Below are 288,358 nucleotides of genomic sequence, written 5' to 3'. Positions count from 1 at the left end.
GAGGATTGCTAAGTGGTTAAGAGTGCGTTGTTCTTATAGAAGACCCAAGTTAAACTCCCAGTGCCCAGGTCAGGTGACTTATAACCACCTGTAACTGCAGCACCAGTTAAGCTCCCAGTGCCCAGGTCAGGTGACTTTTAACCACCTGTATCTGCAGCACCAGTTAAGCTCCCAGTGCCCAGGTCAGGTGACCTATAACCACCTGTAACTGCAGCACCGGGTGATTCACTCCCTTCTGGCAACTGTGTTGTGGGGAACTGCTTGTTTGTCCCGGCCGCCCAAAACCTAAATAGCCACACAAAACTGTATTAATTAAATCATTGCTTGGCCCATTAGCTCTAGCTTCTTATTGGTTAACTCTAACATCTTAATTTAACTCTATCAATCTGTGTATCGCCACATGGCTGTGGCTTATCAGGTAAAATTCCCAGCTTGTCTCTGGTGGCTCCGTGGCATCTCTTCAACTCCACCCTTCTTTCTCCAGCATTCAGTCCAGTCCTCCCCACCTACCTACGTTCTGTCCTACCACCAGGCCAAGGCAGTTTCTTTATTCATTAATGGTAATCACAGCACACAGAGGGGACTCCCACATCACAGCTGTACTCACATGCACATTCCCACGTGCATAAACCTCATGAAGCTGACATTTAAAATTGGTCATCAGATCCTGTTTCAAAAAAATTTGATAGTATCAAGAACATATGTGTTGACATATGTTCATGGACTTTGAGAAGCAAAAGGAAGATGGCAGCAAAGCCGAGGTTTGCACAAAGATTTGCTTGACGTGGGTACAGATGAGGTAAAGGAGGGCCAAGTGCACTGTTTCCAGAAAGAAAAGCACGCTGTGACAAAGTCAGGTTGGAGTCTTCTCTGGTGTGGTGCATGACTGCTGCTCTTACACTGCACTCCCTTTGTGTCTGTTAAACCCTGCTGGGTTGACTTGATTTAAAAATCAAATGGAAATGTGAACCACTAACATGTACTATATTTCCCAGGAAAAAGTTCTCTCAACTCAGAGAACACTATGCCAAATTGTGTTGCTCATGTCACTAGCTTAACAATGACATTGTCACTATTTGGGAGATCATGCTATTCAGTGCTGGGTCATCACCTAATAAACTTCCATAAGCAACTCTCTCTCTCTCTCTCTCTCTCTCTCTCTCTCTCTCTCTCTCTCTCTCTCTCTCTCTCTCTCAATACAGAAAAGTAGAAAGGAGGCTAATTTGGAGAAGGAAGCAGAAGTGAACATGATAAAATCACACCACATACATATATGAAAATGTCATAGTGAAATTCCTTGTTACTTTAATTAATATATGCTAATTAAAACATTCAAAAGTTTTTAATATAAAAAAAAACTTCTGTGAAGGTTGGAGAGGTTGCTCAATCAGTTAAGAATGTTTCCTGCTTTTTCCAAGGACCCAAGTTCAGATCCCAGCATCAAGTGGTTCACAATGACCTGTAACTCTAGCTCCAGGGGATCCAACGCCCTTTTCTGCCCACCATGGATATCTGCACACACAAACAGAAAGTTGGAGAAGGTGTTATTGAATAAGAGGGCCATGCTCCAGGCCCAGCAGCAGCAGTACTTGCCAGATTCAGCCACATGGTCCTGGCTTTAGAGTGAAAGAAAGAAGAAAGGGGATATGGAATCTCTCTGTGTGACGAAGGAAAGCTGCAGAAGCCAGGCATGTGTCAGGGGTGTCCCTGAATGGAGGCCTAGAGAGCTCATTGCATGAAGCTATAAAGTTGAAGCCTGGATTGCCTTATTGATCCCAAAATGTTGGAAATGCCAGATCTGTGGGATACCTGTAAGAAATTCTGCTAACAAAAAATAGAACCAGCCCAAGAGGGAGAAGTGATGCAGTCAAAGCAACTGAAAGAAGCTGGAAACCTGAAGAGCTCTTTGATATCAGACATGGAGGTGGAGAGTTTGGAGCTTGCCCAGCTGGGTTTTGGTATTGCTTTGGTCCTGTATTTTCTTACTGTGCCCCCCTTTCCTCCATTTATGAATGGTAATAGATATCCTGTGTCATTATGGTGGAAGTATGTGATCTGCTTTTTTTATTTTCATTTTATAGGGGATTACAGGACCTCGGTTCAGTTCCCAGCACCTACATCTTAACTTCAGTTCTGGGAGATTGGATGCCCTCTTGTGACCTCCACAGGCATCAGGCAAGCATGAAGTACACAGAAATACAAAACACCCAAACACATAAATAAAACAAAAATTTAAAAAGAAGTAAAACAAGTACCCTAAGTTGAAAGGGCTTGGTTTTCACAATACTTTAGTATATTCAGAAAGGTGTGCCTCTGAGTGGGCCAGCAGGTTTCTAGCCTGAGAATGCCCATGAGTCACCAGTCACAGGACTAGCCCTGCCAGCACTTGGCCTGCTTACCAGTTGTAGTCCAGGTCATGAGAGATGGAAACTCAACAAGTAGAGACCTGACTTGTGGGTATGCATGGGTGGCTGTACAGGGTACAGAGAAGGTCTTACGACTATGCACTTTAAGTCTTCCATTTAAGACTGAGATGGATTTTGTTTATGAAACTGAATTTCATGTCAAACTCTTTGAAAGGCTGAATCCATAAACACCACCCATAAGCTCCTTTCATTTCCAAAATTCCTAAAGCCAGAAAGTGGTTCCCTGAAAGGTTTCCCTTGAGGAAGGGAAGCGTCTTTGCTCAATTAACTTTGATTGTGTGAAAACACAGTCTGTGGGTGTGTGTCGAGGTAAGGGCAGAGGGAGTTATAAGACCATGTAAGGTGTAGTGCCCAGGAGATTAGTGTAGGAAGGTGAGGCTTTGGAGATCTACCCCTAGGAAGGAAGGATACTAAGCCAATGACGGTAACAGATTGTTTTCTTATTCATGATTCACAAGCACTCAGCACACATCTAAGGGGAATTCAAGTTCCAAGGTACAGTGAGAATGAAGACATTTCCAAGACTTCATGAGTAAGTAACACTGGAACAGACACTTGAAGAATTTCTTTGTGTTTATTTAACAGGCTGAGTTAATCAAAAGCAATTGAAGAAAATGATCTACTATTAGCCAAACCCCATGAGGTAAGAAGTAAGCTTTGTGCCCCAGCAACACAAACAGGGAGTATCCTTTTGGCTCTACGCTCTCTCTCCTGAAGTGTAGAAGCAAGACACCAGGTACTTTATCCTATTACCTGCTTTCTCTTGATCCATTCTACAAGAGATACTCATATCCTTCTTCATAAAGCCAATATCCCACCAGTCAAGAAGGACCAACAATGCTGGGCTTTCCCAAATCCTACTGGCTGCAGGGAAAGCCTGACACACAAAGACCTATGCACCCAGAAGCATCTACTGCTACATTTCCAGCGTCATTTCCTTCTTTTCTTTCTCCGAAGTGCTTCTGCTCCCTGCATGCCAACAGCCCATAAATGTGTTGGATGGCTTCCATCTGTGCATTTACTCTATCCTGACTGCTGTCTGAAATGGCCTGGTCTGTGGAAATCAATTTAAGATTTGATATTCTGTTCAAATTACACTTCCCTTAGACATCCCTACCCAAGTAATCAGAAATGAGCAGCCTCTCTAGTGCCGTGGTGTGTTCAGTCTCTATAGTTCTCAGATGAGATTGTCCCTGAAGACAGGTGACCTGGGTTCACTCTCCAGCTCGGCAAAGTGTCTTCTTGATCACCCAATTAGCTTCTTGATTTATAAAAATTGGACGCTTACTATCTTAATTAGGGTCTCTATTGATGAAAGAAATACAATGACCAAAAAGGAAAGTTGAGGAGGAAAGGGCTTCTTGAGCTTACACTTCCAGATTGCTGTTCATCACTGAAGGAAGTCAAGACAGGAACTTCAACAGGGCAGCATCCTGGAGGCAGGAGCTGATACAGAGGCCATGGAGGGGTACTGCTTACTGATTTGCTTCCCACGGCCTGCTCAGCCTTTCTTATAGAACCTAAGACAACCAGCACAGGAATGGCACCACCTACCATGGGCTGGGCCCTCCTTTATTGATCACTAAGAGCCTTTATTTTATAGAAGTTTGCAAACTTGGTCTCTCTGGTGTCCAACGTATTGGAATAATTGGAGAGCCCCGAGCTCAGTCAGAGTTAGGTTTTCATAGTAGTAAAGGAGGTGAGTAGTAAAGTAGTAAAGGGGGTGAAGGGTTTCTGAGGTTCATGACCTCTGATTGACTGACCTTTGTCAAGAGGGTGTCCTGTCCTGGTGAGTGTGTGCTGGCAGGTGATCCTATCTACAACGGTTGGAATGTTAGGGATTTCCTTGGGATGATCTGTTCTTGGGTGGTGCCTAGGTAATCTCAGTTTGTGGTCCTTCCTGCACCCAAGTATTGCCTCGGGGTAAACTACTGAGACTCAGGCCTCCATTAAGCTTAAAGTGACTGGGTCCCACCGTTTCTATTAAGCTCAGCGTAGCTGAGTCTTTGGTGACCTTGACGTTTTTTTATAGAGCTGTTTATTTTACAGAAGCAGAAACACCCTGTGAGGACTTTCTCCTAATTGACTGGAGTTATGGGTTTGGAGGAATAGCATCACAGAGAAAATGTACCTTCCTCACTGCACATGGAGAGAACATCTTATGAGTGACACTGGCTGATGTCCAGTGTCTGGAACAGACTGGCTCATGGTGATGATACTCGATACATCTCAACAGGGTCTTCAGTCTGACATTTAGACTACGGAGCAAGAACACGAACAGTCTTCTCAGCATTTGTATTTAGTCTCACTAGGAATTAGTTTCATTAGGAATTGAAAGGCTGGGGGTACAGTTTATTTATGGAGGGCATGCTCAAGGCAAAGGATTCTTGGAGTCAACCTCATCAATGCACAAAAGAAAAATATTTTAGAAGTGGAACTGATTGATAGGTAAGTTAGAGTCTGGTCATATTTTCAGGAAAAGTCAAGCTTATTTGGTCATCACTGGGAACCAGTAGCTGATTTTAAGCAATAAATTAAGCAGCTTACTAACTATCAAATGCCCTGCATCCTCAGGTTGGGTTCCTACTGTACTTTATTGGGAAAGGAGAAACGAGAAGCAAGAACTAAGTTGCAGGGCAGAGGGGTGAGCTCTGAGCCTTGAGCCTGAATGCAGCAAGTTTGGTGATGCCAAACAGAAAGCAAAGAACAAAATTTGTGGTAGAAGGTAATTAATTTGGCTTTGACACAGCAAATAAAACCCTGTGGATGGATCTTGGGAAGGACATAGCAAATGCAAGGCAGAGGACAGAGTGGGCTTCAAAATTTTGATTTTAAGTCATTTCTGTCTGTGGACACCTTTAGTAAGAGGATGAATGGAGATGGTGTAGCGGGAAGATATGACTTGAGAAAATTCGGTACCTAGAGGAGGGTGAGTAGGAGCCAGTGGAAAATGTAGAACCATTAGAGAACTACAAAAAAGCAACTTCAAGGGTGGTTGAGCATGATATTAAAGACGGAAAGACAGTCCGTATGATACGAAACGGGTAAGTGCATACAGAAGAAATACAATTATGGAGCGATAAACACCTATTCCACTCTGTTCTAAGAAGCCTAGCCTGGAAGAAAGGAAGAAAATGGGGATTGTGCAGTGAACTGAGAAAAAGAAATATTTCATTTCTGCTTCTAATTCTGATATGTACAACACCACTGAGGCAGTTACCCTCTGGAGCCAATAACTTACTTTGTATATTATAACTGGTATTTTATATACTCGGTCTGCAAGACAGGTTTCAGCAGACTGCTTCATCGCCAGATCTAAAGCGCAGAGGCAGTGGCTGCGCGGAACGTTTTCACATAAATCTTCCAAAGCTTCCCGAGCCAACAGCGCGACCAGACCCATCACATCCTCACGACGAATAAAAACATTTAAAAGAAGTTTCACACACCCGTGACTGCATTACCCTGTCACTGCAAGCCGCCCCACCCTTCAGGACTGAACTCGCCCTGAGCTGGCGTTCGCCCTCACTTCCGCCAGGCCTGGATTGGCATCTTGACTTCCTGTTCTTATCTCGCGCGAGCTCATCTGTGGCGAGATGCATCCTGGGTGACTAGTTAGCGCGCGTGCGGATGACGAGGCGGAAGTGCCGGCCGGGAGGCGGGACCAGAGCCCAAAGGGGCTCGGGATTGCGGAAGTTCTGTGGGGAGGGTCGGGTGGCTGGCGGAGTCCGTCGTAGGTTTACAGCTCCAGAGCCGAGGCTGCTGCTCGGGGTCTCAGAGCCACCGCATCCGGCGGAGTGCGACTGTGACCCGAGCGCGACTCGACGGTACCGCTGCCGGTGGTCCTCGGCCCGCGCTCCTCCGCAGGGACCCACCTCGGAGCTCCACCATGGCGTCCACGAACACCAACCTCCAGGTACCTCGGCCCTCCTCAGCCTCTCTAAAGAACCGGGCCGGGGGCGGTGCGGGGAGGGTGGGGGCGGGGAGCGAAGAACGGCCGCGCCCCTGTCCCGGGCCCAGGCAGGCGGGGCCGCGCAGACCCTGCTGCGGAGAAGGGGCGCTTCCCAGACGGGCTGGCTTTGCCGTCTTCTGAGCCTCACCGTCTGTCTAGAGGACTCTTGATTTGCTGGTGGCATTGAAAAACAAACCAGCAGAGTTGGCCCGAACTGGGCAGATCTCTCCAATCAGGAAGAGCTCCAGTTTCTCTACCAGGAAGAAAGGAAAAGTATAATTTTGGCAAAGCACTACTCTGGACAGTTTGGAATAGGGTCTCGGTTTCTCATGCTGATAAACAAAGCTCTTCCAGGTGTCTGGTGAATGTAAATACGAAAATAGCCCAAGAACCTGAGGTTAGAGCCACCCCCATGGATTCGTTAAGAATATGTTTTTATGTATGTTCTCCCAGATTGCATTATTTAAGACCGGGGAGTATTTTAATCTGTATCTTCACTTCCTGCCTTCACCGGAAAAAGAAAAAGTGTTTTGTATGTAAATTTTGGATTCCTAAGATAGCTAATGTTAGGAAAAGATTATTGCTCCTTCGTGGGACGGCATTCATTGACATATGTTTGTGGCACTGTCTGCCAACATGGGATTGTCAGTGGGATTGAATGTGCCTTGGTATCCAAGACTTCTAGCCCAGGAGGTAAGTTATTTGTCAAAGAGTAGAACGAAATACCCTCCAATCGATCTTTTGGTAGTTTCTCCAATAGTTACTTGTTGAGTGTTTGGTATAAGTAGCAATGATAATGTAAACAGAGAATAATTGATTGTGAAGAAATTCCACCTGAAGGAGGGCCCTTTAAACAGAGATCAGTACACACAGAGAATGGGTGGAGAAGCTTGAAGTTCAGCCTGAAAGATTATTAAAATGTTTGCTATCTTTAGTAAACTCTAACTACAAACATGGTTATTTCTGAGAATTGAGTTCACTGTTGATGTGTGTGTTTATTTTTTTCTACCAAGTTTTTGTAAATCTATTTTTTTGTAACCCTATTCAGAAAATGTTGTTTGGATTTAGTTTGGTTGGTTTGGGGGTTTAGGGGCTTTTGTTGTTGTTGGTTTTGTCTTTGCTGTTTTGTTTTTCATGAATGTATTTGTTTATTGGTAAAGGCTTTCCTTTGGATATTTAAGATGGTTTCTTTTTTGTTGTTGATTTTGTTTTGTTTTTGATTTGGTTTGGTTTTTCGAGACAGTTTCTCTGTAGCGTTGGAGCCTGTCCTGGAACTAGCTCTTGTAGACCAGGCTGGCCTTAAACTCACAGAGATCCGCCTGCCTCTGCCTCCCAGGTGCTAGGATTAAAGGCATGTGCCACCATTGCCTGGCAAAAGATGGTTTCTTTTGTAATACTTAGCATCTTTTTAGCATTTGTACTTTGACTCTATAACCAGGTGTGTTGTGTTTGAATGGACTGTGGAATCCTAGGTGTTCTTCAGTGACCCAGACGCAGCTGACAAATACTACAGTATAGGTGTTTGTGGTAAAGAGGAGGATGCTGAGCTGCAGTTGTTGGTGGTGGTGTTTTCAGCCAGCTTTTCTCCACCAGCCTTTTCAGCTTTTTAGCTAGGAAATTCAGATGGAGAACTGCTAAATGAGCAGCCTTCCCAAGGAACAGAGCAAAACATCTTTGTAGACACTTTCAACCTAGTGCAGGATGCAAAGAACTAAAACAAAGAATGGTTCCATAAATACAGTAACAGGATTAGAGGTTAGTGTGGGTCAGCATCCAGGGAGGTGCAGCTCACTCTCCCAAGGACAAATAAAAAACGTTTCACAGAGAGGTGGTGTGATCTCAGATAGAGTGAACTAGCTCCAGTTGTCTCAGTGTTGGATGTGATCTCATTGAATCCTCAGGACAGCTCTTCAAGCTGAATGCTACTCCAGTTTCACGGGATTAGAAACTTGAACTTTTCGATCCTTTGGTGTGCTGAAAGACATGCAGCTAATTAGTGTTGAAGTACAAGCATGCGGGGTTTTTTCACTGCAAGATTCTGGTTCTTTGAAGAAGAATGGTGAATGCTTTCCAGGTATAAAAAAAAATGCAGAAACATAATTTTTTGTTTGTTTGTTTGTTTGTTTTTCGAGACAGGGTTTCTCTGTGGTTTTGGAGCCTGTCCTGGAACTAGCTTTTGTAGACCAGGCTGGTCTCGAACTCACAGAGATCCGCCTGCCTCTGCCTCCCAAGTGCTGGGATTAAAGGCGTGAGCCACCACTGCCCAGCAGAAACATAATTTTTAAAAAAAATAAAACAAAACAAAAAAAACCTTGTAGAGAGATGGAGAAAACTCCAAGTAAAAGAATGTGAAGTAAAACTCAAAGATGACCCAATCCTAAATATTTGCTGTCTATATAAAACTGTTAAGATTTGGGGAGTGTGTGTGTGTGTGTGTGTGTGTGTGTGCAGAAAGCAACTGACAGAACACAGTGTAATCATTAGAAGCATGTACAGGCAGTCATAGGAATCTAGACAAGTTGGTTTTGGGGAGTGTGTTGCACCAGGAGGGCCATACTATCACTGAAGCGTTGAGAAGCTGGGGTTTTACAGGGAGACAATGGCATAGGGTCCTTTGTATGTATGTCTTGTGGCTTGGTTTGGGTTATACCAGCATGACAGGAACTCAGTGTGGAAAGGAGCCAGAATTCCTAACAGTCACCAGGAGTTTGTGTGCTGCATCTTATATTGGGTCCTCATTCTGCTGTACGTGAATGAACAGTGGAGAGGCATTTTCATGCTTTTGTTTCAGAATCAAACTTTGATCTGCATACAGTTAACGTGTGACTGGTAGCCAGTATGAATGAAAGGAGACCAGTTACAAGACAGGGATCTGTGTGGTGGAAGGTGGTGACTGGCCAAATTAGAATGGTCCCTATTTTAAATGCCCAAGAAAGGCTGGTGCAGAGAAAATTTTAAGAAAGAAAATAGTTCAGTCTGTGTCTTAAATTAAAAAGTGAGAGAGGAGGAATTGGAGTCTGGGTTTTCTACAAACATTCTGGGCTATTAGAATGGATATAAGTTGGTTCTGAAGATAAAGACAAGCATTCATGGAGAGAAGAAAAAGAAATTGAGTTCTGAACTAATTTTGAAATGTTTGTTGAGACAGCCAGATGGAAATGCCAAGTGAGCATTTCGTATATACGTGCTTGGGGACTGTACCAGCAATAAGGATCTGGAAGTTCAGCGTAAAGGTGGTGGACACAGAGAGTCCCATCTTGGAGAATTTACAGAATGAGAAGAATATAGCGTGTATTCTATAGCGTATCAAAGACACTGGAAAATAATCACAGCACAGTAAGTATCTAGTGGTGTAATAAAGACCAAGAAAGGAGATACTGTTCAGTATTTGTTACTAGTGCTGTGTCCTATAGAGAGGAAGTTAGATGAGCAAGTGCTTTCACAGTCAAAAGACAGCATTTCAGGAATAGGAGCTAAAGAAACTCAAATGAACTTGGGGCTTTCTCTGGGACTTTGTTGTCGAGGTAAAGAGATGTTAAGGTGGCAGCTAGAGAGAAGTCTAGGATCCCAAGAGAGCTGGTGTGTTATAATGGAATATTGTATCTATTGATTTGAGACAGAACTTAAACATGTTTTTCTTCCGGGGAGGCCCCAACCAAAAAGGGAAGGGCTGGGCAGAACAGTCCAGTGGTTTGTCACTAATGGAGTGAGTAAACATCAAAGGGTATGATGGAAACGGACTCTTGAGCATAGAGGAAAAGTCAGCCTTTGCAGATGGGGTTGGAACGTCTTTGTCCAGATGCTATTTTCTAGGATGGATACTCCATGATCTACTCAGAAAAAGCCAATCTCGGATCTTCCGGACCTTTGTACTTTATATTGATGGCTAGGACCTGACTGACCCTGGGGCAATGAAGTCACTTGGTCATATGCCAGCCCTATGCTGATGCGTGAAAAAGTGAAGGCATAACCCCTGACTTTGTGAAGCTTTTCATCTAGTGAGGGAGACAGAGAGCAAAGAGACAAATAATAGCAAAAAGAAATGTATATAATTATAGCAACCTGGAACGTTTTATTCGTAGGAATGATGTGGGCATCGTGATCAAAATGGAATAAATTTGGAAATCAACTTCATAAAGATTGTCAGTCCTAAAAAACATTCCATGTGGAGAGGGCATAAATAGAATCGAGGCTCAGACCAAATTCTGAGGGAGGGATGTCAGTCGCAGATGTCAGGGTACAAATCCTGAAGCCGAGCTCCTGTGTGCTCTTGGAAATACCCAGAGAAGAGGGATTGTTGTTAGGGACGACAGGAATAACCAAAGAGCAGAGATGCCTGGAGTTTCCCCCTCATTGAGCAACTTAACAGTGCGCCCATCATTTACCAGTGCCATTCTAGGCTCCAAGGCTCTCGGCAGAGAAGTCTGTCTTTATGGGATTACTGAGGAGGTTGCCTGTGAGTGCAAACAACAGCCACTGCATCCATAGTGATGGGAGAAGAGCGGGAAAGAGAGCTGACAGAGGAATAGAATCCAGCCTGAGGTTAGAAGATTCAGGGAGCCTTTTCTGAGGGGTGGCCAGCTGAAGTAGAACTAGAATGATCCCGTACAGAGCTAGGGACTGTGGCATATAAGGCCATATAGACCATGCTTCAGTGTTTATATTCTGCTGCTTGCAGCAGGGAGCCATCAAAGTGTGGCAAGAGCGGAAGCAGGCTGACTGCCCACACCTATGTGGGAGTCACAGCAAAAACGAGTGTGTTGGGGTGACATGGGGGAAATGCAAAGAACAGCTCCCTCTTCAGAGACATGCAGGACAGTTTCACGTGCAGTATGCCACCAAAACGCAGGGCCAAACGGGGCATTCATCACTGATCAGACTTTAAAGGATTCAACATGCAAGACTGTTTAAGACTATGTATTCCATACACTGTTTGACACCAGATACCTAAATAAGAGTTGTGCTGTAAGCTAGGCATGGCAGAATGTATGTGTAATCCCAGCAACTCTGGAGTATAAGACTGGAGGATTGCTTGAGTGCATAAGTTTAAGACCAGCTTGAGCAGCATAGCAAAATCTTGTCTTAAAAAAAAGTGAGATAAGGATTTAGCATGTCAAACTGGGCTTGTAGCAACCCACAATTGCCCACTGTGGGCTAAGTGATGGAAATGAGTGACTAAAGAAACATAGCATTTCACGATAATCTGCAGAAAATTTGTCTGAATAAGGACAATATTTATTTCTGCCTTGTGGCCTAAGCACTAAGCCCTTAGAGTATGTGGTTGTGTGCGCTGTTGTCCTAAGCACCTGGTAACCATGTGTATGACTTTTACATTTATATCCTGCCTAGTTAAAACATGGGAAGACTTGCCCTCACATTCTCACCGTTTGACCTGTGAAGCATAAAATTAGTTCCTTTTTGTAGCCCCACCTGCGTCTCTACGTCAGCACATGCTTCCGAGTCTAACGGTATTCCTGCATGTGAGTGGCTGTGGAGTTTTGAGTGATTTTCATATTATTTATGTTCTTATGTTTAGTGTAGCCTAAAGAGTATTATTCATATATTCTCATTCCCCATTTGTTCTTATTTCTATTAGATACAGTTTACTACCTAATTTAACCAAATTAGAATATTTTACTTTGATTTTTTATTATGGCTTTTGTGTGTGTGTGCCGCACAAACATGTGCCTTAGGAAAGGTCAGAGAACGACTTTGAGGAGTTCGTTCTCATTTTCTATTGTGTGGTTCCCAGGAATCAAAACTCAAGTCATCAGTGTTGGTGGTAGGCACCCTTACCCACTATGCCAGCTCATCAGTCCCATGCCTACACCCCCCACCCATTGGAGTGTTTTAATAATTCATGGTTCTTTATTTTCATATGTCTGCAAATGTTTTACATTAGAATTTATTTTATGTGTATGGGAGTATTGCCTGTATTGTGTCTGTGCTTCCTTTGTGTTATTAATGCCCATGACCACTAGAAGAGGGCATTGGATTTCCTGAAAATGAAGTTATAGATGGTTGTGAGCTATGGATGGAGGTTCTAGGAACTGAATGCTGGTCCTCTAGAAGAGCAACGAGTGCTTTAATGCCTCCCCTCAGATGTTTCTCCAGCCCCTAAATTACAAAGCTTCGTCAGTGTTATTGTGACCTAAGGTGCCATTGTAAGAAGTGTGAAGTATTCAGTGTAGTTGCATGTTGTAAACTAGTACAGTCAGGATATTGATGTTGACACATTGAGTAGCTCTTACTCATTCCCCACTTTGACGTGTGCTTTTGTGTGCTTCCGCTTCTGTGAGGACAGTTTTAGGCTCTAAACTGATGATGTGGCCAGCATATAAGCAGGCGTCGCACTTTAGAGCAGCTCTCTAGGGACCCTCCTGCTGCTCTCATGTCCACTCTCCATTTTCTCCAGTTCCCTGGCAGAATTCATTCCTGCTCATCTCAGATTTTGACATTTTGAGAGCATTAGATAAATGGAGTCATTAATACGGAACCAGTAGCATTGGCTTTTTGTTTTTTGAGACAGGGTTTCTCTGTGTTGTTTTGGAGCCTGTCCTGAAACTAGTTCTCATAGACCAGGCTGGCTTCGAACTCACAGAGATCCGCCTACCTCTGCCTACCGAGGTCTGGGATTAAAAAAGTGTGCCACCACTGCCTGGCAGTATTGGCTTTTTGCAGTAAACATAATAGCCTCAAGATTCATTCAAATCTTATAAAGCAATAGTTCATCGCTTCTTATTGCTGCCTAGTGTTCCATAGTATTTTTATATAACTGTTTAGCCATGATACCATTGAAGGCTATCTGGAACATTCACTCATATACAGGCTTTTTTGTGAACACAAATCTTCCTTTCTTTAGGTGATTGTCTAAGAGTGTGGTTGCTTGTTTATATATTAGCTAAATACTTTGTTCTGTAAATAAAAGCCCAGTTTTTCAGAATTTCTAAACCATTATACATGCTCAGCATCCCTTCCAGCGTTGATGTTGTGTTTGTTTTTACTTTCAGCCATTGTGATAGATGTTTGGTCTTTTTCATTGTGGTTTTAATTTGTATTGTTCAAATGTCTAATGATGGTATGCCGTCTATAGTCTCATTGGTGAAATTATGTTTCCCCATTAACTAATTGGATTATGTTTTAAGCTCATGCTACACTGTTTGGGGACAGCTTACAAGAATAGTTCGTTTTCTTCTACTGTGTGGGTCTCTCAAATCAACCAAGCTGGGTAGCGTAGCAGGACCCCTTATTTGCTGAGCCATCTCACTGGCCCGTTAAGATTCTTTTTGAACTGTTAAATCTTCAGGATCCCTTTGTGCATTCTACTAGATGTTTCTTTGTCAGATGTTTCACAGTATTTCATCCAGTCTGTACTGTCTTTTCATCATTTAGTAGAATCTTTTAGAGAACAAATGTTGTTAAATTGATACGTTTGATGTTAACATCTTTTTATTTTATACATTCTTTTTGATGCTAAATATAAGAATTTTTCTTGTTTTTTTTCCAATAAGTTTTATGTTTAAGTCTCTGCTCATTTTGAGTTAGCTTTTCGAGTCAAATGGGATTTAAGTTAATATTCTTTTTTGTTCCCGCATAGCTGTCCACTTGCTACAATACCATTTTAAAAGCCTACTTTCCTATTGTTGACTTGGTTCTGCATGACTTTAAATATTCCTTGGCTGTGTTTGTATGGCTCTATTTCTGAGGTCTTCCTTTTTAAATCTTTATGGTAGTTCCCATCATAGATGTGAAAAGGTAGAAAATGAATCTTTGTCAAATCATCAGAAAATACCCATCATAAATACTTTTCATGTCATTGTTTTAATGCTCTTTTAATATATTTTTTAAATATTTATTTATTATGTATACAATATTCTGTCTGTGTGTATGCCTGAAGGCCAGAAGAGGGCACCAGACCTCATTACAGATGGCTGTGAGCCACCATGTGGTTGCTGGGAATTGAACTCAGGACCTTTGGCAGAGCAGGCAATGCTCTTAACCGCTGAGCCATCTCTCCAGCCCTCTTTTAATATTTTTTTGATGTGACATGGCAGGGTTTCTCTGTGTAGCCCTGGCTGTCCTAGCGTGCTCTGTGGACCAAGCTGGCGTTGAACTCGGAGATCTGCCTGCCTCTATCTCCTTAGTGCTAGGATTAAAGGCGTGTGCTGCCATGGCCCAGCGCTAGTTGTTTTTTGTTTTGTTTTTTTGTTTTGTTTTATTTTTGTTGTTGTTTTTAAATGTTTTTGCTCAGTATAGTTTTGGAAACTTTTCAGAGTTTTGATATCTCATTGTTCCATGGGGGTTTCATCTCTGTGCATTATGTTTCTGCTTTAGGAAACAGCACTAGGCGTTTTCAAATTTTTTTAATTTATTTTATGTGTATGGGTGTTCTGTCTACATGTGTATCTGTGTACCTGTGTGTGCCTGGTGCCCACGGAGACCAGAAGAGGTTGGATTCTCTAAATTGGAGTTACAGACATTTGTGATCTGACATGTGGGTGCTAAGAATTGAACACTGGTCACCTAACCTCTGAGCCATGTCTCCAGTCCAGCAGTTACTTAATTTGAGAATTTCCCTAAGCACTCCTTTTTAATTAAATCTCTCTGCCTCCCCCATTATGTGTGTTTGGGGGGGCATTGTTTGCTTCAAACTTAAGATTTATGCTTCCATATTAAGTTTATTATTTTGCCTCCCTCAAACAGAAAGCAATAGATCTTGCAAGCAAAGCAGCCCAGGAAGACAAGGCTGGGAACTATGAGGAAGCTCTTCAGCTCTACCAGCATGCTGTTCAGTATTTTCTCCATGTCGTTAAGTGTAAGGCTGCTTTGTTTTATTTAAACTTGTGTACTAAAATGGAAAAAAATGTTACATGTATAAAAATCCAAATCCAAAGCCAAGAGAATTTAAAGATCTAAGGCCACCAAATAAAAATAAAGTCCCCTTTCTCCTAACTTTTAAGTCCTGCTCACACATGTGACAGCTGTTATGGTTGTTACTTCATACAACCAGTGTCTTTTTGTGTGTTCAGTGGGGAGACCCTTGTTTATAGATAACCTATACAGATTACATGATTTGAGCTTAATCATTGCCTGAGCATATGCTGGAAATGATTTTGTTGTAAAAATAAATTGGGAGATACTAAGTGTATGTTACAGATGCTCTATTCTGGGAACTGGAGATTCAGCACTGAGAAACAAGTGTATGAAAACCTGTAAGGTCCATCACTAATCCTACACTCAGTGTGTTGGGTTGTTTTAATTTGTACTTTCCCATTTAAGTGGAGGGGAGGGGTTATGCTAAAGAAAAACTGAAAATGAAATAGAACACATAAGAGACATGAGGATTGTCAAGTCCACATTTCAGAATAGCCTGATAGAGGCCGTTATGTAATACAGTTACCATGTTGTTGGTCCACATAATGTGTGTGATTTCTGTTACTTAGTATCTTTGAAATAAAGCAGACAAAGATGTTAATGAGGTTATTACTTCTTTGCTTCTGGTTATCTTTTATATCTTAAAATTTTTATTCACTTGTATTAATTTTATTTATCAACATACGTGTGCAGTGAACAGAGAGCAAATCAGCTTCTTGTTTTCTAACTCCATCTTCCCAGCCTTTAGTAATCTCCATGCAGAGCTGTGTGTCATCTCTCTTGTGATTGGTTCTGTATAAGACAAACAGCTTTCAGCTATCTGAAAACTGTTACGGGAAGAATTTGAAATGTATAGACTGTTAAATACTTTGCTATCATAGAACATTAACTTAAGATATCTACCATTTTGCTCTGAGGTTTTTTGTTTGTTTTTAAATTCACACTGTTGGCCTCCAGCCCTGAACAGGAAGGAACAGAAAGGGGGTGATAATCATTGGATACAATGAGTAAGAGATGGCGTTCCTAGTTAAAAGAGTATCTCTAAGTTTGAACCTTTCTCCGTTGAGTACTATTATTAGCCGCTTTTCTGATGTCCTGATAGAATACCCTGGCGGAAAACAAGTTAGGAAGAAAGACTTCATTCTGCTTTACATGCAGTTCCAGAGGGAATCCTGCTTGTCATCACAGGAAAGGCGTGGCAGCAGGAGTGTGGCCAGTCTGGGAGTCAGGAAGCTGACTGATCACAGACCATCAACACATAGGAAACTAGACAACAGAAAGCAGAGCTAGATCCTAAAACCTTAAGTCCACCCCGGTGACAGAGTTCCTCTAGCAAGGCTCTACCTCCAAAATATTCCATAACCTTCCTAGGCAGCACCAGCCACTGGGGTCCAAGGGTTTGGATACCTGAGCCTGTGGGGAACCACAACAAATGTTAATGAAATAGTTTCTCATTCCCTTCGCAGATGAAGCACAAGGCGATAAAGCCAAGCAGAGTATCAGGGCCAAGTGTACCGAATATCTTGATAGAGCAGAAAAACTGAAGGAATATCTGAAGAAAAAAGAGAAGAAACCACAGAAGCCTGTGAAAGAGGAACAGTCAAGTCCAGTTGATGAGAAGGGGTATGTATTCTCAAGTGTCAGGTTCTATATCTCATACCTTCTATTTGTTCATGGGTTTCTTTGACTAAGCCAGGTATTTTTCAACCATGAGTCATAGTCCAGAGGGAGCTTGTTGTCTATTTCAGTCATTAAGTTTTATCGAGACACAGCCTTGCACATCTGTTTATATACCGTCATCTCAGGCAGCCCTTGTACTGTGACAGCAGAGTTGAGTGGTTACAGTAGGTATTGTATGGCCACAAAACCTGCAGTAGTACAGCAAGCCTTTCAAAGACCAAAGTTTGCCAGTGTGTGCTTACTGCTTTTTATACCTCCCTGACTGTTTTTGAGTAACTGAGAAAATACTGTGGGCAGGGCACTAATATACCCCTGTCAGTTCAAGTGATCTATGAATTAAGTTTGACCCTCTGGACAAAATGAACACAAATTCCAATAATGTCATTAATTTTTATTTATGCAAAGTTTTTAAGTGGATTTGCATTATGTCATTGTGAAGAAGGCAACAGCACAATTTTTAAAAACTGAGCTCCAGTTTTTCAATGTCTTCCTAGATGCATGAGGTGTCACAAATATAAAGAGCATTACTGCACTTTAGTGCATGCATTCCCAGCTCTCCTCAGCAGGGAGTGTATACTCTAACTTGATTTGTTTTCAGTGGTTCTATGAATGAGTGTCAGTGTGGTTCCAGATGACATACTAGAAAAATGACATTCTGGGTTGATGTGGCCAACTGGATTTGAAGCACTGAGAATCTGGTGAGCTCTGGAGCCTATGATGCCCACAGTTTATGTTCTGCAGGGTACAGGTTTCTTGGATGATGCCCAGGGTAATGAGGGAATGAGGGATGGAGCCCAATAGGCAGTGCTCCCCTCCCATGTTTACTCATGATGAAATTTTTCCTCTTTACTAGGCATTGCCAAATTTAAGGACAGGAGAAAAATAAAATTTACAGTTGACTGCCTTAACCTGTGTAGCAGAGTTTGAAGAATATGATAAGCTCAGAGTATTATGTTCCTTGTTGAGCCATGGTTAGGAAACAGTTTCTGTGGCACACCAAGAGCAGTTTATGTCTGTATGTTATGTATTTATTTATTTATTTTTGGTTTTTCAAGACAGGGTTTCTCTGTGGTTTTGGAGCCTGTCCTGGAACTAGCTCTTGTAGACCAGGCTGGTCTCAAACTCACAGAGATCCGCCTGCCTCTGCCTCCCAAGTGCTGGAATTTACCACCGCCCGACCACCAAGAGGAGTTTGTGCCCTGAAATAGTACAGTAGTTCCCAACATGAAGTGCACAATTCATCATGAGCATATAGCTCACAGATTTCTGCCAGCCAGGGACTTTTATTGTCCCTGTCTACTGGGACACATGCTGTGTTAGTGAGGACCTGTAACCACCTGCTCTGCAATGGCTGCCTGACAAGGGAGAGTCAGTCTTTCTTCCCTGCTAAATAACAGTCTTGGTTACAAGTAGCAGGACTCACTTTGGCTGGTTATATTTTATAAGGAATTACCTTACAGAATTTTGAGGACAGAAAATAAACCTTGAGTTCCCATCATTAAGAAAACTACCCCGGATACCATATGGGGACATAGAATGAATTCATCCCTGTGGGATTTTATGTTCAAGTAGAGATATTATTGCTGCCACCTCCTCCACCAAATATTCCTAGGGCTCAGAAATACACAGCAACTCTGCCTCAGTTTCCACGGGGCAAGCCAGTGGTCTTCCCTGAAGATATCTTCATGTAAGAAGCCCTCACCTTGGAGGATTTCAAGTCTGATGAGAATAAAGGTTGTCTGCAAGGAAACCTATGAAACACAGTTGGTTTTCAGTGGTTTTACAGCACAAGAATCTTGAATAGGAGACTGGGGTGACAGACTCAGCTCATGGAGTTACTTCATCCATAACCCTGCCGTTCTACAGATAACCAAGGCTTTCCCACCCTGGCACAAGTCCTATCAAGTTTTTTAAATCCTCTTTGTATCTCTTTTTGTCTTTTTTGTTTGTTTTGAGACAGGGTTTCTCTGTAGCTTTGGAGACTGTCCTGGAACTAGCTCTTGTAGACCAGGCTGGCCTCGAACTCACAGAGATCCAACTTTTCTTCTCTGTGTCACTTTTCACTCAACATTGTATCAGGAACATTTTTCCATTAATTGTTTTTACAACATTGATTTCAGAGGCTGTAACGTATTCTGTCATATGACTCATCTCTATAACTGAACATAGATTCTTTTTTCTCAGTGTACTGTAGATATAACTGCCCTTGTAGTGAAATTTTAAAATTACCTCTTCAATATAAATCCCTAGATGTGAAATAGTGCCGTTCTAGTTTGTTTCTCTGTTGCTGTGCCAAATACCACAAGCTAAAGCAATATGGGGAGAAAGGATTTAATGTAGGTAAAGGGTATAGTCTGCCACCAAGGGAAGCAGGAGCTTGAAACAGAGACTAATGGAGGGATGCTGCTTACTGATGACTGATGGGGGGTGTTGTCCTTTGCTTGCTTAGCCATTTTTCTTGTATAGCCCAAGCTCACCCGCCCACAGAGGCACTGCCTATAGTGGGCTGGGCCCTCTTACATCAATTAGTAGTAATCAAGGTAGCGTCATACGCATGTGCCCACAGTCCAGTATGATGGAGTGGAGGCAATTCCTCAGTGAGATTCCTTCCTGGGTAGGCTAGGTTTGTGTCAAGTTGGCAAAAGCTAACCAGCACGAGTGGGTTGGCCTTTTTCTTGGCATTCAGAAAATACTCACCAGCAAGCTTTATCTGTTGGGGGACGTTAGGCTAAAGGTTATAGTGTAGATAATTGTGTGTTGTACCTTTTCTTCCTATCATCGAGTCTTGTTATATTTGGTTCCGACATTTTTTTCTATAGTTGCATATAACTTTCCAAACCCTTCATTGAATAGTGTGGGCATACAACCTGCAGTATATACATGCATGGGTGTGTGTTATGACTGGAGGTGTATCTGACTTTATCCTGGTTTTGTCCATTTCCAGTGCATAGTTCCCTATTGATTATCTGCCTGCTTCTTGTTTTAATATATTCTTAAAAGCATCATTTGAAATACTTAGAGTAATATTTAATGTCAATGTCTTTTCTTGCTTAAACACTCCAGGTTATCTTTCCTTCACTGTTGCATTGTTTATTGCAGTGTGTGATGTGCATGTATTCAATTCTTTTCATCAGGAATGAAAGTGATGGAGAAGCAGAGTCTGATGACCCTGAGAAAAAGAAACTACAGAATCAACTTCAAGGTTACTCTGGATTTCATTCTTTAAATTTACTTATTGAAAAGACTCATGGATTGTCTGCTTGAATTGCTTAGTTTCCCTTTATTTCATTGAGTTTCAAAAAATGGCTTTGGTTGCTCATAGATCACATACTGGCTTGGTTCCAGGCTAGGGTTTACTCTCAAGGCTTTCTAATCTTGTGTTGTTTTTAACGGAGTTTTTAAAAAAATGGTTTGTTTATCTACCTTTAAAAGTTGCTTTTTCATTCGTTTTCCCTTGTAAAGTAAGTAGCAATGACACTGTTAATACACCGCAAGGCCCAAGGGCCTGAATGATTAGGAACTACACTGATTCTGCTGCCATGACTGCACTTGATGTGTGCTCCATTTTCTCCCTGTTCTTCTCTTCCACTTTCCAGTGTTGACAGATATGTTTATCTCTTTTATCTGCTACACACGGCAAGGCTCTTTGACTCCGCTGTCCTGGAGTACAGTGGCATAATGGCATGTCCGCTATTATAGATCTCAGTTCCACTCTGAGGTCTGCCACTTAAAAGCATTCAGATTTTGGGCAATTTTCCCAATCTCTCAGAATCTGAGTCCCCATCTTGAAAGTGGTCATTTCTTTCAGGGAAAGGAAAGCAAGATAATGCAAAAAGATCTTAATAAATTCTAGAGGTTTGATTAATGGTAACTCAGCATATCTAAAATGGCATGTACTTAATTGTTGGTTTCTTTAACTGCTGAGATATGATTGCATTTTTATATGTTAGCTAATGACTTTTCAAATAAAAGGCTCAATCATTAGTAGTATGTATTTGTACCTTTGAGTCTTACCTAACAAAATATTTAACAAAAAGATTCCCATTTTGTAGGCTCGGTTTGGTTACTGGATAGTGAAAGTGTGTGTGTGTGTGTGTGTGTGTGTGTGTGTGTGTGAGAGAGAGAGAGAGAGAGAGAGAGAGAGAGAGAGAGAGAGAGAGAGAGAGAGAGAGATCTTAGACCTCTAACCTTGCTATACTACTTCCTTCATTTTGGTAATATTTCCGTTTTACCCACCTCACTGGAATATGTAAAAGAATACTATAAACCTAGTATGTTGAAAACTGTGTAATTATGATAGAAGCAGAGGTTTTTCGTTTTTAGATTAATTCTTTTATTTTTATCTATATGTCTGTCTGTGTGAGTGGATGCCCATAAAGGCCAGAAGAGGGTGTCACATCTCCCTGGAGTTGGTAGTACCAATAGTTGTAAATTGCATGGTGTGGGTTCTTGGATCCAAACTTGATTTCTCTGGAAGAACAGTGTGCACTCTTAACCACTGAGCCATTACTCCAACCCCTAACAATAGCGTTATTTTTGTTGTTGGTTGGTTTGGCTTTTATTTATATGCCAAGAACTTTTGTAGCAGATTGGTGCAGCCGCCAGGGAAGGTTGAGTTACCCTGCTGTGCTGCACTGTCTGAAGTGGCAGGACACTCACTGTCCAGACTGTCCATTGATCTGCATTAGGTAGACTTCTGAGTTAGAAGGCAAGGAGTTGTTTGCCCTGCGCATTCCCATACCCCAAGTGAAAAGTACACCATATATTTGGTTTTGAAAATTAGAGTTTTTAACAGATGTTTGTAAATTCCTATCAATTCTAAGTCCTAAAACAACATTTCAATGTAGAAACCTTTGTAATCTCAGAGTGAAATAGAGTGAGTGGAGCTTTAGCCTTTCCTATGAGGGCTTTATCTAACTTTTTCTTTCTTTATTAAAGACTGTCTCACATAGCCCAGACTAGCCTTAAATTTTCTGTAGGTGAAAATGACCTGGAATTTCTGATCTTTCTGCCTCCATCTCCCTCCCATGTTCTGGGATTAGAGATATGTGCCACCATGCCTAGCTTTTGTCCTTTTTTTTTTTTTAAAATTTAATGGTTGCTAATAGATTAGTATCTTTATTTATTACAACCGGAAAGATAGCTCACTCAGTAAAATGCTTGCCACATAAGCACGAGAGTCTGAGTTCCGACCATCAGAACTCACCCTAAAACCAGACATAGCAGCATACATCCACAATCCTAGTACTGGGAGGTGAAGCTAGGTAGATTGCTCGGGTATGCTGACCTGCCAGCCCAGCGTGCCAGGTGAGCTCTGGGCCACTGAGCTCTGTCTCATGAACAAGGAATGGACCTGAAGTTGTCCTCTGACCTCCATACAAGACACACGTGTGACTGCACGCCTACACACACAATCATTAATTTTTTATTCCTGAAATAATATTTTAATATCTTACTTGTGTTTTAGATTATGGTATTTAATATATGATTATGAGGATTAAAATAGATTATGGCTTGAATTGTTATTTTGCTAGCTAATTTGGAAACTTGTAAGGTTAAATGTCCGTTTGATTTTAATTTTTTGAATTTATTTTGTGTATGCATGTTGTGCGCCACAACACATGTGTGGAAGGCAGAGATAACTTTCAGGAATCAGTTTTGTCCTTCCATCATGTCATTTCAGGGAATCAAACTTGGATGCCTTTATCTGCTGAGCCATCTTACCAGCCCCAAATAATATTTAAATATAATATACAGTGCAATAAGAAAAATGGTGCATTTATATTCTTGTCAGTACAGTCAATTTATATTTTTCAGTAATCTTACCTTGCCTTTTTAGTTGTTTTTTGTTTGTTTGTTTATTTGTTTGTTTTGTTTTGAGACAGAGTTTCTCTCTGTAACAGCCCTGACTGTCCTGGAATCAGTTCTTGAAGACCAGGCTGGCCTCGAACTCACAGAGATCTGCCTGTCTCTGCCTCTCAACTGCTGTGATTAAAGGCGTGCGCCACCACCACCTTTTTAGTTTTATGAACCATTAAGTTTTGGTACTTAATCTTTCACAACTAAATATTGAAAAGTCACCTTTAAACTTTAATAAAAATATTAGTTAAATGTGGAAATAAGCTGAGCATGGTGGTGCATGCCTTTTATCCTATAGCTCTTGAAAGGATAAGGCAGACAGATCTCTGTGATTTCATGGCCAGCCTGATCTACATCGTGAGACCTGTCGACAAAAAAAAAAGAGTGGGATGTGAGTGGATATATTATGCATGCTTGGTGCCGGAGGGTAGGAGAGTGTGTGTGTGTGTGTGTGTGTGTGTGTGTGTGTGTGTGTGTGTGTGTGTGTAGACCGGAGGTTGACCTCAAGCGCCATCCTAGATTATTCTTCCTTAGTTTTTACAACAAGCTCTGTTACTAAACCTGGAGCTCATCTGGTGAGCAGTGAGCCCATGGATCTCCCTGTGTCTGCACTCCACGTCCCAAGAGCTGGAGTTACAGACATGAGTGCTGGGGACATGGTGTGGACTTGGATGACTGAGCCATTCCCCAGCAGAGTGGCTACTTCTCATCTTCTTAGACTGTTTAGTGATTTAAAGTAAAGCAGTTCCTGTGCACTAGAAAGTTGAAAAAGCTTTTCATGAAAAAGCTAGAGGTTTCTTCAAATAATTACAGGATATTTTTCTTGGACTCCTACTGGAACAGTTTCTGTAGTTTTTTAATGCACTACTCTGAGAAACGAAACACTCCTTTAAGTAACTTTGTTAATTGCTTTTTTTTTTAATGGTCCTGTTTAAAAGCCAGATAGACACTTTTGCAAATCTCAAGAAATTGCAGGTCTTTAAGGGCATGCTTGTCTTTTCCATTAGCTCTTTTCTCTCGTTTCCTTTCCTTCTGTCTTTCCTCTTATTTTGTCTCCTGTCTCTACTTTTAGCTAAAATCACTGAAGCGTATTCTCTCTGTATTCTGACGGAGAGTGCTAACAAGAGAAACAGTAAGCTAGTCCACTGGATGAACCCATTGACTCCAGAGCCAGCACCCAGCTTTCATACGCAGTGTCACCGACCGTGTGCTGACCTGTCTGTGTGGTTTGGCCAGGCAGTTCTATTTTCATTTCACTAATAAGGGGGCAGAAATTTAGGTATTGAGTCCTGTCCATAGCTGCCTAGCAAACTACCTAAGTTCTTGCCTCCTGGTGATTTCTAACAATTTCCTCATGACACTACTTCACAAAGAGTCATAGTACTGAAAACATTGAAGTTTACAGTGTACTTTTTAAATGTTGCCTTCTAACTTTGCTGCACTAGTCTTTCTCAATTTAAAGATGACCCATTATTTTGTAGGTGCCATTGTTATAGAGCGACCAAATGTAAAATGGAGTGATGTTGCTGGTCTTGAAGGAGCCAAAGAAGCACTTAAAGAGGCTGTGATTCTGCCTATTAAATTTCCTCATCTATTTACAGGTGAAATGGCTTCTAACAGTTTTATTTCAAACATATTAGTGATTAAGGTAGAGCATTGTGAATTCATGTCTTCAATATGTGAATTATCTTGAATTGACATTTAGATGTAGTAAACTATTTTTACAAAGGTGTTCCTTTCTGTGTCTATATTTCAGGTATATACATTGCAGAATAATCTGATTGTCAGTGGGGCTTATGACAAATCATTGGAATACTACAAACTCAATACAATATAGTATATATAGCCATATTAATAAATGTAGATCTACATGATAGTTTACTGAAAGCTGTCCACATCTATTATAAGGATCAGAAAGCAAGTTATAAAAACATAGGCTGTGATTCCATATTAAGTAAATGTGTTGGCTTTAAAATACTAGTAAGTGCTAGGGAATATATATATATCTTCTGAGTTTTATCTGAATTTGTACAGTAGTCACCTGTTAGTTTTTTTTTAAATGAAGACTTAAGAGTTATGTAACTGCTGGGATGGTGCACATCCGCTAGGAACAGAGAGCACTTCTTACGCTGTGAAGAGGGCTTTGCTGACCACAGCACCTGGAGCTAGCCCAAGCAGCTCTAGTTCCAGCGTAAGTGATCTTTGCTGTGCAGGACGGTTTTACATTGTTCTTTTTGTGACTAATGGTCGTGTCTGTGATGTGACTATGCCCACAGTCTAACACACAGAGGTTTTTCACTTTGAAAACAAGCTGCTTTGTGTAGAAAACACATTGTGATGTTGGCTGTAAACTGAGCAGGTTCAAACAGTGATGTCACAGAAAGGAGATAGATTAAAGAATCTGTGGGCTGCATCTCACTTCCTTAATTCGAGGGCATTGCTTACAGCCCAATCTCAAGGGTATAAAACAGATACTATAAAAGTTAGCATTGTAGTGCTGTGAAGGTTCAGAAATCTGGTTGAACTCTGGGTGTGACATACAGTTCATACACAGAGATGTTGCCTGTATTTGAACTTGAAGTTTTCTCATTTACTTTTACTTGATTATAATTATTTTTTAAACTACTTATTGTTTACCATGAGTGAAAAAAAATAGCATCTATTTAACATACATTTAAAAGGTAATCACTTAAATAAAAAGTATACACTACCTAATACCATTTCCTATCCTTCCAGTGTTCTGTGTACCAAGTGCCCCACTCAGGGCACCGCTGCCCTATAGGTGTGTGCGTTTAAAAGTGTAAAGCAGAATTCAAGGGAAAGGCAAGCCTTTCATAATCAAGATGGTATTATTTAGTTTCTGCATCAGTCATTTATGGATGGTTCTGCTACAGAGAGGAGGTTCCCCTCTGCAGCTTGTATGTGGATTCTTTTAAAATTCATGTTATATCCCCACTGAATGCCAGCTGGTGAATTTCACCACCAATACGTTGTTCATGTAGGTGACCTCTGATGTACTTTCCCATTTTCATGGTTCCAAACGATATTATCTTCAGTATGTGGACAGCGAGAGACAGACAAGCAAGCTTCATGATGTAACAAATGTCGTCTTCGTTCTAGTGACTCTAATGTATTTATCGATTCACCTCATAAAATTCGACTTTCCAAATAGTTAAAATTGTGTTTTTCTCAGGGCTATTATGTTGCCATGCCTGAGTGTTCCTTTCATAAAGCGCTATTAAAGAATGACATTATAATTAAAAAAAAAATTCATGTTATATAATTCTATGTAGCCCGCTATATTTTAGAAAATACTGTAATTTCTGATTAGCCAAATTAAAGCACAGTAAATTAATCCCCCTACTCCTACTCCTTGTTTCATTTAAGCAGAAGTAGGATCTACAATGATACCTTCTTATATCATTGCCCAATTATTGAAGCCGCTGATTGTCACAGTAGCCTATGTTTCTGGTAAATCAGGAATTCCTTAGAACTCATAAGTCCTCCAGACTGAGTGTAGCATATTGTCATCTTCCATAGGTGACGGATATTTAGAAGCCAGGCTTTACAGCTGCCCCTGCTCTGTGGTTGTGATTCTCCTGCATTAGTCTAGTGTTGAACAGGACCTTTAACTGAACTTTCTGTGCCCGGGGAGCAGAGATCCTTTTCTCTATCTGTATCATGCATAGTGGATTTCATACTTCGGTTGAACAGATGAATGAGGAAGTAAATGAACTTCCTATTCGGAGGTCAGTGTTTTTGTAAATATGTTTTTGATTGATATCTTTATAAAAGACAGGTCATATGCACTCAAGACATACCTTAGACTGATCAGGTTTAAACTGCCTTCTTAATCTTACTGATAGCTTCAAGTGAAAACCTTTTATAATATTCTTCAGTGTGAACAATGTCTGCAGTAACTGAAATGAATAGTCTTGAAATTCTCATGTTATTTTTCTAATACAACATATAGGAAAGAGGACTCCGTGGAGAGGAATCCTATTATTTGGACCACCAGGAACAGGGAAATCCTATTTAGCCAAAGCTGTTGCAACGGAAGCAAACAACTCAACATTTTTCTCAATATCTTCCTCTGACCTTGTTTCTAAGTGGCTAGGGGAAAGTGAAAAGTAAGTGGTACATTGAAAGTTTTTACTTTGGTTTCTGGTGTCAGTCACTCTGTCAGTCTGCATTAGTAGGTTCCATATACCACTGCTAAATACTTAGGGAAGGAGTATATTGTAGGTGTTCATTTCTCTGTCAAGCTCAGTACCTAGCTGGGAATTTATTTTGTAGGAAAAGAGCTAGCGTGTATGTGTATGTACTTGTAAATGGGTGTGCATGCACGTGTGCGTATGTCTGTGTATATATAATTCAGTGAATTATCTAGTGTCTGGTTGTAATTTGTTTTTTACCCCTGTAATGTGATTAGGCCTTTAGTTAGTCTTTGTGGTTCTTATAATATTGGTATATTGCCTTGTTGTGGTCCTTTTGTATTCTATAGAAACCACAAGCTTTATTTACTCTTATTTTTAGACTGGTTAAGAACTTATTCCAGCTTGCCAGAGAGAATAAGCCTTCCATTATCTTCATTGATGAGATTGATTCTCTGTGTGGTTCGAGGAGTGAAAATGAAAGTGAAGCTGCACGGAGAATTAAGACCGAATTCCTGGTTCAAATGCAAGGTAGTATTGCTGGTTTTTAAGGTAGCTTCTGATTCTTGCTTAACCACTAGCAGAAATGAATTTAAGCAGAATTTCTCTAAAATACTGTTATTGCCCTTCTTATTTTTGTTTTGAGACAGGCTCTCAGTATGTATCCCTGGCTGGCCTTTTAACTCCTGACATAGACCAAACTAGCCTTATAGATACCCATGCTTGGCTCTGCCTCCCAGGCACTGAGAGTAAAGCTGTGCACCACCACTCCCTGCATGAATGTATCACTTTTGTAATTATCTTGCAGGATTCACAGTTTTATTAGTAAAGAGATTATATCTCTACTCATGTACCAGGAGCTTTATGAAAGAATATTTTGAAAAGAATATTAATAGTATTTGCCCATAATCTAGGAGATGTGCTTTTTTGGACAGTATGGTTGGTACGTGAGTGGTGTGGTTCTTGATTAGTTGTAGTGTTTGTAAAGATGAAGATGAAGTACTTTAGTATTACATAAAGCACTGGATTTCTTAATGGAATATAAATATGTCACGGAAAGTAGATTAAAAACATTTGATTGTGTGCATGCTTGTACACAATGGAATTTTTAGATGCATTTACATAACAATGGCTATAACTTAAGCAAACTAAGTCTCAGGAAGACTATCATATTTTCTCATGTATGTAGTTACTAGATTTTATGAGAAATGTAAACCTATATGTATATGCTGTGAAAGTAGAAGAAACTGCCTCAGGGAACAAAGGGAACTAATGGGAAGGGGAGAGATGGAACATTGGGAGAGTATACTCCAAATTCCTCCCATATGTCTATGAAAATGTCCTTATATAGCAATATTATGTGTAGTGAGTATACACCAGAGACTTTTAAAACAGAAAGCATCAAATGATTATTTAAAATGTTACCTATTTTCATGCAGGAGTTGGTGTGGACAATGATGGCATTTTAGTTCTGGGAGCTACAAACATACCCTGGGTTCTGGATTCTGCAATTAGGCGGAGGTATGATGATAGAATAAAGATCTTATTTCTAACCATTGATGTAACACTAAGTGATAATATCACTTTCCTTTATAGGAATTTATTCTAATAACTTTTAAAAAATATTTTACTTTTGAATCCTTTTTATTAGTTAATCCTAGCCCTCTTTCTCCCCTTGTGTTGGGGATGAGGAATGGCCTTGACTTATTTTTTTGCTGGCTATAATGAAGAAGCACTCTGTACACTGGAGTCTTCCTCTTTGGAAAGTACATTGCTTGGTGTCTATGCTAAACTTTAGTTTTGATTAAATTTTGGAGGAATGATGCTTCAAAATTGACAAAAACAATTCTGTATCTCAGTGAAAATTTTTCATATAAAGTTCTGCAAAATGATTTTCTTTTCTTTTTCCAAACAAAGTATTTTTATTGATTATTTGAGAACTTCACATAATGTACCCCAATCACACTCACTTCCCAGTTCTTATTTTTTTATTTTTATTTTTTTGGTTTTTCAAGACAGGGTTTTGCTGTAGTTTTAGAGCCTGTCCTGGAGCTAGCTCTTGTAGACCAGGCTGGCCTTGAACTCACAGAGATCCGCCTGCCTTTGCTCCCTGAGTGCTGGGATTAAAGGCGTGCGCCACCACCACCCTGCTCCTTATCCCTATTTATAAGAGTACTCTTCTATGGAATCTTGTCTAGGCTGTTACTTTTGGGGGTGGGGCTTTTCATAGAAGCCTTCTATATCTAATTTCCTTAACAGTGAGTCTGCAGTCATCGATATCACTGCAAAAGGTGCTCCTTTGCCCTTTACAGTAAGCGAGAGCAGGAATCAGAAAGCATGTTGATATCTGTGGTCCATGTTACCACCTAAGGCCATGTTGATGTCTGTGGTCTGTACTGCCTTCTGAAGCCATGTTGAAGTCCATGGGCTGGCCTGCCACTGAGACCATATTGGTGTCCATAGGAAAATGATTTGTTACTGTTACTCATTATTCTGTAGATAAGGCTAGCCTCCACTCACAGCAGCCCTCCTACTTGAGCCTTGTAGGTGCTAAGTTCACAGGCATGAGCTACCATGCTTGGCTAGGAAGACAGTGGTCAGTGGAAAACAAACAAGATTTGTCTGTTACTGGGTGAAGTGGCAGTCATCTGCAATCCTAGCACTTAGAAGAAGGCAGGAGAACTAAGAAGGTTATGTTCAGCTATGTAGCAAGTTTCAGGCCCGTTTAGACTATATAAACCCTGTTAAAAACATCAACAAAAGATTTTCTGTCATTTTAAGGTGAAATTGAAACCAGCTCTAGAAACAGTATATAGAGTTTTCACAGCTCTGTAGCTCCCTGTAGCATTCCTTAATTGGTGATAAAAAGAAGAGCACATGCGTGTGTGCTACTGTATCACCTTCATGTGCTGATTTAACAGCATACTAAATTAGCATCCGGTACCACCAGAGGACCTGTGTTAGGCAGGTTTAGAAAGTGGCCTGATTCCAAAAACAAGCCTATGTCAAGGTAAGAGAAACTTTTTTTAAAACATTGCCACAGTGAGTCTGCAAAAAATTGTCCCTCCTTGCTTCCTCTCTGCTTCCAAATGCCTGAATTTTATGAAGACAAGTGTCTTAGTTAGACTTTTTGTTGGTGTGAAGAGACATCATGACTACAGCAACTCTTTATTTTATACATTTTTATTGATATTTATTGAGCTCTACATTTTTCTCTGCTCCCCTCCCTGCCTCTCTCCTCCCCTTCAATCCTCCCTAAAGATCCCCATGCTCCCAATTTATTCAGGAGATTTTGTCTTTTTCTACTTCCCACGTAGATTAGATCTATGTAAGTCTCTCTTAGTGTCCGCATTGTTGTCTAAGTTCTCTGGGATTGTGGTTTGTAGGCTGGCTTTCTTTGCTTTATGTTTAAAAACCACTTATGAGTGAGTGCATGTGATAATTGTCTTTTTGTGTCTGGGTTATCTCACTCAAAATTATGTTTTCTAGCTCCATCCATTTTCCTGCAAAATTCAAGATGTTGTTTTTTTTTTTTTTTTTCTGCTGTGTAGTACTCCATTGTGTAAATGTACCACATTTTCCTTGTCCATTCTTTGATCGAGGGGCATTTATGTTGTTTCCAGGTTCTGGCTATGACAAACAATGCTGCTATGAACATAGTTGAGCATATGTCCTTGTGGCACGATTGAGCATCCTTTGGATATATACCCAAAAGTGGTATTACTGGGTCTTGAGGAAGGTTGTTTCCTAATTTTCTGAGAAATCACCACACTGACATCCAAAGGGGTTGTACCAGCTTGCATTCCCACCAGCAATGCAGAAAAGTGTTCCCTTTTCCCCACAACCTCTCCAGCATAAGTTGTCATCAGTGTTTTTGATCTTGGCCATTCTTACAGGTGGAATCTCAGAGTTGTTTTGATTTGCATTTCTCTGATGACTAAGAATTTGAACATTTGCTTAAGTGTCTTTCAGCCATTTTAGATTCCTCTGTTGAGAGTTCTCTGATTAGGTCTGTACTCCATTTTTTTATTGGATTATGTGATCTTTTGGTGTCAAATTTCTTGAGTTCTTTGTAAATTTTGGAGATCAGACCTCTGTCTGATGTGGGGTTAGTGAAGATCTTTTCTCATTCTGTAGGCTGTCTTTTTGTCTTGTTGACTGTGTCCTTTGCTTTACAGAAGCTTTCGGTTTCAGGAGGTCCCATTTATTAATTGTTTCTCTCAGTTATTGTGCTGCTGGGGTTATATTTAGGAAGTGGTTCCCAGTGCCAATGTGTTCAAGTGTACTTCCCACTTTCTCTTCATTGAGGTTCTGTGTGGCTGGCTTTATGTTGAGGTCTTTGATTCATTTGGACTTGAGTTTTGTGCATGGTGATAGATATGGATCTATTTTCATTCTTCTACATGTTGATATCCAGTTATGACAGCACCACTTGTTAAATATGCTTTCTTTTTCCCATTTGATATTTTTTGCTTCTCTGTCAAAGATCAGGTGTTCGAAGATGTCTGGATCCGGGTCTTCTGTTTGGTTCCACTGGTCCTCCTGTCCTTATGCCATACAGCAACTCTTTAAGGGAAATATTTATTGAGGGAGCTCACTTACAGTTCAGAGGTTCAGTCCATTGTTATCATGGAGGGACATGGCAGTATGCGGACAGACATGGTGCTAGAGAAATAGCTGAGAGTCCTACAACTTGTAGGCCACATGAAGTGTGGTCTGTGACACTGGGCAGTATCTTTTTTTTTTTTTTTTTTTTGGTTTTTCGAGACAAGGTTTCTCTGTAGCTCTGGTGCCTGTCCCGGAACTAGCTCTTGTAGAACAAGCTGGCCTCGAACTCCCAGAGATCCGCCTGCCTCTGCCTCCCGAGTGCTGGGATTAAAAGCGTGTGCCACCACCGCCCGGCCTGGGCAGTATCTTGAGCATATGTGAAACTTCAAAGCCTGCCTCCACAGTGACACACTTCCTCCAACGAGGCTATACCTAATAATGCCACTCCCTTTGGGGACCATATTCTTTCAAGCCACCACAAGTAAAATTATTGACAAACTACTTATAATGTATAGTACAGGATTATTCAGAATGAATTCATAGTGAAAAGAACATTTTGTGTAATGTTTATGTAATTACATTTATGTAATGTAATGTTTAGCCTTAAGATTTTAAGTAGTTTTGCTATTTTGAACTTAGAGAATTATGGTAATCCTTTTTTATATTATGAATCATCACTCTTCATCACAAGTTCAGAGTACAGATCTGTAAGACCTGCCTTTATGCCATAAATTCCATATGCAAACATTATGGTAATCCTTATTTTATACTATGAATGATTAGTCTGTTCATCACAAGTTAAGAGTATAGATCTGCTTTTATGCCATAAATCCCAGGTGCAAACTCAGCCAGAAATGATCCAAAAGTTGTGTGTGAAAGATTAAACCAGTCAAAACTTGTTTCCTGATTATTTTGCTTCTAATTTTAGTTTTTGGTATATCATAGTCTCCCCTGAAATGTATATAAATATGTGTATATATGTATTTGCACTTAAATACATGGATATTTCATCCAAGCACTAGGCCAAGCTCTTGGAGTCGAGTTGAAGAGAAGGAGGAGGGATTATATGAGCAAAGAGAGATCAAAATCGTGATGGGGAAACCCACCACAGAGACAGCTGACCTGAGCTTGTGGGAGCTCACAGACTCTGAACTAACCTAGGCCCTCTGCATCTGAGTGACAGTTTTGTAGGTTGGTCTTTTGTGGGGCCCCACAGTGGGACCAGGACCTGTCCCTGATGCATGAGCTGGCTCTTTGGAACCTATTCCCTGTGGTGGTATGCCTTGGCCAGCCTTGATACAAGGGAGAGGAACTTGGTCCTGCCTCAACTTGATCTGCCAGGCATTGTGGACTCCCATGGGAGGCCTTACTCCTTCTGAATGGAGACAAAGGAAGAATGGATGGGAGGGTACAAGGGAGGTGGGGGGAGGGGAGGGGACAGTGAAGAGAGAGGAGAAACTGGCTGGTATGTAAAAATAAATAATTAATTTTGGAAAACTTATGGGTGTTTAACTCTGGTGTGGTTTACCCTAACTTGGTACAATTGAGAATATCTAACTAAATGCCTGTGGTTTTTCTAAATATGCAAATTTTACATTGAAATTAAGCATATATATTTAATGTCACTTGTATAATTTCTTTTAAGATTTGAGAAACGTATTTATATTCCTTTGCCTGAAGCACATGCCCGTGCAGCCATGTTTAAATTGCACTTGGGCAGCACTCAGAACAGCCTCACAGAAGCAGACTTCCAAGAACTTGGGAGGAAGACGGATGGCTATTCAGGAGCAGATATAAGTATAATTGTTCGGGATGCTCTTATGCAGCCTGTTAGAAAAGTTCAGTCAGCCACTCACTTCAAAAAGGTGAGCGACTTCGGTCTACCCTATCATGTGCTTTGAAAGTAAAGCTCCCAAAGGAGTTGGAATGTCTTCAGTGTTGTATGATAATGTAATAAGTAGGTTTATGTAATACATATATTTCTGATGCATTGAAAATAATTCCTCGCTCGGTGTGGCAGCGTATACACCTTTAATCCCAGCACTTGGGAGGCAGACAGAGATGTGTGGGTTCAAGGCCAGCCTGGTCTACAAAGTAAGTTCCAGGACAACCAGGGCTACATACAGAAACCCTGTTTCAAAAGACCGGGGGTGGGGGGGTGGGGGGGGTGGGGGTGGGGATTTCTCTAGTGAATATTATTCATGGTCCTAAAGTACTGTGTTTTTGTATAGAGTGATTTGAGGCATTTCTAGGTCTTTCAGATGGTTTAGAATCTGCTTTTGTGGTAGCCAGAGCAATCTGGAGGAGAATCTGGTATATTTGCACCATACCAGATTGTAAACAGATAAAAACAAACAAAAACTCTTGATCTCATGCAGCTGGGAAGGAAAGATAGGCATAAATACAAATAAACTACGTGTGAGTGTGTTCACAGCAAGCTGAAAAGATGTACTTTACACACCTACACCAGTCCTGAAATAAAGTTAATAATCATCATGAAATAAATTAGATACAAATGTTTTGCCATCTGAATATTTTTATGTAACTTTGCTGCAAAGGTACTTTTTCTAGAAATTGCTAAAACCTTGTTTTAATTGTGCTATGTTTCATGAAATGACATAGAGATTATTAAGCACTTTATTTTTGTCCTAGTTGACTTTCTGTTGATGTGATAAAACTGTAACTAAAAGCATTCTGGGTTGGGAAGGGTGTATTCCTTATGGTTCTGAGTGTAGTCCCTGGTGAGAAGTCAGAGCAGGAACCTGAAGAGAGAAATTGATACAGAGGTCATGGAAGAGTGTTGCTTCCTGGCACTCCGTTCTTACATATTCCAGGACCACCTGCCCAGAGGTGATACAATCCACTAGGTTCTCCCACACAAATCATTAATCAAGAAAATGATTGATATACTTCCTATAAGCCTGTCTGATAAAAGTTTTTTCTCAATTCTTCCCAAATGATTCTACCTTGGGTCAAGTTGACAAAAAAAAAAAAACTACCCAGTGTAGCTCTTACATGTTGTCTTACTTTGTATTGCTGTGAACAGACGCCATGTCCAAGACCAAAGCAGTTTATAGCAGAAAGCGTTTATTTAGCAGAGGGCTTGCTCACAGTTTCAGAGGGTGAGTCCATGGCCATCTTGGCAGGGAGCATGGCAGCAGGCAGGCCGCATGATGCTGGGGCAGTAGCTGAGAGCTTAACATTTTAACTGCAAATTGTAAGCAGAGAGAGACAAACTGGGCTTGTCATGTGGTTTTGAAATCTCAAAGCCCACCCGCAGTGACACCTCCTCAATAAGGCATATCCCCTAATCCTTTCTAAACTGTCTACCGTCTGGGAACCACATACTGAAATGCATAACACTGCGGGACAGTCCCATTGAAACCACCACACATGAAGTCTCTTTTTTTTTTTTAAGTTTTTGTTAAAAGACATAGATACTGAATAGTTTTAAGGTTAAATAGTCCTGCAAAATGTCGCAAGTTTTTCAGCCATGGAAAAGAACAATTTAGGGAAATTTTGTAATATGTTTGTTTTGATCTGTAAGGTGACTACTATATAATAAGCATTAGATGAAAAGAAGAAAGGGTAGCCAAAAGTAACCGCTTCTCTTTCAGAACTTCTTTTTAATCCCAATAATTGCATAAATTATTGTATAAAATATCAAGCTATAGAAATGCATCGAGAAAAATTGTAAGTCAATCAAAATCTAAAAAATTTTAAATCAACTTAATGATAACATCTTTTCCATATATAGTCTATTTTTCCTGAAGAAAACATTTTTTTTATTCTTTTTTACTTAAAATTTCCAACTGCTCCCCGTTTCCCATTTCCCTCCCCCTCCTCCCACATATTGCCCCCTCCCCCCGCTCCCCTCCCCCTATCCCCACTCCACTTCTCCTCCCCCTAGTCCACTCCCCCTCCCTCTCGATACTGAAGAGCAGTCCAAATTCCCTGCTCTACAGGAAGACCAAGGTCCTCCCACTTCTATCTAGGTGCAGGAAGGTGAGCATCCAAACAGGCTACGCTCCCACAAAGCCAGTTCATGTATTAGGATCGAAACCTAGTGCCATTGTCCTTGGCTTCTCATCAGCCTTCATTGTCCGCCTTGTTCAGAGAGTCCAGTTTCAACCCATGCTTATTCAGTCCCAGTCCAGCTGGCCTTGGTGAAGAAAACATTTTAATACAACATAAAAATTAATGTATTTTTAGCTTTTCTGATAATGACCAAACTCTTTTTTTTTTTTTTTGAAAGTAAACATATTTTTTTTTATTCTTTTTTAATTAAAATTTCCAACTGCTCCCCGTTTCCCATTTCCCTCCCCTCCTCCCACACATTGCCCCCTCCCCCCACTCCCCTCCCCCATCCCCACTCCTCTTCTCCTCCCCCCAGTCCATCCCCCTCCCTCTCGATACTGAAGAGCAGTCCAAATTCCCTGCCCTACAGGAAGACCAAGGTCCTCCCACTTCCATCCAGGCCCAGGAAGGTGAGCATCAAAACAGGCTAAGCTCCCACAAAGCCAGTTCATGTATTAGGATCGAAACCTAGTGCCATTGTCCTTGGCTTCTCATCAGCCTTCATTGTCCACCATGTTCAGGGAGTCCAGTTTCAACCCATGCTTATTCAGTCCCAGTCCAACTGATCTATTGGGAGCTCTTCAAGGCCAGCTGGACTGGGACTGAATGACCAAACTCTTAATTCTTATTTCATTTATTCAGATAAATTCAAGTTACTGTGATTACAGGTTCGTGGACCCTCAAGAGCTGATCCTAACTGCATTGTAAATGACCTGCTGACCCCCTGCTCTCCAGGAGACCCCGGGGCTGTGGAGATGACATGGATGGATGTCCCTGGAGATAAACTCTTAGAGCCAGTTGTTTCCATGGTAGGAACATTTTAAATCTTTATACACTAATTTATCAACGAATAGTTTATTTCTGTAACACCAGCTAAAGATTTTTTTTCAGGTTCATGTATGTAATACTTGAGGAATTATTGTGCTTAGATATAAAAGTAATAAAGTTTTGAGACTTGTGTTAATTGAACACAATTATATTTTGAAAGCAAAATTATCTGAGTTTATAAGTCATCCACAAAATTCTCATATATATTGAGTAAAATACTATTAGAACTTAAATAAAATTTGAGTTTTGCCCCTGAATCTTACATGTTTAAAAATACCCAAAAATATCAACTCTTGTATGATACTATTCATAAATAGTATTGTTTTTTTTTTACTTCTTAAAGCTGCATAGACAGTTTAAATAACGCAGCTCTTAAATTTTTCTGCAGAAATCATTTAACCTTTTTCTCAAATACTATACAAGACTTTTAAAAGACTTTTGGTTTTATGTATGTTTATACTGTAGGAATAAAAGTAACTCACCAAATTTCTTTTTTAAGATATATCTTTAGATTACTGGGGCGCTGGAAAAGTCTGTTTGGTTGCTGCCAGTTTTAAACTTCTGCTTAAGCTGCCAGTTCAGAGTGTTGGTGGTAGGTTTCCCAGGAGCATTTAGAGAGGAAGCTCTGCATGGCTCCCTAGACAGACACCAGGCATAGTGTTTCATTGCTGCTCATCTGATTATTCAGAAATCTCTTTTGTTGCAGTCCTTGATACATTAGATTTTCTTTAAGTTTTTGTGTTATGTCCTGCTTTGAAGAATTCACAATAACTTAGAGTGTTTCCTTATTTCATTTGTCATACAATTTTACAGGAACTATTTATTTTTAATTACTTTCTGATATTAGCATATTTTCAGTTTCACTATTAGTTTTAACTTAAAAAATTTTCATTACTCTAAAGCATTGCTTCATTTAAGTAAAACCAAGTGACTTACATAATACAGAAATGCGTTTTTGTAGTAAAAAGGAGTATGGTTAAGTAAGTACAATTCAAAAGGAATATCGTGATGTTACTACAAATGCAGATTTCAGTTTTCATTAGAAGGATTAAAATAAGGTAGAGGATTTTCTGTTATTGAAAAGCTAATAGACTTTCAGAATGTGCTGCTTCAGTTACAAATTTCCACAGAGATCATAATAAATTATTGAATTTTTGTACAATTACCATTTCCCTTCTGAGCTGCACTTGATGGAAACAACCTCTTGTTGAAGGACTGAGATCATAGCTGGGCTGTGAAGGTGTTAGTCCCCAGGCTGCTAGGACTGTGCTTGCAGTGGGTAATGAGCGTAAGGAAGGCCACGGGAAGAGTAAGGAAGGGATTTGTTTGCTCTTAGGAATTTGACGCTGCAGACTTTCCTATTCAACTGTAAATTAGTAATTAATAACTAACAACACAGTCCATTATTAATGCTCTCCTTTTCTCTTAACAGTGGGACATGCTGCGGTCTCTGTCCAGCACGAAACCTACCGTCAATGAGCATGACTTGTTGAAATTAAAAAAGTTTACAGAGGATTTCGGTCAGGAAGGCTAGTGCAAGGCAGCAACAGCATGTTTACTCTACACTTCCTCTTTTCTAGGTATTTTGCCTTTCTTGGATGACATTCAGATTTTCCAGTAAAACTTTCACACAGGAAAACATACATCTCCCTTCAGTGTTTCTTTAGGCTTGGGTTGTACTTTTTCCCACACTACCTGTTAAATTCTCCAGTTAACAAAAATTGTAAGGAAGCGAGCAATGGCATGAAAAACAGCAGAGAACTAAACAGTGAGGAGAGCCTCGAACTTGGCTTGATGGGCGGCATTTAGGATTTTTAAGAGCACTCTTTCAAAGAGCAGTGTCTTTCCTTCCTTCCTTCGTTTCTTCCTTTTATTTCCTTAAGGAAATTGAAATAGGGCTAATGCTAATAATTATCTTGAAAAAATCTTTAAGCATTCTTATCAATGTAAAGTTATTACTTTATTAAAAATTAAAAACGGTAGAATCTTTTCTCTCAGGGATGGGCGGTAAAGCACAGAGCACTGTGATGAATTTGGGGGTTTGTGCCACAGCCAGTGCTCCTGTTGATGTTGTAATGGGTTGAGTCTTCCTGTGTAGATAAAGTGATTCCTCTCCAGGCTACAGGCTTTTCACTGTGCACTCAGAGACTTTCTAAGCTAGTCATCACCTTCACCTTGGAGCAGAAAGTTGTCTACTTCAATGTCTTTTTGTAGCTAAGATTGACCAAAAGAGGTGGCAAAGAAGTATACTTTTTTTTGGAATTGTTATGAAATATTGTAATGGGAACCTTTAATAATAAGAAAATGGCTTCCCTTTGGACTTTAGGATGTTTCCTGTGTATAACGTGTGTGTGTGTACATATATATATATATATGTAATTTTTTAATATAGGAAAGCAAGAATCTTGTCTTTTACTTTTAAGTTCAGGGAGCAGTTTGTCCTAGCAACACAAACATTATCAGTGTGGTATTTCATGAAACTTTAGTGATAAACTGATGTCTCATTAAACATAGCATCATGTTATCTTAATGTCTTCAAATAAATGATCTGAGTGTATGTGTCACACACTTGTCTACCAACTCTGAGTTGTGCCTTGGACATTTGCATTGACTACATGCAAACAATTACTAGGTTATCTAGAATTGCTATGCAGTTCTACCTTGCAAGTGCTACACAGTAATTGCATTTTAAAGAATATTTGCACATTTTACATGCTATTCTATATGATTGCCTTTAGGTTTTCTGTACAGATTTTTTTTTTTTTTGTTGATATTTGATGAAAATCCTAGGCCTGAGATACTCTGTTCTTATGTGAAGTAAATTGCTATAACTTACCTTTGGCTGTCTGTGTATTCTTTATTTTGGGGGCCTTCTACGTAGGAGACAATGTCTAAATTGGTTAAAAGAATAAATTTATTAAAATAAACACATAGATATCTTTTTGGATAAAAATTTATAATCACTACTGAGTATATGGAAGAATCAAGAGTGGACATGCGTACTTACAATCTCATGAGTTCAAAGCCAGCCTGGGCTGCACAGCAAGACCTTGTCTTTAAAAGAAAATTAAAATATGCTCTTCAACAACTACTGTATGAGAGCTACAATATATTTTGGCAGAACAACACAGAATTCTTTCCAAATGAATTGGTTTCTGTTGTATCTTAGTAGTGTGTTGCTATGAAGAGACACTGACTACGGCAACTCTTATAAAGGAAAACATTTAGTTGGGACTTGCTTGCAGTTTCAAAAGTTCAGGCCATTGTCATGGTGGGGAGCATGGCTGCTTGTTGGTCGATGTGATAGAGAAGTAGCTGAAAGGTCTACATCAGAATCTACACAGCAGGAAAAGAGAAAGCCACTGGGCATAGCTTAGGGTTTTGAGAACATGAAAGCCCACTCTCAGTGATACACTTCCGCCAGCAAAGCCACACCAACTAATCCTTCTCAAGTAGTGTTACAGCCTGATGACTAAGCATTCAAATGTGAGCATTTAGGGGCCATTCTTAATTCAAATCACCACATGTAGTTTGTGGGTAAATAATCTATAAATTGTCATGGTCAGTCTCTGAGTCAAATTATTTAAACACTCGAAAGTAAGAAATTTTTTGTGGATCCAAAGTTCAAATTTAAATTCTCTACAAATTCGAATATATCACAAGGTGTTATATACAGTAGTGTTGCTAAGCAGACACTTTAACTGCACTTTACTTTTTATAAGCATATCACTGTGCAGCTCTGGCTGACTTGAAACTCACTCTGTAGACCATGCTGGCCTCAAACTCAGACATTCACCTTCTTCTACTTCCCATGTGCTAAAAGGCATGCACCACTATGCTCAGCCCCTGGCACTGAATTTTTGTATATTCTTTAAGACCTCTGTGTTGCTGTGACTTGGGGTTATTGTTCTATTCCCTAAATCTATTTTTTGGGATAGATTTATTTGTGAATCTAATTATCTTTACACTTCTGGAATGGTTGGATTTGCTTCATAAACCATTTTCCTGTTTCTGTGTCTGTTTCAATGTGTGGGGGCACATGTCTACTTCAGGATGCCTTTGTGGAGTCACTTCTCCCCCTCCACTTATTTTATGACCAAATTGCCGGGCTTACCTGGCAAATGCTTCTGTGCACTGAGCTATCTTGCCAGCCCTTCATGTGTTCTTTGTCTAGGAAAGCAAAAGACCTTGTGTGTACCTGCTCTGCTCCAGGTTCTTCACCATTATCTATTTTTAGGTAGACATCTTCTGAGCAAATGTGACCCTGTGGCTGCTCATCTTTATGAGCCACACACCACATGATCAGCAGTGTTTTGCCCAAGTCACAAGTCAGAGACACTGTTTAATATGCCAACAGAGAATTGACTTCTGAGTTCACTCTCTGCTGGCAGGACGCCAAGATGAATGCAGCTCACACTGAAAAGCACCCTTTGCCACACTGCACTAGGGGCCAAGCATGGGCATAAGTTTCTTTGGGTTGAGCTAAGTCTTGGAAGGAGTAGGACTCTGTTTATTTTGAGATGAGATCTCATTTCATTGCCCAATCTCAAGTGATTCTCCCATTTCACCTCCTAGGTACCAGAATGATGTGGGATAGCCTTCTGTAAATGTATTGCTTTTATTGGATAGTGAATAAAGTGTTTCGGCCAATGGCTTAGCAGAGTAAAGCCAGGCAGGAAATCAGAACAGAGATATAGAAAGAGAGTAGGAGGAGTCAAGGAGACACCATGTAGCTGCTGAAGGAGAAAGAAGCCAGAACAGAACCTTACCTGGTAATCCACAGCCTTGGGGCAATACACAGAATAATGTAAATGGGTTAATTTAAGATGTAAGATTTAGTTACTAAGAAGCCTGAGCTAATAGGCCAAACAGTGTTGTAATTAATACAGTTTCTGTGTGATTATTCAGGTCTGGGAAGCCAGGAAATGAAAGAACAGTCTCTGCTTACAAAATGGCACCCATACATTTGGGGTTAAGCCACGTGGCCAGCCACACACTTTAGGTCCAGGTGCTTGTATGCCCACTCCGGGTTATGAGGAAAGTAGCTAAGAGCATACCTGGTGCTTAGCATCCTCACGCAGGCAGTGCTGCACAGTACTTCCCAGAGTTGAGGTCATGAGCACAGCTCCCACCTAGCAGTCCCAGAACTGGCAGTAAACGTACCTCAAAATATTGAAAGACCAGGAGAGGTGGAGTCAGCCTCCAGGGTTTACCACAACCACACTGCTTACAATTTTAAAATGCTTCTTGTCAGAAAAGAGTTTCAGATGCACAATAAGACAGATTAAGACATAAAAGACCTCTAAACAAGACACAGTGTGTTTTAAAATGTACATAGGCTTGGGAGAGAGGAAAGAGCATGGATAGTTCTATAAAGAAGCCTTTATAAAGAGACAGTAAAAGTAATATAAAAGAGTTATAGATTAAAGAAATAAAGAAAAATAAGCCACATAAAGCTGGAAAATACAGTCTGGATTGTGCATATTCTGTTTTCTTTGAATTATTTGACAACAGTGAGACATTTGTTTCTGGTAACTGCTAAGTTAGATCAACATAAAGTTATCTGACTTCAGAATTTGGGTCTAAGGATATGTTGTTTTGGAAAAGAGGTTCCACTTTTGTTTCCACAGATGAGAACCTGTGGATTCCTTCCAGGTTAATGTGGTTTGATGAAACAAGAACCCCCGAAAGTTCTCCATGAACCCTAAAAACAAAAAGCAGGGAGCAGTTTGGAAAAAACTACACCCAAATTCCCAAAATGATTGTTATAAATGTTTGTGTTTTCATTCAAAAGGGGTTGGGTATAAATTGTTAATGGTCACAGTCAATCTCTTTTTTTAAAAAGTAAGGGAGATAAGATATAGAAATGAATACTTTGCATTGGTGTGAATCTTGATCTGTTGATACAAATTTAAGGTCAGTTTTGTTACATGTATTTCTGTTATTGTTTAAAGTACTATGGTTAGACAGCTCATGTAAAAATGTAATGTATAATTAAGAATTGCAGATTAATAGGTAGTCATTTATAATAGTCAAACTTGTAGTCATGTTGCACTTTTTAGCTATAGAGAGATATTTTAGTTAGATAATCTTTTACACTTCAGAGACCTATGGAATATGGCATTTAAAATGTTTTAAGAACTTAAAAGTGAGACATTTCTGCTTCTGACAGCACCAGTTAGTTCAGAGGTTTATGGGTATTGAAGAAATTTGTTAGGAATTTGCCTTCAGTGTGACAAGGCTAGCCATTTGGGCAAGAAACCACTCTTGCCTGGTATGCTGTATGAACTGGACATGCAGGACCTACAGAAAAAAATGACTACTGAGCATTCCAAAAGACAGGATGGTCCTTCAGGGTTCTTGCTTCACAGAAGAAACTGCCATACATTCTGTAGGATACAGAAGAAAATGACTGACAAACTGCCAAGATAGGCAAAACAGCCTTCAAATTTCTTCATGAAAAAGTCTGCCAGATACTATGGGTTTGTAGGCTAAAGGTGGATTGCCCCAATGTTACAGAAGAACTTTGGTCCAGGCAGCAAAAGTTCTCTGCCAATTCTAAATTTTTGGAAGTTGTTTACAATGCACTTCCTGTTTACTTAGGTAGTATTATATCCTTCTGGGGTCTTTGAAGAGTTGAAGACAGTAGTTACAATTTTCCTTAGTTATGATAAAAGATAAATTCGATGTGAAACTTTAGTCTCAAAAAGAAAAAAAGTAGATGATAGTATGTTTTCTTATTTCTTGCCCGATACAAGTAGACTATTGTAACTATAATTATTACTTGATACCTATTTTGTTACATGTAATTTTACTATGTTAAAGTTAAAACTTGCTTTTTATTTAGACAGAAAGGGGGAGATGATGTGGGATGTCCTGGAAATGTGTTGCTTTTAGGGATAATAAATAAAAGCTGTTTCGGCCAAGGCCTTAGCAGAGTAAAGCCAAGTGGAAAATCGGAACAGAGATATAGAAAGAGAGTAGGTGGAGTAAAGGAGATGTCATGTAGCTGCCGAAGGAGAAAGATGCCAGAACCAGTAACTGCATCCTCGTGGCAATACACAAATGAATAGAAATGGGTTAATTTCAGATGTAAGAGTTAATAAGAAGCCTGAGCTGATAGGTTAAACAGTGTTATAATTAATATAATTAATATAGTTTCTGTGTGATTATTCATGTCTGGGCGCCTGGGAAACAGAAGAACAGTCTCTGCTTACACTAGAACTGTAGGCACATTGTATCAAGTGCAGCTTATAATGCATGTTGTTCATTGCAGGAGATTTTATTTGTTTTATAAATACTAAATACCAGGTAAAAATATGTGAATTTCAAAAGTAGCAAATAGAATGTTTATTTTGAAATGTATATAAAGTATAAAATGTAGAACATACACCCTGTCTGATAACTAGCATACAGCAGACTTAGCTTATATATAAGTATTTACACACTTGTTCAGTGGAGGAAGAAGCTAACAGTACTTAAGTTTAGTCATAGAAATATCAGGGAGACATATTGAGAGCTGAGGATAAGGATTAGTCTCAAACTCTGAGATATAACTGAAAGTTTTTGTTGTTGTTGTAAGACAGAAAAGCAGAATCACAAAGTTATCAGACAAATGTCCCTTACACAAGTTCTGTCCATCCAAACTGCCTTCCTAGTCTGAGGCAGGCTCTGACCTCCACTTTGAGATCCCAATGGAGATCCTGTTTAACTTCATCCATATCCATGATTAGCAGGTGCTACCATTCCAGTCCTTCATTTTGAACATCTTAGACAAGTCATTGAAAAGAGGATTGCATTTTGGTGGTGGCACACACCTTTAATCCCAGCATTCAGGAAGCAGAAGCAAGTGGATCTCTGAGTTATGCAAGCTGGTCTACAATGAGTTCCAGAAGTCATGGTCCTAACAACAGGATGTAAAAGAGGTGGGGGCCATTTTATTGAAAATGAATAAATTGTAGGACCAAAGCATAGAGTTGAACCTAAAGACTCAGTACAAGAGCTTATATGACCAAGTAGTCTGAAGGCTAAGCATGGAAAAGGCTAAGGAAACAGCATGCTGGGTAGAAAGAAGAATGGAGGGCTGGAGAGATGGCTCAGAGGTTAAGAGCACTGACTGCTCTTCCAGAGGTGCTGAGTTCAATTCCCAGAAACCACATGGTGGCTCATAACCATTGTAATGAGATCTGGTGCCCTCTTCTGGCCTGCAGTCATACATGGAGGCTGAATACTGTGTATATAATAAATAAATAAATCTTTTTTTAAAAAAAGAATGGAGACCCTAATGCATTCACGGTCTACATAATGGCATTGCGATATTTCATAAACAGCATACCAGATATCTTCAGATGTGGTGGTACACACCGGAAACCCACAAACTTAGGCAGAGGCAGGAAGATGGTGTTCTAGACCAGCCTGGGTTAGAAGAAAGAACATGTACAAATATATCACAGAAAGTAAGAAGGAGGGGGAGGGCGAGAAAGAAAAAGAAACACCACACACAAATGTGAAAACTTCATCACCAACTGGGCACCAAGTGTTCAAATACTTTAACCTATGAGGCACTTTTTTATTTAAACCACCACTTATCATCAAATATGCTTAATTTACCATCAAATATGCTTAATTACCATCAAAATATACTTAAGTTTTTGTTAATTTCCGCAAAGCCAGCTTCCTCCTACCTCAAGGCCTTTGCACATATGGTCCTACATAGTTCCTTCTGCTGCCACCTTCTCTATCTCCTATGTTAGTCTGACTTCTACAGAGAAATAGAACCTGTGCATTGTTAATATGAGTGTGGGTACCAGCAAGCTCAAACTTATAAAGCAAACCAACAGACTGGAAACCTGTGAGAACTGAGTCTGGAATCTTAAAGGCAAACACTAAAAAGTAAAGTGGAATGTTTATGTTGTAGTCTTAAGAAAAATTCAAATTCCTTCTTTGGTTAGGTAAAAGGATATTTCAGTCTTCACTCCTAAGGCCGTCAGTTTATTGAAGACTAACTACACACTACAGAGAGTAATCTATTTTATTTGAATGAGTCTATTGATTTTAATACTAAAGATAGATTTTAAAAATCTCTTATGGGAATGTCTAGATTGTTTTTTGATCCAACTGGGCTTCATAGATTAAACAAATACACACGTAAGACTGGCCATCACACCTCTTCACGTCTCCCCACCTGTGGGAGCCCACAGAGGTGGATCTGTTCCACCTTGACTAAATAAAGGTCAGAGAGCTCAGACCTATTTTGCTCCTTCAAGGTTGTATGACTGGAACTTTGACCTAAGGTGTGGCTACTAACAGGATGCTTTGACCTAGGGTGTGGTTACTTAATGTTTGGGGAATTAAGAAGATAATTACTTTCTTTATTCCTTATACCATGGTAAAGAAGTCTTTTACCTTCCTCCATTTTGATTTGGGGTCTATAAAGGCTATGAGAAATAAATGTGAGGCTAATCTCAGTATTTACGGGAGGCCCTCCTGACGAGAGAGAGAGAGAGAGAGAGAGAGAGAGAGAGAGAGAGAGAGAGAGAGAGAGAGAGAGAGAGAGAGAGAGTGTTCCAAGCCATGGCTGTTGCACAGATGGGGGAAAAGAAGAAAGAAAAATAAGATTGTGGTTGACAGTAGTACTTAATAGAAAACTGGTTAATTGCCAATTTTTGTGTGGAATGAAGTGCTCAGCGAGAGGACATTGAGAAGCTATTTGATAGCTGCAAAAGAATCAAAATGAAAACTTTTTTTAAGAGCAGCTGGTGGCAGTTAAGGCAAGGATAAAAACCCAGGGATCTCCCATGTAAATGTGTTAAACATTTCTTATAGAAACATTACTAAAGTAATCTAGATAAACTCAGTATTTGATCTTGCAGGTTTTCAGATTGTGTTAGTTGTATATATGTTAAAGGAGGAAAAAGTCGGTAGCAAAAGAACAAGATCCATAAATATTTGGATGTATGTATTTGTAACATTTAGAAGAATCTGAGTAAATGCAGATATCAGGAAGATGTGAAAATGGATCATATTGGTGGTCAACCAGGAAGAGGAGTTTCAAATTTCAAATGTAGGGGCACAGAGTTGACTCAGTGGTTGAGATAGATCACTTGCTATTCTTGCAGAGAAGTGGAGTTTGGCCCCAGCACCCAAATGGTAGCTCATTACCATCAATCCATAGGCACACATGTTGCACATAAATGCATCCATTCAGAATACTCACACACATGCAACAAATCTTCTGAAAAATAAAATTCAAATGTAATATTTCAAGGTGGGCTAGGTCAAGAGATCCTGCAGTGTCTTCAGTGTCTTGTGGTTTGAGCTGCTAACAGTGGTTTTTAGGAACTTGCTTGATTAGTTGGAACTGAATTTGGCAGTGGATACTCTAAACTCCAATGACATAATGTAAAAACAAGTACTCAACAACTTTAGGGACTAGAAAGCTGGAGGAAATGTCAATGCCACCCACAAAGGCTTTATACTCTAGGGAGAAGACTCAGAAACCTAAATCAAAGCTTAGATAGGTAAAAGGAAAAATAAAGTATGTCTAAGGTCAATAAATCAATTTAGAGTATAAGAAAGTGTATGGTAGCTCAGATTATTTCAATCTGTATTGTACTTCAAACAGTCCAAAATACTGCGACCAGGAACTTCAGAATGGTTTCTTCATGATCACTTGCAGTCCTTATACAGTTGCCTGAAGCAATGGAATAGCTCTCTCCATGAAGATGTGGGCTAGTCTACAGAAAATTAGCTTGTTTCTCCAATAGGCCAGTGTTGGGTGTATATGTTGGTGGGGGGGGGGAGTAATGATTCTCGCACTCTTACGTTTTAGCTACAATTCGAGATAGCAGAATATTTGAACCTTGAGTGGACCCTAGTTTATAAAATGGGAAGATAGAACTGGAAAGGTCTGAATGTGTTGGTAACATTACGGAACTGCGAGTTCTCAGATGTGATGATGCTACTGCTCTGGAGGCTGTGCTGGTGAGGGTCCTTTATTTTAGAAGGCTCATGCTGAACTTTGTAGGTGAGGAATGAGACATGAATTACAATAATATTCTTATTTCAAAATTTCTATGTAAAAAACACAGTCTCAAACAGAGACCTCTCTAAAGCAAGTGTGGTTCAACAAGACTGGAAGATTTTGAAGAGGGAGCTTGATGCTTGACTGAATGCTGGCATTGCCTATACACTTAGCACCAGGGTGTGAACCATCTGAACAAGTCCATGACTGTCCTCCCCACATGCAACTGAACACCATTCTATTCTGAAAGCCAAGGCTCTGAATACAGAAATTTCTTGGAAGTTGCCATAACTGTAGGATTTAATCTCAATCCAAAGATGTCTGTAAAATTGTCAGTGCATTCTTAAAGGCTTGAGATGACAATGTGAATACATAAAACATCCATTTGTGGAAAAGTCTAGAATATTACCAAAAATTCTATAACTGAAACTGTCAAGGCAATAGTTCTATGAAGTACAATAGCACTCCTGTGAGCAGCTGTTGATCTCCGAAGGGATGTGTAAACATGCACAAGGAGAAAGTACTAGTTCCCCCAGATTTCTGCTCTGTGTTTTCAGTAGAGTACAGCGAATTAACCGTTGACTTTTTCTTTTCTGTAGCTGTTAACTGAATCTTCCATAAGTTGTAGACACTTCTGTGGGAAATGCAGGTTCCAATTTTCAAATGGCATAGGGGAAGAATTTATAGTTACATGTGATCGATCAGTAAATCCAGGTCTGTTGTGCTGGAGAAAAGTTGTTAGCCTTCTTTAGACCTCTACTCCCTCAAAATACTCTACCAATTCTAAGAGGCAGTGTTAAGAGAAAAACCTCCATCCCTTTTAATACATTGCCACCATTTGAATTGTGTAGATGCACAGATGAAGTTCAGTGTTCCTTCACTGTGCGCGAGTAGAAAATAAGTCTTGCTGAGCTGTGTAATTTGCTCACACTTAATCCCAGCACTTGGGAGGTAGAGGCCAGTTTGCTCTACATAGTGAGTTTGGGGCCAGCCAGGGCTACCTTTACTGGGTGGCTCAGTGGCTAAGAATGCATGGCAAGCATTCTGATCTTAGTTTGATTCCCCAGTATCCACTTAAGTAAACTAGGCATGGCTGCATATACCTGTAACCCCAACATTAAGAGGCAAAGCAAGGTGGATTCTTGGAGCTTGCCAGTCAGCCAACCTAGTCAAAATCTATAGCTTTCCGATAATGAGACCTTGCTTGAAAACAATCAGGCAGATAGTGGTAGGGGAAGACACTCTTCCTATGGCATTCACTTGTGTGCCTGTGCCCTTGCACACTGCAAACACATGCATGTATTATACATTAAGAAAAATACTTGCCAAGGAGTGCACTCAGTATTTCCCCAGACTCATGCTTCTAACAGTTCCTCTGAGGCTTAGCCTCGAAGTGCAGGAATACAGCAGCTGAGGTAGAGTGGTGACTCCAGCCATCAGACCACCAATACTTCTGTGAGAGGAGACCCGTGTCCCCATTTCTGCCTGCAAAGTTCCTTCTCTCTGGAAGCCACTTAGCTTAATCTCTTCAGTGAGAGAACTAAGAGACAGGAGAGTACTTTCTAGACAATTATTCTTTGTCTGTTTATATGAGGCAAGGGAGCATAACAGCCTGGCTGCCTTCATATGGGGAAAGAAAAATACACAGAGAAAAACAATTATTTTAATAAACCCTACCAAACAAATATTGTGAAGTTATTTCAAGAAAATGTCATGAGGAAAGTCTTGGACCAAAATGTAATGGCAGCTATCTCTGAGTAATAAAATGAATTGATTTGTTCTTTCTAAATTTCGTGAAGTATTGTGTATGTTCTTTTTTATTATGGTAAAAAGATTATGTCATGGAATTTACCTTTGCAGTCATTTGGAAGTGTATGATTCAGTAGTGTTCAGCCCTCAGTATTAATCTTGTCTCAGACTCTCTCATTATCCCCTGCCACTCTCAGCTCCTGGTCACCTTTATTTCACTGTTTTTTTATGACTTTGTCTGCATCGTGCTAAATGAAATGTGTCAGACACCTAAGACCACTTGTATATTTGGTGCTTGATGTCCAGCTTGTTTCAGCAAGCACGATGTTTTCAGAATTTCATTCTCTTCTAAGACTCATTAATATTCCACTTTGGGAATAACTGGTTTGTCTGTCATTTGTTTCTAGACTTTCAGAGCTTCTCTAGCATTGTAGTCAACACTGATGTGTAGGCATCTATCTGAGTTCCTGTTTCACTGTTCCACGTCCATCCCCAGCAGTAGATCGTGTGGGTCACTTGGTGATTCTGCGTTCAACCTTTTGACGATACTCTAAGCTGTCATACAGTAGCGACATCATTTTACATTCCAGCCAGCAATGCGTGAGAGTTCTAGTCTCTTCATTCTTGTCAACATGCTATTGTCCTTGTTGTTATAGACATCATGAAGAGTATGAAGTGAAGTTTTATTTTTAACATCAGAAGAAGCTAATTAATAGTTTACAGCAACCGAGAATGAGGCAGTAACGTGTGTCTGGGTAGTGGCAACAGGAACATAGCCCCTTATGAGCTTCTGCTCTTCCTAGTCCATTTTAAGACAATTTTTACTAGTTTTTTCTTTTGTTTTCCAAGATTTTTAAATGTTTCAAAAAACATTGTCTTAAAATATATGCTGACTGTTTTTTATTGTCTCATTTAATCTTATGCCAAAGCTAGACTCTGACCTGCTCAGTCAGCCTACATGGGTCTTGCAGCTCTTTCTAAACTGGAAGTATGTACTATACAGCGCTAGCACAGCCCAGCTTGTGCCTGCGGCTTCTGTAGGCCAGATTCATGGAACCACGACCCATACACATTTCTGTCCTGCCTTTCAGAAAAGAACCTGCAGGCTGTGTGCAAGGCAGGGCAGTTTAGGACTCATTGAAACTGAGAAGTCATGTAGGATTTTTAAAATTGTTCTTGAATTTAAGAGTAAGTGCCCATGCTCACTGCTGCACACCTTCTGTAATTGGGTCTAGAATCCGACCATGTTTATTTTACTTTTTATATACTTCAAATGGTGAAATTTGAGGACAATACAAATCATACCTGGATTTCAAAATACCTAAGAAGAGAAGCCATCAGGAATCTGGAGGGAGGAGGGATGTTTGCTGTCAAAGACAAGGAGTGTATCCAGCTATCAATACCTTCATTTGGCAACCAAAACAAGGAATCATTCTTGGTAGACTGATAGCTAAACTGCAACTCCTTATACATGTCATCAAATTTCCCCAAAATTTCATTATTCGATTCTGGGATCTGACCTGATGTCCCAGAACTTAATATATTTAGACACTGAGTATTTCATTATTTTCTTAGGTTAATTATATTAGACGCCAGGACGAGTGAAGACCATTCTCTGGTTGTAGAAAGTGAAAGGACCGGAGGGACCAGGGATGTTTCCTCTCTGTTCTCTGACTTTCCAGTGGAATAAACTGACAAAAAGTAAGGAAAGTGCACAGGGGAGAGCATCAACCTGTCAGCGTGGGACCCAGGCCCAGGGATGTGGTTGCCCACTAGCCCCAGGGAGGGGAGGGAGGGACAGAAGCTTTGAGGAGCTGTGAATTATTACCGGGCAAATAAGACCTTGAATGAGCCCAAAGAGATGCAATACTGTCCTGTAATGGAAGTCTGTCCAGGTAGGGTTATACTCCTCAGCCTTTGTAGTTGGGAGCTGCGGGCCTCTTCCCACAGCCTGGCTCCCGCATGGTTAGCTTTATACCCGAAATAACAACACATGCATTGTATTCTTTTAAACACTGCTTGGCCCATTTCTATTCATGTGTGTAGCACCCCAAGATGTGCTTACCGGGAAGATTCTAGCCTACGTCCATCCTGGGTCGGAGCTTTATTGCATCTGCTGGGGAGAGGGGAGCATGGCGTCTGCTCCAGAGAGCAGAGCTGTCGAGTCTGAGCTCACTTCCTCTTCCTCCCAGCATTCTGTTCTGTTTACTCCACCCACCTATGTTTTAACCTATGAGGGCCAAGCAGATTCTTTATTACTTAACCAATGAAATCAACAGATTGATATATGACACTCCCACATCAAGCCTTTCCCGGAGTCAAAAGATTATGTTCCCTTTTGCAGTCTGTTCTAAACACAGATAAAGTCCCAGGGGCTCTTCTTCCTTGTGGGTAAGCAGACAATAAGCTTCTCTTTACAGCAAATGGACGCCACCACAGAAAACTACACTGGACACATGGTATTGATCTCTACATCAATACCATGGGGAGCCCATCCCAATCGATACATCTACATCACAGCTCCTGCAACATCAGGGAGCATCATGGGAGAGGGGGCAGGAAGATTATAAGAGCCATAGTACCAGGAAGTGTGCTGTGAAACAGTCTAGCATAGGAAGGACTGCACAAACAAGACCTGGGCAGCGGCAGTGTTGATAGGCATGCCAGTGAGGAAGTGGGGATGTCTTAGGGGTCATCCCCACGCTGGACAAAGAACTACAGGCAACTAGTGACTGCTGAGAGAGGGTGAGTTCTCATATCCCAGGGATGGACCCCCCAGTTAATTGTCCAATTCAAAATAGGCTTGAAACCACAAACAACAAAAATGGCCTCAGCAGGTTGTGTTTAAAGATCTGTGAATACATAATATATAACTAATAATCAGAGAAGAAACTATTAATCCGAGAGGGGGAACATGGAAGGAACTGGGGGAAAGGGACTTGAGAGGGGCTGGAGGGATAAAAGGGAAGGGGAAAGTGATATATTTTAATTAAAAATCTATTTAAAAATCCTTTCATTGAATACCACACCAAAAACTGCCATGACGTTTTTTCAAGTATGTTCTAGGCCCCAGAACAGTCTGGGGGGAACCTGTCAACCCAAAGTGGTATAATCCTGCCAGTTATTTTGGTCATGTGGTCATGATGGCCTATAATTGAATATAGCAAGAGCCCAACTTTGGATCATGCATTATCAGTTTGCTTAAAGAGGGAGTTCCGCCATATTGACATCTTTCAGTCAAGGCTAATGGTGAGGTCCCAATCAAAATTCTGAATATGGAAGTGCAGGTGAGTTTGCTTGGTTGGTAACACTCTAAGCACATTGCCAGCACTGGACTCCTCTCAGGAAAACAAAACAATAGCAACAACAGAAGAGTCAAAAGATAGGGGCTCATTGCTGGATTCTGGCTCTGTCATGACCAAAGGTAGCTGGCAGAACATACCTAGCCTTAGGCTGGCAGGTACCCTTTGGAGTATTTCTGGGTCTCCAAGGGAGGCTGGTTACAGCAATACACCTAGCCGGGAACTACAACAGCAGCTTTGTGTTTGAGTATCTAGACTTCCCTGTCCTCTGCCTGGCAGATTGCTGTGTGTCCTGACCCTGTGATAAACTTAACCACAAGTGTAACAGTTTTCTGGAGCGCTGGAGGTTGCCCAGCAAGCTTCCCTTCAGTCGAAGGGTTTGGGCACTCTTCAACTTACTAGTTTTGGAAGTTCAGGGGACTACTGTGTCCTCAAATCTACCAGGTTAATACTGGGCACCGAGATCAATGAGAGAAAAAGATCAATTCCTTTTGCTGTTTGTAAACACAACTGGATTTCTTTTTAAAAACAAAGTAAGGAAACAAAAATACGTACCTTACCCCCTTCCTCCAAAAGAAGTATCCAGTGGAAAGATTTTAGTAATACAGAGGATAAGAAGTCTTGGAGTGTAGGGTGGGAAAGTCTGGAACTCAGAGCTTAAGAAGACTTGCATGGAGCCAGCAATTGACCTGGGTCTCAACACAAGAGAAACAAAAATGTGTGTGCACTCCCACACACAAACATTCACACACGTGCTGTATATGAAGTTACACACTGCCGTAGAGTTTACTAAATTAATTCAGTGAGTGTGATGGTGGTAGTGAGTGCCACACACACTAGTGGAGGCCAGAGGACAACCTCCAGGAGTCTTTTCTCATGTGGGCCGCAGGGTGGTCACATATCTTCAGGCTTCACAGCCAGAGCCCTGACCTGTTGAGTCCAGGAGCAGGGTTCTTTGTACTTTTGTTTTGGGAGAGGGGGTGGTGGTGAGCAAAAGGTGATGAAAAAAATATGATCCAGCCTACAGTAGGATACTACCAGCAGTAAAAAGAAATTAAATTCTGTTAGGCATACTAAAGAAGAAACTTTAAAGCTTTATGCTAGGTCAAAGAAGCCAGCACAACAGATGGCATATTATTAGAACTCCATTTGTATTAATAGGCGAATCCAGAGACAGCTTTGTGATTGCCTACGACTGGGCACGATTTAAGAGAAAATGGGGTGGGTGTAACTGCTAATGATTACAGGACTTCTGTGGCGGTCGACAAATTGATTGTGGCGATAGTTAGACACTCTCTATACAAAAACCACTTTAAATCAGTGAACCGTATGTTCTGGTACGCGAATTAAATCTCCGCCACCACGGCTTGTTTTCGATTGTATCTGCCTTGGTAACAAGGTGAACACTGTCCTCAGTGAAATCCAGTCAGCACAACCCCAAGTCAAGGCGCACAGCGAAAGTAAACCCTGACCGGTTTCTCAGTGCTCCAGGAATTTACGAACTGGAACCTTGGATTTCAGAGTGGAATCGCGGGACTTTGGCACGAAACAAGATCCGGAGATCCGAAAACCGCCCTTTGCAAACCTCCCACGACGTTGGCGGGAGGGCCCGCGGTACCCACACGGAGCCTGCGCAGCCGAGTCCCGACGCTGGGGGGCGCGGACCCAAAAGCCAGTCCGACGGCGGAGGCCGCCCCGCCCCGGCTCCTCCTCTTCCCCTCGCCGCCGTCCCGCCCTCGCCCGCAAACCCAAACACTCCGGGTACTGGTGCGCGTGATCTGCCTGTGGTCGTTTGGCCGAGAGATGCTGCTGCTGGCGGCCGCCGGCCTCGTGGCCTTCGTGCTGCTCCTCTACATGGTGTCGCCGCTCATCAGCCCCAAGCCCCTCGCGCTGCCCGGTGCGCACGTAGTGGTGAGTGGCCTCCTGTTGCTCCTCCTCGGGGCTGCTTGGCGGACTTGGGCCACCGAGGCCACGGTCCTTGGAAAGGGTAGTCGAGTGGGGAGGCTCACCTGCCGCCGCCACCCCGGCACAGCCCTGCCCTTCCTGGCCTCAGGAACCCGCCCACGGCGGCGCCTGGCTCCTCCCTGGGCTGCAGAGCGGTGCCGCGGAGAAGGCGCCCGCCGAGTTCCCAGGGCTCCGGGGCTCTGTGCTGCTCGCTCATCAGCGGAACTGTTTGGGTCTTCAGTTCTCCCGATGAGTCAGTCCACAGAGAGACTGAAACTTTGCCAAGGACACAGCGGTCGGTGGCTGGCAGGATGAGGGCGCGAATCCGAGTGGGAGCAGCCACTGCCAGGGAGTCCTAAGGAGCCCGCAGCAAGGAAGGGTCCAGGCCTCTGGGACTGGGCCAGGAAGCTGAGAATGGAGGGTGGCATGTGCAGGTGACCAAGGGCCAGAGGGTTCTAGGAGGTGACACACCTGAGGGTGGCCTGGCAGCTTGGGCCGGCAGGCTTGTCTCTGAGTTCAGCCGCGGGAGCCTTGCTGATTGCTGCTCCGATGTAATCCTTTACCGTCTTTCCGGAGTCGGAAGGATGAGCTAACCAGATTAGTTAGGGCCTTAAGATGGAAGGAGACGTACATGAGTGGTTTGGTTTGTTTCTGGCCGGAAGCTCGCACATTCCTAATATGCAGGCTTAGTTATGCCTCTTCCCCCAAGTTGAGGACTTCAGCCCTGGCCATGTCTTATATGGACCACAAAACCTGAGGCACACTGAGGCAAGGAGTTGTGAATAAGACCAGATAGTTTCTAAACTGGCACCGCACATCCCCTGAGTGCCCATAGATGGCTTATGAGAATGTAGCCAACTGAGTTCTCACTCCACTGATACGGTGGCTATTTATTTTAGTGTGCTTTATCCCATACACGGGTTTGTGGGTGACAACATGTGTTTCCATTCATTTATCCTTTGTAAAATTATTAGTTTTTCCTGGCTGCTGTTGTGTATGATGTGGAAGGAGTTATTAAAAAGAGAAAGCCAGACTTTATAATCATGCCACGCTTTGAAATTTTACATCCACAAGAGAACTGCTTCAAAAATCATGGCTAGAGAGGTTGAACTTAAGGGCCAGGGAAATGGCTCAGTTAAAGTCCCCAGCACCCACACAGACACTGGGCCTGTGTCTGTAACCTCAGCACCAGGAGGTCACAGCACTGGGGCCAAGACCTGTGGAACCCGGAGGTCACTGATCAACTTGCCTGTACACACGAGTGGGCTCCAGGTTCAGTGAGAAACCTGTCTCAAAAGTTAAGGTGGGAGGTGTGTGAAGAAACATCAGGCATTGGCCTTTGACCTCTGCACAGGTGTGCCTACATCCACACCAAACTGAATTATCTCACAACTTTGTGCTTACAAAGAGTAGCTCAGCTAGGGGCAAGGAAGAAGAGCCAAAGTCAGAATGAAACTTTTGACCAACAGTTACAAGGTACTTTTAACTAACTTTGATATTGCCCTTCTGTCCTCATTCCCCATCACTTTCACGGGTTAGGTAACGGCTGTTTCAATAGACAATAAGATCTTATTCAGCATCCGATTTTAGTACAACAAACTATATACACATATATATGTATGTAATCTCTGTGTACAAATGCATGTATATCACTATCAATGATGCCTATGATGTCACCATCTGTCCTTTTTTAATAACCTGAAAATAGTAAAATGTGATTTAGTTGAGACATATTATCAGGAGAGGAAGCCATACCCTACACTGCCCACCTGTGTGTCAGCGTGAACAGCCGTACCCTGCACTGTCCGCCTGTGTGTCAGCGTGAACAGCCATACCCTACACTGTCCGCCTGTGTGTCAGCGTGAACAGCTGTACCCTACACTGTCCACCTGTGTGTCAGCGTGAACAGCTGTACCCTACACTGTCCGCCTGTGTGTCAGTGTGAACAGCCATACCCTACACTGTCCACCTGTGTGTCAGTGTGAACAGCCGTACCCTGCACTGTCTGCCTGGGTGTCAGCGTGAACAGCCGTACCCTACACTGTCCACCTGTGTGTCAGCGTGAACAACTGTACCCTATACTGTCCACCTGTATGTCAGCGTGAACAACTGTCCCCTACACTGTCCACTTGTGTGTACCCTGCACTGTCCACCTGTATGTCAGCGTGAATAGCTGTACCCTACACTGTCCACCTGTGTGTCAGCGTGAACAGCCATATCCTACACTGTCTGCCTGGGTGTCAGTGTGAACAGCTATACCCTATACTGTCCACCTGTATGTCAGCATGAACAACTGTCCCCTACACTGTCCACTTGTGTGTACCCTGCACTGTCCACCTGTATGTCAGCGTGAATAGCTGTACCCTACGCTGTACCCTGCACTGTCCACCTGTGTGTCAGTGTGAACAACTGTACCCTACACTGCCCACCTGTGTGTCACCGTGAACAGCCGCACCTTGCACTGTCTACCTGTGTGTCAGCGTGAACAGCCATACCCTTCACTGTCCACCTGTATGTCAGCCTGAACAGCTGTACCCTAACCTGTCCACCTGTGTGTCAGTGTGAACAGCCATACCCTGTACTGTCACCTGTATGTCATCATGAACAGCCGTACCCTGCACTGTCCACCTGTGTGTCAGCGTGAACAACTTGTACTTAATTTGTAGGACAGTTCTCATAGGCTGCTGCTCTGGTCGCTGCAGTGAGGCTGTGCAGTTCTCATAGGCTGCTGCTCTGGTCGCTGCAGTGAGGCTGTGCAGTTCCAGAGTCTGAGGCTCTGGTCGCTGCAGTGAGGCTGTGAGTTCTCCTCATAGTCTGTGGCTCTGGTCGCTGCAGCGAAGCTGTGCAGTTCCATAGGCTGCGGCTCTGGTCGCTGCAGTGAGGCTGTGAGTTCTCCTCATAGTCTGCGGCTCTGGTCGCTGCAGTGAAGCTGTGCAGTTCTCCTCATAGGCTGCAGCTCTGGTCGCTGCAGTGAAGCTGTGCAGTTCCATAGGCTGCGGCTCTGGTCGCTGCAGTGAGGCTGTGCAGTTCCATAGGCTGCGGCTCTGGTCGCTGCAGTGAGGCTGTGCAGTTCCGTCTTCTCGCCCTTAGGTACTTGTTTCAGCGTTCATTCATTCAGTCATTTCCGGATGACTGAGAGTGGTGCTCCCAGCAACAGGCAAGCTCGTGGTGCCCGTAGTGAGAGCTGTGTGCTGTGGTTAGCAAGAAGGGAGAAGGGATCGTTTGCATGGGATTTGCAGTGATCGGTAAGAGGGAATGTAAGGAAGGAAAATTCAACTGTTACCTTTAGTGCCCTCCTCCTGCTTCTAGCTAGCAATTGTCAGACGACTACATTTAACATTTTTTCAGCCATTGTGAAAGCTCCGATAGGTCTTATAGCATCCAGAATATCACAGTCTAGAGTTAGCCTAACTACATTCTCATGGTCAGTCAAGAAGTCGCTGGCTTGGCTAGAACATCATGTTTTATGCACGCTGATCTAAAACCCAGTTCTTACTCCTGTTATGGACAGTTTTATAAGTTGCAGGGCATGGATCTTCTCGTTTTCTTTAAAGTGGATTGACATCATTTGTGTCCTGAAGCTCCTGGCTGATATTTACACAATACTTTGGAGCATAAAGGTTTTCCTGGTAACCTCATTTCCACTTCATCAATTTACTGAACAATAAATAGGTATTTTTTCATGGGAATGGCATTAGAGAACATTCTGCACATTAAGGAAAGTATTTCTTTAGTACCTGCTTGAGTGAGGGACGGGTATTGCCAGTGATGAGTGAGATGAACTTGAACTGGTTTAGGATTTATCCACAAGGATCTGAAAGCCCAGCCAGGAAGCCAAGACGTATCCAGATAGCTATGAAAGGTACGTGGCGACAAACCAGGTAAGGACATGTAAACTGAGTTCAGCAGGGACAGTAGGGGTGATGTCTGACAGAGGGGTGCTAAACAGCTAAGGCAGCATTGTAACACACGTGAAGACATTTTAGAGGCCCTGCCAAGTGCCACAAAGAGTGAAATTTAATAAACCAAAACAGCTCATAAAATATCCTGATATCAAAAGCTGCATCAAAGACAACATTTAGCCAAGGCAACAGGTACGTTTTTATAGTAATCCTCAATAGACATTTGGTTAATTATCTACCAAATAAATCTGTCCATTAGAATCAAGGTCAGGCTAAAGAGAAACGAGATAATTCTCAAGTACACCGAGCTACATAACTATGCTCGGAGGGTTTCATGATGGTATGAACATTATAGTGTGGGAAATGCTCTTTCTGCATAGCTTAAGAATAGTAAAATATTCACAGTAATCCAAATGTATGACTAGGTTTTGACAGAGGGGGATTTTGTTTCGTTTTTGAGACAGAATCTCACTATATATCCCTTCTATTCTGGAATTCAGTATATAAACCAGAATGGCTTAAATTCAGAGAGATCTTCCTGCCCCTGCCTCCAGAGTACTAGGATTTAAGGCGTGCGCCACCAATGCTCTGCCTGGCCTTGATAGAGCATTTTAAATGAAGTATTGTGAAGCCTTTCAGTTTTTCAGCATTGACAGTGTAATACGAGTGCGTGCATCTTCGCTAGGATCGAGCCCAGGGCCTTGCCACGATAGGCAAGAGAGCTCTACAACTGGCCTTCGCCCTGTAACGTGTTTTCGTAGACCTAGTCTGGTGTCGATGCGCAGTGAGGAAATGAGATTTGTTTGCATTTATAATCAGCAGCACTAGCGCATTCTTTCTTAGCTATAATTGTAGGGCACATTTCTCCTGGTGACCTCAAATAATTCTAGATGGACGGTTTGTAGCTCAGCACTGGAAACAGTCAGAGCAGGAGGCTTTGTGGAAGTATAATCCTTCCTTCTTGCACTATTCCAAATGATAAATCTGGTAAGAAGAGGTTGTAGTTCTTGCGGGTTTTGTGGTTTGTTTTGTTTCTGAGACAGGACCTCATGTAGTCCTCGTATCTTGAAACTGCCCATGCGAAGGGTGTCAACCCTAAACTCATGATCACCTGTGAATACTGAGGGCTAGGCTCGTGGGTGAGTACCACCACATCCATCTTGTAGATGAGTTTTTAAAACCCCTAATTAGGTTATGTGTTATATGTTACATGGAGCTCAAACCGAGCGCCTCATGAACTCGAGGCCTGCAGCTGAGCTACACTCCTACTATTCCCATCGCAGATGTTTTAAGTAGACTTTGCGCAGGTGCTAAGATGGTCTCACGGGTGTTCTTTGTAGGTCACAGGAGGTTCCAGTGGCATCGGAAAGTGCATTGCTATCGAGTGCTTCAAACAAGGAGCGTTTATAACTCTGGTTGCACGAAATGAGGTAAGTGGTATAGGGTCCTAATGGCTAACGTACTAACACAGTAAGTTCAAGAGACTGTCTTGGTGCTCACACCTGTGCTGAGACGCCTTCCTCCCGATCTAAGGTGTGACTTCGGCACTGTTGGTTCTTTCTTGGACTGGGGCCAAGGACTTCTCTGCTGAAGTTGGACCAGCTCAGCAGGGACTTATTACTGCAGTTGACATCCCAGGCACTGTCATTCCAGGTAGTCCCGAACTTGAGGGGAGAATGAAGGCGTTGATGAGGAGCACATCTGGCCCAAGGCAAACAGATGTGCTAGTGGTGGCAGCTTAGAAGGTGGTATGTAGGTGCTTATCTATCGTTTCTCTCTGTAATTTGCTTATGATATGATAGGCATCTTTGGTGGAGTCCACATGCCCCAGGGGAGTTTCATCCCTCCCAATATGTATAGCAATGTAGTTTTTCCTGTGTCTGGCCAATTCAGGGGGCTGTTTTTCTTTTCCTTTTTTTTTATTTTATTTTAAATATTTATTTATTATGTATACAACATTCTGCCTCCGTGTATGCCTGCATGCCAGAAGAGGGCGCCAGATCTCATTACAGATGGTTGTGAGCCACCATGTGGTTGCTGGGAATTGAACTCAGGTCCTCTGGAAGAGCAGTCAGTGCTCTTTAACCTCTGAACCATCTCACCAGCCCGGGGGGGGGGGCTGTTTTTCTTTATATTGGAGGTCCGTAGTCTTGCCAAAGCAGTGACTGAAACCCTTCTGTTCCTTTTCGGGGTCTAGGGATGGGGCAGTGGCATGGCTCTATGGTTGCTGCTCTGCCTGGCTTGTAGAAGACCTAGACAGTTCTGTTGAACATGGAAATAAAGGAGGGGCTTGGTACTTGCATGCCTGGTTGGCTGAATGCTTCCCTGGGTTGTGTGTCAACTCCAGGTAGAACTCGGCATGAAGTGCATGCCTATGACCCCAGCACTAGGGACATACGGGCTTGATCAGAAGTTCAAGGTCACCTTCATCTAGGCAGCTAATTAGAGGCTAGCCTGGCCTATAGGAGACCCTTTACGGAGAGGGAAGCGAAAGAAAATGAGTTATGGTGCCTCTGCCTGGGCAATCAGCTGCCTAGGTAGGGGTGCTTAGTTGAAAAGGCCTAGTGGGGAAGGCCAGCCAGACAGGATCTCTGGAGAAAATACATGAAGCTAATGACTCAGAATTAGGCTAAAAAATCAAGTTTCTTTTTAAAAAGAAGAAAGTGCTCTGCTTAGTTATACACACTTTAGAGTCCCTAACATGAATGGAAACACGGGTGTAGTGCATTGCCACTTGATGAGTTTTAGCAAGGCTATGATTTGGCATGAGATCAGTGAAGGAGCAGGTGCTAGGCCGGTACCCCAGCTAGCGGGTAGGAGGCAGGTACCCCAGCTAGCGGGTGGGAGGCCTGCACCCCAGTTAGTGGGTGGGAGGCCCGTACCCCAGCTAGTGCGTAGGAGGCCGGGTTCCCATCCAGCAGGAGCTCACACGGGGCCATGTTTGACTGAGTATACGGAGAGCTTTCTGACATGAATACGTTCTTTAGTTTTGCATATAATCTCTCCAGGCAGTAAGTACTGTCTGTAATCAGTCCCCAGCATTCAGTAGGAATGTATGATTTTGTCGTGACATTCGTGTTTGTAAACTTTGCTTGTCCCTTGAAGATGCTTCCCCCACCCCTTCATGAGACAGTCTCGTGTGTCACGCTGGCAGATTGTGGCCGTGTCCGACTTCTGATTGGCCCACCTCTTTATCCTCTGGTCCTGTGTTACTCCAGGCTTGGTTTTAGCCTTGCTGGGTATTAATCCCAGGGCTTCCTGCGTGCTGGGACCTTACCCCTTTGTTCTCAAATTATATTTAAATCTATGAAAAATTAAAGTTCTGTAAGCTCAGGTCTGTTTTTTTTGAAAACAACAAAACAAAATGGAGGACTTGGAAAAACTTCACAATGTTCTGAGTAACTCTGTAGGTTTGAGGAGTATTTTTGAAAGTACCCAGATGTGTATTATCCAGACCTTTAAAAAAGTAATTGCTTCTTACTCTGTTCTTAAGGAGAGGAGGAAAATACTGATTTACCATACATAAGCCGTCACACACCTTTAACTTCCAGAACGTCATGTTGCTGTTTCTCTGCTCTCTGTGTCCCTGTGTCCCTGCCAACTGCTGTTAGCAGCCATGAACCGACCATCGACATGAGTGCTGTTAATCCGGATCTGAGTTCATTTACTTTTCTTTCATCTCGGCGATGAATTAAAAACCTGCTGTGACTTATCCATAGCGTCACATATTTTTCCTTTCTTTCTCAAGCCCATCGCTAGCTACTCTGGGTTATAGTATCTGTTCCAGAAGTTACCTTTTTCCTTTTTAGCAACTGTAGACAGCATAATTTTTTCTGTATTGCTTTTAGGACAAGCTGCTGCAGGCGAAGAAAGAAATTGAAAAACACTCTATTAATGATAAACAGGTAAGGTGGAGCCTTAGGATTCATTTTCTATCCTGATTGACAGTTGTCTAAAGGGGAGAAAGGGTACTTCTTTTGCAAGGAGATCACTGAAGGCTTTTTTGACTTTCCCAATTAAAATACATTTTAGGCTACCTTTTAAAGAGGTAAAATTATTTACAATGACTAGGATTTGGGTTAGTATAGAAACCAAATGATTAAAAACCAAACAAACAAAAATAGCTTGAACAGCTGCTTAGGTGGACATAAGAAAATATTAGTTGTGTAATTTGGGGTGCACTGCATGTCTATCTTCATGTGTAGCTCAGTGACGGAATAACTACTGTACAGCCATCATCTAGTTTAAAGAAGTGGGATATAACCGAGTTTCTGACCCTTCCCCCAGCCTTGTACCCAATTCCAGCCAGCCTCTCCTTAGAGACCACTTAAAACTCGGCTTTGATGTTGTTCACTCTTTGCTCTTATTTAAGATTTTGTCATCTATCGTAGTGTGTGTGTCCAGATAGTGTTTAAGGGTCTTTCGGTGAGCCTGGAGCACATGAATTCACTGGACTGGCTGGCCAGCAGGCCCCTGCTTGGTTGTCTCTACATCCCCAGCACTGAGACTCCATGGGGGCTGAGGATCCAGGACTCAAGACCTTACTCTTGCATAACTAGCATCTTGACAACTAGCTATCTCAACCCCTAAATAGTATACATATATATGTAGTTATATTTTTATATATTTATATTTTAAAGTTCTTTATCTTTTACACCTTTGGCATTGTTCTTGTTTTCTTATCTTGCCTTCATGAGACTATTCACAGTGTGCAGTTGCAATGTTTAAGACACACGTTTCCTGAGTTTTCATACAGAGTTGTGCAACTATACCCACAATCAGTTTTGGAATGTTCCCAGCTTTGAAGTCTCCATTCCACTGTTAGCAGTCACTCCCTATTCCTGCCCTACTCCTACTAGGCAAGTGCCAATAAACTTTATAGTTTAATAGATTGATATGATATTGTAACATTTTTATGCAGTGTTACGCAACTTTATTTCTTATTTTTTTTAAAAATTCATCTGTGCTGCTGGATAAAATAGCTCATGTGTTATCTTCTTTTTTTGAGATGGCTCTTTCTTTGGCTATGCTGTCCAGGCTAGTCTCAAATCCCAAGACTCAAATGATTCTCCAATCTCTGCCTCCTAACTAGATGTAATGATAGGCATGCATCATTATACCCACCGTCACTAGGATGTATTGTTATTGTCATATAGTATGTAATTGTATACACAAACCACTTTTACTTACTTAGGTGACTAAGATGCTTCCACATTTTCATGTTTGTTGCTGTCAGGCAGCTTTTCAGTGTGGTCTCCTTGTGCACATGCTCAAAAATGACTATTGCTTTGGGGTGTGTAACAAGGCAAAAAAGCAAAGTTGTTCATCTCTTAATGGCTGGGAAATGGGGGAGATGGTCCTCAATATCCTCTCTACCCTTCAAGGGCACACCTCAGTGGTATAAATTCTTTGTGTTAGAGCCTACCTTTTAAAAGTTCTGCCACCTGCTAATAACAACACAGACTAAGCACTAGGGATACAAATTTAGTACCAGACTTCCCAAATGCCTGCCTGTTTGCTGTGGCACCCATCACCATCTCTCTTGCCACAACGCCATACCAGCATATTATTTCATAGATTGTTTTTCCATTAATGGAACTGACAGGAGATTTCAGTCACTGAGATTTTATATCCAGATTTGACCTTCATTATTGGAAAGAGTTGGTTTTATTTTAAAAAATATCTTTTACAAACAGTTTTGATAGACCAGGCGTTTTGGTGTACCCTTACAGCCTTGTAATCTCAATATTTGAAAGGCTGAAACAGGAGGATCGCTGTGAGGCTCCAGCTATGTTGGGCTATATGCTAAGTTTAAGACTAGCTCACACTATGCAGCCAGACCCTGTTGACAGAGGTTTCTGTCCCGCCTGGTTCTGCAGCCATTCAGTACTAAAGAAATTCACAGAGGTCTACGTTAATTATAAACAGGTTGGCCTATTAGCTCAGGCTTCTTATTAACTCTTACATCTTAAAGTAGCCCATATTTCTTGTCTGTGTTAGCCACGTGGCTGGTACCTTTTATCAATGAGGCATTCTCATCTTGCTTCCTCTGCATCTAGATGACAACTGCAGACTGAGCCTTTCCTTTTCCCAGAATTCTCCTGTCCTGGTTGCCCCACCTATACTTCCTGCCTGGCTACTGGCCACTTAGCATTTTATTAAACCAATACAAATGACAGATCTTCGCAGGGTACAAGACCATTATCCCACAGCACTTCTCCCCCCACCCCTTTTTTTCAAAACAAGAACTCTGAATCTAATCTACTTTGCTTAGCTTTCTCCCTGATCATTCTCTCATTCTCTCTCTCTCTCTCTCTCTCTCTCTCTCTCTCTCTCTCTCTCTCTCTTTGTTTTTTTCCAAGACAAGGTACTGATAATTTTATGGGGACCTAAAGAAAATTTAGGATTATGGTCAAGTCCTGACTAGAATTTTCTGTGATGCTTGATCATCTCAACCAGCAATCTTGAGGCTGTTCTGGATGTAGAACTCAGAGGATGCTCCAAAAGAGGTCCCCTGAAATGTTGGATCATCTGGACCATCTGCTCCTATTGGAGATTTCTCAGGGGGTCTTCCTTGATCAAACCTGATTTTTCTTAACCCAGAATGAATCCACAGCCTCTCATTTCCTGTGAAAACAAAGCAAAAATCTCTTCTCCAAAGTAATATATCTTTTGACTTAAATTCTGAAGTCAAGGCATTTTCAAAATATATATGTTGGATTAATCCAGCAGTATTTATAATCAGATTTCTTTTAGCAGCTGTTGCTCCTTCCTCAGTCATCAAACCTTTCAAAGACAATACAATAACACAACAGTATTCAGATTCTCTGTGTATTTTCCATCTTTATGTGGCTTTATTTTAAAATCAATTTCTTTTATTTTTATTTTTAATTTTTGTTTTCTTAAGACAGGGTTGCTCAGTGTATCTTTGGTTGTCCTGGAACTCACTCTGTAGATCAGGCTATCCTTGAATTCACAGAGATCTGCTTGCCTCTGCCTCCCAAGTGCTTGGATTAAAGATGCGAGCCACCCGCTGGAACTTTGCTAGTAGGTCATGACCCTGTGGTGATATACAGATTAATGGAGATGGGTTAGTTTAGTATATAAGAGCTAGCTAGAAATACACTTAAGCTATTGGCCAAACAGTATTGCAAACAATATAGTTTCTGTGTGATTATTTCAGTTCCAGGCAGCTGGGAATGAACAAGCAGCCTTCGCCAACAAGTTGGCATGCCAATGTGGTCTGAAATACTTAGGGCTGATGCCCTCCACCCACTTCAGGTCTAGATGCTTGTGTGCCCACTTGGGGTTGGGAAGAAAGTACCTGATACCACTCTGCCTACATTGGTGCCATGGTTCCTTACGAGAGTTGCAGTAAAAACTGTGTGGCATCTTTAAAAACTACAGCTTCCTGGTTCGCCAGCATGAACGGCTCTGACTCTTTTGAGAGGTCAAGCTATAGAGCATTTTAATGGGGTTTGTGAGTAGAGTGCTACAACTTGCTTAATGGCAACACAGACCTGCTGTGTGCTTAAAAATGGGGCAATGTGCATGGCTCTCAGAGACAGGGAACATGCCACTGCCATGTTGGATTGGGTGGAGCCAAAAGTCCAAGTGGCCTTAGTCCTAACCATGCTGCTTTGCACTTTAAGAAGTGGTCCTAATCAGAAAAGGATTGCAGACATACAATAAAGACAAATCTAGATGGGAAAGACCTCTAAATAGGTCAAAGTGTTGGATAAATGTACCTAGACTTGAGAGAGAGGAAAAAGAAACTAGACAGTTATAAAAGAGCACAAACAGCCATAGATTAAAGGAGTAAAGATAATAAAATAAATACAAAACTTTTAAAATAAGTAATAGAGTAAGAAAAATAAACCATGTAAAATGGAATATATGCAAAGAGTCTGGGTTATGTATATTATTCTGCTTTCTTTGAATTTTTTGACTGGGAAGGAGCTAAGTACAGAGAGACATTTCATTGTATGGGCTGCTAAGATAAACCAACATATATACTTTAAATGTATCTTGATTTCAAAATTTGAGTCTAAGGATTTTTTGTTTTGGAAAAGAGGTTCTTCTTTTGTTTTCACAGAAGATGAGAACCTATGGATTTCTTCCAGGCTAGTGTGGTGCGATGGACCAAGACCCCCCTGAAAGGTCACTGTGAACACCCCCCAAAATTACTGTGCCCAACATAAAGCAGGAAGCAGTTTGGAGAGAACTATGCCCAAATTCCCCAAATATTGCTTATAAATGTTTGTTTACATTTAAAAGGGGGATATGCTATAAAGATTTTCATTGGTATGGATCTATTGATGCAAATTTTAGGTCAATTTTTGGATGTTTATTTCTGTTATATAAAGATTTTCATTGGTATGGATCTTGGTCTATTGATGCAAATTTTAGGTCAATTTTTGGATGTTTATTTATTAAGGTATTTTGTTTGTGCAGCTCATTTAAAAAATACAATGTATAGTTAAGAAATATAGGTTAATAGATAATCTATAATAGTCAAACTTATAGTCATGTTAGGTTTTCTAGCTATATAGAGATCTATTTCAGATAGATAGGTATTCTTCAGATCTTTCAGAGACCTTCAGAATATGGCATTTAAAATGTTTTAAGAACTTAGGACTTTTCATGACAATGAGACATGTCTGCTCCTGGCAGTACCAATAACTTCAAGAGGAAAATGGGCATTGAAGAGGCTCCTTATAGATGGAGTAGGTTAGCCATTTGGACAAGAAACTGCTCTTGCCTGGACTGCTTGATGTTATTTTGTATGAACTGCACATGCAGGGCCCACAGAAAAATGACTGCTGAACTTGCCTAAAGGTGAGATGGTCCTTCAGGGTTCCTGCTTCATGAAAGATTCTGCAAGACATTCTGCAGAACACAGAAGAAAGTGACTGACAAACTGCCAATATAGGTGGAACTGTCTTTGAAATTTCCTGTTTCATGAAAAAGTCTGGGATATTATGGGCCTGTAGGCTAAAGATGGATGTTCCAATGATACAGAAGAACTTTGGGTGACTGTCCAGGCAGCAAGATGTCTCTGCCAATTGTAGAGTTTTGGAAGTTGCTTACAATGTACTTCCTGTTAACTAAGGTAATATTATATCCTTCTGGAGTCTTTGATGGAATTGAAGAATAGACAGTTCTACTTTTCCTTAGTTATGATAAAAGATAAAGTAGACATAAATATTGTAACTGTAATTCTTGCTTGATACCTGTTTTGTTATATGTAATCTTGCTAAAGTTAAAATCTTCCTTTTAATTTAGACAGAAAGAGGATGTGATGTATGTTGTGAATATGGCTTATTGCCATTGGTTAATAAAGAAGCTGCTTTCAACCAATGACTTAACAGAATTTAGCCAGGTTGAAAGAGATATATAGGCAGAGAGTAGGCAGAGTCAGGGAGAAGCCATGTAGCTGCCAGAGGAGAAAGACACGAGCTATTAGCTGGAACCTTGCCGGTAGGCCACAAACATCATGATAAAATATAAAATAATGGAAATAGGTTAATTTCAGATGTAAGAGCTAGCCAATAAGAAGCTAGAGCTAATAGGCCAAGCACTGATTTAATTAATACAATTTCTATGTGATTATTTTGGGTCTGGGAAACGGGGAACAAACAAGCAGCCTCCGCCAACAAGACCCTGTCTCAAAAAACACAAGTTTTGACACCTCTATATCCAATATTATTTTTTACACTTATTGTGTGTGAGAGCAAGAGAGGGGGACAGAGAGAGAGAGAGACAGACAGACAGACACACACACAGAAAGAGAGAGAGAGAAAAAGAGCGAGAGAGAATAACTCGAAGGTGTCAGTTCTTCCTTTCCACCTGTGGGTCCCAGGAATAGGACTCAAGTCATCAGACTTGGTGGCGAGCAACCTTACTGATAAGCCTCCTGACAGGCCCTGAACCCTTCCCTCTTTTTCCTTTTTTTTTAAACAGGTGGTTCTTTGTATCTCAGTCGATGTGTCTCAAGACTATAACCAAGTGGAGAATGTCATAAAACAGGTAAGAGGCTATTCAGGTGATTCCAGTAAAGTCCTTGACTTCTGAGTACTTCTTACATCTTGGTGACTTGGAGCTAGCAACTCTTTCTGCAGGTTCAGTGGATTTTATTTATTGACCTTGTTTTTCTACGCAGTGACTCTTCCATTCTGTCATGTAATGTTTGAAACAGTATGTAATTTTCTGGACTGTTCTTCCAGGCACAAGAGAAGCTGGGTCCTGTGGACATGTTGGTTAACTGTGCAGGAACATCTCTGTCAGGAAAGTTTGAAGAGCTTGAAGTTAGTAGTTTTGAGGTAAGTGGCAGGTATTTGTTTACCTGGAGTCAAGATGATGTAGCTTCTATTTTAAAATAGGCCCACCAAGAATCTCAGCTACTAATTTACTTTAGTACTGAAGAAATGGACATTAGATTTGAAATCTAAGTACAAAGCATTTTGTGGTTGGCAATCCATCAGTCTTGTTTTTAGTGTTCTCCTCAGCTTCCATTAGGGTAATGGGGCTTGAAATCTTGACTCTGTTAAGTTAAATTACTCTCCTTTCTTAAAGAAAATAAGACTGTTGGACCGGCATTAAGGCTATCTTTTCATAGGCTCTAAGAAGTACCGTGCACTCACAGATGCACTCAAGACTTGCAGGACAATCAGAGGGTAGCAATAAACAGAAATGTAGGACCTGCATTTCCGAGGTACCATTATCAGCTTGGCATACAGTAGAGTTGTTTATACTTATGTACGTTCATATGGGAACAATGACGGCGAGATTTGAAAGATGACATCATCAGCTATGTAAATAATCAATTTGGGAAAATCATTGTTGTAGTCTAAATATGAAATAGTAAAGCAAAAGACTTGGGGATACCCAGAAAAAGAGGAATGAGTGTGTGGATATGTATATATCTGTGTGTTTATCTGATTTGTGTGTGCGTGTGTGCACATGTGCATAAGATGATGCCATAAGAATATTCAGATTCTACTGAGAACAGGGATTAAAAACTGGATTGAGGGGGCTGGAGAGATGGCTCAGAGGTTAAGAGAATTGCCTGTTCTTCCAAAGGTCCTGAGTTCAGTTCCCAGCAACCACATGGTGGCTCACAACCATCTGTAATGGGGTCTAGTGCCCTCTTCTGGCCTGCAGGCACACACACACAGACAGAATATTGTATACATAATAAATAAATAAATATTTTAAAAAAAACTGGATTGAGGAATAAATAGTTACTAAATTGAATGCTGAGACACCAGGAAGTAAGGTGTGTGTGTGTGTGTGTGTGTGTGTGTGTGTGTGTGTGTGTGTGTGTGTGTGTGTGGAGCAGGGGGATGGGCATGTTTACTTTATGTCTGAGACAGCCATGCCAGTGTAATCACATGGGTGTTTTATGAAGCTTTGAATCGAAATAGAAGCAACTGAGTGTGCAAATCTAGGTCGAGTATTTGATATTGTCACTGAAGAGACACAGCTCATGACTGGGGTGATTCAGTTGGTCCCATGTGGCTCCTTTGGGTGACATTTCTGACGCTCCTCCCGCTTCATTCTGGCCTTCACTCTGATGCCTTTTTCCTCTGCAATTTTGCCTGTAATCCTGCCCTGTAATAAATCCTCCATTGCTGTATGCTGAGGACTTTGAGACTTCAGTGAATGACCAAATCTTGCTTGGTCTCAAGGACCCCTGTACCCTTCTCTTTATTCTCTTTTTAATGATTTCCCTCTGAGTTTCCTGGAGGCGTATCTTATCTTTACCTGTGCTATGAATGTTGGATCATCTTTTGTTCTACCAGAATCCCTCCTTCATGTATGTGTTTGTTTCTTCGGAGAGGCTGGTATTGTGTTTTGTGTTGGAGGCTTCCCTGGGTGTCTGTTGACCCTTGCCTGTGTTTTCATATTGTACTGGATGGAGAGTTCTGTGTCCATGTGTGGAGCCCTCTGTAGGGTGATGGTTTGTCCATGTCTTAGGGGTGCTTGGAGTCTGATGTGGGATGTCCTTGTGAATATTTGTTGTTTTTATTGGTTGATAAATAAAGCTGTTTTGGCCAAAGACTTAGCAGGGTAAAACCAGGTGGGAAATCCAAACAGAGATATAGAGAGAGTAGGCGGAGTCAAGGAGATGCCATGTAGCTGCCAAAGGAGAAAGATGCCAGAACCTTACCAATAAGCCACATGACTATACACATGACTATACACAGATTAATAGATATGGGTTAATATAAGATATAAGAGCTAGCTAGAAATACGCCTGTTGGCCAAAGTGTTGTAATTAATATAGTTTTTCTGTGATTATTTGGGTCTGGGCAGCCGAGAAATGAAAGTACAGTCTCTGTTTACAAATGGTACCCACTGCTTGATCAAGGAAGACCCCCCTGAAAAATCTCCAATGGGAACAGATGGTCCAGATGATCCAGCATTTCAGTGCACCTCTGTCACAGTTTCCTCTGAGTTCTACATCCAGAGCAGCCTCAAGACTGCTGGCTGAGATCATCCAGGCTCACAGAATACTCCAGTTAGGACTTGACCATAATCCTAAATTTTCTTTAGGTCCCCATAAGATTATCAGCACACCCAGTCATCAGGAAGTAGCCTAAAAAACTACGTCAACATTCCCAAAAAATGGATTATGGATGTTTGTCTTTGTTTAGAGTGTTGGTTACAAGTTGTTAAAATGGTCAGGAAGAAAGCTAAAAGGCGATTAGATTCAGAGTTCTTGTTTTAAAAGGAAAAAAAGGGGAAGTGCGCTATAGGATAATGCATTTGTGCCCTGTGAAAATTTGTCACTCATACTGGTTTAATAAAACACTGATTTGCCAGTATCCAGGCAGGAAGTATAGACGGGACGATCAGACCAGGAGAATTCTGGGAAGAAGAAAGGTTTAGTCTGCAGTTGTCACCCAGACACAGAGGAAGCAAGATGAAAATAATGCACTGAGAAAAGGTACCAAGCCACATGGCTAAACATAGATAAGAATTATGGGTTAATTTAAGTTGTAAGAGCTAGTTCATAATAAGTCTGAGCTAATAGGCCAAACAGTTTATAATTAATTTAACCCTCTGTATGTTTCTTTGGGACTGAAAGACTATGGGACAAGGCGGGACAGAAACTTCTATCTACAGGGGTCAGTATCTGTAGGTCTTTCTCTCTAATTTATCCAAAGCCCCAGAGAAGTGACCTAGGCTTCCGCCTGGGAAATAACTGCATGCCCCACTGTTAGAATGGAGCCTGCATTCAGTGTCTACAGAGATGTTCTAGGTACATTGAAGTCTAACTCACTTAATATATGTCAGTCCTTTCTAGAAAGTTTGTCTTCTGCCAGCAGGATACCACTAAAATTTAACTGTTTTTTGTTGTTATGTCAGTTTTCAAAAATTGAACTGAAACCCTTATAAATCACTGAGGTATGTTTGTTTAAGACACCATGTCACTGTGCACACCAGGCTAGTCTCTTGCACTTCTGCCTCAGCTTCCTAAGCGCTGTTATCACGCTCTTTGTCATCTGTCGCCTGGCAAATTTGGCTATTTGAGAGTCAACAATTTGAAGGTGTTTATTATATTGTGATGTTGTTTAGTCATCTAATGCCAAGACATTTTTGTCTCCCCAAAGGATACCCTGCACTTTAGCCAGTAAATCTCATTGCCCTAGACCCTGGCTACTGCTAACCTGTATCTGTCTTGCTGAGTAATAGAAAATGTGATGTATCCCTCTGGCATCTGGCTTCCTTCACGTAGCATAACATTCTCAAGGTCCCTTCATGCTGTAGTATATATCAGTGCGTCATTTGATTTTCTGGGTTGGTAATGGTCCCATTGTGTGGCATACTGCAATGTACTTGCTTGTTTATCATCAGTGAAAATTTGGAATCTTTTTACCTGGCCTAGCTCCATCCCAGAAGTCTTTGGGGTTTGTGTTGTATAATCCTGCCTTTTTAGTTTCTCTGTTGCCATTCAACATCCAGTGTCTAGTCTTGCCACTTGTCATTCTGATCTCCAGATTTCAAGATGCCATTGCTTTTCCTTTCCTTTCATTTTTTTTTTCTCTTAAAAAGGTGGGTGTTGAGCTGTTAGCTGGGCCTAATGGCTCTTACCTATAAGCCCAGCTCTTGGGAAGCTGAAACAGGATAATAATCATGACTTTGAGGCCAGCCTGGGCTATGAAGTAAGTTTCAGGACAGTCTAAGCTACAGTGAAAGACCCTGTCTCCAAAACAGACAGACAGATTAGCATACTGTTTACTGCTGTTTTAGTGGGTTCTCTGGAAAGAGCGGAGGTGAGCACATGGTCTTATTCTTTCTCAGGTAGCTTTTGGGGTGTGGGGCTGCAGGAATGGCTCGGTGGTTAGTGTGCTTGCTGATCTTGCAGAGGACTCAGGTTCTGTTCTCAACACTCACCCGATAGTTCACATCTACAACTCCAGTGCCAAGGAATCCAGTGCCCACCAGGCACACACATATATGTACACAAGACACCATATACATTAAAATAAAACTTTTATGATGAAAATAATGCTGTGATAATAAAGCATATTCTGGAAACAAGCAGAAATCCTAATTTCTGAACACAGTAAATATTTTCTGTTTTCCTTGGCATTTGCAAAATAAAATAGTGAGAATTATGGTCTACATAGCTCCTGCCTTATACTTTTTAAAAATTATTTATTTATTTAGTTTTACTTTACATTCCAACCATAGTTTTCCCTCTCACGCCTCCGCCTCCCACCCCGTTCTCCCCACTTCCCCCTTAAATTACCCCTGATGCACTCCTACCGAAGGGTAAGGCCTCCAATAGGGAGTCAGCAAAGCCTGACACACTAAGTTGAGGCAGGACCAAGTCGCTCTCCCTGCATCAAGGTTGAGCAAGGTATCCCATCATAGGAATGGGTTCCAAAAAGCCAGCTCAGGGGTACATGCACCAGGGATAGAACCTGGTCCCACTGCCAGGGGTCCCTCAGACCAAGCTACACAACTGTCTCCCACAGGCACAGGGTCCACAGCTACCGGTCTAGAGTTCGTGAGTTCCCATGAGTTTGGTTTATCTGTCACTGAGTCTTGAAGTAGGTTGATTCCCAATTTTCTGAGAAACCGCAAAACTGATTTCCAACACGGTTGTAAAAACTTGGACTACCACCAGCAGTGGAAGAGTGTTCCCCTTACTCCACATCCTCTTCAACATAAGTGGCCCTCAGTATTTTTTATTTTAGTCATTCTGACAGGCGTAAGATTAGGTATCTCAATTGTTTTGATTTGCATTTCCCTGTTGATTAAGGATGTTGTGCAATTCCTTAAATGTCCTTCGGCCATTTGAGATTCTTCTGTTGAGAATTCTCTGTTTAGCTCTGTACCCCATTTTTAATTTGATGATTTTGTATTTTGATGTCTAGTTTCTTGAGTTCTTTATATATTTATATGTGGGGCTGATAAAGATCTTTTCCCATTCTGTAGGTTGTCATTTTGTCTTATTGACAAAATTGTCTTGCCTTACAGAAGCTTTTCAGTTATTGATTCACTTATTGATTGTTCTCAGTGTCTGTGCTACTGGTGTTATCTTTAGGAAGTGGTCTCCTGTTCCAGTGCATTCAAGGATACTTTCCACTTTCTCTTCTATCAAGTTCAATGTAACTGGATTTATGTTGAGGTCTTTGATCAACTTAGACTTCAGTTTTTTGCATGGCAATAGATATGGATCTATTTGCAATTTTCTACATGTTGACATCCAGTTATGCCAGCACCATTTATTGAAAATGCTTTCCTTTTTCCATTGAATAATGTTAGTTTCTTTGACAAAAATCAGATGTTCATAGGTGTATGGATTAATGTCAGGGTCTTCAATTCAATTTCATTGGTCCACGTGTCTGTTGTTACGCAAATACCAGCTTGTTTTCAGTACTGTAGCTCTGTAGTAGAGTTTGAAGTTAGGGATGGTGATTCCTCCAGAAATTACTTTATTGTATACTATTGTTTTGGCCATTCTGGATTTTTTGTTTTTCCATATGAAGTTGAGTGTGGTTCTTTTGAGGTCTGTGAAGAATTTTGCTGGGCATTGCATTGAATCTGTAGATTGCTTTTGGTAAGATTGCCATTTTTACTATTTAATTCTACCTATCCAAGAGCATGGGAGATCTTTACATTTTCTGGTGTCTTCTTCAATTTCTTTCTTCAAAGATTTAAACTTCTTGTTAAACAGGTCCTTCACTTGTTTGGTAGAATTACCCCCAAGATATTTTATGTTATTTGTGGCTATTGTAAAAGGTGATTTTTTTTTTTCTCAACCCATTTATCATCTGTATATAGGAAGGCTACTGATTTTTTTGAGTTAATCTTGTATCCTTCCACGATTGAAAAAGGTGTTTATGAGTTGTAGAAGTTCCCTGGTAGAATTTTTGGGGTCACTTATGTATACTCTCATATCATCAGCAAATAGTGAAAGTTTGACTTCTTCTTTTCCGATTTGTATTTCTTTATTTCCTTTTGTTGTCTTATTGCTCTAGCTAGGATCTCAAGAACTATACTGAATAGCTATGGAGAGAGTGAACACCTTTTCTTATTCCTAATTTCAGTGGGATCACTGTGAGTTTCTCTCCATTTAATTTGATGTTGGCTGTTGACTTGCTGTATATTTAGGTTTTTTTTCTTACTTCTTTATCCCCACTTCCTAATGGACAGCCAGCTTAAAGGACTATAGCCCAGTCACCCCAGAGTGTCATGTTTAGAGTGTTTATGTTTAGGTGTCCAGCTGGGCTGTTTAGTTTTGCAAGATGACAGAGAGTAAGACTTCATTGTATAAAGGCGATACCGTGAGTGTTGTCACACTCTCAAGGTGAGCAAAGGTTTTAAGAGTGATGAGAAGCTGTGAGTGCCAATGCAGGCTCTTACCTGTCCCAGCGTACAAGCTGGTGCATGCTGAGTTCTTACTGTCCACCAGGATCTGTTCTAGTGCTTAGCTTGTGTTTTCCCTGTTAATCCCTAATTCCAAGATTAACCCCGTTTCCAGCTGAGAAAATGCAGTGTCTGCTTCTCACGTGGCAACGGCAGCAAGAGCACAGCTCACATCTGTACTGCAGCTGGTGCCTCTCTCTGTCATCTTTTCTCAGCTCACGTCCGCACTGCAGCTGGTGCCTCTCTCTGTCATCATCTTTTCTCAGCTCACGTCCGCACTGCAGCTGGTGCCATTTTCTCTCTGTCATCTTTTCTCAGCTCACATCCGCACTGCAGCTGGTGCCTCTCTCTGTCATCTTTTCTCAGCTCACATCCGCACTGCAGCTGGTGCCTCTCTCTGTCATCTTTTCTCAGCTCACATCCGCACTGCAGCTGGTGCCTCTCTCTGTCATCTTTTCTCAGCTCACGTCCGCACTGCAGCTGGTGCCTCTCTCTGTCATCTTTTCTCAGCTCACATCCGCACTGCAGCTGGTGCCATTTTCTCTCTGTCATCTTTTCTCAGCTCACGTCCGCACTGCAGCTGGTGCCTCTCTCTGTCATCTTTTCTCAGCTCACGTCCGCACTGCAGCTGGTGCCTCTCTCTGTCATCTTTTCTCAGCTCACATCCGCACTGCAGCTGGTGCCTCTCTCTGTCATCTTTTCTCAGCTCACATCCGCACTGCAGCTGGTGCCATTTTCTCTCTGTCATCTTTTCTCAGCTCACGTCCGCACTGCAGCTGGTGCCTCTCTCTGTCATCTTTTCTCAGCTCACGTCCGCACTGCAGCTGGTGCCTCTCTCTGTCATCTTTTCTCAGCTCACGTCCGCACTGCAGCTGGTTCCTCTCTCTGTCATCTTTTCTCAGCTCACGTCCGCACTGCAGCTGGTTCCTCTCTCTGTCATCTTTTCTCAGCTCACGTCCGCACTGCAGCTGGTGCCATTTTCTCTCTGTCATCTTTTCTCAGCTCACATCCGCACTGCAGCTGGTGCCATTTTCTCTCTGTCATCTTTTCTCAGCTCACGTCCGCACTGCAGCTGGTGCTTCTCTCTGTCATCTTTTCTCAGCTCACATCCGCACTACAGCTGGTGCCTCTCTCTGTCATCTTTTCTCAGCTCACATCCGCACTGCAGCTGGTGCCATTTTCTCTCTGTCATCTTTTCTCAGCTCACGTCCGCACTGCAGCTGGTGCCTCTCTCTGTCATCTTTTCTCAGCTCGGAACTGACAGGGCTACAGATACTTAGAAGCTGTCTCCTAAAACTGTCTTTCAAAAAGTATTACCTTCAAGGACCTGGAAAAAAGCTTAGGGGTCAAGGATGTTTACCACTCTAGAAGACCTAGGTTTGATTCCCATCATCTTACACCTGTCTTTAACTTCAGCTGTAGAAGATCTGGTGCCCCTTTGTGGCCTTCGTGGGCACTGGACACATGTGATATACGTACTTATTTGGAGACAAGATACCCATACCTAAAAGTATCACTATAAAACGTTACCTACAATACACAGGGTACATTTTCTAAGGAGAAAGCTGGTTTTGAGCATTTGTGTTTGTGCATGGTGAGGGCAAAAGTTGATGTTCATGGTCCTCCTCCGTCTCTCTCCACCTTATTCCGGTCTTACCAAGCATGGAGTTCACCACACTTGTCTGGGACTGTCCAACCAGCCTCTGGGATCTGCCTGCCTCTGCCTTCCTCTTCCTCCCAGTGCTTGGGTTACAGATGTGTGCCCGATGCCCAGCACATCTCTTGTGAGGGTGCTGGGCATCCAAATGCAAGTCCTCGTGCTTGCATGGAAAACACTTTCCGAGCTGAACCCCGTGACCAGCCCTAATTTTGACTGTCACTCTGAGAATGGAAGACTAGGCCGAACCAGTCTTCAAAGGGTAGGTCCCCAGTGTTGCACGGTCTGCTTTGTCTTAGTCACTGTTCTATGGCTGTGAAGAGACAGCATGACCAAACAACTCTCTCAAAGGAGATTAACTGGGACTGGCTTGTCGTTCAGAGGGTTATTCCATTTTCATCATGGTGGGAACCAGACGGGGTATAGTTCTAGAGTAGTGCTGAGAGCTTTACATCCTGGGACACACACACACACACTCAGAGAGAGAGACAGAGAGAGAGAGAGACAGACAGAGAGAGACAGAGACAGAGACAGAGAGAGAGAGACACTGAGCCCTGTGTGGACTTTGGAAACATCAGAGCACACCCCCAGAGATACACCTCCAACAAGGTCAGACCTATTAATCCTTCCAACAGATGAGTCTGTGGGGCCATTCTCATTCAAACCAGCACGGGTCTCTGTTAAAGGACTTATCCTGGAAAGTGACAGAACTGCCCTTGAGAAGGACATAGGCTGTTGACCTTGTTCCCACCTTATGTGGCCTCTGTTCCTTGCAGAAACTGATGAGCATCAACTACCTGGGCAGCGTGTACCCCAGCAGAGCAGTGATCACCACCATGAAGGAGCGGCGGGTGGGCAGAATCGTATTCGTGTCCTCTCAGGCGGGACAGCTGGGGCTGTTCGGTTTCACAGCCTATTCTTCGTCCAAGTTTGCCATAAGAGGATTGGCAGAAGCTCTGCAGATGGAGGTAAACGTATTTATGTTTGTGTGTCTTCCTCGCAGATCAGTGTGAGCACTGTAGTTTTCTAGCATCTTTGCCTGCATTGTTTGAATTTCACTAAAGATTTGGAAATCTGATACCAGTGTAAAGAAAACTAATTCAGTTGTAAGTTCTGGGTTTAACAGATCTTATTGCATAAAAATAATCCTCAGGACAGAGACAAAATGATTCTGAATGCAGGGAGTTGTTGCTGCATAGAGTCCTGGAGATGCCTTCCTGATACTGGTCGGCCTCTGCTTCAGTGAGCCAGGGATGCCGTTAGATAGACGGTTTTCTTAAAGATCCATGCCGGGCTAGGGAGCTGGATCAAAGGGTAAAATACTTGGTACAGTGTGAGTACCAGAGTTTGGCTCTCCATTTGGACATGCTGGGTGGTTGTGACAGTCTGCCTGTAATTCTTATACATAGAAGGTGAAGACAAGGTTGCAAAGCAAGCTGGCTAGCTGGCTAGCCTAGTCTTATCAGTGTGAGTGCAATTGAGAGATTTCACCTCAAAGCATAAGATAGAGAATCATTCAGAAAAACTCAGCATTAGCCTCAGGCTTCTGCACACACAGTCTTAGTCAACAGAGCATGCATAACTGTGAAATTGCAGCCATCACTCTTAAGGACTCTACAAATAACCATTCTTCTTTTTTTCTTCTCTCTCTCTCTCTCTCTCTCTCTCTCTCTCTCTCTCTCTCTCTCTCTGTGTGTGTGTGAAGTATGTACAGGAAGTTTCTTCAGGTCACTTCTTTTTGGAAGGGAAGTTGAGTTTTTAGTGAATTCAGTGAGTTCGTCAGATTCACATGGTCACTTGGTAACAGGGATAATAACAAGGTTGACCCTGTGACTGCAAGCTTCTAAGTCCTTCCGCAGAGGATGTCTGTCATTCAGGGCAGAGCTCAGAGGGTGCATCTGGCAGCTGCTTTATCCAGTCGTTTCGGTAGGATCCATGTAGGCACACGAGTTTGGGAGATAAAAATATATGCCCATATTCCCCCATGTCTGACAATAAGATATCATCTCGGTGCCCTGGTTTTCACTCCCGAGGGGACAGTAACACCGCAGCTGGTCCAGTCCTCACCCTCCTGATGACAAGAGTGATTGTCCACACTGCTGGTGGCTGGACAGCGCTAAGTCTCCTTGACTCCTGTACATTAAAAGTGCTATTACTTAAATAAGCAAACAAAACAAAGAAGACTGCGATTTTATTTGGAGAAAATAAATTCAGTCTTTTGAATCCAATTTGTTCATAGTAAAACTCGCATCAAAAGATTTCCTTAAGATCTGTTTTTTGAAATCTGGATAACTTGGTCAGTTTTTATGAATAGTTGCTAAAATGCTTAAATTTTTCAGTTCAATTAATATTTTAAGTCTTCTATTTATCCCCCTGTTCCCCAAACTTAAGTAAGCCTCTGGAAATCTGGGCATGGTGTGTTTAATCGAATGCTTTGTTGGTATTTGGGATTGAATTTTCCTTGCCAGTCTTTTAGATACAAATATATTATTTAAAGATCTTTTTAAAACTTGATCTTTTGGCAAGTATATTTATGAAATGGGTTATAGTCAGAGTTGTATTCAAGATTCAACCAAAACAACACAACAGCAAACCCCAACCCAGGTGTTTTTCCTGCTTCCCCTCCTGAGAATGTACAGCCCCTTCCCCATCTCTTTCCACCAGAGTGGAGCAGTAAGCTGAAGGCTAGAGTGTCCGCTTGGATGAGTTCTTGTTTTTAAATGATAAACTTGTTCTTAGGCAAGCCACCCATTGTCCTGCATGTTTGAGACTGGTGCCAAGCAGAAGAGAGAAAATGGAATAGGATGGGGGAGAGACAGAGCCGAAGGGGAGAAACTGGCCATTCCGCAGGGCCAGGGAGAATCAGAACAGCTAGGCGGGATTCAGTGAAATCAGGCATCACACTTGTCATGGCTCAGAACTGAGTGTAAGCTAATCTTTCCTTTTGGTTGTGTTATGATATGGACAGTTAAAGAAAAATGTGGGCATAAATTTGTATGGACTGATTTTTTTGCAAATTATGTGAACAAGAATATCAGGAGACCAGGAACTATATAAGATACAGAGAGCTGTGCATTCAGTTCATACCCATTCTTAGGGCTGTGTTGACACATAGTAGTAGTTTAGTAAGACTTTGCTGGGTAAACAAACCAAAGACTGCATAAATTTAACTTATTCATCACTGGAAGCATCCAGCCATAGACTGGATTGCAGAGAGAATGCTAGCTTGAAACGGGATTGTCTGATTCTTTCCCACCTTGGTATTCACAGTTCCTTCCCATGATAGAACAGTTCTAACTTTTGGTGACTCATTCATGGCCTTGAGTTGGAGAAACATTACTTTGAAAATCGTTTTGATTTTCATAAACACTACAATTCTTACTGTGGCGTTTTGAGGCGGGGCACAGAGTAAGTTTGAGAAGGCACTGTCGGTCTTGATGAATTGGGGGGCACAGAGTAGGTCTGAGAAGCCAGTGTTGGTCTTGGTGAATTGGGGGGCACAAAGTAGGTCTGAGAAGCCAATGATGGTCTTGGTGAATTTGGGGGGCACAGAGTAGGTCTGAGAAGCCAGTGTTGGTCTTGGTGAATTGGGGGGCACAAAGTAGGTCTGAGAAGCCAGTGTTGGTCTTGGTGAATTGGGGGGCACAAAGTAGGTCTGAGAAGCCAATGATGGTCTTGGTGAATTTGGGGGGCACAGAGTAGGTCTGAGAAGCCAGTGTTGATTTTGGTGAATTTGGGGGGCACAGAGTAGGTCTGAGGAGCCTCTGTTGGTCTTCGTGAATTGGGGGGGCACAGAGTAGGTCTGAAGAGCCTCTGTTGGTCTTTGTGAGTTACCTAATTATCATTTACTCACTTTTTTTTGAGCCATTTTTCTCTAGTCCTAATACAGGACCAAGCAAGACTACTAGAGAAAATGTTTTATTTTCTTTTATTAAGTTCCCAACTGAAAAGCAAGTGTGAGAGAAATCACTTGTCATTGTCACAGCTGGTCCACTGACTGGTCTGGAACGGAGCCCTGGCTGTCAAGGCCAAGCCACGAACCCTCTTTCCCTGGCCGCACTGGCTAGGAGCCGGCTTTCACTCTTGCTCCTGCCTACTCACTGGCTTGCCAGCAACTGCTCTTTCTTTCTCTTGACCCATGTACCTCCCCTGAGGCCACACAGCTGTGTCACTAAGGGAACCTAGGAGATAAAGGGCAGGCTTCCTGGTAGGAGGATGGTGCTGTGGAGCACTGTCCGTGGCTAGCCTTGTTGTCCCCGCTTCACCCCAGATGTCTTTATGAGGACAGAAACATAAATCAACAGCAAATAAAAGGATCATGCCAAAATGAACTTGATGGTCCGAGCCTTTGGATTACTAATTACCAGGGTAAGAGGACAGGTAACAAGGTTGTCGTTGGACAGTATTTGGAAGACTGTCCCCTGAAAAGAAGGTCCACTGGAATTGGTGGAGTGTGTTCAGCAGTGGAGAAGTTGAATGGAACGAGAAAGTAGGGGACAGACAAGCTTTGGGGGAGCCAGAGGGAGGTTGGGATTAGACAGAATAGCTGTAGAGCTGTTAGAAAAATTAGCTGGAACCTGGCATGGTGCTCCATGTGTGTTGTATGTAGGACATGTGTGTGTGTGTGTGATATGTGTTATATTGTGTGGTGTGTGATGTGTGTAATATATTTTATGTGTGTGTTATGTGTGATGTATATTGTGTGTGATGTGTACCGCAGGCATTTGGGACATCTTGGCAGAAGGCTCACCAGTTGATAGCCTAGCCTTATGCAATGAGAGATCTCAATGTCAAAGGGCAGATTTGAGTTTCTCTATGTAAATACTGCCGAGGATGTTTGCAGTAGCGTTGCTTGACTGGTCCTACTTTGGGGATCCACCCGACGCTCCATGGGTGGTGGTACAGGACCTCGCCACACCTGGGTTCGGATGCAGCAGTGGGCAGCAGGGAAGGCAATGAGAATCACAGTCTTCTTCAAGTGAAGTGAACCTAACATTATAGTATTGGAAGTAGCTTGAAGATAAGGGTGTAGTCTGAGTGAGCACACTGGTTAAACATGATCTTGTCAGCAGGCAGGGAGAACATTAGTAGGAGGTGGCTTGACTTACTTTAGGGTCGGGAATTCTTGCTAACCATTCCAAGTCATCATCATGGAGAGGCGTCCTCAATGCTTTTGGTGGCTGTTGATTGACAGTCCCCTCATGAGCCTGATGACCTTCTAAAACTCAGCACAGCTCAGACAAGTTAATGGATGAATACAAATGATCTACTTATTGACAATGCAAACCTTGTTTGTGACCAGGTGAAGCCTTACAATGTGTATGTCACTGTGGCCTACCCACCAGACACTGACACCCCGGGGCTGGCGGAAGAAAACAAAACAAAGGTCAGTACTCCTACATGGTTGTTTGCCTTCTATGTCGTATGCGTGTGTATGGGATGTGTTTTGTGGGGGGGATGTGTGTTTTGTGTGGGATGTGTGTTGTATGTAGGACATGTGTGTGTGATACGTGTTATATTGTGTGGTATGTGATGTGTGGTGTACATGTGATGTATGTTGTGTGAGTGGTAGATATGTATGATGTGCATTGTGAGTTGTGTGTTTTATCTGTGTTATGTATTGTGTGATGTGTTTAATATATTTGTTTAATATATTTTATGTGTGATGTGTATGATGTGTTTTATGTTCATTATGTGTGATGTATGTACATGTGTATGTGTGATGTGGATGTAGTGTGTGTATGTGCGTGTGACTGTGTGTGGAGTTATGCATGTTTGTGTGTGTTTGTGTTCTGTGATGTATATATGTGATGTGCGTGTGTATGTGTCTATATGGGTTGTGCCTGTTTAGGTTTGTGTGTCTGTGTGTGTACTGTGCATGTTTATGTGTGGGGGCTGTACATATTTGCGTTTGATGTATGTATATGTATAAATTGTGCATGTTTGTGTGTGGGGATTGTGTGTATTTGTGTGTGCACTGTGCATGTTTGTGGGGGGATTGTGCATGCTAGGATGTATGTCGTGTGTGTTTGTGTTTATGTCAGTGTGTGTGCAGTGTGCATGTTTGTGTATGGGGAGTGTGCATGTTTAGATGTGTTTGTTGTTTTTATGCGTTTGTGTTTATGTCTGTGTGTGGCGATTGTTCATGTTAGGGTATGTATGTTATGTGTGTGTGCACTGTACATGTTTGCATATGGGGATTGTACTTGTTTGGATGTGTGTGTAGTGTGTGTACATGTTTGTATATGGAGATTGTGTGTGTTTGGATGTGTGCATTGTGTGTATGTGTTTATATATATGTCTGTGAGTCCACTGTGCATGTGTTTGTGTGTGGGAACTGTTCAGGTTAGGATAGGATGTGTATGTGTCTACTGTGCCTGTTTCTGTGTGGGGATTGTGTGTTGGGATATGTGTCATGTATGTTTGTTTGCATGTATATATTGTCTGTGTATTGTGTGTATTGTGTGTGTATTGTGCATGTTTAAGTGTGGGGATTTTACATGTTGGGGTGTGTGTTTCTTGCATGTTTGCGTGGGAGGGTTGTGTGTGTTTGATTGGGCAAGTGCATATGGACACCAGAGACCTGCCGTGGGTGTTCTTCCTCAGATGCTGTCCACCTTGATCTTGAGACAGGGTCTTTCACTGTCCTGGAACTGTTAAGTAGGCCGAGCTGACTGCCCTGTGAGCCTTGGGGTCCTCCTGTCTCTGCTTCCCAGGGCCTTGCAGAGAAGCCCTTTCTCTCCCCAGCCCCTGTTCTGATTTTTATGCTGCTTCAGCTCCTGGCATTTACCTGTTAGTGGTTCCTATAGGGTCTTTTGGGTGCAGGGTGCTGAGCCAGGACTTGACCTCCCTGGGGTTCTCCAGGCAGATCTTTCTTCCTTCCTCTGCTACCCAACCCGCCCTCCCCTTTTTTAAATGTTTAACTTAATTTTTCCCAGCTTTATTCATTACAGTTGTCCAGCACTGCTTGTGATTTATGTTCCCCAAATAAAGCCGTTTCATCCATGTGTTTAAAATCAATACTTACATACATGTATCCATACACTCAGGCATACGTTATACATATTACTTCTTACTGGGGAAGCTAATATGGAAGCCTCAGATCTACTCCCCCCTCCCTGTTACCTGTGATGGGCAGGTTCTGTGTTTATATGTAACTATGAATATTAGCAAAGCCTGAGCCCCTCTAATGACACGTCCTTTCTTGCATGTGGTCATTTAACTTGTGTGCATCTGCGGCCCGCTCACTGGGGATAACTGAACGTCCTTGGATCTGAACACGTGGGGTTTCTTTTACTTTCATTGTCTTTCCTCAAAGCCCCTTCACTGGCGAGACACAGGCCTCAGCTCGCCGTTCTCAACACTCCCCTCTGTGCCGGGCTCCCTTTCTGTCCCTTTTGTTGTTTATCTACTCCTTTTGGTGGCCCTTCCGTCGTCCCAGAGAAAGGCCCATGGTAGGTAACATTGGCTTAGAATTTGCCTTAATGAAAATGCTTCCTTCCTTTCTTTCTTGGTGCGTGTGTGTTTGTGGTTGCTGCGTTTGATAGGTTGTTTTATTGGGCACAAAATTCTAAGTTGAAAATTGTGGTTCTCAAAGTTTTGCAGGCATTTCTCACTGAGTTCTAGCTCCTAGTATCTCTGTGGGGCACCTTGTGACCAAACACCTCAGGAAAGCATCCTGACGGGGAAAGGTTTGCTTTGGCTCCACGTTCATGGTTTCAGAGTCGTCAGTCCATCAGGACAGGGAGGACTCTGGGCAGAGCAGTTCAGCTTGCAGGAAACAGAGGAAAGGGAGAACTGTCGCCTAATGATCCACTTCCTCCAGCAGGCCCCACCTCTTACCTTTCACCTCCTTCCAATAATGCCATCAGAATGCGCCTTCTTCCTCTTCCGTGACTAAGCAGCCCTCTGTCACACGCCCCGCCCCGCCCCGCCCCGCCCGAGGTGTGCCTCCCTCTCCCAAGGCTTCTCTAGTTTGTTTTAGTGTATTGGTGGTGTTCTGTGTTTTTGAACCCTCTTCCCTTTTTATCTTTTAAAAATGTCATTTGATGTGAAATGCTCTTATTTCATACACTAGACAGTCATGGTAGCCCCTTTATTCTGTCAGCTCATGAACTTCAGTTCTGGAACATTTTCAATAATTTTCCCATGCCGAATATTTCAGTGCGTTCTTTCTGGACTCTTGTCCACTTTCTGGTCTGATGGTCCCACTTCCTTCTCTTATTCTCGTTTTCTTTCTCCTTCCATTTTTCTGTTGAAATTTTTATTTCTACTGATTTATTTTTAAAAAAAAAACAACTTGTATCTTCTTCCTATCATGGGGTTTGTCATAGCACTCTGTTCTATAGCTATGAAGAAACACCAAGACCAGCATAACTCTTATAAAAGAGAACATTTAATTGGGGCTTTCTTACAGTTTTGTAGAGTTAGTCCATTAACATCACGGAGGGAGCTTGGTGCCACAAAGGCAGGCGTGGTGCTGGAGAGTGGCTGGAGCTAAATCCTGGCCCATAGGTAGAGAGAGACCCTGGGCCTGGTGTGAGCATTTGAAACCTCACAGTGAGTCCTTTCTCTATTCCTGAGGAGCTTTAGTCTGGACAGAGGTTGGTTTTATTTTTGTTCTTTCCATTTTACTCTCCCTTACCTGTTTTTTCACTTGGTTGCTACAGGCATGCGGCGCTGCACGTTATTGGTTGCATTGAGTGTGATGCTAAAAGGCACTGCAGGCATGCGGCACTGCATGTTAGTGATTGCATTGAGTGTGATGCTGAAAGGCACTGCAGGCATGCGGCACTGCATGTTAGTGGTTGCATTGAGTGTGATGCTGAAAGGCACTGCAGGCATGCGGCATTGCATGTTAGTGATTGCATTGAGTGCGATGCTGAAAGGCACTGCAGGCATGCGGCACTGCATGTTAGTGATTGCATTGAGTGCGATGCTGAAAGGCTGGTTATAAACCCTGGAGCCTCCTCCACTTTCTGCTTTTCCTACAGGTGACAGGGTAGGGCATTCATTCCCTTAGATTCCCTTACATGGACATCTACTCCCTTTCCTCATCCTTTCCTCTGTGAGGAGTCTTGTGCTTGTTTGGGTTAAGGCTTCAACTCAGCCCCTGGCACCCCTATACCTAAAGAGTCTGGAATGTTTGGGTGGGAAGTTCCATTCTAAGCCAACTCACCTGGGAGTTGCCTCAGTCCAAACTCTACCTCGGAGAAAACCTGCCAAATTATGACCCCTCTTCAGAGATGCTCAAGACCATGCCCACAGTGTATTTAAACTGTCCCCCAGAGAACAAACATGTGGTTTCCTGGTCTTTCTTCCCCATCTCCTCTCTGAGGGCCTAGAGGCCACGCGGGAGCGTTAGTATCTGTTAAACCTGGGCTTTTTCTAATTCGGTTTGATTTGGTCTGATTCAAATTGTTGCGTCAGCTGAGAAGTTTATTGGTGCGTAAAAACTTTTCAGTGGTCTCCTGCCGTCAGAACAGTTGAGACCCTCCGTTTGATCTCTGAGGCCCAATCAAAGCATGAGGTCTGGGGAACTCACCATTCCACACCGGATTTTGCTGCATTGTTCTGTTCCTGTAAGGCATCCTGTGTGTGTGTGTAGGCTGTCCTAGAACCAAGGCAGTATACAAATACTGTTGCTCTGCTGCCCTCTGTGGGCGAAGGCTTGGATCCGGTTCTTCAGCCTCCACGGCGTCTATCCCATGTGGACATGCAGGTTCTATGGAATGAGCTCAGGCTATCCTGAGCTGAGTGCAGGCTATCTCACATGGACATGCAGGTTCTATGGAATGAGCTCAGGCTGGCTATCCTGAGCTGAGTGCAGGCTATCTCACATGGACGTGCAGGTTCTATGGAATGAGCTCAGGCTATCCTGAGCTGAGTGCAGGCTATCTCACATGGACGTGAAGGTTCTATGGAATGAGCTCAGGCTATCCTGAGCTGAGTACAGGTGTTGTTCATCTGGCTCCTCCTCTCCACCTTCCCTTTGCCTTGACACAGAGCAAGCAGATGAAGTGGTTGGAAGAAACCAATCAGAACATGCCAGCTCACCGCAAGGGTGATTTTAGTTTTAGACAATTATTTTATATTTTCATTTTTTCCTCTAATATTATATGTGGATCTCTGCAGCATAAAATTTGGATGTTTTTATAGTCTATTTCCTGTTTTTGTTTGGTTAAAAAAAAATTTTGAGGTAGAAACCCACCCCATTTTCTTTTAAATTCAGCCATGTTTGCAATTTCTTTGTTTTTAAAAAATAAATTGAAACTTCTGCCTCAGAGATCTGCTCAGCAAATTTTTAGTACTTGCTGCAGAGTCCTCTAGTTTGAAGCTAAAGCTAAAGAAAGTGGTAATTTCTCCGAGATTTGGTTCTAATGTTGTCTATTGGTTGTGAGCTTCCATTTTACCTCTGTTAGAATTCTGCAGAGATTTCTGGTGACTGGACCCTGCTCTGGTCTGTGACCGTGTGTGAGTGGTGAACACCTTCTCACTCAGTGCGTGTCCTCACCCACCTGGCAAGCCAGAAGAGCAAATGGTGACACCATCAGAAGGAAAAACTGACTTGTTCTTCTATTTTAAGAAGAAGTAGACGGAGCACGGTGACACATGCCTGCAATCCCAGTATTCAGGAGGCTGAGGGACGAGGATCAAAAGTCACAAGCCAGCTTGGGCTACATAGTAAAACCTTGTCTCACAAAACCAGGCAAGGATGAGGAAATATATGCTAGATTTTCCCCCTCAAGCCTAGGTAAAGAGTCAAAATTACAGGCTCCTTTGTCTTAACGCTTCAGTTGGAAGCTCTTTTGAAGACTGTTTAGATGTGTGTAAAGTGCTATTAAGAAAAGCTGATGAAAAGAGAAAAAACTACTGCTCACAAGTGAATTAGGACAAGCGTGAGTACAGAGGTAGCCGTAATGTAGATGAGTGCAGAGGGGAAGGAGAAAAGGGGAGAGGGAGGGAAGAGGAAGAGAGGGGGGAAGGAGGGAGAGATGGAGGGACCGAGAGAGGAGGAAGGGAGGGAGGGAAAAGGGAAAGGGGGGAGGGAGGGGAAAAAAGGGAGAAATGGAGGGAGAGAGGGAGGGAGGGACGGAGAGAGGGAGGGAGGGATGGAGGGAGAGGGAGGGAAAGATAGAGAGAGGGAGGGATGGAGGGGGAGGGAAGAAGATGGAGGGAGAGAGAGGGAGGGGAGGGAGAGAGAAAGGGAAGGAGGAAGAGAGAGGGAGGGAAGGAGGGGAGGAGGAAAGAGGAAGGAGAGAGAGAAAGGGGGGGGAAGGGAGGGAGATAGAGAGAGACAGAGGGAGAGTGAGGAAAGGTGTTCTGAACCAGGTCAAGACCAGTAGACCTTCATCTGTCTTTTGTGGAACAGGTACTGGGGTCCTAGTTCTGTGACTCTCCCTCAGACAAACTAGGGGCTACACCGTGTTGATTCTCAGATGGCTTGCTAGTCTCTCCGCTGGTCCTTGAGGAAATAGTTACAGTTCTTACTCAGGGTTTGTGTCTGTCCCCAGCATCGTCATTTGCTCAGGGGGATCTATTCAGAAGGGAGGCACTGTGGTGGGCTAGATTCCTCAGGCAGGGACCAGCCTCTGTGTCCACACTGTCAGTCACTCCAGCCTTGACAGTCCTCACTGGAGCCACAGAACAGCAGGGGCCTCCTTGCCCCGCTTCCCGCATGGAGGTATTCCACGGATAGAAACTGATTGAGAATCTAACCTGATTTTTGCCTAAAACATATGAATTTGTTTGAAGGTAGGAAATGGTAATTATTTGTAAATCAGGGCCTCTAAGACTTATAATGCAACAGGCATTGATTTGTGTGTTTCTCCACTTTCAGCCCCTGGAAACCCGGCTCATTTCAGAGACAACAGCTGTTTGCAAACCAGAGCAGGTGGCCAAACAAATTGTCAAAGATGCCGTGGTAAGTGAAGCCCTTGTGCTGTTTGTGTGCTGTTTGTGTGTGTGTTGTATTTCTGGAAAACACAGAGAGACTTAATTCAAACAAGAGCATCCAGCTTTCGGTCGGGTTTGTCTACTCTTAGCCCCCACTGTCTTCCCCTTAGACTTCCTGTTGATTCCATGTTAGCCCAAGGGTGCGAGTCACCCGAGAATGTCAGCTCCTGGGAAGCGCGTGAACACAGCAGAAGCGTGTCGCCACCCTTTTATTTGTGACTTCAGTGTTGCTTAGCTTGCATGTGCGTGTATGTGAATGTCACCTTCATACAGGGAAGGCTCTCTCCCTCCACCACGCAGGTTCAGGGGCTGAACTCAGGTCATCAGTCTTGGTGCCCACCTTTACCCAGTGAGCCTTGTCTTGGCTTTCTTTCCCTACCCCACAGTTTGAGATCTTCTAAGGCTGTGGCCAGGCTCACAATGTGTGTTTCTTTCTCCTTCCCTGTTACCACTTCCCTCATGGTCATGATAAGAAGCTGTGTCAGGCTGCTGGGCCCACTATCCCCCTTCTGCCTCCTTACCCGGTCAGTTTGTGGGGAGTTGGCCTTAGAAGCCATGTAAAGCATTGTAGAACACCATGTGTGCCACAAGTCATTTGACAACATTCCCATGAGAAAAGGTTCATTCTGAGGGATGCGCATGAACCCAGGTGGCCTACATGACTTTGGAAAATCTAGGGTTCGTTGCCATGAGAGGCATCCAGATACCACAGTGCCGCTTCTCAGGGGTGAAAGGACTGCTGTGCCAGCTGAGTGGAGCAGAGTATCAGCAGCCTCAACCAGCAGACCAGAGGACCGAGCAGCTCAGTGGGGAAAGGTGCCTGCCACCAGTCCTAAAAACCTGAGTTCTTCAAAACCCAGTGGCGGAAGCAGAGAACTGACTCCTCAAGCCGTCCTCTGGCCTCTACATACATGCTTCAGTGCACACATACACACAAGTAAATACACACACACACAGACACACAAAGACAGAATGGGGCTGGAGAGATGGCCCAGTAAGTTGTACAAACACAAGGACCTGAGTTCAGGTCCCCAGCACTGACATTAAAAGACCAGTGTGGTTACACCTGTCTGTAACCCAAATCCTGTGGTGGCAGAGTTTGCAGGCCAGCCAGCCTAGCCGGTTGGTGAGCCTACCCATGGTCATTTAGAGACCCTGAGGTAGACACCCAACATTGACCTCTAGTCCCTACACATAGGCACACATCCCATATACACACAAAGCGGGTAAAATAGTTGCCTTGGTTGCCTTCAGAGGCACAGAGCAGTGGAATAGAAAGCATGACTACGATAAACTAGTTTGCTTTTCTCTCAAGCCAAAACAAATACTCTCAAGGTATTTCCCCCCAAGATTAAAAAAGAAAATGTGTACGAGTGAGTGCCTGCAAGTGGGCATGTGTACTGTGTGTGTACGTGTGAGTGCCTGCAAGTGTGCATGTATACTGTGTGTGTATGTGTGAGTGCCTGCAAGTGTGCGTGTGTACCGTGTGTGTGTGCTGTGCATGCCTGCAAGTGTGCATGTGTATTGTGTGCGTATGTGTGAGTGCCTGCAAGTGTGCATGTGTACTGTGTGTGTGTACGTGTGAGTGCCTGCAAGTGTGCATGTGTACCGTGTGTGTGTACGTGTGAGTGCCTGCAAGTGTGCATGTGTACCCTGTGTGCTGTGCATGCCTGCAAGTGTGCATGTGCACCGTGTGTGTACGTGTGAGTGCCTGCAAGTGTGCATGTGCACCGTGTGCGTACATGTGAGTGCCTGCAAGTGTGCATGTGCACCGTGTGTGTACGTGTGAGTGCCTGCAAGTGTGCATGTGTACCGTGTGTGCTGTGCAGTGCCCAAAACGATGGGAAGAGGGCATTGGTTGCCCTGTAACCAGAGTTACGGGAGCTTGTGTTGCCTCCTGTTGGCGCTGTAAGCTAAAGAATCTTATCCTCTTTAAGAGCAGTAAATGCTACCATTGAGCAAACTTCCTCCCCTGCTCCACCACTTGTGCTTTTAATGACCCCAAATCGTGCTTCCAGTTTTGGCAAGATTCATCTCGTGAGGTAGATTTCAAACTTGTTCTTCTTGACCCCATTATAGTTTATAAATTATTGACACCAAAAAACCCATATGTTTATCTGGGATATATTTGTCTTTTTTGTTTGTTGTTTTGAGATGGGTCTCACTGCATAGCTCTGGCTGTCCTAGAACTCACTATGTGGAACAGGCTGGCCTTGAATTCAGATATGCTTGCCTCTGCCTCCTACGTGCTGGGATTACAAGTGCTGGCATGCACCATCACACCTGACAGGCCTGTGTTTCTCAATATTTGCCATAGTAGATACTGAAAGTGTAGATTTTCAGATATTTAGTTGCAGGGCTGTGAAGAGAAATTCAAGGGTAAGTTCTTGCTTTACATATGCAAAGCCCTGGATTCCATCACCAGTACCACTAGAGGATGATGGGAGAGATTTAGTGATGAGATGAAGTCCTTTAAAATCAAGTAAATGTGAACTGGAGAGTTGGCTCAGTGGTTAAGAGCGCTTGTTCCAGCAAAGGACCTGGGTTGATTCCCTCCACCCACATGGAAGCTCACCACTTCCTAGATCACCAGGCACACATGTGATACACAGACATACACGCAGGCAAAACACACACACCAAATAAGACAGAATGTAAAAGAAAAGAGAAAGAGAATAATAGACTGCAACAGACATTAAATTCATTACGTTTTTAAACAGATTTATTTATGCGCAATGCCTGCCATGGCCAGGAGAGAGCGCCATATCCCCTGGAACTGGAGTTCAGGCAGCTGTGTGCCTCCTTTTCTTTCAGTTTTATTTTGTGTGTGTGTGTGTGTGTGTGTGCATGCACGTGTGTGTGTGCATGTGTGAGTGTACACGTGTGGGTGTGCACGTGTGTGTATGGAGGTCAGAGAACAACTTTGGGGAGTCAGTTCTTTTTTTACAAAGAGTTGTGGGGTGAAGCTTACATCATAAGACTCACGTGCAAGAGCTTTTGTCCACAGAGCTGTCCCTGTTCTTAGTTTCTTAAATACAGAGTTCCCATGGCTCGCTGGCTTCAAACTCAGTCTGCAGCTGAGAATGACCTTGAACTGCTGACCCTTCTCCCATTTCTCAAGTGCTGATGTTACAGGCATGCACTGCCATGCCTGCCTCAAAAATAACTGTTTTGAAACAAAAATTCAGTGCGAAGTGTGGTGTTGTATTCTCATGAGCCTGTACAAGGTCTGCATTAATAAATGCCAGCTGGATTCCAGTGTCTGCTTCTGTGGCCAATCTGTTAAAATACATTCTTTTTGAAACGTTTGAAGAAAACCTGACTTTTTATATTTAACCCCCAACTTGACAAAGAGCAGTTTCTTAAAGGTGGCAGTGTGAAATCAGACGCTGCACCAATGAACTTTTTGTTCTCCTTGACGTTGACATCAGTCTCTAATTTGTGCTTTGAATCTCTTACCCACTCATTAGTCATCTGGAAGATATGAAATCACTAGGTTATCAAAGTCACATTCATTGGAGATCTGGAAATATTAGGAATTCGGCAGTCTCACACTGGTTGGTAAATTTTTCCCAAATTTTAATTTTTCCCTAAAAGCTCAGATTTTATCACCGCCCACATGTGTACCCTATGGTTTTCCTGCAAGCTCCAAATTCACTTTGTTCTCTGCCCCGTTTGTGCCATAAACCTGAGTCCGAATGCAGCCGCTGATCAACCATTGTCAAATAGGAAAGTAGTCTTTGGTCAGGAAGTTCATCTCTGAGCCGGGGCAAGAGGGCTTTTCTTCAAGGTGTCAGCCATCCTTAGTATTTCCAGTTTAAGCCTTTACCACATGCATGTGATAAATGTATTCCTTGTCCTCTAGGGGATGATCCAAGACCAGCCAATGTCAGATGGTACTGATTGCTGTGTCTGCTGTGTGTGTCCCGCGTACACTCCCGTGGAGAAGCTTAGCTGGGGATGTAGCTCAGTTGGCAGAGTGGTAACCTTGCCTGCATGAGGCCTGGCTTCCATCCTGAGTACCACATAACCTGAGGGTGATGATACACATCTACAGTCCCAGTATTTGGGGAGGTAGAGGCATCCTCAGTTACATTGTGAGCTCACAGAGCAGCCTGAGACTTCATGAATTAAGCCCTTGGCTATACCGATGAAAAAGAAGTGACACATATTCCTGGCGGGGCAGAGCCGGACAGCCCAAGGTGCCAGTGTGCCGTGCAGACAGCATGCAGTTTAACACTTAGGAATCTCTTTCTGGGATTTCCACTTGGCTTTTTCAGACCTTGGGTAACTGTCAGTACAGGAAGCTGAGGGCACGGGGGTTGTATGGAAGAGAGATGTCTCCAAAGGTTACTGTTTAATAAAATGCTGAACTTTCTTGTTTTATCAAGTGTTTTTAAGTACGATACCTCTTTCTGGTTCTTAAAGACTTTTTTCTATTGTGTTTTCTTTGTCTGTGTCTTTGTCCCTGTAGTGGAGTGGCAGTGACTGAATTAGGGCCATTAGCCCACACTCACAGAAAACCACTGGTTTGTCCTGTGGCAGATTGCCCTTCAGTACAAACGTCAGTGGTGGTGATCAGCTAAATGTCCAAATACTTTTTTGACAGTTGCATTCTCCCTAGACCCTTTCAGGGTCTGTGGACTTACGTTTTCAGAACTGGACATGCACTAAGTCTGTGTGTTCATTTTTTAGTTCTGGTTTTCTAAGTCACTATCCTACCCCATGTAAGTGAGGGGCAGACTTCATTGCTTCTCCAGCACTGAACTGATTCCTTTAACTTACTCCATACCCCTCATTTTCTCTTGCTTCTTTTTTTAGCAGGGAAATTTTAATAGTTCCATTGGCTCAGATGGGTATATGCTCTCTTCCCTGACCTGTGGAATGGCCCCTGTGACTTCCATCACTGAAGGACTCCAGCAGGTAAGCCCTTCCTTAGCCAGCAACCAGACAGACACACAGCCAGGTAGACTGACAGAACAGATGAACGCACAATACAAGGATTACCTCACCCAGCTTCCGTGAGCAGAGTGCAATGGTTTTAATGCAAAGTTTCGTTTTCTTTCTCTGCCAACTGTAAGTAAACAGGAAGTAGGGTAGGGGTATATATTGGTTAAAGTGAGGTACTGGGCCCCGCAGGTGGCTGAAGGATCGCCCCTGTTGGGTGGTCACCTGTGTTTTCAGTAAAGAGCCCTTGCTCTACTGTGTTTGGAAAGGGGTACTTGGTCTAGGATTGTGTAGGGCAGCACTGTCCACAATGAGATGCTAGCTTAGAATCCCTCTTCAGTGATCTAGCTGCTGGTGGCTGAAGGAGATTCTAGGAGAGCATTAGACACACTTTGCCCTTATAGAATTTATAGTTTCATCCAGGATACATGAGAATTCCAACTCTTAGTATTTAAAATTTAAATGTGCATAAGTGGTTCACTTACTTGTATGTCTGTGCACCACGCGTATGCAGTGCCCATGGAGCTTCCCTGAAACAAGTGGAGTTGTAAGCTGCCATCCAGGTGCTGAGAATCAGGGAGAGCAGCACTGCCGTCTGTCTCTCCAGGGCTGAAAGTTCACTTCTGTTGATAAGGCTCTGTCTTTCCCAGGTGGCAAGGTATAAGAGGGTCATAACCTTTACAGAGTTTGCCATGTTGCGGGTGTGACTTCTGGGTGAGGTAATGGTGACCGCAGACATGTGGTTAGAGCTCTAACTGGAGGGATGTGTGGGGCACAGAACCAAGCATCTTTGTCAACAAAGCATTGGATCTGTAGGCGTTTGTGTAAGGTGCATTCATGTAGCTCCCTAGTTTTCCCTCAGGCATTTCCTTCCCTTCTGTCTGTCACACTCTAAATGGCACCAGCTGTCATAGGATTGCCTGACAGTGAACATTGTTAGGTAGAAGATCTGCAGGGACAGGGCCTATGTCGCTCTTGTTTGTCATTGTATCCCAGCAGCTAGGACTACACAAACAGGGTTCGAGGAGGCCCTGGATGGATGGGAACGCAAAGTCTGCAGTAGTGCATCTGTCTGCAGGTAGTCTAGTCTCATGCTGCAGGTACTGCATCTGTCTGCAGATAGTCTAGTCTCATGATGCACTACTGCACCTGTCTGCAGATAGTCTAGACTCACGCTGCAGATACTGCATCTGTCTGCAGGTAGTCTAGACTCACGCTGCAGATACTGCATCTGTCTGCAGGTAGTCTAGACTCACGCTGCACTACTGCATCTGTCTGCAGGTAATCTAGTCTCACGCTGCAGGTACTGCATCTGTCTGCAGGTAGTCTAGTCTCACGCTGCAGGTACTGCATCTGTCTGCAGGTAGTCTAGTCTCATGCTGCAGGTACTGCATCTGTCTGCAGATAGTCTAGTCTCACACTGCGGGTACTGCACCTGTCTGCAGGTAGTCTAGACTCACGCTGCACTACTGCATCTGTCTGCAGGTAGTCTAGTCTCACGCTGCAGGTACTGCACCTGTCTGCAGGTAGTCTAGACTCACGCTGCAGGTACTGCATCTGTCTGCAGGTAGTCTAGTCTCACACTGCGGGTACTGCATCTGTCTGCAGGTAGTCTAGTCTCATGCTGCGGGTACTGCATCTGTCTGCAGGTAGTCTAGTCTCACGCTGCAGGTACTGCATCTGTCTGCAGGTAGTCTAGTCTCACGCTGCAGGTACTGCATCTGTCTGCAGGTAGTCTAGTCTCACGCTGCAGGTACTGCATCTGTCTGCAGGTAGTCTAGTCTCACCCTGCGGGTACTGCATCTGTCTGCAGGTAGTCTAGTCTCACGCTGCAGGTACTGCATCTGTCTGCAGGTAGTCTAGTCTCACGCTGCGGGTACTGCATCTGTCTGCAGGTAGTCTAGTCTCATGCTGCGGGTACTGCATCTGTCTGCAGGTAGTCTAGTCTCATGCTGCGGGTACTGCATCTGTCTGCAGGTAGTCTAGTCTCACGCTGCAGGTACTGCATCTGTCTGCAGGTAGTCTAGTCTCACGCTGCGGGTACTGCATCTGTCTGCAGGTAGTCTAGTCTCACGCTGCGGGTACTGCATCTGTCTGCAGGTAGTCTAGTCTCACGCTGCGGGTACTGCATCTGTCTGCAGGTAGTCTAGTCTCACGCTGCGGGTACTGCATCTGTCTGCAGGTAGTCTAGTCTCACGCTGCGGGTACTGCATCTGTCTGCAGGTAGTCTAGTCTCACGCTGCGGGTACTGCATCTGTCTGCAGGTAGTCTAGTCTCACGCTGCGGGTACTGCATCTGTCTGCAGGTAGTCTAGTCTCACGCTGCAGGTACTGCATCTGTCTGCAGGTAGTCTAGTCTCACGCTGCGGGTACTGCATCTGTCTGCAGGTAGTCTAGTCTCATGCTGCGGGTACTGCATCTGTCTGCAGGTAGTCTAGTCTCACGCTGCACTACTGCATCTGTCTGCAGGTAGTCTAGTCTCACGCTGCACTACTGCATCTGTCTGCAGATAGTCTAGTCTCACGCTGCGGGTACTGCATCTGTCTGCAGGTAGTCTAGTCTCACGCTGCAGGTACTGCATCTGTCTGCAGGTAGTCTAGACTCATGATTGCCACTTCACACACAGGGTGCCGAGTGTTAAGGTCAGCTCCATAGCTACGTTCACATTCCAACCTTTCGTTCGTTCGTTTGTTTGTTTGTTGAGACTGGCTGTCCTGGCCCTCGCTCTGTAGACCAGGCTGGCCTCGAACTCACAGAGATCCTGAATGCTGGGATTAAAGGCGTGCGCCACCACCACCAGCCCAAGTTTTTTAAAAATCAATTTCTTTTACAAATTCTCCCTGGCAAGTAACTAGACATTTCCAGTTTGACAAGCCCTTCGGATTCCTGCACCACATCTCCGGCCTCAGCTCTCTCCAGTGTGCTCACGCTGATGGCTGCTCATGCCCTCTGATTCTGCCTTTCCCGTCAGGGTCCCTGTCATCACCTCAGCACTGTCCCACTTTCTGCAGCTCTGATGGTCCCAGAGCTGAGACCAAGATCACTGCCTCTGACCTGAGTCAGGTTTGTAGTGAGCTGGAATGTGCACACGGGAGCCTGTGGACGTGGAAAGGGATGCTGTAGTCCATGTGATGAAGTGTGGACTCCCTAGTCCTGGCTAGCCTGGAACTGCTGTGTAGTCTAAGCAGGCATTAGGCTCACACTGCCCCCAGCCCATCTGCCCACCCTCCCAGTACTGGGGGGATTGCTGGTGAAGGCACCACACTCCATGAGTGTATATATTTAAATAAAATTATTTCAGAATCAGATATCGGTCTACAGCAGCAGACTACTTTCCCTGTGGGAAAAGACAGCAGTCACGCCCAGAGCACAGAGCACAGCCCTGCCCCAATCCCTGCCACCTCAGCACCTTGCCCAGGCCACTGGAATACATACCAGTGATGTCACAGTTTCTACGCTGTGCTTGCACAATGCGGCCCTGCTGTTGGGCTGCTCACCTGCGTTCCCGGATGAAGCCTGCCAGCGAGCTGACCGTGTGTCTCCCTTGTCTAAGGCTCTTGTTCTCTCTGTCCGCATCCTCAGGTTTCCGTTGGCTCAGATCTTGAGTTTCCCTTTGACTAGAGAACTAACTGCAGGCCTGTGTTCAGAGCCTGGATCTACTCTTGTTTCAGCCTTATGGGTTGTGTTGTAGATTATTATTATTATTTTTTTTTTGAGGTCTCCTCCTCCCTGGCCTTTAGTTTGGTGTCTTATTTTAAATAACAGACCTTGGTTCCCAGCCACCAGAGCCCGTGTTCCCAGGTCCTCACGTTAGTGGGGCACCCTTGTTTCAGGCTCACAGTTCACACTCTGCTTCTATGAGGCGTGTACCCACCACCCAGGGCCACATGGGATCATTTCACTGTCCTGAAATTCTCCTGAGAGATACCTATTTTATCCCTCCTGAGCCCTGGCTGCTGGTCATAGTTTTACTTGGGTTTCCCTTTACCAGCTTCCTTGGTTTTTCAACAGTCGGCCTTGCCTGCACTCACTCAGAGACTCAGATACCAAGGCTTTGGGAGACAATTGCTCCTTGCAGCCTCTCTTTGTGCCTGGCTCTGAGGCAGTCACTCCTCTCAGCAAAGCCTGCACTGTGTGTCCCGCTGTTTGGTTTGGCTGCTGCTGCTTTTCTTACTTGGTGCATCCTGTTGTTGTGATTAGCATGGAGGAGGCGCTAGTTCTCCCGCATGCTCCCCCCTCCCCACGCTCATTCCATTAGATTAGCTGTGCTCATTATGGTTAGGTTTGTATCTGAGAAAAATTTTTTGTCTTGCTATTTTTTGTCTTTTTCTGTTATTCCCTCCTATACACTAGAATTCTTGAAATGATGACCTGGAGCTTCTGGTCCTCTTGCTGTGATTGCAGGTGGATACCACCAGGCCCATTTTATGTGGCGTGGGGGATGGGAGCCAGAACTTCATACATGCTAGGAACACACTTCACTGGCTGGACCACATCCCCAGTCTGCGGATTCATTGTAAATTCATTACTGGCCTTGCCGGTCTCTCTTGAGATATTTACAAATTCACCAGGTCACATGACACTCCTTACTGTGATGACCCTCACTTTCTGTATCTCATTCTTCTCGGAAATGAACTATAACCTGGGAGACAGTGGTTATAGTCCTTGTGTATCTGAAAATGTGTGTCTTTCTGCAATGCCATTTGGAGTTGTGTTAGTGAGAGGTCATGGATAATTGCAGTCTTGCCTCCGAGACAGTGATTGCTGTCTTACTTGATTGTGTTTCCCTCACAAGCCGGGTGTGTGCCCACCTGTGGTCACAGCAACTTAGAAGGCTGAAGCCAGAGAATCACTGGAGCCAGGAGCTGGGACCAGTCTACCCAACATGGCAAGACTTTGTCTCCAAACGTGCCAGTTCAGAGAGGAGAGGACTCTGTATTTCTCCCACTAGCGTTCTCAGCACCCAGCCAAAGGGCTTAGTACTTACAACCCAAGTCCTGGCCAAAGCAGTTTGATGTAGGGTGTCTGTCTGAAGAGCTGGAGAGCACCATGCCTAGGACTTACAACCCTGTCTTCTAAGAGTACCTGTTTTGTTCTTTTCATGGTTTCAATTTCTTAATTCAGACAAATATTGCTGTTTATCTAGCGGGTTCGATGCCATCTGGTACACAAAGTATTCTGTTCTTGAAAATCACTGGCATTTACAAAGTTTTCATTATACTTGTTCTTGGAGCAGATTGAATGTGTCCTAGAAACTGTTTGGTAGAGACATAACTACTTTAAAGTGGGCTATTGTGCTGTCCTGTTGGGTGAGCTGAAAGGTCTCCTTTATCTTGCAGGTGGTCACCATGGGCCTTTTCCGAACCATTGCTTTATTTTACCTTGGAAGTTTTGATAACATAGTTCGCCGCTGCATGGTGCAGAAGGCAGAATCCGAAACTGTAGACAAAACTGCCTAATTCTTGCCCCTCGGACAAGAGACTGTATCCAGTGATTTGACAGCTTGCTGCTAATGGAACTCGATCTTTGGCCTCCGGACTCTTGTGTCTTGTTTTTGAATGTGTGAGACTAGACCCAGTGCTCTTCAGACATCTGACTGCAGGCAAAGGGACAGAGGTCGTCTCTACAATATTACTGCTAACACTATGCAAATATGGACCAGGGCACCACTTGGTTTCTGGGCTTTGAGGCGAAGTGGTGGTCGCGTGGGCAGTAGTGTCAGGAGAACAGGGTAAAGGACAGAACCCCAGAACGGGAAATCCGGTTTTTCATTGATCCTCCCCTCCTGCCCATAGAGATTAAGAAATGTACTTGGTGGCACACAAGAACTTTTGAGGGTTTCTTTTGATTTTTGGTTTTATTTTTTCATGAAAAATGGTGTCTGGGTTTTTATTGTTTTTTTTTTTGGTTGGTTTTTGATTTTTAATTTTTTCAGTGTATGTTATTCAAGGTGTGTCTTCCTCAAAGCAGTGAGCCTGACTGTCAGCTCCTCTGTGCCTGTTGGGAACTCCTGCTCGTGAAGCTGGCTTCTCTCTCTCTTTGATCCCTATGATACGGGGGATGAGAGAGCGGTGAGAGGAAGACAAGAGGCTGAGCCCTTCGCATAGGCAGACGGGGCTTTCTTGTCTTCTTAAGACTAATACGTAGAACGTTTTACTTTTTATTCGTGGGGAAACACAGCCTTCTTACATGTTTTCTGAATAGAAATAAAATCTCCTAGAAGCTTGAAAGTTTACAGTTTCTTCAATAGCCGTTGATGACATGCAGTTCACAGTTCCATCCAGCGAGTCTCTGTGTTCTTCCTATCTCTTTCTAATTGCTTATTCTTCTGTAGTATTTTTATAAAAAAGGGGAGGGGAACGATGGAAACCAATGCATATTTTTTTTTACTTTTTAAATTAATTTATGAATTCATTTAAAAAATTAAAAGCATGACATTCTTATATTTCTGGTTGTGAGCCTAACCTTTAATGGCTGAGCCATCTCTCCAAAGCATGATGTTCTTACCCTGTCAGCAGACATGTAGCTTTTAGGGAAGGCAGTTGGTTGCATATTTTCAGTCAAGCTTCTCGTAAAAGCTGGCTGATTTTGAAGACCCTCTTAAAAGTAAGATGTGCAGCTGCTCTGTCTTGCACTGACTCGACAGTATCCCCAGTGTGTAAGGAGACCTTTGCTCCTCTAAGTGCAGCCTGTGCGCACGCGTGTGCTGTGGGCTGCAGGGCCGCCGCGCTGGTGAGTCCAGCCTGTGTCCCTGCTCACTCTGGTCACTGCGTAGCTCCAGGACTGTTGTCTTTGCCTTCATGTCTTGTCCCGTTCTCCTGTGTATAAAGTTGTGCATTCCAGTTCATTCCACTGGGAAAATACCTCTACTTTCAAAGAAAAAAAGAACTTTTTAAGTGTTAAAAAATGAGACAAACAACAACAAAAATCTATTGAAAACCTAGAAATTATTGCCATGGCAAACATTTGGTTTTTGCTTTTCTCTTTTTTCCTTCTCTCTCTCTTTTCTTAAACTGGCTTTTGTTTTTGGCCTGGTCTCCTGCCGCAGCCTCCGAGTGCCGGCAGTACAGCCCTGCACCACTATAGCCAATAGGCCGCACATTTTATTTTCTCTTTGAATTTTTCAAGCTCTTTACTTTATGGTGGCTTATTTTTTAAATGTCATTACAGAGGTGGCTTTGTTATGTGCGTTGCTTACCGTGACTTTGTTCTGTGTGTAGCAGTAGGTGGACCTTGTCAGAATGGTTCCAAGGCTCCTCCAAGTCTGATCTAGCCAAAGTTTGCGACTTATGTCCCGTTGGACAGCTGCTGGAGTGGACAGTGGCAACAGGTTCCTCATTCACAGGAACTGCGTGCCTGTCTGCACAGCTTCCAATTTTATTTTCTTATATATGTTCCCAGACGGTTGGCACTTCCTACTAGTATCTGTTAAAATGTAGTCCAAGGTGGAGTCTGAGAAAGGACAATTAACTTTATCATTATACCATTTCCAGACAGTCTTCGGGTAGAGGCTGGCTCTGTGGATAATGCCTGAAATACAGGGAAGAGCCTTGTTTCATGGGAGGAGATGCCCCTATCCTCGCTTAAACTCAGATCTGCAGCCCATGACTCCACGGCATGAGCCTTAGTGTCCACTGTTAGAGGCCCCAACACCCTCACTCAGAAAGCCTCAGAAAAATCTTCTAAAGTTGATACCGTAATTCATTTGTCATCAAGACTTGAACTTGTTTTGAGAATATTGTAGTTGTTAACTTGACCAGACTCCACGCAGATATCCTGTGCATCAGTATGTGTCCCTGGTACCTTTGAGAAGTCTGGCCGAGCATGAACTTTGACACACAGGCGTCCCACAAGACTGTGATTTTATCCCAGGCGTGGAAACACTAATGGCTTGGTGGGGGACAGCTCGGTTGTTAGGGAGATTATCAACTTTCTCTTCTTCCTGACAGTTGACCGCAGGGCATTCTTTACCAGCGTTAAGGCGGAGTCCCACCACTGAGTTCCTAAGCCCAGCTCTAGGCTTACAGTTCTGCTGTAGTGTTTCCTCTGAGTGACCGGGAGCTTGTGGACTTTCAGTTCTGAATGCCTGCTCTGCTAGCTTGGGTTGTATTATTTTGTTAGAATATATCCTATCTTTATTTGAAAATTAACATCACTCTCCTATGAAAACTCCAACATAAATTTAGGGACCATTTATAATTGAGAATGAATAGGAAATATTCTTCATTTACTTGTTTTTTAAAAAGAGTCCCAGACTAGGAAGTGACTCAGTGGGAGAACCCTTGCCTGGCCCGTGTGAAGGCCTGGGACTCACTCCTCAGGTCACTCCAAAAACATCTTTTTCTTAAGGTTATTCTCTCCTATGGCTTTACAATTTAACAATTTACACAGTTGATTATTTAGAATGTTGCGGTCTCATTTAATTAATACTTATATATAATTTAGTGGTATATATTTATCTGGACCTGTTAAATCATATATTGATTCCTGAAAGCAGGATTTGTAGTTGACTTTCTGACAGCAGGTGAGAACATTTCAGTCACAGCTGCTTTAATGCAGACAGCTATACGCATTTGTCTCAGTGAATTACATCACCATATTTAAGTTTATTATATTGTGTTCTGATTGAAACATGTCTCACTGCAGGCCAGAGTTAATATTCACTCTTTTTGCTTGAGGATGCATTGTGTCTTTCTCATTTTCCTTAGTCCTTGGGACCCCAGCTTTCAAAGCCCCGCTGACCACCACCCTCAGGTTCTGGACTGGGCCTCGCTGCTCTGACCGTGGTCATTATATTTTATACTTGTTTGTGGTGAGAACTCGACATTTTTACATCGACAAAGAACACATGGCTATTTTGATATTTAGAAAGGGCTGAATTTAGGAGCTTTTGTGGCATTACTGTAACAGTTTTTATACTTTGTATTTCTGAACTACACACACAAAATAAATGGGAACAAGCTTTACTGCTCTGAGAATTTTTTTTTCTAGAAATTTTTCTAGAAATTGTTCAAGATACTACTACTCAAAATATAAGTCTTTTATAGTGATATTTTTCCTGGACTTCCTAAGCTTTTCATAAGGCCTGATTTTTACTACTTTTAGGAAATACTGTAACAATATACACTTTGTAGTCCGGACATTTGTTTCAATTATGCTCAGTCTATGGGAGTAGAATCTTAAGAAACAAAGAAAACTTTTTGAGCAGTTACATTTCATATGCAAATAGAGTTCCTGGCCTTTGTGCCTGCATATTCTGTGACCTGTCTGGGCTTGGCAGTTAGCAAGCTGTGAGTAACTCACAGATGTAGGTAGAAACATTTACCCACACTGAGTGGAATCTTTGGACACCTTTAGATTTGTAGGTTACCCTTTGCTTCTTTTTCTCACTCTTGGAGGGAAAAAGTGCAACAGTCGCGCACACACACACACACACACACACACACACATAATGTTTCTTGTAAGACTATCATAGATAACATTTCTTAATGTTGACAATATCTCATTTCCTGCTTGCTGAGAGTTCTTTTATTTTATTAATAGTTCTCTGTTATATTTTATTATATACATTTTCTGCATCTATATGTTGACTATATGATTTTCTTGTTTATACTTTTACTTTTATTTGCTGTACACAATGATGGGTTTTATTTTATTTTTTGAACTTATACAGTGTATTTACATTTATTTATCTACATTTAATACTTACTTACATATTTATGTTTTTTTCATGTGTCCTGGTATTTTCTTCTTTTTATTTCTTTTTTAAAAATTGTTTTTATTGAGCTATATATTTTTCTCTGCTCCCCACTTCCTCTCCCCTTCCCTTCTACCCTCTCCCATGGTCCCCAGGCTTCCAATTTACTCAGGAAATCTTGTCTTTCTCTACTTCCCATGTACATTAGATCCATGTATGTTTCTCTTAGGGTCCTCATTGTTGTCTAGGTTTTCTGGGATTGTGAATTGTAGGCTGGTTTTTGTTTGCTTTATGTCTAAAAGCCACTTATGAGTGAGTATATATGATATTTGTCTTTCTGGGTCTGGGTTACCTCACTCAGTATGATGTTTTCTAGATCCATCCATTTGCCTGCAAATTTCAAGATGTCATTTTTTTCTGCTGTGTAGTACTACATTGTTTAAATGTACCACATTTTCCTAATCCATTCTTTGGTTCAGGGGCATTTAGGTTGTTTTCAGGCTCTGACTATGACAAACAATGCTGCTATGAACATAGTTGAGCACATGTCCTTATGGCATAATTGAGCATTCTTTGGATATATACCCAAAAGTGGTATTGCTGGGTCTTGAGGTAGGTTGTTTCTTAATTTTCTGAGAAATTGCCAAACTGATATTCAAAGTGACTATACCAACTTGCAATCCCACCAGCAGTGCAGGAGTGTTCCCTTTACCCCACAACCTCTCCAGCATAAGTTATCATCGGTGTTTCTGATCTTGGCCATTCTTACAGGTGTAAGATGCAATCTCAGAGTTGTTTTGATTTGCATTTCTTTGATGGCTAGGGATGTTGAGCATTTCCTTAAGTGTCTTTCAGCCCTGTTTCCTCTGTTTAGGTCTGTACCCCACTTTTTTTTATTGGGTTATTTGTTCTTTTGGTGACCAGTTTCTTGAGTTCTTTGTATATTTTGGAGATCAGACCTCTTTCTGATGTAGGGTTAGTGAAGATCTTTTCCCATTCCGTAGGCTGTCGTTTCATCTTGTTGACCTTGTCCTCTGCTGGGGCTGTATTTAGGAAATGGTCTCCTGTGCCAGTACGTTCAAGTGTACTTCCCACTTTCTCTTCTGTGAGGTTCAGTGTGGCTGGCTTTATGTTTGATCCATTTGGACTTGAGTTTTGTGCATGTGGATTGATATGGATCTATTTTCATTCTTCTACATGTTGATATCTATAAACAAACTGAAAAATAAAAACTACATGGTCATCTCATTAGATGCTGAAAAAGCCTTCAACAAAATACAACATCCCTTCATGATAATGATGGGTTTTATAAATACATTTCACTAAGTATAATATTTTGGGGACATATTGAATTGCAAGCTGAACTTTTCTTTATATTTGAAAAATTCATATTCAAATAGCATATATTACTTCTATAATTTGTATTTTGGATGTTTAAAAGAAAGGTGTTACTTGATTTCTATTTTACTAATGATTTTATGTAAACCCCCATTTTTTCCCTCTTTTTTCATATAACGGTTGACTCGCAATGATGAGTCTGCTATCTCCAGAGATAAAGACTTGTGTATGTGTCCTCTCCCTCCTGGTGACTTCAGCCCTGTCTTCTTCCTTCCCAGCCCTCACCCCTCCGCCCTTCTGCTATCTTTGCTATACACCCTATACATCTTCCTGGAGAAAGAGAAGTCGCCACCACTTCTATCCCCCTGCATCCACTCACTTCTCTGACACAAAGATCTGAATGCCAAGTGCCTTTGTAGGCAAGGACCCAAGACAAATGCAGTCTCGCTCCTCACATGGTTTTCAATCTGGTGGGAAATAGCCAGAACGTGTAAGTGCACTGGGGTCGACAAGAGGTGTGAATGAGCCATGTTGACGAATACAGGGCTGATAGGTTCAGGCACCGCTGGGCATTTCACATGTTTTAACTCAATGAAACCAAACATGCATGCTGTGAACATCAGTCTTTATACCTGACGGATAAGGGAATAGGCACAGAGAGGTTATTAACCAGCTCAAGGTCACAAGCTGTCAAATTAATGGAGTCAGGATTCTACTCAGGCTTCCGGGTTTTCATCTCTTAGCCTTCAAAACAAGCCACGTCTAAGGAGTACAATGGAATCTGAAGGCTTCCTAGAGAAGTAGGGGCAGGTCTCACAGAAGGAACGACTAGGAATTGCCTGGATGGAAAGGTGGTTATGTTTTAGAGAAAGGAACAGAATGTGAGGGCAAAATATGTTAAGAAACCCCGTTCAGACAGCGCAGTGGGAGAGCTCTTGCTGGCGTATGAGAGGAGCAACGAGGCCAAGGGAGGCATCAGAAATTAGTGCGGCTGTGATAGGAGCAAGTGGAAGGGCCGGGCAGGGCTTGGCCAGATTGTGTCAGGAATGAGTGTCTGGCCTTTGGATTCCCATGAAATAGTAAGATTTAAGTTTCAGAAAGGTGTGGTATCTCTTGGAATTCAGTTTTAATGTTGCCCCAGACCTTGGAGATTGCAGCAAATAATCTCCCCAAATTGGCAAATCAGGTACCCCGTTAGCAAATCAGGTACCCGGTTAGAGACATACTGGCAGAAATGTCACTTCAAAGGATTTTGAAGTGCTTGGCTTTGGGAAATAGGGTTGTATTGGTGTTGTGAAGGTAAGACATGGTTACCAGGATGACCCATGACCTTGTCTGAATAGGAGGGAAGGGTGCCGCACTGATGGCAGAGATGGAGGAGCAGCAGCTCAAGTCTAGGAGCTTCAGGGACTGTCGGCCACAGCAGACTGAGGGCAGGCCTTGCTGCTCTGGACTTCCGCCCTCCAGAGCACAGGAATACTCAGAGCTAAGTCACACTGCTTGCGGTGTCCGGACAGAGAAGCCCTGGCACACAAGCATTCTAACTCTGGATATTCTCATTACTTTCATTTGCAGTTAATGTCCTGGAGACACTGTGAGCTCTGCTAAGCAGAGTAGTTAGTAATTGCATGCAGGAATATAAATTCTTCTCACCCCTCGGTATGGACGGGGAGTTCCCACTTGTTTGTTCAACTGCGGCAGTTTCTATCCAAAAATAAGCAGGCTTTTTTTTTAATTAATTTATTTATTTCTCTTTTTTTTGTCTTTTTTTTTATTGAAAAAAAAAATTTTTCCGCCTCCTCCCCGCCTCCCATTTCCCTCCCCCTCCTCCTGTCCCTCTCCCCCTCCCCCCACTCCTCTTCTCCTCCCTCTCCAGTCCCAGGAGCAGTCAGGGTTCCCTGCCCTGTGGAAAGTCCAAGGTCCTCCCCCCTCCATCCAGATCTAGGAAGTTGAACATCCAAACTGTCTAGGCTCCCACAAAGCCAGAACCTGAAGTAGGATCAACACCCCGTGCCATTGTCCTTGGCCTCTTGTCAGCTCTCATTGTCCGCCATGTTCAGAGTCCGGTTTTATCCCATGCTTTTTCAGTCACAGTCCAGCTGGCCTTAGTGAGCTCCCAATAGATCGGTCCGACTGTCTCAGTGGGTGGGTGCACCCCTCGTGGTCCTGACTTCGTTGTACATGTTCTCCCTCCTTCTGCTCCTCATTAGGACCTTGGGAGCTCTTTATTTCTTAAAGATTTCTGCCTCTTCCCCGCCACCGCCTCTCATTTCCCCCCTCCTCCCCCAATCAAGTCCCCCTCCCTCATCAGCCCAAAGAGCAATCAGGGTTCCCTGCCCTGTGGGAGGTCCAAGGACCTCCCACCTCCATCCAGGTCTAGTAAGGTGAGCATCCAAACTACCTAGGCTCCCACAAAGCCAGTACGTGCAATAGGATCAAAAACCCATTGCCATTGTTCATGAGTTCTCAGTAGTCCTCATTGTCCGCTATGTTCAGCGACTCCGGTTTTGTCCCATGCATTTTCAGACCCCGGCCAGCTGGCCTTGGTGAGTTCCCGATAGACACCCCCATTGTCTCAGTGTGTAGGTGCACCCCTCGCCGTCCTGAGTTCCTTGCTCGTGCTCTCTCTCCTTCTGCTCCTCCTTTGGATCGTGAGACTTCAGTCCGGTGCTCCAATGTGGGTCTCTGTCTTCTTTCATCGCCTGATGAAGGTTAATATTCAGGAGGATGCTTATATGTTTTTCTTTGGGTTCACCTTCTTATTTAGCTTCTCTAGGATCACGAATTATAGTCTCAATGTCCTTTATTTATGGCTAGAAACCAAATATGAGTGAGTACATTCCATGTTCCTCTTTTTGGGTCTGGCTTAACTCACTCAGAATAGTGTTTTCAATTTCTGTCCATTTGTATGCAAAATTCAAGAAGTCATTGTTTTTTACTGCTGAGTAGTACTCTAATATGTATATATTCCATACTTTCTTCATCCATTCTTCCATTGAAGGGCATCTAGGTTGTTTCCAGGTTCTGGCTATTACAAACAATGCTGCTATGAACATAGTTGAGCATATACTTTTGTTGTGTGATAGGGCATCTCTTGGGTATATTCCCAAGAGTGGTATTGCTGGGTCCAGGGGTAGGTTGATCCCAAATTTCCTGAGAAACCACCACACTGCTTTCCAAAGTGGTTGCACAAGTTTGCATTCCCACCAGCAATGGATGAGTGTACCCCTTTCTCCACAACCTCTCCAGCAGAGGCTATCATTGGTGTTTTTTATTTTAGCCATTCTGACAGGTATAAGATGGTATCTTAATGTTGTCTTGATTTGCATTTCCCTGATTGCTAAGGAAGTTGAGCATGATCTTAAGTGTCTTTTGGCCACTTGAACTTCTGTTGAGAATTCTCTGTTCAGCTCAGTGCCCCATTTTATAATTGGATTGATTAACCTTTTACGGTCTAGTTTCTTGAGTTCTTTATATATTTTGGAGATCAGACCTTTGTCAGTTGTGGGGTTGGTGAAGATCTTCTCCCAGTCAGTGGGTTGCCTTTTTGTCTTAGTGACAGTGTCCTTTGCTTTACAGAAGCTTCTCAGTCTCAGGAGGTCCCATTTATTCAATGATGTCCTTAGTGTTTGTGCTGCTGGGGTTATACGTAGGAAGTGGTCTCCTGTGCCCATGTGTTGTAGAGTACTTCCCACTTTCTCTTCTATCAGGTTCAGTGTGTTTGGACTGATATTGAGGTCTTTAATCCATTTGGACTTGAGTTTTGTGCGTGGTGATAGATATGGATCTATTTTCATTCTTCTACAGATTGACTTCCAGTTTTGCCAGCACAAGTTGTTGGAGATGCTCTCTTTTTTCAGTTGTATACTTTTAGCTCCTTTATCGAAAATCAGGTGTTCGTAGGTTTGTGGGCTAAAGTCACATTCTTCTATTCGATTCCATTGGTCAACTTGACTGGTTTTATGCCAATACCAAGCTGTTTACAATACTGTAGCTCTGTAATAGAGTTTGAAGTCAGGGATGGTAATGCCTCCAGACGATCCGTTATTGTATAAGATTGTTTTGGCTATCCTGGGTTTTTTGTTTTTCCATATAAAGTTGACTATTGTCTTCTCCAGATCTGTGAAGAATTTTTATGGGGATTGTATTGAATGTATAGATTGCTTTTGGTAGAATTGCCATTTTTACTATGTTGATCCTCCCAATCCAAGAGCAAGGGAGATCCTTCCATTTTCTGGTGTCCTCTTCAATTTCTTTCTTCAAAGACTTAAAGTTCTTGTCAAATAGATCTTTCACTTCCTTGGTCAGAGTTACCCCAAGATATTTTATGCTGTTTGTGGCTATCTTGAAAGGTGATGCTTCTCTGATTTCCCTCTCTGCTTCCTTATCCTTAGTGTATAGGAAGGCAACTGATTTTTTGGAGTTGATTTTATAACCTGCCACATTACCAAAGGTGTTTATCAGCTGTAGGTGTTCTTTGGTAGAGTTTTTGGGGTTACTTATGTATACTATCATATCATCTGCAAATAACGAAAGCTTAACTTCTTCCTTTCCAATATGAATCCCCTTGATCCCCTTATGTTGTCTTAATGCTATTGCTAGAACTTCAAGCACTATATTGAAAAGGTATGGAGAGAGTGAACATTCTTGTCGTGTTCCTGATTTTAGTGGGATGGCTTTGAGTTTTTCTCCGTTTAATTTAATGTTAGCTGTCGGCTTGCTGTAAATAGCTTTTATTATATTTAGATATGACCGTTGTATCCCTAATCTCTCGAAGACCTTTATCATAAAGGGGTGTTGAATTTTGTCGAATACGTTTTCAGCATCTAAGGAAATGATCATATGGTTTTTTTCTTTCAGTTTATTTATATGATGGATTACATTGATAGATTTGCGTATGTTGAACCAGCCCTGCATCTCTGGGATAAAGCCTACTTGATCATAATGGATAATTTTTCTAATGTGTTCTTGGATTCGGTTTGTCAGTATTTTATTGAGAATTTTTGCGTCGATGTTCATGAGTGATATAGGCCTGTAATTCTCTTTCTTGGTTGGGTCTTTGTGTGGTTTTGCTATCAGAGTTACTGTAGCTTCATAGAAGGAATTTGGCCACGACTCTTCTGTTTCTATATTGTGAAATACATTAAGGAGTATAGGTATTAGCTCTTCTTGGAAGTTCTGGTAGAATTCTGCATTGAAACCATCTGGTCCTGGGCTTTTTTTGGAAGGGAGATTTTTGATAACTGCTTCTAATTCTTCACGACTAACAGGTCTATTTAGATCGTTCACCTGGTCTTGGTTTAGCTTTGGTATATGGTACTTATCTAAAAAAGTGTTTATTTCTTTTGCATTTTCCAGTTTTGTGGCATACAGGCTTTTGTAGTAAGATCTAATGATTCTCTGAATTTCCTCTGTGTCTGTGGTTATGTCCCCCTTTTCATTTCTGATCTTATTTATTTGTTCTCTTTCTGTTGTTTAATTAGTTTGGATAGGGGTTTGTCAATCTTGTTGATTTTCTCCAAGAACCAACTTTTTGTTTCATTGATTCTTTGGACTGTTTTCTGTGTTTCTATTTTGTTGATTTCTGCCCTCAGTTTGATTATTTCCAGTCTTCTACTCCTCCTGGGCGCATCTGCTTCTTTTTTTTCTAGAGCTTTCAGGTGTGCTGTTAAGTCCCCAATGTATTTTTTCTCCGTTTTCTTTAAGTGGGCACTTAGTGCTATCAACTTTCCTCTTAGCACTGCTTTCATCGTGTCCCATAGGTTTGAGTATGTTGTCTCTTTATTTTCATTAAATTCAAGGAAGACTTTAATTTCTTTCTTAATTTCTTCCTTAACCCAGGTGTGGTTCAGTAGTTGACTGTTCAGTTTCCATGAGTTTGTCGGCTTTCTGGGGGTAGCTTTGTTGGTGCCTTCTAACTTAAATCCGTGGTGATCTGATAAGACACAGGTGGGCACTTATATTTTTTGTATCTGTGGAGGTTTCCTTTGTTTCCGAGTATGTGGTCTATTTTTGAGAAGGTTCCATGAGCTGCAGAGAAGAAGGTATATTCTTTCCTATTTGGGTGGAGTGTTCTATAGATGTCTGTTAAGTCCATTTGCTTCATTACCTCCAACAATTCTCTTAATTCTCTATTAGTTTTCTGTCTGATTGACCTGTCCATTGGTGAGAGAGGTGTGTTGAAGTCTCCTACTACTAGTGTGTGTGATTTGATGTCTGCCTTGAGTTTTAGCAATATTTCTTTTACATAAGTGGGTGCTTTTATATTAGGGGCGTAGATATTCAGGATTGAGACTTCATCCTGCTGAATTGTTCCTGTTATGAGTATAAAGTGTCCCTCTCGATCTCTTCTGATTGATTTTAGTTTGAAGTCAGTTTTGTTAGAAGTTAGTATGGCCACACCTGCTTTTTTCTTAGGACCATTTGCTTGAAAAACCTTTTCCCAACCCTTTACTCTGAGTAGATGCCTGTCTTTGTGTTTGAGATGAGTTTCTTGCAAACAGAATGTTGGATCCTGTTTTCGTATCCAATCTCTTAGCCTGTGCCTTTTTATAGGTGAATTGAGACCATTAATATTAAGTGATATTAATGACCAGTGGTTGTTTACTCCAGTTATTCTTATTGCTTTTGGTAGAAGAGTTTGTGTGTCTCCCTTCTTTGAGTTGTGCTGTTGAAGGGTCGCTAGATGCCTGAGTTATTGTAGGCAGTGTTGTCAATGTTGGATTCCTTGGGTTGTGCTTTTCCTTCTATTATCTCTGCAAGACTGGATTTGTGGCTACGTATTGTTTAAATTTGTTCTTATCCTGGAATGTCTTGTTTTCTCCATTGATAGTGAACGATAGCTTGGCTGGGTATAGTAGTTTGGGTTTGCATCCATGGTCTCTTAGTTTCTGTAGTACCTCTATCCAGGTCCTTTTGGCTTTCATGGTTTCCATAGAGAAGTCAGGTGTAAGTCTGATCAGTTTACCTTTGTAAGTTACTTGGCCTTTTTCCTTTGCAGCTCTTAATATTCTTTCTTTAATCTGTATATTTTGTGTTTTGATTATTATATGGCGAGGGGACTTTTTTTTTGATCCAGTCTGTTTGGTGTTCTGTATGCTTCTTGAATATTCAAAGGAATATCTTTCTTTATGTTGGGAAAGTTTTCTTCCATAATTTTGTTAAAAATATTTTCTGGACCTTTGAGCTGTGCCTCTTCTCCTTCTTCTATCCCTATTACTCTTAGGTTTGGTCTTTTTATTGTGTCCCATATTTCCTGAATGTTTTGTGATGATAATGTTGGCTTTGCTGTTTTCTTTGGTCAGTGTGTTTATTTTCTCTATGGTGTCTTCAGAATCTGAGATTCTTTCTTCTATCTCTTATATTCTATTGATTATGCTTGTTTCTGTAGTCTCTGCTCGTTGACCTAGATTTTCCATATCCAGCTGGTCCTCAGTTTGTGTTTTCTTCCTTGCTTCCATTTCAGTTTTCAATTCTTGAACTGTTTCCATTACCTGTTTGATCGTTTTTTCTTGGTTTCCCAGGGTATCATTTACGTATTTACTCATTTCTTCAAACTTTTTGTTATACTTCTCATCCATTTCTATAAGGGCGTTTTTTTATATGATGTTTAAGGGACTCTATTGCTTTTATAAAGTCAGTTTTTTCCTCTCCTGTGTTAAGGTTTTCAAGTCCTTGTGTTGTAAGATCATTGGGTTCTGGTGTTTTCATGTTGTTTTTCAGATTGTTGGGTGAATTCTTGCCTTGGCGTCTGCCCATCTCCTCTTATAGATGCTATCTAATGGTTTGATTTAATTGTAGTGGGGCGATCTGCTCTCAGTGTGTGGTTCACTGTTTCATGCTTGTACTATCCCGCATCCGCCGAGTCTGCCCGCTGGTGTCTGCGCAGCTTGGCTTGCACTCCGGTGCCTGCCGGTGCCTCCCGGTGCCTCTGCCGCCTGGGCCTGCCTGCCTGCCTGCGCCTCTGCCGCCTGGGCCTGCCTGCTGGGCCTGCCTGCCTGCCTACCTGCCTGTCTGCGCCTCTGCCGCCTGGGCCTGCCTGCCTGCCTGCCTGCCTGCGCCTCTGCCGCCTGGGCCTGCCTGCCTGCCTGCCTGCCTGCCTGCCTGCCGGTGCCTCTGCCGCCTGGGCCTGCCTGCCTGCCTGCGCCTCTGCCGCCTGGGCCTGCCTGCCTGCCAGTGCCTCCGCCGCCTGGGCCTGCCTGCCTGCCGGTGCCTCCGCCGCCTGGGCCTGCCTGCCTGCCGGTGCCTCCGCCGCCTGGGCCTGCCTGCCTGCCGGTGCCTCCGCCGCCTGGGCCTGCCTGCCTGCCGGTGCCTCCGCCGCCTGGGCCTGCCTGCCTGCCGGTGCCTCCGCCGCCTGGGCCTGCCGGCCTGCCTGCCGGTGCCTCCGCTGCCTGGACCTGCCTGCGCGCAGGTGCCCTAAGCAGGCTTTGAAAGAGTCAAGACGAGCTCCTCTCCTCGGCCTACCTCCATTCGAAAGCCAAGAAAAAGGAAGTTCTCTTTTCTTTCTTTTGTAAACCAAAAGTGAGACCCTTTGGCCCCTGTTTCTGCATTGCTGCTCTGGAGCTGGGCACTGAACCCAGAGCCTCGCCAAGTCCAGGCCCTCTCACCCCAGGCCCTTGCTCACTGTTAAATTTGCACTCCACTGTGACTTATTTCTAGTTCGAGCCTAGTTGTGGAGGTTGTGGCTTCATATTGTAATGTGTTTTTGAGGCTTGGGGGCCACCATGGCTAGAGAGGTGAGTTTCTTGGTTAAGTCTAATTTGTTTAGATCTCATAAAAGTGACAAGAATGACTGGCCAGCAGAGAACACACAAATACATGGCTATGGGAAGAAAGGTCTGAGTCTGAATGGACTGGAAACACCAGCGCTGGAGTGTGCCATGCTTGCACACCCATGCCATTGCACTGCTCTGCACAAGAGTCCACGATGCCTGTGAAATTAAAGCTAGCACTTCCACCTTCATTCCAGGCCTGAGAAGTGGTAGTTTTTAAAGTAGATCATGTTATTTAGGTTCTATGGAGTACCGACCGGTCTCCACCTCTCTCTGTCTCTGTCTTCCTCATTCATTCATTTTGTTTACAGATTTATTTCTACTCCACTTGTGGTTATAGTTTTAACCTGAAATAAATGATTACCTTTAAAAATTCATCTTTCTATTTTTAATTATTTCTCTCAGTGAAGGGTCTCTTCCCCTGTCAATTAAAGGTTGCATAGCTGGAAAGATTTGATATAGACTTACATTAGTCACTGTTATGTCCATTCTAGAATGTTCTTTTTCAGTTTCATGCACTTGGGGAACTTTCACGTTGATCCTCAAGAGACCTTCCTGGGCAACGCTGTGAAGCGCCAAGCAGCAGGTGGTGAGCCTGGCAGTGCAGAGAATGGCGAAGGAAAATTAGACGCCTGCTCCGCCCCATTCTCTGTCTTTTCCTTCTGTAAGGTGCGACCGTCCCTGAACTCCTAGGAGGTAGAATCCACCTTGAGAAGTAAAAAGGCTATGATACATTCGTCTAGAAGGTTTCAGTCACTTGTCCCCAGGCTGTTGGTCAAGGCCAAGATGCCATAGAAGGACCCAGTCTGGGGAAATCCTTAGGAGAAAGTTTCTTTCTCTGGGAATAGAGATTCCTTTGTCCTGGCTGTCCCCTCTGCAGAAGTACAGCCTCCACGCCCTGAGCCGTGTCCTCTCGATTCCTCACTCCACCGCGAGGTATGAAGAGTGCAAACGCTTTCAATTCCTCTTAAGTAATTTGGGGGGTTAAGGCGTGAGGCCCCCTGAACTGTTTTCATAGAATAGCACCATTTCTCCTGTTTCCGTGAGAAAACATACCTCAGTGCTTCACTCCAGCACACGCCTCGTTTTCCACCGTGCTGCCCCAAATCTGTGAAGAAGCAGGTCCCTTCATCCCTGAGGAGCAGACACGTGAGGGCGCCTGTTCTCACAGGACAGAGGGTGTCTGGTGGCTAACAGGGTGAGACAAGTGACTCCCCCCAAAAAAATGTAATGGACTCTATATAAAATGCACACACACACACACACACACACTTTGGGGGCTAAGGATGTAGCTCAGTTGGTACAGTGCTTGCCTAACATCACACAGATGGGTCATCGTGCATACCTGTAATCTTAACACCTGTAGGTGGAGGCAGGGAAATTGTTAAGTTTAGGTTTATCCTTTGTGACATAGCAAATGCAAGGCCCACCTGGGCTGCCTGAGCCTGGCCTCAAGCACAAGTCAATAAGTAAAGGTGGAAGGGGAGAGAAGATTCCCCGTGTTGTCCTCTGACTTTACATGTGTGCCAGGGCACATGCTCCCCACCACCTCATACCCTGTACATACAGTTTTTTTTTTTACTATAAATAAATCCTTTTAGACTTAGAATGAGGAAAAGATGTCTGAATGTGTCATAGGAGGCGTCTGTCTTATTTTCATGACTATAATAATCCATCATGCCTGTCCACCCTACACATGTCGTCTGTCCTTGACTCCTGTGCAGCAATCTTCTGTGCTGGGAGAGAACAGCTTTTCTTGGTACTGTATTTATTTGTCCCCTTGATCGTCCCTCTTAACTGTTGATACTGGTGAAGGTATCTTCTGGGGTGAGGCCATCTCAGGCTGGCTGCTAGTCAGAGCTGAGGATATTCGAAACCTTACCTGAGCCATGTTAGGATTATAGGTTTTCAGGGGGTGGGGATCCAGCTTCCACCCAGCGCTAGGACTGTTGGCCGGAGGAAGAAGAGTTACTGGATTATTCTACAGTGCTCTCTCAGTACATGCTGCTCTCCTCTCTTCTCTGGTCCACTGAGAGTCAGATCTGCCCTTGGCCACCAAGATAGGTTTACAGAGATGCAAGTTAAAAGGACCTGTGTGCTCATGAGGTGTTCTCTCTGGATACCTCCAGGGCGCTCAGCCTACCACTTGGGATTTACCTTGGCTGTTCTTTAACAAGCCAAGAAGCACCAGTGACCATCCGCTACCGGCAGACTTGAGCCTCTGAGGAGCATGCCCTGCTGGTTCTGGACTTCTGCCCTCCAACGGGTCTGAGGTACTCAGGCAAAAATTATACTGCTTTTGGTACCTGGACACAGAAGCTCTAGGAAACAAATAATCTAACTTTGATTATTCTGATTATTTAATTTGCAATTAATATATGGGAGATTGTACTAGGGATCACCTCTCCTCGCCAGAGGGCAGCACCCTGGTAGGTACTACTGTTCTGGGACCAGTAGTCTCTGACCATTGAGAGCTGGTAACCTGATGTTTTTGTTTGTGTACACTACACCCATGGTTAGCTGAGGGTCTGTATGATTTTATACACATACTACATGTAGTTGTGTACACTATAAATAGTTTAATTGTAAATACACTACACACACGCTTAGAGTTGGCACCTGTGCACACACAAGGGTCCATGCATTTGTGCCCATAGTGCTTATGCAGTTAGAAAGGGTCCAGTATAGTGTGTGCACACTATACACAAAAAAGTCCATGGGACTGCCCACACATCACACACAGAAAAGGGCCATGTAACTGTGCACATATTACGCAGACAGAAAAGGTCTATTTTATTGTGCACATGTACACAGATGATTAGAAAGGGTTCCTGGGACTGCACACAGAAAAGGTCCGTGGGACTGTACACTCACCACACACAGAAAGGGGGCCATGTGACTTGCATTACACATGCATTCACAAAAGGTCCAAGCAATTGTGCACACAGTCCACATTAGAAAAGATTTATGCAATTGTGCACACCCCACATTGGGTTAGAAAGGGTCCACGCGAGTCGCCACTTGCCCGGCCCTTGCTATGGGCGCGCCCACCCAGCAGCCAGTCCCACAGACCCGAAGAGGCCCCTCGCACACCCACCAAGCCGGCAGCACGGGAGGCCCGCGCCACCCACTGTCCCGAGCCCAGCGTAGCCCGCGGGTGGCCGCCACCCAGGCCAGTGTCCGCGCCCAGGCGCGCGCTCCCCCGGGCGGCCGCGGCGCCTTTAACCCGGGAGGCGGGCGGAGGCGGCGGGCGGGCGCTCAGAGGAGGGCTCTTTCTTTCTTCTTTTTTTGAATGAACATGACGTACTACAGGAAACCAGGCGCTCCAGCGGAGAATGAAGTAAGAGGCCGGGCCCCCAGCCCCGCGCCCGCCCCCTTCCTCCCCGGACCGCCCTCCCGCCCTGCGTCCGGGTCCCCGCCGAGCCGCCGCGGCCGCCACCGAGGTGCCCGGGCCCTCCCCGGCCGCAGCAGTCACCACCGAGCCGGGTTCGCCGAGTGAGCGCGAGGACGCAGCCGCCAGCGCCGCAAGGAGCAGAGGAGGAGAAAGGGTGCGCAGCCCGGAGGCGGGGTGCGCCGGTGGGGTGCAGCGGAAGAGGGGGCCGGGGGGGGGGAACTTCGTAGCAGTCATCCTTTTTAGGAAAAAGAGGGGGGGCAAACCCTCCCCCACCACCTTCTTCTCCCGCAGCGCACCACACACAGCGCGCGGGCTGCTCACTCGGCAACGGCCGCCGCGGCGCGTCCCTGCTTGTATTTATCAAGCTGCTCCCACCCCCCACCCCATTTTTCGGAAAACGTATTGGCCTTTCGGAGTTTAATCAGAAGAGGATTCTCGTCCCCGTTCCCTCCGCTCTTCCATCGTCCCCCTCGCGTGTCTCTGTCGTGGAGGGCTGAAGCAATCCGGTGGCTACCGATCCATGCCTGCGCTCGAGCGTGTGTGTGCGAGTGTAAATTGCCGAGAAGAGGGGGAAATCACAGGACTTCTGCAAATGCTGGACTGAAAATTGCAATTCATCTGCTGCCGCTGCTGCTTTTTTGGCAACGCTGTCGTGCTCTTGAAATCTCCGGTTGGAATTCCTAGGGGTTAACATTTTCAGTGAAGCCGAAGTGTGGGGACGCGATCTGGAAACCCTCTTGATTTTTACTCCACCTAGCTCCCCACCTCCAACTACTGATTCATTGCAAGTTTCAAAGAAGCTTATACAAGGAGACTTTTGAAGATCAATGGTGTCGTTGCCTTATGTATTTGTTTGGGTTTTACCACGAAAAGGAACGTGACAGACCATGCCGTCCTTAAAAATACAGTGAGTTTTTTTGCACAGGAATTTGGTTTAATGTAACTTTCAACGGACGCATTTCAATTTTTCTTTTCTTTTTTTTTTTACTTTAAATGCATTCGAACAAATTCAGTTTCCAGACAATTTGATTCGTTCTCTTTAGCGTGTAACTTGTAGCGGATATGCCCTTCCTCCCCTGAGAATATAAAGGAGAACACACCTGATTTTAACTTGCTAGGTCGTCCCGCCCCTCACCTTTCAGCATTGCGGAGGAAGTAGAAGGATATTAACTCAGCTTAATAAATAATGTGCCTCATGAAATAAAGAGCCAAAAGGAATTTGAATAAAAATTTCCTGCATCTCATGCCAAGGGGGAAACACCAGAATCAAGTGTTCCGCGTGATTGAAGACACCCCCTCATCCAGGAATGCAAAAGCACATCCAATAAAAGAACTGGATTATAACTATCCTTTTTTTCTTTTCTTTTTTTCTTTTGGGGCCGTGGGGCGGGAGTCGGGACGAGAAGTGCTGTTGGTACCTGCAGCTTTTTTGGGGGAAGGATGGCGCAAGCCGGGAGAACAGGGTATGATAACCGGGAGATCGTGATGAAGTATATCCATTATAAACTGTCACAGAGGGGCTACGAGTGGGATGCGGGAGATGTGGACGCCGTGCCCCCGGGGGCCGCCCCCACCGCTGGCATCTTCTCCTTTCAGCCTGAGAGCAACCCCACGCCCGCTGTGCACCGGGACACGGCTGCCAGGACGTCGCCACTAAGGCCCATAGTCGCCACTGCTGGGCCTGCGCTCAGCCCGGTGCCACCTGTGGTCCACCTGACCCTCCGCCGGGCTGGGGATGACTTCTCCCGTCGCTACCGTCGCGACTTCGCGGAGATGTCCAGTCAGCTGCACCTGACGCCCTTCACCGCGAGGGGACGCTTTGCTACGGTGGTGGAGGAACTCTTCAGGGATGGGGTGAACTGGGGGAGGATTGTGGCCTTCTTTGAGTTCGGTGGGGTCATGTGTGTGGAGAGCGTCAACAGGGAGATGTCACCCCTGGTGGACAACATCGCCCTGTGGATGACTGAGTACCTGAACCGGCATCTGCACAACTGGATCCAGGATAACGGAGGCTGGGTAGGTGCATGTCTGGCTGAAACTAGTCTGGGCTTTGCTCTTAAGACTGAGATGCAGAGGTTGGGGTGTGAGTGGATCCTGGGTCAAAGTAAGCCATGGAGCGAATGAAATAAAATCAAGTTTGTAGCTTTGCTCTCCGAGCCCCTGCCTCTAGTTAGATCACACCCTGCCAACACTATGCTAGCTCCTGCCCACAGTACGTGAAAGAGCAAAGGTCCAGCTCTTTTGATCCAGTAGGATTTGGAGCTAAACCGTACTCCTTCGCTGATTCCCAGGGTTACTTAAAGTCGGAGTAGCTTGTTGCAGATGTGTGGGGTCCTGTGTAGGAACCAGACCTCCAGCCTTCTCTCTTGACCTGCGTATCCTTAGCTCCTCTGGTGAACTAATGACTGAGAGGGTCCAACTAGTCAAACAGGCTCCACCAGAGGACGCAGGCATACCTTTTCTGACTCACTTGGGAACATTTTCCCAAAGAAAAACAATACAGCCCCCTTTCCTGGAAATTATAGCTAAGCTTGTAAAAAGGTGAGCTGGCATGCATGGATGTTTGTGGACTCCAGTCTGCGCCAGAGTCCCACTGGGCATGGTGTGTGTGCACCCTGAAGGACAGGCTGTGGGTGCCCTTTCTGTCGGCTAGTCTGCAGGGGCTCCAGAGTGCGCGCTGTAACTCACACATGATTCGGAAGCTTACATCCATTTTACCATCCTTTACTTATCTCTACATACAATCTACATTGTTTTGTGATCTCCACTGCTGAGTGGACTTGCATCTAGGGTGTCTGCGGAAGAAATAATAACAGCTAGCTGTGGAGTGTCTGGCCTGACTTAAGTTGAAATTATTGGTATCCATAGCCTTGATGAGCATCTATGGAGTGATAATTTTCTGATATCTTGGGAAATCAAACTTCCATTATTTTACCATGACATTTAAGCTTTTTCCTGGTTCCGGACAGGGGCGTAGGGAGCAGACTCAGGCTTGTTATACCTAAAATAATTAAGTTACAAAAAAAATCAGCAATCATTGTCTGACATTTTTTAAAACTTTGTTTTAATGAAAAAGATTTTCATTTTAGTCTTACCTTGGATAGTCTCAGGAGAACGACTAACTTTTTATAGCAACTAACAGGAGCAAAGAGTCTATAATTGACTGCAAGTGAATCAAATATCTAGAAACACACTATGTTTTTACTACAGTTTGCAAGATGTGCTAATATTTATGGGCCCCCAAACAGAAAAAGCCAAGAAAAATAGATGATTGATGTGAACATCTGATCTTATTTGGCCAAGGTTGACAAAATATTGTTGGCACAGTTTAAGACTTAAAAGTAAAATTAACTGAAATATCCAAGTTTACCTGCCTGAAATTCACGTCCTTTGTGAATCTCTCATTTGTTGGCATCTTACATGATCAGATTGTTGGCGATGCTGTGAGAACTGGCTGAAGGATGGAAACTGTGCTTGTTAGATGTTTAGTTAAGTAGGTGGCTGGTAGTTCAGCCTCTGTAATGGGGACTTCAGGCTCCAGAAGAAGCCTTCTAAAGCCAAAGTAAAACAATTTAATGGTTTTGTTATTTTATATTTTTATGAAAAAATCAATCTGTTTCTCTCTTCTTGAAGGAAACTCAAGGCAGTAAGTGTGTGGTCTTGACTATCAGGCTAAAGCTGTGGGAAGCAGGACCTTCTGCTTCTGGGGGAGCTTCAGATGCAGCCTGACCTCTGTTGTCAGGTTGCAGTGTGTTGACGAGGCAGATGACTGAGGTTTCTTTTTTCTGTGTTCGTCATCAAGTTTTTGTTGTAGGGCCTATCTTCGTGGTCCACAGGTATCTGAGGTTGATAAATGCATAGACTTCATGTTATGAAGCCAAACCACAATGGCATACTGGAAGAGATGATAAAAACTTTTTTTGACAAAGCCTCTTATAGCAAACATAAGTCACAGAGAACCACAAATGGCTGATGGTAAAAGAAAATGTCTAATAGTTTCCAGAGCGACCATAAATGGATGACTATGCCGGAAAAGAACAGAATTGGCAAGAAAAGACTATGTATCAGAAAATAGAATCCCATGTAAACATTTTGGAATAAAAGTGGTAGCAATTGAGAGTTTGTAGTGATTGGTCTATCAGCCTATGGTTTCAAATGTGTCTTATTAACTTGAATTTTTGTTTTAGGCATTTAGCATATACATTTCCCTTTAACCTTACTTGTATCTCTAGTATGTTGCACATTGTGGTGATGTTTTAATAACAATAGCTAAGTTTCAGCAGACAGCCTGTTTTCTTGATGTGAGAAAATGATGGGAATGGTGGGAATAACTTCCCATGGTCATTTACAGACACTTTAGACTTGAAATTACTTTTTGTCTTCTGCTTCAAAGGCAGAGTACTCCAACACTGGGGAAGACTGTGTTTTATATTTCATTACAGAGAAAACAGTCCTTGGAAGGACCAGCTCCTGCTAGAGAATCCCAGAACCTGCAAATTAAGTAAAGAGTAAAGAAATAATTGGATATAAGGCAGAATATGGCTTATACCCAGATCTGAATAGGGCTTGCATGCTGTCCAGAGAAAGGCAAGAAAGTTAGAAAAAGGAGCTGGCAACTATTCTAGAAAATGAGACCTGGGACCTTCTTGGGTGGAGACTCTGAGGCTCTAGTGTAGTGCCACTGAGTCAGAACCTTAGGTTTCTCTGTGCATTAAAGTCAGAGCTGCTGGCTGCCATGCCTGATGCTTTCCAGATGTGGGTGGGTTTTTTGTTTCTTTGTTTGTTTTTGTTTTGTTTTGTTTTTTGAAGGATCAATCTTGTGACAGATTCTGTAGACCTCTTTCCCGTGGTCCACGTGCTGCAGAATGTTGCCTGGAATCTTGTTTCCCAGATGCCCACTGCAGCAATCTGACCCCCAGAAGAAGCAGAGAATGGGGGGAGGGTGAGAGAAGTTAAATAATCGCAGCTCTGCTGCTCTCAAGAATGTTCATCACGGTGATGAACGCAACGAGTTTGCGTTGACATTTGCATTTGCATTGGCCTCGTTAAAGTGAGGTAGCTTTTCTTTGCCAACTAAAGGGAAACTCATTTCTGTGTACCCAGTAGATATCAGCTTCCTTTTAATTAGGTAGTTAGTAAGAAGTTTCCCCTTTCTGAATACAGTTCACATCCACCAAAACATTTGACTAACTGAAAGCATTGCCCTTCTCGTGACAGTGGGTGAACTACATGAAAGAACACCATTTTTCTCGTGGCCACTATCAACTGCCATGGCCAATTTTGGCAGCAAAATGATATGATTAAAAATAGCATTATGATGATCCAGTCTTAAATAATACATTCCCTGATGAGCTTTCCTTGGGAAACTGTGTATCTCTGACTGCTAGGAATCCCATGACCACTTTCAATAATTTATTTTGTACAAAAAAAAAAACAAAACCCTCATGTTATTGGTCTTAGAGTTTTGGGTCATGTGCTCTTTCTGGAACTTCATACACAAGAGTTCACTCGGTTGTTTTTTCTGTGTTGGAGTTTTTGCTGCTATTCAGTACCCACTGAAACCATTTCTTCGGTGCGTCCTATTCTTTCAGTTGTGCTTTCTAAAAGGAGCAGATTGTTCGCTTTAACAACCTTGATTGAGCTGGTACATGTCATATTGTTTAAACGCCATAGGCCACAGTTACCTATCACATAACAGAAGTCCACAGACGGGGTGGGGGGAAACAAACCCAATTCTTGTCGTTCTTTTTAAAATTTTTCCTCTTCTTCTTGCCCTTGTCCTGTTTTGTGTCTTGGAGGGATGCTGAATCCACACGAGAAATGCATGGGTGGGTCTCTGAGTTGTCACTGCAGAGGGTCTCCCACACGGTGCAGCACCTCACTTCTGTGTCACGTAGCAGGCTAGCAAAGCAGGTGCATTTGTACAGGAAAACAACACTGTCTTTGTTGTATACAAGTATGAAGTCCCCCCACCCCAGAGGCTTCTTGGGAGTCAAAGATTCTGCTCAGCCTTTTTAAGGTAATCTGATATATTACCTTTTTCAGGTATGTCAGTAACCTTCCAATCTGGTCACCCTGGCCCCTCAGACAACTCAGTGAGACCACTCAGTGAGTTCAGATCCCTATGAAGTGTGTCTTTCGTTAGTCTTGGCTTAATTCAAACATGTGTACTTAACGGCTAAGCAGGTGAGAAACTGTTCAAGGACTGGGTTTCCAGCAGACAAGATGTCAAGTTTCATGTATGCCAGGCCCTAGATTAGGTTGGGCATCGGGGAAGGGAAGCTAACCTAACCTGTATAAATCACAGGCTAGGTATTCCTGTGTCTTAGTGAACGTGTAGTGACCAAGAGCCCTATAAGCAAGAACCTGGACTTAGAAAGAAAAAGACAAATATGTTGTTTTGCATGTGCTTCAGCTTGAACTTAAAGTTGTTTCTAGTTAAATGCTTGTTCATGTGTGCATTGGGCTGATTTAAATAAGGGACCAAATGCAGATAATTAAAGAAACTGTTCCACATAGATAGAGGGTTAAGAGAACTGAAAGGTTGGGGAGGTCCCTTTTTAAGCAGCAACCCACTAAACACTGTTTATGAACATTGAGTAGACTACAGCTTTAAAGAATTTCATTAAAGTGTTTTAAGGAAAAGACAATCAAAGATTGGTCTAATTAGAACACAGTATTTTGAAGAAATGTCTTCAATAATTCTTTCTCATACCCAGAAAGACAGAAGAACATTTTGAACCAGACTAGAGACTCCCTCCCACCCCCAGCCCCAGCCTTTTTTGCTTTGGTTTCAGTCCTAGTACTATGCTGTTATCAGATGTTTCTCTTCTGAAACGTGATGCACAATTTACAGGAATTTGTACTCCACTCTCACTGCGTTCCTTAGCAACAACAAATGGTACCCGTGGGCCTCTTTCCTTAAATGCGGATGGGGAAAGTTTTACCATGAAACGGTTCTTTTCCTTCTCATAAGGTCTTCTGCAGGTGACGCTTCTGACAGGGCCAGTTGTGTGTAGTACCAGCACTGACCTCCAGTGGGGTTCTCTGTCTTCTCACAGGTACCCCGGGTATAGCTCCTTCTCACCATACAGCACTTGAAGGGTAGAATCACATGGAGAATATGGCATTGCATCTAGAGTCTTCCAGGAGGTAGAAGTAGTGAAATTTCCCTAAAGCCGCTGTACAGTTCACCAGAGCCTGATCTTGCCACAGGCAGCGAGGCAGGCAAGGATTCTGTTTGACAGGTGCTGTTCCTCCCCTCCAGAGATCATGACTTCCACCTCCAAGCAGACAAGAGCATCAACTGGCATAGTTCTTACTTGCTGGGATCCCTGCTGTGGGCAATTCCAGTGGACTATTGAGCTTTTCATATGCCTTGACTACCCAAAGTAGGTAACCTATTGTAAAGACTGCTTCCCCAAACCCACCCTCCAACGTGTTTGAAAGGGAACCTCACTGCTGTGCTGCCATGGACACTTGGTTTGGCTCCGTGGGTGCTGTGCTTGGGTGATCCAGCACATTCCCTGAGGGTGTTGACCATGGAAGTGAGCCCCACTGCCTTTGCACATCGCATGTGGTGCACAGACTTCAACAGCGAATGATCAGGAAGCGTTGCATTTCTCTGCTGCTGTTTGTTTTGCCTTTTAGATTTTGGGACTAGAAAGTATTCCCTTTTTAGTTAATAATCTGCTCTCTGGGGTTTCAGCACATGAGTCAGAAGCTTATGACTGACTCCCTCTGCTCTTTATTACGTCTCCTGAAAACAACTGGAGAGCCCACTGTGTCAGGAGCAGCTTTAATTTTTCAAAGGGGGATTTTTTTCCCATTGAGGCCAATCTGTCTTCTCTTGTGACAGTTCCAATTACTATATTTCTCTATTTTAAGCTATCAAAAACACAGTTCGGCTGTAAAAGAATGATGGAGAGTTCCCAGGTGTTAATGGGTAGCACCCCACATAAGGTCTGCGTTGCGGCTTGCGTTTTGCTGTCTCTGTCCAGCTTTCATAGTAGATAGCCCAGACTTGTGCTTTGCAGCATGGTGAATTTTATATCTATGTTATGAAGTCTGAAACTGAATTGCAGCCAACCCTTCCCCTCTCAGCTACATTTGAAATTTTCAAAGGAAGATGGGAGAAATTGTTAGTTCTCTTAATTCCATACTTATCTAGTATATAATGCACATCCTTATTACCGGTAGGATAGAAATAATGTCAACTGCGAACTGTATCATCAACTGTACATGCTGATTTATCACTTAATAGTTCCATACAGGATGGTAGCTTTGGCACTTCTAAGTTCAAAGCTCCAGAGCTGTCCCTAGGTATTTCCTTTCTGGATTCTTACTGGCATTTTTTCTTCTTCTTTTTCTTCTTTTTTTTTTCACTGAAAACACAGAGAAGAGGTTTGAAAGTATTTTATAACAAAATTATAAGTATATAGAAGCAGGGCCACTTACTGAACATTGAAATGGCAACAGCACAAGAGTACTTATCTGAGAAAACATTAAGAGAAATGAATGGCTGCCATGAACTGTAATGTTGTGTTCCCAGTATCTGGGATAGTGGTGGGCGTACAAGGATTTAAAGGATGTTGTTATTTAGGAAAACATACATACTAACCTCTTTGTTTTCACAGAGAAAAACATTTATTGGACTCTAAATATAAAAAGCTCAGTGCTAGGTGTTTGTTTAGTAAGTGTTTTAAAGAACAGACATTCAGGCTAGGGCAAATCTGAAGTAGCCACAGTCCTTGTCATTTTAGCTGACAGAGTTAGAAGGAACCTCATGGGACATAGAGCGTTCCATGTGGGGGACAGTTTTGAAACAGAGAGATGGGGAGGGAATGTTTAAGGCAGTGGGACCCGGAGCTGTCAAGCGGGTGGATGTGTGAGGCCTCTAGAGAACTGGGAGATCTGGTTCGATTCAAGCATCACGCACATCGCGGGAAGAGCTTTTCTTCCCAAACGAAGAGAGGTGTAGTTAACTTGACAGATGTTGAAAGGATCCTGAGACAGAGCAGGGTGTGGATGTTGAGAAGACTGATGATGGTTGAGGCTAGACCAGAGAGACCAGGTAGGAGTATGAACCACATTAATGGGAATGGGGGTGTGTAAAAGGCTGGGTAGATGGGACTTGTGAAGACAGGACAAAAACTTGGGGTTCTGTGAAGAATGAAGGACAAGAAGAATTAGGGGACTCGAGGTGTATACCCCTGGCTAAACAAAACAAAACAAAACAAAAGCCAGTCTTCTAGAGAAGGGCAACCTGCTTTTCATGACAGGTAAATGTAGTGAGTTTGACTTTAGTCTCTTTCATCTTGGGCCCTCATTCAAGTGGAAGAGCCAAGTAAGCAGAGAGACCTAAGGATCAGACACTCAAGGGAAAAATTACCTGCCTTTATGCCTAAGCTATGTGGTTTAGGGGAGCCCCATTGCTCCCCTCATTCACCAAAGTTGCCCTGAGTACTACTGCTGCATCCGCCATTTTTGGTTACTGTTGCTCACACATCAGCTTTTCCCAGCAGTCTTCAGGATCAGCCCAAAGGTTTGCTTTTCTGAGTTTGCCTTCCCACTCACAAACAGTAATTGAACATGAGCTTAACTAGTGTTGCCTGCTGGCTGTGTAGGCCTCCATTTGTGATCTAAATTCAAGGGACTTTGGGAGTCTCTGAACTTCTGTGTGAACTGATTTATCCTATTAAATTCAAGATGGAATCTTGCATATATAAGCAATAAGTGTTTTCTAATAAAGAGTCGGTTTATGAAATGAATGAATTAATAAAATTATATGTTAAGGGCACTTTGGGTGTTTAAGTTATTCTAATCAGATAGTGTTGTCTTAGTCTCTTAACGAGTGATCTGTGCCCAACTGTCACATTCTACTTGTTAATTAATATTTATTAGACACAAAAGAAGAAAGCATACCAATGGTTTCCTTGTTATTTTTTCTTCAAATTAAGAGAGTATATCATAAAGATAGAATTTCTTGATTTTGCATTATACGTTCATCAGATATTATTCTTCCAGTGCTGACGTTGCTGGTGGTCACATTCTGTTTATACAAAGTGTTGTGCGCACAGAATACAGGCCTGTACCTTCTTTCCTTGTCCTCTCCTGTTTCAGATCTACCCCAGACTTGAAGGTCTTGATGTATGAGATTATTCATCACCTTATCATTAAAGGAAGGTTCTCACAGAAGGAGCAAGGTGGATTTTAGCTCTATCAGTGTGTAGCTCAGATATTAAGAGAATTGGAATGAAGCCATGAAGATAAAAGATCTTCTCCGATAAATTCAAGCAGCCTGCTGAAGCTGGAAGTCAGTTCAGGTCAAGGAAGATGAGAGACTTAAGATTTCATTTCTAAAGACACTGACCAATAGGAAGAGCAACAGGGCAGTCACCAATAACACTGTTAGCCCAGTAGCGTTGGCTACATTTGTGTTCTGGTTCAAACAGTCTCACAGCCTATCTGTGGTTCTGAGAGCCCTCATCTCTGGCATAATGCCAGGGTAAAGCCTTGCTGCTCATCGTGTGTCATCCGCTTGAGAAAGATCATATGATTTGTTTACTTGTAATGAAGGTTGACCATGCTTCTCCAGGGGCTTTTAAAGCGACGGATGTGTCAACTTGCAGATTTGTCCCCATGAATGAAACCACAAACAAATTCTCTTCTGTCTCCCCACCCCCTCCCTGCCTTCTTCTATGGCCATCTGTGCCTCGTTTCCATTGCCAGCCCCTCTTCAAGTGGCTTATCTTTGAGTGAATTCAGAAACTTCAAATTATAAAGGACACCCAGATAATTGGCCTGGTCTCCAAACTATCTGTCCCCTGAGCAGCTGCCAGATTCCTTCTTAATGAATACATCCACTGACAGAGAGATGTGGAGCTTGTCCACATCCGTGAGAAAATGAGCTCCCCTGCTCTGCAACAGCTTGCAGCACAGGGGATGCAATGACAGCCATTGCAAAAGTTCTCTTTGAATGTAGTTTTCTTTCCCATAAATGATACTTTGAGGATACAGTTAAGGGTTATTAGTTTTCTGTTTCATGCTTGGCCTGTGTGTGAGAATAACACAAGCTGTCACTGCAAATCAGCAGCTTTATCTGGTGAATGTGAGTGTTTAATATTTGGCTTGATTAAATATTAACTGATGAAAGTCCATGTCATTGGAATCTGAAAATGCCTTTTGTGAGGAGTATTTCAAGGGCATGACCAATGAGTAAATTACTGGTTTAAAAACATGGGAATTGAGGGGAGGGGTAATGTGGATGGAAACATTTGACTTTGTCTTGAAACCTCTGCATGTTTGGTACGGTAAAATGTTGGAAAGGACTGCCCTGGTTGTCGTTGTTAAGGACCAACTTGCAGTTTTACATCTGGCTTTAAGTGAACAATTTTTAATTGGTCATACAATTACTGAACACAGAACAGTAAATCGACTGTGAATTTATATGACTTCTTCACAGTGTACTGTATTAATTATGTTTGTATAACAGAAATGACACAGGGAGACAGAAATTTGGAGCTCATGGTTTTAGAGGGTTCGGTTTGTGATTGCTTGGCCCCGGGTGCTTGGGTGTGGAGAGTATGTGGTGGATGCCAGTCTTAACCGATGGGGGTGTGGGCCGGGATGAGATAACCCCAAGAGCTGGCCCATATTATCGACTTCCTCTAACTAGGGTCCACCTGCTCAAGTTTTCAGATAGGGACTAAGCGTTTAAAATGTGAGCCTGAGACTGAAGAGACGACTTTGTGGTTAAGAGCACTAGCTTACCCTTCCAGAAGAACTTGGCTTGATTCCTAGCACCCACATGGTGGCCAACAACTGTCTTTAATTCCTGTTCCAGTCGGTCTGATGCCCTCGCTGGGCTTCTTTCGGCACTAGGCTTGCAGGTGGTACACAAACATATAGGCAGGCAAAGCATTCATACACACATCAAATAATAAAGTAAAAAATGTGGGCCTATGGGGAATGTGTCATATTGATGTAAATGATAGCACAAATATATAGGCCGGGTCTGGAGCAAGGTGGTCTGAAGTTCATTCCGTGGCTTGTAGGACTCCAGAATCAGCCAGAGCTGAGGGAGGAGGGGGCCCGGCACGGCAGAGGCGTTTGTTAGGCCAGAAAGAGGTTCCCAGCCTGAAGGAGGAGCATAGTCAGCCTAATGAAGAGGGCAGTGTGTGAGCAGCTGACACAGGGTGTGGGGACTGAAGAGTACAGCCTGGCTGGAGCCGAGAACACCGGGCAGTGCGATCAGAGGGAGAATGCTGGGAACACGCCACACCGACCAGTCTGAGACCTTCCGGCAGCTGGTGCTGCTGAGACCAGGCAGGAATGAATGGGCAGTGGGAGACCCTGTGCCTGCCCTAGGGAACGGCAGTGTGGATGCCAGGAACAGACTGTTTTGTGTTAGGAGCGGGGTGGGAGGCAGGGGTTATCTAGGAAGATGTGGCGGTGTGCTAAACACTTCAAATATTACTCAGTTTCTTTTTGCGCTGTTGTGGCTTCCCTCGTAACTATTTCCAGAACACCGTGGTGAGTGTTTAGTTGTTTATGAGTCCACCCGTCCCCCAGCTCACTCTCTTAAACCGACATTGTCTTCTATGGCTACAATTCACAATGGAATAACCCTTAAAAGGTCTGTTAAGAAACTTTTCTTTGAAGAAAGTTCAGTTATGAAAGGCAGCTGTCATAGAATCTTTCCTCAGGTGAAACCGGTACCAAAACTGTTCTGTGGAGTCCCCGTGTGGGCCTAAGAAAGGCAGGTACAGCAGTCTGCCTTCCCTGTGGATTCCAGACTCACACTTCCTGCATCTCCAGAGATGCCTTCCAGTAGTGCTTTAGAAGCAGGAAGCTAGGGAGGTGGTGCTCTTGGCATCCAGGAAACCCACCTGCCTCCTAAGACACCAGATTGCTCAACAGGAATTTGATCAAACCTATTTAATTCTGAAATTTTGTATTCTCTACTGCTCCCTATTGAGAAAAATTCAAAAAAATTAAAATGTGGCTTAATGATAAAATGTATGCCAAACACACACACACACACAAGCACACAATAAAATTCAGTCTCTTGCTTCTGGTTATTTCCCCTCCCATGATTCTGTGCTTGTAAAGTATATTTTGTGCTTGCTGCAGAGGGAAATCTACGTGTTTCCCATTTGATGTTCATACATGAACTCAAGACCCTGTGGGGACTTATGAGCCAGGCGGTCTTGGACATGTAGCTCCTAAAAGAACAGTCCTGCCGGGCAGTGGTGGCGCACGCCTTTAATCCCCACACTCAGAAGGCAGAGGCAGGTGGATCTCTGTGAGGTGGAGGCCAGCCTGGTCTACAGAGCTGGACCCAGGACAGGCTCCAAAGCTACAGAGAAACCCTGTCTCGAAACAAAAACAAAAATAAAAAAAACAGTCCTAAAAGACTAATTGGAGACATCTGCAATACCCCATGATACAATACTGTAAACTACCCACCCACCCTGTCAACACAGAGTGGAACCCGGTGATTACTAAGATGACAGCTCCTGGTTGTCACTACATAACCAGCAATTGTGCTCTTTTATTTACTTTTAAAAATGGGCTCCTTCTAGGTAAATAGTAAAAAATGGGCAAACATTCATTAAATTAAAAAAAAAATGGTGACGCTTTAATCCTTAGGGTCACGCTGAAGTGCACGCTGACCGCTCACTCAGCAAGCATGCATGGGCTTAGCGCAGGACCGGAGTGCTTGCCCAGTGAGGGTTCTCGCCAGACTGTGGCAAACAGTTCTTACTGTCGGGTGTGGTAACTCATGTCTGCAATCCCAGCACTCAAGAGCCTGGGACTGGAGGATTGAAGGCAGTTAAAGTTCAGCCTGGTCTTGTGGTACAGACCCTTAATCCCAGTACTTGAGAGAAGCAAAGGCATACAGGTCTCTTTTGTTTTGAGGTTGGTCAGCCTGGTTTAGAGAGTGAGCTCAGAACAGTCAGAGTCACACAGTGAGACCTTGTCTCAAACGACAAAGCAAAACAAATTGTGTACCAGGCAGAACTGTCACAGAAAACCCAGTAGTCAAGGCTCGTTCTCCACCCCTTGAGTCCTACAGCATGGGGCCATCCGAGCAGTAACTGGGGAGCTAGCAGAACAGGGGGAGGGCCGCAGAGGGACAAAGGCTGTGTGAGGGTGAACTCGGGTGTCGTGGGGGCATTGCTGCAGTGCACACAGCAAAGGATGAACGCTTTTGTTCACCAGCACCAAATTTAGTGCTCTGTCCTTGCATCTACCGTCGGTTTGAAGCCAGTTGCTCTACGGCATTAATTAGAGATACTATTTTTGGATCATGTACTTTGAGCACCTCTCCACTTAGGAATCTCCGATTCTTCTCTCCCCTTTGTATTTACTGCAGCACTGGCCAATGGCCTGGGCTTTAAGAAGCGGGAAGGAAGGAGACAAGCATTTATTGAAACCCCTTAAGTGCCAGACTCCAGGTTTAACATGAGACACGCCCTAGAGTGGGAAGCAGCATCATACCCACAGAAAGCCAAGTGACTTGTCCCACTTCTCAGCAAGCCCGGCTCTTACATTCAGGCAACCCCACTGGTAATTAATGCCCTGGAACATAAAGAAAAATTTAAACGTTTAAACAGAGACCAATTAAAATGACAAATTGATACATGTGGGGTTCTGTTTGTGTTTTATTTTCTTTAAGAAGCCACTCAGTCACCTGTATTTCAGTTACAAGGAGATGCAATCTGGGTTCTAAACAGTCTTTCATAGCTAAGAAAACTGAAGCTTTTAAGGGAGTCTTTCCTGTTTCTTTCTTCTCTGGCTCCAGTATCTGTGTAGCTTTTGGAAAAATAAGTGGTCACCCTTGCTTTGACTGCCGCGTGCTCCCAAGGGCCAGCATGTTCAGAATGAGAACACCCCCAGTACTGTTCCTGATCCAGGCAGTGACTTCACCAGCCAATTGTAACCTGCCTAATGCCTTTAATAGAAAGGTGGGAAGGTCTGTGGCCGCACATCCGCTGTGCTCCTGTCTCCCCGGTCGTTCCTATTTTAGGCCTGACCTTTGTGGTTTTTTCCAGAGTTCAGGGATGGAATGATACGTTGCTCAAGTTTACAGGATGATGTTGTATCTCTTTTTAGAGTTCGCTGTAAATTTCGTTCTACTCGGAACCAAACCCACCTTCAGCCAAGATGCTGTTTCCATGCCTGCATTTTAATGTGGGTGTTTCAGCCCAGAACAGGACAGTTTTCCATAGTAACTCTTGAGCGGGATACACGGTGTGTGTTGACTTAACAGGGCTAAGGGGGAATCCAACATGAGCCAGGAAACTCCTTTCTTCAAAGAAATGTAGACAACAAATTCTGACTAGAAAGGAAACTCTTCCTACTTCCTTATTAAATGTTTTTGCTATTGTTTGTTTTGTTTGAGATGAGGTCTTGATGTACAGCTCTGTTAGTCTGAACCTTGTCATATAGACCAGGCTGGCCTCAGACTCACAGAGATATGCCTGCCTCTGCCTCCCAGGTACTAGGATTAAAGGTAAGAGCCACCACACCTGGCCAAATGTCTCTTTCTTCTCTATTTTTATTAGTTGATATATTTCTTCATTATTGAGCATAGATGAGTGAAATATTTAAATAACTTCAAGTTCACATGCAGAATGTAAAACTCAAGTAAAAAAGAAGAATCACATGTGTTGAGCATTTTAGAAAAGAATAGATGAATACAAACTTAAATATTTTTCCAGGTATAACATATTAACAACCTTTGAGAGCAGACAGCATACTATTTCATAAGAAGTGAAAGAAAAGGGGAAGAGAAAGCGTTATTCGGGTCCAGGGAAAATAGTAACCTTTCATTAGGCAAGACAGCTCAGCCCGACCTCTGGGGTAAATGACTGAACACGCCAACTGTTTATTCTTGTTTATGGACCAGCGCTTAATTTATGAGGAACAACTCAACAGTGTAGTTGAAAAGGCTGCTGTATTTTTAACCCCTAATATCCCAGTGAATTCACACCATCAATATCTTTGTGCTTTTAGTAGATTTTGTGTAACAAGTGTAGCTTGAAGACAGAGGAAGAGTTTAGTTTCTGTGTGAGAAAGAGAAAGCCCTGCCCCTTTGACCTCAATTCTCGGGATTCTTCCTAATGACCCTGAGAAGTAGCATCTTTTGTTCACAAAACTGTAATTTGTGAGTACAAGACTTTCCCAGCTACAAAACGCACCCGAGATCTCTGCTGACTGGCGGCCACTCCACACAACAGTGGGGTTTGTTGCTAACACTTATGTCTCGGGCTACCAAGGACTCAGCCACCATTTCCCAGTCAACTTGCTAAGAAATAGGCATGTGTGTACACAACATTTACCAATTTTACCACTTTTTGTTGTTTTGAGACAGGTTTTTACTCTGTACCTTAGGCTGTTCTAGAACTTACCTGGTATTCAAAACTGTACTTCATGTCTTTATATCTCAGGTAATAGGCATGACTCACCATGCTAGCCTAAAATCATATTAGCTAAATGCTTAGCTAAAAATCATATTTTACTTGTTTTTGTGGTCCTGCATATTGAACCAGAAGCTTCAAGTACAAGAAGTGTCTTGGTAACTGTTGTACTGCTCTGATAGACACCACTACACAGCAACCCTTAGAAATGAAATAATTAATTGGGATCTTGCTTACACTTCTAGAGAGTCCATTATCATCATGGTAGGGAGTGTGGCAGCAGCGGACAGGCATAGAGCTGGAGCAGTAGCTGGGAGCTTACATCCGGATCCTCCAACAAGGCCACACCTACTACAGCTAGACCATACCGCCGAATCCTTCTAGGGTAGCTAATGAACCACTGGGAGGGAGGTGTTCTCACCCAAAGCAGCACACTGAGCAAGGCTCCCCCTGAGCTGTACCCCCAGCCTATTTTAACAATAGTGTTTTCAGTGGTGCACAGTTGTCGCCATTAGCCATCACTAGAACCTCCATGGTCCCCAGATGACTCTCCTTCCCTCTCAGGGGCTGCTCTTCCAGCTCTGTACAGCTGTGGAATCACACAACGCTTGTCCTTCTATAGGCAACATGTTTTGCTTACCCATAATGCAGCACATATCAGAATACCAGTCCTTGTCAAGGCAGAATAATGTTTTAACCAATTTGTACTTAAAAGACCTTTCTTTCAAGATTAAATGTTGATTTTTCCAATTAGCGAATTATGACAGCAAATATATCACATTAAAACTGACTTAAATAATGGAGGCCTGAAAATTATTAGAACAGTTGTTTAAAAATCTGATGGTGTTTTTCCTGTCAGTGTGGCCAGCTGTCTAACAGAAATAACTAAAGGTGGGGGGTAGATAGTTTTATTTGTCAGGTTCAGAGAATTGAGGTTCTTGTTCTTAACCCCACTGGTTCCGGGCTGATGGAGAGGTAGGACATCGTGGCAGCAGGGGAGAGGAGGATAAAGCTATTTACCATGTGACAGGAAGCAGAATAGAGACACGAAGAGGTTCTGGCAAGCTATCCTTTCAAAGACATGCCCTCAGTGATCTGCTTCCTTTAGCCAGACCAACTTTTCACTACCTTCCAACAGCACGTTCAAGGCTTCAACCCATCAATGGATGCAAACACTGGTGAGGTCAGAACCCTCATGCTAAGATTGTTTGTGGAAATGCTAGAGGTGTGATTTAATAAAAACCTAGGCACTTCTCAACACAAGCAAGTTGTCAATCAAGACTTATGTCTGTAGGCGGAGGCTGTCCAGACTTGAAATAATCACACAAAAACTATACAATGCTGTTTGGCCAAAAGCTTAAGTGTATTTCTAGCTAGCTCTTACATTTTAATTAACCCATTTCTATTATTATATATTTTACCACGAGACTCTTGGTTTGCCGGCTAGGTTCTGGCACATCGGTCTCCTTCGGCAATTACATGGTGTTGCCCTGACTCCACCTATTCTCTCTCTCTCTCTCTCTCTCTCTCTCTCTCTCTCTCTCTCTCTCTCTCTCTCTCTCTCTCTCTCCATCTCTGTTTGGATTTCCCGTCTGGCTTTATTCTGTTCAGCTATTGGCCAAAAGCAGCTTTTTTATTAACCAATGGCAATAAAACATATTAATAGCATACAGAGAAGAATCCCACATTAGATATCTCTGTGCTGTGAAGAGCAAACTGGATGCTGAACAGCATGGTCTTCTGCACCTCTCTGTGTGGAGCAGACTCTAGGGCCCCAGGGTTCCTTTTTGTCCCAGATAGGGGAATTTCTCACAGCACTACTTAGAGAATCAAGGAGAAGTGGGTAATGATTTGCAGAAAGAGCTCCATTCTAAATGGTTAACATTTTTTGAAAGTTTAGGCTTCAGCCATCTGAAAAATTCACTTAGTAAAATGATTCCAACTCTCCATGAAAGAGAAGGAAAGCAGTAGCAGACTTAAGGCAGCACTGGCTGGCCAGATCTAGTCTTCCTCTTTCCTACCTCACTCTGGAGAGTGGAGAGTTGGTATGAACCTTCAAGTAGAAACAGAACGGCCATATGACCTGGGGTTTGCCATGGAGAATCCAAAAAGACACCACATGTAGATAGACATTTGGAGAGGTGCCTGCCAAGCTTAGGAAGGGCAAACGGTCAGAATGACCAGAATATGGCAAAGGTGGAACTGAAAGGTCACAAAATTAAAGACAGGACGACCCAAATACTAAGTTCTTGCTGTGCACCATGGACAGCGAGGGAGGGAGCCACCAGACACTTCCCTGAGGACAGTATCGCTGACTTCACTGTTTAGTGGGAAAAGGAAAGCAGGAAGGGCACAGAAGGGGGACAAGTGTCCAGATTCAGGTGCTGAACAGCCTGATCAGTCTGAGGAATTAAGAACAGCCGTTCATAGCAAATAGCCTGGAAGGTGTTTCCAAGGCACGCTCACAAAGGTCGCGCACGGCATTTGAGGGAAGTGGGCATGCATGACCAGCACTGGGCGGACATGTTTAGCACAGGCACATTTAGAATAGATGAACACTGAAAGGGCAGCTGGCTGTGTAGACATTACAGGTCTATATGCAAGTGTCACAGGGACACCCCCAGCTGCCTACGTGGCAGTGACAGAGCAGATGTCTTGATACATCTTCTGTCCCCATTACTGCATCTCTTTCTTGCAGCAGTCTGGGCACGTTGGAGTGGGTCGTGTATCTGCCCGGCAGTGATGACAGTCCTGAGGCGTGGAGAAGGGACTAGCAGTGCTGATCGTGTGGTAAAGCTGGGTCTGAACTTAGCCAGTATCAGAATAGTTGGCATTCTCGAAGACAGCTCACCCGCCTCCCCAGTTTCGGAGTTTCCAGGCAGCTGCTTCTCTCAAGGCCCTGGATGTGATGACTCGGGCAAACATGAGCAGCCCCAGGATGTTGGGAAGCTTGTTAGGAAACCATTTATCTCACATAGACAGAACATCTGAGATGACCTTAGCAGAATTAACAATGGTAGTGATAGCAACAGCACAGCCTTTTCCCCGGCACAAGAAACCAGTTCTGTCATGAAATGGGATTTCCCTGGGAAATAGCCTTAGAGAGAAATGGGCGGGTGAGATAAAAATAATAAAATATAAACTAGCAGCTGACTGTGTTCTGTTCTCTCTTGCACACTAGGCCATGAGTGATTTACTTCTTGCAGCTGTCATGTTGAGAGTCACCTCATTTACTCATGTGTCCCTTGGTTCAAAGGAAGAAAGACGAGTGTCTGGGTTCAGAGGACTTTCGTGGAGTGTTACCTTGAATCTGCACCTCAATACACCTGGCAAAGAGGGAAAGTGTCTCTTAGGGTAAATGTTGACTTGGGAATGGAAGCCAAGGGTTTTGTGGAATGAGGGTAGTGGGCTTGGTTTCCCACGGTAAGCTCTCATGCACTCAGGTGTGTGTACAGTCATGGGTCATTAGCACCTCAGCTGAAGTTGTGTTTTCTTGCTGTGGGTTAGAGTCTTGTAAATAAACTCTTAGCATAACAAAGGATGCAGAAGCCAGATGACATGGCTGTGCCCCCACTCCCTTGCCAATTTCTAAGTGGGCGTGGGAGGATTCCATTTTTTGCTACACCACCCTGGTAGATGGTGATAAACAGTGGTGGCCATAGCATGGTGCAGGAAAGAGTGAGGCTTGCAAACCCAGTCAAGCTCTCTTGGCTCCAATTTTATGCAAATTTGCCTAACAGAATGCAAATGATTTCTCAGTAATTCGGGACCCAGGAACCCATGCTCATCTGTTTTCAGCCGTCTTTCTGGGCTTTGAGTGCAGCTACTTTGGAGGCAGGAGGTACATGCACTGGAGCATGTTAAAGGAGGCTGGGAGGGTCTGGCCCCTCCACTAGCAGATACCATGTCTGGGAATGCATCCTGGAGCAGCAGCTTCTCCGTCGGTGGCCACAGGTCATGCCCCACATGACTGTGGGACAGGACAAGGTCAACACAGAGTAATGCATTTTCAAAGTCCTTTATTTCAGCTCCTAGCCCCAAAATGTCTCAGTGCCACAGAGTATGTCACTTATTCATCACATACGCAATGACTATTTATCTGCTCTAAGCACTGCAGTAGATACTAAAAAGAAATTCGTGTGTCTTCCTAACTGTGAAGTTGTTGCACTCTGTAGCTCCTCCACTGGCCAGCGTGGTAAGTGGCCCCTGTACATATTACAGGGTGTGTGAATGTGTTGAGTCTCATTGTAGATGTGTTGAGAATATAAACCAAGTGCCATGATTCAAAGACTCTTGGTATCAATAAATGAATTCAGAAATGTTTCCTCAGTGATTTTCTTATTAACTGCATTTTAAAAAGATGATATTTTGGACATGCTGGTTTAAGGAGACTGCATTCAGTGGGACCACTAGAAGGATTCCAGTGGCATGCATGGCTCCCACTGAGTTTCTGGTGGGAGTCTAGCACTGGTGGAGGAGTCTAGCATGATGTAGTCACCTTTTCGTTTTGTTAGGAGTTACAGAGAAAGGTAAAAGAAACTCTTTTCTCCACAGATGTGCTAGTTTAGATATTTTGCAGCATCCTGTATAACCCACAGCAGACTATGTTCTGTCTGTATTTATCCCACTGTCCACTGAAGTCATCAGACAAGCTCTGCCTTACCTTTATAGAGGAAGATGCGGCATACGGGTGATTTGCCAATCTGCAGGATTAGAGCTGAGTTGGGAATAGAATTCTAGCCTTAAAACTACTATCTCTGTTGAATAGAAGATGGTTAGAATTATCCCAAAACTTCTCCATATGGATATTTTTATTTCTTTACCAAAGACAATAAAACACAGTCCATTTTGAAGAGTGTATGCCAGTTTTCATTTAGCTAACATATATCAGACACCATATATATACATATATATGCATACATACACACATATATAAATGTATATGTATATGTAAACTTGTCTACTGCTAGCTGATATGACATATTCATCAAGGTTGTAGCTGATGTCCAGTGTCAAGGTACAACTCGTGTTGGGTTTTTGGGCCCATTGGGGAAGAACAAAGGCAGGTTAGCAGGGTCAATGTTATTATCAGCAAAGGAAGGTAAACATGTCAGGTGAGCAGAGTTATTGTTACTATTAACAGGCATTTTCTTCTGTTGGAATTATGACTCTCGTGTCAAGTTCTTGCCGCTATAAAGCAAGACTGAGAAGTTCCGATCGGGGTTCAGTCACTCACGAGATCGAACAACAAAGCAAGTTGTCTGAAACTTCAGGGTAGTGTGTTGTAGCCAGAAAATCATTTGACATGGGAGGTGGCTTAAACATGGAAAGGTGTGGCCTGGGAAAGAGAAAGGCTGTCTGTAAGGCAGGTGAATGTGGCAGGGGAGATGTGTGTAGTTGGTGAGGGTACCACGGGCCAGGAGATTGGGATGTCTTCCTAGCCTCAGCAAGTCCATGCTATGGAAGCATGTCACAGACTTGGGTTAGAGTCTCTCATTATCGTTTTAGGTGCATGATTTTTGAAGGTTAGAGAATCCGCAAGGAGAGTACTAACAAGCTGTCAATCACAGCAGAGAGCTTCTGGCTCTTTCCTCCCTCCTTTCTGCCATCTAGCAGAGAGGTGTGTGATCCATGTGACCATAGATTTAGACTGTGCACATGACCCAACCGACCACAAGCATATGTAGAATTCCTTTATGGCTGTGACCCAAACATAGCAGTTGTAGGTGAGACCTAAAAGCATGTTTCTCTGCCTGTCTTTCTGAACTCATTCTGATCTTATCCTGGCTCTTTCTAAGTTCTTGTTACTTCTTCCCCCATCTCATTAGTCTGCTGGAATGCAGGTTCTAACCCTCCCCAACAATGCACATTGATCATAAGCTTTAGTAAATCACAGCTTGTTCTTTGTCTAAAACTATTTCTCCTACCGTCTACTTCCTACAGATTAAAGAGTTTCCCAACCAGAGATGAACAGCAGAAGGTTTTTTACTACTCTTCCTTCTTAATGACAGTATTTTAACTGCTTTTCCTATGTTCGGGCCAACAAAATCCCTTGGATCGTAGGGTAGTTTTGTGCTGTGGAGAGAGAGTCATCTCTGGAGCACATTCCCTCAGTGAGGGCCCCAGTTACCTCTTCTGCCTCATTATCCTTTGCTTAGCACCGAGAGCCCTGGCGTGCTTTCTGTTGGAATGAAGAGATTGGCAGAACCACCCTAGACAACAGCACCGTAAAACACTGTGGCAGAAGGTTTGGTCTACATACCAAGGCAGCCAGAGTATTAATTGCATTCTGTGATCACAGAAAAGGCGCTGAATTATGCTCTCTGTGGTGTAAGAATGACAGGTGTTTGCTTTGCCGTCTCTGTACACACTCCATCACATGGAACAGAGAAGCCAGAGTTCAGAAAAATAAATAAATAAACGCAAGGCGTCTAAGCAAAGATCTCTGATAGTCGGCGGCTCTTTAAAAGCATCTACAGATGAACTGTTTCATGACTGGAACCTGGAAAGATCAGATTTAGGGCAAGGAAATATTTCTAGAAATTTCCATAGTCCATATTTCCATTTGGAAATCTAATTTAAGTTTGAAATTAAATGTCAAATTGCCCACTAACATTTGATTCCCTTCCCTTTTGTGTTAGAATGTATATTAGAGAAAAATTGATTCCTCTGGTTTTGTATGTGTATTTTTCCATGGCCCCTGATAAAGATGCCCTCCAAGTGCCCTGGGCATTCCAGCCTCTTCATGTTGCCTTTCCCTGGAGCTGTTGTTCTTTCTCTCAACTGTGTACACTCTTCACAGCCCACAGCCATGTATATATCACCCAGTATAATGCCTTTTCTTCCTGACCACTCCTTCTATCTCTTTTCATCTGTAGAGGGTGGTCCCGAAAGAATTCTGTGCGTTTGCTTGACTTGCTTGGGGAAATAGATGAAACAGATGTCGGCTCCTGGGGACTCTCCTGCCTTCGATGCTGCTGTTCTGTGCTGCTCCACCTCCCTTCACAAGGCTGAAAAGGAGAAGTATTGCTGCTTATTGCTACTGTGCAGGATCTGGGCTGAGAAAATTTTGTTTTAAAATGTTTAATGGCTCAGAGAAAATTTCATTCTGGACAGGCGTTCCCTGCTGGAGGATAGTTTGACTCCCTCTTCGGCTTTAGTCCCTGTCACTGTTTACTCCGGGGCTCTGGCTGGAGTGCCCAGATGCTTCTCTAAATGCCTTCCTCAATGCTAGGAGTATGAAGATGCTTCAGTTAGTGAGCTCTAGGCAAGAGTTACCCTTCCTGACAGCCCTGCCTCCATGCCTGTGCCCCTGCACACTTAAGGTGAAATGTATATACCTTTCCTCTTCTATTGTTGGTTGTGAGCATAGCTTTTATCTGCGGAGGCATCTCTCCAGTCCTCTATGTTGTATCTCATAGATGAAGAACCATCTATGCCCAATGTGGGTCCATTTAGAGAGCACCCGCTTGGGGTCACACACTACTTACTGTTTTCCCTAGGTGTGGAAGCCCCTCCTCTTTGTTATCACAATGCAATTCCTAATCTAAACTATTCACAGTGGAAGTTCTTCTGACAGTGTTTTGATTTGATATTTCCCTTAATCTATTAGATTGACCGTCTTCATTACCAGAATGATTGTGTATTTTACCCTGTAGAATGGACTGTGAGCCTAAGCCTGCTCAGAAGTTTCTAGCCTTCTTGGACTCTGTCAGAGCTTCCTTTCTAACAAGTGCCTATTGCTTTAAGCTATCATCTTTTAAGTATAATTTTAATTATGTGTGTGTGTCTGTATGTGTGGGTATGTGCATGTGTGTGTCTGTATGTGTGGCTATGTGTATGTGTGTGTCTGTATGTGTGGGTATGTGTATGTGTGTGGCTGTATGTGTGGGTATGTGCATGTGTGTGTCTGTACGTGTGGGTATGTGCATGTGTGTGTGTCTGTACGTGTGGCTATGTGTATGCGTGTGTCTGTGTGTGTGGGTATGTATATCTGTGTCTGTGAGCGTGGATACGTGTATGTGTGTGTCTTTATGTGTGGATATATATATGTATATGTCTGTATGTGTGGGTATGTGCGTGTGTGTGTCTGTACCTGTGGGTATGTGTATGTGTGTGTGTCTGTATGTGTGGGTATGTGTATGTGTGTCTGTATGTGTGGATGCGTGTATGTGTGTCTGTATGTGTGGGTATGTGCATGTGTGTCTGTATGTGTGGATGCGTGTATGTGTGTGTCTGTATGTGTGGGTATGTGTATGTGTGTCTGTATGTGTGAATGCGTGTATGTGTGTGTCTGTATGTGTGGGTATGTGCATGTGTGTGTCTGTATGTGTGGGTACATGTATGTGTGGGGGGTTGGGGGGGTGTGTACATGTGAGCGTAGGTGTGCATGGGGGCCAGAGGCTTGGGATGCCTCTGGCTCTGCAGTTACAGGAGCTCTGAGCTGCCTGCTGTGAGTGCTGGAGACTGAACTTGGGTCTTCTGCAAAGTCTTACCTGCTGAGCCATCTCTCCAACATCCCCACAAGCCATCTTCTAAACATGCTTTTGTCTAAGAATGCAATATCTCGAGAAAAGGCACAACTCAATGCTGGTCCTGTCTCCACCTTCCTGATGAAAGAAAGGAATGCATTGAAAATATTCTTTCAGCAAGTATTTCCATTTTATTGAGAAAAACAAACCAACAAAACCCCAGAGAACACTCCTGGGCACACAGGGCCATGTTTGGTGGTGTGACAGGTAGCCAGTTGTAACTGGATAAGTAGTTCCGGGTAGCTTTACCTCTGAATGGCCAGGAGCAGTCCTGGGTCTACTTCTAGATCAGATCAGTGCTTCTTCCTCTAACTCCAGTGACAGCTCTGCTCGGTTGACTTTCTCTGCACCATTCAAGGGTGGATGCTTGCTGCCTCCTAGCTTTCAGCGCTCATGGTGTTTTTCTCTTGGAGAGCAAAAGGTGTGATGGGTGAAGGCAGATACCCAGTAGATAATCCTCCCATGTACTCCACATTAGCAAGAAGATTGATAACTTTTGAAAAAGAAAAATGCAGCTTTTCTTAAAAATCTGTTGTTTGTTTTTGCTTTAACCTTGAACTTGAATCGCCCCCAGTCAAAAGAACAATCCATTCTGGAAATATTTTAGAAATTTATGAACATACAACAGTGCAAACCAAACATGCCTGCTTGTCTCAACGACTTGATATTAGAAGAAAATTAGCTTAGCTTCCTCTAGCTAAGCAACTCTTGTGAAAACCTTATCCATTTTTGCTATTTTGCACTTTTCAATTGAAACTAAATTAGGCCACAGGAAAAGGATGGTGTACCTTCAAAGACTGGCTGTGTTCTTTCTGCTCCTGGCAAACAGCTGTGGGTGCTGGGTGCAAAAGTGAAGCTTTTGTTCCATGCAGAGGTGGGAAGGAGGGTGTTGAGACCTCTCTGGTGTGGAGCAGTTCAGTTTGCGGATGTGAGGAACGTCATCTGCACCTCAGAGCGATTGAACCGTGTCTCTAATGAACTGGGAAAAGAGCTGTCGGGGTGAGGGTGGGGGGAGGAAGCCACCACCTACCCAGAACCACGCTTGGCTCTTGTTTGTGTCTGTGCTGACTTGGGTTACTTTCTTCTGTTGCCTTCTATGAAACAGGCTCACCTTGAAGCCCTTGGTTGTTTTTCTCTGCTCAGTGAAGCGCAGCCTGGATTTAGGAAAGCAGAGCCGTGCCTACAGGCCATGTTCCCTTTTTGGATGCTGCTGGCTTTCTCACATGATGTTCTCACAGTGGGATGGTGCCCACACACCTTTACTGCCATGGTCTTTATTGTGGGTGACCCAAAGCTGTGCCTTAGGCATTCTCTTTTGCATGAAAAAATATGGGAAAGAGATTCACCTTCTTTCTATTTGAAAACTATATATCATTATTTTTCTTATTGTTAAGAGGTGGGGGCAGACCATACATGGGGCAGGGAGTGGCCGTATCATGGCATGCGTGTGGAGGTCAGATGAAGGTTTTGTGGAATCTGTTGTCTCCTCCCTTTACATGGGTTCTGGGGATTGAAATCAGGCCATCAAGCTGACTCAGCATCAAGGGCTTTTATCTACCAAACCATCTCACTGGCCTCATCATTCCCATTTTTATATAAGTTGAGTAAATGATGTGGAAGTTTCCTGCATAGTGCTTATTTGGACTCGCTCTCCCTGCGCCCACATTTCCCCGGACTCTCTTGTGAACGACCCCTCCTCCACTTCCACAGCTTCATTGTCCCTGTCTGCAGCTGATATCGCAAACTCTAGTTCATACTCTTTCCTGGTGAGTCTTCCTATCTGGAGTTCTTGTTGGCAACTGGAGTTAAGCATGCTACCGACCCCGTCAGCCCAGCCCTAACTCATCCTTTTCTCCCCAAAACCTCTCGTGGACTCAGCACCTTCTCTTCACATTGCTGCCGTGTTCCTGATCTCCCACACCCAACAATGACCCATGCGTTTCTCTAAGGCTTACGTGAGTCTGGAAGGGATGCCCACTGGCATCCCTTGGCACTCCTTCCCCACTGGCATCCCTTGGCACTCATTCCTCGCTGTCTGGCTGCCACCACTCCTAGCTTGTGCTGTGTCTTCATAAGCCGCTCCACTTATATTCCATTATTCTGTGCTGATTTGTTAACCATTCTTCTTTGGTTTGTAGGAAGCTCTCACCTCCTACAGTGTCAAAGCTGCATCACCTGTAGTGGGCTGCTCAAGCCTGCTTTCTTCCTGCCTCTCATTTCAACATGCCCTTCCCTACTCCTGAGCCAGGTGGCCCTTTCTTGAACCCGCCTTGTCAACTCGAGAGATTTTATCCCCTTCTATTTTTTTTTTTATTCGAGAACACTCTGTTTCTGTCTAGATGTTCTAAAATTCCCAACCCTTCTGACTTGGCACACGAAAACATGGGATTGGTCTCAAAATCAGGGACTTCCAACCTTTTCATGTTATCCTGCCAAGTGCGGTCACATGCTGAGTGATATATGCAAATGCTTTCTATACTATTCCTTCCACCTCCTCTAGGTGTGAAAGTGTTGGAAGCTGTGTCTTATGTGTTTGCACATCTGTTACCATGCTTAAAATACAGATCTGGACACTAAGTGCTCGGGGGTGTCTGCCGAGTGAAGTACAGAGATTTCCAACTTTCGCTTTATGTCCTTTCTTCTTTCCTTCCTTCCTCCCTCCCTCCCTCTCTTCTCTCTCTGTCTCCCTCCTTCCTCCTTTTCTTCTTCCCTTCTGCGGTTATACACTATAAGCCTGCATGTGTCCTGTACTCTGCTGAGCATGTGAATCTATCCATTTGCATGCTAACTAAAAGTACACTTATTTTTTTTTATCATCTTAGGACTCACTGTATTTTCCACAGACTCTTCTCAGCTCTTAAAGAAATAATGGGCAGTTGTTTTAAAGGCTGTCTGTGTTGTAGCTCTGTATCTTATATCTGTGATTAACTTTGCTTACATATGCAGTGAGCAGCTGGAGGATATGGAAGACTGTCCTCCGCTTTTGTGTTAATGACTACTAAATGAACCAGTTTTCCAAGTTTCTCTGAAATGTAGACGGTCTCCTGATTCCAACCCAAAATGCAACATAGAAACTTCAATTAACAGCTAGTAAATCAATGTCTGTATTCCTTTCATGATTGCTTTATTATAAAATAAAATCACAGAAAAAAACAGCAGTGGGTTGTAACTGCCATCAATAAGAACAGAAAGCAATTATTTTTCAAAAAAGTTGGATATTGACAAGGAGGAAAAGCTTTTGTATAGATACGTGAAGTCTGGGAGAGTTGGTGGTGAGGGCATCAGTGCAGAGCACATGGGGGTCGCTCCTGCCTCGGCATCGGTCTCCACAGCATCCTTGAAGCTTTGGGTGGGTGCCAGTCACAAAACACAGAAACATGTGCCATCCTCATGAAGGACTGCAGACCCACAGCTCTGTTCACTCCAGCCCCAGAGAGCCCATGTCTATGGAAAGAGGCCGCTTTCAATGCCAAAATCCAACAATTTTGTTTTCAAATTCCTCAAAACTAAAATAAGAAACCTTGGATGACATAAATGTTCCAAATTCAAAATATCCAGAAGTGAACTCATCCACTTCCTGTTTGAGCCTGCTCCTCCTTGTCTGTCTGTCTGGCTAATGACATCATCATCCAGGGGACAAAGCCACTGTTTTCCACTAGTTTTTGCTGCCAGATGAAGCTTTCCTGGATGAATTGTACAGTCCTGTTTGACACCGAGCTTCTGATTGCCCAGTCCTTCACCCTTCCTCCTCATCTGAACCCCACTTCCAAAATGTCCCAGCTTGATCCCTGTTTCTTACTATTTTTTAATTGTTATGGCATTAACGTCTCATTTGTTCTTGACTATTGTGTAGATCCCTAGCTCTTCTCTCCCCCTATTTATTCATTGATCTATGTGTGTGCGTGAGCATGTATTTATATGTGTGTGTGTGCACGTGCATGCATGTGTGTGCAAGCGTGTGTTTATATGTGTATGTGTGCATGCATGCCTGCACAGTGTGTGTACAAGTGCACGCGTGTGTGTGTGTGCGTGCGAGAGAGTATGTGTTTATATGTGTGTGTATGCATGCCTGCACAGTGTGTGTGCACGTGAATGCTTGTGTGTGTGTGCGAGCATCTGTTTATATGTGTATGTGTGCATGCATGCCTGACTGCACAGTGTGTGTGCACACATGTGCACACACACACATGCTCTATGCATGCACACACAAAGGCTTGTGTGTTGAGACAGGCCCTCTCAACCTGGAGACTGCTGATTTGGCTGAGCTGACTAATGAATGGAGTTGACCTGTCTGCACCTTCCCAGCACTAAGAAAACAAGTACACACTGCAATGCTAGGCTTTTGAATGTGATCTCTACATCAGTCTAGGCACTTGTGTCTGTAAAGAAGTATTTACCAGCCAAACTATCTTCCTAACACCAGCCCAGCTTCTAAAAATTATTTTAAAATTTATATACAGTCAAATGCACCATTTTTGTGAGTTTGAGAAATAACCATGAGCAGACTCAGGAGAGTCTTATCTGCCACTTCCTTAATTCCTCTGGTTGTTCTGTGCTCCGATTCTGACCTGCCATGTGCTGCCTTGTCCTGTGTGCTGGTCTCCTCTCAGCCACAACGGTTTGTATTTCCCGCTATGTCATAAACTGGCCTCCTTGTCTTGGAATAGCTCTCTCCCATCCACATAGCCTCTTTATCCGTGCTGTAGAGTGCTATTAACACATCTCTATTGTGTGCATTGGGACATGTACAGTGTCTCCTTAGTATTATGTAACCTAGCAAGAATATAAAACCAAGAACATAAAGAATTCTGACACCTTGTAAGGTGGTTGGTTCTTGAGGAAGAACCCCTTTTCTTGCTAGTTGAGGTGACTGATGGAGACACCAGAAAAGCAGTCACTCTGAGGGAAAACGGTGGCTTGGAACTATTGTGAAGAAAAAAGATCCAGAAATGGGCAGGAGAGAAAAAAGAAAGGGAAAGAAGTCTGTGAAGATGCTGTGGGGTGATGGTGTGTAATTGTCTGTCATCCTTATCAGTGGCCTCAGGACACTGCCACTGTGCTGGGCACAGTGTCTTTTGAATGATCCTCCGTGTTGAGAAGGATGTCGGAGAAGCCAGGCCTGTGCGATGGGGATAATAACGCCATTTGTCCGGCCTATCACACAGACACCATGAGGCATTGCTAACTCCTGGTGTACCTGGTGGAGTTTGGGAACAAAGGACATGTTGACTTCTTGTTCTATATCCTGTTCACTTTTGATGTTCACCCTAAAGCTGCCCCGACTCTTCAGGCCTATCTCCTCTTATCCTCTTGGCACCTCTGGTAGGCTCTGTCCCCTTCACATCCTGCCCCTGCCCCACATGTATCCTGGCACAGTCTCCTTTCAAATGTATTCAGCTCTCCTTCAATCAGAATTAATTTCTGTCAATGTTCTTTTTGCACTTTTAAGAAGTGCAACGGGTTTTAAAATTGTTTATTTTTGTTTTTGAGACAGAGGCTCAGGTAGCCACAGCTGGTCTCAAAACTTGTTATATAGCCAAGGGCAAAGCTGGACTTCTGATCCTCCAGTCTCTGCCTCCATGTGCTGGGATGACAGGGACGTGCCACTGTGCCCCGTTCAGTGCTCAAGTCAAACCCACAGACTTCTGCATGCTAGGCAAGGACTCTACTGATGGGGAAGCCTGGATAACCAATTGTCTTTAAGAGGTGGGACCAAATTAGGGTGTGGTGTCCTGGGACACAGAGAAAAAATGAGGGCATGGCACAGGTGCGCTCTCTCTGTGGTTCTCTTGCTGCACAGCTGAGCTTGGACTTCTCGTTCTGGTTTTGTGAGTTTTCCCCTTATAATAAATAAAAATATAATTGTTTATCTTTTAGCTAGCCTGGTTATTTCCCGAATGAAGTTAGCTTCTACACTCTACCAATTGGACTACACCCCAGGCCCACACAATAGGTTTGTACTGTAACTATTTATACATGTCTCTAATGTCCGCTGACTAGTGGAAAGCGTGCTCAGTTCATATCTGATGACGTGAACTTCCTAAGTCGCCATGGCAATTTTGAGGCCAGTGAGAGGAAAAAGGCATTTCTCTCACGTGGTGCTTGCCCATCGCCCATCTATGTACATATAGTTTTCACTCTACATGTTTCCTCCACTTGTGAATGTTCCCAGATGACTGTCATGTGATCAAAATTCCCATGGTGGTGTTTTGATGAACATGGATTAGTAGCCACGCTAGACACAGAGGGAGGACACAGGAAGCCTGGCTGACTGCTAATGAGAAAGTGAGAGGCGAGAGAGGCCGCCTCCATCTTCAGGCAGGGAACTCCATCAACCTCACAGGATGGGTGCTGCCTACAAGGCTGGAACCTGAAGCCATGCTCACTAAACTGAATGGACATCACTTCCAGGGATTTCCCCACCTGCTCTGTGACAGAGCGCTCCTCCCCTGCGCCCTCACCTTCCCGTCTTCAATCAACATGTCCCACGCAAATCCTGAGATGAGAGCAGCTGGGTGTGTTTGTGAAGCTCAAACTTGGCATTCCATTCTTGTGTAAGAAGCGTGCCACGTGGCTGACATATGTTCAGTCTGTGGCCACTCAGAACATGTCCGGTGCAATATCTCAGCAGTGTTTACTCATCTTGTATTTGCATATGTTCCCCTTTCTTAGATTGAGGGGTTGCAGTCCCAACTGCCTCAAATACAGCTCCTTCACAGGCCACACATTCTTGTGGAGGTGTCAGAAGAACCCATGGGCCCCTTCCACCCCCTTCAAGCATGGGGCCATGGGTCAGCCAGAGAAAGGACCAGTAAGGACCAAACAAGGCTCCCATTGATGATTTCTTCCTATGCCTCTGGTCTCCAGGGTAACGGTCCTGAGTGGGAATGGCATCTCCTTATTCTGTACGGACAGAGCAAGCGCACACAGCTGACTGCTTCATGAGCTTTGTTTTCCTTTTCCTTTTTGGTGGACTCCTTCCTACAGTTCCGCTTTCATCCTGTGCTTCACACAAACCCGTCCCCCAGTCCTTGTCCATGTGGGTGAGTTGCTGTGGGTGGGACCCCGGTGGCTTGACCTCTGCTCCCTGAGATGCTCTGGCCCCCTGGCCAACAAATCTGATGCTCACTTTCTGGCACCCATACTTGAGGAAAACCAGTGAGAGCCAGGCCCTGTGGCCCTCCAGGACTCTCTTCTGGGGGCAGAGTTACATGGGTCCAACCTGGTCCTGGGGAGAAGTTAGCTTTGAGTAAAACACCAACAACCTCTCAATGTATTTATTGCATCCAAAAATGTATTCAAGATGTTCTCCTACCACTGTGTGTGCTTGCATGTGCACATGCCAGAGCATGTGTGTGTCTGTCCACAGGCGTGTGTTTGCATGCATATGTGGAGCCAGGGGCCATTGCTTGGTATCTTCCTCATCTGCTCTACACCTTAGCATTTGAAACAGGGCCTCTCAGTGAACATGAAGTTCACCACTTCGGAAGGGCAGCAAGCCCTGGACTCTTGTATCTGCCTCCCCAGTGCTACAATTACAGGTGTGTTCCACCACACTTGGGTTTTTGGGTAGGTGTTAGCAATTAGAACTCAGGTCCTCTCATGCTGTGTAGCAGCTCTCTACTACCTGAGTGAAGTCCCCAGCACCCTCATGCTTTAAAAAAAAGATGCTTAAGTTCCTCCAGGAGCCTTGAAGTTGAAGGCTCTGTTTCAAAATTCAAAATAGTGAACTGTTTAAAGTTCCATACTGATGACTGGGAATAGTCAAGTATGGCTGCAAAGTTTGCAGAGGCTGTGTGGGGTCTATGTGTCCTGGGCTCTTGCCCTGAAGCATATGAATATGACCTGGAGCACAGCCAAGGGAGCACAGTCTCGCTGTGACTGTCAGGAAACCTCAGATTTGATGCCACTGTGATCCTGGAGGTTTGATTGCATCACTCCTTCCCCCCCACCCCCGGAAATCCCCTTGAAAGGGAGGAAGGTCATATGTGCTCCCACTCAGCCTTCCTTCTGCTGTCTCAAAGGGTTTCTATTAAATCCACCGAAGCTATGTTATAAATCCCATATCCAGAACAATTTAATCAAGATATACAGGGAGAGGGAGACCCATAAAATGTCCCCCAGGTCATGGATACCAATACCGTGTTCATCAGAGAACTCGGTGGCATGCTATTACCCTTGTGTGGTCCCAGTGAAGTTAGGCAGTCAACACTCTATTCTGTTTGTCCAGAAGAGTCAGACTCTTTAGCTGGAACTTGGAGTCTGAGGTCAGATTTTCCTTTGGAATAGGAAGCAAATGCCAAGTTTATTTTAAAAGTGTTCTTGGTCTACCTAAAACTAGGGGTCATGAAGAATCCTTTGAGGGTAATATATTCTCACAATATAATGTGTCCTTGCTTCCTTCAAAATAAACCTTGAGTTTGAATCTGTGTCTCTTAGGTCCTCCACCCCCATTTGACAGAAACTGGAGACAGCTGTGTTGAGTGAGCCTCAGTTGAGAAATTGCCTTTATCAGATTGGCCTGTGGGCACGTCTGGGGAGCATTTTCTTGACTAACTGATGTGGACAGTGCCACCCCTGGGCAGCTAGAACTGGACTGAACAAGAAAGCAAGCTGATCAAGCCACCAAGCAGCACTCCTCCAGGGTCTCTGCTTCAGTCCTGCCTTGAGTGTCTTCCCTCAGTAATGGAATGTTAACTGGGCATGTAAGATAAAATAAACCCTTTCCTCCCTTAGTTTCTTTCATCCAGTGTTTATTACAGCAATTGGAAACTGATCCCATGGAAAGCAAATTGGAACTTATCCCATGCTATAAAGGTGCCCCGCTGACTTATTAGGACGATATCTGAATTTAAAATTCTGTGGTCATGTATGGGAAGGGGTTTAAGCAGTTGTAGCAACATAGGAAAAGGTGATTTGGATGAAGGCTGGATCTCCATAAGCTTTAGTGCTCTGTGCAGCGAGCACTGTGTCCCTGCCAGGGGAGAGTCCCCGCTGACTGTGTTAGGTGGTTATTTGTTTAGGACTTGAAATAGGAAAAGCAGCTACAACAGTTCTGAACTCAGCAAGCCATGTGAACATTTTAGGTTAGGAGATAAACAGCTAAGCTATGTTTTCTTTATTGTCAGAATGGTAGTCTCACAGTCAGGGAAGTGTCTCTCTCCCACACTGGAAAAAGTTAAGTGTTTATCGAGAAGGTTTAAAAACTCAGAAACCTCGTCTGAGATTGGAAAGCTCCATTTGATGGCGAGTGACCAAAGAAAGACCCCTAGAGGTGACATGGAGTAACTTTGACTCTGAGGGCTGGGCTCCCAGGACTGGACAGATGATATTTGTTTTGGCATTCGGTCCCTTTTTTGTCACGTTTATTACTGCTAGTTCCTGGTGGGAGTGCTTGCCTGCTCTTAATTAGCCAAAAGGTAAGAAGAAAAAAATACGAGTTGAGTTTAAAACTAAAGAGGAGAGAGAAAATGTGTCTTAAAAGTATCATTAATTGCAAAATGATGCTAAATGGAACATTCAGTAAAAGTGCTTCTCGGAACCAATAGTCATCCTCAGGAAGGAGTGGTCAAAGCTGGGCTCCAAAACCTGAGGGGATCCCGGGAACAACAGCAAATGCTTGGGGAGTTGAGCTGCAGAAGAATTTTTGAGCTGGTCCTTCTTAGTAATTTACAAAGTGGGATGGAATCACTGAGTAGTCTAAAACTCTGTTTAGCTGAAATGCAACAGTAAGTTCAGTATTCCATAAGCCATGTATATTCAACTTGTCTATTGTTACACTTTTTAGTACCATGTATTATGCCATTTTCTGTAATCATGGGCCCAGGTTTTTGACATCCATAATATAGCTTTGGATAATGACAAGGATTTGAAGCTTTTACAAAAGTTGCTAGGATGTTATGCGAGAGCCTGGTGCCGACTACTGTTTCAAGGAGGGAAGGACTTGTAATGGCACTTGAAACATTATTCAGACATATTTTAAAGTCAACTGTTTACTGAGGTTTTCCGTTCTGCCCAATCCTTGCAGTCATTAAGTCCCAAAGAAATCACACAGAGGTCTACATTAATGATAAACTGATTGGCCCATTAGCTCAGGCTACTTATTAACTCTTATAACTTACATTAACCCATTATTCTTGTCGATGCTAGCCATATGGCTTGGTACCTTATTCAGTGAGGCAGTCACATTTTGCTTCTTCTGTGGCTGGATCAGGATTGTTTCCTCTTCCTAGAATTCTCCTGTTCTCATTGACCCACCTCTGCTTTCTGTCTGGTTGTCCTGCCTATACTTTCTGCCTGGCTACTGGCCAATCTGCATTTATTTAAAATATAATTGGCAGAATAGAGGCAATTGTCCCACACCAGCCAACCTTGAAGATAAGATTTCCATCCCATTGAGATTACTTAAAAATTGGATTCAGTGAGGGAAAAAAGAAAAGTAAACGAAATCAACTTCCCTTGTTGCTTAAACTGTGGCTAAGTTAGTGAGTGGACAGAAAGTATATTGCTTACAAATAAGCATTTTTGAAACAGGGTAGAATTTCTGATGAGGGTAAATTTGATCCTTTGGCAAATGAGAGAAGTAATTACTAGCTGCAGTTAGTTCATACATTGGAGTTGATGTTGAAAAACACAACCTGAAGTGGTGCTAAGGTATCAAAGGGCGACCTGTAGCTTAACTTTCTTAATTATGTAGGTCAAGAACTTGAGATGACAGTCAGTCCTGACTAAAATGAGTGATTGAGTCAGGTAATATCAGTGCCTTGCTAATCAGGTATAGTCTCTACCTGATCAGCCTTAAAGCTTACTTTGATTTGCAGGACTATGGGCTACTGTCAAAACACCTACAAGTTTGGTAGTACTGGTTAACTACTATGAGATAATTATAGCTAATTTTATTGTACAATATTATGATTGGTATGTATTTTTGAAAGACAAAATAACTAAGGGAAATTACTCATAGAATATCAGAAATATGATTCCATGATAATAACAAAATATCAATAATAATTAAACTACAAACAGCCAAACAAATTATCAGTATACAGTGAACACATTGTCTTCCCTGTATTCTAAGCACGCTATAATTAAATCTGTAAAAGCACCTTAAAATATTGGTCACTGCTATATTTTTTGTTGTTTGCTTGCTTGTTTTTTCCAGACAGGGTTTCTCTGTAGCTTTAGAGTCTGTCCTGGAACTAACTCTTGTAGACCAGGCTGGCCTTGAACTCACAGAGATCCATCTGCCTCTGCCTCCTGAATGCTAGGTTTAAAGGCGTGTGCCATCACTGCCCGGCTTATTACTGCTATATTATAAAGTATTTTTAAATTGTGATATAATTAAGTAACATCCAGTTTACTGCTGTGAGCATTTTCAGGTGCTCAGTGGCAGTCAGTGCTGCACAATCTATCTTCAGATTGCTTTTCAACTTTCCATACAGGATCTCAGCACCAACTCGACAACTCAACACTGTTCCCATTCCTCTACCGTAGCTGCGAGCTGCTGGTAGCCCCTATGCTGTCTCCATGAATCTGTCTAGTCTAAGTGACCCATGTAAGCCAAGCCACACTATGGATGTCTCAAGGTTCATTCATGTTGTGGCATGTGTCAGCATTTCCTTCCTTAAAACCAAGCCATAGTTCTCTGTATGTGTATGTCTCAGACTGTCGATCAGTCGTTCACCTGGACTACTTCTAACTTTTTGTTATTGTAGACAGGCTTTGGTGAAGGTGCTCAGAATCTTATCAAGTCCCCATTTTCAGGTCTTCAGATTCTGCACCCAGAAGTGGGGCTTCTGGACCATTCAGTGATACTATTCTTCTAACCTTTGGAGGAACACCATTCCGTTTCTCACAGCAACTGCACCATTTTATGTCTCCATGGGTCTCAAGAGTGTCAGCTTCTTCACCTCCACACTAACTCTCATTGCTTCCTGTTTTTTAAATTTATTTTGGATTTCAAATAATATGTTTAGTTGAAAAGAGTTCTTTTATATACCTAAATTTTCCAATTTATTAATGATGGAAGCAAATTTACATACTAATGGGATGAATGTGTTTGTCCTTACATAAAGAATTAAATTTCGATTCAGTATTTGGTAAGAAGGACACAACACCTTCAAAAATTTTCAAATTTTTTGATATTTTGATGTGTTAATGCTGAGAATGCCACTTCTTATTTTTTTAATACTGAGTTTCCTACTGGGTGTGGGTGACATAATTATGCCTGATTCACATTCAAACACCTTTTAACATGATGTTCGGTCTTTTGTTTACCATTTTTTTGAGAAATTGTTACTCAGGTTTTGTTCATTTTTAAAAACCAGGTTCTTTATTTTGCCATATAATAGGAGTTCTTTATGTTCTTGGGTGTTAAGCCCTCACCAGCAATGTGGTTTGCAGATTCTGCCATTTCTTAAGGCCAGGTGTTCTACTAAGTGCTTTGTGTACAGACCTTCAATCCTTTCCCTAGCTCTGATAGGTAGGTATTACCACCTTAGTCAACATGTGTGGAAAACAAGGCTTTGGAGTTTAAGTAACGTACTCAAGATCAAGCTAGGGTTGGACACTAAGATGTGCTCTATTGCAAAGCCTGTAATCTCTTGCAATTCAGTGTGGCCATTCCGCATTTTAGATATAGTTTTCCATCACTAACATTTTTAAAATTAGAAGTATAATACATTGACATGATATTATAAAAAATAATCATTCCAGCAAGTCATTATTTTTGTCTGAGAATTTTATACATGCATATAATGTATTCCTTCTCTTCTACTTCCTTTCTTATCTCCCTCCGACCATCCTGTGCTCTGGTTTTAAATCCACTGAGGCCACTGCCAGGGATCACAGCCCTCCCGTACACATACTATAGCCATTCATTGTCAACAGCTACTCACTAGAGGGGGCACGTCAGTGAAGGCCTTCCTCATCCACATGAGATCTTGGCTGGCTCAGCCTTGTGCGGGTCCTGTGCATCTAGTGTAGCCATTGTAAGTGCATGTCTATCGGAGTCCTGTCGTGTCCAGCTAGTGCTGTCTGCTGCAGACTTCACTCTGGTCCTTAAGACCGTTCTTTCTGCTCTTCTGTGACGATCCCTGAGCTGGAAAGCAGGTGTGATTTAAGTACCGCATTTAAGGATGAAGACTCCATAGTCTCTTTCTTGTTCTCCCAGAACATGATTTTAAAGAAAACACCTTGCAAGCATTATCTGTGTAAAAGAAAGAGCATCACGAGCTCCACGAACCCATCCACATGTTCCTTGACAATCGCAGCCTCTCACCAAAGGGAAAAATTCCAATGCTTTTATGGGCAGCTGGTTCCTTTCCTTATACTTTTGCCTACTAAACGTGACATTGTTAAGTGACCTAAAGAGTTGTGCTTATGATCTAACCTTAAATACATGACATAAGTATTTATATTTTGTGTGTTTGGATTCTTTTGTTCACGGGTAAGTTTGTAAGTACTGGTGTGGCTGATTTTTTCTACTTTCCTTCTTGAATTCTGTTGTGAAGCCCTATCTAGAATGTGACTTCCTCCTGTTGTTCTCGCGACCCTGTATAATGTTCGTGGGAACGTTATTATTGCTGTCCTTCGGTACCTAATGCATGTATTTATGTTAGGTAGCTGTTATAGATGTATTACAGCCGTCTAAAATGGTTGTTTCCATTTACACATACTCCGGCATGCACATGTTTGTTGTTTTGTATATATTCCAGATTAAGAATTATAAATTTCTTTCATTTTAGTCATTGTTTTGAGTTTATTGTGGGGTTAACTTGTATTTCCCTGTTTTTAATTACCACACTGGCCTCCTTTAGTTATTTATTGGTTGTTTATTGGTTGTCCTCTTTGATGGCCTATTCATATCTCTGTCATGGTTTTTGACAGCTGTCTTTTTCTTTATGGATTCATAAGAGTTATTTATGTTTTTTATTTATAAGAGCTTCATGAATGCAGCGTTTTGCAAGCATCTTTTGCCTGTCTGTATTTTGCCTTTGTTACCCTTTGGGGAGGAACCTTTTGATGAAAAAGATTTAATTTGAGTGTAGTCTGATTTATCACCTTCTCATTTAATCCTTGTCTCGTTTCCTACCCTAAGGTCGTGACTTTTCTCCTGAGTTAGCTCCGGAAAGCTGTACCGTTGGCCTGTCATGTTTATGTACATGAAACGCACCTGGGGTTGAGTTAGGTGAATGTTGTGAACTGGGGTCAGGTCACATTTTCCTTTTTCATGTATGGATATTCTGTTGACTCAGCCACATCTCTTGGGGGGAAATGTCTTTTTTCTAAGGTTCTGACATGTTAGATTTAAAAGTAATTAACTCTTTCCCTCTCTCTCTCTCTCTCTCTCTCTCTGTATGTGTGTGGTGGCAGGCATGGGGAGAGGGCTCTTCTCACAGATTCTCTTTTCTGCTCCATTAATTTCTAAGTCTACATGTCACAGTGCCACTCTCTATGACGGCTTTATAATAAGTCTTGGTATATTGCTAAACAAAGAGTAACTTATTATGTGTGCTAAAGATGTTAGGGAAAGGTCTGTTCAGTGAGAGGCCATTGATTGTAGTAGGTCCAAGGACAGCCACAAGGGAACCTTGAAGTGAGGGAGAGAAAATTAGCTAGATTCTGACTCCAAGGATAAACGGTGATTTATGGCCAGGGAGCAGGGTGGAGTCAGTGGACAAAAAATAAATAAGAGACATCAGAGTTCTTGTTAGATCCACTCAGGAGAATTCTTGTCAAAGGCAGGCCAAGATGATAAGATAATGAAGATGTGGGGGACCAGATAAGGGCAGGAGGTTTGGATTCAAGTGATTTAGTGGAATTCTTACTCAAACTGGATTCTCTAGGACTGAGAAGGAAGCAGAAGGCAGTAACTACTCAGAAAGAAGAATCAGAGGAGTCTGATTCTATTTTGGCTCAGAGAGAGCATCTTTGTTAAAATGGAGTGAGTCCTTCATTGCATCTTCCTTTCAAACATGGAGTCTGATTCCATTTCGGCCCAGAGAGAGCATCTTTGTTAATATGTCCTTCATTGCATCTTCCTTTTAAATATGACTTAGCTGGACTTGGCCTTCTGGTTCTCCATGTCACTTTTTGAGTTAGTTTATCAAAACTGACAAAAAGTGTTTCTTGAGATGTGCATTTGAATAGCATTTCTTCCTCCTGACTTGTACATAAAATTTATTTTGAGGAAGAGAGGCAATGGCATACTTTAAAACAATAGGAAATGATAGCAAAGACACACTTCTGTCAACAGCAGCCATTGTTTAGTGATTTCTAAATATGTGTGGTCCTAACTGAACATGAAATTATTGAAGCTGGCTTTTTTCTAAGGGACTGTACCTTCCAGATTCAAGCCACAGCCTTTGCTAATGGGGCACAAAGAACAAAAAGAGTGAAGCTGGACCAGAACCAGAACACTGCTGAGTGTCCACACAGCTGGTAATAAGGACACACTCCTTTTCACATGTACCTCTGCCCTCCATGAGTCTCTCCTTCTTAGGTAACTGTCTTGTTACCTGGGAAGGGAGGCGAAAGAAAAGGTGGTGATCAGAAGAGATGTCAAACTGTGACCGGAGGAAAGCCCTCTTGGCTGCAGGCCTCACAGGAAGAGGGTGGAGATGTTGGTTCCCTGGGAAGCTGGACTCCTTCGAAGGACCAAAGAGTAGTGTGTCTCTTTGACTGTACCTTTATTCAGCACTAAATGTTGGTAAGCACCTTTGTGTGTGAGACTCTTTCCTGGTGCAACAGGAAGATCCAGTCCTTATGCAACATGACTCTAGTCAGGAAGTTATAGTCAGAGGGCACTTGTTCGTTTCCTGGCAGCCCAGACCTGAGATAATCGCAAAGAAACTATATTAACTGCCATACTGTTTGGCTCAAGCATATTGCTCTTATATCTTAAATTAACCCATTTATATTATTTTATATTCTACCATGAGGGTCGTGGTTTACCAGGAAAGTTCTGGCTGGCGGCTCATGTCTTTCTCCTCCGGCAGCTACATGGCGTCTCTGAGACTCTGCCTACTCTATCTTCTATATCTTTTCCAGCCTGGCTGTATTCTGTTCAGCCATTGACTGAAAGCCGCTTCTTTTCAAAGGCAATAAAACATATTCATAGCATACAGAGGGGAATTCCACATCATGAAGCTAGTAATTAAAGTATAATATTGAGTCCTAGACAATGAGACATTCAATATAAGAAAATGGGGAACCAGGGATGCGGAAGGGAAATAAGGAAGGAAGCGTGTGGATGTCTGGAAGATAGAGGGCAGGCAGGAGGTCTCAGAGCAGGAGGCGGGTGGTGGAAGGAGAAGCAGAGGTTGGTTGGATCACCCACCAAAGCGCCTCTAAATGGTAGGACATCCCTATGGTGTCCTTTTACTGTGCCCCGTATCTGTCACAAGACAGATGTTAGCTGTCACCTCAAGCAGGTTTCAGCCACCATCTCCCCCACCCCAGGACATACTCCCAATCTGTTTTGACTCCCCTTCCTGTAATAAATGACAGATTTATGTAAAATGGCTAGAAGCAGTTTCACAGTTAAACTTCACACTCTGGATATTTTGCCAAGAGGCCTCCCCCTAGAACATAGCCCTGTTGGATCGGTGTCATCTGCTCCAGGCTCTGCTGGGGCCTGCAGGGCCTACAGGTTACAAGTATTTCCTGTAACTGCGGTCTTCTGTGCCTGACCTTCCAGACATCGACAGATAAGTGGATGAAGCCTCAGCCTCACACAGTGAGGAATGTTTGCTGCTCCCTAGTCACACAGCACATCCACAAAGGCACTGCAGCTTGTCCTTTAGTTTATGACAGCGAGTGAAGCTCATGGTCAGAATGGCTTCAGGGAAGGGTAAGACCTGATGTGTGTTTCGATGCAAAATGGGAATTCAGATTCCAAGATCTCCTACCCTGTAGCCACCAATAAGTTTAGGAGAGAAGACCGTTGGGGATGCTGCTGTAGTGCACCATGGCTCACTGCAGGAGTGGAGAGTGTTACTGTTGCGGTGATGATTTTATTGTTCTCCTTCCTGTGACTAATTACCCACTGGGGGCTGGGGAGGTGGCTCAGTGGGTGCTCACCAAGAAGGGTGAGTGCCCGAGTGTGTATTCCCAAGCACTGACATAAAAGCACCAACTATATGCTGTGATCCCGGTACTGGGGAGACCAGACAGGAGGGTTGCTCGGGGACTTACGGTCAGCCAGTTCTAGCAGACCAGCAGGCCCAAGGTTCACTAAGCGATCCTGTTTCAAAAGATGAGTAGGGACTGAGGAGCCACACACAATGCTGTGAAGGTGGAATCTGTTTCTGACCTCATGTGCTCAATGTGATACTCAACTATAGCACTGCAGCCAAAGCACTGTTCTTGCAAGGGTGTCTGATCTTTTGCACTGAAAGTTGATATTGTCATCTGCAAACATGTTGGCTCACTTTCTTAGTTATCCTGAGATGCATGTGGCCTGCAGTTACAACACGAACATAGCAAGACAGAATTTTATGTTTTAAAAATTAAATTTTCATCTGTATTTCCTAATGTAGATTATGCCTAAAGGGCTTGTCCTTTGGGGACACGGGCAGGAGGCAGAAGGTCCTACAAGCACATCTCCTCGATGCTTTGCTCCTGCGTGGCAAAAGGGAAGAAAACCATGTTGCACCACATTGTGTCTTTTGCTTAAGAGTGAGTGAGAGGAGCTCAGAAGATCTTTGTGCAGCCGGTGTGGGGAAAGTGTTACTTCAGGTCAGCTCCTAAGGAACATGGATGTACCTTGCTTCCCAGGAAGTCTCAAACGCCAGTCTCTGCATCACTGTAGGAGTGATCAGCACTAGAGGCTAGAGAGGAAGCCCTTCACTCCTTCACAGTATCCAGGAGGATGGGGAAAGACCACACAGGAATGAGGGTGGCGAGAGTGGAGTGCAGACTTCATTGGCTCCTGTGTAAGATGTCCAGAGAGAGGAATCCCATCTAGCAGTGCGGGTTGATTCTTCTCTTCTGTCTTTCTCCTCATTGCCTGAGATGCTCTAGAATTACCAGAAAGCATCCAATGCAGGTCTTGTGTCTTTTGGAAAATTTATTTTTATTATTTTAAATTATGTATATATGTGTAATATGTGTGGGGGTTTGTGTGAATGAAACTCCAGGGGCTGGAGTTCCAGGTGGTTGTAAGTCACTCGACGTGCGTGATAAGACTCCGGTCTTCTGCAGGAACAGTGTCTGTATCACCAGCTGAGCACCTCTTCAGCCTTCTCATCTTATACACACATGCAGTGCTTGATAAGATAATGGGTAAAATTAATTAGCTTGACTGAATTGTCCTATAGTGTACAAGTAGACCGAGGTATTGCATTTACCTTAAAAAGAGACATAATTGTTTGACAAATAAAATATATAAAAATACAAATAAAATTAGAATACCTTATTCTTTAGAGATAAAACCTTGAACTTCTCTCTTCTCTCTAAGAATGAGTTACATGAGTGTATTTAAAAATCCTTCATCAAAACCTCTCTGTTGCTTCTCATCATCCAGATAGCTGAAGAACCTTAGTCATCTCGTTTGGCACTTTGACCCGAGTTTTATCAGCTATGACGTGAGAGTTGACTAAGGGACCATGTGGTTCCTTCCAGCTCTAAGTACCCATGGTTTATGAACAAGGCTGTGGCTACTCTGACTTCTAGGGCACTTGGGTCAATACCCAGTACCCACATGGCAGTTCTAGTTCTGGAAGATCCAATGTCTTCTTCTGGCTTCCATGGGCATCAGGCATGCACATGGTGGATAGACACATATGTAGGCAAAATTTCCATACACATTATGGTGGTCTGGATGAGAATAGCCCCCATAGGCTCAGATGTTTGGTCCCCAGTTGCTGGAATTGTTTGGGAAAGAGTAGGAGGTGTGGCTTTGTTGGAGGAGGAGTGTCACTGGGGGTGATTGAGGTTTCAAACATTCAACCATTGTCAAAGTACCTCTCTCTACTTCCTGTTTGTGGAGTGGATATGCACTCCCAGCAACTCCAGTTGCCAAGCCTTTGTTCTGCTGCAATGGACTCTAATACTCAAAAACCATAAGCCCAATTAAACACCTTATTTTATAAGCTGATTTGATCATGGTGTTTTGCCACATCAACAGAAAATAACTAATAGACAAAAGTTCTTTGTGTAATCCTTCGGTAATTTTGAGATATACAACACAACACTGTAAAGGTGGTCACCATCCAGTGCAGTGGTATCTAAAACATATCCATCCAGACTGAGACTTTGGGCTGTTCCATCATCATCTTCCTGGCCTCCTTCCCTCCTTGACCTTGGTCGTCATGGTTTTACTTTCCATAGCTGGAGGGACAGCTTAAGCTACATATAATTGTGCTTGTTACAGAATAGTGGTTATTATGTGTCTGACTTGTTTCACTTAGTGTAATTTCATTTTTATAAAGTCATGTGAAACTGTGCTTTTGTTATCTGTCTATTCATGTATCCTGGGTTGTTCCATACCTTAATTAAGATGAATGGTACTGGAAAGAACATAGGCGTGCAAGCATCTCTTTGACATATGGATTTCAGTTGTGTTGAATATATGCTTAGGTTTCTGAGGAACCTACATTTTCCTTTCCAAAGTGACTATTCCAATGTGTCTTTTCACCAACAGCGTGCAGAGGTTCCTTTACTCTGCTCCCTCACAGGTACTTGCTGCCAAATAGGAACTTTCTAACATGTTTGCATGACCATCTCATGGTTCATTTAATGATTAGAGATACTGAACATTATTGCCACACATCTATTCATCTCGCCTCTTCAGAAATGCCCATGGAGATCCTTTGCATGTTTTAAAAAATGGGGTTGTTTTCTTGCTATTGAGTTATTTGTGTTGCTGGTACATTCTTAAAGCAGTCCCTCATCAGGTATATGACTTGCAAATATTTATCAAGGTCAGTTTATTTTTACTTGCCTTTGACCTTCACCACCCCAGCTGGAGAGCATAAATCTTAGATGATAATTTGCTTTTCTTGACACGTTGTAAAGGGCTTTTTTTTTTTTTTATAAAGGAGTCAGTGGGTTTTTTAGGAGGTAGGAACATTTTTGTACTCCAAGACTCAATCCAAGAAGTCTTGAAATTCTTGGAAATTCTCAGTTGGCTGACACAGGCTTTGTATTTGAAAAGTTCACATGATGTAATTTCCATGTGCATTGACTGATTAGTTTTTCTGGAAAAAAAAATCTAAAGTAAATGCGTATTCTGAAATAAACTTCATCAGGTACTATCCACATTCCATCCATATTGCTTCTTAAGAGCTCTTCTGTCATGCAGAACAGCCTTGATGGCACTGTTACTACATTATCAAACCCAAACGGGTGAAAGCATACTCTTATTTGGTTCCTGTCTTTCCTGTGCTTTTAGCCTGGGTTGTAAACAAGCTATAATGCAAAGCGATGTACAACAGAAGCTGCCTTGGAGAGAGAAATTGAATTTATAGGCAGCTAGGTAGGATAATTAGTTATTATATTTAAAAATATCCTCCATCCAGAGAACTCTGCTGTCTCCAGTAGAGAATGGCATTAAGTCTAAATCCCAGGACCTTGAATAATTTCAAATAATTTAGTGGCAACCGCTAGCTCTGAATAGATCATACACATAAATCTATGTGTAAAAACACAGAAAATATGTATGCTCATGACATGTATGTGAATTAAAGTGCCAGTTCAAGTTCAACAGCTCAGATTGTTCTAATCCTGTATTCTTAGGATTCTCCGGCTTACCTGTTACTGATATAAAAATAATTCAATCAGCCCTATATCTGCCCTTTTTTCTTTCAGTAGTTATTTGGAGTTCAAAAATCAAACAAAAACTTCACAGCTTCTTATGTGGAAAGCAATAACTGTAACTAGCCCTTATGTTTTGATGAAGTTCATTTACCATAATTATGTATTTAAAGTCTCGGTGTAGGGAAGACAGGGCACAAGAGCATTATGTTCAAGATAACCTTCTATGACAGCCAGCTTCTAGCTCTCTATCGTTCTCAACAGGCAGAGACCAGATGGTGGTCTTAGATCTTGAGGGTTTTTTGGGGGTGTAGGGCTTGTGTAACCACTCTTGGTAGGGCATCCTGTTTGAGATGTGCTGTCTGTCCAATTTGGGTCTCGGAGGATAGAGAGGAAAAGCATCTGTTAGTTGTTCCGAAGTCTCTACTTCTGGAGTCAGTTACTGGGTTTGTGCTTGGGGTTCAACTGTCAAGACTGCTGTCCTCTGACATCCTTGTTTGCAGAGAAAAGCTAAGAATAGGATGAACCTGAACATCAGAGCAAATGGGTTCCTCCCTCAGCTTTTTCCTCCATCCTTGAGGGAAGCGGACTCATGAGAAGGAGCCCCCATGCCTGCACTCCAGATCACACGTGGCTTCATTGACTCTACGACCTTGTCCAGGTTCTCTGCCTCCTCTTCTCAGTCTCTATTTCACAATGATGAAAAGAGACTGTTGTTAAATCATAAACCTGCAGATCCTCTTTGCTTACGGCGTGTTCCAAGATCATGGCCAAAACCTTTTGTTGAACTGAATGCTAGATTGGTTTGGTTTGAAATAACTGAGCTATTTGTGGCCTAAGGATAGGAAAACTTTGTGTTGTCCAAAGGTGGTTTGTGGTGTAGGGGTGCATTTGTTTGCTTGGAAAAGTGGGATGGATTTGGAACAGCATTTGTGTTGTGGGGGCAGAACAAAGAAAACAGAGATACCAAAGCACCTAAGACTAAAAAAGTTACATGGCCCAGTTTACCATGCTCTTCAGATCACCCCATGGAGAAACCATTTTATTCACCCACTGAAGCTTGCTGAGCCAGATCAAGTTTTGTTCCTTGTACCCCAATACCTTACTCTTGTTTCCCATGTGCTCATTTCCATTGCTGACTGTTGCTTACCAGCCACTCAGTGTAAATTAGAATGTGTGTCTCTCTGTCATTCATCCGGGGAATAGGCTAATGGTGATTTATGTCCTTTTAACTGGTTTTCCTCCAGATGGCTATATTCCATTTATAATCACTATTTTGAAAGATTTATTCATTATTTATTTATTTTTGTCCACATGTGTTTGTGAACTGTGTACATTTCTGGCACCTAAGGAGGCACTGGAACTAGAGTTATAGACAATCATAAACCATCATGTAGGTGCTGGGTCCTCTGGAAAGTCACGCAGTGCCCTTAACTGCTGAGCAATCTCACTACCACCCCGCTTTTAAAGACTTATTATTACTGTTTTAAAAATTGTGTGTCTATGTGCTACCTGTGGGCCTGGTGTCCACAGAGGCATAGGAGGCATCAGATCCCTGGAATTGGAGTTACTGATGGTTGGAAGTCACCATGTGGGTGCTTGGAATTGAATCCGGGTCCTTTGCAAGAGCAGCCAGTGCTCTTAACCACTGAACTATCTCTCCAGCTCCTTCATTTTATTTATAAGAACTCCAGGAGACTTGGAAAGAAGAAAAGGCTTGTTTTTATTCTTTATACTTTTAATTAACTGTATTGCCTTAAAGAAAAACTCACTTTAAATGTTTAAGATATTATTCTTTCAATTTATCTGTAAAAACAATACATTTGAAATGAGCTTACTATTAGAAAACAATTCATTATTTACTTTAGTTACTTTTTACTAAGTGATATGTTTCTAAGTTCAATATGCAAAAAGTTTCAACATAAGTGTGGTGGTGCACACCTGTAACCCCTGTGTTCACAAAGCTGAGGCAGAAGCATTAAGAGTTTGAGGACAGCTTGTTTCAATAAACAATGATAAAACATTCAAGAGGACTCAAAGAACATGTAGTGAGGGCTTTTGCCTAATACTGTCTCCAGACCTAGGTCCCCACCAGGATCTGTGCAAATCAGGATCCTGTGGCACACCACACACACTCTCTCACTCACTTTATATAGAGATGGTTGATACAGCTGAATATATGCACATGTATACATAGGGCTATATGTATGTACACAGCGGTCCTCTTTTGTGTAGAATATAGTGTCCTTTAAATTCATGTCATAGTACATTTCACTCTAGCTTCCTCTCTCTTTCTAAGGAGAAACTGGGTTAGCTGTTCCATGGCTTACACCTTCCTGATTGACATTTAGGCTCTTTCCACCCTGTGCCAGGATGAAAATCAGTGTGATGAACAGCACTGTGTTACCTTATTTTGTATAACTCCAGGAAAAATATCCTTGAAGCCAAAATTGAGTCCATTCATTATTTTGATTGATTCTGTCAAGTTGTCCTGAATAGAAGTTAACAACTTTCAGTTCTATCAGCAGCATGATACCTGTCCTTTTATAACTGTGAAAATAATAACTGAGGTGTCTGTCTCAGCTTATGGGTAGTTTGCCCATTCTTTATTCCAAGTTATGCTGAATATAACAAACAATTTAAAGTATAAAGATATATTCTTATAGTTAGAGACAAGAATATAGATATATTTCAAAGCTTTTTTTATTTGTTTTGCCCTCTACTTCTTCCAAATACCAGCAATTCCATCTGCCTTCTGGAAAATTGGATAGCTAGTTTCTATATGGCTGTTTTACTAACAGTAAGTAGGCTTCAGATGTTGGAAGATACTGCATAAACCCCGTCACATGATGGCCAAACGGACTGCTGAAATCGGATTTCAACTGAAGTTTTTTAAAATAATGCATTTCAGATTGACCTAATCAGGTTTTGATTTGTACGGGTGCATCACATGATATGTTCTGAGAGATGATAAGTCAATTACACTCTGACATATGTTGCCTTTAAAAAAAAAAGTACACGGAAATCACATTTTGACTAAGATGATGGACAGAAGTTAGATAAAATAACTATCTTCCGGCCATTTATCTTTGCGTTGAGCATTAGATGAATGTTATTGGTGACTGGTTTTGTTTTCTGTTTTGCTGTGTGTGTGGTGTATGTTCTTGTGCATGTAGAGGCTGAGATGAGAAGTGGGGGTTTTCCTCAGTAGATCTCTGCCTGTTCAGCAGAGACTCACATTTAACCAGCGCTCCCAGAAACAGTGAGTGTGCGTCGGAGGCTTGCTCCTGGACTCCGCGTCCATCTTTTGAGGGCTCACTGTTCTCACCTAGCTCTTCTGTGGGCCTCGGAGGCCTCAGAACTCTGCTCTGCACCCCTGCATAGCAAACACGTTAACCACTGAGCCATCTCTCTAAGCCCCTTATACTTCAGTTCATCTGGGTGATCTCATGGTCCCTCATTAGAAATGAATATCAGAGGATATCTTGTATGTATTGATCAGATATCTTTGTTCATATCCTTTGCCTGCTCTGGCAGCAGTCACATGAGTCTCTAGAAGCGGGAAATGTATTGTTTGTGTCGTGGGAGACTGAACTTTCTATCTTATACTCTTTAACATAAGCCTGTCACTTGCATCCTGATAGGCAGAGTGACCGCTCCATGACTCGATCGACATTTCTCCCCCTACGGACCTCCACCTATAATTTCTTTAGGCCATGAACAAAAGGGGGACTTCCTTGGCAGATATGAAATTAAAAAACTGAGAATCTGCTACATTGTAATAGTAGATATTTCTCTTAACGCTAAATATACTTGTCATAGCAACAAGTTTGTGACTGATACATGGATAGCATTTCCATTGCCTGGTTAAAATAGTCACCAATTTCCAAAAGGAAATTGCCCTGTATTGCCAATGATAGTTTTAAATCTTTGAACTATTCTTTCCTAAAACTGATCTTAAACAGCCTTAGTGCCAGAAGAAGATTTGGAGATGAGCCTGTTAGCAGTTAATCCTGATTTTCTAGGTGAGAAACTGAATCTGAGAGGGGTTACAGTCATTGCCATGAGGAAGAGAGCTGGTCTTTTGTTTAAACTGATTCAGAGATCTTGCTTACATATGATTTTGTTTTGTTTTTAATTCTAGAAGGGAAAATTGTATATTCTCTTAGGAAGTCAAGTTCTGGGGTCTTAAAGCCCTCCTTGGCAGTTCATTCTTAGTGAAAAATTGGTTTGTTGACGATTCTCAGAAAACTGCACAAAAGCTGAGAAAAACTTCAACAGTCTGTGCAGGCGAGCGCTTCTTTCTGTATTTAACTGTTCTGGGTTAACCGCTTTCTAAAGTAAGGGCTCTGAGCTAGAGCCACCCTGTTCATTGCTACAATCATCTCTAAGAGGCCTCCCCGCCACCTACTTCTCTTTTCCCGACTGGCCCTCCACACTGGCCAGATGAACTGTTTGAGAAAAGTATGTCCAATCTCAGAGTCCTCCTTGCCAAAATTGTCCACCCATAGCAGAAACTGCTAGGCTGATTTTTTTTTTACTTATTTATATTTTTTAATTTTTGAAGAATTTTATAGAATATATTTCCCCTCCTCCAACTCCTCCCAAATCCTTCCCCCTTCTCTATCCATCTGTCTTCATGCAGTTCACTCCACCAAAGACAACTGATTTGCCCTCTCCCATCAGCTGTCACTGTAAATAGCTTGGCTGGGGGCAGACATTGTGTCCACTTTCCTTTCTCCATGCTGGGACTTTGTCTGGATTGGTTTTGTAGAGATCTTGTGTATGTATTCTTTTTGTTTGTTTGTTTGTTTTTTTCGAGACAGGGTTTCTCTGTAACTTTGCAGCCTGTCCTGGAACTAGCTCTTGTAGACCAGGCTGGCCTTGAACTCACAGAGATTCGCCTGCCTCTGCCTCCCGAGTGCTGGGATTAAAGGCGTGCGCCACCACTGCCTGGCTTATGTATGCATTTCCCCCCCTTTTTTAAAATTGATTTTATTGAGTTAGACATTTTTCTTTGTTTCCCTCCCTGCCTCTCCCCTTCCCTTCAACCCTCTCCCATGGTCCCCATACTCCCAATTTACTCAGGAGATCTTGTCTTTTACTACTTCCCATGTACATTAGATCTATGTAAGTCTCTCTTAGTGTCCTCATTGTTGTCTAAGTTCTCTAGGGTTGTGATTTGTAGGCTGGTTTTCTTTGCTTTGTGTTTAAAAACCACTTATGAGTGAGTACACATGATAATTGTCTTTCTGGGTCTGGGTTACCTCACTCAATATGATGTTTTCTACATCCATCCATTTGCCTGCAAATTTCAAGATGCCATTTTTTTCTGCTGTGTAGTATTCCATTGTGTAAATACACCACATTTTCCTTATTCATTCTTTGGTCGAGGGGCATTTAGATTGTTTCAAGGTTCTGGCTATGACAAACAATGTTGCTATGAATGTAGTTGAGCACATGTCCTTGTGGTACGATTGAGCATCTTTGGATATATACACAAAAGCTGGGTCTTATGGTATTGTTTCCTAATTTTCTGAGAAATTGCCACACAGATAATCAAAGTGGATGTACCAGCTTGCACTTCCACCAGCAATGCAGGAGTGTTCCCTTTACCCCACAACCTCTCCAACATAAGTTGTCATCAGTGTTTTTGATCTTGGCCATTTTTACAGGTGTAAGATGGAATCTCAGAGTTGTTTTGATTTCCATTTCTCTGATGACTAAGGATGTTGAGAATTTCCTTCGGTGTCTTTCAGCCATTTTAGATTCCTCTGTTGAGAGTTCTCTGTTTAGGTCTGTACTCCATTTTTTTTATTGGGTTATTTGTTCTCTTGATGACCAAGTTCTTGAGTTCTTTGTATATTTTGGAGATCAGACCTCTTTCTGATGTGGGATTGGTGAAGATCTTTTCCCATTCTGTAGGCTGTCGTTTTGTATTGTCAACTATGTCCTTTGCTTTACAGAAGCTTTTCAGTTTCAGGAGGTCCCATTTATTAGTTGTTTCTCTCAGTGTCTGTGCTACTGGGGTTATATTTAGGAAGTAGTCTCCTGTGCCAGTGTGTTTCAGTGTACTTCCCACTTTCCCTTCTATGAGGTTCAGGGTGGCTGGCTATATGTTGAGGTCTCTGATCTATTTGGACTTGAGTTTTGTGCATGTGGATAGATATGGACCTGTTTTTATTCTGCTACATATTGATATCCAGTTATGCCAGCACCCTTTATTAAATATGCATTCTCCTTTCCATTTTATATTTTTGCTTCTTTGTCAAAAATCATGTGTTCATAGGTGTGTGGATTAATATCTGAGTCTTCAATTCAGTTCTGTTGGTCCTCCTATCTGTTTTTATGCCAATACCAGGCTGTTTTCAGCACTGTAGCTCTGTAGTAGTTTCAAGTCAGGGATTATGATACCTTCAGAAGGTCTTTTATTGTACAGGATTGTTTTGGCTATCCTGGGTTTTTTGCTTTTCTATATGAAGTTGAGTATTGTTCTTTCGAGGTCTGTGAAGAATTTTGCTGAGATTTTACTGGACATTGCGTTGAATCTGTAGATTGCTTTTGGTAAGATTGCCATTTTTTACTATGTTAATTCTACCTACCCAAGAGCATGAAAGATCTTTCCCCTTTCTGGTGTCTTCTTCAATTTCTTTCTTCAAAGATTTAAAGTTCTTGTCATACAAGTCTTCCACTTGTTTGGTTAGAGTTACTCCAAGATATTTTATGGTATTTGTGGCTATTGTGAAGGGTGATGTTTCTATGATTTCTTTCTCAGCCCACTTATCATCTGTGTAAAGGAGGGCTGATATTTTTTGAGTTAATCTCGTATCCTGCTACATTACTGAAAGTGTTTATGAGTTGTAGAAGTTTCTTGATAAAATTTTTGGGATCGCTTATGTAAACTATCATATCATCAGCAAATAGTGAGTGTTTAACTTCTTCTTTTCGGATTTGTATCCCTTTATTTCCTTTTGTTGTCTTATTGCTCTAGGTAGGACCTCAAGTATTATACTAAATAGCTATGGAGAGAGTGAACACCTTTTTTTATTCTTAATTTCAGTGGGATTGCTGTGAGTGTTTCTCCATTTAGTTTGATGTTGGCTGTTGGCTTGCTGTATATTTACGGTTTTGTTTTCTCACTTTTTTTATCCCCACTTCCTGATGGACAGCCAGCCTGAAGGACTACAGTCCAGTCACCCCAGGGTGTCATTGGGTACAGGACGGCATGCCCATTCCCTGACTGCTGCAAGTGCCAGTCCTGCTTCCCTTACCCTCTTTTCTCTTTCAGTTCCTACTTAGCCTCGCAGAGTCAGCTTCCCCGCTGACCACTTAACAAGCATGTGCTTTGGTCACTCTGTTCCTTATTCTAGGATGCTCAATACCGCCCCTCTCACACTTCAAAACCCCGAGAATGGAGGACCATTATCCTGATTGGACACACAGGAGAGCTGGAATCTAAGGCCCCACAGCCTGAGGACCAGAAGTCACTTTCTACTTGTCACTTGATTTTTATCTGCAGTATGTGTGTGTGTATATGTGTATGCATATATATGCACATAAACACATTACATGCATGTGTATATATGCATAATCTATTTTTGAATAATCATATATTATAAAATGTAAAAGATACAGAAAATGAGAACATTGTCCTCATAACTTTACCTCCCAGCTAATTCTTGCTAATTCTTTGTGCATCTTTCTTTTTGTGGGTGCATACAAGCATATAGAATTTTGTTTTTCCATTTGTAATGACATTTCCAGTTTCCATCTCTCATTGGCTTTGTTTCCTTAACGGTATGCCTTGGGGCTTGTTCCATGTCAATATACTGAGAGCTTCCTCTTTTTTTTCATGCCTAAATAATATGCCATGATAATTTATTTATTTTTTGTTAGAAACTTAAAAGTGCTATCGAACTTTTTCTGGTACAAACAATGTTCAAACAGCAGGTTTCCTTCAGACATAATTGTACACACATGAGTTTACTTGCAGGATAAGATACTGGAATTACTCTCTCTCTCTCTCTCTCTCTCTCTCTCTCTCTCTCTTTCTCTCTCTCTCTCTCTCTCTCTCTCCCTCCCTCCTTCCCTTTCTCCCCTTTCAATAAATGCTTTTATGGCAACAACAACAACAAAAAAGATACTGGAATTAGAGTTTTGCATTCAAGCGAGTATATGCTTATGATTTTGATACATATTGGTGACTTTTCCTTCATAAAGGATGCACGCATTTCTTCTTCCCAGAGGAACTCAGGAGAGATCCTTGTCGTGCATACCCATGTATTGTCTGTATATGAAAACATTTCGTGTCTGTTGTTCGGATGTGTGTAATATGCAGTTCTCTTACGACCACGGTGCCTCTCAATTTGTTTCTGAAGTATTTGGATTCTCTCTCTATTAGCTGATTGTCCTTTGAGCTTTGTTGGCTTCTTTTTGGTATTGATTTATAGGCATTCTGTACAGATTAAGGAAATTTGTCTGTTGTCTGTGATTTATGTTCCAAATAGTTCCCAGATTTGTCATTGGCCTTTTGTCTTTTTTTATGGTGTTTCCCATGCAGAAAATTGTTACGTTCATGTAATCGGATTTATCAGGTTTATCATTTTATGGCCTCTAGGGTTTGAGTCATTGTAATTGACCTTCCCCACTCGTAGACTATAAACTACTGCTCTCTCTGCTTGCCTGGCTGTGTGAGGTAGTTTCAAGAAGAGAATCAGCCGAGTGCTGTAGTTCAGGAGACACACTGTGGAGTCAGACTGACCCAGCTGCCCTGGGTTCATCTTGAGCTCATTCTGTAATCTTGGAGAATTCGACCATCAGTTGGTAATAACTATATTCTAGGGTTGCAGGTTACTATGGAGATCAAACATGGCAATGTAGGGAAATCGCTGGTACCTACTTGTGTTAGTATCCCTCTCTGCACTCATTGCTTCAGGAGAACAGAGCAGTTTCTTCATTTGACCCTGATGCCTTGGCTGACCTCCACCTCCTCCAGAGGAGCCCTTGGTAAGGTACCCTGCAGGTAGCACTTGACTGCTCATTTGGTTTGCTTCGCTGCTTATGTTGAGTGGCGAGGAAAAGGCTGCAGTCTGGCTGGAGCCACCTGGAGTGCCACAGGTGTCTCTTTCCCTCCAGCTGTGTCCCAGCCTCTAGTGGACCCTGGTGTCTTGAAGCATCCCGACCTCTGTTTCATCTTTCCCCCTGCCTCCGTGCATCCTGCTCTGTGCATGTTGCTACTCTTGTCATGCAGAGTGCTGCCCTTGCTTTCTTACTGCATCTCTGCCTTGTTCCCTTTCCTGTGGATGCCCAGTACACTCCCTTCCAAAGATGAACTGGGAGAAGAGGATTGTTTGTTGTGTTGACTGTGAGAGCCCCAGATTGCTTGGCTCTTGCCTCATTCTTGTTGACTATGTTGAAAAGAATTATTCATAGTGATGCTTTTTAGTGGATGATTGCCCTGAAAATTTCTTCTGAGCCATCTGTTGAGACTTATTAAAGTTTTGGGTGCCATGATTTGAACTCCTTCAAAATGTTTCATAGTAACTACACAATTTAGAAACAGTGGGAATCTGAAGCCAGCTTAGAATGCGGCCTTTGTTTCTGCCTCAGGTGCTCTCTTCTGTTCTCCAGTCCCTCTTAAGTATTTTATTTCTGTTCTGTTCTTTCTTTCTATATCTCTCACCCCCTCTTTCTTAACAAAAGCACTTTGAAATTCCAGAGGTAGGAGATACAGTAGTGTTATGCAAAAGGTCACTTCAGATTTAATTTTGCCACTACCTGGCCATTAATTAAAATAATGCCCGGGGCATGAATGTCTTGTTTATAGGTAGATATCATGTCAATTGTGATTTATTTAAAACATGCTAGTCTAGTGCCAGACAGAACATTTAGGGACAAAAAAAGGACATATCATTGGAGAGATAATTTTGTAGTAGATGGTAATTAATCGACCCACAACTGGTCAGTGTCCAGAGGACATATGACTGTGGAGTGATCAGCTCTAATAGGGACATATATATCATACACCACCGCCTGTCCCACCTACACCAAGGTTCGAGGATCCTTACAGAAGGGAAGACAGAAATAGTATAAGATCCAGGAGTGAACATCTTCAGTAAAACTCTACTTACTCAACATAGCAGGGCCCCCGAATAGGTCAAATCACAGCACCTGTGACTGCATGCTCAAACCTACACAAGCTGGAACCAGCCAAAATCAGAGCATTGATGGGGGAGGGGCTAATAAACTTCCACCATTATGAGAAGCTACTGCCAATTGTTGGCTGGGGAAGGGAGAGTCTGTTCCTTCGGGCAGTGGTGACTGAGGGGCTCGCTACACATATGGATAGCACTAAGTAGACTCCTTGGTTTAAAAAAAAAAAAGTAGAGTGCATGAAGTCAGAAGGGAGAAGTGGGAGAAAGGGGAGGAATTATACAAGAGAGGGCTGGAAGTGGATTTGGTCAACACACATTACATGCTTATATGAAATTCTCAAACAATTAAAAACCTAGACAGATGAAAATCTTCTATTTTGTTAACTTGATGCATCTTCCCTAGAGGCAAGTAGACTAGAAAGCAGAAAGAATAAGGCAAGGTCTGTTGAACACAAAAGAAGGACCTACTGGGTGTCAAACATTTCACTTGTATTATGACATGTCATTTGTGAGAATCATAAATGCATCTTTTTTGCATCCTCATAATGATAAAGTTGAGTTGAAGAGAAGTTGAGAGGTTAGACATTGTTTGCAGTGCTTCTAGGATTTGATGGCATGAACCTTGTTTGAGAACCTGGAGTCTCCAGCTGAATTGCTCACCTTCTAGACACTTATAGTCCATAAAGGGAGCAGGAGAGGAAAAGAGACACAACTGTTTTCAGTGAAAAGAGAAAAATAATGAACATCGTAGAAAGAGAAACGTATTAACACTTTTGAATTTTCTTTCTGGTTGAGAGTTTTGGTTCTGTGTTCTACACAGTTCAATATGGTGGCTGAGAGGGTGGGAGGGAGGTGGAAAGGGAAGAGAGAAGAGAGAATAGTTCCCAGCCCTGTGCACACACACCCGGCTCCACTAGATAAAAGATCCCGTCTTAGGACGGGACTGTACAGCTCTGGAACAGTTTGGGGAGTTCCTTGTGAAGGAAAGATGCTTACTCAATGCTGGCAAAAGCCCAGTGGATAGAAGACCTCACCAGCCCAAGGGCTTGGCCGTTTCAAAGTGCCCACAGCTCCTGAAATCCCATGGTGGATTACTAGAACAATCTGCAGTTCCAAAACCTCTTCAGCGTGGTTTCCTGCTGCTCATAAGTATTCTTCAGATGGGGGAATGTGTGCGCTCACTCCCCACTCTCTGCCCATTACCAGACATTCAGTCGGGAGCAGTAGGTTTTCTCAGAGGCACGTCAGCCCCTCTGTGAAAGATTTTAGTTCTCCCTCTCATTTGTTTCTAGAAGGAACTGCTTTGGCCAACTTGAAATCTTGTTGTATTCCTTAATGTTTTGAAAACAAAATGTGCAGTGGGAGAATTCTGGCTTTGTGGGGATTGGGTTGTTTTGTTCGCTGGCGCAGCAATCTTTTCTTTGTATTAAACATCTGAAAACAGAAGTTCTAAATAACATTTTTATATTTCCTCTTGAGATTGTTTTTATTTTACTTTTTAAATTTGAGGACAACAGTCCTTGCTTTTCTATTGAATTCAGATGTACTTTCTTTGATAACAATGATACCGTTAGCCTGAGACTGTCTATGTGCTATGGGTGTGGGCTGCCCCTTCCCTTTGGGAACTTCTTGGATTCCTTAGGCTACAGTTAGTGGCTTCCATTACAGTGGGGTGACCAGCCAGTCAGAGCCAGAGTACCTAATCTACTGACTTATTGTGAGCTGAGTGGCTGAACTAGCTAGCCACAAAGAGAAAACATGGATAGACAGACCACCTACCTCCTTTCTGGAAAGGCAGAGGGCTGCACAGAGGCTCAGGAAGACCCAATTGGATGGGAAAATGAGCACTGACTCCAGTAGAGTGGAATCCTGGCTCTGGGACGAGCTCAGCCTTCTGGCTTTTGCATTTCTTAGCAGTGACATTTGCACATCGTGGGGCTGTAGACAGGTCAGCCACAGGTGACCACTAACTTGTTAGCAAATACCTTTATGCCGAAATCCCTTCTCCCTCATATTTGTTTTAATGTGGAGTTTTATTACAAGGAAAGCAAATGAATGCACTCTCATGTCTAGCAAATGTGTTATTATGAAAATCCAATTGTGTATGGCAAAAAAGAACATTTTTATTTTTCAAAAAACCCTTAAGTCCTTTCCTTCAAAGACATAGGTACTATAATATATAGTATAATAGTGCAATATTATACTATGTAATGTAGTAAATATAATTTCTCCTCTAAGACTATTTTTGTTTCTTTGTAAAATTTGAAACGATTCCTCTTTGTTATTTACTTATCAGATGTGCACAGCTGAGTTGTTCTAAGAGGCAGAGGTGCCCACCCAGCTGTCTTTTGACCAGCGAGAAGATGGGAAACCATCCCTTGGATTAGCTACTTCTTTTCCTTGGTCCTGGGCAAGCATTCACACTTGGTCCATCTGTGCCCAGCGCTGCCCTAGCTCTTCCAGTCGTGCTCACTATGATGTCTCTCTGGCAGAGGGGACGATTATCTGTCTCCTACACCTGACCGTCAGGTGCTCGACGTCACTAGCAGGCTAGCAGGAGTTTCCGTGAGGGCTGGGCACTGGGGTGGCTTGGACTGTTTTCTGTAGAAGAGCCTGAGCCAGCTGGTACCTGGACCTGAGGAACGCACTGAGCCCCCTGTGGGGCTTCCTCGATCGCCCTGCTTTGCGTGCGTGCTCGCGTTTGTGCGTTCCTAGACAGTACAAGTCTCATCGGAGGGGCATTTCTGCCTGGTTTTGTCCTTCCCCACCCACCCTGTCATGTTTGGTTTTATTCGTAACTTTGTTTCTTGCTTAGGCATTTTCTTTCTTATTTCTCTCCTGAGCTCCTCTCCCAGGAGGAGGACATTTTGGATCAACTGGCTCACCTTTTCCTAGTTTGTTAGGCTACCAGAGTTCTCACTCTAACCCAAGTCTTGAGAAGTTGAGTTCTGTTCTGTTCCTGAGTACAAAGGAACTGTCCCGCCCCGCTGTCTGTTACTGACTTGGGCTGGCATCCAGCCCTGCTGATCGATGTGACCAGAACAGGCATCCCTGGACATCGGTGCCCTACTGTGTCCAAAGCTTTACAGATTAGCAGCTACTCAGATCTCCTTGGGTAAAATAATGCCTTGAAGTCTTAAATTATATGCCTCAAACAATTTACATAATAGATGAAGAATTTGGAGATCCAAGGAGTATTAGAATGTTTTGGGTTTTGTTGCTAGGGAACTCTGCCTCAGACTTCAAATGATATATTTCTATTGCTTACCCTCTAAAGACAAATGAGCTCTTTCACGTTTGGGACCATAGTAAAAGGCTTAGTAGGTTTATCGAGTGGACAACTTAACTGAACATACTTTGTTTATGGTGGTGTAATAGGACCAAAAAAACAAAACAAAACAAAACAAAAAAAAACAAAACAAAAAAACAAAAAACAAAAACAAAAACCAGATGAGCAATAGCCAGGCATCTACAAAGCACAACTAACACATCAGGTTCCTGAAACATCTGAGTTCAAAGGTTTGGTCTTCATCACAATACTCTGAGAGGTAATTTTTTCTAATAGAGGTGAGAAGGCCCACTGTATACCAGGGTAACAGACAACTCGCTCACAGATTGTGTGACTGAATACAACTTTAAGTGGGTGTACGATCTCTCCAGGGAGAGGCGAGATGGGACGGTCTGCTAAAGGTCACACAACCAAATCTGAGTAGAGCTTCGTATATTTTAAACCGTGACTCCGTTGGTCTAAGTGCCACCTGCCTTGGGCGTCTTTGCCAGGGTGACCTAGCCCCTGCAACTGGAGTGGAAGACAAGTAGGAAAATCACCAGGATGGTGGATGGCTGGAAGGGATTGGGGAACCAGAGGCCAGCGTGCAAAAAAAAAAAAAAAAAAAAAGCAGACAGTTGCCCCAGGTGAAGGCAGAAGCTGGGAGTCTACAGCTGATAAATGTCACCCTTTGTTCTGTTTCCTGCATGTTCCTATGTGATTCCCCAAGGCGTTTCATTCAGGTTTCACCCACCTGGCAATGCGTCAGTGCCAGGAACTGGCAAGGGGCACCCCATCTGTCCCAAGGCTGTGTGCAAACTGTGTATTTTCTCTCCAGGCCACACAATAGCAGGCTGTCCCTGTGCTAGAGCCACCCTTGCACAGTCATCCACAGTCTGTGGGAGGTGACAACATTTTGCCACAACATTCTGAGTGGCTGGGTTCAATGTGAGCATTCTTCTTAGAGGCATAAGGGGCAAGAGACTGCTGACAGCCAGGAAAGTCATAGCCTCTCTGTATTACACAGTGAAGACCCTTCGCCCTGGCCGTGGGAGACCATTAGAATTTCGTCTTGTGGATTTGATAAATATGATGAGCAAATGTCTGTGAGGAAGCATGTTTGTGAGGTTTTCTGATAATGGATGCTAAATGATTGAGCTTTTGGCTGGGCCATGTTTTCCATTATTAATCTATTAAAGGAATTCACCGATGAGTCCTCTGCTGTTCTCTGTTCATTACAGTCGATTCTTAGTCATCCAAGTCAGTAGAGAAAATCATCCATGATACAAACTCAGAAAAGGTCCCAAGATAATTTGTATTTGATTTTGACCTGGAGCCAGCAGGCATGTGAGCATCCACAGACACAAACATTAGTCTACTGCGAGGTCCAGCTGATGCTCTCCCTCCTGCTTCCTTTCTTCATGAAGACAGGGACAGGGTCTGAGGAACTGATACGTTTATGGTGCAGGTGCAGGCACAGGTTCGGACCAGGGTAGCAGGTGGAAGAAGTGACCATCAGCCCTCACGGTGTACTTAGGTGTGGGAATAACTGGCCAGCTTCAACCTGGTAATATCACATAGGCATTTATGGGTGCTTCTTTAAAGATCAGAGTAATACCTATGTGTGGTTAAAGCAACAACCTGGAAGACTTGAATAAAACAAATCACTGTGCCTCACCCTGCTGCTTACTTCCCTCAGATACCCTTCATCTTGCTGTGCCTGTTTATAGTTCTTCGGGGAGCTGCCTTCCTACATCTCTGTAAGTGGCACAAAACTGTCCTTCACTCTCATCTCCCGGAGATGCCATAACTAAGTAAAATGGGTGCACAACACAGAAAACCATGAGTTTGGTCTCCTATCCTGAAGGCTGGAATTCCAAAGTCAAGAGTGAGCAAGGCTGAGCTTGCTGAAGGTTCCAAATAGGACTCTCCGATGCCTCTATCAGCCCCTGCTGGTGATCTCTTTATCAGTCACATTTCACTTGCTTGCCCTTCAAGTCTCTGTCATCTTAAGTTAAAAAATTGAATCAAACTAGGCCCTCTGAGTGTGGGTGACAGTTGTATGTTGAGGCAGACTGCGGGGCCTCTGGCAGTGGGACCAGGATTTATCTCTAGGGCTTGAACTGGCTTTCTGGAGTCCATTCTCTTTGGAGGGATACCTTGCTCAGCCTAGAGACAGTGGAGAGAACCTTGGTCCTGCCGCTAAGTGATGTGCTAGACTTTGTTGACTTCCCCATAGAAAGCCTTATCATCTCTGAGGAGTGGATAGGGGTGAGGAGGGCGGAAGGTGGGAGAGGTGGAGAAGGGAGTGGGAAATGGGATTTGTATGTAAAAAGAGAAAAGATTGTTTAAAAAAAACCAGATGTGTGTCTGTGTCCATGTTTGTATGTGTGCATGTGTGTGTAGTTGCACAGGTATGTGTGTATACATGCATGTGGAGGTCAGAGGTCAAGGTCAGGTCTCCTCTCTCTCTCAATTATTCTTCACCTTATTTTCGAGACAGGGTCACTTAGTAGCCTATCTCCACCTCCCAAGCACTAGAGTTAGCCCAGTTTTCACAGGGGTGCTAGGGATCAGAACTCAGTGGCAAGCACTTTACCGTTTCCCTGTGTCTCACTCTTGAAATGCTGTTTTCCTCCTCTTGTAAGGACTCTGTGATCCTAAGTTAGAGCATTGTAGTTAACATCTGCAAGGGCTTTTCTTCCAAATCAAGTCAAGTGCTTAGGTCCCAGGGTTCATAATCAAACCATGACACCACTGTTTATCATCCCACAGCCATTTGACTGTGCTGTCTTCCATGTAAGGTAAATGGGTTTCTCTCCCTTGTTCTGTCCCGTCTTTCCAAGCCTTCCATTGCTTCATTTCCTTCCACCCAAATCCTTGAAACCTCACTTCTTCTTCTGTGGCCCATGCAGAGCATAACCCATTAAAAGCACATGAACATTTGTTTCTCTGTCTCCTGTGCCCACCCCCGCCAGTCCCTGGCAGGCAATGCCACAGTGGGTAACGCCTGTTACTTTCCTCACGTGTATGGTTCCCTCCTCTGTCTTCTGCCCTTCAGTGCAGAATCACTCACTATTGTCCTGCATCGATGTGGGTAACAAATATAATTTGAAGACCAATAAGATTTTTGTTCCTCAGCGGTATAGCTATGGGTGCTGAGCTTTAGTTGAAACACTTTGTACTGTTTTCGGAGTGACAACGTAATTTCTGTTTGCATTGTACTTTAGACTACACTTTATTTGATGTTAGATGGTGGCTTAGTTCTCTAGCTGGATTTGGAAGCATCATTTATTAGTACGTTGAGATCTTCCTGTAGTACAAACTGAAAAGGGACTGTCATCGTATGAAACATGTGGTCACACAGGATTGCAGACACATGGACCTTGGGTGTTTGCATCAGGGGACTGAAATAGATAGTGGGAACCAAACTTTTAGATTTCAAAACTCCTTTTAAAATTTTTAAAGATGAATATAGAGATACTAACTTCTTATGTTGCCCAGTTGGGAAATTACTAGATCATCAATTGCTCACTTTCACTAGCAAATAAGGAATACTTAACATCTCCCCCAAATGGAAATGGCATATCTTGGAATACGTTGTATAATTTTAAAATTGAATGAATTTAACTTTCAAAAAAATCCTTTTCTTTTCCTCAAGTTTTTCCATTTGGGATAGACTGGTAGAGTCTCGAAGACCACCCGTGTTTCCTTGGAACCTCCTTTCCTATTCTGTTACTCATGCAAATTTATACTGGACATGCATCTGATTTTAGTAGATGCAGAGCATAATTGTTAATTACTTCCTCTAGCCTGTGCATTGAAAGTTGGTTCTTCCTGGAAACAACCTAAATGCCCCTGACTGAAGAATGGATCAGGAAAATGTGGTACATTTACACAATGGAGTACTACACAGCAGAAAAGATAATGACATCTTGAAATTTGTGGACAAATGGATGATCTAGAAAACATCATATTGAGTCAGGTAACCCAGACCCAGAGAGACAAGTATCATATGTACTCACTAATAAGTGGCTTTTAGACATAAAGCAAAGAAAAAACAACCTACAATTCACAATCCTAGAGAACCTAGACAGCAAAGAGGACCCTAAGAGAGACATACATGGATCTAATCTACATAGGAAGTCGAAAAAGACAAGATCTCCGGAGTAAATTGGGGACCGTGGGGTCCATGGGAGAGGGTAGAAGGGGAAGGAAGAAGCAGGGAGGGGAGCAGAGAAAAATATACAGCTCAATAAAAACAATAAAAACATAAAAAAGAAAGTTCTTCTTTAGGCCCTAATGTTGAGAATGCACAGGACAAGGGTAAGCTTGGATCATATTATTTTATACCTCACCCAAAATTAAAAACACTGGTATAGCCTTATACACACCCTGCTGCAGGGTGGCTCAGCATCTCCTGACGGGGGTATTAGGTGTGAACTGAGTGAGTACTGTCAGCCACCCTACATGCGAGCCCTTCAGTGAGTCACACTTGCCAGTGTGTATTTCTTTTTTCTTTTTCCATAAAATGATAAGCTTGGGCATACCTTACCAGAGTAATTTTTGTATCTTGATTTGATGTGGATAATAAAACGTAAGTGTTCAACCTGTGCACAGTGGCAGCCATTTTATAGACGCTCCAGACTCAAAAAGCAGAATGAGTCTACTGAGGGTATCAGCCAGTAGGGCAGCTCCTTTCCTTAATGCTTAGATTGGGACAATACCATTACTAAGGCTTAATATTCCATTGACACTTTCAGTTAAATTTATTTTTAGAAAGTCAATGTTTTTAACTGGGACATTTGTGAACCAGCCCCAAATAAGAAGAAAGTTAATTTCCTACTTTTGTGGGGGGCAGCAGCATGGAATGCTGATGGGTGCTTGCTGCTGACGGAGGGCTATAGTGATGGTGCGCTCTACCAATTGAGCTTTTGTACGACATGGGGTTTAGCACATTATTTAGGTAATTGCCACAGCATCTCTAAGAGGTAGTTAACTGTTTTCTTACCATGTTCTTTACGCAGGAGAAATCCAGGCTAGTGAACTTTCCAAAGTGAGAAAAGGAAGTCAAGACTCCTTCGTACAAGCTATAGCCCCCACTCAGGCTGACAAACGGTGTCTCTCAGTTTATGCCCTCTGCTTTGAGGAGTGGAAACTGAACCCTTTCAGCTTTTCTTTTGTTTGTGTGTTTGTTTTTTAAGACCTGGCATTGAATCATTTCAAGTGGCTTTCTAATAAGGAACATTTAAAAGTATGGTCTGTAAGGTATTGGTAGTGACAAATTTGGATCTTGGGACACAGGCCTGTTCCTGCCAAGGAAGAAGGAGGCTCTGGGCTGTGGTAGCAACAAACCCTGTTATTCTGTCAGGAATACTGGTTTACACTGAGCAGCCTGCTTCTCTATCACTTCTCATTGGTGACTGGTAACATACACTACAGCAAAGGTCTGGTCAGAGTTCCTGAAGGTGGAAAATTGGCCAGTGCTAAGCCATACTGATCTGTTCAGTTCTTTGGGGGTCTCAACCCTTCTGTCAGTAAAGGTGAAATCATGATATGAGCTTCCAGGCTCTTCCCTTTGTGTGTTGTCTTTCATATGACCTTGCTAGGAGTAAGCCTGTAACTCCACGACCTTGGGGTTCCAGCAGACGCCCAGCCCCAGGTCCAGGCAGAGCCTGTGTTTCTAACTCTGATTTCATTTCACCTCTGCCTCATTCCCACAGCACCCTGGATGTCTTCACGCCTTGGTCTTTATGTTTCTTCCAGATCACTGTTGCAGGGATCTGGGGAGCACGCTGTCCGTGGACTGCCAGGACAGTGTCTGTGACACTCCCCTGAAGATCTGGTCTTTATGATAGTTGAAATCCAATACTTGGTGTGACAAACAAGGGCAGGACCCCCCGACACACACACACAGTCAGTACCTTCCCTGTGCTCAGAGATTGGATACATGTATTAATTCAGAACACGAACATTTAGAAGTTTCACCAACACTGGACTTTAAAGAGCCAGCAATGGTGATCACGACCCAGTTCCAAGGAGCTTCCTTCAGAGGAAGCTGGTTTCCATCGAAGCATGCCCTGGCCTTTGTTCAGTCATGTTCTACATGGCCATTGTTGTAAACCAGAAAAGCCAGCGGGCAGGTAACCCTTTATCTCCCAAGCAAACATGCTCCGTTGTCGGGAGTTTACTGTACAACAAAGCCTTGCTGTCAGGCCAAGGCCGTCAAGGGAGCTGTGACTCCCGAAAAGAAAAGCCTTGTGAGAGAGCTCCGATGAGCTCTCAGTGGGCGGGAATAAACAGCGACTTTGTAACGTACTTCCCGAAGGCACGTGAGACGCTGGTGGGGACTGACCCTGACAGGAGAGCACCGGGCAGAAAAGAAAGCAACACCAGTTTTTGGAACATGAAATCTTAAGCGTGTCTTTTCCTTCTTCCCGGTTAGTTCTTCACAGCTCCAAGCATTTTCATTATTTCCATCTCGCCCACATTTTTACTGAGAATTATCTTTCTAATATGCTAGGGAATCCCAAATTTAAAAAAAATCTCATTTTCCAAAAAACAAACAAGATTTTTAAACTCTAGCAATTAAATCATTTTTATTTACATTGTAAGAGGAACTAAGAAAGTTTCTAATGTTCATCTCAAATAGTTTCCCTTTACTCAATATTACCAGCATCTCAAGTTTTCATGGAGAGATTTTGCCCTGATGTTTGAAGACAGGATTCAGAAACCCTGTAAAGACTCCCTGATAAGGATGTCTTAGGATCGCAGATTGTGAGAATTCTTTTCTGGAATGTTGCAATGCGTCCTTCTGGGAGGATACAGAGGATGATGGAGTGCTTTGAATACGCCTTCTGTAGCCCAGCACGGCAGGTGCTCACGCAGTGTCAGGCGTTGGTGTGGACCGAGCCGTTGCCTGAACTCAAACCCCAGCTCTGCTCTTTGCTACCTGAGGTTTTCCGTGGCTTCCTTTCTCACTTGAGCACTTCAGGCGAAACAGTGTCTTCCTCATGCGGTTGTTCAGAACTTGGAGTAGTACCTAGTACATAATAAATGTTCCGGAAGGCCAGGGGGCACCTAAGCACCCAAACTCACTGCATCCTGGAAATAATTTTAGCTGCCATTGAGCTGTGTCCTTGTCTAGGGTTGGTGTCTGCGTGGGTCCGTTCCCTTACAGCAATCAGGGGTGTCATGGCGGGTGGTGGGATGCTACTGACTTCTGGGCCTGCTCCTATTCTAGATCAGAACCTGACATTTGTATCTCTACAGAATGTCTCCCACGTAGAGACTCAGAACCAGCACACAACTGACTCTATCATATTTACTTGCATACAAACGTAAAACACCATGAATGCTTTTTAAAAAAAAAAAAATCCCTTTTTGAAGACAGCATCCGCTTTAGTTCAGGCTAACCTTGAACTTGCTATGTAGCCAAGAATGTCCATCAGAACTTCCTGATTCCACCTCCCACACACTGGCATTATAGGCTGCACCATCCTGACACCATTTTATAAGAATTTTCTGACTCTGAGACATGAAGATATATGCAGAAAGTGAGTACGTAAAGGAAAATTTAGTATTAGTAAGCAAGCACTAAAGCAAGCAATGCTGGCTGTTGGTGTGTTTTCAGCTAACTTGAAAGCAAATTCTATGTCCAATAAACAATGACATATTTCAGATTTAATAAGCTGTGTGAGAATATTCTCTCCTCCATTATACCTAATAATCTTTGTGTTAAAATCTCAGTAATATTTTTGAGACACTCGGAACATCAGCATCTTGTGTTTCTTAGCGAAAGGCTGCTGCAGACAACATGTCCTTGTGACTTGCTGTGGTAACTTCTGGACAGGAAGGCTGACCCTGGAGTCCATGCTCCAAGGCTCACAGAGCACAAAATTTCTAACACCCTTTCAGCACCAATCATTCTTTACTACCTTAAGTTGTAAATGGCTGACTTTTAAATGATGGAATTATAAAACTTTCTCTCTACAGATATTGAAAGTGCATGGTATCTTTAGTTCATGGCAATGTAATTTACCTTCACGCTAATTACTGCAATGAGCAGTATGCAATCCTTTCATGCTTCAGAGTTAGGCATTCCCCTCATAGTCATGCTCAGAGTACCTAAAGACATCTGAGCTTTTAGGTTTGCGGTATGGAAAGATTGATATGAAAAAGAATATTCACATAGTTCATCAACTGACTATCCTAGGTGACATTTTCATTCCCCGATTGTAGCACAATTTTTAATTGGTCTTCATAAAAAAAACCAAGAATCGGATATTAGGGGGTGGAAGCTAGAAGATCAGAGAAGCAGAGCAGTCAGCCACTGGTTCTTACCTCTACAAAATCCTCAGACCAAATGGGGTGTCCTGTCTCTACAAGTTCTCAGACTGAATGCCATCTCTACAAAACCTCAGACTGAATCCTGAGCTCCTGTCTCCTCCCGCCTTATGTTCCTCTCTCCGTCCAGCCATATCACTCTTGTCTCCAACTCCCTGGTGCTGGGATTGAAGGTGTGAGCCACCACAGCTTGACTTTGTTTCTCTTTTAGACTGATTCAATCTCGTGTAGCCTAGGGTGGCCTTGAACTCACAGAGATCCATCTGCCTCTGTCTCCCTAGCGCTGCGATTAAAAGTGTGTACCACAGCTGCCTGGCCTCTATGGTTAACTAGTGTGGCTAGCTCCACACTCTGATCCTCAGGCCAGCTTTATTTGTTAAAGCATAAACAAAATATCAACACATCCAGTAGGACTATACTTTTGAGATCTATATTTGCATAGGATAAAAATACACTATAGCCACTGTCAACATCCTAACACTCACTACATTTCTCTCATTGTATAAATAACCAAAAAAAATTACATTTAATCAGAGAAGTCAATAATCTTTTACACTAAACGTCTTGAATAACTTTGCAGATGTATCATTTATGATCGTCAGCATTACCATCGTTTAGCTCCCACTACTGCATGGATGATTCGGTTTTCATTACCAGTACAAATTCAGTACCATCCCCACATCCAGGTGTGACAGAATGCTTTGACCTTCCTTGCAGTGGACTCGTACACTGCTACCGACTTCAAATATGTCAACTCCTAACTTAACCCAATTAAGTAAGCTTTTATCAAGCACTTCTGTGGTGAAAGGAAGTATACACACCAGCAGGAGTATTTGCTTAGGGTCAAATGGCTCTTGGTTCAAATCCTGGCCCAGCTACTTAGTTGTTCTGTGGTTTGACATGAAGAGGTGTTAATGAATTAAGTATGGGAATGTTCATAATTGATGGATGCTTTGGTAACCTTGGTTTCCTCATCTTTTCCCCTTCTGGGACCCCTGCTGCAATTCCTGCCTTTAGAGAAACAGCAGGTCCTTGAAATTACCATTGTACACAGTGAGCCAAACATTGCTTTGATATCAGAGGCCTGTTCCTCCACTGTAGGCTTTGGTTAACTACCCTCTGTTGAACCTGGTGTTGACCTTTAGTGTGTGATTATTTCTAAGAGCACTTTGAGGTCTGACCTTCTGAGAATCTGTGATGTTATGAAGCCTCGTGGGAAGTGTCCCTCACAGTTATATGAAGGGAGGATCAACTGAACTTAGTGACACATTTGATAAGTTGGTTAGACACAAAGGCAGAGTTCTAACTCCTAATGCTAAGTACATCCTTTATAACACACTAGCTCCCGAGGACTCTGCAGGCATTCAGTGCCGAAGATTTCTGAAAACCTCTTGGGAAATGGTTATCTGACAGGTTTCGTGGCTGCATTTCCAAGTCAATGACATGCTCCTGTGTACACTGATTATGGGATGAATATAGCGATAGCATGAAATGTTTCCAAAATGTAGCACACCAGGGAGAGAACATGAGTTTGTCCCTGGCTAGCATCTTGTCAGACTTGTCGGACTAGTTCATGAGAATAGTATGCAAAATTCTTCCCTGTTGTCAGAAACAAGAAACTTAGTAGACCATGGATGCCATTTGATTCAACCCAAATTAGGATGCTGAGCCTCACCAGGTCTGGAGGAGGCCAGAGATGAATAAAAGAAAGTCATATTTTCAACAAGTCTGGGAACTTGCCATCAAGTGTTACACTGTCTCTGTGACTGAGGGCTGGGATGCCCTGCAGGAAGCAGAGTGTTGCTTTGGTACTGGTTAAGGGAGTATCCTGAAGGCACAAGTCCCAGTTTTTGCCATAGATACGCTCAGTCCCTGTCTTGCTGAAAAGCTCTTGTATTCAGGATCCCAATCTCTTCGGCAAAGCTCTGTAAATAAAAGAAATGTGTGGTATCCAGCTGTGGGTGTTTCAGTTGAACTCTTTGTAGGTTCTTTGAGCCCACAGTCATCTGACCACTGCCTTCACACTTGAAGTCAAAATAAAACTGAAGGAAAGAGCCTGGAAAATTTAACTATAGTCACAGGCAACCTTCTTCATGAAGGATGTGGCACCCTGGCACTGATTAAAGCTCATCTTCATGTTTGCTTCTTGTTGATGTCATAAGGGCTAGAGGCCTAGTGGCAGACTTCACTGAGAAATGCCTCCTCCTTCTCTGCTCAGATTTTGGACTTCTCCCATCTGGTCTTTCTGGCAGGTTGAACAGTGATTTTGCTCTTGTTGTGAGTAGCATTTCTCTGACCTTTTGTTATTTACTGAAACAGTCCACCCTGTTTTCTCTTAAGAGCAGTGTGAAATGAAGGGGAGTCAGTCAGAACGCGCTCACACTGATGTCAGAAGACTTCTTGCAGGCTGCTTGGCTTATGCACCCTTTTAAAGTCTTGGGGTCACTGGCCTCCTTGTTTCTTAGTCTTAGGATTTTTACAGAGTTTTCCAGAGAATTTGTTTTCTTCACTAAAGCAGATGCATGTAAGGCAGTAATTCTTTAGACCATTTCACTAAATTTAGCCCCTGCAAGCTGTTAGGATGCTATACAACATGGTTGCTTATCCAAGTCTCACCTTTTGTAAGCAGTGACTGACGTGTGTTCTGGGGTGGAAAGCTGAGCCCTGGACAGCTCAGTGATCATGCTAACCTCATTCCCAATCCCCTGAGTCTAGGTGGACGGAGTGATGACAAGATAGGTCCAACAGGCCATGACGGTACCTTAGAAGCCATTTCTTCCCCATTATCTATTTTCTTTGTCCCCCTTACAGGGCACAGTGTCCCCTTCTTGCCCATTACAAGTTGACTTATAAGGTAAAGAAGCACCAAGATTGGATTTCATCTTTGAGGATGAAAAACTGAGCCCCATGTATGTCTTGTATCTGTCTGCTCCCCCATCTCCACTTTTCTGTGTACCTACACTGTCTTTACTGATTACTGTCTTTCTCGCTGAGACAGAAACATTCAACAGGAATCACTTCTTTTTGCTGGGAACCTTACAGGAGGTAAACTCAGATACTCACCTTGAAGACACCACTCAGATTGTCATGTTCATTCTCTTAGTCAAACAAAATTAACAACACTTCAAGCTTGATGATAATTAATTAATGCTATGTGTGAATTCATAATCATTAGTGTTTGAGAATTACCATTATCTGATAATGGACCATGGCTTTGGAAGCCTTCCTTTCCTCTTTTCTGTCATTGAGCCAGTCTGTTGTCAATGCGGGGGGGGCGGGGCACAGTTATGAGGCAATGACAAAATTCCCATGGTTCTCACATCAGAATACAGAAATACAGACAATACTACATAAAATGAAAAATAAGGTCTTGGTAGGCAGAATAGATAATGGGGGAAACACAGGGAAGGGAAAGACTAACTTAGATTGCAGGCTATAAGCTGGCACTCAGAGGATGCAGCCATGAGCAGTCTCTGGGATAAGCTTGGGCACAGGAGGAAGAACAAAGCCTCGACTATTTTAGGATACTTTTCCTCCCTGTCGCTCTATATATGTTTTCCACTTGAGGATTCGACTTGATTATTCCTTCAGTCACTGAAGAACATCGTCATTGAGAACATTCTCGTAGCATAAGATGCTGCAGTTAGCATGCGGGTGGAGAGGCAGGGATGCTGGCGAGCCCAAGGTGGACCTTTCTGAAACCCAGTTACGGCTTGTTACTCTATCTCCATAACTTTCATGTTCAAAGAGCATACATTTTGTGAGTCCAAACGTAACTTGACTTTATTTCTTAGAGAAATACCTTAGAAAACACTTGATGTGACAGACTGAAGAGGCGGCTCAGCAGTTAAGAGCACCTGCTGCTCTTCAATTCCTAGTACTTCAATCACGTGGCTCACAACTGTCTGTAACTCTAGATCCAGGAGATCAGACATCCCCAGCCTCCTTGGACATCTTCACTCGTGCAAATATTCACATGCGCACACAAATTGACACACTTGAATTAAAGTAATAAAATAAATATATTTGTAAATTTTTCTAAAACTCACATGACTAGTAGAAAGCAATATAAAGCTTCAGATGCAGCGAAGGCAGGCTGAGCAAGTTCCTGCCAGACACACGACACCATCTCCACAGATTTTTCAGATACTTAAAATATCTTTCATTTTTAAATAATTGAAACCCATGGGAAGCTGTAAAGATGATATGGAGAGTCCCATGTCTCTCCTTTTCTGTTTCCCCTGTGCTAACATCTTGGTGAACTGGAATGTATAGGATCGTGTATGTAACACGTGTGCTATCACACCAACATCAGGAAACTGATAGCATGATCTCTAACCTTACCTAAACTCCAGTTGGTTCAGCACGTGCTGTGTGTGTGTGGTGTTATTCCATGTCTAGGCTCCTGTAGCCACACGGCCCTCAGGATAGAGAGCTCTTTCATCACTGACAGAGTTTCCTTGGCTAATGGTAGCTCTGTGTATGAGCAATGGCAGCAGATGTCAGTTTCCTTTTAGTCTGGACTGTTGTGAGTCAATCTGTAGGCAAAGGATTCCGAACTTTCCGAATGCATTTGACTGCCATGGACTCTACTTAGCTGACATAAAAATGCAATTCCTTGCTGTAATTTATACAGAGATACGTGTGAACCCAGAACAAAAAAAGAAACAAAGGAAAAACATCAATTGGGCTGAGGAGATAGCTCATTCTGAATAGTGCATCAGGGTCACCAGGTAGTCCAGCGTTGGGGAGCCTGAGAGTGGTGATCCTCGAGGCTCAGTGGTCAGTCTCCCTGGGCTAATTGCTGAGTTCCAGACCGATGATAGGCTCTGTAGCCAAAGGACAAGGTGGATAGCACCTGAGGAGTGATTCAGTTGTTCTCTCCGCACGTGAATGCACACATACATACCCTCACATAATCTACACTTGCACACATGTACACCTGCAAACATACACACATGTGCATCCACCTGCATATATGTGCACCAAACTAAACAAGTTTGAGTCAGTCACCCTGACTGGCGATGGGGGCCCATCAGCTGCTACACAGTTGGTTCAAGATGCTAACAATACCAGTTCTGTGACCTCACTATCTATCTATCTATCTATCTATCTATCTATCTATCTATCTATCTATCTATTATTTTTTGTTGAAAAACATTTCCACCTCCTCCCCGCCTCCCATTTCCCTCCCCCTCCTCCCACTCCTTTCCCCCTCCCCCACTCCTCTCCCCCTCTCCCCACTCCTCTCCCCCTTGCTCTCGAGTTTTGATCCTACTGCATGAACTCGCTTTGTGGGAGCCTAGCCTGTTTGGATGCTCACCTTCCTGGACCTGGATGGAGTGGGGAGGACCTTGGACTTCCCAAAGGGCAAGGAATCTGGACTGCTCTTCAGAATAGGTGACTCTTGAGAGGAACCAAGCACTATGGTATAAAGAACTTGAAGGCTTTGTGATTTCAATGGGGCATTTGAAAGGTGAATGAGAAAGCAAGCATGTTTGGAAGAGGTTAATGGGTCATTTGAAGAGTGGGCATATCTCTTACAGAAATCAGAACAAATGATAAACCCCCCTTTGTGTGGAAGCAGGAAACCCTCAGGACGTGCAGCAAGCAGTGAGAACCCAAGGTGCAGGCCGAAATGGAAACATGCAATAAACAGACCAAGGAGACAGCATCTGTCTGGGGATCTGACGTCCAAAGCCACATCTGTGGCCTGGGATCAATCTTGCAGTGCTTAAAAGAGGAAAGTGGAGTAGTCTGGTGCAGGCTCTGTGAGGCCCGATGCAGGCTCTGTGAGACCCCGTGCAGGCTCTGCAAATTTCTCACTTTTGTTTCCTCGAGAGATTCTCCATGTGTTCTGCCCAGAATGCTGCCAGGGACTGGTGGAACAAACTCATTTTGTCCTGTTTCTGAAGTAATAGGACTCAGAAGTTAACGTTAGAATGATGTGTGGAAAAGGTGTTTCACCTGTTTTGTTCTAAAAAAAAAAAAAACAAGGCAAAACCCAACTTGTCATAGGAGATGTTTGCTTTGTCAAATGAAGCTTCTGGAAATCTCAGAATAGACTCTTCAAACATCTATTTCAGACACATGTTAGGGCTGGGGAATTAGATAAGTGGATAACGTGCTTGGCACCTGAGTACGAGGAAGTGAGTTTCAACCCTAGAAATGTATAATACTGGGCACAGGAGCATATGTCTGTAATTCTAGTACTCCTAGGGCGAGCTGAAGGGAAAAATGACTTCCTGAAAGTCTGGGCTAGACTGGTCTACAAAGGAGTAAATAAGAGACCCTGACTCAAGGTGAAGACTGATACCTGAGATTGTTCTCTGACCTCCACATGCGTGCCTGCACACACACACACACACACACACACGCATGCACGCATGCATATGTGCATGTGTGTGTGTATGTATGTATGTAACTTGTAAGCTAAAAGTAGGTCAGGTTCTCATAAATTCCCAAGGACATGACAAGCACCTTTCACAGTACTAGCGCAAGTGTGTTACGGTAGGCCCTTGACTCATTGTGTTTCCTCTTTATGCCTTCAGTTCAAATCCTGGCACATACTGTAGGGGGCTCGATTAAAGGAAACGGATCAAGTGTGTTGTAGTTACGTCAATGCTCTATTTCTTTTAGTAGAAGCAGAAGAGAATAAAGAGTAGAGCCCACCTGCCACCCTTGGTATCCTCCTTCCTCCCCACTATCTTTACAGTGTGCTGTGGGTACTTCTGGTTCTTCTCCAGTGACTTTCTCATGCCACCTGAAGACTGCCGTGACTGGTGTGAAACTTGGCCTAGGGGACTGGAAATAATAGCTTGAGAAACTTCATTCTGTCCTTCTTACTGCCTTTCATTCTCCACTCCAAAAAAGTCCTCTTTCTAACTCATCTCTGTTTTGCAGCCCATACTACAATAAGAATCTTCTGTGCATGGTCACATACGTTTGAGCAGTTTGAAATTTTACCCAATATAAACTAACCCTCTATAATAATAGTGCTTTGGCTACAGGATAGTGATCTGGTCGAATAATGGTGACAATGCCCTCGTTTTGTGGGGAGAAGAAGTGTTTAAATGAGGGATCCCAGGTAATCAGGAACTGTAGTGCGACTAGACAGGCAGAAAATTCAGCAAAAGGGAGCAAAGCGTGGTTAAACCCTGGACTGCTCGGGAAAGCAGTGTGGTGGACCCACTGAGAAAATGTCCGTCTAGTCTCTGCTCACAGTCTGTGGCTCAGTCCTCTCACAGTTGCCGCTGGAGAGACATCTAGTCAGCTGGGACCTAAATCATGTGCCTGATTTATTTTCAATAACATGTATTTCCTCTCCTTCCTTCCTTCCTTCCTTCCTTCCCTTCCCTCCTCTTCCCTCCCCTCCCCTCCCCTTTCCTTCCCTTTCTTTCTTCTTTGTCTTCATCATGTTCTTCTTCTCTTAACAAGACAGGGTTTCTTTATATAACCTGGCTGTCCTGGAACTCACTGTGTAGACCACTGGCCTCTGCCTCCCAAGTGCTGCGATTAAAGGTGTGTGCCACCACTGCCACTGGCTGTATTTCCTTTCCTTGAAATGTGAAGGTGTTGGGTCACATCAAAGTCGGTTATCCCTTCAAGTCACACAGGTAAATGGCGTAGATGTGAGCTCAGGTGTTGTGACTATACTGTGTCTCCCCTTCTGTCCTCCTCTCCTCTCCCTCATCCCTTTCTCTTCTTTCTGTTTCTTTCCCTCCTTGCCTTCCTCCTCTCAATTCCCAATTTATGATTCTCCTGCCTCCACCGTCCTTTGAGGTGTTGGAATCACCAATATTTGAAAACATACTCAACCACTTCCATTTCCTTAAGACAGATTCTTTCTAACTTTTTAAAATATTGTCTGGTGTTGAAGAGAAACTTGCTGCAAAGGAAGGGCTCAAATTATATTGCTCTTTCTTAGAAGAACTATCTAAAACTGCTTGATCACAATCTGGAAAAGGCAAATGGATTTTAGTTAGACTACCTGAGAATCATCAGATAGAAAAAGTATACTCTGGGTGCTCACTTGTATGTGGGTTGCTGATATGTCTCCTTATACCACAAAAGAGACTAGTTGTATCTTCTTAAAACAAATAGTTGGCCTAATGACTTTGCCTCATTTAAGTATCCGCACAATTAAAATTCAACTCCCTTTTAAAATTTTATTTTTTTTCACAAAAAATGACCTGATAGTGAAACAAAGAGACATGTTAGACCAGATTCCTTTCATCTGACCAGTTGGTCACTTGGTGGACATCTTGCCTTTTCCAAGTGCCCATGGCATCCTTTAATAGTCCATGTTTTGGGAGCATTGGAGATGCACATGGCTTCTTTTAGCAATCTGCATTTGCGGGACATTGGGGTGCTCAAATCTTCCTTGTGGCAGGTGTTTTCCATGGGTTTTCATAGCAAGAGTTTTCTACTGGGTTATCAAATGAGAGAGTTTCTTCATTAAGGACCTTGGGAAGAAGTTAACAGTCAAACCAGAGACCAGATGACCCGCTAGAGGGTAGAATGGAAGAATTTTCTGGGGAAGTGTCAAATTATCCAAGAACTAGCCCCCAAATGCAGTAACTGTGAGGTCCAGTCAACCCCACTGTCTCAAGAATGATGGTATAGAAGGTGAACTGCTACCTTTACTTTTTGAGGTGAGAGTTATTCTTTAAGCATATAGTACACAAGTTAGCCAAACATGAAAGATGTTTGATCAGGTAACTAATTTCTATGTGTGTTTTGCTTTGTTTTTACTGAATTCATTGCTATTCCTAAACAACTATTTGCCATTTATATATTCTGAACCCTAAAATTTCAGTATTCTGGGACTAGGGAAAAAGAGTGGATAAGAGTCAGAAAACTGGTGTTTTGCCCAAATTTTGCTCACCAGTTTTTTTTTTTAAACACACAGTTTCGGATCTCGTTATGATATTTTCATAATTATGAACATTATATTTGAATCGTATTCACCCCCATTTGAATCGTATTCACCCTCTTGGCTCTCTACTCCTCCTGATCCTCTTCCTCTTCTGGATATTTCCCCTTTTACTCTCATGTCTTTTTTGTGTGGAAGGTAATGCATTCAGTCGGGGCTGCTCCCAGAAGCGGGGGTGAGCGCTGTTTACAGGAGCATGAGCCCTTTACCAGTGGAAGGAACTCTCTGCCAGCCAATATTAACCACCTGTTGCCCTCGGGGAGAGGTGGGGGCTTTACAAGTCCCTTCCTACCTCAGGACAGGATGCTGATGGGCCTGAGATCGTCCTGTGCTATGAGCTCAAGTTGGACATGACTATGTCGGTCCTAGAAGACAGCATTCCACAGCAACTTCCTCTTCCTTCGGCTCCTACCACTCCCTCTTCTTGATGGACCCTGACCATTGAAGGAAATGACAAACGTGTCCTACTTATACATTGGTGGTCAACACTCACTTCTTCTCAGCTCTTTATCAGTTGGGAGCCCCTGATAGTACTGCTGCCCACAGCAAAAAGAATCTTCCTTGATCAAATCCGAAACAATAAACCATACACATAAACGGAAACATTTAGAGCGGTGGTCCTCAACCTTCCCAACACCACAGACCTTTACCAAAGTTCCTCATGTTGTGGGGACCCCCAACCACAAATTTATTTTCATTGCTACTTCATAACTGTAATTTTGCTACTGTTATGAAAGGTAATGTAAATATCTGCTATGCAGGATATCTGATATGTGACCCCTCTCAACTCCCAAAGGGGTTGTGACCCACAGGTTGAGAACCACTGATTTAGAAGGAACCTTGATAGGTAAATTCTCATGTCTACTTGGCAAAACAACAGCATAGCTTATCCACAAATACCTCTGCCCTCCATAGCCATAGGCATTTGAGCATTATAATAACAGCTGTTAAGTTCCATCCTGTAGAGTGGCCTCCAAGCCAACTGGAGGGCAGTTGTCACCACCCCTCCCAACAAGCTTGCCACTATTGTACCAGTGAACACATTTTTCCTGGCATATTGGTATTATAGTATGCAGGGTTTTCATTAACTAAGATTCAGCAGTTGTTCTTGTAAATAAAGCTTTATTGGAACATAGCTATGCTCATTTATTTATGTCTTCTTTCTCACTGTAACTGCAGTAATGAATAATCATGATAGAGACCATATGGCTTGAAACATCTATTGTCTGGTCCTTTATTAAAACATCCAACAGTTTCATGAAATTACTCCCTCATTCATTTATCCATTATTTTATGAGTCTCCAACTCTGGTAATGAGACCGGGGAGTGTAAAGATGAATGTAGCTATTCCTGATACCAAGGACTTACACTCTAACATGGACAGGTCGGCCATCATCTGACAAGGCAGAGTGTAGCAGCTACTATCAAGAAGAAATAACTAAGTTGTCGTGATGATGGTGAGGGCTCCTGATGAAGAGAGGAAATTGAGCTATGCACAGATATTGCTTCTGTAACTGCGACTCGAAGTCTTTCCCAATAGGAACTTCCCAAGAAATAAAAGTCATTTCTTTTATGGAATTTTATAAATTGTAGTATTCAAAGGGTGGAAATGATTTCAAATATTATGTTGTATGCAAATATCTTTATCTGGATGCAAGCTTCCTGTCTGGGGATGATTGTATGATTATAAAAATGTTGAAGGTTTGAAGGAAGGCTGCAGATAGAAGGAATCTATTTTCACTTTTTACTGACTGTTCGCTCAACAAAATAAAAATAAATGCTATCAATCGCAAAGGATTTTAAAGGAGAACCATTCAGACATCCAAGGAAGCTCTGAAAACAAGATATGATTATAGAATAGTAGTCACGCAATGCTGTTGCTCACTGGCGATTGTCCCTCTCCCTTCTGCAGAGTGTGCTCCTGTCTAAGTGTAAGTGAGCTTTTGGTAAACTCTTACTGGCTTGTTGAAACCCTTTAAGGATTCAGCTCCTCCTTCTGGGGAGAGCCCCCCACGAAAAGAGCCCTGCCAAGATTGAGACAGTTGAGATTCGTCCACCTTTTCCCTGAACACCTGCTCCAGGATTTGTGCTTTTCTTATTGGTGTGTAATCCTCAGTTTGTCTGACTCAGCCCGTTCCTTCCTTTCTTGAAACAGGGGATACACATCCCAAACTGTCCATAACTCACTGTAAAGTTGAGGATAGTGAACTTTTGATCCTTCTGCCTCCAAAATGCTGGGGTTGCAGGTATATAACACTACTCAGTTTATATGACTGGTGCCGAGTATCAAACCCAAGACTTTGTGTGTGCTGCCAACATTCTTCCTACTGGACTACATGGCCCGATCACACTGTGTGCTTTGGAAACGCTTATGAAAGTGACATGGATATAAAGAGACACCATGCTTTCAAACTTCGGTGGTTGATTTGGTGAAGGATTCTAGAATTTCAGGTTTCTTTAAAAGTGAGATTCCTTCAGTTCTGCTTCCAGCAGGGTATCAAAATTGTTGGTTGAATTCCTGCCACTCATTCTTTCTATTCCGAGCACCAAGGGAACCAGAGCTAATGCAATGCAGTCTTGACTTAGGATAGAGCTGGGAAGTACTACTGTGCAGAACATAATATTTTCACAGGAAAAGTGATCGTCTTTAGTGAGAGAGCTGCTGAAAGAAACTCTCAGACACTCAGTAAGGTAACAGAAATGTTTTAAAAAGCACCAAGCCTACAAAGTTCGAATTCCTCCTAGCCCGAGCCGAGACCCCTGCAGTTTAGCCATCTAACAGCGCTGACTGGGAGCCCCTCTCTCCTCTAACGGAGAAACAGAGCAACTTGGCCGAGTGCTTTCCCACACTCTCCAGAACCTGGTTGCCAGGAGAGCAGAAGCTGCTCAGATCGGGTGCAGAGCAGAAGGTGCATTTCTGGGTATTTACTGACAAGTAGGTGTAATGACACCATGCGCATATGAGGGCTGCAGTATATCAAAACTATCTAAATAAACAGAGACTCCACTGTCTCCTGCAAGCCCCACTGTGCATTTCTGAGTGGGACTGCTTCCTCATTTTCTTCCCATATTAGTAGCAGGGAAGTCAGAAAGCATTGCCTGGCAAATGCGCCTATCTGCAGCCAGCTGCAGCAGTAACCCTGCAGGCTGGCTTTCTGGATCACCCTCCCATTTCCACCCCCTACACACACACACACACACACACACACACACACACACTGACTGGCTTTCTTGCTCACCCTCCCATTGCCACCCCCTACACATACACACACACACACACACACATACACAGTCCCTGTGGGAATTGTTCTGAGTTTCTGGTTTCCAGGGATCACTTCTGAAGATCCAGCAATGCTTAGGTGATATTGAATTACTGATTACCCTCTGGTTCTGTTCCCACTGAAGGCGTTCTGGACAGCCACTGATTTGTCCCATGTTAAACCTTTGGTGGCATGAACTCCTTGGGTTTCTGCCCACATCACTGCATTCCTGGGATGCCATTCACAGGCCTTAGCAGATCATCTAACAGCCCGGCGAGGTCAGCTAACTTGATACAGAACTAAACGCTCACAGGCAGGAGAAATCCTTTTTTTTTTTTTTCTCCCTCTCTCCTTGGGCAAAGAATACACATTCTGCTGCCCCTTGGTTCCTTGGTCAGGAGTCTGTGAGTCCCACTTAGTTTCACATGATTTAATGCTGAGCGGAGTAGGAAAGTGATTGCATCCTCTACTGGGCCCCACGGAACAGTCACCACCCACACTGTTTATCCAGACTGGGATCTTGGCCATTTGGGGTTTAAGCCAGAAGAAAAGGGGGGAAAAAAAACCAACCTTGGAATGAACACTTGAAACTCTGTATTCAGGATGAAATGTGGCCAAGGATTCTTTTTAAAAATCTTTAAAAAATCAATTAGTGGAATCATATTTTCATTTACAGTGGATTGTTAGCAAAAGCTAATAGTCTGTTCTCACCCAGGATTTGAGCTTGCAGTGGATGCACTGACATTAGAATCAACCCTCTGTTTTGCCCCAGTGTCTGATGCTACGACCAAACTATGTGTGGGCAGTTGGGTAACCCTGACCTTTGACCAGCTTTCCTTCCATATGAGAACAAGGAGAGAGGTGTGAGGAGGAGAGACTGATGTAAACAAGCCTGCTAGGCGGCCTCAGAGCGTCCCAGGGGGAAGAGAACCACAGGAGCTTAGCCCAAAGTGAAGAGTAGCTCTCAGACCTGGGGAGGAGCCTCCACGAGGCACCTCGTCCATCTGTCTCTAGTCAGGACTGCAAAAAATTAGCGCAGACATGGGAGATTGTATCATAGTTTCACAGATCTCGAGAGGCGATTCCGGAACCTCCCTTGGTTACCCACCCTGCTATTTAGCAGTTCTTCCAGCCAGGAAATTCTTTCTGATTTGCAGCCTCAAATGTGCATGTGGTACTGCTCCGCGGAGAAGCTCCGGGTCCAGACCACGCCCACAGCGTGTTTACTCCTTGGAGGGGATGGAGCCCATTACTGGCTTCTCCTTTAAAACTGCAGGGGCTGAGACCTCTTTCCCCAACAGTGTATAGAGGACCCAAGATGGAACAGGGCTGAGGGTAGACGAGGGTGAGGAATGACGTTGAAGAGGATCTAACAGGCAATGGACACTCCTGGGCGTTTTGTCTGTTTACCGAACTAAAGAACAAAATTACGAGACCAGAGAACGGGTGTTAGACATGTGCACATCTGAAGCTCCTGCTGCAGATTATAAAATAAAAGGAAAAAGAATCCCCACTTGAGCAGAGATGGTACAGTGGTTAAAAACGCTACTGCTCTTCCAGGGGACCCAGGTTCGATTCCCAGCACCTGCCTGGTCACTCACAGCTGTCTGTAACTCGTTCCAGGAGTCCTGACGCTCTCACCCAGACATACATTCAGGCAAAACACTAATGCACATAAAAAACAAAAAATAACCTAGAAGCCCCCAAAACATAGAGGCTGGGATTTCACCCGACCAGGACGGGGATGGGACTGAGCTGGTATGCTTGCCCTACTATGACAAGGCCCTGGCTTAACTCACCAGTAAACCGAGTGTGCAGTATGCTTCTTCTAATCCTAGCATTTGCAAGGAAAAGGTAGGAGAACCATAAATTCAAGGTCATCTTCAGCTACATAGGCGAATTTGAGAGTAGCCAGTGATGCAAAAAATCCAAACAAGGGGGCTGGAGAGGGCTCAGCTAGTGTGCGGTGCACTCCCAGTTCCCAGCATCTGTGTAAGAACTCAAACTACCTGGACCTCCAGCCCCGGGGCCTGATTCCCTCGTCTGGCCCTTGCAAGCACCACACACGCATAGCACACACTCATACATGCAGGTACAGATAAAGTCTAAACAAAAGAAATAAGTAAGAACTAAAAGTAAGATCTGTCCAGATGGTTGTGGGGTACTCCTGTCCTTGGCTCTACTGAATGCTGCTTCTCTCACTTCCTGCATCCTCCTCTCCTGCTCAGCAGATGTAGTGAAGACTCAGCTTCTCCATAGTGAGTTACAGGCCCACTGAGAAGACATCAGATGACCGAGCGGCTGCCTAGTTCCCTTTTATCAGATTGATGTCATTGCCTTTCCTTAGGCAGAGGTTTGTCTCCTCCGCCCAGTTCCTTGTGCTAAATGAATGACTCATTGAGTGGCATGGTGTTCCTCGTGTGATGAGTGAGGCTCTCCCACTGAAACAGTCAGCCACATAGCCACGGTGGGGCCTCACGCCTCCAGCGTCGTCACCTGTTGTCTGATGACAATGCTCAGGATGAGACTGTCCTGTGTCCCTCAACAGTGTGAGTAGTCTCAGAGGGCATGTGAATATCATATACACACAACCTCTTAAAACCTAACCTTCGACCCCAGCACTCGAGAGGCAGAGGCAAGCAGACCTCTGAGTTCAAGGCCAGCCTGATCTACAGAGGGAGTTCCAGGACAGCCAGGGCTACACAGAAAAATCTTGTCTCAGAAAACCAAGCCAAGCCAAACCAAACCAAACAAAACAACAATTAAAAAAAAAAAAAAAAAAAGCAGAAAGGTGTTACCTTCAAAACTATGAATGTAAAAATGCAAAGCAGTACAGAGAATGATGTAAATATTGGGCACCCACAGTTCATTTAATAACAATTATTTTGTTTTTATGTAGCCCAGTCTGACGTGGAAATCACTAGTAGTTCAGAGTGACCTCAAACTCACAGAAGTCCTCCTGCCTCAGCCCCCCTTGCGCTGGGATTACAGTTGTATACCCACTACACCAAGTTTCAGTCACAGTTTAGAAAAGACTTAAAAAGAAACTACCTCTTAACTACTCCTCAGTGCTGCCCGTAATGGTGTCCTACCCCAGTACTCTCAGAAAGGATCCGTTCAGCCCTCATGGTGGTCGTGCATGTTGATGATGGATTCTGTTATGCAGTTCCGTATTATAAGTGGTGCCTAGTATTGTTTTTTTTTTTACTTTAAAACACACAGTTATAGTCTTTCTAGATAATCTTTTTGCAACTTGTATTATCACTTGAAATGTTATTTTTGTAACTTATCCTAAGTTATGCTATCTCGTTCCTTTAGCTGCTCGGTTGCTGTGAACTGAATATTTATATTGCTCTCAGATTCAGATGTTGAGTCCTCATTCCAGGGTGGTGTCATGGGGAGGAGGGACTAATGAACAGGATTAGTGACTTTATAAAAGATGCTCTTGCTCACTCCTTTTACCACGGAGGTGCCTTATGAGGGAGGCTGTGAGTGGGAAAGCCAATCCAGCACCACCGTGCACCCATTCCCTCATCATGGGGCCTTAGAGGGTTTCTGGAGTTTGCTTTTGCTAAGTCGTGACTGTTATGAGTTTCTCTGGATGCATTTCCAAGTGGGCATGTTGAATTTTCAGACATAGAAGGGAATGGGGTTCCCAAGTCTTCACAGGAAGATGCCAACAACTGTGGAGCTGCCATGGCGTTCACAACTCACCCTGCTGCAGTCGTGGGAGGGCCTGGCTGCTTGCATCTTCTGCAGGTCTTCGCATGTCCAGGTGTTCATGTTTCCTGATCCGGTGGGTTAAGGGGCATCTTGCCATAGTTCTGATTTCTCTTTTTTTCTTGACCATGGACTGTCTTCCCTGTAGTCTTGTTCTTTGGCGGCTCTTTTTCTTTGTAGTATCTATTTGTGGATTCACTGTGGGGGCGAGGACTGTGGCTTATTTTTTGTTTTCTTATAGTTGACCAACTGTTCACTATCCATTATGGGTGCTTACAAGAAATGTCTACCTCCTTTCTGTGTCTTGCTTTTAAGTGCCATTTTTGATTTTCAGCATCTTTTGTCATGTAAGGAAGTTTGAAATCAGTTATGCCATTTTTTTGCTTTATGGTTTATATATTCATGTAAATCTCTAACCTAAATTTAAGTTGAAAACATTTTTTTCTAGATGTTTTAAAAGTCCACTGGTTCTGGTATTTGAAGCTTATTTGGGAGATAATGTAAATTAGAGATGGTTTTCTCTACATATCTGTTAAAAAATCAGTCTCCTCCTTTTTCAGTTTTGTGTTATTACCTGTCACATATGAAGAGCTCTCTCTCTCTCTCTCATAGACTTAGTCGTCTTTGTCTGAACTATATCATCTTTTTTTATTATTAAAAATTTCTGCCTCCTCCCCGCCTCCGAGGCCTCCCATTTCCCTCCCCCTCCCCCATTCCCCTCCCCCTTCCTCTCCAGCCCGAAGAGCAGTCAGGGTTCCCTGCCCTGTGGGAAGTCCAAGGTCCTCCCCCCTCCATCCAGGTCTAGGAAGGTGAACACCCAAACAGCCTAGGCTCCCACAAAGCCAGTACATGCAGTAGGATCAAAACCCAGTGCCCTTGTTCTTGGCTTCTCAGCAGCCCTCATTGTCCGCCATGTTCAGAGAGTCTGGTTTTATCCCATGCTTTTTAGACCCAGTCCAGCTGGCCTTGGTGAGTTCCCAATAGATCAGCCCCATTGTCTCAGTGTGTGGGTGCACCCCTCGCGGTCCTGACTTCCCTGCTCATGTTCTCCCTCCTTCTGCTCCTCATTTGGACCATGGAAGCGCAGTCTGGTGCTCCAATGTGGGTCTCTGTCTCTATCTCCATCCATCGCCAGATGAAGGTTCTATGATAATATGCAAGATATTCATCAGTATGACTATAGGGTAGGACCATTTCAGGCTCCCTCTCCTCAACTGCCCAAGGAACTAGCTGGGGACATCTCCCTGGACACCTGGGAACCCCTCTATGGTCAAGTCTCTTGCCAACTCTAAAATTGGCTCCCTTAATTAAGATATATACTTCCCTGCTCCCATATCTACTCTTCCTTTATCCCAACCATCCCATTCCCCCAAGTTCTTCCCATCCTCCCCTTCTCACTTTTCTCTCCCCATCTCCCCTTTCCCCCATCCCACCCCACCCCCAGTTCCCAGGAGGATAACTATATGTTCTTTGGGTTCACCTTCTTGAACTATATCATCTTAATTAGAAAATATATGCATATATCAATATCTTAGTCCGTATCTTATTCTTTTCCAACTATCTTCACTATTTTGGATTTTCACCTTTTCTGTATAAATATTCAAATCAACTAAGCATGACCATAAAAAAAAAAAAAACCCTTTCTGGGATTTGAGTATGAATTTTATTTGGCTTGTGCATTAGCCTGGAGCTATTCATGCTGATGTTGGCCCTGTTGCTTCTGAGTATGACGTACTTCCATTTGTTTATTCCTCAAAACTCTCAGTCAAGCTATGTGTAATCAATCATACATGTGCAACATTTCGTATGTATTGCATCTCTTTCTATATGTTTACTCGTAGGCACTTGATAGTTTCTTGCTATTGCTGATGGAACTTCATGAAAATTGCGTTTTCTAAAATGTTCATACTAACATATAAGGGTGTATTGATCTTCTTCCCAGAATTGTGGCCAAACTCCTGTAATCGTGTGTAGTTTATCATGGCTCTCTATGTGGACGACCACCTGTGGACAATGTCATTTGTCCTCCACTCCTCGTCCTGGTGTCTCTTTTTCCCTCTCTGATGGATTGCACTACTGATGTGTCTCAGACGGTGACAATGGGCTGGTAGGAGAGAGGCCATGTTTGTCTAGTTCCTGACTCTACAGTGGCTGTTCCTTCAGTGCATTGCAGGCTTTTAGTGCAGGGTTTTCTGGACAGCCGGCTGTCTGTGCCTTGGTCCTGCTGCTATCCTGGCCCCGCTCTCGCCCCAGGCATCCCTCTACTTTAATTTTACAGTTGGTCTATAAAATTCTATTGTTTTTTTACTCTCATTTTTGGAGCACAAGCCTATCAAAACTGAATCCATAAGAGACACATTCCCAGTTTGGTTGCTTGAAAAGGGCGTTTTCTTTGCCACCTCACATGATGGCTTTAAAACGTATGCCGAAAGTCCACTGTCCTGAGGCTTGAAGACATGGCTCTAGGTGCTGTCTGCTCGGGCTGCTGCTCGGAGGCGGTCCACCCTGATGCCTCATGCCTTGCATTGCTGCTGCTCGGAGGGCGGTCCACCCTGATGCCTCATGCCTTGCATTGCTGCTGCTAGGAGGGCGGTCCCTCCTGATGCCTCATGCCTTGCATTGCACTGCTTTACTCTCAGCCTAAAACTGCACAGCCTACACACTTCCCTTGTATTCTCAATTTCACATTGACTTTTCTCACGTGTGGGTCAGTTTTCACCCCCTTTGCTGAGCAATCACTGAGTTCCTCTGCTCTGTCCCATACTCGCTTCGCCCTGTGGCCTCTACCCTCCTTCCTAAAGCCTTCGCTTAGGTATTGTCTCTAATCTTCTCACATTTTCCCCTCCTGTTTTCCATCTATTTGTCATTTTGCAGATAATCTCTCTAATTTCAATTTCTAACCCACCTATTTGGTTTTCATTTCTGTAATCTTAAATTTCCTCTTTTCATCTATAAATAGGTTTTTAACTCATTCTGTTCTGTTTTCAGAACATGTGAGCTTTCTGCAATTAGTTTTCATTTCAGAAGTTTTTTTTCTTCTTCTGTTTTGCTGTCTGTCTGTGTCTTGAGTTCTAGCTCTTGTCTAGAAGTCTTTATGGTATGTCTGGCCATCTTGACTATGCTACCTGGTCACTTTTAGGAAGGAATAATTATTGAATTTATTGGAAACTATGGGGCTGCACAAGGAGAATGTCAACTTTGAGTATTGCTGTAGAATTATACATTGTTGCCATTTGCTCAGGTAACTCATGATGTTAACCCTAAAGACTCTTTGTGAGGTGTCCCGGAGTTGCTTTGACTGTCGAGAATACTCTACAGGTGAAGTAGGAACATCTCAGTGCCTAGGAACTTTCTCTTCATAGGCCAAACCTCTGACATCACCAAGTGGGATGAGTAGATGAGGATAAGAATACAATCTACAGACTAAACTGGCCCTCAAACAGCATTCTTCTCTTCTTCTGGTGGCTCCTCCCTCTTCTCTCAGCTGCAGCTGCAGAGGTGACTAGTGATGCTTCTGAGCCTGGTACCTGCCAGCACTTCCCAACAACCTCACTCCTATCTCAAGACTCTGCTTCTTTTGGTCTGTTGGCAGTATGATCACTTATCCATCTCTTCTATCTTCTAGAATATTATCACTCCTCAATGGACCCAGATATGTCTGCTTGCAGCATGTGGGACACATTTACTGCCTGAATCTCAGGATGGCTATGAATGCAGCCCAATGTAAAATCATAACCGTATTTACGACGTTCCTGCTTGGGCATCAGAATGTGAGCACCATCCCAAGCCTCAAGAACATGGACGGTTAGAGGTCAAAGGGTTCTTTAGAGGCTGGAGAGATGGATCATGGTTAAAGTGCTTGCTTTGTAATTATGAGAACCTAAATTTGAATTCTCAACATTCACATAAAATGCAAATATGGTGACATCACACTCATGAAACCCCAGGGCTAGGGGAATAGAGAAAGAAAAGTTCTGGTGTTTGTTGGGACCAAAATAGTGAAAAGCCTATCTCAAAAACAAAGAGAAAGGTAGAGAAAGACTCCTGATGTCAACCTCTGAAATCCCCTCCACTGCCACCACCATGCAAACATGAGTGCACGTGCATGTGTACACAGAGGGGGGGGGGAGGGAGAGAGAGAGAGAACATCTCTCCTACCATCCCACCCCTCCACAGCCAGTTAGCAGGAAGCTGGGAAGAATTAGAAAGATGGCCGCTGTTTTCTTAGCACACCACAGGAACACTATTGTACAGCCACCAGCTCTTGGCTGCCTGTCCAGTTGCTTGGATCTGATGGTTGTGGAGCCTGAAATCACTGTGACATTTTGGGAAAACCACAGATTCTTTGTATTTTGTTTTTATTTTTCTCTTTTGCCATATATGGTAATAATACTTATAGAATCATTTAAGTAGTTTATGAAAATCCATTTTTTTTCTCTTTTTAAGTAGAATGGGGTGGGGTGTGGGGCTGTGGGGGTGGGTGGGGGTATAGGGGTGGGTGGGGGTGATGTGTTGGAATATTGTGTGTGTGTGTGTGTGTAGGCAGTGTGTGTGGGGGGTGAGTGCACATGTCCATATAGAGACCTGGGATTGAGAGTGTGTCCTATATCACTTTCCTTCCTTTTCTCCCTCCCCCCCATCTTTTTTTTTTTTTTTTTTCTATTTGAGACAATCTCTAACTGAACCTGGAAGCTGATATTTAGGATAGATTAACTAACTGGTCAGCAAGTATCATCCCACCCTGTGGTGTGGCCATTTCCCCAAGTCCTGGGTACTGGCTCACGGTGTTGTGCCTGGCTTTCACATGGGTTCTGGGATCAGAAGGTAGGCTCTCCTGTTTGCCCAGCAAGCATGTTTCCTGCCAAGCCATCTCCATAAAACCCCACTCCCTGCCTGGGAGACAAACTCTCTTTCCTTCCTTCCCTTCCCCTCCCTTCCCCTCCCCTCCCCCTCCCCTTTCCTTTCCTTTCCTTTCCTTTCCTTTCCTTTCCTTTCCTTTCCTTTCCTTTCCTTTCCTTTCCTTTCATTTCTTTCTCCTTCCTTTTTCTCTTTCCCTTCCAGTTTAGAGCCCATCACCTTCCAAATCATTCACTAAAGACTGGAACCAATCACCTTCTTTCTACCTTTAGCTCCTCTGAGCTATGCACTTACCACTCCGCTGTCTCGTGCTTGTGTTTTAGCTGCACCCTGAAACTGAAAGGGCCGGGCCTGTAGGCCACGGTTTGTTAGCATTACCACTTCCCCAGTGTGTTCTAGCAGATTAGTTGGTGAAGAAACAGCCCAAAGGAAATATGTTCTCTCAGATAGCAACAGCTTGGTGTGAGGAAGTGGGGATTCTGGCCCTTTGCTGCTCTGTGTGTCCTGAGCAGACCACTGCCCCTTGCATGTCTGATGGCCTTGAAGACGTGGGCTCATGCAGTCTGCCACTCAAACTGGCCCTGTTCTGAGAGTGAAAGGGGCACTATTAATAGTTTTGCAGGAGCAACAGGTGTGCACTGGGACTCTCCCTGACAAGCCAGGACATATGGCCACCTTATGTCATAGATCACCTTGAGTGCTTCAGGGAAATTTGCACAGCTGCTCTTGAGATACTGATCTTTGAAACAAAATTATCGTCTCATACAAAGACTTTCTTCCACCAGATTAACTTCACAGGTAATAAAATGTTGAGTTTTTTATTTTTTTTATTTTTCATTATTTTTAGTCATTCTTGTTGTTTTTTCAACTACATTTGTGGCTCTGATCTCTTATTGTAAGTGGCGTTAAAGTAGGTGGAAGATCTGAGGATTAGGACTGGTGAGTGACAAATGTCTTCATTTTGTGTAAACCCACTGTGTCCCAGAGGTGACACATATCCTTGTCTTCTAGAATTCTTGGGTGTTTTGCAGCATAGCGGTCCTACTCCCAACATGCTCAGCAAGGCAGGAAGGCCTGTGAATGGTGATGTATAGACAGTACTATGTCCTCATAGCTGTGAATCTCTGGTGCTGGATTGACACTGTGATAGGCTTTCAGTAGACAAACCCATCGCCTCCTAACTCCCTTGCCCCTGGAACTCCTGCTGGCATGTTCTGATGTGATCATCACGGATACTTGTTGGCTGTAAATTCTGTGGCAGACAATATTGGCTGGTAAAATCATCATGAGTCTGACAGCTCCCTTGGTGTTTGTTTGTGTTAGTGGAGAGCCGGCATGGTTGGAACACAGTGTTTGGATGCAAAGGAAAGTGGACAGGAATTGATGGTCCAGAAGTAGCTCCCGGATGGCAGGTGACTAAAGCATGGCAGTTCCAGAGGAGCAATAACCAACTTGACTCGGCCGAGTTAATGGCATTTGGGCTGGGTTCGAAAGGTAGGCTTTTTCTCTGTGGTCGATGTGGCAGAAGGTCATCTCACACAGTAGGAATGGCATAAAGACAAACCTCGAGCAAAATTGTGTAAGACACATTAGAGAGTCTTGTGTGAGTAGGCGATAGACATCTCTCAGGAGTGAGTGAGGTTAAGTCAGGTTATGTTATACAGACATGGATATTGGATAATATTCAGTAGAGCGGAGTGACATCAAATGACTCATGGCACTCAGTTGCTATGAGACCAGAGCAGGGAGACCAGGTCTGAAAAAGTCGTGATGTAAGGAGAGATAGAAAAACAAGAGTAGAAAAGATGAGCCAGATAGGAGATTCAGAGCTGCAGCTGATTGGATGGAGGTCACAAGCAGACACGACAGTAATGGAAGACTCAAGGGGCTGAGTGGGGGCAGTGAAGAAGAGATGAGTGCCCTGACATAATGTCTCTGTAGGCTTGTAGAAAGACCTCAGCATGGCTTTGTAAAGAAGGTCCTTGGTGAACAGTGAGGGAAAGGAAGGAGGCGGAGCTTCACCTTCTGTTCCTCTTCTACAGCTGGAGGCAGAGCTTTGCAGAAAAAAAGCTTTAGGCTACATGAGAAGGAAGAGGGAGAGGTGGGTTGGTGAGGAGGCTGGGCCTAGACGGTAGGAGTGTCCTTCCATAGCAGGAACAGGCATTTCATCAAAGAGCAAAAAGAGGAGCTTCTTGCTAGGGGAAGTGTTCCTGTGTGAGGAGAAATGTCCTGCATGGGGTCCTCAGGCCATCATCAAGAACACAGTGCCTACCTCCTTACCAGTCTACACAGAGAATCCCGTTCCTTACCAGTCTACACAGAGAATCCCATTCCTTACCAGTCTACACAGAGAATCCCGTTCCTTACCAGTCTACACAGAGAATCCCATTCCTCACCAGTCTACACAGAGAATCCTGTTTCTCATGAAGAATGCTCTTTCATTCTTTTCCAGCTGTTGAAAATGGCAGCTAAGTGATCCTTTCTTGGGAGAAGCCAAGTCACATCACATTTTCCTGAGGGATACCCACAAACCAACTCCTTTAAACAATTTCATACATGTGTATGTGTGTGTGTGTGTGTGTGTGTGTGTGTGTGTGTAAAACAACTTGTATCAGTCTAGCTTCTTCTTCCACCATGGGACCATGGGATATCTGAGCTCAAACTCAAGGTCTCAGTCTCAGTGACAAGTGCTTTTACCCTCTCAGCCACCTCAAAATCCATCAAGTAATTTTAGTCCATTCTTTTATTGGAAACTGCTCAGAACTTGTCTTGCAAACATGCCTTTTGTTTTCTTTGTCTCAGCCTTTGATTATTTAGTGAATGTTTCAGTTTCGTGATGGCATGCTGTTGGGAAGGGTTGCATCAGTTAGTGATGACATGCTGTTGGGAAGCGTTGCATCAGTTGCATTGCTGAGATGATCTGCCTCTGTTGTGTTTCATCAGCTTCAAGACTGTCAGGAAACAGACACAGTTCATTTAGTGAACCACTGTGGTTGATGCATCTGAGAGAAAGAAGGCAGAAGGGCTGGTGGCTGGCATAGCATTTCATCTTGAGTCAGAATCCGGAAGGTGGGAGGCTCTTTGAAGCCACCTCCTTCCACCTTCTTCAGTACAGCACTGTGATCCTTTCTCTGACGACTTCTAAGGAAAGGGCGGAGGGTTCCCAGAATGTACAAACTGTTAGAAACGAGCAGACCACAACTGCATCAAAGTGTCTCTGCTAATTTCTCCTTATGCCGATGAGAAACCTGCTGTCTTGACTGGAACAGAAAGTGAGTCAAGGCCAAAGTTACCCAGGAACAGTTTTTATGTGATCTATCAGTCCCTTTGTTTGTCCTAGGCAATGCTTTCCACAACTGTGTGTGGGGACAAAGTATCTCACATCCTAAGTGTAGGCTTCTGAAGTTTCTGTCACACATCATCCTTCCTGTTGGCTTATGCTTACCCTCCATGTGGGTTTCAAGATGGGGATACATTTAGAGACTAAATACACTTTTGTATTTAATCACACGGCTTTGACGTTTTCTGAATGTCAGAGTTTCTGTAGGCGCCAGCAAAACTTCGCTAGGGCCGCTGGCCAGCTCTTCAGCCATACCCCACTCATGGATTCTGTTCCTTAGAGCACGTTTCAGGCTTACAAGAGCCTGCTCGCTTTGTGCCATCTCTACCAAAGCCCTCATCAACTACATTGGTGCCCCTGCTCCATGTGGGGCTTAAACCCCACTTTTTGAGAGCCACCATCGTTAATATCCGAGGGCATCACTTTGTTGGTTCAAGGTTCTACTTGGGAGTATGCACTGCAGTATGTTTGACAGGATAAGCGAAATAGGATTTTATAGAAAAATCTGAAAATACAGAAAATAATAAGAAATATCATTGGTGGTTTGCCACCAAACAAACAAACAAACAAACAAAGCACAACCTAGTGCTATTGAGCAGCACTTTGTATAGCTGTCTCATTGACATTGCCTGAAACTTACGGTCTTAGGTTAGTCACAGTGTAACTTGGCTTTACAAGCTCACTTTGCTACCTTCTTCTTTGGGAACTATATTGCCCCACATATAACTTTTGCATTTTGCCCTTAATAAGTCTTTTTTTCACTCATAGTTGATGGGGCCATAAGTACTTCAACACATGTACAAGAATAACACACAAATTCTTTAACGGCATCTCGCCAGCTGAAAAGAAAACCACGGACATCGTGGAGTCACGCGGCTCTCACCCTGCCACATGTGTTTACCTTACACACATTGTTTCCCTCAAGTGGCCTCCCAGCTCACAAGTAGGTTTCCTAGTCACCATCTTTCATGTTCCACTTCTTTCCTCCTTCTCCGTATTCCTCCTATTCTCTCCCTGTCCTGAGCGCTTGTGTTGGAGATGTGTCCACATCCTTCCATGTGTTACTCAGCTCACACAACCACAATGAACAATTTTGGATCCATGCAAACATGTCATAAATTTTGTTGTCATCTTATAAAAATCAGATTGAAAGTACACCTTTTCTCTTTCTTGCTCTACAAGACAATATTAAAATGCCCCTGCTGGTTTTTATATTGTTATGTTTGATTCCTGGATGTCACCAATATTTGTTTTTATTCAATGCCAATGTGAATTTATTTAAGGGTTGGAGACATGGCTCAGTTGGTAAAGCACAAAGATCAGAGTTCAGATACCCAGCACCCACACAGAAGCTAGGCATAGAGTTGCTAACAGGATCTAGTTCTCAGAAAGAGATCGGTGGATCACAACGCTTGCTGGCCTGGTGGTCTATTCAAATGATGCACTTCAGGTTTAGACAGACCCTGTCACAAAACTTGAGGTGAAGAATAATTGAGGAAGATTCTGTATGTCAGCCTCTGGCCTCCAGGTCCATGTGTATGCACATTCATGCACACGTGTGTAGATGGAAGTTTCTGTCCTGTCTGATCCCACAGATGTTCAGTCCCAACAAAACACACAGATGCTTATATTGATTATAAACTGGTTGGCCTGTTAGCTCAGGTTTATTATTAACTAGCTCTTACAACTTAAATTAACCCATGATTCTTATCTATGTTTAGCCATATGGCATTCTCATCTTACTTCATCTTCGTCTGGCTGGTGACTACAGACTGAGCCTTTCTTCTTCCCAGAATTCTCCTAGTCTGGTCACCCCACCTATACTTCCTGCCTGGCTACTAGACAATCAACGTTTTATTGAATCAATACAAGCGGCAAATCTTTACAGGGTACACATCCATGCACACATGCATATACACAAATGCATCACATACACACTCTGTGTGCTTATCTGTCCTCTAAATTTTAGTGAACATTCTAAGGTTAAAATATATTGCTGGTGTGATGAAGAGGTGGCCCAGCCCCAGCTGCTCTTGCAGAAGATTTGGCTTTGTTTCTCGGCACCCACATCAATCACTTACAACTGCCTATACTCCAGTTTCTTCTGGGCTTTGTGGGTACCTGCCTGCATGTAGTCTACATACATATGCTCTCGGCCACACACACACACATGTATATGTATTTATATATATGTATATTTAGTGTGTATATACAAACACTAAAACTCACTAAACTCTTCTCTCTGTGTGTATGTGCGTGTGTATATGATTGAACCATATAAATTGGGAAGACTAACTAGGACTCTGATCAAATAGTTGACCAAATTACTTTTAAAAAGAGTCATAAATGTTGACTTGTAACTAAATTTAGATATTCCTTCAACTCACCAATGAGAACAATATAGTATAGATAAGTGAAACAAGAAATAAATTTACCCTCTCTATTAGAAAATATTTTTAAAATAATCTCAAATGTAAAATGTAGCATGATTTGTTGAACTACAGTTTTGTGGTAAACATGCCTGTGCCCATAAATGTGTGTGTGTGTGTGTCTTGATCAATGACAGCACATCTTTCTGAACGGGTGTAGATATTCCCAGGCTGTGTTCTGAATGGGACACCGATTGTCAGTTCCTCCATCAGAATGTGGCTGTTCCTCTTCCTGGTTCCTACCAGAAGCAGAAGCCTCTAAATTATAGGAAAAGAGGTCTCTCGCGTCCCTTGGAAATACAGACATCTAGACAGACGAGGAGCCACACCAGACCCTCCCAATGCCATATGTGTGAGAAGTCACTAAGAGACGACCACAGTTTACTACGCTGACTTCTGGGGAATGTTATTTATAGGAATGTGCCCTAGGGCCTAAAGTATAATTTTATTTTTAGTGTGATTAAAAAAAAAGAAACAAAACAAACAAACAAAAAACAACCTGGCGTTGTTTGGTCACCAGGGTACTAGAAATATTACTCTGAATTTTAGTTGCTCCTTTGGAGTTCTTGTGACAAAGCTTTGGCTTTGTCCTGACACCTCCGGAATACGCAACTCTGACTTGAACCACCAACATGTCCAGATGAGAGTCAGCTCCGTTTGCTCTTTCAAAGCTTTGAAACCTTGCATGTGACAGAGAAAAACCCAGAAATGGGGGAGGGGTCAGATCTCACGGAGGACTCTTGAGCTGCTGGGGTGCTGGTCTCGGTACTGCCTGTTCTTGTCCACGTCACCAACTGCCGGGTCCTTCCTCGCTTACTTCCATCAACCTGATCGCTTCTCTTCTTCCTTGTTTCTCTCTCTGACTGCTCTCCCTCTTCCCGTATCCCTCAGCTTTCCAACTCTGCCAAGTGTGGCTCTTAAATCGTCACCTCTGAGATCACATGCTTTGGTTGCTGACCCACCTGTCCACATCCTTCTGGAAGCATCCTCCGTGGCTGATCGCACATCTCTTCACTGCTGCTCTTTCTGGTGACGGACTTTCTGCCTAACAGAACTGCTTTGCCCCTGTCTCCCCTTAGTATTTCTCTCTGATATTCTGAGACCATGAGGTCGCTGAGGGTGAGAGGCCCCTCGCACTGTGAGATAGGTCACATAGATTCTGTCACTGAGAGGCGTCTCAGTGATCCATCCTGTGAAAGAATGCCTACAGTCATGGCTTAGCAGATGGAATCCCTGGGTGGCAGCCGGCCCCAGAGCAGAGAGGATAGCAGATGGGAATGTTGAACCGCCTTCAGGAAGCATCAGACTCAGTGTAAAAGCCTTGCTCCTTAGTTCTGAGTTGACTGACGTCTTGGATGAGACAGTCTAAGCATCATTTTGGTATGCATGTGGTTTAATGTGTACAACCCGCCTTGAACACAGTAGCCTTGTGGTTTATCTTTTACCGAGAATTGCTTCTTTTTTCTTCCTTTTCTAAGAAAAGGTTAGGCTCTGGCACTCAGGTCGTTCTTGTGAGTTTGTCAGCAGTGGGTATGTGTGGACTTATTGTCTTCCAGCCCAGGTGATTTGGTCACCAGTCATTGGCTGCACTTGTATTGAGCACACAATGCTAGAAGGAGATATTGGGATATTTGCCAATAAAAGCTCCCGTGTGGCTGCCACTCCCTTTTACTTTAAGAAATTTGCCTGTTGTCATGTTTTTGTTTGAGAATCTGAGACCAACCTTGGCAGTATGGGAGAGAAATGGCATATGCAGACACTGGGCCAGTTGGCCTGTTGTTTGCTTTCCCTGGTATCGGCATTCCTGCCACTTCCAGCTTTAGCACTTACTCCTAACTGAGAGAAAGCAAATGGATTCACAAAGTTGACCTTTCTCTGTGTCCTTCCTGCAGTTCATTCTCATGCAAAGGGTAGAAACCTTTATTTAAAAAAGGTTTGAATTCTGACCAAAGATACTGAGACTGGGATCCCAGGAAGTTTGTGACCAGTGACCAGGAGGATCATGATTTTAGACTCTCTAAAGTGGGACACCCTGTTCCATGTGACTTTTGGGGGGCATCATCACTTCTTTATTCTTTTGGAGAAATTTAGGGTTATTTTTTGTTTGTTTTTTAAATTAAATGCAGTTTTAGGCATTGGAAATTCTCTCTACTAACAGAAGATCTCTAGAAATGTCATATTCTACAACCCTATCCATTAAGAGCCCTCTCCGCAAAGAACAAAGAGAGGGGTCACAGGTTGGCATTTCTAGCCCAGTAGATTGCAGTCTGATAAAGCCAGGCAGGAAGGTCATGGAGCACCTGGCTTTCGGGATGAGACGATCTCACTCCAGCACTGCCATCAAGTTACAGTGGCACAGTGTAGCTCCAAGATGTTGGCAAGGAGGTTACCAGCTGTGTGAAAAGAGAGGCTGCATCCAGGCTAGCACAGAGCCAGATACCATGCGGTGTAGCATTCTGGAGGAAGAGAACTAGGAAGGACTGCCCCACAAAAATCAAATGTAAATGGTTATTGATTGCTACCCAAACCTCACTGTTCCTCCAAGGAATTCTGGTCAAGGTTGAAAGGTGAAAACTTAAAATATAGGCATCAACACTGGGCTCAGAAAATAGAGAGTTGGGCCAAGAGACAATGAGGCCAGCTGTCATCAGCGACTGTTTGCTGAGGACTTTGGGAAGAATGAAGAAATGGTGACTGGATAGATTAAGGACAGCCAGAGAGAATAGGATTAGTCCTTGGTACCGGGAGGAATGAAAGGAAAGACGCCAGAGCACAGAAATGGGTTGGAAACAATCGAAGCACGAGATGGAGCCTGCAGGAGGAACTGTGCTGGAGCAGGGCAGAGCGTGGACTCCCCTGCTGCGTGGAGCCCTGCAGGGAGACCCAAGAAGACCGAAGAACTGCGTGGTTGCTCTGCAGAAGCTCATTCTAAGGCATGTGACCGAACTGAACACATGAAAAAATGTTATCTTTTAATCCACCGCTTTTCAGTAGGCAGAAGTTCAGCTCCTTTAAGCCTCATTCATAAAAGCAATACAGATTTAAATTAATATATTTCCTCACAGAGGTTTAGATACAGACTCATGGCTGATTAGACTACTTCGGATCAAAGATTTCAATAAAACATACGTGGAGCATGTAATACAGGGCTAACATTTTAAGGCACTGATAAGATGATCTCAGTACTAATGCAGCACTCACCATTTTCCAAAGAATGGCAGCTCCCCTTAGTCAGGCCTGGTGCCATCACCACCCACATCACCCCATCCTAGCCCTTCAAGGCCCTAGAACATTCACTTCCTGTTTCCTGCTTCTCCTAGCTGCCATTCAAGTAGTCCAGGACATCCTAGCATGTTATCTCTGTCCCCTTTACTGCCTGAGTGCCCAACAGCTCCCCAGTTCTGGAGAATAGTGATCTTAAAAGTGTCCCTTTCGTCTTTTCTTTCATGTGCATATGGTGTGTGCATGTGTGTGTATACATGTTTTTTTTGCATTCGTGAGTATGCAAACACACACATTCTGTGACTATGCCTGTGGAGGCCTGAGGATGATATCAGGAATCATCCGTGGTTGCTTTTCTACCTTAATTATTGAAGCAGTTGCTCAATCAAAACCAAAGCTTAGCCATGTGCCTATGCCTGCTAGCCAGCTTGACTTGGGGATCCCTGTGTCTGCCTTCCAAGGCTGAGGTTACAGGTAGCCCCCAAGCCCTCCTGGTATTTAAGTGGATTTCTGCAGATCCAAGTTCTGATCCTCCTGTTTGCAGGGTGTGATGGTTTGAATGAGAAAGGATCCTGCTGGCTCATCTGTTTGAATGCTTGGTCGCCAGTTGGTGGAACTGTTTGGGAAGGATCAGAGGAGTGTAATGGTTAGAGGAAGTGTGTCACTGGGGGCGGGCTTTGAGGTTTCACATGCTCATGCCATTTCCCATTAGGTCTCTCTGCTTCCTCCTTGCGGACCAAGATGTAAGATCTCAGCTGCTGCTCCAACATCACGCCTGCTGGTATGCTCTCTGCTAGGATGGTCATGGACTATAGTCCCCTGAAACAGTAAACCACAAATTAAATGCTTTCTAACATACAAAGCAAGTGCTTCAACTGCTAAGCTGTCTCCCCAGGCCTCTTTTCTTTGTCCTGCAGTGTGCTCCCTCCATATATTCGTAAAGTTTCTCAAGTTGTAGCATAATGTTCTGAGTCTACAACTTGACATATCTGGTCCACCCTCTCCATGCCTGTTCTCCTCTCCAGATCTGTGCCAAGCATGCCAGTGAAGCTCTTATCTGGAAAGGGAATTATGGGGCTATTTGAGTTGGCATCCAGTATGCCCCTCTCCCTCTCCACAGTAGCTGGACGCAGGGGAAAGTCTTCTGTGCTGCACCTTCTTACTGCTACCACAGTACGTCTCCCTACCTACTGAGCAGCCACCTCTGCAACAGTCCCGCTCTTCCTTTGTCTCAGTTGAAGAAATTAGAGTATTTGCCTAGGCCCAGGCCTTTGTACACTCCTCTGTTTTCTTTCTTTTAGGTAGTTCATTTTCTCCTGTCATCGTTTCATGCAAGGCATGCAAGTCCTTCTGTATATGTGTTGCTTTTATTGGTTATTGAATAATGAAACCGCTTTGACCTGTGATAGGTCAGGATAGAGGGAAAACAAAACTGTGAATGCTGGGAGAAAGTAGGTGGAATCAGTGAGCAGCTATGTAGCTGCCACAGGAGACAGACGCCTCTGTCAGAGTCCACTGAAACTTTCCTGGTAGGCCACAACCTCATGGTGATGCACAGATTAATGGAGATGGGTTAGTTTAGGAGATAAGAGCTAGCTAGAAATACGCTTAAGCTATTGACCAAACTGTATTGCAAATAATATAGTTTCTTTGTGATTATTTCATATCTGAGCAGCTGAGAGTGAATGAACAGCCTCTGCCAATAAGGGCCTACATTGTAGGCTATTCAAAATCATGTCTGTTGGCTAGAATTGCTCCCATGTCCCTCATTTATTCAATTCTAGGTCTGTCATGCCAACTTGAACAACCTAGCACCATCTCAAAACAAGATCGATTACTTTCTTGCCCAAGCTCATCCCTCCCATCCCAGCCACCTTTATTCCCACTCTTTTACATGCAAATATTCTCTCACTGCATTTCAAAATTTATTCCCATGGTGTTGCAGAAGTTAAATAGATGAGTAATCTACAGAACACTCACTTTGCCTGTGGGAGCAGAAGCCTCTGGGCCAGGAGCTTGAAAGTCTAACATGAATATTAAAAGTGAGTACCTCCATCCATCCCTAAACCTGATCCAATTCACAGACATGCAGTTCCTTGAGTGAAGGGGAGGCAGAAACAACCCCCAGCACTGCCCATATTGTTGCTGCTGCTCTTTCCTCTCCCAGTGTCCCCAAGGGATCTATTGTAATTTACCATGGTAACGCTGAACTGGAATAAAGTAAGTAATCACACACTGGCTTGAGTTGACACTAATTCTAGGAGATCCAAAACATTCCTGTAACACACCTGACAGAGTAAAGCCTTGTAGGGGTCCTTCCAGTCAGAGGACGGCCACAGAATCACCTGACAGAGCAAGGCCTTGTGGGAGTCATCCCAGTCAGAGGAAGGCCATGACGGAGTCACACTAAGCAAAGCAAGGCCCTTTGAAGATCAAGTGGCTGTTGGACTGTTGGAGTTTACTTCCCTTTTGTGTCTATTCCCATAGATGCTGCAGGTCCACACAGCCAAGGGGTTTCTTACGTGTTATTCAGCCAAACTTCTCTGCAACTTTAAAATTCCCTGCCTGAGAGCTTCCACACTACAGCTGAAAGGAAAACGCCCACTTTCCTCAGCCTGCATACTGTAGACTCCTCAGAGTGGCCTTCCCTCTTCCCCGCCTTCTTGACTTCAAATCCTCACTCAGCACTCCTCCTGTCCCCCACAGTGCCATCCCCAGACGGGCACATTCTCCGCCTTACTTTTGCTTGTGCCCATGCTTCCTTGTGCCTGGTATTTATTTTTGGCTCCCTTCTCTGGATTTCTGTGATGCCTGTTTTTAGCACAAATATACCATGTTCCCTTGTAAAGTGTTTTTCCTCCACCGCAGCCTATAACAGCCAGGGAAATGACCGAAATGTGTGGATGGATTAATTCCCCACTGTTGGGGAGGGAGAGGGTGTCTTTCTATGGATAGGCCGTTAACAGACTTTATAAACAAAAGATTGCCTTGTTTATACCTTTCGTTAGAGTCAGCGTTTCTTAAATCTGCTTAAGGTGAAATAAGTGCTTTTTGTTTAAGGAAATCATATGGGAAACACAGAAATATGAAATGTTCACTTTGTTTAATGTATAAGTCTATTCCCCGACAGGTGGCCTCTCAAAGCGCACAAATAAAACAAAATTGCTTGGCTCGAACCTATCAGAGAAAGAATAGGAGCCAGGTGGTGAGGCCAGAAGCAGATGGGCAATATTTACTTAGAGCTTCATATTTTTTTCTTGCTTAGTGTCCCCCTGATCAAATAGTTTCCTTCAGAGATCAAGTAAACCTCCATGTCTTTGAATAGACTTTTACTGTAAAAGTCTATTTCTACACTCGCTTTCTCCTTTTTCCGAAGTCAGGGGTAGAAAAACCATATGGTGCCCGTAGAGTGTGGAGTCTGGGCTAGCTTAAACATTCCAAGTCTCCTTCCAGACTTTTCTTTGAAGTTTCCCAACTTCACAGTCAAAATTAAAATAGCATAAAAATTAAATTGAAACTAGCACGGGTCCCAGGAGTTTTTTTCTATACAAAATATGAAGGTGTGAACCTGGTACAGTAAAGTCAGAACTTCATCAACTTCTCAAGCCCCTGCAGCCCTCTGCCCCAGGTGGTCCAGTCCCTGCAGCCTTCTGCCCCAGGTGGTCCAGACAGTTCAGAGCCATTTAGGTCTTCAGGAACTACCGTGATCAGCAACCACGAGAAAAGCATGTCTCAGTACTACAGCACTAACCCCTGACCGTCTTTGTAGTTTTCTCTCCCTTAGGCTTGTGCACAATGACTCTGATGTTTGCTTTCTTCCCGTTGCTCAGACTGCTGCATTTATTTTTTCTCCAACAAGCATTTATGAAGCTTATAGGGAGAAGACAAATGGCCCATCTCTCTTGAGACAATTGGAAACACAGCACTAGTTCCTACTTTTTCTTACACATACATCTCTAGCGTATTTATAATACTTGGCCATTGCCCATCACTGTCCAGATATAGTATCAATGCTACATGGTGCTATTTCTTGGTGTGGACACGATGTGTAAGGGTTGAGACCATAATCAAGAGAAAAGTGTAATTTCAACCATTCAGGTGCCCCAGACTTCCTTCTCAAAGGAGTGTCTTCTACCTTCTTGAGCTTAGGACATATAGCAGTGGACTTTATGACTCTAAGACCTACTAGGAAAGGTACATCTTCAAAGGAAGTAGAGGTTTCCAGTGAGAGTTGTCAGCCCTTGAAAAGGTTTACAGAGAAAGCTGTGGTCTCCCCTTTCCTAGAAGCATTAAAGTCAATAGGCACTCCACAGTGGTTGAGTGTTGCCTTCTGTAGAGGTGGGGTGGAGCCTTGCAGCTCGGCATTCAACATTCCACTTACTGTTGCTTGAGTTTGACACAGTCCAGTACACAGGAGTCAGTTTGTGACTTATGAGAAATAATAAGACAGATATATCTTTTTCCATTTTTCTAAACTTCCTTTTTGTTAATTTTTAAAATAAAAGAGCCTGTTTTGAATTTTGTCTTTTGTGGCATTCAAATTTAACTTTTGTATAGTTCACCCTCCCCTGGTAGTTCAGAATACATTTGACAGAGAGGTGTGTCTCAACCCAGGGGGAAGGCATACCCTTTTTCCTGGAAGATTGTATGCATTTGCAGCCTAAGTATTGCAGAAAAAATCAAGCTGTCAATTTTCTAGGATTTACCAGTTTTCTGAGGACATTTCTTCTCTTATGTGTATGGGAACATGCACACACATATACATGCATACTGCACACATGTGCTGATCTCTCCTATCATGTGGGTTCTAGAGATTGGACATGGATTGGCATTCCCTCTGAGCTATCTCACAGACCCAGAAGATTTTGAAAGTTTCTCTTCAGAACCCTTTAGTGAGCAGCCACTTGCTCTGCATAGCGCTCGTGGATTGCTGAAGCGACTGAGATGTCTGAGAAGTGGTCCCTGCTCCAAATGTGCTCATAACCTTGCATAGCGGAGAAGAAGCATTTCAATAGTATGAGGGAATGTGGTTCTGCTTCACAGGAAGGCCATGAGAGAAGGAATAGCTTCTCTGTGGAACTGTGCTTGTTGGGTGGAATTCTGCCTTTCATGGTATGGCATTGACTTTTAAACTTTTTTTTCTGGATGGGTAATGAATTCTCATGCTTTACACACTGTAATAATTTAGATAGTTGTTTATTGGTAAGTTTATCCACCCATCCTCAGCTATCCAAGTTCTTGTCTTCTTTCTCCATTGATACAGATAGTAACATGTACTTTCCAGTGTCTCTTTGTGCAAGAATATATATATTTTATGTTCCTTCTTACATAAAACAATGCTCTGTTTATTATTCCCATAGTTTGTTAATTTAGCAGTGTATTCTTGTTAGAGGATGTCACTTCTTCTCTTCATGGTTAGTATGTTGCCTTCCTTACTTCATAGTATGGGACTGCGGAGAGATACCATGTGTGTCAGTTAGCTCCATAGTATGGTGGCTTCAGCGACAGCTGTTTTATTGTTTCCTAGTTCTGTGGGTCAGCTGTTTGATTGGGGTCATCCAGTGGTTTTTCTGCAGGCCTTGCCAGAGTTTACTTGTGTGGATACAGTCATAAGGCTATGTAACCCTACAGCCTCATTCCATGGTTACCGGTAGACTTTTCCAGCGCCTGCAATCCATTCTCTCAGAAAGTTCACATGGAACACTTCAATGTGGGCCAAGAAACAAAAACAGGCTGTGCGCTACGTGGACATACTGAGCAAGTTTCTGCATACCTTAGATTTGCTAACATCTCATTAGTAAAAACAGAACTAACCTCGGAGTCAGAGGCAAAAGAACTGCAGAATGAGCAATTCCCTGGAAGTCATTATGTAGGTCCCCACTGCAGCGGGGACACTTAACCAGTCCTGTTCATGGACACCTGGCTATTTCAGTCTCTTGGTGTTGCAAGTACTGCTCTATAGACAGCTTTGTCCATAATTCAGTTCGTATGTGAGCATGTCCATGGGAATGGGCTGCTGGGTTAAAGGGCAAATGCGTTGAGAGTTACCTGTGTGTTCCAGTTCTGTGGTGACATTTCTTGGGTTATCTTAAGCCCGTGTTTTCTGTCACTAATTTAGGAACTTTGAAACCATTAGAAGAGTTTAAAATTATTTAATTAAAAACTTATCTTTAGTGAGTGAGTGTGTGTGTGCATTTGGAGGCTTGGTGATCACCATGACTGTCCCAGATAGCATGTTATATCCAGGACATATGCCTAACAAACCGTGACAACCTTTCCCTAATGGAATCGCTCATCAGTGGAAGTTTGTGTTCTGTTTCTGGCTTAGCTTCAGATGGTGTCCATTTGCTTGACTCCTTCATTGGCACATTTGCGCATTACTGGTAGTCCCATGGGACTGTTCCTCAAGTGACTCTATTTGCTCTTGATTGAATGTAGTTTATTTCTGATTTCTGAATACTGGAGCATATCCTGGAGGGTGTTTTGTTTGTTTGTCTGTCTGTTTGCTTGTTTTTCATACAACCTCGTGTCTGTTAGGTCTTCGGCTGTCCAAATATCCAGAATGAGCTCAATCTGGATTATAAAAAGATTCCTAACAGATAAATGGCAGCATTCCTCAGGAACTGGTGAAACCAGTTCCCACCTGCCAAACCAGTCAATTTTCTTACCTCCGGCAGAAGAGACACAGGGCTTCCTTGCTTCCAGACTCGTCAGCCCCTAGTCACAAATATTTATTATACACTTCAAAGTCCTGGTAGCACCCTAGCCCTCTCACCTCCTGGGCTACCCTAATATCCCTCCAATTCGTGGGCTTCCCTCCATTTCCCTACAGGCCCTCCCTCGAACGAACCCGATGCTCTTTCCGTTCTGTGGCTTGCTCTCTTGCTGTCCTCTGTGATCTCCCTCTTCTCTGCTCTTCCCTGTTTTCTCGAAGATAGCCCTGGCCATGTCCAGCTTGCTTCTTTTTCTCTTTGCTCTCTCTTATTCACAATGAAAATCTTAACCATACTGTCGTCAGTTTCTGTACTGTGTTCCTTGCATGTGGTGTCTAAGATGAGACTTCACCTCTGTCAGCAGTAAACCTTGAGCGGAATTCTGTTTGTGTGCTTGCTTTGAGCCTTCCTGCAGCAGACGTGAGTACTGTTCCCCTCAGACGTTTTCATAGGCGTCCTGTGTACAAACCGCCCACTCCCCGAACCATGATTGATTAGCAAAGCTGTTCTGCTCAAGGGCAGCCTGTTTTCCTGAGCCTGGATGTTGACAGGTCCGACATGCACAGATTTTAAAACAGGTCGCTCATCCAGGCTGCAGGCTGTGGGCCAAGATGCTGATTCTTGGGGGAGAAAAAATAAAGGGACTCAGTTTGGGGAGCAGAAGAAACTATATGAATCTGGACCTAGAAAAAAATCAGCCCAGGCATGCCCACTCCTCACTGCAAAGGCAGCTCGGCATGCCCATTCCTCGCCAGCTGCTTACTGGTGTTTGGTGCCCAGAAAACCCTGGCTACAGAAGAAATGCAAAGGAAAGGCGAAGACAGGGTCGCGCGGGCAGAGCCTGTGCGAATAGTCGTAAGCCCTATTTGACTAGGAATCTCTAAACATCAAAGAGAGGCATACACTTAAAGAGAAACTCAAGACTGAACCAAAGCAGCTATGATGGAAGTTTGGAAACACAGCCAAGCAATGACACCATAAACAGGAAGAGGCATGGATCCAGTCGTGTCTCTGCTTGCTCACTTGCGGCGTGGCATCTAGCAGGGTGCCTTTTACAGGGTAGAGCCCGCGTTAATATTTAGTCATAAAATGACGGGGCTGAAAGTAACTTTAGAAATTATTTTGGTCAGGTCTCACTATTCCATACACAAGTAAGTGGAGGCTCGGACAGTTTAGTGAGTCTCAGGGTGTTTTCTCAAGGCACAAGTTTTGAACCCCAGTGTAGTTAACTTTCATAAGCCAGCGATGTCAGTATTTGAATGGTTGAGTGAATGAATGAGCTGTGGTTTTTGGTGCCCCCCAAAGGCCCATATTGAAGGTTTGGTCACCAGCCTGTGGTGCTGTCGGGAGATGGTAGAACCTTTCATTTGGGGCACAGTAGGAGGAAGTTAGGTCACTGGAGGGTGTGTCCTTGAATAGGATATTGGGCCCCAATGCATCCTCTCCATTTCTTGGTTTCCTGGTCCCCATAGGTGAACAGACCTCCCCTCACATGGCATTTTGCGATGCCACAGTCCCACAGAAACGGGCCAAGGCGCTAGGAGCCAAAAGAAACCTTCCTTCCTACTAAGCTGATTTATTTCTGGTATTTCCACAGTAGCAAAAAGCTGACTAATAAATAAAGTAGTTTCTTTTCTTTTTTGTTATGTAGCTCTAGCTGACCTTGAACTGACAGAGATCCACCTGCCTCTGCCTCCAGAGTCCTGGGAATAAAGGTATATGTCACCACACTTGACCTTTAATTTCCTGTTTAATGAGACTTACTTAAAGCTATGCATTCTATAACAGTATTGTGAGAGTCTGTTGAATTTAGTTAAGTATTGTCATCATTCACCCCAGGTATACCTTTAGGGGCAATGGGCAGGACATTTGTGAGGATGAATTGATCTTTTGAAAGACTTTTGTGAATCTGACTAAGTTTCAAGACATTCTGGCCATATTACAGAAAGTCTTAAATGTCAGCATTGGATAAAAATGGGGCTTTTCTTAGAACAATATGTCATATGCTTAAGATGTAAGTAGCCTGGGGAGGAAAGTTCTGCATGAGGCTGCCAGTGGTCTTTTAGTATGCTGTAATCAGCTGGGTATCAGTGTAGCAGAGGGGCAGTAACCACAAAGAAAGAACACTTCGTACTTCTCAGACTGCTTCTTCTTGGTGGCACACCTGTCCTAAGAGGCCCAGACTGTCCAGGTACACCTCGCAGCAGATTCCACAGCCTCGTACGATGCCATTCAGTGACCTGCTATCCCATCTCTGCCATCTTCAGCCTTTGCCTCTCCTGCTGCCTAGAAAGATGAGGAGGCATCGTCATGAGTCCCTTCAGAATATATTTATTGTCCTGAATCAGTTTCGACTCACGACAATTGCATCTATGATTTTACTTTCCTCTACAAGGTGTCAAGGGTCAGATAATATCATCCCTTTGGGGACAGAAATCAATTACTGTTCTACTTGTCACAGAGAAGATTTTAGAAGTCCATTTATTGGGACCTTCGCTGGGGCCCCCTGTTTGTTTTCCTGTGTCATAAAGAAAAACCTGCATGAACTAAAAGCAGGGATTCTAATGCGATGTGGGTTCAGTTTAATTGCTTGGTGTGAGGAGCTGTGTTACCCCAGCTCTAGCTCTAAGAATACCGGTAGTGGTGTCTGCCTACATTCTAAGAATTGAAGGAGGCGAGGTTTCTACAGAGTGAAATCACCCAGCATATCTGTGAGGCTTCTGCAGAGCAAAGACAAAAATAAACTCAAACAAACAAAACAGGAAGCGTCTGAAAACACAAGGTGTGTGCTCCTCAGACACTGAGGACCTTTGAAAGCTTAAGTGCATTTCTGCCTGCTTCAAAGTTGTGTGTGTGTGTGTGTGTGTGTGTGTGCAGTATGTAGATTGTCAGGGTGTGAAGTGTGGGTGTCTATGTTCAGTGTGGGGTTTGTGTATGTGCAAAGTAGATGTGTGTAGAGTCTAGGGGTTGTGGAGTGTGGAGGAGTAGGTGTGTATGTGTGTGTTGCAGTGTGGGGTACATGTGGAGCTTATCTATGGGGAGTGTGTGTGTGGAGTGTGAAGTGTGTGTTAGGTATATGTGGAGTGTGGAGTACACATAGAGGGCATGTGTGGAGAGAGTGTGTGTATGTAATGTAGAGTGTGTATATGGAGTGTGTTGTTTATGTGTATGTAAGTACAGTATGAAAGTGTGTGCCTGTGTGTGTGAGTGTGTGTGTATGGTATGGAGTACATGTGGAGGAAATGTGTGTGTAGTGTGTGTGTGTGTGTGAGTGTGTGCATGTCTGTGTAGGTGTATGTGAAGTATGGAATACATGTGAAGGAAATGTGTGTGTGTGTGTGTGTGTGTGTGTGTGTGTGCGTGAGTATGTGGAGTGTAATGGGTATGAATGTGTGGCTGTTTTGTCTTGTTTGGTCTTTTGTTGGTGCACAAGGCTTCCTGGGGTGGCCGTGTCTATAAACTCTACTTGCAGCACCCCACTTCTTTTTTTAAACTGCTGCTACTTTGTTGAGATACAAAAGCAAATGTAACTCTCCATAAAATAAGGACCAGATAACCTACAAAGATCAAATGGAATCTATCTTTAGAGCAATATTATAACAATATTAAATACATAAAATTTTCCATAGATTATTCCACCCCAATCTAAGTATGACAGCTCTGCTTAACCAGAGACTTTGGCTGGTTTGACAATTTTCTACCCTCCACCCGCTTTTACTAACAAAAGAATACTTTCTCTAGCTGTATACCTCACCTCTCCACATATAGCTAATAATGATTTTCATTGCATTTAAAATATTTGGTGATGACTTGACAAGGATAAGGATAGGAGATTGAATACTGCATTATCTTATACAAGGTTTTCTTCTGCTCTTCCTTTTACCCCTTCTTCCTTTCTTCCTCTTTTCCTCTCTGATATTATTCCTGTGACGATACAAAAAGTCAGCTGTAACCCTGTCTAACACATCTATATGTCATTCCAGCTGTAGCACTGTCTAACACCTCCAGATGTCATTGCAACTGTAGTCCCATCCAACACCTCCAGATGTTATTCCTGCTGTAGCCCTGTCTAACACCTCCAGATGTTTCCAGCTGTAGCCCTGCCTAACACATCTAGATGTCATTCCAGCTGTAGTCCTGACCAACACCTCCAAGATGTCATTCCAGCTGTAACCTTGTCTAACACCTCCAGATGTCATTCCAGCTGTAACCTTGTCTAACACCTCCAGATGTCATTCCAGCTGTAGTCCCATCCAACACCTCCAGATGTCATTCCAGCTGTAGTCCCATCCAACACCTCCAGATGTCATTCCAGCTGTAGTCCCGTCCAACACCTCCAGATGTCATTCCAGCTGTAACCCTGTCTAACACCTCCATTTGCTCTTCCAGCTGTAGTCCTGTCCAACACCTCCAGATGTTATTCCAGCTGTAGCCCTGCCTAACACATCTCCAGATGTCATTCCAACTGTAGTCCTGTCCAACACCTCCAGATGTCATTCCAGCTGTAGCCCTGTCTAACACCTCCAGATGTCATTCCAGCTGTAGTCCTGTCCAACACCTCCAGATGTTATTCCAGCTGTAGCCCTGTCTAACACCTCCAGATGTCATTCCAGCTGTAGCCCTGTCTAACACCTCCAGATGTTATTCCAGCTGTAGCCCTGTCCAACACCTCCAGATGTTATTCCAGCTGTAGTCCTGTCCAACACCTCCAGATGTTATTCCAACTGTAGCCCTGTCTAACACCTCCAGATGTCATTCCAGCTGTAGCCCTGTCTAACACCTCCAGATGTTATTCCAGCTGTAGCCCTGTCTAACACCTCCAGATGTCATTCCAGCTGTAGCCCTAACACCTCCAGATGTTATTCCAGCTGTAGCCCTGTCTAACACCTCCAGATGTTATTCCAGCTGTAGCCCTAACACCTCCAGATGTTATTCCAGCTGTAGCCCTGTCTAACACCTCCAGATGTTATTCCAGCTGTAGCCCTGTCTAACACCTCCAGATGTTATTCCAGCTGTAGCCCTGTCTAACACTTTCAGATGTTATTTCAGCTGTAGTCCTGTCTATCACCTCCAGATGTCAGATGTCATTCCAACTGTAGCCCTATCTAACACCTCCAGATGCTATTCCATTAAAGAATCTGCCACTCCTGCAAGTTTTCTTCTACTCTGATTTGCATCGGTCTACAGGCAACCACAGCAGGTAACAAAAGAGCCACTTTGTGAGCTCTTGACCACACTCAGTCCTAAAATCCTCTCTAACAGGGAGTTCATTTCCCTCTGTTCAAACCAGAAGACAGAATCTGGAAGTCTGAGAAGCCGGTGGTCTGCTGAGAATGCCCGGCTCAGGGGGACTAGCTGAGAACATCCTGATTGAGAAGGTGGCATGAGCCGGGAAGGACTCTAAAGCCAGGTTCTAGTCATTTTGGCATTCTCACAGGTTCTCCAGTCCTTTGGTAAATATTGGAATCCCTCTCAACCCATGAGTGGTTGACTACCATTTGTCAACGCTATGGCTTTCTTACTGTTTCAGGAAGACATGATTTTGTCTCACCCATGCATAAGTCATTTTTTTCCCATTCTAAGAAATCAAAATATGGGTAGAAGATAAATTTAAAGAAAACTTGCCACTTCTGGTGGCTAAATGCAATCAAAGACATATGATCTTGATGCTAAAATCCTGATACATATTTATAATTTTAAAGGGAAAGTAAGATGCAGTGCAAAATTGAGATACAAAAAATAAGAGAAATTCAAGCCTAGGAGTGCACACAGCCAGGATGCTCACAGGTCTGGAAACCCCCAAGTAGCTCTTAGCCCTGGGCCTGCATGCTACGCTTCTTTTTTAATTAAAAATTAAATATATTTTAAATTTTAATTTATTTTTAAGTAACAAATAAAAATCCTACCTAGAGTCTTTCATATTTCGTCCCGTGTGATAAGGGGCTGCTGTTAACTCAGCGTATTCACCACACGCAGTGAGCCACTCTCATTAATTTCCACACATCGCTTGGCTTTGATCTTCCCATTTCAAAGCCAAGAAGACGTCCAGGGAGAGAAATGATCACACTGTGTGTCCTTTTCCCCAGTGTGGGCAGCCTTTTTGTCAGGAAGCTCCTCTGGGTACCCTAGTGACTAAATAAGACAACCAGGCTCTCCACCCCTTCATCAATAGGTAATTAATATTGATTCTTTGCTTAGCTTCATCTCATTTCAGAACCTTCACAGATGAGCTTTCTCCACAAATGAGCCTTTTAAAGTATGTATTTGAAATATCTTTAAGCCTCAGAGAGCAGTTTTAAAACAAGTTGTGCATTGATTTCTTCTGACTCCAACATATTTCTTGAGTGATTTTCCTGAAAGATTTTTTTGGTTCATTGAACATAAAAACAAACCCTGTCCCGAGTGAGTCGAGGCTACACGGATCTAGGTACCATGGCTCTTTTTCTCAAGGATTTCAGTTTCCCTCAAGGATATAAGACACTCCGACAAATAGACCAAAGAGAAAATTACAAAGCGCTGACTCCTGCCTACCTCCAAGCTGGTTAGATCACAGTTTTATTGAACGCTAATGAACTCTCACCGCTCTCCCGCGCAGAATTAGAAAAGTCTTTACTTTCTAGGGCTATAATTATGGTGACTGAACTTTTCCATACCAAAAATTAAAGCCCATGGCCTGACAAAGGGTTCTTGTGCCACTTCTAGGCGTGAGACCACCCATAGTTCAGCTTTGTAAAGTGGGCGTTTTCAGGCAGGCCCCATAAAAGTCGCAATTCGTTAAATAGGCATGTTTTTAGACTTTTCATTAAAAGCCTATAATGCACACAGTATTTTATTTTGTATCTGAATCAACACATTCTATCCTAAAGCACTATTTTATAGCCTTAAGGTATGTGTTAGCCTATTCATAAAACATAACAAAACATAGCGCTGCATAGAGTAATAACACCCACCATTATCCAGCTGGGGTAAATGGGTCCCAAGGGGTTTACTCCAGGCCTTTAATTTTCCTTTTGAAGATAAAAGTTCCCTATTTCACTTTCAAGGTTCAAGGTTTTTTGAGCCGTGCAAGTGATTGTCATTGAAGTGTGCCAGATGTGAGTAGTTGTGAACAGCCACTCTTGAAAAGAGGGGAAGGAGTGACTTTTTCTTCCTTATTTTCTCCCCGTACTATCATCTGTGGTTTCTACACGTGTAGTTTTTTCAGACCATCAAGGTCATGGGGATGGACACTGGCCAGATTGCTATATCCCAGGCAGGAGTTCATGAACGGGGGGACCAGGAGCATAAAACAGGCTAGTGTTGACAGTTTAAGGATGCTGAGGTCAGAGCTGCTTGACCAGACACTAAGTGACTTACCCAAAGCCACACTGTCTTGGTGAGCAAGCTTCCTGGATGACAGTCCCCTTTCCCAAACTGTGATGTGAGAGCTGTCCTCTTGCCCAGAGTCATCCCAGTGTATCCCCAACGCTGAAGTTTGGGACAGCAGCACAGTGTGATTACATCATTCTAAACCCTGTGCTTGATGACTGGACCAGCCCAAATTGAAAAGTTTGAACAGCTGGAATCTTCAACCAATGACTCTTCAATGAGGCAGCTTACTCACTGAACTGACTCAGCCAGGCTTGAATTCAAGGGAAGTCTTAAGTACATTATGCTTCCTTCTGCCCTAGGACCACTTCTTGGAGCCAGACTTTTATCATAGTATAGAGTTGATACATTACACTTTTTAGTAGACAATATCCATCATTTATCTTTCAAGAGGGCTGCATTTATGAACTGCTGATCTGCGTACACTTTCTGAACGTATTCCTTCTCCTAAAGCATACCAGGTGGGGGCTGCAGTGCCGGGGGGTCGGCAGCTTTGTGCTTTTCTGGGGTTCTGCTTCCAACACCCATAGCAAGCAGGCAGCTAGCAACCACCTGTAGTCTCATCATCTCACGCCCTCTTCAGGCCTCCATGTGCACACACACGCATGTCACACACACACACACACACACACACACACAAGTTAAAATAAAAACCAGTCTTAAGAAAATATATACCAGCTTATCCATTCAAGTAACCTCCAAATTCAACTTCATTTCCCTATCCAGCTGTTCATTCAATGAATATTTTGTTTTGTTTTAACATTTATTTACCTGCATGTGCACACATGTGTGTGCCATAATATGCAAGTGGAGGTTTGAGGACAAGCTGTGGGAGTCAGTTGTCACCTCCTACAGTGTGAATCCCAGGGACTGAACTCAGATCACTGGGCTTTAGAGTGAGTGCACCAGCACTTAAGGCTAAGGCATGACTATTTCCTGAGTACACGCTGTGTATGAAGGGCTAAGGCATGACTATTTCCTGAGTACACGCTGTGTATGAAGGGCTAAGGCATGACTATTTCCTGAGTACACGCTGTGTATGAAGGGCTAAGGCATGACTATTTCCTGAGTACATGCTATGTATGAAGGGTAAGGCATGACTATTTCCTGAGTACACGCTGTGTATGAAGGGCTAAGGCATGACTATTTCCTGAGTACACGCTGTGTATGAAGGGCTAAGGCATGACTATTTCCTGAGTACACGCTGTGTATGAAGGGGCTAAGGCATGACTGTTTCCTGAGTACACGCTGTGTATGAAGGGTAAGGCATGACTGTTTCCTGAGTACACGCTGTGTATGAAGGGCTAAGGCATGACTATTTCCTGAGTACACGCTGTGTATGAAGGGTAAGGCATGACTATTTCCTGAGTACACGCTGTGTATGAAGGGCTAAGGCATGACTATTTCCTGAGTTCATGCTGTGTATGAAGGGCTAAGGCATGACTATTTCCTGAGTACACGCTGTGTATGAAGGGCTAAGGCATGACTGTTTCCTGAATACACGCTATGTATGAAGGGCTAAGGCATGACTATTTCCTGAGTACACGCTGTGTATGAAGGGCTAAGGCATGACTGTTTCCTGAATACACGCTATGTATGAAGGGCTAAGGCATGACTATTTCCTGAGTACACGCTGTGTATGAAGGGCTAAGGCATGACTGTTTCCTGAATACACGCTATGTATGAAGGGCTAAGGCATGACTATTTCTTGAGTACACGCTGTGTATGAAGGGGCTAAGGCATGACTGTTTCCTGAGTACACGCTGTGTATGAAGGGTAAGGCATGACTGTTTCCTGAGTACACGCTGTGTATGAAGGGCTAAGGCATGACTATTTCCTGAGTACACGCTGTGTATGAAGGGTAAGGCATGACTGTTTCCTGAGTACACGCTGTGTATGAAGGGTAAGGCATGACTGTTTCCTGAGTACACGCTGTGTATGAAGGGCTAAGGCATGACTATTTCCTGAGTACACGCTGTGTATGAAGGGCTAAGGCATGCTATTTCCTGAGTACACGCTGTGTATGAAGGGCTAAGGCATGACTGTTTCCTGAGTACACGCTGTGTATGAAGGGTAAGGCATGACTGTTTCCTGAGTACACGCTGTGTATGAAGGGTAAGGCATGACTGTTTCCTGAGTACACGCTGTGTATGAAGGGCACTCTTCTGGCTGTCAAAGATACTCACTTCAGTGAACAAAAACAACAACAAATAAACAAAGTCATAGTTGTATTAACAAATGTACCAGTTTTTGGCCATTTTTATAGTATATTAGTAAGACTTTTGTATCCTATGTCAAAATACCTTACAGAAACAACTGAAAGGGCAAAGGGCTTGTTTTGCTGTTCCTTCAGTGTTTAGTACACCATGACAGCCAGGGGGGCATGCTGCAAAGCAGTTGGGAAGTTCCTAACCTTTCTCTTTTCTCTTCCTTCAGGGTCCCCAGCCTATGGAATAGTCATTTATATTTAAAGTGGGTCTTCCACACTTATTTAATCCTTCCTGGAAATTCCTCAAATTCTTCTCAGTGAAGAGGTGTGCTTACTAAATCTCCTGGATGCCTCCACATCCAGTCAAGTTAGCAATCAAGGTTGACCCTCACAGGTGTTATGAGGTCACTGTTTTGTGTTGTTCATTTAGCCCCATGAAAGCAGAGAGCCTTTCACATATGTAAGAAGCACATTTTCATTTGAGGAGGTTGGGCCCCATGTTGAGTGCAAATATTCTGCTCTTGAAAAGACACACAAGGAAAACTCTGGCTAGAAAATGGGATGTGCTTGACAATAGATCTGTCCTCGCAGCCCAGGGTCACTTAGTCTTACTAAGATACAGATTCTCCAGAGTGGTTTGTTTTGTTTACTTGGGCAGCCCTATGGCTTCCAGGATGCAGGATGGAATCCTGGGGTTTAATCTTCAGAAAAGAAGGGAGAATCTTTCCCTTTTTACAGGGTTGTGTTCGTGGTCTCTAGAAATGAGATATAGATTCTGATAAGTGGTGTCTCAATAATCCAGCTGTGGACGCTGTGTGGAGCATGCCTGTGGGTGGGGCGTTCTCCTCTAACTAATCAGGGGTGGGGTGATGTAGACTGCACTCCAAAAACTTACCTTTTACCATAGAGGAGAGACTGGTTTCATATTCGTAAATCACAGAGAATAAATCATGGTATAAAATCATTGATTAAGTTTGCATTCCAAACTTGCTTTAATCTTGATGATGCAATTGCTAATGTGGAAATTATTATGAAGAGTGGCATTAACAGTCTTACACTTGACTCCTTTTAGGGTGAATGTTGAGAAATAGCTTTTTTTCACATATTATCCCGGGAGAAAACAGCTGTGCCTTTGCCCAGCTCCACAATAAGACTGAACTTAGCATGAGGACCTATGGTCTGAGAACCAGGCTAACATATAGCAGAGCCCCAACTTAACTGCAATCCAGTTAGTACCACTTTAGTGAAGACTGGGATGTTCTGTCCAGTTCAATACTGTTTAATCTTAGCTATCCAGTAGACCACTTCTCTATGACCAATCTTTATAGAACTCAAAAACTATAAATATAGTTGACTATGTACTATACTATACTATACAATACAATACTATACTATACTGTACTATACTCAACACATCTTTTATCAGTGTGAAGCAGTGCTCTCAACCTATGTGCCATGAGAGGGGGGGTCAAACAATCCTTTAACTGGGTTCACCTTAGACCATCAGAAAACATGGATATTGTATTACAGTTCATAACAGTAGCAAAAGCATTTATAAATAGCAGCAAAAATAATTTTGTATTGGGATCAACAAAACACGACAAACTGTATTAAAGGGTCACAGCGTTAGAAAGGGTGAGAACCACTGATGTAAAAGATCTTTGTTGATCTCACCAAGTTCCTGGGCCATCACAAAGAATATCAGGCATCTAAGAAATGGCTGTTGATCGGGGACAGGGACTGATCACAGATTGACTGAGTTGCTGACTGAAAGTGGCACTTTGCTGGGTGTGGGAGTATGTTTGTATGTGTGGTGGGGGTGGGGTGGAATGCCAGGTCTTCTTTCCCAGGTACCAGCAGGTCATCACCAACCACACAGAGCTCTGAGAGCTGCGCCCAACGGGGAGAAGATTTGTTAACTACAGTAACTCCAATTCACTCATCTGAGATCATCTTGGCTTAGTCCCACGTTTTCTTTTCTTTTTGGAGTAGGGACTTCCTACAGTCCTCAGTGTCTTAGTGACAGAAACCTGTTGTCCCTAACTCAGGACAAGCAGAAACTTTTGACTTTTGGCAGTGTTTACAATTTTGATATATTTGCTTTGATGGATGTATATGACTTGCGCGCACATGTTTGTGTGGGGGATCATGCCCAACACTTGTGTAGAGGTCTTAGGACATCCTTCCGCCTGTGTCTCTTGTTCACCGCTGTGCTGTGTGCTCAGCTTGTCCTTGAACTTTGCGACTCTTCTGTCTTCATGCCCACTCCCCCCGAAGGGCGCTGAGATTGTAATTGTACACCTCTGTGCTCAGCTTTCACGAGGGAATCTTGGCTCAAGCTTGTCAGGCTTGTATGGCAAGTGTTGTCACCCGTGCACCACCTCCGCAGCCCTTGCTTATGTTTAAAGTTGAGCATCCACGGGAGATAATGGCAGGCAACTATTGCTAACAAAGAGTTAATGTCACACAGAGACTTATCAGTCAGTTATACTGTGACTGCACACCATACCCGCTGGGACAAGTCTGGGAAGACAGACACTCGGAAGCAGATATGAAAGCCCTCAGTGACTTCCCTCCACACACTAGTAATGAGTGGAAGTATTTAAAATGCTTTTATGATGCATTTTGATCCCAATTTTGAAAATACAAACTCCACATATTTTTAACATCCAAGAAATTGTCCTGTGCCTATGTAAAGCTACCCATTATTGGATTTTTCTCTCTCAGCAAAGACAAAACAAACTAGGAAAATTGAAAATATCTGTGTGGAAGACTGGTTCAGTTGGTAAATTGATATGAAATAAAATGCAATATTAGGATCTATTATGTATACATACACCCACATATATAGAGGAATACATATATGCACTTACATAATCATATGTGTAAACTCAATTGCCTGTGATTTGTGATATGAAAAAAAATTAGGTGCAGGTCTATAACCAGTATCTTCTGGAAAGATGTATAGTATACTCTCTGGTTATATAGATTCTGAGTATTATAAATTAAAAATAATAGTTAAAAATTAATGAAAATTATGATCATGTACATATTGCTTACAGTAAAGTGCACCTGATTAAATTAGGTGAGTTTGGACTGTCAGATTAGCTAAATAGTTCCAGTTTTCACCTTCATTTGCTTATTCAAACATTTATGCCCATCACCCATACGTCTAAGCATCGATCTGTCTTGGCCATTCAGTAATTTATAAACGAAGGCCTTCTTTTGCCAATAGCATTGACCATAGCGGTGATCACCTGGTCGCTGTACACTCCAGCCCTGCCTTGCACTAGACCCTGTTCTGCTACTTCCTCTGAATCTCACAAATCCTGAAAGAAGAACAGGAAAGAGAGTTTTCCACCGTCTTCCGGAACTCACCAGAGCTACATGGCCGGAAGTGTCTGGAACTAGCTCCCATCTGGGTTCTGTTTCCATATGTCATCCGCCTGAGATAAGGCCCTAGTCAGTTTTTTTAGAGTCTGCTTTTTTTGGTTAAGACAGATCATTTCAGCATGAAGAGTTACCAGAAAATACTCTTGGGATTCTTTACTATTGTTGTTGCTTTTGGAATCTTCCTGTCACCATTGTTAACTGTCTCATACTGGACACTCATCTAAATGTTTGATCATATACATAGAGAACTTTCCAGACACTTCCTGGGTATATTGATTTACTTCTGTTGGAGTTCCCATGGTGTGAACACCAGCTTTATTTGTGGGACCAGGTGGAGCTTGCCGTCTGACAACTGTGCAGGCCTTCAGGGCAGGACCGGGTCCAGCCGAGCGATGCTGAACCGTTGTTTATTTTCCTGAGATAAAGAACAAAGACAAATAAAAGAGCAAAGTCTGCTTTCAGAAACAGTCAAGTGATGTAATTTTTATTAGTTGAACTAATGCTCAATGTGGCCTGGTTTTGATTTAAGAGATTTCTGTTGTTCGATAGGGTTGGGCACACCCTGGGAGGTTGGGTAGAAGTTACAAAAATGATCCAAGGAAGCCATTCCATGCCTTGTCTTTCTTTTCTGTTGGCACCCTCCTTCTCCTGTCTATGGAAGCAGGACTCTTTCCGAGCTCCTCCTGGTCTTCTCGCCTGAGGAGGTTAAGCAGGCGGGGCCAAGGGGACACAAGCATAAAGTAGGTCTCCACTCCAGGCTTAGCAGTGGCTTTTTGGAGAAAACAATAACTAATCTGAGCCTTCGAGTGGAAGTGACAAAGGTACCTGGCTCCCTAGAGTGGGGACAGTAAGTAGGGGCGGACATTCAGAGCAAGGCAGTTCTGTGAAACTCTGAGTCTCTGGTGTGGTCTTTCTCTTTCTTGGGGATATTGACCACAAATAGCCTAGCCGCTCATCCTTTTGTGTGTGCCGGAACAAAGACATTTCTAGAACAAATGGTTTTGCTCCCAAACACCCCTCCAATGTGTTAATGCTCCTGTGTGCGAACCTTTTGAAGATCTCCCTTCTTTGTCAGTACCTGTACCTGCCCCTTCCTCCTAAGTTCACACTTGAACATGAGGGCATCTTTAGAGGCTTTTGTAAAATACAGTGCTAACTGCTAGGCTTGAAGCAGATCGTTAGTGCAATACCCATTTTGCAAAAACAGGAAAATGCTTAGGGCTAGAGCTTCTGTTTTCAGTAATGAAAAGGGATATTCATAGGAGAAGACAAAGGAAGACAGAAGGCCCCTACCATAGGCTAAACAGTTTGGCTGTTTTTATTTGTCACCAACAGAAACCCCAATTGACAAACATTCCTTTAATCCTCTTTGTGTATCCTAAGGCATTCAACTGAATCTTGGGTTGTGTTAGCTCTTGACAGGGTAAACTTAGTTTTCCAGATTATGAACACACATTTCAGGAGCCCCAGTATCCTCTAGCTGGACAAGAGAGGGTTTTTGTTGTTGTTGTTGTTGTTTTGTTTGTTTTGTTTTTGAAGGATCTTTCTCTAGATGTACTCTTTGCCTGTGAAAACTGAAATGGTAAAGATGGACTTTGGAGACCTATATGTTCTAGAGCACAGGTCTCTGTGGAGACGGAGGGAGGGAGGGAGGGAGGGAGGGAGGGAGGAAGGAAGGAAGGAAGGAAGGAAGGAAGGAAGGAAGGAAGGAAGGAGAAAAGCCAATGTTTCAGACTTTTATAAAGTAAAATAACAGGTCAACGAACACGTATGAGGACTGAGGAGATCATTCTGTGTGGAAGAACACTTGCAACACAAGCATGAGGACCCAAGTTTTGGTCCCCAGCACTTGGTAAAAATGGGGTGTGGCAGCATGTATTTATAAACTCCGAGTTGGGGGCCAGAAACAGATGGCTACGGGGGCTCTCTGGCCATCCATCTGGTGCCTCACTTCAGGTTCAGTGAGATACCTTATCTCACAAAACAAGATGGAGGGAGATGGGAAGAAAGAGATGTAGACCCCCGGCCTTCACACATAACAAAACATACCCACACACATACATGTACACATATGTATACAATGCATATGCAAACAGAATCACATATGATTGATGTTCAGTAGTGGGTAATAATCATATCAAAGCTAAAGCTAAACAGTGGAGTCCAAGTCTTCATCGTCAGCCTGCTCCCACTAATTATAGATGAAAGGCAGTCCGTGCCGTAGATTCAAAAGCTCGATGGAAACTGAGCGTCCCATGGTAAACGGTAGGCAGGGCAGAGTGTATTAGACACATGTGTATAATAAAGATGATAAATCTGCACAAGTATAGCTGTGATGAAATGTGTATAAAGACTTTGAACTCCACAGAAGTAAGCAAAGCATAAATAGATAGCATGCTCAGGCGGAGAGAAACCAAGTGCTATTTTAGCACTCGGGCCAGTGATAATTTATTGTGCAGCCTCTCCCGTTGAGTCAGTCTTTATGCAGTGCTATATATTAACTGAGACCAAAATAGTCTGTGCCCATCACAGTCTTGGATAGATTACTGAGCCATCAGCAGAAGCTGCACCAAACAACCACTCCCCACGAGAAATGGATTTATAATATTTAAAATATTCATCTTTAAAAGCCCAAGCTGTTTTGACAGTTTTTGTCTATTAATCAGTATGGTTCAGAAAGAGGTGGTGTGGCATATGTTACAGAAAAAGATGGCTAAGTGGTTTAGAAGCCAAAGTGAAGGTCGAGACTCTGGATTGAGATTCCGGCTTACTAGCTAGGCTGGTCTCTAAGCCACATGTCCCTCAGTCAGTGGCATTAATAAGGACACCTACCTTTTACAGTTGGTGTGGAGATGAAATGAATTCATTTGAGACTGTACGTAAGTGAGATGGGGTGCGTTCAGGGTGATGTGGCCCAGACCCGAAAAAACCTGGGCAAGCACTAACTGCCGAGATAGCACACAGGCCTGGGAAGTGACTAGGCCAGTTACCTAGCCATTTTTAATCTTGCTGATAACATAGAATCAGAGAATCAGAGCAAAGGCCTGATGAGAGTGGACCAGAGTTAAGATTATGTCACATTCATGCTCCCCAAACCACCGTGGTTAGGTGAGGTGACACTTATATCTGTCATGTTGGTTAGAGTTAGAATCAACCAGAAGATGGATGAAGTGAAGGGTGTGAGTATAAGAGCATTTCCAGAGAGGATTGACCCACTGTGGGGAGTGCCCAGACTGTGGTTCAGGTCAAATGGGATAGAGGGTCTTTGGGAAAACTCCAATCACATGCTGGTATTTCTCTCTCCCCTTTCTTGGCTTCCTAGCCACCTTGACATGAACTACTGGCCTGTGGCACACCCGTGATTCCTATGAGGAGCTGACGCCTTTGAAATAGTAAATTACAACAAATAATTACTCCTATCAGGCTATTGGCCGCAGTCGTGTAAAAGCAGTGAATATGGGTAGCTACTGTTTCTCCAAGGTGTCTTTTTCTTGGTTCTGACTGTCTGGCACATGTCTGTGTCTGTGTGGTTCTGGAGCAGTCGGTCCTTGTAGGGGCAGGGCCATAGCTCCTTGCTGTGTGGCGCGGCGTGTTGGTGCTCTACAGCAAACTGTCTCCAGAAGAAGTCCAGCGTGAGAGGCGCATGGTTATCCATCTAAAATAAACTGTGCTGTGTAATGTACACAAGAGATGGGACACGGAGAGAGCGAAGCCTCCTCTCCAGGCAAGTGTTTACTCCGGAGACTGTGTGATTACAGACGTCCAAATGCCTTTCACAGACACATATGTCCACGGCCCCACGCCGTGCAGAGGGTGCTGCCATGACTTCTTGTCCTGCATTCAGTGGTTTAGAAGCAGTCTAGGACAAATCCTTCAACAAAGCCCCAGTAGGAGGGTCTGCAAGGGGCAGACACATTGCCTCTTCCCTTCTTTTCCTTGTTCTTGGCCAGGGGTAGGTTCTGGTCTGGAAAGTTTAGTTCCTGATTTCTCTAATGGCTTACCCTGGGAGTAAGTGATTTCTACCTTCCACACTGCAATCTGCCATGATTTTTTTTATCTGTCTTCAATAGTTCATGGCCCATGGCAAGTAGCAGGTCAAAGGGGAGACCCCACCTTCAGTGTGATGGGTATTTGCTCATCTAAGGACCAGCAGAGTTTCAGACTCCAGGAAACATCACAATTCCAGCCATTTATAGATGCCTCCAGGAGCTTAGGACGCCTTCTCTCAAGTCCCATCTCCCCTGAAACCCGTGGTCTGCCTCATATAAGGGATTCTTTTGCAGTGAGTTGTTCTTGTCTACAGGCAATTGCCCCAGGTAGGCACATGAGTTGTATTGTATTGCACTCTGCAATGTTTCCTTAAGGAGACCAGTATGAAGCAGAGTTCTATGCAAACTTTTCTGTCCTTCTCAGGGTATGAGTGTTGTGTGAGCAATAAAACTGGGGAGCTGGTGCAGAATGAGCCAATGAAGCTGGTTTATAGTCTGGTTTATAGTACGGATCTCCCTGGGAGGGTGCTGTTTGCACAGCCACTCCTTGTTTTAGACCATTCAATGTATAGGGCAGCTGTAGTAGCTGCTCCCCTTCCTGGCACCGACCCTGGGCATTCCTATGATCCCAAGAGGGCAGTGTATGTTCTCCCAGAGTCCCTTGGCAAGGCCAGCCCATAACGGCATGCTCTACCTACCAGCTGTTAGGAACTCTTGTTCCCTGCAGTCAGATTGTGGTAGCTATGTGGTTTCTGTTGTTGCTGTCTGGTTGGTTGGTTGGCTGGTTTTGTACTTTTCCCTGCATGAGGATGATGTGGCTGGGTTATCTCTGGCACTACTCTGTGCATCTTTTGAATCCTGGTTATATGAGTATGCTGGTAGCCAGCCACCTTGTTAATTTGGTAATTCACCTGGTGAATCTCCTTCTGCAGGCTGTAGCTGATCGGTGTTGGTATGACAGCTCCCAACTTCAGCTGCACAATAAAAATGTTCCAGAGTTTCAAAAACATTCCTAATGCCCAAGCCATAGCCCAAACCAGTTGCCACTGTCCCTATGCATATGACTCAGACCCCACTGAGTGACTTCACAGTTAGTAATGCCAGGTATGACTGCTGTATAGGAGAGAAGTTAGGGGGCAAAGTATGGTAAGAGAAAAAGAATAAACTCAGAAAACAGAGAGCAAAGGTATACAGAGTGGGAAGATACACCCGGGTGCTGCTTGGTGTACCCTGGAAAACAGTCACCCCCCAGCCGCCTCATTCCTGCCCTGACTCAGAATCCAGGGTCTCCCTGGAGGAAGATTAGGATCCTTGCAGGATCTTCTGAGTGCAGCACTTGATCTTTTATATTTTTGGTTGTGAGCCTAGCCTTTAACGGCTGAGCCATCTCTCCAGCCCCACTTGATCTTTTGAAACATCACAGGGACTACTTTTTAGCTGAGGACCCCTAATTGAGGGTCCATTTCAATTTCTCCCCAGTGTTGGTTTCTCTCATAAAAAGAAGGGAAAAAAAGCCAGTTTATCATGAGAATTTGGTAGAAGGGTAATGACGGTGAGGAGGAGGTAGGCACTCTGCAATGCCACTTACTAATCAGGAGCATTAGTAGGAATCCACACTTGTGTTTCAGTGGAAACCCTGCACTCTCCTCAGTTGTTTCTGCTTTCCCAAAAGCAATTTTGAGACACTGGTTTAGGAGAATAATGTTTTTTATTTTTTTTACTTTTTAATTTATTATTATTATTATTATTTTGGAGAATAACTTTTTAAAAAATCCTGACGTATGTCTGTTATTTCTCCAAGCTCCCTGGTAGTTCTGAGACCTCCAGTGCTTGAGGCTGTCTCTACCGATAAGGACTCAAGGGCAGTGGACCACAGAGCCCAGCACACACTTTTGTATAAGTGAAAGAGCTTCACCACACTCTATTCACCCTGTGCTTCTTTTTCTCTTTCTAATGACTTGAGTCATCTGCTCTACCTCAATATGACAAGGAGCGTTGAGCAAGATGGGCTGGGGACAGCAACCACCCAGTAACATAATTTTAACAAGGTTCCACCTTTCATTTACAAGTCAAACTGAGACGAATTCTAAACGTGGCATCTTCTAATTTAGTAACTCCACCAAAGGAGGCGACAGTGTTTGCACTTCTGAGTGTAGAGGCAGAAATGAGGTGTTCCCTCCCTTGCCATACTCACTCTGAAAGCCCAGAGTTAACAGCTTTGGGGCACCTAATGGAACAACACCTTCTCAGCTCCTGTTTGTGTTGGAAAACGTGAAAAGTCCCTTGGGAAACAGTGAGCCAAAAGGACTTCTCATGGACATATTTCCACTGGGTGCTGTGGGAATGCTGGCCTGCAGGAGCCCACAGATCCAAAAATGGGTTTATTGCTTCTTCATTTTGCTATACTTATAATAAGAAAAGAGATGAACCTGCCCGTAGCTACAGCAGGAAGAGCCGGAGTTGAGAGTCAGGGAACTCCCTCACTAGTAGAGGGCAAGGAGTGTTACTGGAGATCCACTCACCCAGCACTGTAGCTTGAGTCCTCACGCTGCTCCAGGCAGAGTTCCCACCACGGACAGCCCCTGCTGCCTGGCAGGGAACCACTCCTGTTGCTGTGGTGGGCCTGGGAAAGTAGAAAAAAAACCATGGAGAGTAAGCCCGGGGTGCACTGGGCAGACAGTCCTTGCCTCCTCCTCTCTCTAGGGAGATCAATGTGGCCACAGGAGGCCCTGTGGAGTCAGAGAGCTGAAGCCCTTTATTTCCCACTTCACAAAGGAGTAGGAGAATCCCTGCTGCAATTTTTGCTTAAGAACCAGAATTCCTAGCAACACCAAGAGCTTCTCTTGATTATGGAATTTGAACCTCTCTTTCTCTTCCCTGCTCTTAGCTGTGTGACTGGGGTACCATGCTGTGATCGATTCAGAAAGCAACTTTACCAAGTGGTATTTATCTTCATAATATTAAGACTCCTTTTTTGTAGCCTGTCTATGGTTCCAAAAATATCTGCCATGGATCTTAAGGAATTTAGAGAGAAGAAAGGGGAGAAGAACAAGGGAGTATGCCTAAATGATGGCAGACTTCTCCAGGCTTGTTTAACTGGGGCCAGCAGTCTTTCATGAATGAGTAGAATTCATCCCAGCACCTTTTTGACACATGCTGACATATAAAAGTCTCAGTGAGAAAGGGAAGAAGAAATGAAGTGATTGACCAACCAGAGCATAAAGACGGCCATGAGAGGTAGCATCTCCTTCACTGTGCGCTCCCTGATGCACTGAACACCATCTGTGTTGTCCAATCGTCTTCACTAGAGCCCTTGCTGAGGAGCCAGGGCTTGTGGTTGTCTCCCACCCCAGAAATGAGCTAGACCTGACTTGACGCGATTCTGTTGACTAAATACTTGTTCTTTTCTCCTCAGTGCTTGAGCCAGTGAGGGGCAGGGCCCATTCTGTACCGCCCTGTTGTCTCCTCTTTTGGTGGTTTCAGGGTCCGGGGACACCAACAGAGACCATGGTTGTGTCAAACCAGGAACCCAGACGTGGGTCTCAACAGCAGCCCAGGCCCAGACAACATCCTGGCCCTGGATGGCAATCGAGCTACTTACCTCAACCCGCTTCCTCTTCTCTTGCCTCTTCAGCCATGTCTCTGTCCACAGGACAGAAACCACTCCATCTCTCTTTCTCCCGGAACCAAACCAATGACTCTTTGCAATGAACACTTGCAAGTAAAGACACATAGACAAAGGGGTTTACTGTGTGACTCACTATATCATATTACAGCTTCCATAATGAGGTTTTTAATTTTTTCATTTTTTTCTTAAATTTTGTTTTATTTGGAGAGGCAGTTTGCAAGGGTGAATGGTGGATGCAAAGGGATGAGAAATGAATGGGATCAAGATACATGATATGAAAGACACAATGAATAAATGAAAAGAAAGGAAAAAGAAGCTTAAAAAAACAATAAACTAGTTCTTTAGCCCACCCAGAGACCACTGTCGATAGTCATGTGGCGTGTGATCTGGGACCTGTGCTGAAGCCATTGGGTCCCCCTCCTGCACCCCAGCATGTGCTTCTGTGGGCACCGCATCATGAATTAGAACTGCCAGGGTCTCCCTCTTTCCAGGAAAGCACGGGAGGGATTTCTGCTTGTCCAGGCATAGACAGCACCAACGAACTGGAACAAACAAGCAGCCTGTGATTCTAGAGGAGCCCAGGCTGTTTTTTTTAAAACTGGGCTGCTCTGTGGGTCTGAGAACCTGGGAATGCTGTAACCACAGCAGCCTGCATGTAACGCAGTGCAAACTGTGGATTTTCTGCCCATGCTTTGCGTTTCTTCCTACCCTCTTACCCGCACTTCAGAGCCCTTGTGGGCACCACTAGGCTTTCAGGACTCTGTCACCCTCGCCTGCTCTCTGAGGCAAAACTTTTTTGTGTTAAGAGCTGGAGACTAGGTGACACAGCCATGACATCTGTGCCGGGCTTCGGGAAGTCTGCACAGATTACAAAACAGGCTCACGAATGGAGTATCCTGCTGAACTCTAAGATGATTTAAAACTGCACTGGTGCCTTTCCACTTTAATTGAATCAGATCCCATGGCTTCTGTGATTTCCAAATCCTCCATAAAGTCTCTGCAACTGGCTCCCTGATCCCACCCTCTAAAGCCCCCTCATCTCCCCTGCCTGGGAACCTGCCCTTTAAATTTGACATGGCTGGGATTTTAATCGCTTCTCAAAGGCACAGTGACAATTTCACAACAAAGCCGGGGGGGGGGGGGGGGAGTTTTGTTTTCCTCTCTGATTAAGAGAGCAACTGTTCTCTCCTTGTCCCCCAGGGCCAAGTCTTGGCACCAGGCTAGGGAGACCTCGAACTTAGTGTTGCAACATCCATCAGATGCAATGAGTCTGGGGCCCTCAAAGGTGAATTGCAGCTGTTTGAAAAAAACTCTACAGTCTTGTTTAGAAGATTCTCAGCCCTTGTTTTATGTCTTTTCTTCCTGGCAGAGAAACCAGGAAGTTTTCCTTTCCCAGGATCCCAGGCAGGTAATGTTCTTCTCCAAACTCTAATCTGATGCAAATGGCCATTCTTTGCTTTGAGAACATTTGCCCACGTCCATAAACTATTTCCACCTTGCACATTGGAGACGTGACTGCAGAATTTCTCCCTCCTTCCAGGCACATTTCCAACTTTCACTTCTCAACAGCCCTTATAGACCTTTGGTCTTTTAGCACCACGGAACAGCTTCCTGTCATGTGACTGGCTATGACTAGGTAGTGGCTAATGTTTGGATGGTGACAATTGGCAACGCCTCTTATTCAGTGCCATTATTTATTCATTATTTTATTTATTTTTATGTGTATGTGTGTTTCGCCTGTGTGTGTGTAGCTACATTATGTCCATGCTCGGGGCCATGGAGGCCAGGACCCCTGGGATTGGAATTTACTGACAGTTGTGAACTTGAACTGTAACTAGCTAATAATTTTGCTCACAACCAAGCTTGTGTGACTCCTGGCCTCTGATTTTTTCTCACAAGGGATCTTGGCCTGGGTGTTGTTGGCTCACGGACCTTGCATTTAGGGAAGTGGCTGATGAGCAAGTGTCTTTTCCTGTTGTGCCTAGTTACAGTCCCATGCTGACTGTCTTGGAGAGAGTGTGGTTGAGTTCATTCTTTGATCTGAAGATGAGAATATACAAGAAGCACTTTCCCAACACCTTCCCGAGTTATTGAAGTGAATCTCAGAGATTGGTTTAGAAGTCAACAAGGCCTTAACTCAACCTCCTTAAAAAACCCTCATTACGTTTGCTCCAGATTTGGGGTTTTGTATTTTCTGGTGGTCCCTAAAAATGCTAAAGCCCAGACATTTAAAGGAAAAAAGTCTAACTTGCTAAAATGTCTTTGTTATACATCAACAATACTAATTTGTTAATACTTATGCTGGGTTTCCTGACTCTGGAAAAGTAACTGTCAATTTAAACATAGACAAAGATTCTGATTAAAGGAATCAGTTGTCATGAAATATGGAGGAGGCTACTAAGATGTGAATGGGTCTCCCAGGAGTCTGCAGGGTGGTCTCTAGAGCAACAGTATGAAGGGGATGTGTCTTTAAGATGAAGGGTGCAGGGAAGGCCATTGTACCACTGGAAGCCTTGCCTCTAGGAGTGAGCTAGTTCTCATGAGAGCGGGTTATTATAAAAACAGAAAGTGACTTCCTCATTTGCCATGTATTCCACCTCTCAAATGTGACACCACCAATGTCCCAACACCCATCATACCCTCGTCACCGGAGGCCAAACTGAAAAGGATGCCCGGTCATGGAGTTTTAACCTCAGAACCTGTCCCTTCAATGAGCCTTCATCCTAGCAGCAGAAAACAGTGATAGGACTGTGGTGAACAGTACCCAGGTGACCTGTCGTAGGAGGCCGCTTGTCTGTTCCCGGCTGCTCAGCCCCGAAATAATCACACAGAAACCATATTATTTGCAATACTGTTTGGCCAATAGCTTAAGATAGCTTACGTGTATTTCTGGCTAACTCATATCTTAAATTAACCCATCTCCATTATTCTCTGTATCACCATGAGGCTGTGACTTACCTGGTAAAGTTCTGGCATCTGTCTCTGGCGGGGCTACGTGGCATCTCACTGACTCCACCTTCTTTCTTCCAGCATTTGGGTTAGTCCCCCCCCCCACACACACACCTATATTCTGCCCCATGCAGGCCTAACATAGTTTCTTCATTAACCAATGGTATTTACAGCATACAGAGGGGAATCCCACGTCAGTGACCCAAGAGGAACATCCTCCCAGATCAGCCTAGATTTGGCTGAAGTTAATCTCATGGCAGGCATACAGAGTGCTACAGTGAAACCCTTGATGGAGCACTCTGTAGACGACGTGTCTCTTTAGCCAGATGTTTTGTGTTTCAAGAATTCCTTCTGTTGTTTTCCTTTTGTAGAGTTGACTCCATAGACTACACAGAGGCTTGGTTGCATAGTTTACCCTTCCCCTGGTCTTAGGAAAGGCATTTTTGAAACATTCTGCCAAAGGGGACCAGCAACTTAAGATGACGGCAGTTGCTCACGTCTACGTCACCACACTCCTGCCCCTCGCTCACTCATCTCTCCCTTATCCACTAACTTGTTCAGTCATTGCTTCATCCATTCACTCATCAACTAGGGAAGGGTTTATCAACAAGCACTGATGGTCCACTGGAGAGCGCCAAGCAGCTGAGCATCTGTCTTGAATGCACAGCAGGAGGGTGTGGTTCTCCAGTGCTGCCCAGGTACCTGACCACATGCATTGACTTTCCTGCACTTATATCCTCTTGCCCAGTGCATCCCTAGAGTCCAATGCATAGGGAGAGAGAGAGAGAGAGAGAGAGAGAGAGAGAGAGAGAGAGACATACTAGTTTCTTGGGCCAGATCTCATCATTGTAGAAAACACTTGCCTAGTCTGCAAATGAACTTATCCCAATGGGTTCCCAAACACTAATTTCCATCCTGTCCCTACTCCCTGACTTAATAAAATCCTAGCCTGTCAGTAGCCTATGTGGAATACTGACTGGTGATCTTCTAGGAAATGCACAACCAAATGCATGGGCAGGAGCTTGAGTTGAGACCTTTTCTTGGATTTAGCTTTGCTTGACAATGCCACCCACAGTTTTCACCTTCCTTCCCTGATGTGTGGTTGCTATTGTTGTAAAGTTGTTCTGAGAAGGGCAGCATTCAGAAAGCTCAGAGCCAGAAGCAGTCCATCCCACAGGCTGCCTTGAATCATTTTTTTTAAGATTTTTTTTTTTTTGCTTGCATGTATGCAAGTGCACTGTATGCATGTCTGGTGCCTATGGAGGCCAGAAGATGTCACTAGATCCCTGGAACCAGATTTACAGAGGACCATAAGCCAGCATATGGGTGCCAGGAACTGAATGTTGGTCTTTTGCAAGAACATCAAGTTCTCTTAATGGCTGAGGCATCTCTCTAGCCTCAAGGTTGCTGTGACTTTTAGAGGGGGTCTCAGATTATCTCTGGGATCCTAATAGCTTTACTGCCTGATGTAAGTAGGGGCTCTGAGTTGCGTTTTGGATACCAGGGTAGTGGGAAGAATTGTCAAAGGGATTAGAAAACCTGAATCTCATGCCTAGCAAACACCAGTTTCCTGGACCAGACCAACTATCAAGCTCTCTCACCTTAGGATTGCTGCTTCTGCCCATGGGTGACACAAGGCCACCAACCTACTGCTGGCTGGCACACTTGCTGTGCCAGCTTTTACTGCAGTACAAATATAGTCTGCTTTGCCTGGAGGCATGCCATGCTGGTTTTAAATATTTTGAGTATGACTTTTGGAAATAATATAAAGGAGTTTGCTGATGAAACAACACACCACTAGACATTTGAGTAACTGCAACTCCCATGTCAGACTGAAAGTATGTTTCTTATATATATTTTTATCAACTAATAAGTGAAGTTAGTTTTCAAATATGCTTATATGTTCAAAGTTCAGCAAAGGATAGATAGTCCCATATTGTGTCTTATCATCACTGATATTTAGCACCCTGAGCTTTTGGATAATGAACTATATCTGTACCTTTCAAAATGACTAAAGGACCACACATGGTGGCCTTGTTAAGGAAGATAATATTTAAGGAAGGTAACTTTTAGCAAAAGATGAGCCTCATGACAGATGTCTTTCAACCTCTCTGTGGGATGTGTGAAAGGACAGCCTAGGTGACAGCACTCATCAGTGTTTCTAAAGGGTGTGCTGTATGCTCTTAGAAGAGGTTCACGAACACCAGTGTTTGGGTGTAGACAGCAGAGATGCGTTTGCACTGAGGAAGGACCACAGATCCTCTCTAGGCTGTCCATTATGGGAGCATGAATGTCCTCATTCTTCAGTAGAGTCTGGGGAAAGAAAAGCCCGAGGCTATGAATGACAGGAAATCCAGCCACATGCAGAAGAGTAGGGAGGCTAAAACCAAAAGCAAGCCCAGACATCCGCACAATGCCTGCCAGGAGATCCACTTCTGTTTCTCAGTGAGCTTCATAGTCTCAGCTTGGTCCCTCAGCATTTAGTAAATAATTGCTGACCTAGGAAATAAGTGACTTGATTCCTAGCTACTGAATGACATATATCCCTTCTAGACCTCAAAGAATTATCTATAAAATGGGGATCAAAATAATTCTTATTTCAAGGATTTATATGATTACATATAAATTATAAGAATTACATGATTTACAAAAATACACATCTATGTACATATATGATCTATATCAACATATATAATCTATATTAACTTATAAGATTAACAAACATATAGTATGTCTTTTAAGAATGAAAATGGCATACCTTCATCCCAGAAAAATTCATAAGCATAATATACTTAGCCTAATATTGTTAGAGAATTTATGAATTACCCCAAACCAAATAAAGAATTCTTTTATTCAAGAGGAAAACCCTTTCTATTACAAAATTTCATGCTTATGTTTTTCCTTTAAAGGAATTGAAAACCAAATTTAGCCACAGTCAGTATTCTACAGTACATGGCTCTTCATGCTTACCAGTCCCTAAGACTTCTAAGCTCAGTCATGTCAGGAATATGCCTGATGAGAAGCCTGCTGCAAACAGGGGGTCTCAGATGGTGATTATAGTTCTCAGTAATGGAATTGGGCCCATAACAATTGGGAACAGGCTATGCGATCATATACTAACTAATTTCTAAGCTTTGCTCCGTATGAGGAGTAAATTGCTATTCCTCACTTGTGCAGACTAAAAATGTACCTTTCTCTTCCACTATGCTCGCCTAACTCTATTTAGAGCAACCGAGCTAGGAGAGCAACTACACGGGTTCTGAGACGCACTTCCTCCGCCCGCTTTCTGGGCTCTGCTTTGGGTCCCGGGACTCTGACTTGTTAAACATATCATTTATTTTTATTTTAGTTTAAATGTCCCCTTCAAAAGCACCAGGGGAAAACATTTTTAGCCTCACTGAGAAAACAAACATGTTTAAACAAATAACATTCAAAATGTTCAGGTAGAGTTGGGGTTTTCTGACGTGGCCCAGGAAAATGCACCCTGGAAACAGATTCTTTTTCTTCATCTTCACTGTTTCAGTCTTTCTGGAATAAAACAAAGATGTTCAAAGAACACAGCTTCTGCACCAGAGTTTTTTGTTAGTCTCTGAGGTTATTCCAAAATAGACAAGGTAGGGCCACTGCTGTTTCTAGCCACTGCTCCTAGACACGCTGTGCAGAGTCCATGGAAATGCCGATAGCAGTGTGTTATAGCGCGGTCTCTTTGTCTCTGCACAACACTTTCACCTATTACAGAGCAGCGAGTGCCTTGGCCCAGGAGCTGTAGCAATTAACCACTCTGATGGTCGCGCCTATGGTAAAAGGAAGAAAAAATGGTCATAGAATCCACACCTGGGATTTGGGCCACTACCTCCTATCCCCTGCAAAGCCACAGTGATCTTTATTTATTTATTTATTTATTTATTTATTTATTTATTTATTTATTTATTCATTTATTTCTTAAAGATTTCTGCCTCCTCCCTGCCACCGCCTACCATTTCCCCCCTCCTCCCCCAATCAAGTCCCCCTCCCTCGTCAGCCCTAAGAGCAATCAGGGTTCCCTGCCTTGTGGGAAGTCCAAGGACCACCACCTCCATCCAGGTCTAGTAAGGTGAGCATCCAAACTGCCTAGGCTCCCACAAAGCCAGTATGTGCAGTAGGATCAAAAACCCATTGCCATTGTTCTTGAGTTCTCAGTAGTCCTCATTGTCTGCTATGTTCAGCGAGTCCGGTTTTATCCCATGCTTTTTCAGACCCAGGCCAGCTGGCCTTGGTGAGTTCCTGATAGAACATCCCCATTGTCTCAGTGTGTGGGTGCACCTATCCTGAGTGAGGTAAGCCAGACCCAAAAAGAGGAACAGGGGATGTACTCACACATATTTGGTTTCTAGCCATAAATAAAGGACATTGAGCCTGTAATTCGTGATCCTAGAGAAGCTAAATAAGAAGGTGAACCCAAAGAAAAACATATAAGCATCCTCCTGAATATTAACCTTCATCAGGTGATGAAAGGAGACAGAGACAGAGACCCACATTGGAGCACCGGACTGAAATCTCAAGGTCCAAATCAGGAGCAGAAGGAGAGAGAGCACGAGCAAGGAACTCAGGACAGCCACAGTGATCTTAGTAGGTGCTAGAAGGTATGTAAGACATGGAAGGCGAGCTTGAATGGGAACTCCATGATGGAATACGGCTTTGTGGTGATGTAACTGTTTGGCGTAACCCACGCTCCAGTAGTAACCCCTCAAGCACGAGCTGTACAAGTAACCCCGGGAAGCTTGGTTTGCCAGTCTGGACTTCAGTGGAATGCTATGTTGGCCTGTTGTCTGCGCCCTACTTGGGTGAACAGACGTTTGTTCGTGGCTCTCCAGAAAAAGTGCATACAGCATAGTCCAGGGCAGAAAGGTCGGCTGTGAAGGGGAATGAATCCTGACTAGAGACTCGCTAGTTCCCATAGGCATGAGGGTTTTCCTGCTCTCAAGACCATTTTAGATTGAATTTGGTCATTTTAAGTGTATTGCTTCCTATTTTGATCTTTGATTCTTCAAAGATCCAGGCGGTGAAATAGATTTTGATTTAGAAGCAAGATTTATCTCATGAGTTCTTCAGGGCCAAGCATGCATTATTCTTGCTCACAGGTGGTGAGTGTTACAAGGGAACTGCCATCTGATGTGTGAGTTAATGCTGGCAGGACCCGGAAGCAATGGCCACGCTACTGCTCTACCCATCTCTGGAATCATTCTCCAGCCTCCAGCAACGCTTTCCTTCACTGGGCTTCTGCTACTCAGATTTCAGTATTCCAGTGTGCACTGAATTTTGGAAGTCAGCTTGAACAGCCTGTACCTTCTGTTTATTATTAAGCCAGGCATATATCAAGTGGATGCTTCATCCCTAACAAATAATGCCTTTATCTACTATGTCGTGAGGCATGTTTGCCATACAGAATCGGCCAGTTTTCTTCCTTAAGGCTCTCCAGTTTCACTTACCCTTGGTGTGGCAAGGCTGTCTCATAGGTTCACTTAACAGAATCTTAGAAGACCAAATGTTATCAATTGGTTAGTTATCATCACTTACACCTCTTCTCTCTTCTCATCTTCTACCTGCAAGTACTCTGTGCTCTCAAGCCTCCTTAGGCCATCGGTCTAAGCATTTTCTTTTTCTTTCTTTCTTTCTTTCTTTTTTTTTTTTTTTTTTTTTTTTTTTTTTTTTTTTTTTTTTTTTTTTTTTTGGTTTTTCAAGACAGGGTTTCTCTGTGGCTTTGGAGCCTGTCCTGGAACTAGCTCTTGTAGACCAGGCTGGTCTCAAACTCACAGAGATCCACCTATCTCTGCCTCCCGAGTGCTGGGATTAAAGGCGTGCGCCACCGCCACTCGCTGAGCATTTTCTTTATACTTCATGTGAATTTATCAGGATCTCCTGGCCTCTCTACTTCCCAAAGTGAACTGCCTTTATTCACTCTGTGCTAGTAGAAGCCAAATGGTAGACACTTGGGAAGTGACTATTGGCTATGTAAATCCTCTCATTTCCTAAAAGGTTTAGGGTCAGATAGTAGAAGAGAAGGTTTGGGATCTCTTCTTTTTACCTACCAAGCTTGTTTCAAACTTAAGGGATTTACGGTAAACTCTGACATCACCAGATGAGAAACGCACATTACATATGGCTTGTGAGTACTTAGGGAAATGCTTATCTCATTCAGTGTAGAATAAAATATTAATAATTATTATGAGAAAACTCCACTCAAACCCAGTTTATAATATTCCACTCACATAATTTCAAATATGACTCTTTCCAGTCTTCGAAAAGTGTCTACTTACTAAGCATCCTAGTGAAAGGGTGTTTTCCTGGCGTCTCTGGCAGAAGGCCTCACCTTGCTATAATTGCCTTGTTGGTAGTTGGCAGCCAGTTACCAAAACAGCAGGAGGAAGGCCTGTGCCACAAGCCCCGCAATTGCCAGTGAGCAGCCGGTTAATGCCGTCATTGTCTTGTTGTTTACACCCTTGTCTTACCTCATGTGCGCTCTGAAGTAATTCCTAGGATTAGGAACATTTTAGATGTGTTTGATTTTTGGAATGTTTGCATATACATAAAAATTACATATCTTGGGTATCTGACACAATTTGGAAGGTAAAAATCATTATGGTTTCATACGCAGCTTATACATCTGAGCTGAAGTTAATTTCATGTGTTGACTATGAGCCATCCCATGAGGTCAGTACTAGTGGTGTCTTGTTGATGCTCAAATGCTCTTGGATTCAGGGTAGTTTAGACTTGAGGTCTTCACACTTTCAACTTGTACTAGGGGATGACATTCTAAGGGTTGTATATGACCCCAAAATTTAAACATTCAACTATAAAGAGAAATGGAGAAGGTAAATAAGGAAGGGAGGTTGAATGGGAAAACTTAAATGTGACCAACCTACTAGCCATGTGTCAAAAAGATCTGTGAACTCCCATTGAGACAGGTACTGGGTCTTTTTTTCCTGCCTGACAAAAGTGAAGAAGTCAAGGTCAGTTAAAAACTGGCATCCCAGTTATTACTTGCTAATAATGAACACTTGTTATGAACCAGAGAATGTTCAGATGTCTCTGCCGTGTCCATGTAAAACTGAGGTTCCCAGAGGCTGCCTTGTCTGCATGGTGTGAACTAATGATTTATTCATTTATTGTTATGGAAGCTGACAGAGTATTGACCATGAGCGTTCACTCTGTTAAGCATATCACATTTAGTAATTCATTTAGCCCTCGTAAGAACCTACTGTGGCATATGCTATAACTATCCCATTTTATAAATGAAGAAATTAAGACTCAGAAATATCAAGCATGATATGATAAATGACCAAAGCAAGGTTGAATGACTTGGCTTTGGAGCCAGATGTCCTCTTATGCAGGAGCCACTCAGATGCAGTGGTCCTGATGGAGATGCTGATACTATCAGTCTAGTTGTTTTATTACAACTTAAAAAAAACACAAAACTACATACATGGAGCATCTCGGTTCTTCTCCCTAAATAAAACATTTAGATACAGCCAGGCAGTGATGGTGCATGCCTTCTGTCCCAGCACTTGGGAAGCAAAAGTAGGTGGATCTCTGTGAGTTCAAGGTCAGTCTGGACTACAGAGCTAGTTGTAGGACAGATAGATCTCTGTGAGTTCAAGTTCAACCTGGGCTACAGAGCTATTTCCAGACATCCAAGGCTACACAAAGAAACCCTGTCTCAACACCCCACCCCACCCCACCCACTGCTGCAACAAAAGAAATTGCAAGCTATCTAATTAAGAATTTTATTGATTTGGGGCTCTTGATGCCAGTTATGGGTGATATAACTCTTGCTACAAAGTTGACTTCTCCAATAGCATTGTAGCTAGTGGCAGTAGTGACATGTAACCACAGAAATGAACCCTCTAAGACAGCTATGCCAGCTTGTGACATGGGAAGTCAGGTCCAGTATTAAAAGGGAATCAATTGCCCATGGCTCAAGAGGATTTAACTGTTCTTGGCAATGCAGGGGAAAAAGGACACATGGGAGCCCTTGAAAAGTCTTGGATAGACCCCCCTACTCTTCGGTAGAGCCACTCAGTCATCCCATGCAGGGGAGAATAGTCTTGTTATCAAAGACTCTAGGAAGGAACTCTGGTACCCCCATCATCTTTTAACTAGGTGAATGTCATTTGGAAGCTGGTAGCAAGACTTTACCTAAGAAGAGAGTCTGTCTTTAAAAGGAAGTTATGTAGGTAGATAGATGGATGTGTGGATGATAGGTTAGGTAAGTAGATAGATAGATAGATAGATAGATAGATAGATAGATAGATAGGCAGATTAAATAGATTTAAATGGATTAGACAATAACAAACAGAGGGAGGATGGAAGGGAGAAAGTGGATGGCCATGAGAGCCGGTTGAACGCTTTTCAATGTGACATATTTATTGAAGCTCTAAGAGCCATTCCAAACAGATACCACGTCCATCACCTTCCCCTCCCACACATTTTCCACATTCCACAGCTGTAACGCCTCTTTGTGTTGCCTTGTCCAAATCTGTAGCTGTTGGTGCCCCCAGTTTAAGTGTGAGAAGGCAAGGATTAGGTCTTTTCTTGTAGTCTGAACACTGCCACTGTGCAGCATTTGCAAGTGCTCCCTAGCAGGAAGGACAGAAGGAAAGACGGCGGGAGGGAAGAAGGAACAATAAACTCATGAAGATACTGCTGTCGGGGTGACACATACACTGAGTACAGCTTCCATGGCCTGCAGGCTGTTGTGTGGCCCCAGCCTGCTGCCGTGCCCTGCAGGGGCTCACTCCCTCACTTTCACTACTGTCTTACTTAAACACCTCCTTTGCAAGTTACTGTTAACGTTAATATTATTGTTATAGGAACATGCATCATTATCCCCACTCTCAGAGGCCCTGCCCACTCACCTCAGCCAGAATACTTCACAATACACCCCAAGTGCAAACCCTTGCATTTTCAAGCCTCACTCCTTGATGATCAGGTTCCTCCCTTCCACAATATATCCTGTCCTTGGCTTCAGTGAGGCCTTCCTTCCCTCCCCCAGCCCCATCTCTCTCTTTTCCCTGGCTTTTTCTGGGATCTTGCACACGTATGAAGTCCTGAGGACTTTCAGTGTCCACAGCCAGCAAACAGCTCCTGACCCTGAACCTAGGGCCCTGCAGCAAATGTGGGTCTCACCTGGGTTAATAAGGCATCAATGGACTTGCTCTACAGTAGAGATCACAGCTGAAAGTGCTATGGCCAGCCCGGTGGCCCTCTGAGGCTCTGACTTCAGCACCATGCTGGACGGTTCCTATCACTGCCTCTTTTCAACATTGCCACGAAGTGTGCTTGTTGCTTGGTTGTTCTCTAGAGCGCAAGGCCTTTGAGGACACTCTTTACTTATTCTTCTTTGTCACCCACTCCATATCTGGGTCATTGTCATTCAGTAAATGCTTTTTGAACAGGTGAGCGCTGATGGCTGGGTTGTTAACCAAACCTGCAATGTTTTGGATTTGACCCTAACTGGAGTGCTCAGGATACACAGAGAAAAGCTGGGACTTGGTGGATGTGTGCTCTGATGGAGGCACACAGCAACAGATTAGAAAATCAGTGACTTCATTTTCAATGTCTGCTTCAGAGAGATGGAACTACTATATAGAGTTGAAGGGGAGGTGGTTTAAGTAACCTCGGCGGGGGTCTCTGTGGGATAGCATTTTAGGCTGAAAGATCAGGAAGAAGGAAGGTGAGGTGGACATTTTGTTCATATGCTGACAACATCTGCGCTTGAACCAGGGTCTGAAGCATTTGGGGTCTTTAGCATGGCTGTGCTCATGTTAAATGACACACATCCACTCAGGACTTCCTCCACTCCTCACAGCCCTTTGCCTTGATCCTAACTCTTCCCTGGGTCTTCTATAAATGTAGCATAGGAGAGATCTGAGATCAGAGCAATCTCTCTACCTCTCTGACGTGTGGATTAAATGCTGAACAGGGCAACAGGGGCAGGAACAGGTGCCAGTGAGGATGTTGTTGGAAAGATGAAAACAGGAGGTCCTTTGCCTGGAAGGTAGGAGGTCTTCTGTGAGGTGTCCAAGAGATGGAGATGAAGCCATCTGAGGACAATGACAGATCCAAAGACATGGAAGAGGAGAGGTTCCAGCTGGGGAAGAGATACAGATACCCAGAGTTACACCAAGTGATGTCCATCTGAACCCAACACTGCACCGATGGTGGCTCCCTCCTCAGAGTTGCATGTAACCCACTCCTCAGAAGAGGTACATGTTGTCCATCTTTGTATCCTCAGGCCCACTTTTGCTTCCTGAAAATAGTGTCTAAGCCAACTGAATTATTGGAAGCAGGCCCTGTTGCCTCTCTTGACAATTTAGCCAATGGGCTAAGAAGGTTTGGATCACCTTGGACATTATAAAGTTGCCTACCCCAAACCAGCAGTGCTGTCTTGACACAGTTTGACTGCTTCTCAAAGGTTTTCTAATGCATGAGGTGACTTTTCAGTCACAGGAAGAAGGAATGCTGTATCCAGAGCCTGGATTCAATAAAACCAGATTTTTCAAAACAGCTCTTAGCATCTTCTACTACAGACACTGGTCTGGGCAGAGCTTTTTATTTTATTGAATCCAGCTGAATAGCTTGACTACATTAATAATGGGGCTTCGTTTCCAACCACTGCCTCCCAGTCTTTCCCTCTAAAAGCCTTATGGTTAGCTTAAGCAACTGCTAATGCATGAGTGATTGTTGGTGGCATCATTTCCTGCCGTGACTTTACCACCAGGAGAAGGTTGCTTTGTTTTCGTTTTTTTCCCTTGTTCATAATCTGAAGTTCTATATGTGTAGATGAAAATAATCATTTTCAAAGAATAGCCAAAAGATCTAACTGTGGTCATGATTTGAGTTGCATTCAGTTTTTTATACTGAGAAATTAAAAATTTGGAAAGATATTAGATGTGTAGTCATTGAAAGAGAACTTCTAAAGACTTGCTCAGATTAATGAATCTGGCATCTGGATTCCGGGTGGACCAGCAGATTCTTTTTAAACCTTCTATATTTCAAAGAAAATTCTATGAACTGGGATCTCACGATGCCTTGTTTCTTTGTGAAGATGGAGATCTGTTCGCGCTCAGTTTCTCACCACTGGAGATCGAGGGATGGCGGCTCTTGGGTGTTTGTGTGGAACATAGGCTCTTCTTTGCTGCGGTGAGCGAGAACAGGACATACACCTTGTAACCAGTAGCATAACATGGCTGCAACAAGCCCACACTGGGGTCCAGATCCCCTGAGTCCAGTCTCCAAAGGGCACTGTCTTCCTTGTGACTCTAAATCAGTTACTTCCTGTGCTTCAGTTTCCTCCTGCAGAGAGTGGGGGTAACTACAGTAGCTGTAATTACCTGGGTCAGGATGAAGATTAATGGGTTGATATTCCCAAAATGTCTGCTTGCAATGCTACTTAAATGACTCTTATTTGTCATTGGTTGAATATTCACTACATTTATTCCTCCACTTAGGTTCTGCTGGGATTAAAAAGTAAAGATCGTGTTTGGATGACAGGCAATCGGATTTAACCGAGGGCTAACATTTCACAAAGACCTTGCGTATTATACACCTCAGGCAAAAATCAAGTGTTTATCTTCATCTGGAGCTTGATTTGACCTTGGCTATGAGTCTAGAGAGGAATAAAGTATGGGGTCCCCATGCTGTCAAACAGCAACAGAGTTCCCTGCAATCCAACATGATCGTATTGTGTAGTGACCAAACAAGAAGAGATGCAATAAAGCCCTGGGAGGGTGAGCAGAGATAGTGTTCAGGACAGCATGAACATTTGGGTAAGGAGAGTCTCATGGCGGGCTTTCAGGTAGAGTACCAGGCTGCCTGCGCGAGGAGGTGGGTTAAGAATTAGGTTCTGAGCTGGGCGGTGGTGGCGCACGCCTTTAATCCCAGCACTCGGGAGGCAGAGGCAGGCGGATCTCTGTGAGTTTGAGACCAGCCTGGTCTACAAGAGCTAGTTCCAGGACAGGCTCCAAAACCACAGAGAAACCCTGTCTCGAAAAACCAAAAAAAAAAAAAAAAAGAATTAGGTTCTGAGTGGCACGGGGTACCAGGAGGGTAAAGGTATAGAGATTACTGAAGAAGTGGGAGGTGTGGTTGAGGGAGCAGGGGTGGGGTGTCAGGGAGCTGGGGTGGGGCTGAAGTCCCCTTGTCCTCATTAAAGGTTCAGGTGAAGATGCCGCTCTGACGTCCACTTGAGAGAAACTGCAGGACTAACCTAGAAGATAAGGAGAGAGGGGCCAGAGAGTGGCGGTCTTCATGAAGCAGGCAAATGAGGTAGGATCTGCTTCAGCAGAAAATAGGAACTGAGAAAGAGGTAGGAAGTACTCTCGAGAGTGCGTGGCAGCTGTGTCCTTGCGTGTCCTCAGTCAGTCCCTGATTTGGGTCTGACACCAAGCTCTAGTAAAGGGAGACTAAGACAAGTTGGGAGATAGAATCATTGGAATACACCTGAACTGCCCAAATGACAGTTTGGATTCCTTTTCACGCAAAGGAATGGGCTTTGCGTGAAAGCGAAGACGCATTCTTCAGTGGGTCTGTTTTAGGTATGGGGTTGCATACCAACTCTATCCCATTAGATATACATTTTTACTAACATGGAAATAGGCAGTACTTAATTTTTATGTTCTTGGATCCTTATCCTGCTAGATTTGGGGTCATTTTCTAAAGGTATCCAATGACTACGAAAGCTAAATGTCTTTCTTATTTTCTGTCGTTGGGTGATGTCCTTTGCTTCTTCTCCTGGGAACTTTCCAAGATCTCAATGTAGAGTGGCAGCCCTGGGCAGCTCTTCTCCGTCATTGCTCCCTCCTGTTCAGCAAAAGAAGATAAACAACATGTGTGAAGGGGAATCTGTGTTCTAAGAATTGCTCTGGTCACACATCTACACTCAAGCAGTACTGCGGGTCACATGTACCAGCCAGGGAAACAGCATGAGTCACTTTCAATTACTCATAGACAAGCTTGTCTCTGAAATCCAGCATTGTTGGCTAACACTTGGAGCCTCCCCTGCCGGCTGTGTGTGCCGCATTTCAGGTGGGAAGAAGGGGCATCTATACGTACACTGAGCAATAGTGTTCAGTGTATGGGCTTCAATCTGCAAAACAGTCGTGCCCCCAGTGACAGTGAGTGCTGGGGACAACTTTTTATAGCAGTCCAGTAAACCTTCTGCACCTAAAACATGGCCTGTGTCAGTTGACCAGGAGATTAGGTTCGGGGAGGGGCACAGAGAGAGAAAGACAGAGACAGAGAGAGAAGAGACAGAGCAAGAGCTCTGGAAGCATCTAGAAGCAAGGACTTTGCTTAAGCCTAAGACTTAGTCTATTACAAAGAGGAGAGAATGCTATCTCTGGGCCAGTAGGTCCATGACTGTAATCCCCACACTCAGGAATCTGAGGTAGGGGGATTTGGAGTTCAAGACCAGCAAGATCCTAGGAAAGATGGAAAAGCCACCACCTAAGCAAAAGAAAGCATAAATGCCAAAGGCAGCAACTGCATTCAATCTGTTGGGCACTAAAGTTGGCAGCAAATGTCTGCACGTATCTAGACTACAGGAGACGACCAGGAAGCCCAAGGTAGTGCTCACCAAAGTGGTCCAAGGGAGGGATTTCACCAAATGCAAATGAACAGAGAACAATATGTGTTCTCTGAAAATAAGCGTTATGCTCTGCGCTGGGGAGGGCGTGAGGCAGGCGGGCGACCTTTTCGAGGGGTGAAAGATGTAAACTTTTCAAGCACATTGTTTTGGTTGCTGGGTGGAAGGATTGCCCTGGGGACCATTTTGGAAGAGACTTTAACAGAACTACTTCCTGCAGAATATTTGGTGACATGTTCCATTTGGGTTTGGCTTCAAAGACATACACGTCACATGTCTGCGATTTATCTCACGACCTTCATGAGAAATGAAGGTCACAGAGTCTAGAGGTACCTAGCTCCCACATTCATAGCAGTTTAGTGATGACAAGAGGACGCAAGTACGGCCACTAGCACCAGAAGGTCCTCACTGTACCCCAAAGGTAGTATGTATCCTCCCAGCCCTGCCCCATGCTGCTGACAGACCACAAGGACAGCAGCATCCTGCCAAAACGAAGAAACGCCGGTGGTGGGTGTAGCCTGAAGGTGCCCATTTTCCCGGCTACCCTGGGCCAGACATCCCCTGAAGGGATCCTCTGAAATGTGGGAAACAGGAAATGCTAAGAAAAGTTCCTGTGTGCCTGGTCATGTGAGCTCATCTTTCAGTGTTGCAATAGACTTTTGGAAGAGTCTCAGAGTTGTGCTTAGCCGTCCTAGGCACATGGCCTTCGCTCCTGTGAGAACATGGCAAACCTGACTGTTCAGCCTCAACTTCCCTCTTTCTAGACATGGAAACCCCAGTGCTCAAACCAGGAAAGAGAGGCACCCATCGCAGTGTAGTGGCCAGGTGTCAGTAGGGCCGCTGAGAAGGGCCTGGGCCCCTACAGCCTTGTTCACACACATCTCCATGGCCTTTTATTATTGTAGTTAGCTGGTCACCTCCTCCCCTCCACCTACCTCTGCATGCACACTTGGCTTTGATAATCTCCACTCAAAAATATTTGGATGTAAATAATTTTAAGACACAATGGCTTTGAGAGATTTCTTTTGCCTGCCTGCTTTTCTTCCCTCTTCGTTTCTTCCTTCCTTTCTTCTTTCTTCCTTCTTTACTTACTTCCTTTCTTCTGGGAGTGTTGGAAGGAGAGTGAGTTCCTGGATTGTACATGTTTGTCAGTATTTGTTAAAATATAACATAGCATAGGTTTTTTTTTTTTTTTTGGATTCTTTTCGAGACAGGGTTTCTCCGCAGGTTTTGGTTCCTGTCCTGGAACTAGCTCTTGTAGACCAGACTGGCCTCGAACTCACAGAGTTCCACCTGCCTCTGCCTCCCGAGTGCTGGGATTAAAGGCGTGCGCCACCATAGCCCCGCTAACATAGGCTGTTTTTATTTTGCTCAAGGCATATTATACCTAAGTGAAAAATTTTAAGAAGAAGTGGTTCGAGTTTGGAAAATAGAAAAAGTAGATAGGAGGTAAACAGCCCCATTTAAAGGGATTTGAAAGCATAAAAACTGGCTAGCAAACATTGAATAATGATACTTTTTTATGTGCAGACAGTGCCGGTTGCATGGGAAGTCTCTTGGAAGGTGCGCGGCAGCAGTACGACCGAGCAGCTGAGCATGCGCACTTGTGCAGGCTTGTGGGGTTCTATATCTTTTTGTCCTGTTTTCTCGGCTCATTTCCTCATTCAGTTGGATTTTTCTTCCTATTTTGTTAGTACAACTCCCCACAGTTCTTAGCATCCCAGGCCTGTAAACAGTGAATGCCCAATATATGTCCAATTTGCCACAGGGATGAACCGATTCCTTTCTCTCTGGAATATTCTATGGAAATTAGGCATCACACATTGGCTTGGCATGAATCTATAAAAGCAGAAAGAGAAAGGAGACATGTCCTTTCATCCATTTTGGGAAAATTCTCAGATATCTCTGCTTCTAAAAGAAATCTTTTCATTTCACAACATTTACTTTGGAAAAGTAAAATATGCAATCAAAATGCAGTTGCGTTTGTTTTAAAATATGAAGATAACACCAAAGACTATGGAAGCATGGGAAGCAGTAATGACGGCAAAAGCTGTTCTCTCTCTCTCTCCTTCCCTTCCTCTTCCTCTCTTCCTCACGCCTTCCCTACTCCTCTTCCCTCCTCCTTTTCTTCCCCCACCTCTGAGACAAACCAGAACACCAGGCGTGGAAATCGCTGCAAGCTGCAGGGAAGTGTGCACTTTTGCACATTTAGATGCCGGTACCTGCTGTTCTGTGGTTGGATGTTATTGTTTCTGACAAGTCGGTCTCTGTCATGGTCTCATCTTGAAACTAGAGAGGAAGGGACTGAATTGCTAATATCAGAGGCCTGGAAACCCCCCTTTGTGGTACACAAGTCTGTAAGAATAGCTGGCTTTCAGCTGTGTTTCTGTGATTTGGGTAACGATCTCCATGAGCAGCAGCCCTGCTTCTGATGACCCTGTTTATGCGAGCACATTGCCGGCTGTCTTTAGATGCTGGCTGGAGATGGGAAGAAGGGTAGCTTGAAATGACTTTTTAGGAGAAAAGACCCAGGACAAGGGTTTTTTGTTTGTTTGTTGTTTGTTTGTTTGTTTTTGATGTCTTTTGTTATTGTTCTAAAGAACATAGCCCAGGCACCAATCTATACTCACATGATTTTAGGTAGCTAAGTTATTTATATAGTATCTTTTATATGCTGAATTTGTAAGATAAATCTCACATGGATTAACGACCTACCTTGACTTAAATGTGTGGACAGACAAGAATTTCTGTACATTTCTATTGGCATTTTATGTGTTAATATACACAGTCAGTTCCAGTAACGGACAGCCTAACTGACACTGTCTTCAGGTCAACAGAATGAGAGTGTTTTAAATTAAATTTCCACACAGAGGATGACACAGTCTGGGATTCCAGAGTGGATCTGGGAGACAGTGCTGTCTGAGCAGGCCCTCACACAACTCACAGCCTGGATGGCTGCCTGGGGTCTTAGTGCAGGCTGCGGGTGGGAACGTAGGAGAGCTCGTCCGCAGTCACCAGCCCGGAGGCTGAGGGGCATCACCTGGGAACATAGGACAGTTGTGACGCAGTCACCAGTCTGCAGGCTGAGGGCTGTGCTAATTAGTGATGTCTCTGCTTGGGCTAGGTAGGCCAGGTTGCCAGTATCAGGTTCTTTCTGAGTGGGCAGCAGGGCCAGGCTAAACGCTCTCACTGAGGGGCTGCTCTGGGCAGTATCTTATTAACTGCACCTCTAGGCATCAGGTTAGACAAGAAAAACACTTCCTTCATGGACACTGAACCCCCACTATCTCCTCACTGTTCCAACATCCTCAGTCTAGCCTGGGAAACCTAGCTGGAGTCTCAACCAGGAGCAGTGTGGCCTCTAGGCCAGGGTGGGGACGGGCGCCTGTTTCCTATCCAGTCAGAACTTCCAAGATTCTGAGCCAGGTGAGTTTAGAGCTAGACAAAATTTTTCATAAGAAATGTTTTAGCTTTTGAGTTTCTTCTTCCCCCTCCAATGAGCCCCATAAATGTTTGTTTTTGTTCTAATTTTGGCTTAAGAAAAGAAAAAGAAAAAAGAATATTTGGGTACAGTGTAAAAGTTTTCTCGTATCCAGACTGGAAACTCCCCAGTTGCTCTGAAACCGGACAGGCTGAGAGTATTTGTTTCTCTCTCAATAAACAGTACATGGCTGGTCTCAACTTGACCTCAGCCAGGTAGAACGGGGTGCCTAGGCCTTTCTCAGGGTTCCAGGGGGGTCGAGAGGCCCGAGTTTAGGAGCAAAGACTTCTCACCATTCTTCTTTGATCTTTTAATGGGGACCGCACCATGCTCCCTTCACGGTATTTTGATAGCATATGACATAAACACAGGTGTGGCTCTACACGGTGTACTGTGCCACAATTAGAATAAGCAAGACAAGATAAAGCCAGCTGGAGTTTAAAGTTGAAGCCGAAAACAGCCAATGTTGATTTCTACTAAAAATAATGTCAAGAGAAGGGAGGCACGGGTACCCTCCCTAGGACCCTGTTCAGTAGCCTCTGGTGTAGCTTTGTGTGAAGGGCTTGCCTGAAGGAAGCCATCGTTTGAGGCACAGCAATGCCTAGTGACAAATTCTCGAAGGATATCCATCCACTGCACCCCTCCCAGGAGCCTGTCCCTGGTCCCTGGCTGAATAGAAGGGGAATGCTGAGTGACAGAAACATTTAAATTAAGGTATTGTGACAGATTTGGTCCCGGCGTGCCACTTCTTTGGGGTTAAAGTACTGGGAGACTGACCATATTCCTTCATTTTCTTGCCTTCTGGTGTTCAGCCTGGAAACCTAACCCCAAATGGTACTTAATTCCTCAGGGGGAAAGTATTTGTCAAGCCCACAATTAACTTAATTGTTTATTTGTGCAGGGACTGTCTTGTTTAGCACCAGGACATGAAGGAGGGCGGCTCCAGGGCTCTGCTCGTGTTCCAGCTCTTACTGCATAGCAGCTTAGCAGGGGCAAAATGGAGGGGAAAGGGGAGGAGAGAAAACAGAAGACAGTTCTGAGGGGTTTATGTGTCCACTGTATGCTGTGCATGGCAGACACTTCTCCCTGGACCTCTGCTTGTCTGAGAGGTCAGACTTTGAGTGTGGAGTCCCCTTTGTAGTTGTGGCTTCACTTGGTTGTAGTTTTGGACCAGAGCATTAGATGCCCCTCAAACCTAGACTTCAGAAGAGAATCTTGGGTTTCCGAAGACACTGGTGTTGCTGTCTATGTAAATGTCTACTGGTTGTGTGTGGGTCTGGCTCATGGTATTGTAGGGACCAAAGACAGATGGAAAAGGGATGGAACAACTTTGAGCTTTTGTAGAAGTTTTGCCAGTCTCAATGAGTATGACTTTGCCTCCTGGGAGACATTTGGAAATGTGTGTGTGTGTGTGTGTGTGTGTGTGTGTGTGCGCACGCGCGCGCACGCGCGCGCGCACACACACACGTGGGTACACATGCACAGGCATGCACTGTTGATGTTGTTTCTTAGTAGCTATCTACCTTTTTAAGGATAGGTCTGTCAGTTTCCTGGAGCTCACCAAATAGGCTAGATAGGTTGGCCAATTCACCCCTGGGATGGACCTGCTTCTGACTCGCCAGCACTGGGGTTATGAGCCTGTGCCCTCATGCTCTAGCTCTTGAAAATATGAAGTCTAGGGAACAAACTCAAATCATTGTGCTTGCACAACAAGCGCTTCACTGACTGAGCCATCATTTTTAGCTGTCACTCCTAGACAAGAGTTTGTATTGGCATTTAAAGTAGGTTGAAACCAAGACTACTTCTAGCCACACAGGACAGCTCTCCCTATTGAAGAGTCACCCGACTCCTAATAGCACTGATGGGAGCCCTTAGTCCGGCAGGATCACTGACTGACACACATGGGGAAGTGACTTACATTTTCCTTTGGGGACATTCTATTGATACTTAGGCTGCTACTGCATGGCTGGAGAAGACTTGGTGTCAAATCCTGCCCTCTTCACCTCTCTATCCTTCCTAGTTTGATGCCTTCTCAGCTTTGCTGTTGTTGCTTGCTTCTCTACAAACCTATGGGTATTGACTGGGTCCTTGAGGCTAAAGTGGCTTCGGATCTTACTTGAGAAATGTCTTCAAGCAATAAATAGAAGAGTCAATAAGACCTAGTGCTTAGGGCAATAAGACCCTGAGCTCAGGACAATGGCTTGCAATTTACAGAGTGCTTGGAGTCTGACTAAACTAGCCTTCTTTTTCTAGCCTCCACCACTTACTTGGTCCCCTGGTTGGCCTGGCCCTCACCCCCTTACCTATCACTGCTCTTCCCCCTCCACACCAAAAGGGGGCAGCAGAGAGCAGTAGGCTATTCTCAGACATGCTAACCACCTTTTAGCCATTGTCTCCGTGACTCTAGCAGGCTAATCCCTAAATACCTCCCTTTCCACCCAACTCACATCACTCAGTGTGCAGCATGCTTATATGGAAATCCTGTTTGACTCCCTGAGGCCCTCTAACACGACACACCTATTGCACCGTTTCTCAGCTCTGTGGCTGAGGCAGTTGGCTGTCACTGAGACAGGAGTTATGCTGTGCCCTACTCTGGTACGTTTCTCAGAATCTATTTAATTTACTGTTGTCATTGATGGAGTAACCACAGTGCCACTCGGCTTCTATCTCGTCTGTGCTGGCTCCTTGGGATGCTCAACTCGTGGCATTCTTACCTTTTACCTGTATGTCATCCTCTTATCTTTGTAGCGTGTACTGAGGGTCAGGGATGTTCCGTAGCTTGACCAAGATGAAGCTGTGCTGTGGTGAATTTGGAACTCAGCTCAGCACCCCAGACTTAAAGTCCCGGGAAGTATTGAGCTTCTTTTAAACTGTTTAACATACTCATTTTCCTCGAGCACAGCACACTTGTTATGGACCTAGTTAAGAAGTTTTCATCTGTATTCATTCACCCATTGTGCAAACACATGGCTTTACCAGGTGCCAGGTCCTGTTAGAACCCAGAAAAGCAGACAATCAAATTCAGACCCTGTCCTGAGGAGGGGACAGGCAGGCAGCTGTGCATGCATGCTCATTGAAGACAGTGAGTTTGAGGCCGAGCAGGAAAAGACCATGACTCAGTGTGATGGCAGGCAGGCCTTGGGCAGAAAAGGCTTCGTAGCAGAAGTGCCCTGAAGGGAAAGGCGGTGACTCAGCTGGAGGACAACCTCAGCAGATGACCTGGTGGTCATACTGAATGTAAGGCACACACAAGGCTAAGCATAATCCCACTCCTGTAACCCCACACTCGGAAAACCGAGACAGAGGATTGCTCACAGGTTAGAGGGCAGCCTTAGCTTGGCATAGTGGGTGACACCCATCTCAGCTGTACTGGGGACAGGCTGGCCAAGTGATAATGAACCATTTTTTTCTCCAATTCGTTTCCTTCTCTTTGATAATCGTACCTTCAGCCAAGAATACAAGAGGCAAGTATAGCTAGGAATGCCAAGTTCAAGATCAAATGTGGCTGGTTCTGATCTTGTTCTCTGTTTCTCTCTCTGCCTCTCCATCCCTCTCTTCCTCCTTCTCTCCTTCCACCCCTCTCCTCTCCCTCCTCCCTTCCCTCTGTAGAGTAGGAAGGTAGAAATACACTATCAAAGGCCAAGTGAAATAGTTTCTCATTCAGAAGGAATAAGCAGGCAGTGGATCTTTGCACTGCGTCTTGGGGAGTTAACAAAACAATCTTTCATTTTAGAATACTCTTAAAACAGGAATGTTTTTAAATTTTTGAGTGCCTCAAATTGGGCAAAAAAGTGTTACCAGTGAGCAATGACCACATCAACACACCTGTTGGGTGAGGTGTACAGATCCTATGCTCAGAGGAGTTGCGCTGGTTCTATGTCAAATGTATGTTTCTAAGCACTCAACCCTTATTTTCTCTTAGACAAACAAACAACCTGAAATCTATTTATAACTATTGGTTAGGGGTAGGGGGAACTGTCACTTGCAAGTAATGCAAAGTAACCAGAACATGAAGATGAGGTTTTGCAGATTGGCTGCAAACAGAGCCTGTTTTGATTAAAGTCTCAGGGTTCCCTACCTAAGCTCCTGCTTGGAGTTCTGAATTCATATTTCTCTGATTGTCATCCAAACTGCCCCGCCAACTTCTGTAAATTCCAAATCTAAACAACAACCGCGTTTGCTGCTTCCTGGGGAAAGAGCCCTGCCTTGACATTAGCCAGTGAGTGCATTTAGCCATTTTCTAGCTCACTTACCCAAGGACTTGGTGTACCACTGAAAGCCTCCATCTAACAGAAAGCCAGTGTTCAGTGGGCATTGGTTTCAGCTTACTTGTGTTTGAAGATTTATATTTATAATAGTGCTAATCTCCCAGGGACTCAAATCACATTAAGAGCTTTATCTGGGGCTGCCAAGGAAATTAGCATGTATCCACATGACTAGGAGCTATGAGAAACTGGAGTGGACTGACAGAAATTTAATAAGTGCCAACTTTCTTTTCAATTATCTTTTTCATGAGAATTTGTTTGGAAACTCACGAAGCCTGGTCAGGTCATCAGCACTCCCTGCACATACAGGTACCCCTGCCCCTCTACATAACTCCCCTGCTGAATGGCCTGGCCCTTCTACCAACCCTTACAGTTGTGTGTCTGGAGCACATACATGGCAGGTCGCTCTTCCTTCCATTGCTGTCCTGACTTCCCATAGAGGAGGAATGGTTATTTCCCTCCTGTATTCTCCCGGGAGACTGGTTTGTGTACACGGTGCCCATCAGATGAGGTTCAGTCAGTGAAGACTGGATGGTGTGGAACAGTGGAGGAGAACGTAGCTTAGGGAAACATATTCCCCATCAGTGTGGGGATGGGAGTTTTGAGGGGGAAATCTAGGTAGTTTAATTTGACTCATATATGTAGCTAATTTATAGAAAATGCGCTCACATGGGGGAAAGCCTTCTTGGCAATTCGAGAGAAGGAAGAGAAGCAGGGACTGCCCCCAGCTGCATTGCAGAAGGGGAAACCAAGATGACTGAAAAAGTCATTTATGGAAACTGCAGCAAGGGCTTGGTGTCGTCAGGATGAAGAGCAGTCTGTTTATATACTTGGTGAACTCAGCCCGTCCCCCTCCCGCCCCCACCTGGATAACTCCTCCAAAGAAGCACCACATTTTGAGTTTCAGTCTCTCCCAGAAGCACTTTCTAAAAATGTATTGCCTAAGCTTCACAGCCGTTCTGATTGCATTTACTTTTCTGTGTGTGTTAGGACAGGGTTGTGGCTCAGAGGCCACAGTGGAGGTCAGAGCACTGCGGCCTTGTGAGAGCTGGTTCTGTGGGCCCCGGGCATCATACACAGGTCTTGGGCATCATACACAGGAGCAGGTACGCCCTGTTGCTGGCCCAGATTCAACTTCTTTTAGGATTTTTATTTTAATCTATTTCTTTAACCTCGCATGGAAACTGTGGGTGCATGAGACTCTGACAGCTCACAAGAAGGCTGAACAGGAGTTTGGTTTTAGAATTCCTGGCCTACTTTGGGGTGGGGGCAAACAGAAGGTGTGAAGACCTACCTGGTAGTGATGGTTTCATGGGTTAGGGAGGAATCTATCTCCAGAAATGAGAGACAGGAACAAGGAGGAATGCTAAGAGGAAAGAATGCAAACTTAGAGAAATAATAACAAAGATGGACATTGCAATAAAAGAGGAAAAATTACCACATTGCCCAATGGGCAGAAAATTGATTTTTCTCCTGCCTTGGGCCTTACTGGCTATACAGCGTTCCTTTTATTGCCTTTGTCTTTTAATTTTTTCCTTCTTTCCCTGAGAAATGAGAACACACTGCTTTCTGAGAGGGCATTCTTGTTTGTTTGGCTTTTTTTTTTTTTTTTTTTTTTTGGTTTTGGTTTTAGTTTTGATTTTTTTGAGACAGGGTTTCTCTGTGTAACAGCCCTAGCTTGTCTTGGAACTAGCTCTGAAGACCAGGCTGGCCTGGAATTCACAGACATCCACCTGCCTCTGCCTGCCGATTGTGGGGGGTGAGGGGATTAAAGGCCTGCACCACCACTGCCTGGTGAGAGGCCATTCTTGATGCGGTCCCATCACCTCTCCACCCCTCTCAGGGTCGACCGGATCTGCACACAAGGAGCCTCTCTCCCTAAAGCTGAAATCCTATGTGAAGGGAACCCTTTCCACAGACAACATTTAGCAGTAACTAACACTGGGCTGCGTTCCAAAGAGAAACTAGATCAAAGGCTGGAAGTTAGAAGTGCCGGTTCCCTCCCTCCTTACCGTCCAAACGCCAGGTCATGGTCATAACTGTGATTTCTCATGCCTGGAAGGAAAATTGGAGATCCCATCAAGAAAAGGCTTTTAAGAGAAGGCTGAGTTATCAACATGCTGTTGTTTGGACACTCAATGTTGTCTATAAAGGATTCCAGTTCCTTTCCACGTGGCTTGAGGCGGCAGATGACCTGAGAGCGAGCCAGAAGAATGACGTAGGCAGAAACCAGTGGAGAATCTGCAACAGCGTCCGGCATTTAGAAGTGAGTTTTCTTTTTCTTCATGATTCAGGCTTATCAAACAGAGATGTTACAGGCAATAATACCTCTGCATTCAAGGTATCCACAATCTCTTGGCTCCAGACATTTACCTGGAAGGTATGTTTAGGAAGACCATGCGACAGAGTGACTTACAGAACAGAGATTATGTCAAGACTTTGAGTTCGGCTCTGGGTCCCTATTAACATGGTCTTTGAGAAGGACAGTCGCTCTGGTGATAGATCTGACCACGGCTTGTGTCTCTTTCCATTTATAATAAGCACTCTATACCGCATGAAGGAGATGGTTATTGACTCACGCTCAGTGTCTGTTCACATTTTGTTTAATGGTCATTTTGGAGTCCTATGTTCTAGGCAACAGGCCTGAGGCCCAGGAGCTTCGTGGTCACCTGGTAGGAAAGCATTGCATCGTCGCCGAGTTTGTCCAGTGCCAAATGTCGATGTGGAGCAGTGAAATCCATAGGTCAGATATGGTGGTGCACGCCTTTAATCCCAGCACTGCAGACGCAAAATCAGGCAGATCTTTGTGAGTTTAAGACCATTCTGGTCTACATATTTAGTTCCAAGCCAGTCAGGACTATATAGTAAAATCCTATCTAAAAAATAAAAACAAAATTTAGAACGAAAGTTCAGTAGCCAGAAAGACTAAAGAACAGCTAATTTCTAAAACAGCAAATCTTTTCTTACATTCTCTTTTCATTTATGTGGTACTGATTATCTTAAAAGTAGATTTTCCCCTGGGCATTTCACACTAAAAACGATACGGTTTCTCGTCCTTTATAATTATATTTCTTTTTTCATTTATTTTATTATGACTTTCATATCACAGACACTTTTTTTCCCGGAATGTTAAAAGTGCATATCATACAACCAGAAGGAAAAAATAACTGTCTTAATAAAAATGGAAGGGGGATGTGGATCATCCTTTTTTTGTTCCAAACTAGGGATGCCTGGTTTGCTTGTTCTACATACTGGCCAAGGTTGATGTAATGAATCACAAACAGTTCTGAGTTATCTGAAATGGAACAAAAGGCAGTCCAACAATCTTCTGAAGCCTGAAAAAGCAAATTGTTCCCTAGTCTGAAAACCCAAAGACAACAGATGGATTTTTCTCGGCAGTGCTAAGGTGGGGCAGGGCAGACATGGGCGGCCCATTGAGAAAACTGCATATGTGCAGTCCCAGCAGAGTAGGGTGTTCTAGTGCACTTAAGAACGACCCTTCCTGGAGAGGCCACAAAAGGACTGGGAGGAGGGGGGAAATCTGAGATCTTGATATTGTCTAGTTCTGCTGCTGAGGAGCAGGTAAGAATCCAGATAGCATCTCTGGTTGGTGCAGGGATTTGCCACCAGAAGTTCCCAGCAATGAACTTATTTATGCCTGATATGAAGAGCATATCATGGGATGGTCCTTCGGGTTTTCATGAGCTTACCTGAGAGTTGTTGAATACTCCTTTCCTTCCATTTGTACGGGGGGCCTTGTGTAGCTGTGGTGTGGATTCTCATGCAGAAGTAGGCGGGTGGTACTCTGACCGCCCTGCCAGGGTCCCTTGAAACTACGTTCTCTGAGAATTAATTACGGTCTTTAGAGCAGCCAGAAAGGCAGTGATCTCCAGTTACACCGGTGGAGTCATTACGTGGGGTACAGAATAACTGGGGACATCAGGGTGGCAACTAAAATCGTCTACCTGGGATAGTTTAAAGAATTGCACACCAGGAGTACGGCACCGTGGAGAGCCTTTGGAGAGGGATGGGTGTGGTGGCTCAAACCTTTAATTTCAGTACTCAGGAGGCTGAGGCAGGAGGACTGCTGTCAGACCAGGTTTACACACAGGTAAACCCTGTCTAAAAAGCTTAACCAATTCATCAAAAGTTAGAAGAGAATGCTCTTCTTGCTGACATTAAAACTTTGGGTTTCTTGCTTTCCCAACAAAATGCACTATAGACACAATGGCAGTGAAATTATATGTTTTTAATATTTAGAATAACTTTTTTGAAAATGATTACCATTTCCAAATGATGTACCAGGTTTAAAGCTGTAATAATCGGCCACGGTCTTATGCCCAAAGGTAGGTGTGTGTGTGTGTGTGTGTGTGTGTGTGTGTGTGTGAGAAACTATCATCATTTGGAACCATATCACACACACACACACACACACTCTCACACACACACACACTCATTTATTAGTTTCCAGGTATTTCAGAAGGTTAGGATTGTTTCCAAAGACATTTAAATTATGCTGCAGGTTCAAACAGAAATAAAAAGCATATAAGATTATAAGACTTACAATTTCAACAATATAACAGGAATGAAAACATACTAAGAAAACATGAGATTAGCCCCCTTTGTTACTCTCCTTCATCCAACACAAATCGTTATCCATTGCTGGGTAATCACAGTAGCAATATTTAGTTCTGTGAAGGCTGAAAGGGTTACAGAATAAGCCTCTAGTGGACTAAACTCAGATCACACGCTGAGCATCATGTTAGACTTCGATTGTCAGATGGTTCCCATGGTGCCTAGCACGATGTGCATTACAGGGCACCATTTTCTGGGCTGTTAGGAGTGGAGACATCAAGCACAGCCCAAGTTCTACATCAGTTCCCACCACCAGGGTCCTCTTATCTGAAAGAGGGATGGCGTCCTAGGAAGGCAGGACTCAGCATTTCTTGGGTCTAAAGTGATCTTAGTCCTTCCAAGTAGCCAGCATTTTATTCTTTTAAATGAGTGAGGGGTGGCGTATTCCTACCTGCTAATGGCAGAGAAGATTCAAATAGAAAATAGATGGAAAATCAAATGGAGAAACAAACATTTGCTGATAAAACTTGAGGCGTGGAGGGAACGGAAAAACAAGGCAAGACGGAGCCAGAGGAGGAGATTGAAAAGGGACTAGGTGGAGAGAGATGGGGCATAAAGACAGATCTGAGTGCTGGGGGACTGGGGCGGCCATGTCAGGGGACCTCAGAGGCCCAACCTCCTGGTGTCCCCTGGCTGTTGGCTCGAGAGCAGCCCACAGCGGAGGACTGAGGCCCCACGTGCAGAGGAGAAGTGGAATTCATGGCCAATGTCTACTTACGAGTCTGTGCTGGACCCAAACTCAGCTCCCTAGTCTTCTCCTCAGTTGGGTGTATTAGAGAGCTTGGGCTGACATGTTCTCTCTCGCATGCGGCTGTGGAAATGGCTTGTTAGGTCTCATTGCTTGAATTGCAGATTGGCTCCGCAAGATTTCAGCCTTCCAGAAACACAGCAAAAGGACTAATCCATGTGCATAGGTGGGCTTTGTGAAATGCTGTGCGCCTAGGTCAATCCATGAGTGTGGATGGATGGGTCTGTGAGAAGCTCTGTGCCTACGGTCTTAGCAATTTAAAGGTCTTTGTGTAACAATGAAAAATACAGAGTAGGATTGCAGCACGGCGGGCTTCCCCATCTGGGCTGACCGCTGCAGAAGGAAGGCTGCCGGCTGAGTCACGGCCGACGAGCAGGAGCGCGTCAGGACTGTGGCTCACTGCAGCCCCCACCTGCCCCGCGAGCCCCACGGTGTGGAAGCTGTCACTCCCCACTCATACGGTGGGCAAAATTTCTTTTCGTTCTGCAGAATGGCTGAAGAGATCTCTAGACAGGAATAAAGTCCAGTTGTCACTTTGGAGGCCCTTGGGCCTGTTGTTTTAATATTCTAAACAAGTCTCAGGTGGGATTTGTTTTTGTGACTCAGGGAAATTTTATTCTCTTTCACATTCCAGAAGTCCCTGTGAAGCAGCCCTGTCACCGGGAGGGCTTTGCCTGAGTTACAGGGAAAAATGTCTCCTTTGGGATTGGAGTCTATCACACAGCGTAACACTTGTGAGGTGGAGAGATGGCACATGCGGTGTCAGCCAGCAGGGCCACACCACAGACTCAGAGGAGTCCAGAGTGCACCACACACATGCCCCTGAGATCTAGTTCTGTACCCCGTATGGTCCACCCTGTGACTTGTGATTTCCCGTGCTCACAGGGTCCTTTATCTGACAATGGAGTCTCCAGGATTGACGTACCCCTGCCTGCATTCACCAGCTGGCTTGGGGATCTGCCCCAGGGTAATCCCAAACCCTAAATGAATCCCTTGCCCTGAATATCCATCCTCAGCTTTCTCCAGTTGAATTTTTTCCTTCGCTACTGGGCTTTGAACCCAGAGCCTCATGCATTCTAGGCAAAGCTAGCACTAAGCTGCTTACCCAACTCTCTTTGAAATCCTTATGGTTCGTGTCCTTAACCTCTTATTTACCCCTTCTCGGTTCATCTTAAAATCTCCTGAATACACTCACTCTGTCTTCTTTGGGCAGTCTTTAGCTCCTCTAGTTTCATGGCTTTTTGTTATGTGTCTCCCCAAGGGCTGGGTTTTATATGTAATTTTTAATTCCAACAGGAGAATCAAAGTGTAGTTGAAGAAGCACATGTGTAGGCTTTTGTGGCCTTAAATTCAAATTTCATTAGAACTTGGGCCAAGCTGAGGGGCCTTTCCGGTGTTAGTCTCTTGTCTCGTATTGTTTAGGAAAGCTACCCTACAGGGCCTGGCGCAGTTAGCTCTCACTCCTCAGTCCAGCGTTAGCGTCTGGCCAGAAGTAGACACTACATAAATGCTTTGATGATGGTCTCACTCCCTTTGGGTCGCTTGACTCAGACTCCAAAGATAGATCAAAGGGAGTAGAAAAGCCTCCACAAAACAGGAATTCATGAAGTTCGCACCAGTTTTGTTAGGAAAATTATGTTGCACATGGATCTAAAATTAGCCGAGGTGTTCCTTGGGGAAAATAGCAGTTTGCTAGTGTCCTCCACTAAAGCCTTCACCTACCCAAGTTTGAAAACTTCTTATGCCCTTAGGAGAAGCTCTCTTGAACTGGCATTTGTGGAATACTTGATTTGTGTGACGAGGATAGCGCTGTTGTAGGCTCATTGTTGTACAAAGCCGGGTCACTGGCTCCCCTGGAGCAGTGATGTGGGGCTATGCACACAGGCGACTAGCACACATTGCTTCCTTGGCTTCTGCCTCCACAGTCCCACATCACGAGTTCAGTGCACGGGTTGCTGGAAAGTCACAGGTAGAGACTTGGTGTTGCCCTCTGACATGCCATTCCAGCTCAAGAACTTCAGACGTGCCCTCTGCCTCAGGAATCTCCAGTGCACGTGGGCCCAGAGACATGACTCAACTCTCGTTTTCAGTCCAATGAGCAAATATACACAGACCTTTGGCAGGCATTGCCTAGCAGGCTCCATGCTACAAGCTACAAGATGACAGTCGGGCAGACAGTCACCTTGGAAGTTAAGCACCAAGAACATTGGTGGGCTTTGGACAGTAGGTGGACTCATGCGGTTTCCTGGCTTTGTTCCTGTCCAAAGCAGACTCACTTCACTGTAGGACAGTGGCTTTAAGTCAAGTCAGCCAGCTGTCAACGTGCCCTGAGATTCTGCTGATGGATGACATTTTAGCCGCCCTCTCCATTCCTCTGTCCCTCTCTCTCCCTCTCCATATATGGCCATCTAGTTCTGGCACCAGACACACACTGACCGGGACCCTCTCAGTATCATCTATTTGGACAAGTGGCCACGCCGGCATAGCTCATCCCTGCGTTAATGAGGTTGAATCCAGAACGCTAGCCTTGACCCTGCTCAGCATTCACGTGCTCCATTACTAACAGCTGTTGTCAGGGATGGAGCCCGCATTTTCCTTGAGGTAGAGTGGGCTGTCCTCTCTGGGCTCAGGAAGACTATCTGAGAAAGGAGGAGGCTTGTCAAAGAGCCAGCCAGTGTGCCTTGAAATGCATCTGGTTTTATTCATGCTGAGTCTTTCCAGGTGAAGTGAGCTAAATCATAAACTACAAAATGAAAGCAGATTTCCCTGAGCACACCCACATGGAACACATCAAGTTTACCACCTTGTACTAGGCTCTGTGGAGACAGAGAAAGAAGATGCAATCGTTCTTCTTTACTGATGGCTGGACTGACGGACGATGTGGATACGAAGCCTCTCCTCTTCTATGGTTGCGCCAAGGACCACCTCTGTCATATTGACTGTGGCAGAATTCCCTAATGGCTCTGGGCTTCAAAGTAGGGGGCTAGGAGCAGGTTGAGACTTGTTATGTCTTAGAGGTGTTTTGGGGGTGGGATATTAGTATTCTATGAGCTTTCAGTAGAGTGTGGGACTTATTTGTCCCTGACCAAAAACAGTAGGAGGGACCCACCCTGTGGAGGCCAAAGCTCCTCTCTGACAGATGCTAGAGTTTGCTGTAGGGCATCGGGCAGGCACTCTTGAGCCAATATAGCATGGAGCTTCCAGGAAAGATGCCGAGTCTCAGAAGGTACTTGTCAAGCCAAGCATGGCTGGAAGCTGCCAATGCCTGGCACATGTCACCCATGGGAATATCTTCCCCTTTGTGTTCCTTACTTCAACATAGCCCCTCCAGGGTCAATCTAATTTACAGCCAATCCCCACGAGGAGACCCAGGTTCTCTGTCCCCTCCTCCCATCATCCTCAGCCAACACTTACTTATTTAAACAAATCAAGCATTTGTCTCCCAGCTCTGGTCTTCCCTGTTTAATCGATGAAGAGCCGCACCCTCCCCACCCCACCCCACCCCCACCCAGCAGCACTGCACTGATGACAGCGATTAGCAGAACTTTATAGGCATGCACTTTCAGTTCCCATTTTTGGCATGTTTTCATGAATTAACTCTTGCAGTGACATGCTGGACCATGCCGCATGTACAGACCTCACGGCAGGCACAGTGGGACGCCGTGTATATGGCCCAAGTGATGACGTGCAGGGTGAGTGTGACCAGCTGCACTGGTCCTGGGAGCCTCGGTGCATATGTCCATACTCATATGCAGCATGGGCGGGACACTGGGCAGCTGGAGTAATAACAGAGGCAAGGAGCTGCATGACCACACAGTAGCCTCAGATCCCAAGAACAACAGTGGTGCGTCTATCTAAATGCCGAGTGCACGGGAAGCATGAAGAATCCCCTCTGGCACCCAGGACAAGCTGAGCTTCACACTCTTCTCCCAATCCGAGGCACACTGGCTTCTCGGGACTATTTAAAATTGGCATGAAAGCCAGGCACTGGAGAGCTGAGGTGGGAGAGTCACTCAGACCAGGCTTGAGACCAACCTAGGCAATAAAACAGTGGTACGCTAGGTGCTAGGTAGAAACTCAGGGCATGGGAGCCTGGGGAAGGGCTTCTGGGACAAACCTCTGCCTTATGCCTCTGAAGGCAGAGCGATTGGAAGCACAGAGAGAAACCAGTGCCAAGGTGCTTCTCCTGCGCTGGAGAGAAGAGGGACATGAACAGAGGCCCAGCAGAGGGACCCGCGCCCTGGGAGTTCTGAGGCCTGCTGGGGCCTGCAGAGGTCGCCATCTGCAACAGTTAGGCTAACACGTATTCTGGCATGCACCAGCACATCCCAAGGCATATCCCCAAGGATGCATGAGAAACAGAGAACAAGACCATAACAGCCCATGCCCAAACAGTTTGCAGAGAAAAGAATGGAAGACCTGCAGGAATGTGAGCTTCTCACCTCCCACTGTGGGATGCTCGGCTGCCTCAGTCCTCACCCAGAAAACGTCTTCCGAACCATCCTATTACTGTTAGCTTTTAAAGGATAACAGTGGGGGAGACATTTATAAAAAAGGGGGTTCTAATCTTCCCAGTCCACACAGCCCTGTTGAGATAGAATCAGATATTTCTGTCCAATTCCATATGAAAAAAATTGTTAATCCTCCCCTTGATGAATTATAAGAAAGACAGTTATTGCTTTTTTATGCCAGGCTTTCTTCATTTAGTTTTATTTCAGGGTTCACCCAGTCCGTCATACACGCCAGCACCTCATCCCTTCTGTGGATGAATACTACTCCATTGTATGGGCGTGCCACATTCTGTCTGTTGATCAGTCAGCAGGCAGTCAGGTTGTCTCTGCTCTGGCTGTTGCAAGTAGTGCTGGTGTGAAAATCCCTGCATCAGCTCTTACGTGAGCATATGCTTTCAACTACATTGTTTATATACTAGGGGTTAAACTGTTGTCCCATGCGGTAGCTGCACTTTCCCCTTCAAAGAAGCATTGTGCCTGGACCCTTTAGCACCCCACTGCCACCGTGGGAAGGTGCCAGTACTCTGCATCCTTACCAACACTTGGTCCAGCTGCCTCAGTGGGTCTGAAGTGCCAGCTCCTTAGAGTTTCAATTGCATTTCACTGATAACTAATAATCTTCAGTTTATTTTCATTCACATTAGGATCATTTAGCAAAATGTCCATTCAAATTCTTTGCCTATTTTTAAGTTTGACTAGCTATCTTTTTATTACCTGCTTGTAGTAAGATTTTTACACAGCATATTTTCTTAAATAATAGAATATCATAAATTGATATTCTTACCCCCTCCAAAAAAAAAAATAACGTTATAAATGCAAAGCCAGAAATGACTGAGTAGCAGGAAGAGCTCTGGCCAGAGGGAGAAAGCAAAGTGGAAAAACTCTTCCAAGGCCAAAGTCTTGTAGGCAGGTTGCTGAGGCCAGTGGTGAATCTCCCAAGGAAAATGCTGCTCTGGGTTAAGCATAAAACAGCCCCCACAAACTCATCCATTTGCACACATGGTCCCCGGCTGGTGGCTCTGTTTGGGGAGGTTGTAGAGCCTTTAAGAGGTGGGGCTTATGGGATTGGGTGCCTGGGGGTGGACCCAGCCCCACTCCCTGACCTGTCGCTCTGCTTCCTGGTCTATCAGGATGTTATTCAAGCAGCTGCACACTTCACCATGTCTTCTCCATCATGATAGACAGCATCCTCAAATCAGGACTCACAATAAATCTGTCCTCTCTGTAACCAGGTACTAGCACACTAACAGGAAAACTATGGACACCAGTGCCTCCTACTGAGTGTCTGCAGGCAAACTATAAAGGAGTGCCCCAGAGTGTGTTCTCTGCCGGCCAGTACACTGCAGGGTCAGTATGCCTGCATTCACAAAATGCTTTCAATGAACTGAGAAAACTCATGCCCGCTAAAGCTACTGTCTGTTTTCAGAGTATTATTAATAAATTATAGGACAGAGACAGGTCCACAAAGTCATGTTTGGTGACTAAACGGACAAGCAAGCCGAAGCCACGGTACCAGGACTGGTTGCTGCTCAAGCCTCCGATCTCTGTTTAAGAACCAGGTGAATGGAAGGGCATAGCTGCTGACCGATACCCATTCCCGTTCATTCTTTTTGAAGCATGGTACTGACCACAGCTCCCCGTGCAGGAGGGGCCTGAGCACAGGTGGCTAGGCCGCCCTCCTTGCAGGATTTGCATAGCTGGTGTGCACCAGGGGCTCGAATCTGCTTCTTTCCAGCTCACAATCTCTCCGCAGGGCAGGTGGCAAAAAGAGCCCTCCAAGTTCCTACCCAGGGCATTGGCCATGTCTGGGTGTGGGTCTCCTGTAGCAGCTGGATATGGCTGATTACCCGTTGGCCGTCCTTCTGGCTACATAATCTCTAGGGCATTTACAAATGTACCTTTGGAAATTACTTTCAAACTGTTCTGCTCAAAAAACGAAGCCTTCGGGTTTCTCATCTCGCACCGTCTTTAGCTCCTGAGACCTACCACCTCATTTGCATCCTAGCTACATTTTCATAACAAAATATACCCCAAACTTCCCTAGCCCAACCCACTGCAGTCCGGCAAGTTTTATTTTTGTTGTACTAACTAGGGCTTCTCATCGCCTGTCATTTATCCAGCAGGTTTCTAGTTACAACCAAATGATGCTTAGATTAGGTTTCATTGCATGTATGTCCTTGGCCTTTGCTTCAAAGAGTCCCGCCCTCTGGGCCCAGAACCTCTCCAAGATTGGCCAGCATTGACAGAGTGACGGACCTCGCCAGGGGCTCCCTCTACCTCCCTGAGGTCAGGCAGTTGTATGGCCTTCAGCTAGATGTTCATAGGCTCTTTTCCCGTTTCCTTTTCCCTCAAACCTGAACTCGGTGTTTGGGGAGGATAGGGGCGGCTCTGGAGGCACAGGGAACAGGTGGCAGAGAGCCTCTGACAAAGCTGACCTTTGCTGCAGAGGGGACCCTCAGGGCCCATTCAGCGCAACGCGGCTACAGAGGAAATCCTGCCCAGCCAAACGATAAAACGGAAATGGAGTCACTTCCTTACCAGCTGCTTCACTCAGGTAGAAACAGCCCTCGCTTCCTCGTGAGTGCGTGCTTCTGCTTTTGCTCAGAGCCAAGTCTGGTGTCAAGACAATCACGGCTTCCTCATCTATGCAGAGAGCTTCCGGACTCTGCCGATGACTTGTGTTCTTGCCTGCGTTCGCCTTTTCTGCCTTCTCTCACTGACATTCTCTTAGGCCCAATGGTTTAATATCAGCAAATCGATGATGTTGGGAGTGAACCTTCTGTCCCCTTAGAAGCATCTACAGTTTAGGACCACCCAGCATCTTTATGTCTTATGAATGTCCAGAAGTAGCCCTTGGCCTTGCTCCTCTCCCTTGTTTTATGTAACAGACACGAATACAGCCAGCTTCAATGCCCTGAATGATTGTGCCTTACTTCTAGAGAGCATTTTATAAGTGTGTCTTTTCAGTGTGGGTACAACACTATAGGTCTCCACCACAGAGGGTAAGCGGTCAGAGGCTGCCCGGGGTACCCCCCTCATGGAGGTTCACAGGGGGTGAAGGTGAGAGCAGCGTGGAAGTTGACCCACAAGGTCCCATGTAGGTGATGTGCTGTGTCCTTGGGAAGGAACTGCAGACTGCTGCAAAGAACTGCAAGTTTTCTTTGGTCTTTCATTTGATCTTCAAGCATCCCTTCTCTTAAAAATCTCCATTAGATTATGTTTGGAAATCGTGCTATATAATGAAAGAAATCAACTTCTCCACTTCCAGTGTGTGTTTGTCTAATGGCTAGTAGGTGACAGACGCCTGCTCCAGTGATCCAGAGAGAAATAAAATATGGACCTGCAGCTCCAGGTGATAATGGCTGGATGAGACAAACGGAAACAGATGATATCCATGCCATGGGTGACAAGGGACTTATTTAACTTAGTATTGAGGAATGCTGTCTGTAGAAGACAGCCTTTCAGGTTCTGTGTATGAGCAACGGTTCCATGGAGAGCAGAAGAAATGGAGAAGAACCAGGCTGGGCCAGAGCCTGGAAGCCTTGGACTTGAAGAATCTGGTCTTAGAGATTAGGCATGGAGGTGACAGGTTCGTAACTAGATGGATCATTCTCTCTACAATAGGAAATATCTAACGTCAGGGCACGAGACTGGAGAAAGAGAGCATGGATGGGAAACCATACAGATATTGTGAGATGTGTCAATAGAGACAGACCTGCGTGGGTGGGAATCGGTGCTGTGGCTATCGCCCTCCTGACCTTCCTACTTTCCCTCTGCAGAGTTAACTAGATTCACTTCCAGCTCCAGGGATACATGAAACCCGTGTTTCTGCTCTAAAGTCCCCTTCACCCGTGCACACAACCGAAGCACTACGGTACTGGTATCTGTGAAGGCACAACTTCAGGCTCTGCGTACCAGGAGCTTTTGTTGAAATTTCTCAGCTCCCTCTTCCTCAATGGTTCATAGGTTTCTCCATCAGGGTTAATCTCCAAAAGGATAGAGCCTTTCTTGATGGATGAGATGATTCTACCTTGGCCACTCTTCCTTCCCCCACCTCCAGTCCTCAGCCACAGTGTCTTGGGGCCAGCTCCCAGGAGACAGCTTGTACTCGGTCTGTCTGTCTTTGGGTTTGTTTGTGAGGGGAACCAACCTAACAGTACAATTCTTTCAATTGTACTGCTAATTTCACGTACACTGTGAGGGCAGGTTCGGTAGTGGTGCCTTCACACCGGGTGAGTTTTCTGTAATTCCTACAGGATACGTTAGAATGTGATTGGAGAGTTAGAAATGACTCAGTTTGCAAAGTGCCTGCTGCACAGCAGGGGGCTCTAAATTGAATCACTAGCACCCACTTAAAAGCTAGGATGACATCAGGCACCTATAATTTCAGGACTGGGGAAACAGAGACTGGAGACTTCCTTGAGCTCACAGCCATCCAGCTCACCAGATTGTTGGGCTTTATGTTCAGCATCTCAAAAATTAAGGCAGAAAGCAACTGAAGAAGATGCCCAGTGTTAACTTCTGTCTTTCACATGTATGTGCACCTGAATGCAAGCATACACACCCCATGCGAACATATACACATGACAAACAAGTGTGTGTGTGTGCATTCACATACATAAATGCACACCCTACATGAACACACACATACAACATACAGCTGGAATATGAATCTTGCAGTTTGGATGAGAATAGGAATGAATATAATAACTTTAGAGACTTCATCACAAGCGTGGTATTTAAGATGGGGACAGGGAAGGAGACTGACGAAGAGAGAGATAGTGATCCACACAGAAGTCAGGTGCATCAAGCACATATCTGGACCATCAGAGGAGGAGGTGCACATGAAGGGTACAGCACAGAAATTCTCCAGGAAGCCAGAGGAGCCCAAAGAGTGCATGGATGACTTGCAATGACCAAAGACCCTTCTGCAATGCTGCCTGCCTGGCATGGTGTAGTTACCACACAGCAGGCATGACTGCCGTGAGGTGGTCTCAGAGGCGAAAGAGAGGACTAAGTAAGATATAGGGAAATTAAGGTGAGAAGACAACCAGAGAAAGGGGTAGGCAGTTGACTGTCATGTGGATCATGCATCGGCACAGAAGTGTGAGAAGAACCGCCATGTTTGCATGCTAAGGAAAAGGTGGCAGAAGAGAGGGTCAGGAGTGGGAATAGTTGGTGGAGGAAGGTTCCAGAAGCCATAGAAGACAGTAGAATCAGGATCAAGGGTGGACATTAGTGACCCCAAACAAGCTCTTGTACTTTGTGCTCATTGGTCCCAGTTTACTCAGAAAGAGGTGTCATTCGCTGCTGGAAGAGCAGCGGTGCACATGGGAAGAGGGGTGGCTGCTGGGGAAGCCATGGCAAAGACAGGTCTGACAATGGGTGGGGAATTCCCAAGTGACTTGGAGGCTGTGGACTCAGCAATACCTGGATGCTCAGCTGAGGCACAGTGTGGGATGCTGTACAACCTCGGCGGGAAAAGCACAGGTGTGCATGAACAAATGTGTCTTCACGTGTATGCACAGTCGTGTTACGGTATCCTAGCATGGTCCAAAGTGTGTTTCCATTTTGTGGACCCATATGTGGGTGTGCTGATCTTATTTTCAGGCATTTAAATTATTTGGGGGTCATTCTGTTAAACACAATTTGTGGGTTTTGTTTATTTCTCAAGCTAATAGATATAAATGTAAACATTAAGGAAAAGGTAACATTTTAAGTCCTTTGATAAGCATTCCCAGATTCCAGGGGTCTCTTTACCTTTGCCTGGGGTCATAGCCAGCCCAGCCACTTTTGGCTCTTGATTTTATTTAAACAATGTACATTTTTGCCAACCAGCTCAGTTTGAGTTTTCCAAGCTTATTTTCTCTTAGCCTAAATGCTGTTTCTTAGAAGACTCGAGTGGAGGAGAGAGGCTTTGAAGGGTGAGTAGCCTCCAGCGGGTGTTTGAGAGAGACTGAGAGTGGAGATCTAGAGAGGCTGAGATCCACCCATTGTGCAGTGTAGAGCAATGCAGACACTCACAGGCCTGTCTGTTCTGTGCAGTCCTACCCTGCGCGGGACCCTCTGCCCTGTGGCTCACTCTGGGTGGATGCAGCCTAAGGCCTCTGAGTCTGAAGTTTGCACAGAACCAGACCGGGCCTTTCCACCTTTGGATGGGGACCAGCATCCCTCATTTCTACAGATGTAGTGCAGGAAGCTTTGCCACTCTTGACACTGGACCTGTTGGCAGAGATGTAGCCAGAGTCACATTTAAAGACTGGATTTTCTTTTCTACTTCTTTAAAAAAAAGAAACCATTTATTTTATTTTAAATTATGTTATTTGGGGGTGGGGATGTGCACATGATTACAGGTCCCCACAGAGGTCAAAGGCATCACTCTCCTGGAACTGGATTTGCAGTCAGTTGTGAGCTGCCCAATCTGGGTGTTGGGAACGGAGCTTGGGTCCTCTGCAGAAGCAGCATAAGGTCAACCTCTGAGCCATCTGTCCAGCACCTTTGTTTTTTACATAAAAAACATTTTACATAAAATGAAAAAATATGAAGCTTAAAAATGGTTTTCAGACTTAAACAAATAATAACAAGCTGTTTAAATAGACTTCAGAAATCTCCCCAGTCAGGATGCTCGAGAAAGCAAGAGTCTCTAAAAATGCCTCTCCTGAGCCTACAGGGCCGCCTTGCATGCTTGAACTACAGAGGGTGGGGATTAGGGGCCATATGCAAGCTGCAGGGATTAAATGATTCACCACCCACCCTGTCCTGCAATCTGATGAACTAGTTAGTAATCTATAGGGGACAAGGAGACATTGCTACTGTCACTTCCATCTTCAGAGCTGAGGATGGTTCCTTGGGGAGAGGTACAGCAGCTTCCATGCAAGAGCAGGTAGCCATAAGCACAGGACAGCATGGGCAGGTGGGGCTGGTGCAGAGCCGTCAGTGCTCAGCACGGAGGGCAGACACCAGGACACTGTTGAACTGACAGGTAAACTAAAGTGACATGTCCCTCTTCATAGCCACCAATGGTGTGGCTGTGGGTGAGGTAAATGCTTAAGGCCAGGAACTGACAGATTTTTCGGGGCTGGGGGAGTCACCTAGATCTTCTGCACATTCAGAGGTCTTCCTAGACCTTAGCTCTTCAAAGCCCGCCCCCACTCTTTGGGCCAGGAGGGACTAATTTAGCTCACCTCACCCTCAGAAGGCTGTGGCCCTTGGGATGCTCCTGCGGCTGTTGGCAAGAAGGGCTTACCCAGATCCAGAAAGGGAGGGGCCCAGAGGAGAGATCACTTTCCCCGGATGGCTGTTTGTATGACCAGGAAGGTCACGTAAACCAATAGTTTGATTTGTTTTAGATTTTGCCACAGAAAACTGATGGAATTCAAGGAGCAGCCTGGCCCTCTCAGTAGAAAACTGAGTTAACAAACAGCCCAGGAACGATGCCTTGAAGAACTAGGATGTCTCTGACGAGGCGTTAGGGCTCACACACGTATGGCTAGGAGAGAGATGGGAGCGGACCACTGAGCCTGGCGGCTGTCTTCTGCCTCCACCCGTCAGTGCTACCTCCTCATGCACAGGGAAGGCTGCTTCTCTGTGAGTCATCGGGTGGGAGCTGAGCTGTGACGGAGAGACCTCTGTACATACTTCGTTTGTGCCCTTGCTCTTTTCTAAAACTCAACAGTGAATAACCAAAGGAAACCGTTTGCGCCCCCTCCTGGCAAAAATTAATCTCACCACCCCAGAGATGCCCCGCGTTTGCTTGGGGCCCCGCTAATGTGGCTGGCACCGTTGATGTTAGCCTGGGGCTGTTTGTTCTGTAGTCCTTGGTCTGAGCATCCTGTAAACTAGAACCATTGGTATTTGGCTCAGAGTTGCTCTTCTGAGCCAGTAAAGGCTGTCCATGGGAGGTTGACATCCTTGACACCCGCCAATAGCTTCTTTGCCTCAAATAAAGAAGACCAAATAGACATCACTAACTGTCCCCTGGAGGACAAGATGGTCCTTCATATGAACCACTGCCCTAAACTACAGCCAGCTTTAACAGTGCCATTGGTCAAAAGGCCACTATGAGGTGGCAAGAACAGTTCAGCACAGACTCATCATGATTACTGGTGACAACTTTGATGCATTGTCAATAGAGTTCTAGGAACTTATTATCTTTAAAATGAATGGCTAAACACCCGTGTGCAAAAGTATACCATAACATTGCTTATAATTCCTAAAGTTTGAAACACGAAAAATCTTTTTATAAAGTATGATACAGGATACCATGCACTCACAAGGAGCATCTATGTAAATATGTATTTAGCAATGTGAGCAGTTCCCTCATCGCAACCTTAGCCTGCCCTTGAAGACTACTTGAGAATCCTCAGAGCTGGATGCATAGATAAGGAGACTCATAGCGTATGGGTAAAGTAGGTCAGACTCAAAACAACGTGAGAACTGAGGAAGTGGCCCAGCTGGTAACGCACTTGCTGCCCTGTCGTAAAGAACAGCTTTTCATCTCCGGCACTGTGTGCAAAGCTAGGTGTGATGGCGCACATTCAGAACCCATGCCAGGGAGGGTAGAGCGACGGGCATTGGCTTGGATCTGGGTTCCAGTCCTGGCTCTACCACTTACTGCACATATTCTATAACATCTACGAGACCTGGAGCCTTATCCTGCCGCTCCCTCAGGAAGACTTTCCAAAGCAAATTCCTAGAAGTGAGCTAGGTTGACTATGTAGTTCTGGCTGCAGCCTGTAGTTTTGGTTGTCCCGTGACAGACAGCCCCTGTTACAGGAGGCAGGCAAGACTCTCACCTTCTGAGCAGGGAGAACTAAAATGACTTCCTAAGGCTGGTGTGAAGGACAAATAAAACGGCACACGTTGGCATCTAGAACAGCGCCCAGGATACAATAAGACAGTAAACTGTGCGGGAGACGTGGCCTGTTCTATGCTTTATCCTTTATATGAATGCCCATACTAACCAAAAAAATTTGCAAAACTGCCCATTTTTTCCAGTGTCTTTACTGACTTATTTATCCAGAACACTCCCTTATCCATTGCCCTCTGTGATGGTTACTTGGGGTGAGCCGTGTTTCACGAGAGCTCAAGAGTGTCTAATCTGTGTTACATCTTACACACTCAGAGTCTCAGAGCACCTGGCATGCAAACAGGCTTCCAGGAAACACCTCTTCGCTGAGTGGCCGCTTTCCAAGCGTAGTTCTGCATTCCCTCTGACTTGGAGGTTGCCTGGCATGCTGGGGGCACAAGGTTCTCTCCTTGCCCTGCAGGTGGGAAGGCCTTCTAGCTCTCCTGGTGGCTAAAGCTCTTTCTTTGTCCTTTTTCTCTCCCCCGCTGCAGGATGCCTTTGTGGAACTGTATGGTCCCAGCGTGCGGCCCCTGTTTGATTTCTCCTGGCTGTCTCTGAAGACCCTGCTCAGCCTGGCCCTGGTGGGGGCCTGTATCACTCTGGGTGCCTACCTGGGCCACAAGTGAGGTCCACAGACCTGCCCCAAACAAATATGCAAAAGGTTCACAAAAGCAGTAGAAACAATATGCATTATCAATGATGTACCATGAAACAAAGTTGGGATTTTTTTTTTTTCTTAAATACACACACACACACACATTCAGGCAAATGGTCGAATCAGCTATTTACTGCCAAAGGAAATATCATTTATTTTTTACATTATTTAGGAAAAAAAAAGATTTATTTATTTAAGACAGTTCCATTGAAACTCCAAGCTTTGGAAACCCTGCCAGGAATTGCCAAGCACCACTTTGTGGCTCCACCTGCTGGCCTGTACCTATGGACACCGATCTGTTTTTCATATTGGCCAGACTGGTCGTCTAAAGAACAAATGTCCCAGGAACCTGACTGCTGGGGAAGCCTGCAGTCTGACTGCTGGAAGCTGGAGAGAAGGTCTCCATGTGATCTGTATAAACTGGCCCTGGGGGCTATGATACCGTAGGGGTAGTTGCCTACAAGGAAGTCTGATCTTCCTTGGACTGGAGAACGGACTTTGTGTATGATTCACATGGTACATACCCAGCCAGAGGACAAAGACTGGGGACTTCAGATGGACTTGGTACCTACTGAGACGTCCCCACTGAAAGACAGAGATGGGAGAATTCCCTTAAACCACAGGAAATTATTTTTTTAGCTACCAATTGTGCCGAGAAGCATTTTAGCAGTTTATATGATATCATCCAGTACCTTAAGTCCTGATTGTAGATATTCATATATTTTGGATACACCCACCCACCCTCCTATACTCACTCTGAGTAGGAAACAGAAGCTTCTAGATTCCAGGAAGTGGACATGTGGTGACTTCGTCAGCATCAGGAAGAATGGGGTCACCCAGAACGTCAGGCGGCCACAAGTGCCTGCTTTTAGGAGACCAGCACCTGCAGAACCTACTCCCTGGCCCAGTGAGGCCTTGACCTGACTGACCCTTGGCCCTCCTCAGCCTCGCTCGGGTGCTGGAACAGAGCAGTTTGGCTGTGAATGTCTGGAAGCTCAGAATTGCACAGTAAGAAAGAGCAATAGTGAGACTCACTGTGGGCCCTGCCTCATCTGGAGCGTGAGATCCATGACTCTTCCTAGGACATTTGCCAAGGTAGAGAGAAGGCAGGCTCCAGCCTCTCCTGCCAGAGGGTGTGGTGAGGCAGGGACACCACCACAGCAGAAAAGAAGCCTGTGGCCCTCCAGGCAGCTGCGGGTACCTGCTAGCCTGGTCTGTCCTGTCTAAGGAAAGGGTCTGAAATACTGTGGGGAGGCCATAGATCCTAAAGGAAGCCCTGCAGCGAGGCCTAAGGATTCAATGGCCTATGTCTATGGAGTTACATGTAAAACATTATCCGTCTTTGTAGTTTGGTTTTATTTGAAAACCTGACGGGGGGGGGGGGGGCTTCAGGTATGTATGGAATGTGAAGATTATCTGTACATCCTGGGGCAAAAAAAAAAAAGTTGGGAAGTTATAGAGAAAGAAGAAGTAAAATCTCCAGCTAATGAAAGGGGAAACATCTTTTCTCCCGAGTTTAGGATTAGCCTGGAGACCTTTGTGGAGGGACTTTGTGTCACTACCGCTCTCTGTATCATTCATCTGTATTAACTTTAGAATGTACTTCATACAGTGTTTATTGCTGTGGTTGATATTTCAGAAGCTGCTTTCAGAAGAATAGGTGCATCTCAGCATTGTTTAAATTGTGTTTAGTCGCGACCTCTAGAATTTTTGTTAGCAAAACAAACAAAAAAGATAATTTTTCCATTTGAGATATTTGTCTCTTGATCCTTCAAAAGCATTTCTGAGAATGTAGGCTAAGCCTGAGAGACACGAGGGGCCTGAGAGAACCTGGGTTTCACTGTCCCCTCAGCTGCTCCCCCCATACTTACTCTGATGGACACAACTCGTTCATTTGACCTTGTTTCTTCAAGGTTTACTCATCCCTGGGTGATCAGCGTCTAACTCAAGTTACCTAGGATTACATGCATGTTTGGTTAAACCCACGAGGTTCATTCAGTCGGAAAGCCAGATGGGAAAGAGAGCAAAGAGCTAGAACCTGGCTATGGCAGTTGGGCCTTCAGAGAGGTGCTTTGTGTGGCCTGCTCCAACATAGATGCACCAGGAATCCTCCCACCCCTTGCCCTGGGCCTGTCTCCCTGAAATGCAGAGGCGGATAGCATCACTCTGAGGCAGGAAAGCAAAGCTCCCCAGGTGGTCTGGGAGATCAGGATGGTCAGAACTTTTCAAGTTATTTTCATTTTTAAGCAAAATCGTATCCTATGAGCAGTTTACATTCTCCACATGATGACTATGGAATGAGAAACCTGTGCTGCTATCCTGCCAAGAGCATCGTCATGGAGTCAGCTTACAGTACACGCCAAGTGGCGGGCTCCTTCAAGCTGCTTTAGAAGTAGTGATGAAGAACACAGACATTTTTAATATAAAACTGTTTCTCTTTTGGTTTTGTTGTTATTCTTCAAACTGGGATTTGCAGAGTATTTGGGAAAAATGTATATGTACACACACACACATATTGAAAGAAAGAAAAAGGTCATAGGATTCCTTCAGGTGTGGGATTTTGTTTTCTGATTTGAATGGCAAATTCACCCAGTCACTGGACCCTAGTGTTGTGACCCCAGCCACAGTATTGTGGTTGCTCTGAGAGTAGTTGATGGTGCATTTTCTTGTTAAAAACATGTTGGAAGAAAAGAGTTGTACATAGAACCCTTGCTGGTCTTTTTCTTCCTCCTTTTTAAAAAAAATAGTATCGATTATTTTGCAGTAAGGCAACAGAGAGCCATCTCCATTCATTTCATATTAAAAAGGATTTCACACCTGAATCTCAACTTCTCTGTAAGATTTGGAATCTCCTCTACATCAGAGACAAGCAGACATAGAACATACACACTCCCCAACCTGGGCTGAGAGGCTCAGAGAAGGCTCCTGAGAAGAGCATCCTTACACCTTCTACTGCTCCAGGAGCCTCACCCAGGCACTCTGAAAGAAAGATGGGAAATGCAGACACTCATCCCGGAAGAATTTTCAGGGCCTGAGCATGTGTGCAGGCTTGAGATTTCCATGACAACCACAGTTGAGGAAGCATTTTCATGTAGTTCAACTAAAACCCTCCATCCTGCCCAGCTCGCTTGTCTCT

General features: G+C 43.8%; 3 protein-coding genes across 5 annotated transcripts; all 3 read left to right on the top strand.

Annotated features, from left to right (window-relative positions):
* Positions 1-6,088: 6,088 nt before the first annotated feature.
* On the top strand, positions 6,089-39,224 carry Vps4b (vacuolar protein sorting 4 homolog B). Its single transcript, XM_057770505.1, has 11 exons — positions 6,089-6,339; positions 15,079-15,190; positions 16,716-16,872; positions 20,064-20,131; positions 24,270-24,389; positions 26,762-26,918; positions 27,325-27,473; positions 28,382-28,463; positions 33,136-33,355; positions 36,236-36,376; positions 37,828-39,224. Exons 1-11 carry the CDS (start codon positions 6,313-6,315, stop codon positions 37,927-37,929), a joined length of 1,335 nt encoding a protein of 444 aa, XP_057626488.1. The 5' UTR covers positions 6,089-6,312; the 3' UTR covers positions 37,930-39,224.
* A 14,925-nt stretch (positions 39,225-54,149) lies between these two features.
* Positions 54,150-117,126, top strand: Kdsr (3-ketodihydrosphingosine reductase). Of its 3 annotated transcripts, none has more exons than XM_057769506.1 (10): positions 54,150-54,380; positions 59,656-59,745; positions 62,164-62,220; positions 68,279-68,344; positions 68,542-68,637; positions 77,636-77,827; positions 82,162-82,245; positions 88,699-88,782; positions 93,636-93,737; positions 116,879-117,126. In XM_057769506.1, the coding sequence occupies exons 1-10, from the start codon at positions 54,273-54,275 to the stop codon at positions 116,903-116,905; spliced, it is 906 nt and encodes a 301-aa protein (XP_057625489.1). In that variant the 5' UTR covers positions 54,150-54,272; the 3' UTR covers positions 116,906-117,126. The 3 variants fall into 3 exon arrangements, with proteins under 3 accessions (XP_057625489.1, XP_057625488.1, XP_057625487.1); XM_057769505.1 differs by lacking the exon at positions 116,879-117,126 and adding an exon at positions 114,076-114,280; XM_057769504.1 differs by lacking the exon at positions 116,879-117,126 and adding an exon at positions 99,100-102,726 and having other exon boundaries at positions 54,154-54,380.
* Positions 117,127-117,209: 83 nt separating this feature from the next.
* On the top strand, positions 117,210-286,568 carry Bcl2 (BCL2 apoptosis regulator). The gene is made up of 2 exons (XM_057769507.1): positions 117,210-118,976; positions 285,059-286,568. The coding sequence occupies exons 1-2, from the start codon at positions 118,401-118,403 to the stop codon at positions 285,191-285,193; spliced, it is 711 nt and encodes a 236-aa protein (XP_057625490.1). The 5' UTR covers positions 117,210-118,400; the 3' UTR covers positions 285,194-286,568.
* Positions 286,569-288,358: the final 1,790 nt, after the last annotated feature.

Source organism: Chionomys nivalis, chromosome 5 (genome assembly GCF_950005125.1).
Source record: "Chionomys nivalis chromosome 5, mChiNiv1.1, whole genome shotgun sequence".
Lineage (NCBI taxonomy): Eukaryota > Metazoa > Chordata > Mammalia > Rodentia > Cricetidae > Chionomys > Chionomys nivalis.
This window is presented reverse-complemented; position numbering and strand designations above follow the sequence as displayed.

Coding starts and splice junctions, on each gene's coding strand:
- Vps4b (XM_057770505.1), top strand. CDS start 6,313: ATGGCGTCCACGAACACCAACCTCCAG. Junction 15,191..16,715: donor TTTTCTCCATGTCGTTAAGT/GTAAGGCTGCTT, acceptor TTCCCTTCGCAG/ATGAAGCACAAGGCGATAAA. Junction 24,390..26,761: donor ATTTCCTCATCTATTTACAG/GTGAAATGGCTT, acceptor TACAACATATAG/GAAAGAGGACTCCGTGGAGA.
- Kdsr (XM_057769504.1), top strand. CDS start 54,273: ATGCTGCTGCTGGCGGCCGCCGGCCTCGTGGCCTTCGTGCTGCTCCTC. Junction 59,746..62,163: donor CTCTGGTTGCACGAAATGAG/GTAAGTGGTATA, acceptor TATTGCTTTTAG/GACAAGCTGCTGCAGGCGAA. Junction 88,783..93,635: donor AAATTGTCAAAGATGCCGTG/GTAAGTGAAGCC, acceptor TTCTTTTTTTAG/CAGGGAAATTTTAATAGTTC.
- Bcl2 (XM_057769507.1), top strand. CDS start 118,401: ATGGCGCAAGCCGGGAGAACAGGGTATGATAACCGGGAGATCGTGATG. Junction 118,977..285,058: donor TCCAGGATAACGGAGGCTGG/GTAGGTGCATGT, acceptor CCCCCGCTGCAG/GATGCCTTTGTGGAACTGTA.